This window comes from Phaseolus vulgaris, chromosome 2, assembly GCF_051622355.1.
Source record: "Phaseolus vulgaris cultivar YP4 chromosome 2, ASM5162235v1, whole genome shotgun sequence".
Lineage (NCBI taxonomy): Eukaryota > Viridiplantae > Streptophyta > Magnoliopsida > Fabales > Fabaceae > Phaseolus > Phaseolus vulgaris.
The window spans coordinates 38,900,533-39,188,890 of NC_143499.1; the positions used below are offsets into that span (position 1 = coordinate 38,900,533).

Here is a 288,358-nt window from a genome sequence, read left to right on the forward strand (position 1 = left end):
GTCTAGTATATGTGCCTAAAATGGAGGTGAACGTGCAATCATAGTTTGTGTAAATATATATGTTAGCATTGGATGATAAGGTTTTAATAGTATGAAGTTGTTTCTTCACCCAGATGGAAGATCACATCCTAGATTCCTAGTCACTAATACTCTGTTTGCATCCGGATGAACACTGTTCACGCGGATGGATTATCAGGAAAATATATTGTTTGTATGAGCTGATTAGCACGAAAATGAGAGCATGGAAAGGCAATGAATAGGAAAAGAGATTCTTCTGTATTGTGCTCGGATTACTGAAGAAACACACTTGTCCAGACTTATTACATTCTCACTCATCTCAATATTAATATTTTCTATTAACAGATACTCTCCAAGTAATTTATGTGAAGAATTTTAATTTTTTTTTTATTTTTAAACTAATCCAATCCAGTTTGATAAAATACCATTAATATTATTAATAAAAAAATATAGTCATTTATATAAAATAAAAATTTTATATAATAATAATATTAATGTTATTAATTATAAAAAATAAATATATAAATAAATTAATAAATTTTTAATTATAAAAGTAAATTTACTAAACTTATATTTTACACATTTTAAAAAAAAAATTCACAACCATCACATCATGCACAAACCTCAATAAACTTTCCACACAAATCCATTCTAATATACCTTAATCCAAACAACCTCACTTTTTTTATACTTTCATCTCAAATCACTCCAAATCTCCTTCCTCAAATTCTCTCCCAAATCCAAACACACCCTAAGAAATCTTAATAAACTGTTCACCCAAAAATCAAGGGAAGAAGGAGTGAAGTAAGTGAGAAGATGTATGCACATCAACACAGAAGTTGTCTTATCCGAGGTGTAAATGATGTTTTTAATCCCAGTTTTTGTACGCCAGGGAAATCCACGAAAGCCATGACGACATCCATGTTCAATTAATGTTCATACGAGAATGACCTCATTATAATATTATATTCATTTAAAATCAAATTCCTTTAACATTTTAGTTAGCTGTGACCACCAAAACAGCTTAGCTGATCAAAGCTGAGATTGAAATGCTTCTATCACTTCTCCACCATTACACTCCATTAATTTACTTTTCAGTTTTAATTACTAGAAAAGCTTTATTATTAGTTAAAAATAAAATATTTATTCATCAAACAAGTACCTGCATATTATTAATACATAATTCTATAGTGGTATGAATTTTTAACATATATATATATATATATATAATCTATACAGATTTTTTTTAGGAAAATTAATATTTACAAACATCAAAAAAATTAATAAAAATAAAATATATAATTCATCTGCTCACTCAGGAACCTACCTTTTTATGTGTAGTCTCATCTGTTCCATATAAAATATATGATCATCACAAATAATGAAAATAAAACACAACAAATAATAGGATGAGCTAACGGTAAAAGAATTGTTATATAATTTCAATTTCAATTAACAAACATAAAGTCATCGACTCATACATTTTCTCAAAAATTATCAAGTATTTATCATAATTCATCATTCACATCACTTATATCAGACTTCTACTCATCAACATACTCAGACATTTGACTCTACTTCTGAAAGACATGTGCATTGATTTAGACTCAATAATTTGCATATGTGATACTCCCTCACTGTGAATCCACGCAACTATGTGAATAAATAATCTCAATATTATATCACCTAGTATGACATGGTTAATTCATATGACCCGAAATACCAGAATATATTTCAAACCGCAGACAAAACCATATGAATCTCCTTCAACTCTCAACACTCGATAATCTTCATATATGTGATTCCAATATATCAAGAGAATCAGGATACATCATTCTAGACGAATCCATAGTCAATGCACATCATAAATAATCTCAACACGGTATTTCCTTTCTTAAAAGTATTATGTCTGGATTAAGATTCATATTTCACATCTCAATTTTCACACCATTAAATCATATCAAAGATTAAAACTTCAAACAAACCAACAATTTATCCAAAATTTAAATAAACACATAAAACTAAAGAAATTTCAATCAAATATATAATTAAAATTTACATAAAAATAATTAAAATAATAATAATAAAATGGAAACACAAAGGAAAATATTAAAATTTAAGTTTTTTTAAAACTTTTTTTTAACTTGAGCGAAAATAATCTCGCAATACAAAAAATTGTCAAAGTGGTATCTTTCAAGTTTCCTTCAAAATTTCAATATCAAATTTGTTTCTTTACAAAATATAATGAATCAAAATAGATACCACTTTACTCAGATTTATTCAAGTACTCTCATTGACCTATTAAGTCAATCTATACATACATATACATATACAAACAATCATATACATATATATATACATTTAAATATACATACATATACTTATAGTTATACCATCTATCATATGGCTACACCGTTTTTAATCACTATGTATTATGTATTAGTGTAATATATCGAACAATTTTATTAATAGTTATTTTTTTTTTGAAAAATCGTGAACAATTACTTTAATAAAAAAAATAACTACATTTTTTCCACTCACCAAATTCAAAAAGAATTTCCCTTCTTAATATTTATTATCATTTCAAAACTAAAAACGGTTAAACTGGGATATAATTGGAGCTAAACCAGAATAAATAAAATTATTTTAATATATTAAAATATACAAAATAATATTAAAAATATAATATCATAGTTTCATAACACTAAAAACTAAAATAGAACATATATTTATGAGTTTAGAATCCATATAAAAGTTAAAACAAATTAGATGTATTAATTTCAATGATATACATCCATATCTATTACTATTAATAATAAGTTTATATGTAGAATAAAAAAATTAAAATTTTAAGTTGATTTCTATTTTCTATAAAACTAAAATTAAAAGTTATTAATTTTAACTAACCAAATTTTTATTAATTTGACCAGTTTTTGGATCAATTTTATCGATTTAAGTCCGATTTGAGTTGTTTGATATTAATTTTGCGTATCACCAAATGGAAGGACCAATTCCTAATCAAATGGGTTAAGGAAATGAAGTGGTAATATAAACAATGTTTAGAGATTAAGTGGATTCTAATTAATTTATAATATAGGTTAGGATTCCAATACGAAAATAATAAATAATATGCAAAGAATAAACAATTTCAGACACCACACACCCTCTGCCACGTCATTGATTGAAACGAGCAATCATTTTTCGAAACGTGTCTATCAGATCTGTATCACTCCACCTTATTCTTCATTCCCCATTTTCATTTGTTCAGGCTTTTCAACTTCATTTATAACAAGATTAATAGTAGAATACGCAATATAAAAGTATAATTAAAATGAAAATTAAATTCATAAATACTCTAAAATATAATTTATCAATAAAATTAAATAATGAAAAAACATATAAAAAATCTTATCAACATATCCATAATTATATTATTTTACTTTTATCAACTATTTCAACACATAATTCTGTAAATACTTACAATTTAATAACTCTCAATTATTGAATACCAACTTTTTTTTTGCAAGTCAAGTATATTATATTGAATAAAGTAAATTAATATTTTATTTATAAGTAAAATATTATTTCATTGGGATTATTTTACAAGGTCACATAACTAAAAATGACCCTAATTATGTTTTGTTCAGGTTCTTTTTTGTTGCGTTCACATGTTTAGTTTTGTGTCAAAATCCCAAGACTTGGGGTGAAACCTGAAAGTCAAAAGTTCTGTACATTAACAACAATTTTTTATTGGATGCAACATGAAAAATAGTTGGTTCTTTCTTTGTTTTTTTTTTTTAGTTTTTGACTTCTTTTTTGTAAGAAAATGGTATAAATTCAAATTACAAAATTCTGAGCAAACTTAGATTAATATATTAATTTTCTTCTGTTAATTGCACTGGTTGAGTTGGCCCCACTCTCTGAAACCTCATCACACTGAAACCGTCTTGAGTCCTACAAAAACCACTTTTCACTTTCCCTATAAATCTCTGAAATTGCATCACTATCTTCTTCTAGCTCCTCTTCCAGATTTCCTTTTCCATCCCATAACTTTCGAGTAAGTTACCTATTTGGTTATACATTCTTTCGTCTGAACTATTTATAACATATTTATTACTACTAATAATGTTTTCTCTTACCTCATTTATATCTCTTTTTTTTTTCATTTCTCACTTTCTTTAATCTTATTCAACATTTCTGATTTTTTTTCTTCCGTTTTTGAAGAACACTTTGAGGAAGAACCCTATGTTTTGACTTTGTTTGAAAAAGATGGGGAGAGGAAAGATCGTGATTCAAAGGATTGACAATTCGACTAGCCGGCAAGTGACGTTTTCCAAGAGAAGAAGTGGATTGGTGAAGAAAGCTAGAGAGCTATCTATTCTGTGTGATGCAGAAGTTGGATTAATTGTCTTCTCCAGCACTGACAAGCTTTATGACTATGCTAGCTCAAGGTGCCATTAATTTCTTCTCTCTTCTTTCCATTCTTTTTTACTTTACTCATTCATTTTGTGTTCTTTATAATTAGTTTTGGGGGAGTGAACTTTTTTTAGGTGATTAATCAATTAAATATACATTTATGCATATACTGTGAATCTAGGAAATTACTGTTCTTCTGCTTGCATTCTATTAATATAATAAAATACTCAAAAAAATTAATACGTCTAAAAGAGAAGAACCATTATCTGGGAAATTGCTAGAAAAACCTCATGGCATGGGGTTACATATACAGTATTTATCCGGGGATATAGTTTTATAAACACAGAAATGCTGAAACCTTTTCCTTTCATTTTCTTCAAGTGGCCACGATACATTTTATTATAAATTAACTTTTGAAATTCTAGAGGACAAGTTCTTTATATTGTATAAGTTAGTAAGCTGCATGGTATTGCAATCTCATCAATCTGTTTCTGAATCCAAGTAACAGTTTTGCTGTTTTTCTGACTTTCTCATCAATTTGTTGCTTTCTTTTCTATATTTCTTATATCCTTTTGTTGTACAATCTTAGGATTATAAATGTGTATAGTTTTTATATTTTGTACGCATTGCAAATAATATTTGTGTGTGCTTTTCCTGCATAAATCCATATATAATTTCAACATGATTATCATAGCAAAACTACTTAATGCCCTCTAAAGTTTCTATGGTGTTGAGTTCAAGGAACTTGATTATTACCCACACTCATGTTTTCGATTGTCCTAGTTATTGCTGACTTTCACTATATTAAATTTCAGTCTCAAGCTTTTGTTGCTTTGTCTCCATTTTGATCCATGTATATGCAGATTTCCCATGTCAACCCATCTTTTCGTGGCTGGTTTCTGTTTCAAAACTTTTCCATATATTATATTAGAACTGTTTCAGCATAGATCAGCATCATCTTAAGTTATACTTCGATACATTAGCTCTATTTTTTGCCCGTTTGTTCATGCGTTAGTACTGTTTTAGCTTATGTTTCTACAACCTTAGGACTCCGTTTTATTATATTTTCTTTCTTCTTTTTGCTGATAAAAGAAAAATTTCTTTTATTCTGCATTCTATTTTCAACAGCTTAATTTGACGCTGCTGAAATATGTCTAAGGCATATAATCTGTTAGGCCTTAGCACTTCCTTTTATGTTACAGATAGAAAAATGGTTTCACATCCATTGATTCAAATAGATTTAGTGAAGCCTGTCTTTGATACTCACTGGTTTATATCCCATACTTGGTTTCATTACAAAACAAATGTTGTTTACTAACACACAAAGTAAATTCTTTGGGTTGCTTTCGTTAAAATAACTTCTAGCTGCTATAAATTATAATTAATATAAATATTACCAAAAAATACTTACAATATACTGTATATATAATTTGAGGAACTAAAAGAATATATGAATATTATAACAACAAAATTATGTATTAAGTAATATAATTCCTTTCCAAGTAAATTGACGTAGAGCTTTATAATTCATGGAACATACAATATCAATTTTGTGTAATGCTAGTTAGAATGGTATTGATAGAAGTAGTGTTTTTAAGGATTTACAGATATAGATGAACAGGATCATGTTCCCATCTCATCAATATACTTTTCTGCAGCTTGAAATCTGTTATTGATCGCTATAACAAGTTCAAAGAGGACCCTCATCAGTTAATGAACCCTGCTTTAGAAATCAAGGTAAAAGCCGTGCCTCATTACTCCTCCGTTTATGTTTACTCAATCGATTTCTTGAATTTAGTTATATATAGCAACTATGTATTAATTGGAAGATTTTCTGAAACTGTAATCAACTTGAACTTAGTCTAAATGTTGATTATATCAATAACCCGTGGTCCTTGTTGTTTCAATGATTTCACACTAGTAATTAATGTCAATTATGGGAAAGACTATACCGGTTAATGCAATAACTTGCAAGCCTCGAAACTATACGGTAGATTTCACCAGGTTCAAGAGACTTTTAATTTATAGCTTGCTTAAGTATCTCTCGTGTTTCTCAATCCATGATCCTTTTGTTATGTTTTTTTTCTCCTTGACAATAATAAAATATTATTATTATTTTATTTTCTTTTACCAAACAATCTCTCTCTCTCTCTCTCTCTCTCTCTCTCTCTCTCTCTCTATATATATATATATATATATATATATATATATATTTCTTTTCTATTACCTAAAAAATTATCTGGCAATAAAACTGTAATGATGAAGTGATGAAGAGAGAATTAAAAGATATATTGTAGGAAAGATATTTCAGATCGAAAATATGTTCCAAGAACCCATATCAGTTGATGGAAATTATATCATTTTTAATAATGACTTAAACCATCATTATTTCACATATGATCATAGTCCGGTTCTTAATTGTTTTTTATATTCTCATAATCTTTTATTGGTAAAACTTTAACAATTAGATAATAGTATAAGCTTAATGACTATGTATTAAAGTGATGTGTTACACAAATTAGGTACATATAAAGTTATAAGTGTAGCTACAACTTACTATTTGATATAGTTTTTTAGCACTCAACAAGATGAGAAAAATAAATAAATGTGAATATAACTCAAGCTTTGACAGGTACAAATATTTTATAATCATTAACATATGTTTGATATCTATATTGCTATTGATTTGTTTTGGCAGGGAGAAGTAGCAAGTTTAAGGCAACAAGTGCAGTACATGCAAAAATGTAACAGGTAAAAAGTTAAACAGCTAGCAGTTATGTAATGTTTGTAGAAGTAAGTAAAAAATGATGAAACTTGTGAGTTATATTCAGTAAATTCATTTGGGAAAATTAAAGCAAATAAGAGGGTTGAAATGTTGAACTCGACTATAAAAGAAAAATAGATAATTATAAGAATTTCTATAAAATTCATAACCTCATATCATATAACATTTAAGAATTTACCGAAAAAACCAACAACCTATACTGGACATCTATAATCTATCTGATGAAGAAAATAAACAAAATAAACAACAGTTTGTTTTGGCATATTAGCATGATTAACCCTTGCATGGAATTGAATAGTTACAATACAAACACGTAAAAACAAAATAATAACAAGCTTAAAATGCACAAAGAAATAATTATAGCTTATCTATACATATTCAAAACAAGCAACCCCAAATCACCACCAAACATATTGACTATTATTACACAAAGATAAAATTATCACAATCTATCTTGGTTTTTTCTGATCAACCGTAAATAATATATGGATGTGAACCAGTTTAAGGGTGATCCAATCCATATACAAAGGAACAAAAACAACCTAACACCTACCAGACAACTATTAAAAAACGAATCCTGTCAAAAACAACTGCCGACAACAAACTAAAGCGGAGAAAGACAGATCAAAAGATCAAGACACTAATCAGAAAAAGAAAAACAAGTAGAGGAGAATTTAGAAGTGATCAAAGACCAAACATTCAATTGGGCTAAAACAAAGATCTCAGAATAATCCAAAACTTTACCTTTAAAAATAATCTTATTCCTAAGACTCCAAATCTCACTAACCACCGCAATTCAAATATTCTTCATCCCTAAGTTGACCGACTCAGGAGCATTACACAACCTGAACTGCAAAAAATGAGAGTAATCGTGAAGGGGGGCAACTGACAAGATCCCTAACCACATAAAACAAAGATTCCACACCAACCAGGTTATTCTATAGTAAAAAAACAAATTATTTGACTCCTCCTCTTTTACCCTACAAAAGTAGCAAACGCTTTTGATCGCAATTCCATGTCTAAGTAAATTAGCCTTAGTAGCAAGCCTATTTTCCAGCACCCTCCAAACGGTAACCTGAGCTGATGAAAAAGCCTTAATCCTCCAAAATAATTTAAATATCCTCTACCAATCCCCTCATGAACACCTCTTAAAGTCCCGTAAGCTGCATTAAATGAGAACTCTTGCAACTTATCATCTTTCCAAACCCAACTATCAACTTTCTCAAAGACAAGGCACGAGTCATGCACTACCTCGAGAAGTTGTCTAACCTAGACCTTCTCTCGATCAAAAAGGCTCCTTCTCCACACCAAAGACCACTCCCAAACACTGTTTTCCCAAAACCCACACCAACTCAATGACACATCTTTCTCGACACAGAGAGAAAAAAAACTTGGAAACTTATTCTTCAAGGAATCATTACCTACCCACCGGTCCTCCCAAAACTTGATAGACTTCCCATTGCCAACTTCCCACTTTAAGCAGTCTCCGAAGTTACTACCCCATTTCTCCAGCTTCCAGATCAACATCAAATCTTTCCACCAAAGGGGTGCATTGTAGATACACCTGCCCTCCTTAAGATTTCTCCAACCTCCATATTTAGAGTCTAAAACCTCCTTCCTCAAACCTCCCTCATTAGACCCCAACCGCCAAATCCATTTACCCAGTAAAGCCACATTGAAATCCTTAATATTAACTACTCCAAGTTCACCACCTTCCCGAGACTCACAAACCTTTTCCCATGAAACCCAAGTGATTCCTCCATTCAGAACCCCATCTCCATAGAAAGTTCCTTTGAATACACATCACAATAGTAGGCAACATAAACATTGACATGTAAACAACAAAATAGACGAAATAACTGACTTAATGAGACAAATCCTTCCAGCCATAGACAAATTTCTACCTTTCCATCTTCCCAATCTGGATTTGATTCTAGCCACCACTCCATCCCAAAACGCTTCCCTCTTGTGACACCCCCCAATAGGCAACCCCAGATATTTGAAAGGGACTTTCATTATCTTGTAGTTAAGAATAGTCGCAAAATTTTGGATAGAAAACGCATCAAACCCCACCCCACCAATACTGCTTTTCAAGAAATTGACCTTCAAACCCGAAGCCAACTCAAAACAATTTAGCATTGTCCTAATGTTGAACACACTTTTAGAATTCGCATGACAAAAAAACAAAATGTCATCTGCAAATTGAAGCATATTAACTCAAACCTTCTTATTCCCGATCTCCAGACTGTTTAGCCCTCCAAGCTCATCAACATTCCTAGAGACTCCTGCTAGACCTTCAACCACAATAAGAAACAAGAAAGGAATGAGAGGATCACATTGTTTCAAACCCTTCAACAGAGAAAATTCCTTGTTTGGGCTCCCATTAACAAGAACGGATAACGAAACAGATTCAATGCAAGCTTTAATCCAAAGGATCCACTTATCAAAAAAACCAAACCTTCCTAACATGTAATAGATAAAATCCCACTTAACAAATTCGTAGGCCTTCTCGTAATCAACCTTGAAGAAAACGCAGCTCTTCTTTGTCCTCTTAACCTCCTCAAACACCTCATTGGCGACGAGAACACTATCCATTAAATCCTTTCCTTCGAGAAAGGCTGATTGTCTAGAATCAATGACCTTACATAACACCTTTTTCAACCTAAGAGAAAGTAGTTTTGATATAATCTTGTACATACATCCGACTAGAGAAATGGGTTTGAAATCACCAAGGGACTGAGGGTTATCAGACTTGAGAACCAAACAAATAAAGGAAGCATTTGACACCCTAGGCCAAGAACCAGAGACAACAAAATCCTTTACAGCCAAACAAATGTCATTCTTAATCAAATCCCAACTATGTTTAATGAAACTAAAATTAAAACCATCCGGACTAGGGCTCTTCGAACTATCACAATTCCAAACCGCATTCTTAATTTCTTCTTTAGAAAATGAACCAACCAACATCTCATTATCTGAATCAGAGATAGAGTTAAAAAATACGTTGTCCAACCTAACCTGAGGCCCAATAACTCCTTCAAATCTATTCTTGAAAAAATCTCTGACTTTTTCCTTCACCACATCCTTGTCATCACACCAGTAGCCGTTAATGAACATGCCATTAAAGTTATTCCTTACCCTTCTCCTTGCAACAATCGAATGAAAGTATTTAGTATTTAGATCACCTTGTTGTAACCACTTGTGACGAGCTTTCTGAAAATATACAGCTTCTTGCTTGAATAAATTCTTGTTTTGTTCTGCCAACAGAAACCTCCTCTCCTCCCTACCTACCTCATCAAGAGCGCCTTCATCATCCCGAGCATCCAAAATATGAATCTTCTTTTTTAAGTCCTCCCCAAGAGCATTGACATTCCCAAAGATGTCTCGATTCCAAGCTTTTAAATCCTACTTTAATATTTTCAATTTTTCCTTAAAACGAACAACCCTCTTCCAACCACATCATAATTAGTCCATTTGTCACGCACGATTTCGTTGAATCTATCGTCCTTCTGCCAAATGTCCAGGCTTCTAAATGGTTTTGGTCCTCAATCAAAGCACTCATCTTTAAAGACGAAGGTGCAATGCAATGACTTGACACCGATCTACTATAAACAAAATGTTTACTATTTGGCCAAATTTTCAACCAATCCTTGGAAATCATGACCCTATCAATTCTGCTTCTCACAGAACCATCTGATTTATACCAAGTAAATTTCCTGCCAATCATTGGGATATCCAACAACTCTGACCTTTCAATAAAATTATTAAACTCCCAATTTTCTTTGCTATAATCTGACACATAAACAAAACTTTTTCTATCTTGTTGTATTTCTACGTTTATGAAAGATTTGGTTTAATGCAACCTGGATTGTTGATTGGTTGTTACAAAAAGAGAAAAGCAAGTATAATATACAAAACATGATAATATTAAAAAAAATAGGTCATTCACATGTTGTGATAGCTAAAACTTGACATTCTTTCCATGAGCTTTGTAGGTTGTTTCTTTTATTTTCATGAAACAAGTGAGTCTTCTATAAATACACAATATACATATATGAGGCTTTTGAGTTTGTAGACAAGTTGCCCAATCTGAGTCACTCAAGGCTTTGAGTTGGATGATGTTGTTACTACCACTACTAGAAAATTGTTGAATAGTGACCGAAATCAGTGATTGAAAAATATGGTCACTATTAGTAACCAAATTAGTGACCGAAAAATGTGATTACTATCGGTGACAAGAAGTTATTTTTATGATTTAATGACCGAAATAGTGACTACATTTTTAGTCACAGAAAATCAACCACCAATTAAAACAGTGACCGAGTTATACTTGGAAGAATCATTATCATTGAGCTTAGTTGCTTAAGATTTCACTTATTGATAACAAAAAAGCAAGCAAAAGACACAAGGTAGTAGTTTTTTCTACAAAAGAAAAAGTGGCAATGAAATCCAAGCCTTCAAGTTGAGTATATTCCTTGGCTACAAGGCGTACTTTATAGTTCTTTACGGTTCCATCTTACCTATGTTTCACCTTGCAGACCCACTGATAACCAATAATAGACTTATTAGGTGGGAGATCACTAGGGATCCAGGTTTGGTTTGCTTCAAAAGCAACAATCTCTCCATTCATAGATTTTATCTAGCAATCATCTTTAGAAGCATCTTCATGTTTTCTTGGCTCATGATTGAAGGATATATGTATTTCTAAAAGCAGTAGATAGGCAATTATATGAGACAAAAGATTATATAGGATATTGATTACCTGCAACAACTATGGAGGAAAAAAAGTTATTATTTATTTTGAAATATTCAAGAAACGTTCGAGGCCTGTGAGTGCGTGAATGTCGAAAATGCATCATGGACTCATTATTATCATAATTATCATCATGAAATTTATCTTGATTTTTTAAAACAACACTTTCATAACTTTGAGAGTAATTTTCTATTGTAGGTAAAGATATGATATTACAATGTGTTTGCATTATCATTTTGAAGATAATTATGGGAAATAATTCTCATGAAAGATAACATGAAGATAAATTTCAATTTTATGATTCTTGAGATTAAGAAACATATATCCTTTTGCGTTAGGTTTAAAACCAAAGACTCCATGAGAAGCTCGACTATTTAACTTTTTCCATGAGTAGTGAGGGTATTGGCATAAAACAGACAACCAAAGATACGTAAAGTAGATATATTACAACTTTCCAAACTAAGCAAAGACGTGGGAATACAATTAATCAAATATATTACATGTAAATTGACAAAACACCAGAAACTCATAGGCAAGTTGGATTGAAATAACAACACAAGTTATATTCAAAATGTAATGATGCTTGAATTCAACGATGCCATTTTGTTTAGGTGGCTCGACTCATGTAATTTGGTGAATTATACCTTTAGAGGAAAACTATTGTTGCATAGAAAACTCTTTGCAATTACTAGTACGAATAGTTTGAATAATGCAATCAAATTAATTTTCAATTTGTGTGATGAAGCTTGTTATGTAATTATGAGTCACCTATCATAAGAAATATCCAAGTGTATCAAGTGCAACAATCTACTATAGTAAGAAAAAATTGTGTCCATGCATTGAAGCTGTAGAACATGACCCCATATATCTATATGAAGCAAAGCAAAAGGTCTCAAAGCATGTGAATCACTCAATGAGAAAGGGAGTTTTTTTTTTTGTTCGGCTTGATGATAGGTATCACATATATAATCTTGATCAGAAGACATGTAAGGATAACACTTTTTATTTCATTTAGTTTTTCAATGGAGGGATGTCCTATTTGGTAATGCCAAAGGTCAATATTTCTAACAACACAATTAGGTTTAGCAGTTACATCGGAAAGAACAGTTTGTACAAAAGGATGTTGTATAACATGTTCACTGAGAATGTATAATACAATTATCATATCAACTATATCAAACTTCTTTTTTTGATTTTGCATCCTGTATAATTCAACATTTTGAAGAAAATATCAACTCATATTGGAGAGAAGAAATGAGTTTTGATATTGAGATTAGATTAAAACGTGCAAGAATATATAAGCCATCAGTGAGATGAAAATACTTATTGATTCTAACAGTCCCAAAGTGAGTGGTAGAAACTTGTTTTTGGGAAGATTGTCAATAATCACTTTAATAGAATAATAAGAGATAAGGAGGTATACACGTGATTAGTGGCTCCATAATCCATAATCCAAATAGTTTTAGTATTTTTACATTCGTTACCGATAGGAGAATCATGTTGAATGGACAATGTAGACATGAAACCAACTCGATTTAGCCGACCTTATACATATTTGTGGAGAGGGGGAGGAAATCACGTCCCATCTCTTTTGTACATGCAAAGTTGTGTGACGTGTCTGGTCTAAATGTCATGAGTGGGTGGGACAAACATAGTTAGTGCATCGGGAGCCAAAACTGTAGTTTTCACAGTTTAGATTGATTGAGGAGAGCGAAGTTGTAATCGAATCTGGTCGAGTGTGTGGATAGCAGTTATAGGAGGACTGTGGAAGCACAAAAATAGATAGATCTTCAGGAACGGGCACATAGATCTCTCGGAGATTTTTTCGATGGCGCAGTTGAAGGTCTGGTCTTGGGTGACATCGAATGTACGCTCAACTTGCTTTTCTTATTCTGATTGGTGTCTCGAACCGTTGGTTTGTATGAGATCCATCAAGAAATATAAAGGATAGCGGTGAGAAGAGGAATACAAGTTTTATTTAAGGGTAAAGGATGTAACCTGTTCGTTCTGTTTTTGACCTTTTGTATAAGGATTGTGGTATTCTTAAAATACCTCCTATTATTTATTCTGTTTTTTCGATAAAAATAAATAAATTATCAACTCCACTTCAGTAAAAAAAAGACTTAGAAACCATAATATTATTTGTTAAAAGAACTTTGGTGTAATAGTTTGATTCTTATAAAATATCACATTTAATAGGAAGAACAAGGTTTTAAAAAATATAGGAAGAATGATATTCCATACTTTATTGTTGGAAAGTGCAGGCAAATGATGGGCGAAGAACTTTCTGGTTTGGGTATTAAGGAGTTGGGGAATCTGGAAAATCGACTGGAAAAGAGTTTGAAGGGTGTTCGCGTGAAAAAGGTATCATTGTTCAAAGTCAAAGCAAACCAAAGCTAGCTCCTCCCTTTCATGGTAAATGCGTGAGTCTTACATGATCACTTACTATTTTTGTTACCTGTGCAGGATCAAATCCTGATTGATGAGGTCAAAGAACTACACCAAAAGGTTTCATGAATCAGGTTTTGTTCCTTAAAATGATTCGTAGTATTCCAACAAATTTCTGACTGCTAATTTAATCGATGCTATTGTAGGGAACCCTAGCCTATCAAGAAAATGTAGAACTTCATAGAAAGATAAATCTCATACGCGAGGACAATGAAAAACTACAAAAGGTATACAAAAACTCATTCTCTATATTTACAAATCGTTCATAGTTTCATTTATATATGCCTATAAGATTGTATATGAAATATCCTTGACACGCACAACACAAAAAGCAGAGGGAGAGGACATCATGTTTATTGCACTGTTTATCTAGAACTTTCAAGTTTTATTTTAACCTTAACAAATAATTTGGATTTCAGATGATTGAAGCAAAAGGTAGAAAGGAAGGTGCTGCAACCTCCAATCCTCTTTCCACTATCACTTATGGTTATGACATATTTTCTCCTATAAGTCTCAAGCTAAGCCAGCCATAGCCTCAACACAGGGAATCACCAGCCAAAACAATGCAACTGGGGTAATCCTCAAACTATTTCCTCTTTGGTCTATAAACATGTTCATGGTTTCGAGTAATATAAACATACTAACTTTCGGTTTTAGATTTTCTAGCTTAGGTTTTATCTTGTGTTTTTTCTGAATTCTTAAAAGTGAACACCAAGGATTTAAAGTGTAGTTCCAGATTCATTGTAAGAAAAATATAACTTGTGCTGCCGCAGTTATTTCTGCATGTAGTCCTGGAGAGTCTAAAACTCTTGATGTCATTTTTTCAACACATAAATGTGTTGTGGGCCAAGTGCTAAGAAGATTTTGAACAAAAGCCACCTTAGTGTTTAACATGATAATACCAGAAATTTAAAGTAGTTGTAAAATATCAGTAAACACATTAAACAGAATCTTTTATTGGTATTAGCATCTTTTTAGAGATAAAAACATGTTTAATCTATTCGTAATTTCCTTTACTAATCATCTAAAGTGCACCAGATTGAGCTGCACATAGCAAGAAGTGTTCCAAAAGTTGTGATGGTGATGATTTCTGACAAGCTGCCAAGACTTGGTCCCAATGGTTGTACAATGTATAGATGTACATCGCAATAGACTATCTATCCAGAAGCATGACACATATAATAGTTACTCTGTAACATCAATGCAATAAAGATCATGTTATCATTTGTGATCAGTGTTTTTGTATAATGTCTATGTATTTGTCATCAATTGAATGCAAATCTGAGCATAATCCCTGGGGCCTATCTATGTTAAAAACCTCAGAAAGAAAACCAAGCAAAATTAATTCTTGTGTTTCTGCTCTTTCATTAAAAGAGACTAAATTTCATTTTCTAATTTTCTAAAATAGACCATATAATATATCTGCATTTCAAAATTCTACTTAATTTAGATTGTCTTCATTCCAAAGGGAAAAACAAAAGAAAATGATGTCTTCTTGGGGGTGGCGAAAGATAAATCATATAAAGTATATTGAAAAAAAAAATGGCCAAGGATTAGTTATATTAGAAAAATATTGAAAATGATTTTATTTAGAAAATTAAGTTGGTCAATATTTGGTTTAGGATTCTATGAAATATTAACATTGCAACATTTCTCTTAAGAAATATTACCTAATTGTGCAAATTAATAATACTTTTTAACAAATATGCATCCTCAATAAAAGAAATGAAAATCAAATACTTTTAAAATATATTTTAAAAATAATTGAAAAAAATAATAATATTGACTTAACAGCACAGTACCATGCCCCACTTTATTTCGATAAAAAATATTGAAAAGACACTTATTGAAACAAAATTTATTAGCGTGTTAGATTAAATTAGTACAAGACTCATGAACAAACTCTTGTGATCCAAATAATAATATAAACATAACTTTTTTATTATTTGATTCTCATGGTCTTTTATCATTTAGTTATTTCAAACTAAATTGTAGACAACTAAGAAAAGAAAAATTGTTTTGTTCATGAAGAGAGTTGCTTACATTTAGAAAAAAACAAGCAAATATTTTATTGCACAAAGTTCAATATGGTACTGCTTGATAAATATTTATTACTAAAATATTGAAGATAACATGCTTGTTCTTTTGATATGATATGAATTGGATAGAATAGTTGAATCTCACCCACTCCTTAATTATTTATGTTTTTATGTTTGAGGTTGGTGCATTTCGATCCTTGTGAACACAACCACGAGACTTATGATACATTTATTTTATAATACATTTAGTGTTATATTTTATTTTATTCTGAGTGTGTTAATCTTTTTCAACATATATATTATTTTAAAATTGAGAATAAATACTTTTAATGATACTTTTGTTGTTGGTATACATTACCTAAATGTTTAAATAAATTTATGATTTAATTCTTCTAATAGTAAACGTAAGAAAGATAACATGTAAAACAAGGTCAGTATATAATTTTAATTTTTTTAATATTTATATTTGTATTTCTAATAAATTACTAGAACACTATCCAACGTTTACTTATTAAATATTATTTAAATTAAATTAATAATTTTAAAATTTGAATAATAAATACAGAATAATATTCGTAGAGACTATTATTGTATAGTGGCATCTTGTCATTATAATGGCATAAAACAGAAGCTGCCAACATATTACAGTAGCTAACTGGTGAGGATGACAAACCCCTTCCCCACTTATATTTCAATCCTTCACCTATCCTCCAAAGAATTGATCTTAGTGTTTGTTCCTAGCTTTCATTTTACATTCTCATCAAACCAATTTCCTTCTACTCCTTTTCCAAACACTCCTTTCAAGTTTTTTTTTCAGCCAATAGCGATAAAATTAAATGGGTTCACTACAGGGTGATCTAACCCTTATACAGCATAATGATGTTTCATCTATTTTAAAGGTGATCCAATCCTTATACACTCATTTCAAGTATCTCTACCACCTTCATTCGATTACCAGATTAGCTCTCTCATTCAAATTTCTTCATATTCCGAATTTAGACTCCAAAATATCCTTTCACTATATTAATCTCCATTTTCACTTATTAATAAAATAATATTATTATATATTAATTTAAAAAGTATTTATTAATAATAGAAATTATTTAAATATTAATAATTTTTAATATATAAAATAATATTTAATTTAGTTAATATAATAATTAATTATTTTTTTATTTTTAAAATTAGTTTTTATTTAATAAATTTTGTAATAGTATATATTTAAATTATATATTTTTTTTTATAAATTTTAATATAGTGAATAACTTTTGTTTGGATGTTAGAGTTTACGGTTAAATATAATCAATTATATATAAATTTTATCATATTTCTTTGTAGTTTTGAGTAGAAGTTTTTTATCGATTTTTTATTCCTAAATTTTGTATTTTACTTTTTTAATTTGGATGTTTTTTCAATAATTCTTCTTACATGGTAAATAGGCACTTTTTCTTCTTTTGAAGCAAACAAACGAGATTAGGAACACAGAATTATGAAAAACAATTGTAGCATTCTTTAGTACACCAAGAGTCATTTCCATTTCCCTCCCAACCCAAAACCAAAAACTGAAAACAGAAAACAGAAAACCAGACATAAGAAAAGTGACCGCCCACGGTTTGAAATATCCACCATCGTACATTCAAATATCATCCGTACGCTTAGCATATTGATGACAAAAAATTATTGCAACAGACATATATCTATTGCTCGTACAATTACTCTTACTTTTATTACTAATTATTAATTCTAGTTCTTATTTATTTCTTATTTCGTTTTGGAAATGAAAATAATTTTTAATAGATAAAAACAAGTTTATATTTTTTTATTTAAGATACTTAGAGAAGAATTAATTTTGAAATTGCTTAAGTTTATTATATTATTTCTGTGCTATTGTATTCTTCTCTTTGTTTCTTTTAGTAAAATATTTTTATGATCTTTTGGTAGGTGAAATATATAGATAAAATGACGAATAAAAATAATTTAGACTGTTTAGAAAAAAATAATATGAAAATAGTTTTAAAAATGGTAAAATTTACTGTTTTATTATAATTTTTATTTCTTTTAAAACATACGTTTTAACTTTTTACTTTATTTTTCATTTGGTTCTGTCCATAATATTTTTTTATTCACCCTATCTCTTAAATAATACGTTAGTTTTTATTTTATTTATCCTTACTTTTTATTTTTATTCACTCTATTTAGATCATCTTCAGACAAAAAAGATATTAATATTCCTAGTCCTAATATTTAATATATATATATATATAAAATAATCAAATTTAATATTTATTTAGAGTAATGTATTATGTTTATATTATAAATCAATCACAAATCATATCAAATAAAATTTTTAAAATAACTTTTAAAAAAATAATATGTACGTTAATACGTAACTCAATATAAATAATCATTTTTTAGTTAATTTCATTGGTGCTATTATATAAAAAGGAAAGATCGTTTTGATAAATTTATTTGATTTATTTAATTGAATAAATTTACTCTTTAATATATAAAAAATAATTTATTCATTTATTTAATAATAAATAATTGAATAATTTTTTATTTTAAAATAAAGAAATATCTTTTCCTTTTGAAAGTAACTACTATATAAATTTTTAATACTAATTTTTATAAAATTATATAGGTGTGTGTGTATTTTAAATTGAATTGTTTTTCTATATTTTAATTAATTATTCATAAAAATAATAAAATTATAAAAAAAAAAATTATATATATATATATTAATGTAACAAAAATGTGAATACACATATTTTTTCTAGTTTATTTAATATGCTTCTATCAAAAAGAAACATTTATAACAAACATAATTTTCTACAATTTTACCAAGTAATTACTTTTTAAAATTATAATAATTACCTATAATAAAAAATCCCCAACAATAAAATAAAATAAATATATTTATTTTTACAATTACTTTCAATTAAAATATTTTTATAATTTAATAATATATTTTTATTTCACCATTATATGTTGTTGATTTTATGGGCAAAAATGTATTATATGCTGTATTCAACTATTTTCTATTTTAATTAACTATTTTAATAAAATTATATTTTTTTAATGTAAGATGCGTTTTTACTAGTATTCATAATTTAGTTTATATAAGTTAAATAATATTTTTTTAAAAATTAATTTGATAAAAATTTTCCGAGTAATTTATTAAAATAAATTTGAAAAATTATGAAAAGGGATAAACTACTTCAATAAATTAAAATATTTTTAAGAATGTCTTTTATTTTGGATTTTTAATCAAAATTTAAAAAGGATACTTTTTTTTCTGTTTGACACTAGAAACATAAACCTTTCTTTTTGTTAACAGAAACATAAATTTTTTATTTTATTTGTTTCTTCAGAATATAAAAATACGCTGTAAAAACACTTAATATATTTCAATAAATATATTATTTGACGTAACTTATAAAAGTAATGGTTAAAAGTTGTACATTATTTTTTATAGTCTTAAATTTCTATTCACATAAATACAATATTTTTTCTACTTAACAAAGTTTAATATGGAGGCATCATAGTAATTTTTAATTATCTAACAGTGTAATAATCCTTTACCTTGCTATATAATATTTTATTTTTTATATACACACATTTAAAATCACATGCAAAAATTCGAACACCTGATAGGTGAGTTTACTGGTACAAGGTGAATAAACTTTAATCAATGCACAGTCAGGACTGCTTGCAGTAAAACACTGTCTTTGCTTAAAAAAGAAAAAAATAAGAAAAAGAAAGAAACAGCTTTTAACTTCTTTTCTTCTTCTTCAATTCTTCCTTAACCGTTATTTTCAGAAGCATATTTTCTTAGTAAGTTTCTACTTTTGTTATTTTTCAGTCAGCTCTATTTATCATCCCTCATGTTTTTGTATTAATTTTATTCAAATTTGTTTCAGTGAAAGACGATTTTGGGCATTAGCGTGTTGGATATCTCAGATATTGTTAAATTGTTAGGCCAAAAGAAAATAAGAAAACTTGGTGGAGCTAAGAACCCTAGCAGATGGGGAGAGGAAAGATTCCCATTCAAAGAATCGAAAATCCGACGCACCGGCAAGTAACTTTCTGTAAGAGAAGAAATGGGTTAGTGAAGAAAACTAGAGAACTCTCTATTCTCTGTGATGCAGAAATTGGAGTGATTGTGTTTTCCTGCACGGGCAAACTTTATGATTATTCAACCACCAGGTAATTAAACTCAATTTCTTTTCCCTTTCCCTTTCCCTTTGTTTAACATATATATTTTTTTTACCATTTTTTCTTTTTCTTTGTGTGGGGGAAGAGAGGAATATAAGATACATGTTCATTTGAATTTGGTGGGTATGGTTTCAATTTCATTCTTATGATATTCACGGGGTTTCAGAAAACTAAATCTTTTTTCTTTGATGATAGGACACTTGTAGCAGTGCTTATAATTTTATATATCAATATTAATGTATCAAACCTAGTACTCCACATATTTTTAACCGTGAAATCTTCAAGAGAAAAAAATGTTGTTCTAGATAAATGAGCTACTTTGTGCTGCAATTCATGCATCTATTTGCTTGCATCTGAAACCGGCAAGTTTCCTACGAGCTTCATCTTTCTATATATGAACTCTAGTGTAAAACCTAGTGTTCACTCTTCATACTAAACCAAAATTATAATTCTCAGATAGAGATGGTTGTCAGATAGAGATGGTTGTTTTCGTCCTTACACACCTCACTCAGACAAAAATCCAGAAAAAAAAAACAAGTTTAGTTGAGAAGCTTATCGTTTTTCCTCTGCATCCTCCATATATATATCTCCTCTCTTCGACAAGATATGAATTCTTTGTATTTGTTTTGAAACATTTTCTCAGCATTCAACAAATTAGTGCAGAACTTATATATGCATTATAATTTTCATGGTGAAGAATGAGAAGTCTTAAAGTCAGGGAAAAGCTTAAGAGACTCGGTTAGTTCTAATATAGAAGGTTCTAGAATCCCAATATTGAACTAGGGGCTTCAAATCTGTACTTTTGTGAGGCCACTTAAACAGTGTCCATGGTGTTATGGTTGATTATCTCAATCATTACTTAACCTTCATTTTCTGTATCTGGGTCAACCCTATCTTGCTCTTTGGTTTTCTTCAAGTTGATGTAGTAAAATACATATTTCCAGATTGATGTTTATATATCTTTTACAATGTACCAATTTTTTTATTAAAAACTTAAACTCCTTCCTTATTAAAAAAACAAATAAAGTGTAGTATTTGCACAAAGGTGTACATAGATCCTTAGAATGTTAATAGGTTCATGATTTTTTAGGAAGTCAATTCAAATGTGACTTGAAAAATTGTATGTTTTAATTGTGGGCATTTGTTAAGTCAGCCCCAAAATAAAATTTATAAAATAGCTAAATGGCATTAGCTTAATATAATTTCGTTTCACTATAGTTTTATAATAAAGTACATTATGAGTCCAACATATTTAATTGAATGTGAAGTTTAAATTGTGGTATTTAATGTAGGATGCTCTTTCCAACAACGAGTTAGTCTTTTTTAAATCTTAAAAAAATAGATATATTCATGCTTAGTGGCATCCCATGTTAACTCGTTTGGAGCATAATATAGATTTGCTTTACTTTGGATACATAATAAATTATATAATATAATAGTATTTAAAGCATGTAACTCTCTACCTGCATAAACTCACAAGTCAATGTCATAAAATTGTTTTCATATGGTTAATTTGTTTTAATGATTTCATGCAGGCAGCTTATATCATCCACAATGAATTATCTTATTTTAATTAATACGTTAATACTTTGAAACAAAAAAAAAAGTTCATATATTTAATTAGGAAAGAAATCACTCCTCCCAACTCTCAACTTCTAATTTAAAAAATATGCCACATAAAATCATGTTATTTTAATTAGTTGACAAAATAATAGATTAAGGCAATACAAGAGATATTCTAAGTCCCTTATACACCATTTCTTATAAAAAATATATAAGTATCTAAATGTTGAAACTCTAAACCATAGAACTGCATTCCCCTAGAGTATTTTCCATGTCCATTCTTTTTTAGCCTTTAGATGTGTGATGGAAAATTAATAGCTTAAAAACTTGATAAAAACAAGCTTCATCAGTAAAGTTCGTAAAGTTCTTTGCTGATTAAAAAAATGGAGTAAAGTTTTCCACCAAAACAACCGTGCTTTTGACCTAGAGGATAATCTACATTTGACCTTATCAACAAGTATCCTTGCTCCAAATCTCATTGGATTGGCACAAATAAGAGAAATTGTTTGGAAGAACTTGTCTAATTCATTAAATAGTACTTATTAGATAGTTCATTAAAACAACTTGTTAATAAACTGTTTTTAACTTATTTAAATAGTCTTTTCATGAAAACTTATTAAAAGTAATTTATTCATATATTTTCATCTGATAAGTTATACATTAGTAATTATATGATAAGACATAAAACAAGGAATATGGAATCCATGTCTTCAACTGCTGGTTCGTTATTTGGTTCACTGGCTTAATCTTTTGTACAGCTCAGGCTGTTTTTTTGCTTGGTTTTTGTAAGGGTTAAGCAACTATTTAGGTTTTATTGGATATCTTGTTCTTCTTTGGATCATAGGATTCATGAGACTGCGTAGGTTGTTGGATCAGGTTTGTGTATGATTATTATATATAGTTTTTTTTTCATAAAAGTTGAAATATCTTTTGAATACTTTTATATAGTATATTTTATCATTAATAAAAAAACATAAAACAAGATCATAGTACTCTTCAAAAGGAATGTTATTAAAATTAAAACTTTACTACAAGGGTGGACACCCTAAGTGTTCCATGTTAAGTAAAAAAAAAAACTAAACTTAAAATTTTAGAAATATGCAACAGTTGTCATAAAACTCTTCTCAACATTAATCCTTATTCAGCTACTTTTGCAAAAGTTTGCTTTAAAACCTAAAATCAATCAAACCGTTGTAAGATTGATTTTATAAACCATGATTTTTCAAACTTTAATCGACTTTCCAGTAAAAAATGTGTTATCTGTGAACTAGAGGCTGAAATTTTTACTAGTTTAACTTTGATGATAGATAGAACCCCTTCAAAATGGAACCTAGTTCAATTGAATCAATCACTTTATGTATTTTGTAAATGCATTATAGAATCAGAAAATTACTTGTTCTCCTGTAATGTTTCACATGCTATCTGATCACGGTTGGGTATATTCATTATCTGGTTATATTATTTAATGTTGGTTTTTTGTTTTTTTTCTTCTTTAGTTGTTAGTGTTGGGTAAGGTAGGAAATGGATGACAAGAAGCATTAAGCCTTATTTTGCTTTACATGAATGGTTGCGTATAAACCAAGTTTGCTTTAATTTTGTTGAACACATATGAAACAATGAAAATAATAAAAGTAAAAAATTTACTACCGATTAGACCTGAATTAGAACTTACACATATATGTTATTTTATGAATGGTGCTCAAATCCACTATTAAGTTTATCTTCCTATGTGATTTTCTTAACATGCAGTAATAGATAAGATACCTCATTACTCCACCATTGTCATTTAGCCAACAATTTCATTTAGGTATTTTCTTTTTAGTAGATATTTTGTTTGAATTTTTGAATTTTTTTAGGAATGAATAAAAATGAAACATTTAAGATGTCTCAATCCTTAAAAAAAAGTGGTCTTACTCACTACAAAAAAAAAGTCCAAATATTGGACCACAATCTACTATCTACCAGTGTCTTTCCTACACTCCCAACCAAAAAGATAACATCTACCATAATATATGCTAATTAAAGTTAGGTTGTTAAGAAAATTTATCACACATTACTTCCACATCATAAATGAGTATAGGCTACCTATAAGATCCAAAAATTGTTGTGATATTGTCTAATTTCTGGTCAGAACTTTAGTTGAGGAGTTGACACCTATGTTTACATAATTTTGCTTTGAATTATTTTTATGAGCAACAAAAAATTAATAAATAAAAAGTTATAAGAATGTTTCAACTCTTATAGAAAAAAAAATTAAAAAAAAAAAAATAACAAAAGACAATTGTGTAGAACATTCATTTCTTAACGTCTTAACCACTTTGAATCCAATCGAGTCTAAAAAAAAAATCTATGTAGTGTATAAGTCTACCTTTCTGAATCCAATAGAGTCTACAACAAAAAAATCTATGTAGTGTATAAGTCTACAACTCGTTAATATTGAAGCTCAAAGTTAATTTATTATCAAGATTTTATGTATTGTAATTATAATAGAGTCTTGCATTTTTTATTTTTTTTTATAGTGGAGAGTCATATATCTTTTTTTTATCAGTAAATAATTAATTAATTAAAAAAAAACACTTGAGAAGTATTTCAACCCTTATACAAAATCTCAACCATCTTAGTTACAAATGGTTATCAACACCTACTAAAGACTCAACACTATATAACCTTGTTAAACTTAGAATATACTACCTCAGATTATGAGTGAGTGAAAACTCATAATTATAATTTTCATTGAAAGATTTTTGTAAGGTTTAAACGTATACTATTTTTAGGGTTTAAACGTATAGTACTTTTACTGCCTATAAAAGTTTTGCTTACTTTTTGTCATTACATTAAAAAAATTAATGTGGTTTGATTAAAATCATATAAAAATTATGTACTTTTTATTTGATAAGAGAATGAAACAATATTTGTTTATTAAATATAAGAATTAAAAATAATAATTTGTAGTTAAGAATAAAAAAATTCAATTCTTTAACATTAAAAATACATTGAAGTCTTTCGACAAATTCATTATTAGTTCTGATTCAATAAATTGCTTTAAATAACAAACTTACACATAAAAAAGGATTATTTCTTCAATGATAGTGACCATGGTAAATGAAGGTAGTGACATTTTAGTTATTCGGTAGGAAAAATTAGATTAGAAGTGGGTATACATATATTACATTTTCTTTTATCAGCACAACGAATGAATAAATATGAGATATTTCAGGATATTTTAACCCGTATACACAAGACCTACCTTACGCTTAAAGAACATACGTCTATTCTCAAGAAAAAGAGTCCCTAGGAAAAATAACAGTCCTCATACAAACCATTGGCTAAAGACACCAAACAGATAAAGAAAAGCAAACGCCTCGCGCTTTGGACACTACCCATGACCAGGCCTTCAATTGTGACATAGCAAAAATTTTGACAGAGTCAATCCTGCCACTACTGAAAACCTTCCTTTTTCTGTGCTTCCACAGTTCCCCTACCACTGCTATCCACACACCCCCAATACCTTATTTACACTTTTCATGACCCCGCTCATCCTAAAGCTTAAGAAATGATTTTTTGGCTCCCTATGACCCGTTGAAACCATTCCCACCCACTCGTAGCACTTAGCCCACACAAGCCAGACAACTCTACACATGCAAAAGAGGTGAGACGTAGTTTCCTCTTCCTCCCCACACAAGCTGCAGATATTGGTGGTCAATCCTATCTCCCTCCTTACCAGGTTTGCTTTAGATGCAATTTTATCTTCCAGAACCCTCCAGACCGTGAGATGAGTAGATGATTGCACCTTTAACCTCCAGAACCCCACATGCAGATCCCTTTCCGCCCCCTGAGAGTCGTCCCTAAAGATTTTATGTACAAATTTAACTGTGAACACAATTGTCTCTCTGTCTTTCCACCCCCAAGAGTCTTCCATGTCCACCCTTACCCTCTGATCCCCTAGAATTTGCATTAGCTTATGTTCCTGACTCCGTTCTCATTCAAACAAGTTTCTTCTCCACTCGATCTTCCATGACCACCCTGAGTTTTCTGATCTCTCCCTAATCTGCCATACAAAAGAGTCCTTGCTCGAACAAGTGGAATGAAGTCTTAGAAACAACTCCTTTAAGGTTGTACAACCCGCCCATCTATCTTCCCAAAACCTTATCTCCCTCCCATTCCCTACCCCCCAAGAGAAGTTAGCCTCGAACATGTCTTTCCATTCGTCAAGAGACCAAACCTCCTTCAGATCCCTCCACCAAAGAATCTGAGCATCTATTTCTTTGACTCCGTAGATCCCTCCAACCTCCATATTTTGAATCCACCACCTCTTTCCACAAAACCTGTTTCTCATAACCTTAGCGCCATATCCATTTTCCTAAAAAAGCAAGATTGAAATGCCTTATGTTGATCATTCCAAGTCCCCGCTCTTCTTTTGGCGCACACACCTTTGCCCATGATGCCCACGCTATTTTCCTACCGTTCGCGTCCCAACCCCACAAGAAGTTCCTCTGCAACCTAACAATTTCCTTCATGCATTTTGCACAGAGACAAGTAGAATAAGGGAAGAGCAGATAGCACCGACTTAATCAGACAAAGTCTCCCGACCATTGAAATAAACTTGTCTTTCCATCTGCTTAATCTATTATGCACTATTTCCACCACCTCTTCCCAAAACTTACTTCTTCTATGACATTCACCTACAAGCATGCCCAGATATTTAAACAGAGTCTTCATCGTAACGCAATTCAAAATAGCCGCAAAGCTTTGTAGCAAAAGGTTGTTGCATCCTATCCCTCCAATACTACTCTTTTGGAAGTTGACCTTTAAACCTGACGCTAATTCAAAGCAATTTAGAATGACCTTGATAACGAACACGCTTTGAGCACTCACTTTACAAAAAAACGTGTCATCCGCAAACTGAAGCATATTAACCTTGATAAGTCTACCTCCGATCTCCACACTTTCTAATAATTCCTTTTTGACCGCCTTCCTTACCACCCTAGCTAAACCTTCTGCCACTATGAGGAAAAGAAACGGTGTCAGAGGGTCTCCTTGTCTCAACCCCTTCCTAGGCTTGAACTCTTGGACAGGGCTCCCATTCACTAGCACAGACACTAATGAGGACTCAAGACACGCTCTAATCCAACCGATCCATCTCCCACAAAAGCCCAACCTCTCAAGCATATAGTACAGAAAACCCCAATCAACTGAGTCGTACGTCTTCTCATAGTCAACCTTGAAAAAAATATAATTGTTCTTTCTCCTCTTGATTTCTTCCATAACTTCATTTACTACTAAGACGCTATCCATAATCCCCTTGCCTTCCAAAAACGCCGACTGCCTAGCGTCTATGACCTTGTGTAACACTTTCTTCAGCCGCAGAGACAAGATCTTTGCCACAATTTTGGACAAACACCCAACCAGATAAATAGGTCTAGATAAATAGGTTTGAATTCGTTCAAACCTATACTATTAAAAAACATTGAAAGGAAGAAAACTGATATTTTGACATTCAAATACTGCTAGCTAAAACTAGACATAATGAGTTATACCTACTGCTAGCTTCATTTTAGACATTAAATACTTTAATATGAAGTTGAAAATTTTCAATTGCCAACACTTTTGCTTTGAGACTTTTCTTCAATAATCAAAACTTCAATGTCATTCTTACTCCTTTGGCGGATCCCATTCAAGATTATCAACATTAACATCTTTTTCTTAACAAGATTTATATCACCTAAATTAAGAATCTATGTAATAATCTCGATCATTTTTGTTGTTTCATGAGCCATGACAGTTGTAGCAACATTAACAACATTGTATTCTACTATGATATTGTTTTTTATAAGAAAGAATATGATAGTTCCAAGGCTTAATCCAACTCATTTATTGATCAAACCTAAGAAACTAGTCGAATCCAGTGCACCATGAGGAGATAAGTTAAATAGCCTAACCTATCAATCTCACCAGCTAATAAGATTAATAACTAAGCACAACAAATAATGATCATCCACAACTACATTATATACTTCAAAGAGTGTCAATCCATCTTTCTAATTTTCAAATGATTTTTTTTATAAACAAAGAATTAATTAATTTAAATGGAATACTTAAAAGATGTTTCGATCCTTATAAAAAAAACCTTCACCAACAAACGGATACCATAGCATTTGAAGTTTAAACTAGCTGCAGAATTATGCATAATGTAACATCCTAAATTTTACCCATATATAATGAAATAAAGTAAAACAAGCAATATCTAATTACAAATAACATATACTACTTTCTCATATGTGTATCTCAAAAGAAATATCCCTCTTCATAGGGATTTAATATATACATCAAAAGTTTTAACAACAAAACAAAACATTCAAATAAAACTATCTCATCCTCCAGTTGCTCACTAAGGAGCTCTATTACCTGCAATCTCATCTGCTCCCGTGTAAAACACGATCATCACAGATAAAGAAACAAACACAAACAAATAACAGGGTAAGCTATCTATATAAAAAGTTTTGATATAATTCAAAATTTAAATTAATAAGCATAATTCATCAATTCTCATGCGATTTCTCAAACCATGAAGTGTCTATTACATTCATAAAATTCATATTTCTTATGTCGGACTTCTACTGACTCATAACACATAGACTCTTAACTCTACTTCCGGAAGACTCGTGCGTTGACTAAGACTCAGAGATCTGCACCTGTCATACTATCTCATTGTGAAATCCACACAGTTATGCGCATAAAGAATCTCAATATCATATCTCTCCTAGTATGACAGGGTTAACTCATATAACAGGTCAAGTTAGTTATCTTTCAAACAACTTACCCATTCATATGAATCTCCTTCGACTCTCACCACCTGAATAACTTCATCTATATGATTTCATTGTCTCAGGAGAGTCAGGATATCTCCTTCTAGACGAATCCCTAGTTAATGCATATCCTAAACAATCATAACACAGTATTTTCTTTCCTGAAAATACTCTGTTTTGATTAAAAAAAATATATTCTAAACATTAAAATCTCCTACATCAAACAATCAAATCATTCTACAGTTTAGAATTTCCAAAATACACAACAATTCATTCACTAATCATATAAATGTCTTGAATCAAAAGGATTCCAAAGTGTATCTAAATAACATCAAGTTTTACTATCCAAAAAGAGAGACAATAAAAGGAGAATGAAATAAAATTATCTTTCAACTACAACTATATCCAACAGTATTTAATAAAAAGGATGAGGAAGCCACAACATGAAAATTAAAGTTTGATCACCAATGGTTAAACCCAATAACTAACTTATCTCAAAAACACCAGAATTCATAATCAACTCATAATTTACTTTAAAAATTGTCACAAACAATTTTAGTTCATAAACTGAATCATCAGGAAATATTCAAAAATATATGCTCTGAAATTGTTAAGAAAAAAAATCATCACAAACCTTTTTCAAATACATTCAGTAATTCATTCAATTCCAAACTTATATACATTCTACATCATCTACTATATCTAAATTTTAGATTTCAATCTCAAACTAAACAGTTTCAATCTCAAACTAAACAGTTTCAATCTCAAACAGTTTCAATCTATACCAAACAAGATGCTGCAAGAAAATTTTGAAACTGGTGACCACGTCACCCCCACATCCAGATCTTCTAGCCTAGGGTTCTATTGGCAATTTAAAAATATAGCTCCCTGAACTTTAACTGATGCTCACTAGGAGCTCCAAATCTACCAAAGGTAATTAACCTGCACCATCCTAATCAAAATCTAACTATATAACTAGGACTTTGAGTTAAAAGAAAAAGGGGCCAAGAAGGAACTTACTCTATCTGAGATTTTGATCCGGCAAACTTATAGGGTTCACTACCAGGAGTCCAATCCGATCGCCAAACTGATAAGCGAAGAAGTCAGAATCTTACAGAAAAGGGGAGAAAAGGAAAAAGAGGAAAACTTACTCATTCTGATCGGGCAGTCTTGTAGTATTCGCTGCCAGGAGTCTAACGGTATCGTCAAACTGATGAGTGAAGAGATCATATTCTTAGAGAGAAGGGAGAGAAAGGAAAAGGGAAACTTTTAGAGAGATGGTGGTTTTTTTTTTACTGAAACCTGAATAACTGATTTTTCTATTTATGTGTCCTTTTTCATTTTAATAATAAAATATACAGGTATCATTTAAAATATATCACTTCTACTCTAAGGTTATTTTCTAGATCCTTACACATAAAATTCAAAATTCTGCGTTGAATTTCTGCATAATAAAATAGAGGTTGGCCGTTCAATTTCTAATTTTCATGATGCATACGCTTTTTTGACATCTCTATGCCAATATTTGAGTATATTTGTTTTTGGGAGGAGGTTCAGTTCTAAACTGTAGCTATGAGAGCAATGTCATAATCACCTTCCATCTCATTAATATTGGTTTGTACATTTATGACAGCATGAAATCAATCATTGATCGCTTTAACAAGCACAACGAGGACCATCATTGTGTAATGGATGCTGCTTCATCTGTCAAGGTAACACATGCTCCATGCACCACTCCTCTTATATCTTCAAGCTCTCCAAGTATGTTAATTTTTTGCAAATGAACAGCTCCACCATTGTCTTACATGACAAACTGTTCAACATGTTATATAACACCAGTTCTCAATCTTAGTAAAACCATATTTTATTCCTATTCTTTAACATTATATTTAATCTACTTTATAAAACTTATACACTATTTGACACATTGAGGCGTATGAAAACTGGCTCAACAGGTGTATCAAACTACATTGTTGTAAGCCCTTGAGAGCCCTAGTTTGTGTGAAAATTGTTGTAAGCCCTTGAGAGAAGCTTTACGTTTTTAACCTATTAATGAGAGAAATTAGGAAAGAACTTTTGAAAATTGAATTTCTGATCCTAGAACTCATACATGTCCAATCTAAAGATTTATTTTGTTTCTGAAAAGAATATATGTAAAATAAAACCAGATTACCAATTAATATCATGAAAGAACCAAACCAAAACTTATTATACCAGATTCAAACTGAAACTATAGATAAGAAATCGATTCCTGTTCCAAGAAAAAAATTCCATCCAGTAAAATGATTACCTATCAATGAAATCAGAATTTGTAAATCTATCAGCATAAATATTTCTTTCTCTAACAGAGGAGAGAAGCTCCTCGCACCTTACCCATATATTCTCTATTCTCCATGCAAGACTAAAATTTTTCATAACATCCAACACAAGAATCACATTCTAACCAGATGAAAGACCATCCTCTTAGAGCCAAGTTTTCAATAGCTAAAATAACACCTATAATTTCAGCATAGAGATTATCCAATGTATGTAAGAAATCTCTCTAAACAATTTCCACTGTGATCTCGAAAAATAGCAACACTAGTAGATGGGCCCGAATTTCCTTTTGCAACACTATCAGCATTGCATTTAATGATAGTAAAGCTGTAGATATGTTAGACCCTGCAAAACATTCGGAGTTTGATCATGATGCACAAAAGTTTTAGAAGTTTTTAAAATTTTAAATTCATTAATATAATTTTTAGAACTTCCCTTAAACATGTTTTGCAGTATAACCTTATACTCAAAATCTAAACTATCATTTTTCACAGAATCCGCAGAACACGAATAAAAGCGGAAACAAGATCTTCGATTTGACTACTTCTATGTTTTTGCAGAAAAATCAAAGATGAATAGAACAATAATTAAAAATGAATTGTAACCAGTGACCGAAGTATATAGCAGTAAGGCAGCAAAAAAAATGCTCAATGTTCCCAACACATTTTGAACAGAAGGTGTGTATCGAAACACATAGAAGTTACGTCGTCTAATCATCTCAATCACCATTTTTTTCCTAACAACACCAAGATTCTTCATATCAAATTCGATATTTAGTTCAGCTTTAACCTTCTCAATCCCAAACTTACCATTGCTAGCTATCAAAATGTCATTATACAACATAATACTGGAATACTATGAAGTGATCTTCTGCTAAAAACTTGAAGTAGATGCAAATATTATACTTGCTACTTTCAAAACCAACACTAAGAATGAACTCATCAAACCAGTTATTCCATTGCCTTGAGGATTTCTTTAGACCATACAAGAATTTGTTTAGTTTACTGTACAGGCCAAACCTCGGTCATTGGCCTGAGAAAAAGTCATCGGACATCGATGGTCTGATAGTAATGGTGGGTCACGTAAGCTGGGTCCCACAAACAGTATGAGTTAACATGAAGTTAACACCCAGATATCAGAAAAGACCCAAGTCACGAGAGGATCATGCATGGGTGTGTATTGTACATTCGAGTACGGCACAAGCAAGTGTTCCCTGGAGGCGCTAAGGTCCGTTAGGGTTAGGGTTTCCAGGGAAAGACTGCATGCATGACATGTGAATACTTAGGGCACCCACATAACAGAGGACGCCGCAGCGCTGGTACATGAGTAGGTATCTTGGCGACTACGTTGTTAGGTCTATGCACTCCAGAAAGGGGAAGTCCTATGTGCCAGATTACGCTAAGATTGTGTAATAGCGGCGTAGAGACATTTTTCCAGGAACCCTAAGCCCACTCAGAGACGTGGGAGCATCACAGAAGTAACCCTAGATACAACCTATAAATAGGGTGGTAAGAACCCTAGCAAGGGACACCGTTTCTAAGACTGAAACTGCTTTACACACATTACTGTTTCTTTAGCCCTTACTGACTTGAGCGTCGGAGTGCAAACGACCGCAAGGGCGCCCTTTTGTCTTTACAGGTGAAGCATTTTTCCACTCAAGGAAGTTCGACTTCAGGAGGAGACAGGCGAGCCTGAGGCTGCCGTTCGAGTCAACCAGCAACCGAGTCAACCGGCGAAAACATTTACAGACATAATCCTTAGTTTTATATCTCAAATTCTTCTAGTTTTTCATGTAGTTCCTTTCATCTAAGTCCCCTTATAAAAATGTAATCTTGACTTCGAACTCCAACTTAAGGTTAAGTTCAACAACCATAGTTAACAATATTCGTATAGATATGTGTTTTACTATAGGAGAAAAAACATCACTATAATCAACTTCTTCTCTACTAGTTACTAATATCGTCTTGAATTTTTGTTGATCAGTTTTTGGATTACCACTTTTATGATTGAAAATTCATTTATAACTTACCAATCTAAAACCCACAAGTTTATGAACAAAAGTCCATGTATTGTTCAGATGAACTCGTAGTTTTGATTAAGTGTTTGTCACAAAAGAAACTTAAAGAAGTTTTGTTTGAAAGACATTGAATTATGAAAAAGAGTTAATAATGAAGGACACAAGTCCTTTATTTATCAAAAATGATACTTTGACAACTCTACTAGTTGCACTACAAGAAAATCATTAAATAAAAACTAATTTTAGATACCAAAATAATTAGTTGTTATTTGACTAAATTAGAGACCATTTTATAAAATAAAGAAATGATTGGTATCCAAAGTAGTTTCTATTATTAATAAAAATTTATAAAATAGATTCTAAAATTGGTATTTAATCATTAACTCTCAAGGTTATAGCTACTTACTACTTAATATTCAAAAATTAATCTCTATTAGTCTTTTATAGAATAATTTAGAATCTAAAATATTAGTGTAGCTAAAACTTCGATAGCTAATTTAGATATCAATTTAGAAACTATTTTATAAATTTTTATTAATAGTAGAAACCACTTCAAATACGAATAAATTTTTAATCTCTGAAATAGTATTTAATCTAGTTAATACAGTGACATTAACTAATTATTTTTTGCCTATAAATTTGGTTGTTATTTAATTATATTCTTGTAGTGTTGTACACAACTCCTGCTGAGACAGTATTAAAAAAAAATATAATAAATGATAAATTTATAATTAAATGATGTGAAAAATTATTAAAATAATAATATTGAGAGTTGTATGCTAAATAAGTGGGTTATCAATCTACAATGGTGCTTTATTTATCCATTGAGTGTAACTTTTAGGTACTTTCCTAAATGGAAAATGATAGTTTGACAATCTATAGAGTTATATACAACTCTTGATTCTTGATGTGATAGGTTTATAAATAAATATATATAATAAAGGGTAAGTTTGGAATTAAATGATATGAACAAATATTAAAATAACAGTATTGAGAGTTGTAATGTGGTTATATAAAAAATGTGAGTTATCAATGTATCATTTTCCCTCGTAAATGCCAGTCTCGGTGGTTCCTCTATGTATATTGTTATTGCCGATGATGTCTTCCAGTGACTCAACTGTTCATTGTTCCCTGTCCTCCTAGCTTTCTATTTGATAATCCTTCATTTCAGAGCATTTTGAATCTTATGACAACCTCTCCATATAATCCATTGATGATTCGCGGTCCACGATTTTACTCCTCTAAGCACCACATCTACATGTTGTCATTGTCATTATTATTTTTTTTTTATCAGCAAATAGCAATGAAATTAAATAAGACCACTTCAGGGGTGATCCAACCCTTATACAATAAAACAGATTTTTTCAAAGAGCCTTTCCATCTACATATCTACCAAAAGACCTCCTACTCTCTTTCCCATTGTCATTATTATTTCTTACTCGTAATCTTGCACATTCCAACACCTCACACGATTTTGTATCTTTGTCGATGTTCACTAGTGTTCTAATGGTACCTACTACTATCTTGAAGCATTCTTGTTCCAAAGTGATATCAGTAGACCATTGCATCTCACCCAAACTATCTTGTTCCCGGAAAATGGGAAAAGAAGTATGATGTTCCATGTTTTTCCTATCCTCTTTCCATTGTTATCTACTCTTGCCAGCATCGTTCCAAATCGAAGCAACTTGCTTAGTCCTGAACGATGATGCAATTCAAATTGCAATATGTAAGGATGTTATAAACTATTGTCCCCTTTGTAATATGAATTATAATTTATTTCTTTACAAAATGGTGTTATAAACGTCTAATATATATATCTATTACTACTTGCTAGCTTTGGCAGAGAGAAGCAGAAAGCTTAAGGCAACAACTAGGACATCTGCAAAAAAGTCACAGGTAAAATATTAAAACCCAATAGTTGAATAAGTCTCATTAATATGGAAACTAGAAAGTATCACTAATTCTTATTACTTTTTGGTGAGTAATTATAAGAATAAAAGGATAAGACGATGAAGTACTAAATAATACAACAGATAATTATAAACAATTCAGTCTTGAACTGTGGATCTCTTAATGTACTTGATCATCAACCTAAAGAATCTCTACCCTTCAATGCATGCAACACAAAAACACGCAGACATAAAATCCCAAGCAAGGTTCCAACTTGTAACCTCGTGATGGATTAGGTTACCTTTGTGATCATCCTTTGTATATCACTCTATTTCAACATAATCAGATATTATTGAAAGTTCATATTTTAGTAAAACAAACTCCGTCTTATTATGTGAAATAGAATCCCTTTGATTATATAGCAGTGTGCATACTTGTGTTGCTACATTTGCTTTCATCAAGCAAAAGGATTGAAATCTATAAGTATATATATTATGAAAAACCTTCGAATGACTAACAATTAAACATGCTTAAGCTATACAGAAACTATCTTTGAATGACTGCAGCTGATTTCTCAGATAGGCAAGTTAAGTTCTCTAAGGAGTTTAGCAGGTACTTTGTTCACAAAGAAAGGTGGGTTTTTTTAATATAAAATCGAGACCATTGCAGATATATAATCATTCAAACGTGACAAGTATTTCATGCCCGTATATAGATAATAATCCTTTAATATTAAAAAAAGAATAATGATAAAAGATTAATTTGTTTGATGAAGAAAAAGACATGTGTAATGTTTAAATACAGTACCATCACAAACAAAGCTTTCCTTACAGAAAAAACACAGGAGAATTATAATGAGCTATTTCTCTTGAAGATTCCTTACGCTATGCTTAAAGAACTTTCAAATACTTAATCATTTTCTGAACCAGCAACACAAATCACCCTCAAAAATAACATTGAAGAATTGATAGACCTTGTTTATGGTTTCCAGATATGCATTTTTGTAATGAAAATTGGAAAGAGGGTTTCGAGTTCTAATCTTCCTAGTCTAAGCATAACTTTGGAGAATAGAAAGATATGGTTGTTGGAAATCACTCTCACTTCTCACTTTTCTGTAATCTAATAATAATGATATTGTGATAGCAAACTTACTGTATTTGTATTCTAATCACATATATTTTATTGTCTAAATGTGAGTTAAAGTTTCAGTATGTGTAGAAATGAACAAGTTAAATAACATAATTAAGAAAGATTTACATATGTTAATGTTAAAGTTTTAAGTTACAGATGATCTCAGATTCTCTTGTATTGCTGGCTGGTGATCCACCGGAAAAGGTTCATTTGAATGTTTTCTCTTTAGAATTGCCGAACAATTCATACTTCATTTTCGGTAAATGCAGGCAACTGATGGGTGAAGAACTTTCTGGTTTGGATATAAATCAGCTAAAGCATCTGGAAAATCATCTGCAAATTGGTTTGAATAACGTTCAAAGAAAAAAGGTATCATGGTTCAAAGCTCCAACTTAAAGTGTATATGTTTGGTTTTCATAAATTTATTTTTAGTAAAAGCAAACTATTTTTCTTTTTCCAAAGATATTTCAGTAAAAAAATTATCATCAAAGGAAAATCCAAAATACATAATACAATTGTCATACATGCATGACTCATACACGATCATTTATTTCACCTGCAGGATCAAATGTTTAAAGATGAGATCAACGAATTACAACAAAAGGTTCAATGCATCAGATTTTGTTCTTTTAATAGGTGTTTCCACAAATTTGAAATTTTCAGACCGATTCCATTGACGCCATTATGATTTGCAGGGAATCTTCATTCATCAACAAAATGAAGAACTTCATAAGAAGATAAACCTTATCCATGAAAAAAATGCAGAACCACAGAAGGTAAATCATCAAGAAAACATTTTTTATCTATGTATACTCTGAAGTGTCATATGATGCCATGGATTGGAGCTTGACAAAATTTTTAACTGTCATATACTCCATTAAAAGTAAGTTTTCATGGATATGTTGATTCTGAAAGATTTCCAACGCTCTAAATGCGTGGTAAATTTAGATGCTTTGGGATTCACATGTTCTTTTTTAACTAACCACTTGTTCATAATTTGTAATTTTTCCTACCAAATTTGAGTGATGGTTTTTTGTCGTTTTGGTTTCTTCTGTGTTTGTCTAGCTCTTTCCTACAAGGAACTTTTTGTTCAATCTGGCCAACTAAAAATTAGAAAAAAAGTGGAAATTTTCTTTCTTATTTGGCATGATGGATGTTTTTCTTCTTTCTCATTCTCCAAGTCATGTAGAGTTAGAATATGCCTCATAAATTCTTTTAATGTTATTTTCATATAAAAAAAAGTAACGAAATTAATGAAAATAGATACCTACACACAAGAGCTAAACCATTTACTCAGTAGGTTTAATTTTCTGAATTCAAGTTTATTATGGTGAAATTTAAGATGATGGTTTGGATCCTACCTAGGTTATTGAAGCAAGGGATACATGCTATTGGCAATGGATATGATAAACTTCACCCGATCAGTTAGCAACAAAGCCAGCATCACTCTCATCACAGTGAACTACTAGTGGAAGCAATGATTATGGGGTATTCCCTCAAGTTGATGATGTAAACATTTAACTCATGTAATTCATTTAGAGGGGAATAATTAATCGCTTTTTCTCAAAAAAAATTAACAAATCTTTTAAAAAATAAGCAATTATGCTCTAAATATAAACCCTACTAAACATGTTGTAAGTCTATAAGTTGTGTGCAGTGACTAGATCATATCTGCATTAGGTGAAAAACCGTATATTTTCGGTCCATTATTTCGAAGTTTGTACTACCATGAATCATGAAATTACGACAATAAAATATATTATATATACACATATATATGGGGAAAGTATTATGTCTGGTCGGCTATATTTGTATGGTTTCTTAAATCTATACTTTATATTAGAGTAAACAAAATAACTAAATAGAAACTAATGTTGGACACATGAATATATTGATGTGTTTATAGATGATGTAATGGTCATTATATTAGTATTTAAATATTGTGCATTTGTGAAGCATATCAGTGGATGAAATGTAAAATTGTCATAAGTTTTTGTAGGTATTCACTATTTGGGATGATCTCCAGTCAAGCGCAAATCTGACAAATAACCCCAAGTATGAAACACTTTGAAGTCGCACTCTTATTTGTGAAAATCGTGTAATCAACTTGGTGCAACAAATAAGCTCGAGCAGCAACTATCCATTGTTTGTATTTGGATGCATCTTCCTATACCTCTCTCAACCAACTCGGAGACACATGATCACCCTTGCATTGCCTAGTTTCCAAAATTGTAGCAACACGGTCAACATGGAGCAAATGGAAGGCACAAACCAAACAAAAGAGGAAAACTAAAACACAAGTTTAGAAAAATGGCAAGCGCAACTACCACCAACACGAAATAGTACAAAAACACAAAGATAGGATATAAAGGAAGGAAAAAACCTAAGTTTTAATTATAAACCCTTGGGGGCATATATGCACGTTGAAAAAAGGGAGAAGCAAAAGTTAATTTTTTATGGATACAATAGTGTGTTTTCTTCCTATACTTTTATACTTTTTTGTGAAAAGTCTAATTTATTAGTCATCTATTTTTTGGGTGTAGAGTGACCTGCCTAATTTGGAATCTTTGTTACGAGTGGTTAGGAGTGAGTTCAGTAGACTTGATTATGTTTATCGCGCACTTTATGCAGTTTTCTTTACTCGACACGCCTATGTCTATTAATCTCATCATGGGAAATATCTGAATTGCATTGATAAGCGATATTTGGAGACATATGAATAATTATATTTTTAAAGGTGGAGTGATTGACCATTCTAAAATTTTCACAATTAAATGTTTGGTCTTGGATCACATCAAAGTTGTCTTTTGTGGCCTTCTCCTTCTCGGATTGGTGCTACAACCCCTGATTTGTATGCATTCGATTAAAAACTGTTGAAGGGTTTAGGTTGGTTGGATGTTTATAGGTGTTTTTGAAGGGAGCTAGCTGTTGTGATAGCCTTTTTGTGTTAGGGGGTGTAAGGACCGAGAAAAATAGTCTGGTACAATTAAAATGACACCTGAATATTTTATTATTAAAGTGAAAAAGCTATATAAATAGAAAATTAGTTATTCAGGTTTCATTTTAAAAGAACCACCATCTCTCTGGAAGTTTCCTTTTCCTTTTCTCTCCCAAGATTCTGACCTCCTCGCTCATCTGTTTGACGATCGGAGTCCACCATTAGACTCCTGGCAGCGAGATCTACAAGACTGCCCGATCAAAATCTTTCATAGAGTAAGTTCATTTTTGTTCTCCTTTTTCTTTCCTCTCCCTTCTCTCTAAGATTCTAATCTCCTCGCTCATCAGTTTGACGATCGGAGTCTGCCATTGGACTCCTGGCAGTGAACTCTACGAGATTACCCGATCAGAATCTTAGATAGAGTAAGTTCATTTTTGGCTCATTTTCTAAGTTATTTTTGATATGGTTAGGGTGCCTTTTAGTTTAAGTTTGCATGTGAGGTTTTTATCTTCAGAATTAGTCTATGTTAGATCAGGGTCATAGTGATATAGTTAGATTTGTGATCAGAACTTTGTGGTGCAGGTTAGATTATCCTTAAGATTAAGATTTTGGTGGTTGGAGCGAGCATCTGCTCAAGTCCAGGTAAGGGAAGCTAGTCTTATTCTTTTCATTAAAACCCTAGATTAGAAGATTCTGGATGTGGGGGTGACGTGGTCACCAATTCCAATTGTTTTTGCTTGCAGGATTGTCTCTTTTGAAGAGTAAAGTAATATATTGACTAAAATAGTTGACTTCGAATATTTTATATTGATTTTAAGGTGAATAAGTTGTTGAAGGTGTTTGTGATTGAGAATTGAAAGTGTTTGAATAATAATATAAATGAGTTGAACTTGTTTTAGAATATTTTGTTGAATTACTTAATGAGATGTTTGATGAGAAGTGGTTGTTTGATTTTAAATGATGATTGATTTAAAGAGCATATATTTGGAATTAATTATGTATATAAGTAAAGTTTGAGATATATTTGGATTTTTTAGAAAGTTTAAATATGATGTGATTGAGTGGTGCATTGATATGTTAAATGATGTATGTAATGAGGTTAAAGTGTGATCAAGACATAGTATTTTCAGGAAAGGAAATACCGTGTTGAGATTGTTATTAGGGTGTATTGATCTGTGAGTGTCCTGTGAATGAGACGATCCTGACTCTACTGATATAGTGGAATCAGTTATTCAGTTGGTGAGAGTCGAAGGAGGTTCATTTGGCTGAGTCTGAGGTTTGAAAGAACTGATCAGAGCAGATCAAATGGATTTACCCTGTTGAACGTGATAGACACTTGATGGTTATGTGAAATGTTTGAGAAATTGTATGAGAATTTATGAATTTTGTGTATCAATTTGAAATTTAAATTATATAGAAAATTTTGTTATAGCTAGCTTACCCTGTAATTCGTTTTGTGTTTGTTTCTTTATCTGTGATGATCGTGTGGTACACGGGAGCAGACGAGATTGCAGGTAATAAAGCTTCTAAGTAAGCAACTGGAGGATGTGAAAATTTTAATTTGAATGCTCTGTTTGTTTTTAAAACTTTTGATGTATATATTAAAATCCCTGTGAAGAGGGATATTTTTTTTAGATACAATTATGAGATAGTTATATATATTCATATGTTAAGTAGACAGTGTTTATTTTACTTTTATTTTATTATATATGGGTAAAAAATTAGGGATGTTACAGGGGGTCTCTGGTCGGTGTTGTGTATAAGGGTTTGGACCACCCCTTAAATGGATCACATTTATTTATTTTTTCTTGCCGATAAAAAAAATCTTTTCGAATTATAGAACTTGGAGGTCTTTTCTAAATTCGAAAATATCTTTTGAATTTTACAATTTGGAATATAATTTTTTGAATTACTGATTAAAGAGTTCATAAGTTAGTTATCTTCTAGATTTAAAAATTATATTTCAAATTGTAGAGTTCGGAAGGTATTTTCTACATTCTTAAAAACCATCCAAACTATACAATTCAAAATACAAAATTATATTCTAATTTTGGAAGGTATTTTTGGATTCGAAAATACCTTTCGAACTCTATAATTTGAAGTACAAAATTATATTTCAAATTGTAGAATTCGAAAGGTTTATATATTATACAATTATATTTCAAATTGTAGAATTCGAAAGGTTTATATATTATACAATTTGGAAATGAAAATAACAAATCCATCATTTTTTTCCAAAAGGTAATTTTGGAATTAAAAGATTTATGGAGGTGCAGAAAAAAAAAAAACTCTGGAGGTGGAGAAAGAACGTGTCATACAATAGTGTTATCAAAGAAAAAAAAATAACTATAACATTCTTCGATATATTCGTCATTATGTTTGGATTGAGAAGGGAAAGTGTGAGGATTTGAGAAAAAAAGTATGAAGAAAGTGAGTGTGTTTAGATTGAGGTATGTTAGAGTACATTTTTAGGAAAGTTTATTGAAGTTTCTTAGTGATATGATGGTTGAAAAACTATTTTGATATTTTTTAAAGATGTAAAATATAAGATTACAAATTTACCTTTGTCTTTAAAAAAAATAGAATAATCAAATATTAGATATTTTTATGTAGATTAGGGTGAATTAAAATTATGTTAAGTTATTTTCGATATAATTTAATAATTAATTTTTTAAAAAATACGAGTTATACTTGACGAAAAATAATTTACATGTAAAATTATGAATATATGTAAAAAAAAATTAAAAATTATAATTAAAATCTAAATAATATTATTATATTTATAATTATTATTATTATATAATTTTTTTATTATAGATAACTAAATATTTTTATATTAAAAATTTAGTTTATTATTAATTTTATTAATTATTTTTATTTTATTTTATTAAAATATTTGTGTTAGTTAAATTTATATAATAATTAATATATGTAAAAAGGAAAAAATTTGAGTGAACTGACTTTGATCTCTTACTTTTTTTTTTCTTATTTCAGGAGGTGGAGATGATATTTATTGTGCTCATGAGTATATTCTTCTCTTTTATTCTAGATCCAAATAAGTGATATATTTACTCTACTTGTGAAAAATACATCTATACCTTAAAAAAAAGTAATATATTGTAAATATAAAAGTCTTATTGTCAAGCAAAATTTTGTATTACTATGACATAAATATCATATGTGTCTTGATTCTATGACATGTTACATCATCATTTAACATGTAGACCGTAACAATTGAGACCAAAATAGTAAAATGTTACATAATAGAGACAAAAAAAATCAAAACGAAAAAAGAAAAAAAAAGTATATTAAAGGGATTAGTAGCATATTTAAGCCGAAGAAATAAAAGTTGGTGCAACAAAAACAAATTGGGATTCTATTATTGTTATGTGGCTTGTGATGGACCCACAGGAAATGTTGCATTGAGAGGTTCCAATATATGACTTTTGAGAAATATAAATGGATTTTTAAAAAAAACACATGTAACTGAAAAAACATTCTTACCTATAAATATGAGCAAATAAAATTTGCCAAAATATCCAACTGCATAATTTAAACAGGGCAGTTTCTTCCTGCTCCCCTACATTTTTTCCCTGCACCCCACAATTTTTTAAATTCCAAAACTGACCCTCACAATTTCGGGATCTAGGAGTGTGCTATGGATTCATCAATTCAGAAGTGAATCATGTTGCATTCCGGATGAGGGGGTGTTCCGGAAGCAAAGTTTGCATAAATTATTGATTTTCAGATTGCTGAATCCGGAAGCTTAATTTCTATTACGGATTGGTGGACTCGGAATGATTTTTTTCAATTATGGATTTCTGAATCCAGAATGCATATTTTGAATTATGGATTGACGGATTCAGAATGATTTTTTCAATTATGGATGTTTTGTATTTTTTTATTTTGGATTAACACTATCATTCATACTACCGGAAGCATCAATCGGGGAGATTACCGGATGCACCAATCCAAAAATTTACCGGATTTTATAATCCAGAATAAATAAAAAAATGTACAGTTTATATAGGGACATTTTTTCTTTGCGCAACCTTGTGGGGTGCATGAAGAAAAATGTAGGGATGTAGGGGTGCAGGAAGAAACTGCTTTTAAACAGGTGACCCAAAACCCACAAGTGCGAGTTTTTTTACCCATTTGTGAACACGTACGAGGATTATAGAACCTGCACTTATACCCTACTCACTACCATGAAATATTTATCTTACCCTTATATGTGATAATAAATGGTAAATTGTAAATTTGATTAACAAGTATTATATCAAACAAGCTTTTGCAATAGTGTTTAAAAAAAAGTTAGAAACTAACTGAAATAACATATCATTAAAAAAAAAATAGAGTAGTCTATGTTATTATTAAAATATAATATTATATATATTTAAGGATTAAATTTTCTTTTAATGATTATATGTAACAACACATGTTCAAAAGGAATGAGTAATGTAAAATATAAAAAAGTTATTTTTTAAAAATTGAAAAATCATTTCAACCTTGATTATGATATAGATTCAGTAGGCTACAGTGTAAAAATTTAATCCCCTTTATTAATTTCTCTAGGAAACAAAACAAGGTGTTAAAACTGAACAATTGAAAGGAAAAACTAAAAGAACCATTCAAATGAAATGGTGGTTCGGAAATGGGGGAAGGAGGAGCTTCCCTCTCTCTGTGACTGTGTGGGTTAGGAGAAGCAGTAGGAGCCTGCGTTCAGACGCGGCGTTGGAAGCCATAGCAAAAGCTTCAGAAGACAGAGTTCCTAACATAGTTCTCTACAATTACCCTTCCTTTTCTGGGGCATTCTCCGCTCTCTTTGCTCACCTCTTCCACACTCGCCACAATCTCCCATCCCTCATACTGCCCTTCTCGGCGGTCCCCTCTCTCGCTTTCAGGTTCCCTTCTTCTTCCACTCTATAAATTTCCTTTCTTTTTGTAATGGGGTTTTGTGTTTCCTGTTGTTGAGCATTTGAAGTTCTACTTTCTGTGCTTTACATCACCTAGAGCTTGAAAACTTGAGATGGGGTGCTGCAAAGTTTTGGTTTTTGAATCATCTATTCATGATCTTTATTTGTGACAACAGGGTTGAAGATTTGTGCACTAATGGCCTTGAGACATGTTATCTACTTGACTTTATTCCTCCCAAGGAATTCCTCTTCGACCTTTCCCGTAAATCAAAATGCAAGTAGGGTTAATTTCCCTTGGTACTGTTTTAATGCTGGTACTATATAGATTTTGTATAGTTCTTTTTATTGCCTATTAATATAATTGTTTTTTTTTATCTATCTAGGATTATTGGGTTTGATCATCGGAAATCCGTTCTTAGAGATATTCCCCCTGCCAATGTTTGCCCTGAGAATATTATGATTAATGTAAATCTTGAGAAGAGTAGCTCCAAAGCTGTTTATGAGTACTTTGCTGGCAAACATTTGGATGTTAATATTTCTGACGTAAGTAAAATATAAGTTATGTGCTTTAATTCTCCAGAATCTCATGCAACCATGGCTGAAATTTTGAAAGATGCCTGAATTTCCTTAAGGACCAGGCTCCATCTTTGGTGGACTCAAAAGACAAAGGCCGAGTGGAGCAAATTCTGAAGTATATTGAGGATGGAGATCTTCGCCGATGGAGCTTGCCTGACATTAGGATCTTTAATGTTGGACTGAGTGAATGGCGATCAAGGTTTAGCTGCATTTCTAATCCATACATGTTTAATCAGGCATGACTGTGCTTCTTTTAAGATTATTTCTGTGTTTTCTTCTTTGTTGCTTCTGTTGAGTGAAAATTTGGAGTTTAATTAAGATAAAATGGATTAAGAAACAAGTGTATTAATCCATAGTATTTTCTTATTCCTCAAGAGTATATAGTTTACTTAGGCCATGTCAAATAGCTCGACCGAGCTAATTAAAATGAATTTTTTTCAATAGCAATTTAAGAACTATTATTCTCTGTGGTACGGATTATAAACATGCATTTCCATTTTTTTTGTCAATTTTGTCATTTATCTATCTCCTGCATGAAAAGGGAAAAAAATAAATTTTGATTAGTTAATTGGTTGTTTGAAGTGAACATGACATGACTAATACAAATTCAGAATTTTCTCTTACAGTCACAGATACACTAATAGTACCTGTCATAGCACCATCTACTATGTTGCTTCCTTGCTTTTATAAGCCGTGTTGTGTAATATTTCAAAAAGTAAAAGCTTCTTTACTATTCTTTGTCTAAGTTATCGTCAATTTCTCTCTTTTTTTAGTTATCCTGGCTTTGCTGAAATTGTTCTGTTCTTTAAAACTATCCTCATTACAGTTGCTGGAATTAAGTGCTGAAGGTTTAATTGCTAAAGGATATTCATATCTTTCAGCTCGCCAAAATGCTGCAAGCAAATTGCTGGAAAAGGTATTCAGGGTTCGACTGGGTAGAGGATTTTATGGAGAGTGCCTGGTAATTTCAGTATACATTCATCTCAGTTTCAGTTGTTACTAATATGCCATAATTTGTATTTCTTTAAGTTTTTGTTGTTTGTTAATTATGAATGGAAGTCAAATTTGTGCCGTGAACTTTGTCTCCTGTTTTTTAATGCTCAATTTATAACTAATTCTTTCCAATTAATTGATTTTGAATGGCAACATGTGATGTGGTGTCCCCACCCCAGTTTGGCAGTTGAGATTTATAATCATTTTTTGTTGCCATGATTGCTATGTAGGGAGTTCGAGCAGATGGGAATTCCAACTTAAGTGATGAAATTGGCAAGCTTCTTAGTGTAAAAAGTGCTGCTACTGGGCTTAGGTGAGGTAGTTTATTGAAAAGAAAGGTTTATCAAATTTATGTTTAATTTTATGTTATTATCTTGTAGCAGAATGATCTTCCCCTGTGGTTGTCTGAGAGAAAGAAAAGTTTAATTTAAAGCTTGACACTAGTTATTGAAATTTTTGTTGAGCATGGGGATTCAAATAGTAATTACATGTGGAAGTTCTTGCCAGAAGAACAAAGGCAACAAATTGTGTCAAGAGTTCCACTATGGCATTGGCATTAGTGCAGTCACCGAGCTAATGTGTAATGCAAATTCTTCATAAAATAAATAGCAATTTCTTCTCATAATTAGACTGAAAATTAAAATAACCTAAAGTAGTGACCTGATGAGTTCCTTGTCTCTACGGTCGACTTAAATGTGTTATGCATTTGATGTTCTCAAATACTCCCGTTTCTCATTGAACTTGAGGCAGGATCTTTAGCACTAATCACCTGTCAGAATTTAGTTATTTCATCATATTAACATGAAATTGTATATATTATGCTAACACATGCATACAAGAGACTTTATTATGTTGAAGATAAGCATTTTGTGCTTGATTATTGCTTGGACTAGGTAAATCCAATGAGATTGATACTATGTTGGTTCCAAATATTTGTTGATCTTTTCTTCTGATTGTAACTGTGGGAGAGAGTTCATAGTATGTCTTCGGCATCCTTTTAGTTTCGGGTTTTTAGTGGTTTAGTAAAGAATCCAAAAAATATTCTTTAAGCTTATAGCCATGATTGCCTGCTATCAAAGAATTATTGAATTATGTAATCTTATGAATTAGGTTTATTCATCATTGACAGGCCAATAGGGGCTGTGATATTCGTGCAAAGGAATAATCTCAAAATGTGCTTGCGTACCACTGATACTGCCACTGATACCTCTGAAGTTGCAAAGGTGTGGCTTCCTTGTTTCACACATTGATACATTTGTGTCTTACCTTTTGATTGTTAGCACTTTGCTACACATTGATGAATTTTCTGCTCTTGGAACCTGAAGGCGTATGGTGGAGGTGGTTCCCCAAGTTCCAGCTCCTTCATAATAAGGATGGATGAGTATAACCAATGGATTACAGGGAATTCATCTTGATGATTTATGGGTTTGAATTTCGAATGTTGGCTTATACTTTTAAACACTTATGGCAATGCATACAAGCTTCATTTGGAGCATCTAGAAGCCCTTCTCACTGCAGAATTGGCCACAACCCTGGTAATGGTGGGTTTGTTATATTGGCTGATGAAGGGTTCGTCATAGAGGGAACCACAATAATTCTTCATGCAGGAATTGACTTCATCTGTAATACCAAAATTTTGAAAACAAAACTCTATGGTTGAATGTGTTTCTTCTATTCAATGTGTAAAAGTCTTCAATCGATATATCCTATTAAGGAAGGGTCTTCCTTTTGAAGGTTATCATCAATTGATAGAATGTTTCGAGTTTCAACCCATCTTAGATAAATATATTGACTATCTTAGCTTATGAAATACAACAAAAGTCCCTTTCAAATAATTCAAACATCATAAATTTTAATTTGTAAGAATTGTTAAAATCCGTCGGAAACACAGTGAATATTATGCCGTGTGCTAGTGGAGTAGTAGTATAGGGTTTTGGTAGGATTAATTTTGGATTTTAATTTCCAAAATCCAAATCTATGGATGTAAAACTGAAGATATGATAAAGAATACTCACACCTAGAAGACGATGACAATTTTTTTTTATCTAAGAAACTTATATTTGATTTTTTATTGTATTTATTTAGACATTTTGTGTTATTATTTAATTATGATTGTTACTAGTTTTGAGTAATTTTTTTATCGTATTTAGAATTTAAGTAAAAATTCAAAATATGAAATATTCCGAGCAAGGGAAAATAATAATATATTATCATCTAATCAAAAAATTACTTTTATTGAATTTCTTTAACGCAATATTCACAAACAAATCTTAATTTTGAATAATGTAAAAAAATCGAGCTAAAATATTTGATATTTAATTTGGTAAAAAATCATCTGAGCAAATAAAAATGTAGAATTAAATAATAGGAAAGAAACTTATGAACAAAACAAGCGAGCAGTAATCTATTGATGGTGTGTTGAGCTTCAAAATCCAAATTAAAATCTCTGGAAAAGTGTAAAATATGTGGCTCCATTTTGCCTTAGAAATTTACACAAAATTGACCTGAGCACCACCTTTTTTCTCTCTCAATTCTCAATTTATTTGAAATGATACTATTAAAGGCAAAAGGAAGAAACCTAATTGAAAAAAAAATAACACTATTTCCTGAGAAAATGAAATATATATGCATTGATGATTTTGAGTAGTAATTGATGAGTGTTGCTGTGATGGAAAAAACATAAAAAGAAGCAGTGATGAATTAATATACAGGGCAGCCATCAACCACTATGCCCTTTGCTGTAGGGCAAGTTGCAAGGGGACAATGCTCCCCATCATTTCCCCACCAAGAAATACTTTTGTTTTCCAGGCCTACTGCAAAGTAGAGCAGAACAGCCATAAAAGCAACCCCTGCATCAAGTGCTGCTGATAGAACATAGTTGTATCTCTGCCACCACTTCTTCCTGTAACGGAACACAAAGAAGTTGAAAATAGTTCCAATTATAATCCAAGCATTGTAGTTCAGTGCTGTTGCTGGTGGCATCATTCCAGTTGCCCCCAGAAGGACTGGAAGATTGATCAATGGAATCCATGACTGCTTCGGGAATGCCTTGTGCAATAGCCAAACTAGTATTGGTCCTATTGCACCTCCAAGGAAAAACCAATTCAATGCTTGGTAGTTTCCATGAGAACCGAAGATCCTCCTAGGTCCCACCAAACCCCAGATAACTGATGCATCAAAGAAAACATGATCACTTGGACATGTCCAGGGACTGTCTTCAGGAAGGAGGTCTCTATGGCATATGTTATGGACAGAGTTCAGCAACCACCATGCTACACCAGTGTTTATGGATCCAGCAAGCATTGTACCAATGAACTAGATTCGTTCAACACAAGGTAAACATGTAATATATGAGTGTAGTGCAAGTTGTTTTTGAGTGACACAAAGGTATGAGGTGAGAGGAAATAAACATGATGAAAATACCTGTACTAAAAACATTGATCTTGGAGGGATCTTCATGTAGTGGCCGAGCTTGAAATCGCTAAGGAAGGAGACAGCCTGAGCCATGCTTATGTAACCAAAGGTTTTGAAGCATACATTTGCTATTGGTCTTCCGGGATAAATGATACCAAAGATATACTCGGTAATAACATTTAGTCCTGGTGTCTGTTGGCAGAGCATGAGATTAAAAAGATTTCAATTTGGAAATTCAAATCCTATAAATAACCTTTCAAAAAGTCCTTAAGTCTCATTTGTTTCTGATCATCAGAAGGAGTTTTTAACTTTTTTTAAAATCAACACATAGCACCACTGTAGTGCCCGCTACAATCATTACACAAGTCAGCTTTAGTCTGCATAGCATGCTATTTAAGATACAGAGAAAATGTGTCTTGATCACAAATTTGGAACAAGGAAAAGTTGTATCTGATTTTTGGTGTATATTGTAGATGTGTGCATATAATAAAATTGACATAATGTACAGGTGCCAGTTTTTTTGTTGAAAATAGTGGAACTACAGGAGACTGCATTTTATATGAATTCAACATTTTGTGGATAAGATGAATTAACATTGTTTAGAAGGGGAAGGGAGCAAAAGTTGCAAGACTTTAACCTGGTTTGTGGTAGCAGTTATAACACTAACTGGGAGTGTAAATACGAAGGCCAAGGCTGAAGCAAAGACAAGTCCCCACCACGGCATCTGAACCTGGTCATTTAGAAAGATGCATAGCATGAGAGAAACCACAAGCGTCACGCCCAGCATAACATGAAACCACCAAGAAGGTATGTCTTTGTATTTTTTCATCATTTTTGTGTGGATATCTTCTTTGCCTGTTGCTGAAGCACGATATCGCTCCATAATCTCCCTGCATGTTTAAGTAAACGTTACCAAACAAATTTAGTCTTAAAAGTATAACAAATAGGGTTGAGTAATGATTCATAAGGGAGCATTATTTACCGTCCATGGAAGAAAGCAACATGTGTAAGGGTGGATGCAATGGTGGCAAATCCTAATCCGTAAGTGAGAGAGAAGAAGACACTAAGATTAATTCGACCTTGTTGGTTATACTTGTCAAGATCTAGCTCGAAGTTTTGATTGACAATTGCAGATATGTTGTATTCTTGGCCATTGGATGTGAACAAGTCTGATGAGAAAATAGGAAACCTATTTGCATTGTACATGTTAAAGCCCCAGTATGCAATAGGAATCACAGCATACACTATCAGTGCATAGCCCACAAAAATGTTGACAATGGCAAAGAAGGGTGAGATGAGAGGGCTGAACAAAAATGATGCTACAGCAGACCAGTCAAGTGTGAGTGCACCAAGTCCCAAGCCGTTCATTCCCGAGCCTAGCTGCTGAGCCGTCACTGACTTTGAGAATATCCAACACACCCATGATATGTTTGTGAGCGTTGAGAAGAAGTATCCAGGGACCACATACCAAATAAAACTGCAAACTAGTGCAATAAAGAAAAACTTTGCCCTCGAAAACCCGCCATCATCTTTCTCATGCATAGCCCTGCATATCAGCAAGGTTTATCATACAACTCCATTTTCTTCATGAGATATGAAAGCACATGAAAAGGAAGAGGAGAAATAGTAAGAGAAGTGAAGGAGAAGGAAAAGGAAATAGAAGAGATAGATATACCGGAAAAGAGAGACCTGAACGAGGCTACTGGGCCACCACATGTGGGCAGGCTCCACCACATACTTCTTCAGCAACCCTGCCCAACCGTATCCCAACACCTGCACTCACATCCACCCAACCCAACTCGTTCATATTCGTTCACGATCACTGTACTTTTTCTAAAGAAAAGGTTTAAATGATTACCTGAGTGGTGATGACGAGGAGCCATGAAGCAAGGAAAGATATTTTCCTCCCATAAAAGGCTTTCACGATGTTTATGATGCTCACCGCGTAGGACGACCCGTTCCCGAACGCGCTACCTGCATTGGCGAATATGGTGACGAGGACGTGCTCCTTCATGTTGAAGGGCCCCGGGTTGAAGGAGAACCGCTTGGACCCGAACCCGGGGATCCGGAAAGTGGTGGTGGGGAGGAGCTTGGCCATGAGGTGGCCAATGGGGAGCATGGCCACCTGCACGGTGATCTGAGTGATGACGAGTGGCTCGGTTCGGTAGGCGAAGAACTGGTTGAGGAAGGACAAGAGGGAGCATGAGAGCAAACCCAGGAACCACATTCGGAAGGTCCATACCGGTTGGTTCGGGTCATCCGTGTTCCTCACCGTTAATCTCACTTCCTCTATGGGAGACTCTTCTTCCTCATCTTCTTCCACGCATGCCTTTTCTGGGTCTTCGCTCTTCACTGCCGCCATTTCTATGCTACGTCTTCTTTTCTTCAAAACTTACTTTCTCACTACTCTTTATATATTAACTATTATTAACTCATTAATTAAGTAATTAAGTAATTGTTTAAGCTGTTACACTTAACGGATAATATTGGGTTCAATGGATTTATACTCGTAACTCACTAACCTACGTATAATATTATTTACACTTTTATTTCTCTCATCTAGCATCATTTTGTTTTTATTTTAATATTTAGCACTTTTTTATTTTTATTTCCCTATCTAGCACTATCTTAAAAGTAAAAAACAAAAATTAATAAATTAAAAAAATTAATAATTTTAATTTTAAATATATTAAAAAAATAAATATTTTTAATGTTTAAAATGATATTAATGAATAAAAAAATGAGTTTTTACAAAATAAAAATAAAAAACTAATAAATTAAAAATGTTTAGTTTAAAATTTTTTTAAGAATGGAAAAAATAAAAAATTAAACCCTACAACAACACAAAAATTGAATCTATAAACAAAATTAGTATTTATTTATTATTTGATGATTTAATCATGTTAATTTCAAGTAAAAATATACAAGACATAATTATAAAAAATCAAAGTCAATTAGTATTCATTAGTAGTGGACACATATATATAATATTGAAGTGTCTACTAAAAAAAACAAACTAATGCAAATGTTATAAAAAAACAAACTAATGCAAATGTTATATTTAATGCTTAAAAATGAGTAGACACTTTAATATTATCTTCACTACTAATTAATACTAATTGACTTTGAATTTTTATAATTATGTCCTATATTTTTTACTTGAAATTAACATAATTACATCATCAATAATAATAAAAATAAATATTAATTTATGTTTATATATTCAACTTTTATGTTGGTGTAAGGTTTAATTTTTTATTTCCTTCATTTAGAAAATATTAAACTACACATTTTTAATTTATTACTTTTTTATTTTGTAAAAATCCCATTTATTTATTCATTAATAACTATTTTAAACATTAAATTTATTTTTTTAATGTATTCAAGATTAAAATTATTAATTTTTTTAATTTATTTTTTTTTACTTTTAAAATTGTGCTAGATAGAGAAATAAAAATAAAATGATGGTAGACAGAAAAAAAAATAATGTAAATTGTGATATAAAGAATTCAGTCACAGATTTTTTTTTTACTTTAAAAATATTAAGGTTGTCATTTTTGTTTGTGTTTTTGGAAAGTGTAATGATCAATTAACAACTCCAACATTATAAGTCCTAATATTATTATTTTAATATTTTTTATATTACTAAGTTATAAATTTATCATTTATTATTTATATTTATTTCTAAATTCAAACAATATGGTTTTCAAACTATCATTTTGCTTTTGGAAAGGTATGATATGAGCGCCAGATGCTATTCCGAGACACTTAGGACTTATCTATCATGAACAACTCTACTTCATTTGTTTTTTCAGTTACTACAATTCTATTATTGTTTACAGAAAATTATCTTTTTTTATAACTACCTTTTTCTTAAATAATAATTTAATGACTATAATAAAATATTAACAACTTTTTTAATAATAAAGTTTTATAATAGATGATAATAATAACAATGATAAGTATAAAGAAAATAATATAATATATATAGTTATATATATTGGTATAAAATAGGATAATGATACGATTATAACTCACCATTTTTTATACAATTATATTACAATTCTTAATATTTATTTCTGAATCATAGTACAGCTCTAAAAAAATGTCAACTATCATTTTCGTATAAAATAACGTACATTTCAACCTATCATAAATCTACTGAGCATAAGAATGTGAATTTGAATATTTGGAGTTAAAAAACTGAATTCTGGTTAAAGTTACTTGACACTTAAATAAATTATTACATTTTATTATAATATAATATTTAAAGAAAACAGAATAGTTGTTTTTATTATTTAATGTGTTAAATAAACTTTATTTTATTTTCTAATTAAAAACTCCCACCTGTTTACCTAATTTCTTATTTATTTAAGCTTGATGCACTGCACTCGTTAAAAATATTGATTCAATGTAAAATCTCACTTAGGAGGATTGTTCTCAATATTTTAACTTCAATTATTATTTAATAGGAATTGCTATTAAAATTTAAATACATTAATTTAGTGTTACAAATATGATGAAAGCATGGAAGTTTAGGTGTGCTGATAAAAAAATAAAATAAAAAATGGAAGTTTAGGTGTGAGAATTTTAACTAGGCATTATTATGTATCAAGATAACGATGGGTGTTAAAATTTTAATTTCTTATCCACTAATCACACCATGCATTCTACTAAGATGTAAATACATTAATTTAGTTTTATTAAATTTTTTTCTTCTGTAAAGTATAACAATATAACTACTCTTGATCTAGTTGTGAATAAAGCCATTTTTAATGCATATCATAATATGGGTGTTAATTTACTTGTTATAGGTATCAATATGCTCCCTCTTCTTTAATACTTCATGTCTATTCAATGCAACACTAGGCTCAATTTTCTATTTAGCACCATTTACACTTTTATTTTCTTATCTATCATCCTTTTGTTTTTATTTCTCTATCTAACACTCTTTTATTTTTTATTTCCCTATCTAGCACCATTTCAAAAATAAATAAATAAATAATCAATTATTCTTTTTTTGATAATTTTAATTTTGAATGCATTAAAAAATAAATATTTATAATGTTTAAAATAATTAGAAATATAATTAATTGACTTTGGTTTTTTTATAATTATGTCATGTATTTTTTACTTTAAATTAATATGATTACATCATCAATAATAATAAAAATAAATACTAATTTATGTTTATAGATTCAACTTTTATGTTGTTGTAGAGTTTAATTTTTTTTATTTTCTTCATTCTTAAAAAAATAATTTTAAACTAAACATTTTTAATTTATTACTTTTTTATTTTTATTTTGTAAAAACTCATTTCTTTATTCATTAATTATATTTCTAACTATTTTAAACATTAAAAAGATTATTTTTTTAATGCATTCAAAATTAAAATTATAAAAAAAAAAATATTATTTTATTTATTTATTTTTTAAATGGTGCTAGATAGGGAAATAAAAAATAAAAGGGTGCTAGATAGGGAAATAAAAACAAAAGAGTGCTAGATAGTGAAATAAAAACAAAAGGGTGCTAGATGGGAAAATAAAAGTGTAAATGGTGCTAGATAGGTAATTTAGTCACAATGTTATCATGCTTAGATGTTATGTAATTTGCACTTTAATTTTAAAATATTTCATTTTAATTTTTTTTTTATTATGAGTTGTTCTTAATAAAAAAAAATATTCCTATAAGCTGAAAGGTCTTATTTAAAATTATAGATCTCAAATCTAGTGTTATACTCCATTAAAAATATCTTTTAAAACCCAAATTTAAAATCGTGACTTTAGTATGACTTTTACACTATAAATATATCCTAAATCCTAGAATGTAATTCAATAATTAAAAATCAGAAGGGAAGAAACTCTTTGTTTAGGTTAAATCTCAAAGAAAACCTTGCAATCACACTTACATAACATTCATACTATTTTAAATAAATATTATGAATTATATTAAATTAAAATATAAATTCAAAAAACTCCTAAGGCAGTTCTCTCTACAATTTCGTAATAAAGGTCTCTTCATTTATTTGGAATGTTAGAGGTCTGAGAAATCACAAAATTGTGGAGATGTTGATTAGTTTACTTAAACTACATAAACCCCTCCTAGTTTTTCTTGTTGAACCTATGATGTCGTACACTAATGTTTTCGACGTCCTTTTCAAATCTGTTAATATGCATTTGGTGGATACATCTCTTATTGTCAATAAAGGTGTTAAGCTTTGGTGTTTGTCGGTTTCTAATCTTGTCCAAGATTTCTTGGTCAATGATCAATTTATTTTTGTAACTTGTCTTCTATATGATAAATGTTTTAGTTTTGCTTGAGTTTATGGTGCTAACACATACTTGGCTAGACAGTTTTTGTGAAGGGAACTTAGTTCCTTCACAAGGCATTGGTGTATTCTAGGAGATTTTAATATTGTGATCTCAGCGGATGATTGTAAAGGGGGACTCCTAATCAGGTTTCTTATGATTAATTCCTTAATTGGGTTAATACTAATGATCTTTCTTGTATGTCGTTTACTGGATCTTGTAATGGAAGGAGAGGGTTGCATAAAATTCATAGAAGACTGAATAGAGTTTTATGTAATGGAGTGTGTCTGGATGAATAAGATTCTTGTACTTATCAGGTTCTTGTTAAAAGTTGTACTGATTATTCCCCTATTCTTGCTAGTCTTGCTAGTAATTCTTTGAGGAAGGTTAACCATTTTTCTTTTCTATGTGGCTTTAGGACACTTCATGTCTAAAGCTTATTCATGATTCTTAGGCTAAAAAGGTTGTTGGTTGTCCTATGTTTATTTTGCAACATAAGTTAAAAAGGTTGAAAATTGAACACCGAGACTGGAATAAAAATTCTTTTGTTAATGTTCACAATGCAGTTCTTCTTAAGCAGGGTCTCCTCCTTGGTATTCTACAAGAATTAGAGACTGCTAGTTTGTCTGATATTGATGGGCTTCTCTGTCAAGAAAAGATTGTTAAGGAAAAGCTTGATCATGCTCCTCACTATCAATATTTGTTTTGGAAAGAAAAGGCTAAGATGTTATGGTTAAAAGATGGAGATCGAAATACTATTTTTTTCCATGTTGTGGTCAAAAGGATAAATAATTCTAGTGGGGTTCATCGTCTACAGATTGATAATGAGGTTACTGAGGATCCTAAACTCATTGAGGTTCATATTTTGGACTTTTATAAAAATCTTTATGTTGAGTTTATTCCTAATGTTCCGAATACAAGTAATATGGTGGATTTTATTGGTTCTTATATTCCTGAGTTAGTTTCATCTGAGGAGAATATGATGTTGATTAAATGTCATGATTTTTTTGGAAATCAAGACTGTTATTTTTAATCTTAATGGTAATAGTGCTCCTAGTCCTAATGGTTTTGGTGGTGTTTTCTATCATTCTTGTTGTGACAATATTGGGAAAGATGTTTGCAATGTTGTTTAACAGTTTTTTAAACAGAATTGGATTCTCCCTGAAATGAATAGTAATGTGGTATCTCTTATTCTTAAGATTCAGGGTGCTGAGTCCTTAAAGATTACATGTCAATTGTTGTTGCTAATTTCAAATTTAAGATTATTTCCAAGATACTAGTAGGCTTGCACTTGTGGTTGCTATAATCATTTCTCCTAATCAATATGGGTTTGTGCAGGGTAGAAAGATTCAGGAATGCATTGGTATTACTTATGAAGCTATTAACATGCTTTCTAAAAAGGTTAGAGGTGGTAATGTGACTTACAAAATTGATATTCATACAACCTTTGACACTTTGAGTTGGAAGTTCTTATTATTAGTTTTGACACGCTTTGGTTTTCACCCCTCGTTTGTCGGTTGGATTAGTACAATTCTCCGTTCAACTATGCTTTTGATCATAATAAATGGTAGTTTGATGAGTTTTTTTTCCTTGCAGTAGAGGTGTTAGATAAGGTGATCCTTTGTCTCCTTTACTTATCTGCCTTGTAGAGGAAGTTCTTAGTAAAGGTATCTCTAAGCTTGTGAATGATAGAAAAAATTTACATATGGCTAGTCCGCAAGGTTATCTCATTCCCTCTCATATTTTATATGCTGATGAGATATTTGTTTCGTGTATGGGGATATTAAGTCTCTTGGAAATTTGATTATTTTTCTTAAAACATATGATGATTTTTCTGGTCAATATGTTAATAACTCTAAAAGTAGTTTTTTCACCATGGATAATTCTATCAAATTTGTCACCAAAATTCAACGTATTATTTCTTGTCGTCATGGTTGTTTGCCTTTCAATTATTTAGGAGTGTTTATCTTGTTGGTGCTCCAAAGTGTCGATTTCTTCAACCTTTGACTGATAAAATCAAATTGAAGCTAGCATCTTGGAAAGGTAAATCTCTTAGCATAATGAGTCAAATTTAGTTGGTCAATACGATGATTACTAGATTTCTAGCTTATAGCTTTAATATGTATAAATGGCCTATCACTTCTTAACCAAGTTGAGCAATGGTGTCAAAATTTTATTTGGACTGGTGATATTCTGAAAAAAGACATAGTCACTGTGAATTGGGATACAATTTGTTCTCCTCTTGAGAATGGAGGTTTGAAGATTATTAATCTTCGTCATGAAAATAATGTATATCTTCTTAAGCTTGCTTGAAATTTTGGTTATAGCAACATGCCTTGGTCTTTGTTCTTGAAAGTCATGGTTTTTAAATCAAAATACGAGTTTAGAATGGTTTATAGATCCTCTTCTCTTTGGCCTAAAATTAAGCAGTTTTATTTTAATATACTTGATTATACTTCTTGGACGATTGGTACAAGTTCTTCTATTAATTTATGGAATGATAAATGATGTTCTACTACTTCTTTAGCAAATATTGTAGAGTTATCTGCTGGTGCTAGCATTTCGGATTCAGTCTCTCAGTTTTGGACAGGTTGTGATTGAAATATTCTCTTATCTTTACAGCAGATGCCTCACTTTTTTAATCATATCATGGTTAGGGAGGAATAAGATATTCCTAATTGGATTCTAGATGAGTATGGTTATTTCTCTTTTAAATCGGCTAGGACTTTTTTCTTGGAACCAGGAGTTCCCTGTGATTGGGGTAAATTCATTTGGTCTTCATCTATTTTGTCTTCCAAAACTCTAGTACTCTGAAAAGTTTTTCATTGGTGACTTCCTACAAATCAACATATTCATAATAAAGGTTTGCATATATGGTCTATGTGTATGCTTTGTGAAAAACATGAGGAGCCTATTCAACATTTATTTTTTTAATGTTCTAATGCTTTTCATATTTGGAGTTGGGTTCGACTGATCTTTCTTACTTCTCATTTTTTGTAGAACACGTATCGGTGAAATGTCTCATTCAAAAAATATTTGTTGGATTTCTGACAATTCTAACACGATTCTAATACAATTTTAAAAAAATATTAATTTTCTAAAAACTCAAATTTATTGTATAAAATTTTATTATGATTATAGAAATAATTGAGAAACATCTTTTTCTTTCAAAAAAAACCTAAACATGCTTATGTACATAAATATTTATTATCAATAATTCATAATTATATAATATATAGATTTGTGTTCTCGTTCCTACATTTTAGAGATTATACATATCTTCGTGTCTATGTGGTATCAGGGTTTATACTACATAAAATAAAAATTAATATTTAAAAATATATCAATAAAAAAATAATAAAAATATATTTCTACATACAATTTCTTGGAAACATTTCGGACAAATTTGTGAACATACATAACATAAAAATAAATTACAGTATTTTTTATGAAATATTGTTTAAAATTAATAAACAAGGGTATACCGTGATGAAACTTTTTAAAATTTAACAAATACAAGCGAGCAACATATTTTTTAGTTGTATTTGAAATTTAAATTAAGAAATGAACTTACTCCTAATTTTATAAATATTAAGTAATAGACTTTAATTAATAATTAAAAATTGAGAAAATAAATTACGAATATGTGTTGGGTTAGTTGCCTAAATTTATATTCACATGCATAGTTTTTGTTTTGGTTTTGGGTCGTTGTCTAAAAATTACTTTTGTATATATATAAAAAATAAAAAATAAAAAAATTTCACTTTTGTGTATCTTGAAGTACACGAAATGTATACGTATACGCTCATTTCAACCTGTATTCATGACCACTACTTTCGTCAGCACAAAACCCTAAACCCTAATTTAAAGCCAAACCAAACCAAAGCAACCCAAACCCTCCCCTCTCTATCGCCCAATTCCACACCCTTTGTTTCACTATTTCCAATTTGCCATGGCCGCCGCCACCGCCTTGCTCCGTTCTCTCCGCCGCCGAGAATTTCATACTTCCTCTTTCTCCGCCTTTCGATCGGTACATAGCCGCTGCCTTTTTTGCATCTCCAAGTTCACTCTTTCTACGCGATTAATTTCAGTTCTCATTTTTCTTTGATGTGTGCTGAATTGTGTTATGTAGCAAATCAGTTATTGGCTCATTTTATTCTTCACTTAGCTGCTTAGAATCTGTAACTTTTCTTGTGTACATATTTTTTCCTGATTGATCCTTAAGATCTCTTAGACGAGGTTCCTTATATTCCGCTTGTGTGAAATAAAAATATATATGAAGATTTAGCTTTTTTAATATTACGTACTGCTGGATCTTGGAAATTAACGATTTTAGAAAGGTTTGAGAACCGGACTTACGTGATACACAATTTCTATAGATCATAGAAGCAATTATTACTTTGAGATTAATGGCTTATGTATAGGCTCGAAATTTTGCTAGATTTTCTGTGTTTTTCTGTGCAGCTGACTTCATTGTTACTCAATCACTTATGGATGCTGTTGCTTTGTTGTATCTATATTTTTTAATCCATAATTGACAAATTTAGAACTGCGTATATATTCGGGACCTACAAAGTACATGAACTTATGAACACTAGTTGAAATCATGGCGTCATTTGTAGAATAATGATGGTTGAACTTGTGTTGATCTCATGGTGAACATTATTCCGAAGGTAATCTTAATTTCTTTCGTATGGTTGTGTAGTTCACGAGCGGCACAAGGACATCATATGTAGGTCACAAGTGGGCTAGTTTGTCCCGACCATTCAGGTGCAGTTTGCAGTTCTGTTTTTTAGTTTTCATACTTATATAAAGAGATAGATATTGTACTTCTAGTCTCAAATTTATTCATTGTAAAACTTCATCCTCACGCAGTTCAAAGCCTGCTGGTAATGATGTTATTGGAATTGATCTTGGTACTACCAATTCATGCGTTTCTGTTATGGAGGGAAAGGTAAGATTCTCTCTCTTAATTTGTTTGGACATGTTTTCAGTGGTAATGTCTGTGCTGACTAACAGTTATGTCATTTTCAGAATCCTAAAGTCATTGAAAATTCTGAAGGAGCTCGAACAACACCATCAGTGGTTGCCTTTAACCAGAAAGCGGAACTTCTTGTTGGTACACCTGCCAAGCGTCAGGCTGTGACTAATCCTACAAACACACTTTTTGGAACCAAGCGAATGATCGGTAGGCGGTTTGATGATCCTCAAACTCAGAAGGAGATGAAGATGGTACCATTCAAGATTGTTAAGGCACCCAATGGAGATGCTTGGGTTGAAGCCAATGGGGAGCAGTACTCTCCCAGCCAAATTGGTGCTTTTGTTCTCACCAAGATGAAGGAAACTGCTGAATCATATCTTGGAAAGTCAGTTTCAAAAGCTGTAATTACTGTACCAGCTTACTTCAATGATGCACAAAGGCAGGCAACAAAAGATGCTGGCAAAATTGCTGGTCTTGATGTTCAGAGAATCATCAATGAGCCCACTGCTGCTGCACTTTCATATGGGATGAACAACAAGGAGGGTCTCATTGCAGTTTTTGATCTTGGAGGTGGAACTTTTGATGTGTCCATCTTAGAGATTTCTAGTGGTGTTTTTGAGGTATTAAAACTTGTTCTTCTGTGCCTTTCTTAACCTGTCATTAGGAATAATTTTAGAAAATTTTTACTGATCACATTTTTGTGTCCAGGTGAAAGCAACAAATGGTGATACTTTCTTGGGAGGAGAGGATTTTGATAATGCTTTATTGGACTTTCTAGTGAACGAATTCAAAAGATCTGAGAGTATTGACCTTTCAAAGGATAAGCTTGCCTTGCAGAGGCTTCGGGAAGCTGCTGAGAAAGCAAAAATAGAACTATCTTCAACATCTCAAACAGAAATCAATCTTCCTTTCATCACTGCTGATGCATCTGGTGCAAAGCATCTGAATATCACATTGACAAGATCCAAGTTTGAGGCTTTAGTAAACCACTTGATTGAAAGGACAAAGGCACCGTGTAAAAGTTGCTTGAAGGATGCTAACATATCTATCAAGGATGTTGATGAGGTTCTCCTTGTTGGAGGGATGACCCGAGTGCCTAAAGTCCAGGAGGTGGTTTCAGAGATCTTTGGAAAGAGTCCTAGCAAAGGAGTAAATCCTGATGAGGCAGTTGCCATGGGAGCAGCTATTCAAGGTGGTATCTTACGCGGAGATGTTAAAGAGCTATTACTCCTCGATGTCACTCCACTTTCTCTGGGTATCGAGACTTTGGGTGGTATATTTACCAGGTTGATCAACCGGAACACCACAATTCCTACAAAAAAAAGCCAGGTAATCCTTAAAGATTGTCTTAGACCACTGTTTTCTACTTTCCAGTTCCCTTGGTCAGTCTTTCGAATGTAACATTGAAATTGTGCAATTATATGCTTAATTAAAGGGCTTAAATAAATTCTTGCAAATTAAAGAGCTTAGATACTGCACTTATTTTACCCAGTTTAGTAATTTTAGATGTTTAGCCATTTGATTTTGTTAAATATACTTTTTGCTATTAGGTAGAGTCTACTTCTTACGTATGTTATTATTGTTTCAGGTGTTTTCAACAGCAGCTGACAATCAGACTCAGGTTGGTATCAAGGTTCTACAAGGTGAGCGAGAAATGGCTACAGACAACAAAATGCTTGGAGAATTTGAGCTTGTTGGCATTCCTCCATCCCCAAGAGGTATCCCTCAGATTGAAGTCACATTTGATATAGACGCCAACGGGATTGTTACTGTCTCTGCCAAAGACAAATCCACTGGGAAAGAACAGCAAATCACCATCCGATCATCCGGAGGACTCTCAGAAGATGAGATCGATAAGATGGTCAGAGAAGCAGAGTTGCATGCTCAAAGAGACCAAGAAAGAAAGGCTCTCATTGACATTAGAAACAGTGCAGATACAACCATCTACGGCATTGAGAAGAGTTTAGGTGATTACAGAGAGAAGATTCCCAGTGAAGTGGCCAAAGAGATTGAAGATGCAGTATCAGATTTGAGAACTGCGATGGCAGGGGAGAATGCTGATGTAATTAAGGAAAAGCTTGATGCAGCGAACAAAGCTGTCTCCAAGATTGGACAGCACATGTCAGGTGGTTCTAGTGGTGATTCCTCCACTGGAGGTTCTCAGGGTGGTGACCAGGCTCCCGAGGCGGAGTATGAAGAAGTCAAGAAGTGAGATATTTAGGCATGGTTACTATTGTTTCCTCCCATTAATCATCACATAATTTCAAGAATACAAGGTTACTTTGTATCTAATGTTGAAAGCCATTTTTTTCTAGAAGGCTCTTGATTTGTAGCACTTTTGTTGGAGTCCGAAGACGGCTGCTTGAATAACGATATCGAATTTTTTGCACAAAATTAGTTCTGTTGTGATTTTCTATTGTTAATGTTTTGCTCTTGGATTGGAGATTTGCATTCACATGTTAAACTGCCAACGCCCTCGTCTCACTTTAATTATTCCCTTTTCATGGTCGCACTTTCCTTTGCACGTCCCCAGTACACCTTGATTTAGAGTAACCAGCAAGGGGTTGCCAATCTGTTCAAAAATTGTGTTCTCTTTTGCTCCTTCAAAATGCTGGACTTGTTGCATGTTCCCATAGCCCTTAAGAAAAGTTTTAGTTGAAGTTTTACTTTCTCACTAAAATGATAAAAGATTCGTAAATTTATTCGTGTCTTGAGAAATGCTCTAAATATCATGATAAAGACCCTTTTAAGGGTGGTGGAAAACGGAACCTAAAAACACTTACAGAATTATTAGCCTTTTTATATTAATTTATTCTATCATAATGAAAAATAAAAATTTAATTTATAATTATTAAAAGTTTAAATTTTATATCTTTAAAATAATACAATAAAAAATTATACTTTTAACTATTTTTTTTTAATTTGAAAAAAAAACAAACCAATCTGTCCCACCAAATTTACGACACTGGCAAGTCGCATTTTATCATTTTTAAATACCTTTATTTTGTTTTATAATAATTTTTAAACAATTATATTCTTAGAGAAGTATTAAAGTTATCAAACTCTTAAAATTAATTTTTTAGATATGAAGATTGGAGGAACGAATGAAGAAAATACAAATAAAGTCCAATCATCAGATAGATGAAGTTCTTCTAACAAGAAATATTGCTTTGAAGCAACATCTATAAATGAGAGATTGAAGATGTGTGACATTTCATTCTTAGGAGTTGATCATTGGAGACAAGGTTGAAGGAGAAATAATAAGATCACCCTTTAGATAGCAAGCTTCCTATGCATTTGTATTATAAATAGAACCTAGAAGTATAAAAAAACTTTTATCAATGATTGGTGACAGTAAAATAAAATCCTTAAATAAAAATCAATTTTAGATAAAATAAAAATTAGTTTTAAAATTTAAAAAAAAATAGTTTCTCTATTTATTAAATTAAATATTATTTTAGAACTAAAAAATTATTAGTATCTAAATTAATTTCTATTGATAAATGTTTTTTAAATTCGTATATAATTAGCTACCAAGATTTTGGTTACCAACTTTAGAATCTAAATAATTGATAGGTAACTAGATATCCATCACAAATTAATTTATTAATAATAAAAACTAATTTAGATATTAATAATTTGTTTAGTTTCTAAATATCTAATTTAATTAATATAATAATTAATTAATTTTTATCTTTAAAATTAATTTTTATTTAATGATTTTTTTAGTGATATGAAATGATGTTTGGAACTTAGTTTCTCAACCAAGAGAAAAAAAAGAACAAGATAAGAACGAAATGAGTATATAAAAGCAAGCGAAAGGAAAAATAATAAGAAATAAAATTAGAATAATAGTTTAAAGCTATATAACCAATAACAAGTTATAAACTTTAGTACAAAACCAGTAACAACATTAAAAGTTATTAAAATACTTCGTACCTTTGTTTCTCCTAAAAATGTTAGCTTGTATCATATGAATCTTAAAAAAGTGTCTTCTTAAATAGTTTTATTGAAGAAGAATAAGTGTTTGTAAAATAATCCCTACGTTTGAAGATCTATCTAATATATATTATGTTTATAAATTGAAAAAAAAAAACTCTGCATAGAAACAAGCTTCTAAAGCTTGACTTTAGAGAATGTGATCTCCAACACATCTCTCACGCTGAAAGTGAGAATTCGTGCGTGGGATAACACTCATTAAGATAGGCTTAAAATAACTTTAATACCATATTACGAAGTAAATTTTAAGCCTATCTCAACCCCATATAAACCAGCTCATGAGGTTTGCACCCATTTATATACAATGAAATGTCTTAATCTCTAGTTGAGGTGGGATATCCAAAAGAAGTTAATTTTTATTTTTTTTCTTAAAAAAAACTCTATGAAAAACTTAAATTATTTCCTTCTATATATATAAAAGTATATTTTGATGCTTTGTGAGTGCGTAGAAATTTTGAATGATATAGACCTCAGCATCACATTATTGATTTCCTGTTTACACATGTATTTATTTGTCTAATTTATTGCTTTTCTTAGAAGCTACTTTTGTCTCATTATGATTAATTCGTTTTGACAATTTCAATGGAGAAAGATACCTTTATCGTCACTAACCTATTTCTAAAATTGCATATTTCAACATGGTTTATTTGGCAGAGAGAATTTTTATTAATGACCCATTAGTGGTAAACACAAACTTTGAGAAACCATTTTTGAAAGCTTTAAACTTCAAATTTCAAGAACAGAATAACCTTCAAAAAAAGTATTATGAGATGTTAATATGAAACATTGAGGATTCCCGATATATTTGAAAAGTTGAGGGAAGAATCAAAACTTTCTAAACTAACCTTTAAAAAAAGTCTTATTTGATTTCAAGTTAATGAAATTCATTTAGAATCAACATCATTTATTTTGTATTGTTGTTGTCAAAAAATTATTCACCATTCACACCACTCAGTTTTTGTTCCTTTGCTTTTTAATGCTCCCAAAACAAGTGCTTGTGTTTTCTACTTAGCCTTTTCCAGTTATTCTGTTTTGCTTTTTGTCCTTTTGTCATTGGTGAAAATTCATATTCTGTAATGAGAGCTGAGAATTTAGAATAGCATTCTTCTTCAATCATCCTTATAAAGTAACCTCCATTCATCCACAATTCATCTATTAATTAAAACAAATGTGTGGTTTACATTGTTTTACTGTTTTTACTTGCTAACTATGTCAATGGTAAAATAAGTTTTATTTTAGAAATGTGCACTTGTGTCCATTTCAAACCTTTAATTGCCAATTTTCTTAATGATTGTCGTAATATAACTAAACTCCATTTTACATTTTTTTTCTAAATTAAATTAAACTTAAATTAATATCAAAGTTTATTTTTAATTATTATTGTTAGATTTATCATATCATTTTGTTGTTGTAGAAGAAATCCATCAGCATTGAAGTTGGAGCTTATTCTTATAATGAAGTGAATTATCTATTTATTTTTTTATTTTTCACTTTATTTATCTTATTTAAATAATATTAATTTTTTCATATTTTTTTTCTTAAATTAACTTCTTAATCCAAATAAGTCATAAGTGGACATAATTTCAAATGAAAGTTATAATCAAAGTTAAAAAATTAAGAACATCTTAACAATAACTTATGATCGTATTTGACTTTCGTTAATTTGTTCAAATTTTATTTTTATTTTTGTCCGTACGATTGATAGCACGTCTCGGACCCTGTCACTGGATCGATCGAAGGCCCTACGACCTTTATCTATAAGGCTAATCGACATCATGAATCCAATTACGCTCAAGCAAGACTAGCAAGGCTGACCCATGATTAGGAGCTAGGTAATGCAACCCTAATCACAGATTAATTTCCTAATCCAGCCCAACAAGGTGGGGTCCATGATAGTTATATAAATAGCACACATTCCAAGAAATCAGGTACGTCATTGTCTACAAAACTCTAGTTACCAAGTGTCAAGCCCCTTTGTTGACTTGAGCGTCGGAGTGTCTTCTTTAGGCACCCCCATTCGATGCTCATGAGACGACCGAGAGCTGAAACTAGAAAAGAAAGATGAGAAACGAGCAAGAAAGAATGTTAAAGTGTAGCACGACCAACAAACGAGTCATCTCAATAGTTCTTTACGCCTCATCCCCAAATGAGAACAACCTTAAATATAATCTAAATAGATGGGTAAACAATTCTTAAGATACATTTAATGAGTATATATCTATTTTATATATATATATATATAACTTGAGAGTGGTTAGGTAAGTGGTCCACTAGTATCTTGCTTTAAAAACTCTAAAATATAAGAACTGCACTTTTCCAAAATAGATTGCGCCCCACGTTACTCATGCTTTTTAGTTTTAGCTTTTGGTCATTATTAATATAATTTCAATATTTTTAAAGTTTTATTTGAATTAAAATAAATTAAGGTGATTATTTTGGTGAAATTCATATTAATGTTGTTGAGAGAATGACAGTGTAAAATTAATGATATTTTGGATGGAAGATGGATCCATCACATCACTTAACTTTGTCTGCATTCAGACCCATAGGATAGGATCTCTTGTAGGGTCTCAAGAAGTGGTATCCTCACACCATGGATCAAATTTTATAATAAATACTAATAGTTAATACATATAAATATTTTAATTATTATTTTTTAATGAGATAAATGTATGTATCATGATATTTAGAAAGAACCTTCAACCATAAACATTATTAAATATTATTATTATTTTATTAATATTTTTAATATTAATATTAATAATATCTAACTGTAGGATTTTATTAACGTTGCTAAAATAAAATTTTGGGATTCATTGTTTATCTATATTATCTTTGAGAATTATGTATTGGATAAGATTTTTTTTGTTTGCATTCTTGTTTTTATTTATTAATTTTTTTTAATTTAAACTTTCAATGTAATTGTATAGACTATTTTCGGGAGTTTTTTTATTTTTTGTTTTTATCTAGTCTCACATGTTTTTGTTTTCTTTCTTTTTCTAATTTTATACTATTTTTCACGTGATGACACATGGCCTAACATGATTTTTATTAAAAAAAATGTTAATCAATAAAGAATTATTTAAAATTTGAATTTATATTTTTATAATTTTTGTTTATATTTATAAAATTAAAATTGTTTCTAATTATTTTAATATTTATATTTTGTGGTGAAAGCTATTTAAATTTATTTCTTAAAAAGACTAAATTTGTTTATACTAATATTTTATTATGTAAATTTATTATATAATCTTCCTGAAAAAAGATATGTAGAATATCCATGGATGTTAATTAGAAGAAAATAGTTACACCGTGTGACTTATTGTTTCCCCTAATTCTCGGTATAAATTATTTTTGTGATAAAAATAAATGAAAGTGATAACATTTAACAACTTTGAAGATGAACATGATATTTTTTTTAAAAAGTAAAGTAACATGATATAGAAAATAGAAAAGCGTAACAAAAGTTATTTTCCTTTAAATAAACAATAAGAAGAAGAAAAAATGAAGCTAATTGATTTCGCAGGTTTCAATTACATGATTCACTATGAATCATTTAATTATATTGTTGATAAACATAAGTATAGAAAAACCAAACGAGATTGATTGTGGCATTAGTTGGATAAGGAGAGTTGGGTTCCAAAATTATCTTGCCAATAAATGATTGATTGCTACACTTTTGTTCCCATGTGTGTCTGTCTCATGCACACACTCCACATAACTCTAATGTAAGAAACTAGATCATTCGTAAAATTTATTTAAAATATTGTATAAAAAAAACTACATCTAATTTAAAACTCAACTTTAACAACTATTTTAGAACTAGTTCAATAGAATCTAACTATTTTATAACACAATCTAATGCACCTAATAACTGAGAATGAGAAAGCATAAAGAGTGAGTTGTTTACCAAGTTTTTCATAATATAGAATGAATGTGAATGCTTATTGAGTCTTAAATCTTGTTCTTCAATATTCTCTTATAACACTGTAAACAAGATTTGAAAAATAAGCACAAGAAAGAAAGACATGATAAAGGAAAAGCCAATAGAATAAAATTTGCAACTTGTAGGATTGCACAATGATGTTTCTAGGTCTATAATAGAAAAATAAGTATTACACAACATTAAAGCATCAAAATTTGACTAATAAAAAAGCACCAAATATGGAAAAAAGATATATGTTAGTAATAATTCAATTTGAACTTGTAAAATATAGTTCATTGAACTAAATAACAGTTTGGTTTAGATAACACAAATTATTTTCCAGTTCAATCTAATTTAAATGTACTATTTTCTAAGTTTTATTCAGTTCTCACGTGTTTAGTTTAATTCAAGTGCTTGGAGCACCACTACCATTAACTTTATTTTCTCTCCTACAGATGATGATTTTGGCATATTTTTATTTATTTCTATACCCAGATCAAATCTCCATAAACTTATGAACCAAATAATTTCTTCTTGAATTATAATTGGTTTATATATCTCATGCAAATATCTCTCAAATCTTGCTAACTCCAGAACATAAGAAATATCCAGCACATGTGAACTCCTCTTAAATCTTCCATAGTCTCTTGCCACGAAAAATATTTGAGTAATTTTACGGTGTAAGTTTTTTTACCCAATTTTGAGTAACGTTTTAGTCATTATTAAATAAATGTATAATGGTAAAATAAGTTCTGGAATGTGAAATATGTGGTTAATTTGGTGCCTTAATATGTAAAAATGCTAATATATATATAAATATACCGTTTAATAACAAAATGATTATGATTTAGAGGAAAGTTGAACTTTAAAAATTTCATAGTAGACAAAATAATTCAACTTTTTACATGCAAAGTATGTAATTATTGCACTTTTATGTATTAGGAACTAACTCAGATTTATTTTATTTTTTCAATTACTAGGCTAATGTTAATTAGCGCTTTCAATATTCAATGAACTAATTGATTTTTTTTCTCAAATAAAAAAAGGAAAAATAAGTGTTATTTTATTAAAAGTAGAAAAAAGTGTACATTTTTATTAGAAAACTAGAATCTTATAAAAAGATAACTATATTTTTGCTGATATATTATCTCTAAATCAAGATTATCATATTGGAGAGTGTATATGTAAACTCATTGAAAATTGATATGTAGATTCATAGGAGTTCACTTCACATTAGAAATAAATATAATATATTTTCCATTATCCAAAATATCTACACCTTATATTTCCCACTCAACATTTATCTTTTTCCTTCTAGGTATTGGAAATGAACTTCCTCCAAATTGGCATCAAAGGAATTTTAACTTGTCCTAATTTTGGACATTTTCAAATTTCAACAACAACTAAACATAAAACCTAAAAGAAAGAAACAATTCAAAAGTTAAAAAAAACGATCAATTATTTATTGGGGATCCAAAAAGGAAAATGAAAATTACAATAGAGAGAGAATGAAGGGATCGAAAACAATAAACATGTGTTTATTGAGAGATCTAAAGAAAATGAAAGAATCGACAGAGGAGATAGAAAATAAAGGACATTGATGAATGAAAGAAGATAGGAAAAGGAAAAACAATATAGCTCAATACGTGAAATACGTGAATGTCAAATGTACACTATAATAAAATTATTAAATAATAATTAAATTTAAATAAAAAATAATTAATCATTAAATTAAATATTAATTTAGACACTAAAAAAATATTAATAAATATTAATATTTAATATAATTTTTATTATTAATAAAATATTATAAAATCATTTATAAATTAGTATTTAAATTAACTACTACTAAATTTAAATTAGTTTCTCAATACTTAAATAAACCCTATCAATCAAATGATAAAAGAGATGATACTTCATCTTTTAAACTACTTTTTCATTTTTCATTTTCACATAATATTAATATTAAAAAAAACATTCAATTATTATATTTGAGATATTCTTTATATATAAAAGTCGAAACTACAATTTTCTTTTTAAAAATTATCAGAGTTAAGAATAAATGTATATTTAAATTATCTTACTTTAACTTTTAAATAATAATTTTTATTATTAAACATATTGAAACATATCTTCACTCAAGAAATTAAAAAATAATAGTTTATATTTATTAAAATCATTTTTATTATTATAATTTTTTTTTCACATCTCATACAAAATTAATATTTGGATATAATATTACTAAGGTTAATAATCACATTCCACCTGAGTCTTAAACCTTTCAAATTTGCTAGAATAGCATCATTAAGGTTATTCTATGATAAAATGATATCATTGATTATTCACTATATTCTTCAAAAATATTTTGTGTTTTGAAACTCAAAATCTCTCATAATTTTTTATTTAAAAGACTTCTTAAAGGATTAAGAGAAATATTTTTTATTTTAATTACTAAACTATTAGAATGATGAGAATGAGCTCGGTCTTCCCATATTCAGAAGCCAGATTCTTTGTTGAATAATGAGTCATATATATATATATATATATATATACACATTTAGATTGTGATAATTAAATTAAAGATAATATAAGATAAAAAAAAAAGTTAATGAATTTGTTATATTTTATAAGATATTATGATATATTTTTGGAGATGGTGTATTGATGAGTCATAGGTAAAATAATAAATTAAACAAATATTCTAAAATGCATGTGTTTAATATTCTAAGCTAGATTAGAATCAAGCATGTCTACGGAGGAAAAACAACATTAATTCATTGATGATTCGAGTTTTGAAAATCTTGTAACCATGTGAGTTCAGTTCAGTCCTATTAACTCTCAAGCTAAAATCATACAAACAAACAAAAATTTATTTTTGAGAAACTTCAACCAAACCCAGAATGGCAAAATGACGAACTCCCAAACAAACCCAGATTAGTGTCCCTCCACAAATTGTGTTTCTACTACATTGAATAATACAAAATTGAATAATAAGCATTGATAAATTCAAATTTAAGGAGTATCCTATAATCAGAGGGGCAGAAAATTCAAAATTAGGAGACAGATCCAAAGAAATTTAAACCTCATCCATAAATTATTAGCCAACAATATTCGTATCATATATATATATATATAACCATAAGAAAAAACATATTTAGTGTATTACTTCAAAATTAACATAATCACAATCTTAATCTATAGTCACACAGAACCTTGGTTAACCTTGTTAACCACCTTAACATCCTGGCCCACCGAAACCCCAACGGGCCTAACATCCGATCCCACCACCGGCTGAACCCCTTGGTACTGCGGCGGAACACCCACCACCCCTCCCTGCGCAGTATAGTAAACCTGCCTCCCACTCGCACTATCATACGCCAATTGCGTGTACGCCGCATTATCCGGCACCCCACCAGGCCTCACAACGCCGTATCCCTCAGCATACCCCGAAGGCTTAACCGGCTGCGCCGGCCCCGCCGACGAAAACGCAGTCTTCTGCTGAGACACGCCGCCGTAGACCGCCTGCTCACGGAAACCGTCAGACCCCATTCTCTGCACCGCGTAGTAGCCCTGCGCCGCCGGAGGCCTCACCACCGGCGCGTGATAGAACGTTCCCGGCGCTGGGATAACATAAACCTGCTGATCAGCACCTCCGGGAGCCGTCGTGACCGTCGTCTGAAAGCCCTCGCCAGAAAACTGTTTCTCCGGCCAGTACCCGGCGGGATGGGGCGCATTAACCGGCGGAGCCTTCTCCGGCATCTTCTGCATGTAATAATCCCCTCCCGCAGCGGCATAGCCACCGGCGAAACCATCCTCACTCCTCCTTCGATATTCATTCTCCGCTACCTGCAAACGCTGCATCTCCTGCTGCAACTGCCTCTGAATCTCGATCGAGTTCGCACTCTGATCCGATCCGACGACGCGATCAGAAACGGAGATTCCACCGCGGACCTGATACTCCGGCTGCGGCGCAACAGGCTCCGGTGCGGGATCGTGAAACTTAACGGCGGCGAAGGAAGGAGGGAGAGTGGGAGGAACAACGGCCTTGTCAAGACCAAAGAGGTAATCGACATTAGAAGGAGTAACGGGTGGGGTTTTGATGGGGTCGGGTTGCGGAGGAATTGGAGCAGAGTTAAGAGCATCTACGAAGCGATCGCGATCCGAGGAGAAAGAGGAATTAGGGTTTGAGGAAAGCGTGAAGAGGAAGAGTCTCATCCTGACGGGTTTAGCGTTAGGGCGATATAGACGGTCGTACTCGTGCATCATGTGTTCCAGGTCGTCGTCGTTGGTGACGGAGATTAGGGCGTCGAGATCCTCGCCGGGGAGTTGATACTTGAAGGTGAGGTCTTGCGGCGTGGCGCCGCAGAGCGAGGAAAGCTTGGAAAGGAAGGCGGGGAACTTGATGGCGCGGTCGACGGCGAGGATCTTGGTGTCGCCGCCGACGTAGGAGAGCTGATTGTCGTGGGTTCGGGGCTGGATCTTGCCGCCGTAACTGCACATGAACTTGGCCTTGTAGTTCTGAGTCTGCTGGTCGTCCCACGGCGGCGGGTTCTCGAAGTCGATCTCCCTGGAGCGCGGCGAGGAGTCGCCGGAGTCAGGGTAGGACGGATACTGGTAGTTCTCCATTGTTGTGTGAGATGGAAAATGAGAAAGGGAAAGAGAGAGAGAGAGAGAGAGAGAGAGAGAGAGAGAGAGAAATAAATAAGTAGGGATTTGTTAGGGTTTTTTAATTTATATTTTTGGGGTTTAATTTCTGGGTGCGTGGAGTTTTGGATGCTACTAATTGTTTTGTTGTGTCACGTGGCTGGAAACAAGGTTGGGTGCGTGTTTGTCATGGTGACAGTAACATTTGGCTTACCGGTGGGACCCACATCGTACTGATTGAAGGAGTGCGCGAGAGGCCAGAAGAGACTCATGTTTTTGTTTTTCTTTTCACGTGTTTTACACCAACATTTTCTTCCTCCATTTCCCACTTCTTACCTCTCTCGCATGCCACTGCCTCCATAATACTCACTTCATCACATCATACTCACTCTTTACTTCACCTAAGAACGTGTAAGAACCTACTAAACCCAAATACCATATCACTTCCACACAAAATATTCCTTTTTTATTGCTGTGTAATGAATCCAATAAGTCCATAGCTTTTTTTTTTCTTATAATTAAATTACTGAGTATTTTAAAATAAAGATTCAGTCATTTATGTACTAATGAATAAATGATTTGATAAAATTAAAAAAAAATAGGAAGGAAATCTATAAAAGAAAAGCAATAAACATCTTTTGGATCTATTTATAATCTAACTCTAATCGCTTAATCGTATCAGGTTGATTTCTTTACCTTTCACTATAGTCTTTTCTTCTGATATTTTTATAATTAATCTAATTGTCTAACGATTAACTAATAAATATAAATCACAGGAGATAGCTACCTAGAAAACACGAGTATCATAATTAAAGCTTAAAGAGTACGAGAAACCACATAATGATTTTAATCCCAAAGTGCAGCGGAGGGTATAAAAAACAAAATCAACAAGCCAAGAAAATAAACCATGAATTTTGAGTATAGATATTTTCAGTTAAACATTTTGGTGTTTATTATGCCACAAATAAAATTGTCATCCTTAGAAAAGATAGATGCCACAAAAATTTTCAAAATATAATTTGTCATCCTTAGAAAAGATAGATGTCAAATTAAATAAAGATTTTTAATCTTTCTCGATAAAAGTTACCAATGAAATAATTTTGATCCATATGTAATGTGAACAATAGGATTGTTTAGCAGTCTCAATATTAAAATTTTCAATGTTTCATACCCAAATATTGATTAGTGGTGACTCTAATGTTATTCAAATTAAGATGTTTTTAGAAACACTTGTTGTAACTGTTTTGATTGAGTCAAAAACTTACTTGATGACTTTATTTTTTTTTTTAAAGATTTTATTACGAAGTGGACTTTAAGCCTAACTCAACCCCATAAAGCCGGCTCATAGGGTTGAGGTTTGCACCCACTTATATACAATGAAAGGCTCTAATCTCTAGTCGATGTGGGATCTCCAACACACCCCCTCACGCCGAGACTGCCAACTCGTGCGTAGGACTATATATTTTGGGTGGTCCGATAGCGGCCCGATAGCGGGTGGCACGATAGGCCCAACAAATACTCACTAAGATAGGCTCGGAATAGATCTGATACCATATTACAGTAAATGAAGATGAATATTCTTTGTCTGATGTGATGCTTTAATGTAGCGTACGTAATCGCACGTAATCGTAATGAAGAAAGAGAGGTTTTGATGAACCCTAATTGTAGAGAAAAATAAATATAAAAGAAACTTTTATTCACTTATTTATTAGAGAGTAAAATACATGGTGTATATATAAGAAAAAGATTAAGACCTAGCTGAAACAGAAAAAAGAAAATTGGGTCAAACAAACAAAGCCCAATAATTTAAAATAGAAAATTAAATATATTAACAGATTTCTCTAGAAGTATTTTTTTGCTAAATTTGCAACTAATAAACTTGAACCTCCAAAAAAAATTTTTTATAAGAAAAAATGTTAAAAGAGTCTTTACCAGAGTGCATGATAAGTTTATGCAATGTAACAAGGTTTTAGTTGACGCATTCATTAAAGAACTTGGTGTTAGCCCATTTAGGGAATTGTTAATACAAAGAAGGAGGAAACTTGATACATTTGAGATGGCTAAATAATTCATGTTTATGAAACGAACTAAAGAAAAGAAGTAAATGTCTTATTCTTCATCTAGTAATAATCCTTAAATTAATGATTCAAAGAACAACTAATTCATACGGAATGATGTCCCACAAATTAAGAATGATAACCAACATTTTCAACCATATGATAAATGACATGATTATTTATAAGTTTAAACTAACTCCATGTCTCGTCACTAGATCAAATAAGTAATTAGGAGTACATATAGATATGTACAAGAGGTGTAAAACCAATATTAATAATAGATAAAGCGACAAATCTTCTTGTATAGATAAAACAAGAGCTAACAATGATATCCATAAACCCTTGTTTTCAGCGATTTTAATAGAATCATTGATGATTTTGTAAGAGGGGGTGATATGATCTTCAGGGGATCAATATAATTTTGGATTTTCTTTATATTTTTTATTATATTTTTAAATAAGAGGTTCAATGGTCAAATAGAAGATTAAATAAACTTCAAAGTGAATCATTCATTTTCTCCTATCGGGAAATAATTATGCATATGGAGAGAATTAAAGGTAGCACTAGTAAGAGTTAATTACTAGTGGATATTAAAGATTACTTAGTGGAAATTAATGAAGAATCTAGAGGATTTTTACCTAATTCGTCTTATAAAAGGATGCATTTGTAATATAATGGAGGATATATGATTTTTGAAAGAAAATTGAGTTTTTTCTTTAAGAATATTTTATGGAGTTATGAGTAAAACTCAAATATTATCTTATCAAGACGACCAATGTCATGACTTATAATTCAATGAATTTTTGTTTACTTTCAAATTTTTTTTTTCATTTTTTGAACTTATGACTAGTGCCTAAAGTGTTCCTCGATTCAATGCATCTCACAAATTCTTTGTTGATGATTTTGTTTCACAAATGAAAAGGAAATTGAAAAAGAGTTACGAGGAGAGAATAAAGAAAGAGCAAAGGTACTGGGATTAAGAGAAGATGTTTAATGAAGACGGGAAAAGATACATTGTAATTATGATAAGAGGGAGAGATGGAGAAAAAGACAAATAAATATCTAGGATAAAAGAAAATTAATGAAGAAATTAAACAGAAGGAGTTAAGAGAAAAATAAATTAATAAAGAAATTAAAAAGAAAGAAGTTAAAGAAAAAGAAATTAAAGATAATGAGTTTAGAGAAAAATAAGTTCAAGAAAAAAGTATAGAAGAAAAAAAATAACAAAAAATAAGTGACCAATAAAGAAGAAGGAAAAAAAAATAGAGATGTTTTTTTATGATTGTGCAAATATTATTGTTTTGTACATTCAACCATGTGAGGAAGAGTTTTCATCAGATGTCTCAATAACACATCAATTGTTATTAATCAATTATTAGTAGTGTTTGCAAGGATTCTAGTTTTATGAAAAACTAATAATTAATAAAAAGATGATATTTGATTGAAATATCATGTTTTTTTTAAAGAAAGTGTATTTCCAAATTTAATCTTATTATCAATATAGTACGTGGTGATCAATACGAGAACTTATCACTCACTTTTCATCTTTATTGAATCTGATGTAAATATTATTTTTAAACTAAATATCAGAACACTTTTCCATATTATTCTTAAACTAAATATCAGAACACTTTTTCATATTTTCTTATAAATATCTATAGATTTTGAAAGAAAGTCATGTAAGAAATTTTCTTTAATCTGTTTGATCTTAGAACTATATGATTCTCACAATATCATTAACATAAATATGCGTACCTTGATCCGTAAAGATTTGTTCTTCAATATGTTGATAAAAGATGATCACAAAACTGGTTTTCTCCTTCTTGACCCTTTTCTCACTTTTACAAGACTTTCTGATGGAGAGGAAAATGTCTCACGTACTTGGTAGAAGGAGGACCAATTTCTTTCTCTTAAAAAACCATAATAAGCACATCCCTTTCAAAATACATTTTCAAATTTCAAATTTGAAAAGTAACTACCTTTCAAATTTCAAAAGTAACTACTTTTCAACTTTATGATTTATTTATTTATTTATTTTAAATCAGATATATGCCACGTAGGACATATATGCATATTTTACATTCTCCCATTCGCCAATGTGGCAGAACTACGTTAATTGAAAATAAACCATAAATATAAGGTTGAAATATCTTAAGCATTGGTTATATCATTATATCATCATTGAGTATAGGCTAATATGAGTCTTAGCGGTTTTATGTCATTAGATCAACATAATTCCTTCTAAGTACTACAATATTAGTTTTCTACTTAATATGACCTATAAATGAAAGGCTCATGATGGTCCAATAATAATGTCTTAGTCAAAGACAAATCATGTTATATCAACATAACTCATTATGTATATACAACAACTAATTAAATAAACAGGATGCATTAAATATCAGAAACAATAATCTAATGAGCTCAGAGTGTCAATTCATAATGAACATAATACTTTATCATAATGTCAATAAGGGTTTTTAGATACACCCATTCTTTCAACATGCTCATTAAATGTCTTTGGTGGTAGACCTTTTGTCAAAGGATCTGCAACCATAAGATTGGTGCTAATGTGTTCAATTGACACCCTTTGTTTCTGAACTTCTTTAACGGCAAGGTATTTCAATTCCATGTGTTTAGCACCCTTTGAATACTTGTCATTTTTAGAAAAGAAGACTGCTGCGATATTATCACAATAAATTTTCAGCGGCTTGGCAATATTATCGACAATTCCAAGTCCTGAAATAAAGTTTCGCAGCCATAATCCTTGAACAGTGGCCTCAAAACATGCCACAAACTCAGCCTCCATAGTGGATGCAGCAATGACAGATTGCTTCGCACTCTTCCATGAGATTGCTCCTTCAGCTAAAAGAAACAAATAGCCAAATGTAGATTTTCTTGTATCCCCACATCCAACATAATCTGAATCTGAATATCCTATCACCTCAAGGTGATTGGATCTCCTATAAGTGAGCATGTAATTTTTTGTTCCTTGAAAATATCTCAATACTTTCTTTGCAGCTTTCCAATGATCTAATCCTGGATTACCTTGATACCTGCCCAACATTCCAACAGCAAAACTGATATCTAGTCTGGTACAAGTTTGAGCATACATCAAGCTGCCAACGACAGATGCATAAGGAATCTGTTCCATTTCTTTGCGTTCCAACTCATTATTTGGACATTGCATAAGACTAAACTTATCCCCTTTCTGAATTGGAACGACACTTGCAGAGCATTTTTCCATCTTAAATCTCTCTAGAACTTTATTAATATATGCTTTCTGAGACAAACCTAATAATCCTTGTGATCTGTCACGAATAATTTCAATTCCAATCACATAGGATGCCTCGCCCATATCTTTCATTTCAAAGTTCTTTGAGAGAAATTTCTTGGTCTCATGTAATAAGCCAAGATCATTAGTAGCAAGCAAAATATCATCAACATACAAAATTAGAATTATAAACCTGCTCCCACTGACCTTTAGATATATACATCGATCAACAATGTTTTCCGTAAATCCAAAGGAAGTGATAGTATCATTAAACTTAAGATACAATTGTCGGGAAGCTTGTTTAAGTCCATATATTGACTTCTTAAGCTTACACACCATGTGTTCCTTTTCTTTAATTGCAAAACCTTCAGGTTGATCCATATAGACTTCTTCCTCTAAATTCCCATTCAGAAAAGCAGTTTTCACATCCATTTGATGAAGCTCTAAATCATACTGAGCTACCAATGCCATGATAATTCTAAATGAATCCTTTTTAGAAACTAGAGAAAAGGTCTCTTTGTAATTAACACCATCTATCTGAGTGAAACCTTTAGCAACAAGTCTAGCCTTGTGTTTTTCAACATTGCCCTTAGAGTCACGCTTGGTCTTAAAGACCCACTTACACCCAACTCTTTTACATCCTTTAGGAAATTCCACAAGGTCCCAAACTTCATTATGATCCATTGATTTCAACTCTTCTTTCATGGCATCTAACCATTTAATAGAATTATTGCTTTTCATGGCTTGTGAAAATGAAACTGGATCTTCATCAATACCTAAGTCAAAATCTGACTCTTGTAAATAAACCACATAATCATTAGAAATAACAGGTCTTCTCTGCCTTTCAGATCTTCTCAATACTGCCCCATATGGTTCATTTGTTACAGGTTCATTGGTGACAACTTCATTTTGAGGTGTTTCATCATTTATTTGTTGTTCTTGTATGTTGTCAAATGTTTCAACAACTGTAGGAACAACAACTTAAGAAGAAGTTATAGGTAAAGGAATCTCCACCCTAACTGATGTGAATGCAATAACAAGAATACATGATTCTTTGACATTCTTAGGAGCAACTTGAGTTGGTCATGAAGTGGCACTTTACTTAGAATTGGATCAATGTTCTAATTCAAGAACTCACCAAGACTTTTGATGAGGACATCCAAACCAAAGGGCATAGTGAGGAGGAGATGGAAAGTATCAACTTAACCACTGGGACAAATGATCCTTCTTGAAATATAAGGATTGTAGTTTTGTCTTATGTTCTTACAAACAAGAAAAGACCTTTGTAATTTATACACTGTTGAACCTCAGAATAGGAACGAATATTTTGATAATTTTAGAGAGTGTTTCTCTGCTAGGGTTTTTCCCTGTATCTTGTGATCTTATCAAGAATCCACTAATTCTTGTGGCGATCATCCTTAGGCTTATCAAACTTTGTTTGTGGCGTCTTCCTTTATCCAGGTTTTTATTGTTACTGTTTTGAATTTATTCCGTTCTGTAACCCTAAATTCCCAATTTTATTGTCATGTCTATTTGGATTCATATCAGTTGGTATTCAGAGCAAAGGTTTGAGTCATAATATAATTGTGCATCCTGAAAAAAAAATTTCCCCTCATTACTGTTCACGGTACTGTTCACGACACTGTTCATTTTTTTTATTTTGTTATTTTAAAAAAAAAACAGAAACAGAAAGAAAAAAAAAGAAGAAATAGAAAAAAAAGAAAAGAAGAGAAAAAAAAAGGAAGAAGAAGAGGAAAACAGAAATAGAAAAAAAAAACAAGAGGAAAACAGAAAAAAAAATAGTTCTTATTCAGTGCATACTTGGTGTTTGTTAAAAGTTCTAAAAGTGTCCTGTCTACATATTTTATTTTCTCTATATATTGTTTTTGCTTGCTGTTTTTTTTAATTGTCTTGCTTGTTTGTTGATAGTGAAATTGTTCTTCACTATTTTGTTCTTTACTATTATTTTTAATTAATTATGATTGCTACTTTTGAAAGTGATTATGCATTGATTGCTTGGTTCTTGTAAGAACCTTAAGTAGAGAAAGAGTGGTAAAAGGCAGTGTGATCATTAGAAAAAAAAGCTTTATTGTGTGAAACACGAGTGTTGAGTGTAAACACGTGAGAAAGTGGTGTGAGGCCCAAACTTATTGTTATTTGTAATCTGTTTACTTGAGCATGGCAGGGGAACCGTCAGATAGTGGACTGTCTCAACTACATATGCAAGCCTTAACACAACACCTGGAAAGGATAATGAAACAACAAAGTGATGGACTCCATGAGAGGTTGGATCAAATGGAGCAAGCACAACAAGTAAATCCAGAAAATAGAGGAGGAGATAGGAGGAGGAGAAGAGAAAATGATGGAGAACAAAGAACTCTGAGAATTGATGGAATAAAATTAAATATTCCCACATTCAATGGGAAAAGTGATCCTGATGCTTACTTGGAATGGGAAATTAAAGTGGAGCATGTGTTTGCTTGCAATGAGTACAATGAGGAGCAGAAGATGAAGTTGGCAGCAGCTAAATTTTCAGCTTATGCTTTAACTTGGTGGAATAAATACCAAAGGGACAAAACTAGATATGAAGAACCCATGGTAGAATCTTGGACAGAAATGAAAAGGATTATGAGGAAGAGATATATTCCAGCAAGCTACAATAGGGAGTTGCAACTCAAACTCCAGAGAATGACTCAAGGAAATAAAAGTGTGGAAGAGTACTTTAAAGAGATGGAGGTGACCATGCTTAGAGCTGGAAAGAATGAAGAAAATGAAGCAATCATGGGAAGATTTTTGAATGGATTGAATTGTGATATTAGGGATGTTGTGAAGCTGCAAGAGTATGTTGACATGAAAGAGTTGTTGCACAAGGCTAACCAAGTAGAACAACAACTCAAGAGGAAGGGAATCATGAGGAGTTCTAACAATAATAAAAATTTCAATTGGAAGGATAAGGCGATGAAGGATAAAGGAGTTCCCTCAAGTTCAGTCACATCTTCAAGTGGGAAGTCACCTCATAGATATAGTAACTCACCACCTAAAAGGAAAACAAGTGAGGTAAAATGTTTCAAATGCTTGGGAAGAGGACATTATGCTTCAGAATGTCCAACAAAAAAGAATCTGATCAGTTTATCAAAGACACAAATAGTCAGTGAACCTTCAAGTGAAGAAGAGAAGGAAGAGGTAGAGGTGGAGTTGGATACATTGGAGGGTGATTTGTTGATGATTCGAAGGCTTATGGGAAGCAAAATGCAAGCTTTGGACCAAACCCAAAGGGAAAATATTTTCCATACTAGATGTTCCATTCAAGGGAAAATATGTTCACTCATAGTTGATGGAGGAAGTTGCACCAATGTAGCTAGCTCACGACTAGTTACCAAATTAAATTTGGAGACAAAACCGCACCCAAGCTTCAATGGCTTAGTGAAGATGGAGAGATGACAATGAGTAAACAAGTGGAGGTGAACCTATCCATAGGACAATATAATGACAATGTCTTGTGTGATGTGGTTCCAATGGAGGCAACTCACATTTTGTTAGGGAGGCTGTGGCAGTTTGACACCAAGGCTATTCATGATGGTTTCACCAATAAAATCTCTTTCATGCAGAATAATAAGAAGATCATTCTCAAACCCTTATCTCCTAGAGAGGTGTGTGAGGATCAAATCAAATTGAGAGAAAAGAGAGTCCAAGAGAAAAGAGAGACGAGTGAAACACCTAAACAGAGCAAGAGTGAAACACTTAAAAAGAGTGAAACACATGAGAGAAAAATGAGTGGATTACTGAAAGTGAATGAAGTGAAGAAGTTGCTACTTTCTAGCAAACCTCTTTATTTACCTTATTGCAAAGACAACACTTTGGTTGCTGACCATTCTAACCAAATTAATTTTCTTCCTAGTGTTGATTCTGTTTTGCAGGAAATCCAAACTCAAGTTGAAGAATTGATGAACAAAGGATGGGTACAAGAGACCATGAGCCCATGTGTTGTTCCAGTAATTTTGGTGCCTAAAAATGATGGTTATTGGAATATGTGCACAGATTGCAGAGCACTCAATAACATTACCATTAAGTATAAACACCATATTCCCAGGTTAGATGATTTAATGGATGAATTGTATGGTGGTTGTATATTTTCAAAAATTGACTTAAGAAGTGGTTGCCATCAAATTAGGATTAGGAATGGGAATGAATGGAAAATTGTCTTTACAACAAAATATGGATTGTATGACTGGCGTGTGTTGCTATTTGGGGTAACAAATGCCTCAAGCACTTTTATGAGATTAATGAACTATGTTTTGAGAGAATTTTTGGGCAAATTTGTTGTGGTGTATTTTGATGACATCTTGATCTATAGCACTAGTTTAGAATTACATGAGGAACATTTGTGTGCTATTTTAAATGTTCTTAGAACAGAAAAGTTGTATGCTAATCTTGAGAAATGCACATCTTGTACTGAACAAATTGTATCCTTGTGTTTTGTGGTAAGTGCCAAAGGAATTCATGTAGATTATGAAAAGGTGACGGCTATCCAAGAATTATGTTTACATCATGTTGAGTTTGCTTACAATATGGTTGTTGACAACACATCGAATTGTGATCCATTTGAAATTTTGTATGGATTAAATCCTTTAACTCCAATAGATTTGTTCACTATGCCTAACATTTCTGTTTTAAAGCATAAAGATACACAGGCTAAGGTTGACTGTGTGAGAAAGCAACATAAAAAGGTTGAAGCACAAGTTCAAGAAAAAGGTGAAGGTTATTCTAAACAAGTTAATAAAGGAAGAAAGAAAGTAATCTTTGAGCCTGGAGATTGGGTTTGGGTACACATGAGGAAAGAAAGGTTCCCTGAACAAAGAAAATCAAAGCTCCAACCTAGAGGGGATGGACCTTTCCAAGTGTTAGAAAAGATTAATGACAATGCCTACAAGATTGATCTTCCAAGTAAGTACAATGTGAGTAACACTTTTAACGTGTCTGATAGTGAGGAGGAACTTGACGAAGCCATTCCAGACTTAGGCGGACCCATGACAAGAGGAAGGCTTAAAAAGGCCCAAGAGACTTTACAGCACAAGGTGGCTAATATTTTGGAGGCACAATTGTCGAATTGCCCACAACTTAAAAAGACTTCGTTGATTACATGCACAACATGTTTGGGGATCCTTAAAAATATAAGGATATTATTATTTTTGCCTCAAGTAGGATTTGAACCCATAACCAGATGGAAAGTATCAACTTAACCACTGGGACAAATGATCCTTCTTGAAATATAAGGATTGTAGTTTCGTCTTATGTTCTTACAAACAAGAAAAGACCTTTGTAATTTATACACTGTTGAACCTCAGAATAGGAACGAATATTTTGATAATTTTAGAGAGTGTTTCTCTGCTAGGGTTTTTCCCTGTATCTTGCGATCTTATCAAGAATCCACTAATTCTTGTGGCGATCATCCTTAGGCTTATCAAACTTTGTTTGTGGCGCCTTCCTTTATCCATGTTTTTATTGTTACTGTTTTGAATTTATTCCGTTCCGTAACCCTAAATTCCCAATTTTATTATCATGTCTATTTGGATTCATATCAACTTTGCACCAAACCAAAGCTCATATGGAAGTCCATATATTGTCAAATGGAATCAAACAACAAGAATTGAAGAACAACAAATGCAAACCGAACAGAAATTGAAAAGAATGCTACTGCACCGAACAAAATTGGAAAACTAAGTTAGAAAACACAAATTTAATCGGTGAAAATGAAAGGAAACACTAAACATTAAGAAACTACCGAATGAAATTGAAAAGGAATGAAAGAAAGAACACTTATGGAGTGAAGCTTGCTGGATTTGAGACTTGGAAAATGCAGTCACGCCACTTGGAGCCTTGTTCCAAGATAAGTGAAGGAATGCCGCCACTTGAAGCTCATCATTGGCACACAAGATAAGGCAAAGGAAGAAGACAACAAGACTCACAATTTCTCTCTAAATTTGAGTATAGTCTTTCTACTTCTAATTTCCAAATCTGATTTGTACAAGGGCAGCACCTTTATTTATAGCCTATAAGGTGCTGAAATGCAAAGCCAAATGTGCCCCAAATGACACTCAAATTCGGCGCGAACTAGTGCATGAAGGAAGTGTGACTTTCCTTCCTAGTTTGGCACCTCCTAACTCCTATCTACCCTCCCCTTAGCATCCCTTACTACTTACACACCTATTTATTACATCCTCACCCCTACTCTATAAAAGAAATAAGAAGAGCCATGTTTTGATACTCTTGTCCCAAAGCTCTTGCCATGCTCCTAGTGATTCGTTGGGCTTGGGCCCCTTGTTGGGCTTGGGCTTCATGGGCTTGAGCATCCTCTACTTGGTTTCCATCATACTCCCCGGGTTGGAGAGAATTCGTCCACGAATTTGGGAAACCTGCAGCAAAAGGAGTGAGATCAGTAACATTGAAAGAATTACTACCAAGATAAGTAGTAGGCATATGTAACTCATAGGCATTATCATTAATCCTCTTGATGACTTGGAAAGGGCCATCACCACGAGGCATAAGTTTGGACTTCCTTAGAGAAGGAAATCTATCATTTCTCAAATGAAGCCAAACCCAATCGTCGGGCTCAAAGATCAATGCCTTTCTCCTTTGGTTGGCAGTGTCAGCATACTTACCAACTTTCTTCTCAATTTGTAACTTGATGCTGTTATGCAATTCCTTAATAAAAGAAGTCTTTTCAAAACCGTCCTTGCATAGAACCTCATCAAGTACAGGAATGGGAAGAAGATCTAGAGGTGTGAGGGGATTAAACCCATAAACAACCTCAAAAGGAGAATGGTTAGTGGTGGAATTTACTACCCTATTATAAGCAAACTCAACATGAGGTAGTAAATCCTCCCAAGCCCTTGGATTCCCGGAAATAAAGCATCGCAATAATTGACCCAAAGTTCTATTAACCACTTCAGTTTGACCATCAGTTTGAGGGTGGCAAGTAGTAGAAAAAAGAAGTTTTGTGCCAAGTTTCCCCCATAAGGTCCTCCAAAAGTGACTTAAGAACTTGGAATCTCTATCGGATACTATACTTCTAGGAAGTCCATGTAAACGAACAACTTCCTTGAAGAAGAGATTTGCAATGTGATATGCGTCATCCACTTTGTGGCATGGAATAAAATGGGCCATTTTAGAAAAACGAGCCACTACCACAAAGATGGAATCCTTACCCTTCGATGTCTTGGGAAGTCCTAAGATAAAATCTATAAAAATATCAACCCAAGGCATTGTAGGGATAGGAAGAGGGGTATATAAACCATGGGGTTGGACCTTAGATTTAGCCTTCCTATATGCTATACATTTATCACAGAAGATATGTACGGATTTGCGCATGTGAGGCCAAAAGAAATGTTCATGCAATGTTTCTAAAGTCTTAGCTACCCCAAAATGTCCCATAAGCCCACCCTCATGAGCCTCTCTAACAAGAGATTGTCTTATGGATCCTTGGGGAACACAAAGTCTTTTTCCTTTGAAAAGAAAACCATTATGTAAAAAAAAAGTCTTTGTGACCTCCCTTGGAACACTCTTGATAGATTAGAGAGAAATCTAAGTCATCATGATAAAGTTCCTTTATGTGATCAAATCCTAAATATTGAACATTCAAAACATTTAACAAGGTATATCTTCTTGAAAGAGCATCGGCAACCACATTAATTTTACCTTGTTTATGTTTGATCACATAAGGAAATTGCTCAATAAACTCCACCCACTTAACATGTCTCTTATTAAGCTTGCTTTGGCTTTTCAAATATTTAAGGGACTCATGATCACTATGGATCACAAATTCCTTTGGAAAAAGATAATGTTGCCAATTTTGCAAAGCTCTAACAAGAGCATAAAGTTCTTTATCATAAGTGGAGTAATTGAGATGACTCCCTTTGAGTTTCTCACTAAAATAAGCTATGGGGTGTCCTTCTTGAAGGAGAACGGCCCCAATGCCTATATTAGAGGCATCACACTCTATTTCAAATGTCTTAGCAAAGTTAGGAAGGGCTAGAATGGGGGCTTTAGTTAATTTATCCTTCAAAGTTTGAAAAGCGTTTTCTTGCTCTTGTCCCCACTTAAAAACCACATCCTTCTTTACTATGGCATTTAAAGGTGCGGCAATTGTACTAAAGTCTTTCACAAACCGCCTATAAAAACTAGCAAGTCCATGAAAACTATGTACTTCATTGACATTGGTGGGTGTAGGCCAATGTTGAATTGCTGCAACTTTTGTTTGATCTACATGCACCCCTTTATGACTAACCACAAACCCTAGGAAGTCTATATGATCTAATGCAAAGAAACATTTAGCATGATTAGCATACAATTTCTCCTTCCTAAGAGTTTCTAATACTTGTCTAACATGTGACTCATGATCTTCTAAAGACAAGCTATATATAAGAATATCATCAAAGTAAACCACAACAAACTTGCCAATGAATGCTCTTAATACATGATGCATGAGTCGCATGAAGGTACTAGGAGCATTAGTCAAGCCAAAAGGCATGACCAACCACTCATATAAACTAAATTTGGTCTTAAAAGCGGTTTTCCATTCATCACCATGTTTAATTCGAATTTGATTGTAACCACTCTTAAGATCAATTTTGGAAAATATTTTAGACCCATGTAATTCATCCAACAAGTCATCTAACCTAGGAATGGGATGCCTATATTTGATGGTAATGTTATTTATAGCGCGACAATCCGTACACATCCTCCATGTCCCATCTTTTTTTGGGACAAGTATGACAGGCATAGCACATGGGCTCATGCTATCTTGTACCCACCCCTTAGCTAATAAATCCTCAACTTGTTGTTGAATTTCTTTGGCCTCTTGTGGATTGGTCCTATATGCAGGGCGATTTGGTAAAGAAACCCTGGGTATGAAGTCTATTTGGTGTTCAATCCCTCTTAGAGGTGGTAAGCCTTTAGGAGGATCTTGAAACACATCTTCATATTCCTTTACCAAATTGTCCAAACATGTGGGACTATCCTTAGCCGACTCACATTCAATAGGTCTAGGAATAGCTAAAAAAATAGGCTTTTGAGTAACTATTACCTTTTTAACTTGTTAGGTAGATATGAGAAGGCTTCTCTTGGAACTTTTTTTATCATTTTCTTTCTCTCTCTTTTCTCTCATTTTGACTTGGTCCTCATGCACTTCCTTTGGAGAGAGAGACTTAAGAATGACTTTGTGCCCATGGAAGTTAAAAGAAATTTTGTTGGTAAAGCCATCATGAAAAACTTTTCTATCAAATTTCCATGGCCTACCTAAAAGAATATGAGTAGCTTCCATTGGAACAACATCACACAAGACCTCATCTTTATATTTACCAATGGAAAATGTAATGAGGACTTGCTTGTTCACCACTAGCTCACCCACCTCACTTAACCATTGTAACTTGTAGGGCTTGGCATGAGAGATGGTAGGCAATCCCAGTTTGTCTACCACTCTTGTGCTTGCCACATTAGCACAACTCCCCCCATCCACAATCAAAGAGCATACCCTATCATTAATAAGACATCTTGAATGAAAAATATTTTCTCTTTGAGTTTCATCAAAAGGTTTTAAAACTTGTCCAAGCATGCGTCTTATTACTAATAGGTCACCCTCATGTGGGCTCTCACTCTCACTCTCACTTGGGGATCTAGAAGGTGAGGAATGTCTAGAAGATTCGGACTCATGCTCACTACCATCTACCCCATCATGCATATACATAGTTCGCTTAGAAGGGCAATTAGAAGCAATATGTCCATAGCTTAAGCATTTAAAACACTTCTTACTAGACGATTTAGGTGGTAATTTAGGCCTAGAAGTGGAAGTAGAAGGCTTAGACTCTCTAGGTTTGAAAGTAGAGTCCTTAGAAGGGATATTTGAGAAAGAGCTATTTTTATTTTTCCAAGAAGAGTGGTAGTAGTTATCCTTAGAAGAATTTTTGAAAGCATTTTTCCTTGCAAGTTGATTTTCAATTTTACTAGAAAGGTGAACCACATTTTCCAAAGAAGAATATTCTTGCAACTCTACCACGTCTTGAATGTCCCTTCGAAGGCCACTCACAAACCTAGCTATCTTAGCTTCCTCACTCTCATCCATATTAACTCGAATTAAAAGTGTGTCTAGTTGTTTAAAGTAATCATCCACACTTAGCGTGCCTTGATGAAACCGTTGGAGTTTCAACAATAGGTCTTTCCTAAAGTGTGGGGGTACGAATCTAGCGCGTAAACAAGCTTTCAAATCGTTCCAAGAGACCACGAGCGGCCTCTTGTGTAGGCCAATGTCCATGAGATATTGATGCCACCATTGCATGGCATAGTCTAAAAATTCTAAAGAAGCTAATCTAACCCTATGCTCATCTCTAACCCCATTTACATCAAAAATTTGCTCAACCTTAGCCTCCCATCCTAAGTACACATTAGGATCACTTTCACCACTAAAACTAGGAAGTTTTACATTGGGAGAATAAGGGCCAGCCACATGTTGGCGCCTCTCTTCATGGTGATGGTGCCTTGGTCGTGCATTGTCTTCATAATATCCATGAGAGGAATGAGAATGCCTTGAAGAATGCCGAAGAGGAGGATGATGTCTTCTCTCCCGGTTTTGATGGACTTCCTCACGACTTAACTCCAAGCTTTGGAGCCTTGCCTCCATTTGTCTTATCACATCAAGATAGTGAGCATTTGATTGCTTGGCATTCTTTAAGTCTTCAAAAAGGGCTGCCTTTTGAGGTGAGCAAGGTTTGGAGGATTCTCCACTAGAAAAATGAGCCATGATAAAAAAATACAAAAAAAACAGAAACAAACAGTTAAAGAAATTTGTTAGACAAATAAAGTGAGATATAGGTTGCTGGAAAATGCCCAAGAAAGTACTCAAACCACTTCAAGAAAGTATTCTGTCCTCAACCAATCCTTTCTTGTGGAATGGAGGAGCTTCAAATGAAACAATGTCACAGCAAACCAACTCACTTAAGAACAAGTCTCCACAAAACTTTTAGAAGAACAAAAAGACAAGCAAGAAAATGTATAAACAAGAAAAGTTAAACCAAAAACAGACAGCAAGAAAAGTTTGACAAACTGGAAAAGAATATGAATGAAAGACAAGCAAGAAAATAAGGAACTCAATGAATAAAGAAGGCACACCAAAAGAGTCCTAAAGAAAAGTGCTAGAGTAGATTGAAGAAAACAGAAAACAGCTACTGGAAAAAAAAATTAAATGCAAACTGTGCTATGTTTACAGATTTAACTGGAATGATTGAAAGTGAACTGGAATGTGAAAAATTAACCACAGAAACTTCAATGTCTTAGCTCAATAATGGCACTGGAATGAGGTAAAAAAAGTAAGCCAATTGAGAGAAATAAATTTTTCAAAATTGCTGCCCAATTACTGTATTCTTTTCGGCAGATTTGTACACTTTTCGTATTTTATTTATCATTTTTTGTGTACTTGGAATTTTTGAGTAATTATTTTTTCTATGCTTTTGTAACACTTTGAAGAATGTAAATCCAAATTTTCACAAATTTCCAGTGAACCAATTAATTGCAGTAAATTGAAAACAATAGCACGTTTGTAAGAAAACAGAGTATCCTATTTAGGAATGAAAAACAGTATGATGAACTAGCAAAGACATAACGGAAATTGTGTAAAGGAACTTGTATAGAATGAAAATACAAGCATGAACTCAAAACTAAAAATGAAAATGCACAAAGGATCAAGCAATAAACTCAAAAAAACAGAGAGTAAACCAAAGCAAGAAACAATCAAAGCAATAAAAGTACTACAAGAAGTAATGACAATTATGGAATAACATGACTAAGACAAAACTTGACATGATTACAAAATTAAAAGACATATCACAAGATATAACAACAAGTGAAAGGAAGCTTAAGGTCAGCTCTAGGAAGGAGAATGCCATTCCAAAAGAGCAGCCATACTCATATGAACAATGAGTGCCATAATCCTTTTCACAAACACTTGGTGTAACTAAAGAAAAAAAACAGCAAGGAAACTCAAAAAAAAATCCTAAAAAACAGAATGGTAAACAACTTGAATTAAAAAGCTCTTGAAAGTAAAGTGCAATACAACTCAAAATTTAAGCAAAAACAAGCCTAGGCTCTAGATACCACATGATGTGAATGCAATAACAAGAATACATGATTCTTTGACATTCTTAGGAGCAACTTGAGTTGGTCATGAAGTGGCACTTTACTTAGAATTGGATCAATGTTCTAATTCAAGAACTCACCAAGACTTTGCACCAAACCAAAGCTCATATGGAAGTCCATATATTGTCAAATGGAATCAAACAACAAGAATTGAAGAACAACAAATGCAAACCGAACAGAAATTGAAAAGAATGCTACTGCACCGAACAAAATTGGAAAACTAAGTTAGAAAACACAAATTTAATCGGTGAAAATGAAAGGAAACACTAAACATTAAGAAACTACCGAATGAAATTGAAAAGGAATGAAAGAAAGAACACTTATGGAGTGAAACTTGCTGGATTTGAGACTTGGAAAATGCAGTCACGCCACTTGGAGCCTTGTTCCAAGATAAGTGAAGGAATGCCGCCACTTGAAGCTCACCATTGGCACACAAGATAAGGCAAAGGAAGAAGAAGACAACAAGACTCACAATTTCTCTCTAAATTTGAGTATAGTCTCTCTACTTCTAATTTCCAAATCTGATTTGTACAAGGGCCGCACCTTTATTTATAGCCTATAAGGTGCTGAAATGCAAAGCCAAATGTACCCCAAATGATACTCAAATTCGGCGCGAACTAGTGCATGAAGGAAGTGTGACTTTCCTTCCTAGTTTGGCACCTCCTAACTCCTATCTACCCTCCCCTTAGCATCCCTTACTACTTACACACCTATTTATTACATCCGCACCCCTACTCTATAAAAGAAATAAGAAGAGCCATGTTTTGATACTCTTGTCCCAAAGCTCTTGCCATGCTCCTAGTGATTCGTTGGGCTTGGGCCCCTTGTTGGGCTTGGGCTTCATGGGCTTGAGCATCCTCTACTTGGTTTCCATCACTAACTTCTTCAATTTCCACCTTGCGTGGTTCGACACTCCCATTGCTTTCACCATTTTCAATGAACCTGGCATTTCCAGTTTCAGCAATTCTCGTACTATGGTCAGGACAATAAAATCTATACCCTTTAGATTTTTCTGGATAACCAATGAATAAACCACTAGTTGTTCTTGAATCCAATTTCTTTTCTTGTGGATTATATATTTTTACTTTAGACGGGCAACCCCAAACATGCAAGTGCCTCAAACTGGGTTTCCTTCCTGTCCATAGTTCAAAAGGTGTCTTTAGAACTGCCTTACTGGGAACCCTGTTCAACAAATACATGGCGGTTTTCAAAGCATACATCCACAATGACAAAGGTAAATAAGAATAACTCAACATACTCCTAACCATATCCATTAAAGTACGATTGCGCCTTTCTGCAACACCATTTTGTTGTGGTGTTCCTGGCATTGTATATTGTGCACATATGTCGCGCTTTTCAAGGAACTTAGCAAATGGACCAGGATGTTGTCCCATTTCATCATACCTTCCATAGCATTCACCACCTCTACCAGACTTGACAATTTTCACTTTTCTATCTAATTGTCTTTCAACCTCATTAATAAATACCTCTAAGGCATCTACCGACTGAGATTTCTCATGCAACAAATAGATATATCCATAACGTGAAAAATCATCAATGAATGTGATAAAATACTTTTCTCTACCAAAAGTCGAAGCTTCAAAAGGTCCACATATATCAGTGTGTATAAGTTCAAGGAGTTGTGTGCTTCTTGTGGCTGCTTTCTTAATTGTGTGTTTTGTATGTTTTCCCTTAATACAATCTACACAAATACCAAGATCAGTAAAATCCAAATCAGGTAGGATTTCATTCTTTACCAATCTTTGTATTCTTTCTTTGGATATGTGACCCAAACGTTTATGCCACAAATAAGCTTAACTTTCATTCACTAAACTGCGTTTAGTACCAATATTATGATGCAAGGTTAACAGAGTCTCAGCAAACAGATTATCAAGTTTTAATTTGTATAAACCAATACAAAGAACACCAGAACCAATAAAATGATTATGTTTAAACAAACTGCAACATCCATTTCCAAACTTAAAAGAATACCCAACTGAATCAAGTTTAGACAAAGAAATTAAATTTCTAGAAATAGAAGGAACACAAAGAGTTTGGAAAAGATCTAAATGATGTCCAGTATCTAAAATTAAACGATAAGTTCCGATGGCTTCAACTGAAGCTTTGACTCGATTTCCCATAAACACAAATCTTTCATTTGGGCTTGTGGTCTGGGTCATAAGAAATCCCTGCATCGTATTAGAAACATGAGTGGTACAACCAGAATCAATCCACCAAGTATTATAAGGAACTTCTGCCAAATTTGTTTCGAAACATACGAAAGCACTAGGCTTACCTTTCTTTTCGAACCATATCTTACGTTTCAGGCTATCTTTCTTAAAGTGTCCAATTTTCTTACAAAAATGACACACGTCCTTCTTTTGTTCTTTGTGGATTTTTGAAGATGACTCATTAACCTTTAATGGTCCTTTATTGCCCCTTTGATTCTTCTTTTCTAGTTTCTTCTTAACTCCTGACTTACCCACAAGATTGACAAAGTGATTTCCTTGCTTCTTGAGTCTTGCTTCCTCTTGAATAAGTAAACTTTGCAATTCTGTCACATTCCATTTATCTTCAATAGTGTTGTAATTTATTTGGAATGGACCATACTGAGGAGGCAAGGAATTCATGATGAATTGTACAAGGAAATTTTCATTTACTTCCAATCCCATGGATTTCAATCTTGCTGCTATGTTTTTCATTTCAGTTAGGTGTTCATGCATTGTACGACCACCATCAAACTTCATGGTAGTTAACGTACCCATTAATGTCCTAGCAATTGACTTATCAGCCGTATCAGATTGAGACATACTTTCCATAGATTCCAAAAATTTCTTAGCATCATTAGTTTTAGGAATTGTTGACCTAATGCTCTCAGTCATTGTCATTCACATCAACATTAAACTTAGTCTATTTGATCTTTCCCAAGTCTTATGGAAAGATCTTTGTTCAGCACTGCTAGTTTCAATAATAGCAGCGGACTTATCAGTTAAGAGAGCCAAATCAAGATCCAGAACACCTAAGTGAAACTGGACTTGTTCAAACCATTCAGGAAAATTAAGCTCATTGAACTTCACAATAGACGAGGCTTGCGAATGAAGAGAGACGGAATCAAATGCTGCATAGAACATATATACAGATTCAGATAACATTCATATAGACAATAAATGTACATTGAAGTTCTCCTTTGGGTGATCCAACAATGCATTTCAATAAACATAATTGATGCTAATAAAATATATATACATATATTTTCTTATGTAAATGATAATTAGATATACTTCAATTAGACATGTTTGCAATCTTTGGATATACTGAACATATCTGATCAAATATATTAATTAACTACTATCATGTTCGTGATTTTATAAAACAATTAATCAACCTTTGGGTGATCCTTAAACATTTTATAATCAATGAACTTCAATATACTCATTATAAAATATAAACATGTATGAATCATCATGTCATCGCATTAATAACATCACATAATCATGGGTAATTGAATTTTATTTAATTTTACATTTATCAAAACATTCTAATTTGGCCACTTTGGTGACTAACAAATTATTTGTAATGTACACATAATTTAATGAAGGACAATGTTCTTCATTGTGGAGTTTGTTTGTGTTACTTTCATCCTACTACCATGATTTTGGGAAAACAATACTAACTATTAACAAAACTTACATAGTATGGCTCCAATTTCATGTCACTGTTCGTAATAACAAAGTATAATTTGTTATGCTTTCACTTCTATGATTGTACTTTAGTCTTTAGTGCTATTATGTATAACTTGTTCATACTATACTATTGAAGAACAATTTATTACTTTTATATCTATGCAATTAAATAAATCTTGAATCATCATAAAGAAGAATAATCTACTTTTCAATGCAATAAATTATTAATTTGACAAACCCTTAAAGGCGTTAAGCAGCGGAAATATATAATTGATAAAATTATCAATTTTCTCATCAACAAAATTAGGGTTATCAATTAATGGAAATAATTGACAAAAATAATGGAAAATCATACGTTCTTAAACCTTGCTCTGATACCACATGTAAGAAATTTTCTTTAATCTGTTTGATCTTAGAACTATATGATTCTCACAATATCATTAACATAAATATGTGTTACTTGGTAGAAGGAGGACCAATTTCTTTCTCTTAAAAAACCATAATAAGCACATCCCATCAATGTGCTCAAATATAGAAACAAAACTTTTCAAAATACCTTTTCAAATTTCAAATTTGAAAAGTAACTACCTTTCAAATTTCAAATTTCAAAAGTAATTACTTTTCAAATTTCAAAAATAACTACTTTTCAAATTTGAAAAGTAACTACTTTTCAAATTTGAAAAGTAACTACTTTTCAACTTTATGATTTATTTATTTATTTATTTTAAATCAGATATATACTACGTAGGACATATATGCATATTTTATAAGTCATACTCACATTCACATGTAGTATTGTTTTTACTAAATATGATGAAATTTTGAATGATTGATGTAGGTAACTTCAAGTTAAAAAGGAAGAAATAAAAATGTATTAGGTGATTAGACAGAGTTTTGACGTATTTTTATTGATTTTGTAATTTGTATAAGATATAGTATTTATATTAACATAAAACTTTAATAAATATCGATGAAATTTAAGTATTACTTTTGTATACAAATATTTTTTTAATCTTTATTTTGAAGATAATGTTATCTTTTATGTTTTTTATATAATTATTTTGATTTTTCATTCTTTATATTCAATATAATTGCATTATTTTTTTTAGTGGTGATACTTTTATATCTATCCTAAAATATACATACTTGACAACTTAAAATAACAATATTTTAATTAAATTTATTTTACTTTTCAATATAAAATTTTAATGTATATTATTATAATTATTAAAGCTTATTGTAAGGTGGGTGTATTTTTTAGGGTTGTCAAGTTTTTTTTTTTTATAAAAATCAAAATATTTTAGTACTATTTTTTAATCATATTTTTGTTTTATAATTCATCATTGTTATTTTGAAAGTTATAAAAGATTGAATTTAATTAAAAGGTGTATTAATATTTTCTTTATATTGATTTTATTATAGTTAATTTAAAAATTAAAGAGTATATATATTGACTTTTATTAACAGCTTATTAAGAATTTAAACTTTCACATAAAAAAAATAACTTGTTTTCTTAATATCATAATTTGCATATTTTCCTTTCTCATTTTTATTGTCTATGGCATTGTTGGACTATAATGCTTTTCTAAACTTGATAAGAAGATGGTTGAAAAATGTACCCCAATCTGAGAGGGAGCAGGAATTGGACACAGGCATAGACGGCGGAAGACGAGAATGTCTCCGAAGCTCCCTTCACATCTCTTACCATGGCTCATCGTACTAACATTTGCATCCTTCTATTTCTTCTCTTCATTCCTCTCTCTCCACTCTTTCTCTTCTTCTACAACCTCACAATTACTCGCAATCTCCAAATGCAATCTTTTCACCGGCCACTGGGTCTCCGATCCTGATCGTACCCCTCTCTACGACCAAACATGTCCTTTCCACCGTAATGCCTGGAACTGCCTCCGAAACGAGAGGCAAAATATGAGCTTCATCAACTCCTGGAAGTGGGTGCCCCGGGACTGCCACTTAAATCGGATCGACCCGTTTCGATTTCTGGGTCGGATGAGGAATAGGAACATTGGGTTTGTTGGGGACTCCCTCAACGAGAATTTCTTGGCTTCTTTTCTCTGCACTCTCAGGGTCGCCGATGAGGGAGCCAAAAAGTGGAAAAAGAAGGGTGCTTGGAGGGGTGCCTATTTTCCCAAATTCAATGTCACCGTCGCTTATCACCGTGCCGTTTTGCTCTCCAGATACCAGTAATATTCTCATTAACCAATTTTTCTTTTTTTTGGTTCAGATTATTGCAAATATATGTACTAGTTTGTTTTACATGAAGGTGGTATGTGACTCCTTGCCAGATAGTTTCTATATGCATTTCACAAGAAGGGGTGGTTGCAAGTATGGTGCTTTATGTCAAGTTTAAAGCTTGGTTTTGGATAGATGCTGTAGAGAATTAGCTTAGATTCTTAGAGATTGGTTGAGGTACTGAAATTAATTGATATTTGATAGCAACCGGCCGATGCTAGGTTGTATTGGGAACCTAAATTTAGGCAAAACGTTGATACTTATGTGTTGTTGATAGTTGGCTCAGATTTGGGTGTGAGCCAGTGGAATCAAGTTTGATAGATGGTGGTTTGAAGGATGTTCTAACAACAAACTTGTTCATGAATTGAAAAGAGTAGTGTTTGAACTTTAAACTACAGGGCTGGTGATGCTCTATCTGGGAGATGTATTTAATGACTGGAAATTCTTGTTGAGCTGCAACATTGAACTTCTCCATAAACAATTATAGGAGAAGGAAAAAAAACTAATTTTACATTTTTCTTTCTCCTATGAGTGCTTTTGGAGAATGTTATCCGAACAATCCCTCTATCCTACTTGTCAATACATTATCATGTTGCTGTTGGTTCATAGTTTTAGCTATATTTGTGAATTTCATATTTCCATTTTGTACACATACTGCAGCTCATTTTATGGATTAGAAACACTTATAGACATGTACTATAGCACTGTTTTGAGAATTGTTTATGATAATGCATTAGTACATTAGAAACACAAAATTATAAACACTGCAGCTGAACAATACATCTCATAAATCTAAGCATTGTATTTGTATTATAAAAATCACTTTTCTGTGCATCATACTAAATTAGTAAGTCCTTTCTTCATCCCTACTAAAAAATGCATCACACTACAATATGTACATGAATCTGAACAAAGATACATGCGGATTCTTACTCTTCACATTTCCTATTTTAGGATATTAAATATAGATATGCTGTTATTTTTGGCTGTTAAAATATCTTTGTGAATATTGGATGGCTTCCTTTTGCTTTGGTTTCAATATCACTAGTATGTTTAATTTTAATTTTAATAAGGTGTGGGCATGTACAAAACGGAACTAAGTGTGAGTATATAGGGGCAGCCACAACTCCTAAAAAATTAAAAAGCCTATATAGCATTTACTGTAAAAAATAAAGTTTCGCTTACTTTAATATTTGGCTCCAGGTATCAAGTCCATTTATTCTTAGGTTGTGGTAAAACTTTGCTCCCTCTAACACTTTTTTCTGGTTTTAGTTAGGCAATGATGATTAATGGAGTAAATGTTTCCTAAAACTGAACTTTATAAATTTGGGATTAAAGATGGGCATTCGACAAAGTCAACCAACTTTGTGTCCTTCTTTTATTTTGTTTGGCTATGCTATTTACAGTTTCAACTTTCAACTTATTTCTCTGAAATTTTTTATTTTTTTATAATTTTCGTCCACTGACTCTATCTTAATTCTTGTTAAGTGTTTCCTGTTTTTTTTTTTACTTCTGATTGTCTTATTTGCTTTGGTGTCAATTTGAAAATGGAAACCTTATGAGCTCATTACTGAATACACACAGGTGGCAGCCAAAACAAGCAAAAGCTGGGATACAAGATGGAGCAGAAGGCTTTTATCGAGTTGATGTTGATATTCCTGCAAATGATTGGGCTAAAATTGCTGGATTCTATGATGTTCTGGTGTTTAATACTGGTCACTGGTAATTCTTCTTTGTTTTTGTGAATTTTGTAATTTCTGGATGATGCATTACCACTTAAAATAAACTTGAGTTTGACTGCCTCTATATGCTCTGTTTAAGAATTGTTGAATGACTCAACTACTCACTCACAACGCATATACAGAAAGTAAACATGAATGAATGAATTAAGTAATAATATTAATTGCTAAAAATTGAAAAGTGCTAAAAAAGGATTACTTGTGATGCAACATATTTCTTATGAGACTGATTTGGGGCTAATTTTTAGCTTGCCTCTGTATTTTTATGAACTGTTCCAATGATTGAATGTATATAGTTACTTGATTTGGTGTTTCTTAGGTGGAATAATGACAAATTTCCAGAAGAGAAGCCTCTCGTCTTCTATAAAGCAGGACAAGCAATAGTTCCTCCTCTTGGGATGTTGGATGGACTCAAAGTTGTTCTTGCTAATACGATCACATACATTCAGAAAGAATTTCCTAGAAACACACTTAAATTCTGGAGATTACAATCCCCAAGACACTTTTATGGAGGTGACTGGAATCAAAATGGGAGCTGCTTGTTCAACAGGCCCCTCGAGGAGAATGAGGTGTGTATTTCTGAAACTTGCCTGCATTTTTTTTCTCCTAGGTAAAGTCTTTTTTTTTTCTTGCGATGCTAATCACTTTCATGGTCCTCCCAAATTGTTATGCTATAAATTGCTACCATTTAGAAGTTACTTTTCTGAATTTCTCCCTTATTTTCCTGTGTAACACATCTCACAAAAGAACATCCAACTATGGCAGGCATTTGATAAAAGTTTTAATTTTAAACGACTTGAATGTTTCACATTTTCTGAGGGACCTGTTGAATTGTGTTCCATGCCCCATGTGTTTCCAAGCATTGGCCTAACTAATACGTGGACAGCTTGACTCATGGTTTGAACCCAGGAACAACGGAGTTAACAGGGATGCAAGAGTGTTGAATGGTGTGATTCAAGAAGCATTACAAGGCACAGACATTCACTTGCTTGACTTAACTCATTTAAGTGAGTTTAGAGCTGATGCTCATCCAGCAATTTGGTTAGGAAGGAAGGATGCGGTTGCAGTATGGGGTCAGGATTGCATGCATTGGTGTCTGCCTGGTGTTCCCGACACATGGGTTGATATATTATCACAGCTGATCCATGATGGCTTAAAAAATAACTGATAGGCCACAGAAAGTGAAGAAGCTGTTCCAAGTGAATGTTACATAGCATGAACACAAAACTTCCTCGGGTATGTTGGAGAGCATGCAGCCAAGTTCTGGGACCAAGATACGATAATTTTAGGTTGTGCTTGAAATGTTCAAGGCTGATCTTGGTTGGAAGAAAACCTTCGATGGAGGAAGGAAGAGACTAATTGGTCGAGCAAATTGGTATACGGAACAGGCCCGATCTACATGCCATTAATCATAGGGCCTTAACTTATCAAATACCAGCAGTAAATCCTTTCTCATTCAGATTATTTTGTTGATATAGTGATAAAAAAAATTCTTTCATTTGGATTATTGTCCTTATTTCTACGGAATCTTGTGTTCAAAATTTCGATATCTTGCAAGATGATCCATATTTAGCCCCTGGACCAACCAATGCTTCAGGGAAATCTTCAACTTTTCTTCACCTTGGACGTGAATAAAATAATCATTACTAATGTGTTTGGTTTCACATTCCAGAAGTATTTTTCAAGCTTAGTTGCGAAGAATTAACAATTATAGCTTCCATTTTTATGTTTCTTTTTAACAAGTTTCTACGCATGTTTCATGCACAGGAATAATAACCAAGACTTTAAAGGGTAGCTGGTGAGGATATAATAAAATAGAATACCATATCTGTCATATCTTAATGTAATCAAATTTGTTTTTGCATTGACACAATATAATATTTTTACCTATCAAATTGGCCCAGTGCAATATATTTCTTTTTCTTTCCATTTTCTTTATAATTATTATCATCATAGCAACTCTTATCATTATTATTCTCATTGTTATGGTTATCATTCTGGTTAATATAACTTCCACCACCACCATTATCATTATTGTTGGAATATCATTTTTATCATAACAATTGCTATTATTTTTATGAAAAAATTTGTATTATCATTATTGTTACAATATCATTTTTATCATAATAATTACTATTATATAAAAAATTGTTATCTTATTAATATCATTATTATTATATTTGCTATCATATATAATAGGTACCATCATACAATATCATTCATGACAATACACCATTAACTTATTATTATAATAATTATTATTATTTATACTATAATTATCATAATTTTTATTATTATCATCTCATTATTATTGTGTAATATTATTATTATTATTATTATTATTATCATAACCACGATATTATTATCCAGTTTTTATGATAAGAGGCACCAAACATTTAATAAAACTATTATTATCCAATTATATTATTATATATCTATATAATATATTTTATTATGAATTAAAATGATAATATATTCTAATGTGTTTTACGTAATCTGTGTTATATCATTATTAAAAATAATCATAGTTTAATGTTACAATATTTCTAGAAGTCTCGCATAGCTTATGAAGAATTTTGATTTTTCATAGTTTAATCATATTCAAATTAATGTATAAATTTAATAAAATTTATTATTAACAACCACTAAATATCGATTTAAGTATAAAAAACTTTTCAAAAATATCCATACAAATCGATTATCAAGACTTATTTTCAATGAAAATCGAGAAAATAAGACGAACAAGACTATCTTAATGAGATCTTCACAATACGTACAAGGAAAAAAATTACTTTCAATGATTTACAATTACATTCACACTTCATGACTGATTTCCTAAAAAAACAAAGTTTGAATATCTTAAATGAAAGCTTTTTTTATCAAACGTGTTATTAATATTTTAAATACTTTTACTTAATTTCAATAAAAACTATTATTAATTCCTTAATCAACGGCGAGAATGACTTTAAAAAGAAAACATCTGGGAAAAATAAAATGCTAGAAGCTTTGATTTTTGTGTTACAGTGTTATCTGATAGAAAATCCATTTGTAAAGTCAACGCGCCCATTTTGACTTTACCTTTCTACTCTTTTATACACGAGGGAATTAGGAAGTGTGAAACATCACAATATATCACTAATAAAACATTAGAGTCAACTAGAGTTGTTTACCATAATTATTATTTTAATGTCAATTAAAGTTTAGTATTGCAAAAAGTCAAAACTTAGTGGATAACTTTAGGTACTTTTAACAATGTTTTATAATGAAGATTAAAGGTTTATTTGTAATTTGCATAATAAAAATAATATTAGACGTAATCACATAATTAAAACGAAAATTTACTTTTAATTATAAAATAAAATTAAAAAATACTTAAAATTTAAATTCAAAGTGAGTTTCCTGAAAATAATAAATATAATTTCCTTAGAAAGAAATTGATAAAAATAAGAATATCCTATGTTAGTGACATTTTGTTAGGTACAGGAAGATAGCTTAGAAAACAGAAGTTGTGATAATATTTAATGCGAAAGGATTTGCCTTGTACCAAAACACGTTTTCCTAATAAATGATTAATGTTATTATCAAAGCTTTTTCTTTTGTTGGAAAAATGTATTAAAATGGTTCCATTCAGGTTTTAATTTATAGACAGATTTAAAAACAATTATTGGTGTGGGTAAATTATGTTTAAAAATACCATTTTAAAATGAAAAAAATTGTAAATATAATTTTAGTTTGTATTTTTTCTTTTCAAAGTCATGTTTTGTAACACGTTTTCTTAATTTCTTTTTAAATTTTTTAGAACCAGTACTTCGTAGCACGTTTTTTTCTTTTAAAATTGTGCTTCGTAGCATTATTTTCTTAACATTTTTTTTGAGAATAAGGTTTTATAATTTCTTCTAAAACTTTTCGTGCACAGGTACACATTTTTAGTTTTGTAAGTTTTTATTTAGTTTTTTTTGCATTGTTAGTAATTTTTTAAAATGGTCAGTTTTTAATTTATGTTTATTTGAATTTATTTTAAAATTACTTAAATATAATGTTATAATTTTTATTTTTACTTATTTCATAAAATATTTTTATAATTTTGTATGATTTAGTTAATTAATGAAATTCGTTATATTAATTGAACGTAATTTGGAAAAATTAAATACAAGGGGAGTAAACTCATGTCTTTATTTAATAAAAAAGTAATTTTTATTTTTTATGATTTTTTTTTCTTATTAAGGTCGTTGTTCTGATAATAGAAATATTCTTTTTTACTTGAATTTATTAATTATTTTTATTTTAGATATAATACAATAAGTACCAGTCTTCTTCATGATTTGGGACGTATTTGAGAATCATGAATGAAGTTTGGGTAAGATAAGTAAATCAATAATTCTTATAAATTACATAAAATTAAATTTCATAAAACTTGTAAATAGTTTGTAATTTGTAGTTTGAGATAGTTTGCAACTTTCCATTTATTTCATTTATATTTTTATCGGTATTTATAGTCAAGTAATGTGTTTAAAATAAATTTAAATAATAAAATTTTCTATAAAAGACAAGATGTTAATATTGCAAAAATAACCAATTGTGTAAGTCCTAGACTTTGCTCAAATGTAGAAAGAAGCCACCTACCCAATTCTGTAAAAGTCTTAAAGTCTATTCAAACACAAAAGGAAGAGTGTCAAAAGAAGACACTCACAATGGCTAAAAACAATTTGCAACAACTTTTTTCTTCCAAAATATAAATATAAATATATATATATATATATATATATATATTAAAGGAAGAACATGACAACGAAGAAAGCTTTGACACTAAAACTTGTATACGTCAAAAGACGCTACCCTCTAGTGAGCAAACCCTGTGATATTTTAGATCACATCTTAGACTAATATTTATCTTAGCAAAGAGTGACTATTTTTAAAGAATATAGCTAGGAGTAACTACATTCCATAAAGAATACTTGGATTTTTAGCTAGAAGTGGTTAAGTATTTAAAAAATACTTGATAAGTTAGCCATAAGTGATTATGTTTTGAAACAATACTCAAAGGGTTAGCCAATAGTGACAACGAGTCAAAAAAATACTCATGTTGTATTTTGCAACATTAGTCTGGATTGTGAAACTCGATAGTTGATTGAGAATTGAACGTAATTTGCACTATCAAACGAACATACAAAATCTAAGAGTATATTTTTCTTCCCTTATCTTGTTAATATTGCAAGTTATTAAATATGCATTAACTTAATTAAGAAGAATATTTCAAACTTAGTTTTTGAAAATCTTTGACAGATTGTTTGTCAAGTATAAAACCATCATTTAACTGTGTTTGATAAGACGATATTTGCAAAAATATAAAAAAGTTTTAAAACACAATTCAATCCTCCCTTTTTGTGTTTGGATATATTTTTCATACTTTATTTTTCAAACATTGTGTTCAATAGGAAGCATGTGTTGTGGGAGATCTTTTATTGTGATATTTTTTGTTTTGTTATATGTCTTTGAGGATTGTTATCAACTCTCTATGCAAAACTTTAAGCTATGAAAGGCTTAATACCATACCATACTAGTTCAACCTTAATGTGAGCTAGACTTTTATGAAAAGAGTTTGTAATTTATAAGAATTATTAGTCAATTTTTACTTTATGGATGAACAAGACTTGAACTGATATATATTGTTAATTTTTTTATATATGAGTTTGAGTTTCATATTAAATAAAAATAAAAAAGTTAAAATAATAATAACATATAAAAAAATAAAATTCAATACAATAAATTTTTGAATTGAAATTAATATTATAATCTCTCACATAAACATTCTTATGACTCATTAACATTGAGCCTAACATTGAGCCTCCCCGTTACATCTATCTCATAAAAATCTAACAAATATATCATATTAGGCATCATCATTATATAAAAGGAACTTCTTGTTAGTGTTTTTTTTAAACTTCTTTGTGTCTATTTTCTGCATTTTCTATTTGATGAACATAAAAGTTAAAACATAATAGCAAAACTTTACATGATCAGATATTAAATTAAATCTTTCATCTTATTAAGAATTAAATTGACAACAACTTACACGTTTAAAAATTATATTAATCATTTACCCATTAATACTCTCTCAATTATAATACGTATAAAATAATAAACTTTGAGTTAATATAAATTTATTCAAAAAAAATCTTTAACTTTTTAACTATTTTTTATTTTTAATGTAAGTAGTTTCACGTTAACTATTCTTAATTTCTTATAGCATATTATTAAAAATGATTAAAAAAATGAAAAGAACTATTATTTTAAAATAAATCCCAAATGTAAAAAAAAAAACTTAAAAAGATTAACTTAGCTTAAGTATTTTTACATTTCAAAATATTGTTTGGACTGAAAATGTCGACTTCGTGGTTTTCCAAATAAAATAAAAAGATATTTTTAAGCAAATAAATAAAGAAATTTGTGGAGGAGATTTAAACTCGATCTAATTATCCAAAAATATATATCTAATTATAGTTAATTTTTTTAAAAAATAGATTACTGAAAATTCTATTAACTTACATATGAATTCTTTATAAATATTTGATATTTGCACATACAATAAATTTTCTTTATATTACACACACAAAATTACATGCAAATAGATAATTTATGGAAATTTATGAGTCAATATACTCATGTTCCAATGTATGAGTCAATATACTCATGTTCCAATGATAAACTTGAATGTTTACTCACATTTCTATGCTAATGCTGAGTTGATAAGGATGAATTTATAAAATAATTATTAGTAAATCAAAATAAATAAATAAATTTAGTTAATTTTTATAATTCAAATTAAAAAAATTCCGATTCATTTTTTAACATATAGCTGAGATTCATAGCATGACGTATGGACAAAATAAAACTACAGGATTTTTGTGTTGTGTTAAAAAAAAGTATTGAGTGAAATCCAAGAATATAATTTACTCAAATAATTACGAAGTTTAAAGAAAAAGAATAGTTAATATTTTATTAAATTGCATAAGTCTATGAATTCGGTTTTGAAATTTAATTCACTTATATTGTGTGATTTTATTTATGAAATTATTACATAATTAATATTTACGAGATTATCGTATCAATTTATTTTGTATGTATACAATTTTCTAAATTATTTGCTGATATTTAAAATAAACATCTTAAGAAAAGTAAAGTAATTTTATATTGTCGTTTATCACAAAACACTTTGAAAGTAAGTTTGTTGATTTTACAATAAATATGTTAGAAGTCAATTAATAATATTTTTTATTGGTTGATGATGTAAAAAGATGTACACTGACCAGGTTATTCATGAGTATTCAACTATATTGTAAAGCAATTAACAACTTCTTTTAATTCTTTGGTGAAAATTTCAAAATATTATAGTTACATTAATAATGTGAGATTAGGAGAAATTAGATAAACATTTCGGATGATAAACAAAAATTAGTTAATTTGTAAATGATCTATTCTTGTATAAGCTCGGACATAACATGTTATTTTTAGGCACAACCAATTAAAAAATAATTTATAAAATAAAACAATTTGTAATAAAATAAAATTGTGATTCTCAGTTATATTTTTGCTTTCAATCTTAAAATTTTAGGATTTGTTCTGCACAAAATGGAAGAGGAAAATTATTCTGAATTCCAGATGCAATATTAGCCTTATAAGGCATGGACGGCAATCATGTATGGACAACAATTCTCTTTAGGGGCACTGGCTATCCATCATTGGTCTGATGAGAAGGTATTTCCATCCTCTTTTCTGAACCATGATTCTAACAGAGAATGATCCAATTATTATCAAAGTCTCCTCCAACAGTCATCGATATTGTAATATCTAATGGTGTTCTAATTTGTAAGAAAAATCATGACTAGAAAAGATAAACAGAATAAGAGATCAAAACCAAAATTCAAATAAAGACAGATGAACATAACATAGATTCATATTTATACTCAGCTTAACATTGATCTCATTAAAAATATAAGAATCATCTGTTCTCAAGAGGATCATGACATTACAATTGTCTCTGTATGAAGCTCGTTGAGAAATATATAACAAGTTAGTTGTATTCAGACGGAGCATCGATGTCTAATTACTTCTGTATTATGTTAAAAATAATTGAAAGAATTAGCCTCCAAAGGGCCTCCATATACTATTGTAGTGTACAAAAATGGTGAGGTTTGCAGTCTCCAAAGGAATCAATTAAACTAAACTACTTCTTAGCTCGTCCTATCTTGACTTTGGTCTTTTCTTCAATCAATGATTCGTCTGTCTCAAGATCATACATTCTGTTAACGGCACGCATATTCTCAAGCACTTCATTCAGACTACTGTGATTATTACTATCACACCTCAGGTGCTGCATGGGACCGTGAAGTAGCTTGTTCACAATACTCATACTAAGGGCATAAATTGCATCTTTGTGTTCCTTTGAGACATCATTACCCATCTTCGACAAACACTTCTCCATCTCAGAGGCTCTTATCCTCTCAACATAGGCTCTGAACTTCTTAATGGTAAGAGTAGTTTCCAGAGAGTCTTTCCATGCTTCAAATTTATTCAACTCATCTATGATAATTTCCCGGGCCTCAGCTGCTTTCTGAAGTCTGTCCTCCTTGTTAGCTGCAACAACTTCCTTCAGATCATCCACATTGTACACAAGTGCAGTCTCCAGATCTGAGACACCTGCTTCCACATTCCTAGGAATAGATATATCAACAAACAGCCGTTTTCTCCCATTACTAGCCAGAGGAAACTTCTGCACATTCTCTACAGAAAACAACGGCGATTCAGATGCCGTGCTGGTGAAGATCACATCAGCTTCAGCAGCACATGCCATCATTTCTGAAATCGGTCTAAACACTATCTCAACATCCTTCAACTCTCGTTGAATGGCCTTAACTTTCTCTTCACTTCTATTAACAACAACCATCCTTCTGCACCCTTTAGCAGCCAAATGCTTAATCACAAGCTTCCCCATTTTCCCTGGCCCAACTACCAACACTTCAGCATCAGCAAAGGAAGAATCTGGAAGCTTCATCAGTGCAAGCTCCACAGCAGCCGAGCTAACAGAAACCGATCCAGTTGAAATGTTTGTCTCAGTTCTAACCCGCTTCCCCACAGAGATCGCCTGCTTGAACAAACCGCCAATTTTCCTACCAAAACCAGGCACTCCCTCCCCAGCTTTTACAACCTGCTTCACCTGAGCAAGAATTTGACCTTCCCCAAGAACAAGCGAGTCAAGCCCCGCTGCCACTTCAAATAGATGACGTGTGGCATCCGCATTATATAGCAGAACTTGGTGCTCACGAAGCTCAGGTATTGAAATTCCACTTACCTAAACAAAAACACGACCGTGAATTTTCTTTCCAAACAAAAAAATAACACAAGAGTAAATCACCTATTTCGTCCTAACCATTCCCGAAACTGAGAAAATTAATAATAAGAAGAAAAAAATCCCAGAATCACAATCCATCAATCACATTAACCCAATCAATACTTGAAGACTATCACTCAAGCAATCCTGTTAACATATGTTCCGGAAACAAATGGTAAGTGATTAAGTTTAGTAACTTAAGGAAACCACAAGTAGTTTTTCAAGGATTTATTTAGACTTTCCGGAGTTTCAGATCCATGCAACACAGTTATCACTTTAGAGGACCAAAAAGGTGATTTAGCCAACAGAACATTCATAACTTTTACGAGTATAATAATAATATAATATACCTTAGACATCCAATCAGTAACTTCCTTAACACCACGGCTCTGGGAGAGAGCCACAAAATAGATCTCCATGCGGTTGCACGTGCTGAGAACAGCGGCTTCTTCTATGTGGTTAAAATCACAAAGGTCCTTAATAACCTGAGGCCATCGATCCTCTGAGATGGCAAGCTTCTCACGCATCTCAACGGGAGCAGTGTGGATGTTAAGCCCTATGCAAACAATGCAACTCGTGTCCTTCCTATATCCTAACAAACATAACAAAACAACCCATCAACTTTATATTCATATCATACCCAATAATAATTATTCATCAAATTTAAATTTTGACAAATTTGCGAATGAGAAATGATTGACGAGGATTTACCGTCGGCAGCGGAAGTTTTGTGAAACTCGAGGGGTGAGGGCTTGGAAACGACGTCGCTTTGGGGACGGGGATTGTTGTTGTCGGAGAACAAGGGGCAGGTGGCTTTGACGGAAAAGCGAGCGCGAGTGAAGGGGAGTTGGGAGGGTGGCGGGCGGAGGGAGCGACGGAATCGGGCGGAGGATGTGGGGATGGCGGTGGCGGCGGAGGATGATCCAGGCAGGGCCGCCATGGGAGTTGGTGAAGGATTGAAATAGGAAAAATATTGAGAATGAGAATGAGAAAAGGAAGAGAGTGTGTTGAAGAAATAGAGCAAGCGATGGGTGTGCGTTGTTTGACCAACCAAAAAGTGAGGTTGTGTGGTTTATTTATAATACTATGGGATTGGATTGGACACACGCCATTTCTCCACGCGCCCTCACCGACCCATTCTTTAACTACTTTCTTGGACCAACTCCAATATCTTTTTTATTTTATTACTATTACAATATCTTTTTTATTTTATTACTATTATAATATCTTATTATTATTATTATTACGATCTTCTTCCACCAATAATAATAACTGATCATTTCCAAAAATAAATATAATTTCATTCCAAATCCAATTTTAGTTTCTTTAAAAAAATAACCATTTTTAAATTTTAAAAATACATCACTTCTAATCTTTCAACTGTTTTAGATAATATTTTATGTAGATTGAAAAATGGTTTAATAATGCTTAGAAAATGACAAATTGTACATTTCAAAATTACAGGAATAAAAAAATTAAAATAACTAAAAACTAAAAGGTTTAGATACCCAACGCATATTTTATCTATTTGTTTTATCTTCCTTCAAAAGAGATAAAAAAAATTAAACATTTTACATTCCCAAAACATATTTCATATTTTATCTATAAAGAAATTAAAATAACTAAAATCTAAAAGGTTTAGATACCCAGCACATATTTTATCTATTTCTTTTATCTTCCTTCAAACGAGGTAAAAAAAATTAAAAAATTACATACCTAAAATATATTTATCTTTTATCTATTTGTTTATCTTCCTTTATAAGAGATAAAAAAAATTAAACATTTTACATTCCCAAAAAATATTTAATATTTTATGTATTTTATTTTATCTTCCTTCTAAAAGAGATAAAATAATTAAGAATATTAGAAGCCAAAACATATTTTATCTTTTGTCTGTTTCTTGTATCTTCCTTCATGGATAAATTATCAATCTTAAATTATCTCATGTATAATTAAAAATAATAACCTAACCATAAGTTGATGAGAAATAATATTTATTTTAATTTTAACTTTAAATAATTATTCAAAATGTTGTTATCATTTAGTAATTTTAATGAGTAACTAATCTCTAACCATAAAATTAGTAAGCAAAATTAAAGATAAAAATAAAAGATAAAATCCTTTTTATTTTTTTGTTATAATTTTATCTTTTAAGTTAGTTTTAAAAAATCTTTTATATTTTTTTTAAATTATATTTTAAATTAATACATAAATTTATTTTATTTTATAAAAAATTCTTAGGCCATATTTTGGTCCATATAAACAATATATTTTTATTTTGATATACTGAAGCTTAAAAGTTCAGTTAGTTATTTAAAAAGTTCACACACATATATATATATATAGTGTCAAGAGGGATAAAGTTATATTTTTTTATGTTTTATACTTATTAAATTTATTTATTTCATTATTAAAGGACTGAGTCGTATATTAACAAAAACATACATATATCCATATTGTTATGATTCTAATATTTGTTATTTATTATTTCTTTAATTTTAATTAAGTAAAATTAAATATTAAATTTTATATAAAAGAATACACAACATGGTCAATTTAGAAATATTTGCTTTACAAAAAAAATTATTAAATACAACCAATTTAAGAAATAAAAAATAATTAATTATTATATTGATATGTGAATATTATTTTATAAATTAGAAAAATTTTGATATCTAAAATAGTTCTTATTATTAATAAAAATAAAATATTTTAAAAAAAATTGATATCAATTAATATTTTTTATTTAATTTATGTTTTAACAATTAAATTTAAATATAATCTATTATATAATTATATAATATTTTGTATTCTTTTGTAATTTAAATATTATATTTTTATTTTATTTATTTTTAAAATATAATAAATAAATAATATTTTTTTCATAATTTAACTATATTTTTAATAGTAAATTAAATTTTTCTTAAAGATTAATATTCAAAAAAGATAAAATAAAATTTTGCTTAAAAAAGAAATATTAAAGATAATATTTTTTTACAATAATAGTATTAAAATAAAAGATATAAATAACATAATAATTCAATATTATTTTAAAGTATATAATATATTATAATAAAATTTTAATTTGTTAAATGTTTTATTTTTTATATTTATAGATTAATTTATATTAAATAAATTCATTTTATTTTTATTAATTAAATTTGTGTATTTAATTTATTTTATTATATGAATTTAAAATTAATATACCTAATCAAACTACCAAAAAGGATAATAATATTTTTTATAATAATAATAATATTGAATTTAAAAGTATAAAATAACGTTAAATAATATAATAATTCAATATTATTTTAAAATATATAATATATATACTACAATTAGTTTTTAATTTATTATATATTTTACTTTTTATATTTATAAATTAGTTTCTATTAGATTAATTTATTTGATTTTAAAATTTAAGTAAATTTTTTATATGTAATTTATTTTTATTATAGCAAACTTCCAAACAAGATGATAAGATATTTAATAACGATTATATTGAAATTAAAAGTATAAAATAACCTTAAATATCAGAGTAATTGAATATTATTTTAAAATATATAATATATTATACTATATTTAATTTTTTAATTTATTACATATTTTATTGTTTATATTCATAAATTAATTTTTCTTAGATGAATTTATTTGATTTTTATATTTAATTTATTTTTGCTATAGGAAATTGATAAGTGTCATAATTTAGTGCATTTTACGTAAAGAAATAGATATTTATGAATTTTAATTGTAGATAAAGTTATAATTCAACCTTAAATTTAGGAATTTGAATTTTTTAACATATTTCTGGATTATAAGATGAATAAGAACTATTTATTCTTAAGTTTGTGCTAATTTAAGGAATATAGAAAAAGATAGAGATAAATGACCAGAGGAAGAATGGAAAAGTTAGAGATGAGGAGAAAAGATAAAGTTGGGGCATTCAAAATTCGCTCAGAACTCATTCAAACTCGCCCAAGCAATCTCCAAAGGAAAACTTGCTCTCTGGAGCAAACTCGCCAAGAACATGCCCAAAACTCGCTAAGGCTCGCTTAAGCAAGTTTGCTCCGGTGAAGTTGGTTTTTATTTTCGTGAAACTCGCTTGAGCAAGAAGTATGTCGCTTGAGCGAGATGTCACTTAACCTACATTCAATTAGGTTAAATAAGAGCGTGAGGCAAAGTCGTTAGAGGAAATGGAGGATAATCAAAGATAGGAAACCCTAAAAGAGGCAATCGTAAAAGAGAAACATTCTGGATCTTATTTTTTTGCTTTCAATGCTTGTAATGACCAATATGAATGACTAAGTCTTCCCTTTGGAATTGGGAGTAATATGTTCAAACTTTTATGTCTTGAGGTGATATTTATTTATAATATTTTGTTCTTGATTGATATTGGTATTATCATTTTATTCTTTAAGCTTAAATCTTTATTCCTAATTTTGATAATTGGATTTGCCTGGAAACTACTTATGAGTATCTGACATAAATGATAATGCTTAACATGTTTGAATGCTAAGAATAGATTTGAAATGTTAATTACTTTATAACATTTTTTCTTAATGATAAGAATATTTTTATAAATATGTGAGGAATCAATATTTAAGAGGTAATCTTAATAATTCTATATGCGAGGAATCAATATAATTGATTTTTATATATGTATCAATGTCAATCAAGTTAGAATGTTATATGTTTTTATTCATTGAAAATACAAATGAGTGAGAATGATTAACCCTAACCCCAATTTTCTCAATTGAATTATCTTAATCGTTTACTTTGTTTTCATTTAATTTCTCATGTAAATTTATGATACCAATGACCTTTCAATCAAACTTTCGCACATTTTTTTATATAGTGAATACTATACATTGAGATTTTAAAAGAAATGATCCTTGTGGATTTGATATTCATCCTTAGGGACAAATTATTACTTCTTACTCGATACACTTGGCGAAATAAGTCATAAAAAATTAAGATTAATATACCTAATCAAGCCACTAAACAAGAAGATGAAATAAAATATTTATGAATATATGTTTCAAAGTTAAGAAAAAATCCCAGTGGTGGAAATAATATGATCACATGTAGTTTTTGTGATTTCTCATTCAATGAATTTTACACTCGAGTAAAAGTTCATTTGTTAAAAATTATGGGAAGAGGAGTTAGAATTTGTTCAAACGTGACTAGTCAAAACTTGTTGAGTTTAAAAATTAGACAATGAAGCAACATTGAAAATAGAAAATTCAAAAGAAAAAAGAACCTACCACATGTATCTGATGAAGGAAATCATAAAAACAATGGTGTTAACCCAAAAGTCAAAGGTTATTTATAAGTTTCTTTCAATATTCAAGCGAGAGATACTCTTGATTATGAAATTGCGATAATGTTTTATTATCCAGGACTACCATTTCATTTAGCAAGAAGTCCTTATTATAGAAGTTCATTTTATTATGCAGCTAAACTTCTAATCTTGATTATGAAATTGCAATAATGTTTTATTCTTCAAGACTACCATTTCATTTAGCAATAAATCCTTATTATAGAAGTTCATTTTCTTATGCAGCTAAACTTCTAATCTTAATTATGAAATTGGGAGAATGTTTTATTCTTCAGGACTACCATTCATGGAGCATATGTATGGAACAAAGTGGGTACTGATTAAACCAGTAGACGCATGCTTTACTAGTAAGTTTCAAGTTAAACCAGATTGAGGCATGTTCAATTTGGTTTAACTCTGTTTGAGGATTGAGAAATGACTAATCTTTAAAGAACATATGAAGAATTCAATGGTGGAAGAACTTGGGATCAATTGCTTTTTATTTGTTATTTTAATAATTTATTTTATGTTTACTATTAAACAAATTTAGAAACTCTCATTTTTATATTTAGTTATTGTTAACTTGTCTTACTTGCAGATAGATTTTGAACACTAATTTGTTATTGGATTTGTTAGGAGATAACTTAGTGTAATTTTACCACAATTATATTATCATTTTTTGTCGTTTGAATGGCTACGTTGGAATCACTTTAATTTGACTGCCAAATGAAAATTATCATGTCTCATATTCGCGATCAAGTTCAAAAGATGAAGTTGTTTCTAAAGACAAGAACGATAATTTTTTTTTTTTGCCTATCTTTATCATATTAAGAAAGCTTAAACATGATTGTTGCAATTAGTGTCCTAGTGACTACTGAAGATCACATTGAAAGCATTCTTGAACGGTTACCATAAGATTACAATGTGTTTATAGTTGTTGTCATGTCCAAAAACTAACCGTTAATTTATCAATGAAATTGAATCTCTCCTCTTTGCCCAAGAAGAACAATTTCATAGGTATAAACTTTCTAACTCAACCTTATTTCAAGCTAATGTTACTTATGTGCAAACTCAATATCATCAAACCACACCTTTTTGTTTGTCTTTCAATCAATACTTTCATGGTGGTCGTATTCAACATAAACACACTAGTCGACATTCTCGATCTAGTGGACCACGACCTTTTCAACGTGATTCTTGGAACTTATGTTAAAAAGGTTTTGAAGTTTGAAAAAATGACTCCAAAAGAAAGTTGATTACATACTTGCTTTTTCTGCCCCTATTTATAATGTTCTCAGAAAAACAAATACGGATATAGTTACTCTTGACTTAGTATACAAAATGCGGGATTCAATGCTTGAAAATGTGAGAAAGGTCGTATACCAACATGAAATAAAGACAAAAGGTGAACATTCATCATTTTTTGAGGTAGTAAACTCAATATTAATTGATCAGTGGACTAAGAGTAACACATCTCTTCATTGCCTTGCCCATTTTTTAAATCCAAGGTAATACATTATATAGTTTAATTATTTTATAATTATATTTTATTGTGTACATATTATTTAAAATATCATAAATTTATAATATTATGTTAATTTATGTTTATATATTTTTTATGTAGATATTATAATCATGAATGGTTAAATGAAGATTTACAAAGACTTGCCCACATCAAGATGTGGAACTTAAGAAAGGAAGAAATGTTTTAAGAGGTATTTTGATGACCCGGATGTAAGGAGACATGTAAATATAGAGTTTGCGAACTTTTCAGATGAAAGAAAATATTTTGTCTACATTGACTCTTTAAAGGATATAGGTAAAATGGATGCAAAATTATGGTAGATTGTTCATGGAGCTCATGCACCAACACTTTAGAATATAGCTCTTAAACTACTTGGACAACCATGTTCTTCTTCTTGTTGTGAAAGGAATTGGAGTAGCTACTCATTTATACATTCTTTGAAAAGAAATAAGATGACACCTAAAATGACAGATGATCTAGCATTTGTTCATACTAATCTTGGTCTTCTCTAAAAAAAACTCCTCAAAATAAAAAGAATAGAAAACTAAATACTTTTCATTGGATGACAATAAAATTCTTGAAATTGTTAATTTAGTCTTGATGAATGTTAAAAATTGTATGTGAGGATGAACAAATATAAAAATAAAAAATTATAGTTTATATAAGTTTATCTTTTGTAAGACTTTTTTTTTCTTATAATTTTCAATTTAAGTGTATCATGGTCAGTATTCATAATCCGTATCCCTATCTATGTTTCATAGTTAATCTTCCAATTGTAGTAGGAAGACCCAAAGTACTTGTTTGGGCTCTCAATTGCCTTAACATGCAAAATCAGTGCAAGCTGAGGAATTATGGAAGTCAGAACATTTCGGCCACACGAAAGCTTAGAGTTGTGGAAGTTTATCAATTGACCAGAACTTTTTTCTTCAACTTTACCACTTTGAAGTTAAAAGCTAATCTTTCTTTAATCGAGCCTTTACCTTTTATATATATCATATTTAAGAGTTTCTTATACTGCTTTTTAAAAATCTTGTATTTATTTCGTTTCATTCGTAATCGTGATTATCTCATTTAAGAAAATATGAAATTCTGGTCCAATTATATATATATAACTAAGAATTGGATCAAAATTATGTATTTTATTAAATAGAAGGATTAAATGTTTCTATTTTAAAATAAGAAATTATTTATTAAGCAAAATACACTAAAATTAAATTGAAGCATGTAAATATTTACTTGGATGATGACATGGAAAATAAGGCACATGGAGATTGCGTATCTGTCTGACTTGAAAAATCCGAACAGCGTTTGTGATCCACGAAAACCACATCGGACATTGGTGAAACTGAAGTTCTTGTGGCTGTGGTGCTCACCCATTCGCAAAAACTTACACTTATCCAATTATTAATATTCCAAAATTTCCAACCTCATGCAAATTCTTTCTATGACCCTTTCACTTTCTCCTGAGTTTTCTATCTTTCACAGCTTCCTACGTGTACGTGTGCCTCTTTCCACCTCTATTTTCTGAGGCAGCGAACAACACCACACTCAAAAGATCAATTATTTTCTTTTGTTTTCTTTCACCTTACTTCAAATTCTTTGTGGGTGTCTATAACCAGAACAAACAAACGCAAATGACTTTTCCCAAGTTGGGTTTCATTGCTTTGTGAACGCTACCACTATGCTGGACTCTTTAGCTTGGTGCCAAAGCTTTAAGGTAACATCTCTTTCTATGCATGGTTATTATTGTTGGGTTTGGTGGGTTATGTTGTTTGAGTTATTCATATATCAAGCCGCAAGAAAATTTCTTTTCCATCTTGTACATTTCTCTTCAATAATGTAGTAATATAGAAATTTAAGTTGTTTAAACTTTGAAGTTGTAGCTAAATCCAGTGCATATTCAAATAATAGAGTCAGTTCCTGCTTTCATTGAGAAGCCAAGAACTGAGATTTGAGTATTGTCTGTGTTAAACTTTAATTCTTGAGAAAAACCCAAGTCTTTCTTAAAGATTGTGTATGACAAAAGCTTATAAAGCTTTGGAACCTCTTACCTTAAAAGGCCTTTTAGTGGGAGGAGTTAGGCCTAAAATGTAAGAGTAAATTAAGCTTGTTGCATAATCTAATCAGTATTGTTGCTTGCTCTAATAGTTCTTTTGCAATATTGTTTCCCTGCAGGGATATGACCTTACCAAACAAAAGAGTCCGGGTTACTCTCATGCTATTTCACGAGTTTATAGAAATTCTATTTTTATGCTTTATTCAGTCAACAAGAAAGTGACACTACTGCCACATGGTGCTAGTCATGGGATATTTCATGGGAAATCTGTGTCAGAAAATTTCATTAAAAGGCCTACTCCTCTCTATGTTCCATTAAGTTCTGGTTGGAAAGGTTTGTATAGGCCTCGTTGGGAACGGCTGCAAACAAATGTAGCATATGATGTTGCTGAAGGTGTTGATGTAATCAATGATTTAGGATTGGATACTCTTACTTTCTTGGCTGTGACCGTCATAATTGTGCCAACGTTCAAGTCACTTAAAGCCAGTCCTGTAAGAAGTTTTTGGAGTTTAGCTTTCTCTCTCTCTTTTTTTTAAGTTATGCTCTTGAAATTATGATATCTATCATCTCAATATTCATAAGCATCATTCACTGTCATGTAATGCTCTGCATTATTATTTTAGCTAAATTCCTGCATTAGTTTGACCAGTTAAAACAGACTAAGGCATTCCTTAAGAAAATGAGACAAACACAAGCATCAGGACATGAGAAGGATACACAACATAAGGTTTCATGATAATTTGAATCACTATAGATTGGAGATACTACGATTTACACCAACTCAATATCTATTGTCATTCCGTTGTACTTATTATATGCCAAAATAACTACTCGAAAATCTTAGTCTTCAAGTTATTTTTACAAATATTGCTTTGGAGGCTGAACTAATTGATTCCCATCAGTTATCAATATTATATGTGTTCTCATCATTGTACTTAACAAACAAATTTTGAAGGTAGTTTTTCTATTTTATGAATTTAAGATTGCAGTTCTATTGCTGGAAAGATCTAGATTTGTAGTTTAGTTTGAAATTAAATGTTTGGACTCAGAAATTAGTTTGAATTTATTTAAATTGTAAAAACAATGTAAAGTTACTTAAAATTTTGTGAACATCCATGTTGAATCTCACACATAATAGTGGAAATAGGCTTAGTTGTGTATTTACTTTCTTATATTAATCATTGAAATCAATTTAATGGTTGTTATTTTCAGATACTTGGTTTCTTCTGTGCTGGTGTGGTACTCAATCAGTTTGGTTTAATTAGAAACCTTACAGATGTTAAAGTTTTATCCGAATGGGGGATCCTTTTCTTGGTAAGATACGTGAATGAAGCTTCTCTAGTTATTGCCTTTTCCCCCATGTGTCTGTCTCCCTCAAATGAAGCTTTAAAATTGTAATCTAAACATATTTTAGCCATATTTATTACTCTATTTTGTAGAAACTAAAAATCCAAAACACCTAGATATTAGCCTATTTTTTCATTACTCCATATCATAAAAGCTAGTAATCCAAGCGGTAGTATTTAGCATATTGATTGCTTTTATTTTCAACATAGTTCTTGAAACTACCTTTTTTTTTATAAAACAATAACATTGTTTGATCCAAACCACATTTATGTTCATATTTGTTGTATGGTATCATGCACAATGAACTATAGTTGGTGGTTATGGAAGAACCTTTTAAAAGTCTCACTGACATTATTTTCATGGTGATAATCCTCAGTAAAATTTCTGATAAACATGTTGTACATTGTCTCTGAAGAAATGTTTGTTTCTTTTCAGCTGTTTGAGATGGGTTTAGAGCTTTCACTTGCACGTCTAAAAGCTCTCGCAAAATATGCTTTTGGAATGGGATTTGCTCAGGTATGTGGGAGTGATAATGGGCACACAAAGAAAATTTCTTAAGCCATTTCATTCATGCTATTCATCATTTAGCTTCATCTATATTAAAGATTACATATTTATCGTAGATGATGGCTTTTTTTACCATTGATTTATTTTATTTAGTTGTTCATCCTTTATAATTGTTCTAGTACTTTTTTAGAGCATTCTGATTTCTTTTTTAAATTTTATAAAATTAGATTTGGCATTTTTGTCCTTGTTTTAATTTTTTTTTTTACTTTTGTAGGTTTTACTGTCTACTTTAGCATTTACTGCTTTTGAGCTTCCTCCAAATGGAGCTGTTGGAACAAAAGTTTTGGAATTCCTTTTCCACTCTAGGCCTGACCTGGTAAGGTTTCTATATCTAACATTTTTTCTTAGTTTCATGTGTGTACCCTGTAGTTGATTATAAGTCGTTCTGGTGAGAGACAGACATAATGCACACATACAGAGTACAGAAACTTTCCCATGAGAAATTTAATAATGAAGATTCTTAATTTTGAGAGAATTCTGGTGAGAGATAGATAGACAGAATGCATTTGCATGCATATATACTACAGACACTTTCAAAGGACAAAGTGCTATAGGCACTTGCCCAAAACTTGATTCTTTAGGAAGTGACTCCCACCTCTTGCACATTCTACAAGGTCCTAGTTGACCAGGTACTGGATGATCCTTTGGTTTTTAAATTAGTTATTAGAATCCCTATGTGACTTTGTTTTGTTCTTTTGTCAGCAATGGCTTGGCTTATCCATGTAGACGATCTCATCTAGTCGAACATAGACTATGAAGTTCATTCCTTACTGTCCCTATTTAATTAAATTATAGTTTCTGCTCAAAGTCAGGTTGTGGTGTGTTTTGTCTGCACTTAAATGGCTTTTGCATTTGGGAGCATGTTTCACATAAAACCATCTGTAGCCCTACATCTAACAGCTTAATATTTTGAGATGATTTTTAATTATAAAGATAATTAATTATGGCTGGATATGAAAGAGTATAATGTCAATAAAACTTGAAGAGGCTTCATTGCTTTAATCTAATTAATTTTGAATTCTTATTCATAGGTGAACATAAGAAGTGTCGATGAAGCTGTAGTGATTGGTGCTGCTCTCTCTCTATCATCTTCTGCATTTGTTTTACAGGTATTTGTTTGTATAATTTCTTCACCTTGTTTGCACGAAAGACATGAGGCTGATGTATATACTTTTATTTCACTTTGTTGGTATATCAATAATAGTAGCTTCATGTATCAATAGCTCCTTGTTTTGACTTATGTGACTAATATTTTGGCTAGTACTTTTACTTTTCATATTTACAATAGGAAACATTGTATGCATTCAAGAAAATAAATATAATTTCACGACTTCTGAAAGATCGAGGAAGTTCTGTTGAGTTTTAATTTGAAACTAACAAACACTTTTCTTGCTTCTATAAAATATTTGTGAAGGTAATCACATTCCCACATAGTTTGTAAGTTTTAGAGAAAAATCTTAAAGGAAAAGCTTGTGGTTGTTATTTTTTGAAGTTAATACAAAAAGCACATATACATAGTTTTTTTTGTGGCTGACTATGTCGTCTTCCTCCTCTAGTCCTGCCACATCATGTTTCTCCTCCTCTAATATGCAATCTCATGGTTTGTAAACTTCCTGTCCAGCCTTGTTCATTGATTTGCTATTACCTTGTCTTGTTTACTGCTTTGAAAAGAAATCAAGGTCAAAATAGGTTTTAAGTCTGCTTCCGGTTTTCCACATGCATGAATCCACTGTCATGTGTGACACTAAATATGGATAATTCAACTTATCAAGCATATGTATTTGTAGCTTCTTGCAGAGAAAGGTGAGCTTCCTACAAGATTTGGTTCAGCAACTCTTGGAATACTTCTTTTACAGGTTTTTGTCTTAAACTCTTCCAAGTATGCTTCGTACAAGATTTGGTTACAGTCTCAATCTCCAAGTATGCAGTTTCTTTTATAAAAAAAAATGTGGATGTTAGGAGGACTCATCTTGTATGATTTTACCTGTTGACATCTTCTGTTGTTGTCGATTGATAAATATCAGTAAAGAAAAACTTTGATATAATTAACTTTGTTCCTTTTCTGCTTTTTATTCCAGGACTTAGCCGTTGTTCCTCTTTTAGTCATACTTCCAATACTAGAGAGCCAGGTGAGATGTGGACGATAAGTAATATCCTCACTCAATATTTTTAATTTAACATATTGCCTTTCTGCTTTCTTTATAAACTGATGGATATTTAAACTATTTGTAATTGCTAGACTTATAAACCGGATATCATATTAAGAAGTGAATTTTAAGCCTAACTCAACTTCGTAAAACCAGCTTATAAGGTGGGGTTTGCACCCACTTATAATTAATGAAATGTCTCAATTTCTAGTCGATGTGAGATCTCCAACACTAATAATTTGCTATTTACAATACTAAGTTTGTGCTTTTGTATTATTTTTTACTTACTGTAAATTTGAGGTTAACAATTATGTATGTTGCATATTGTTATATTTTCTTCAATAAACTAACTTCTTTATAATCAGATGCATAAACTTTTGCTTTCATTCTTGATCCTGTTTTCTTATTTTTCATTATAGAATATAACTGAGGGGAGTATTTGGCCCACGCTTGCTCAAGAAAGTTTAAAGGCATTAGGTGGATTGGGTCTGCTTTCTCTCGGGGCAAAGTACATTCTCAGTAGAGTTTTTGAGGTCAGTAACAAATATATTTCGAGAAAGATTTTTATCCAAAAAAAATAAAATGCGTCCAAACTCATTTTTTACATGTTCTAGGCAGTAAACTCTTGGTCAAATTCAGGTTGTTGCAGATACAAGGAGCTCAGAGGCTTTTGTTGCTCTCTGCTTGCTGACAATTGCTGGGACTTCACTAGGCACACAGAATTTGGGCTTTAGTGACACGGTTCTGTATTTCCAATGCTTAGGGTTTAAATTTGAGATTTTTGAAGAATCATTATATTGAATATTAACTTGACAATTGTATGTAATATCATAATACAGCTCGGGGCTTTTTTAGCTGGGGCGATTTTAGCAGAGACAAACTTCAGGACCCAGATTGAAGCTGACATAAGACCATTTAGAGGCTTGCTGCTTGGATTGTTTTTTCTAACTACAGGAACTTCAATTGACATGCAGGTTAATATGATTATCATTCATGATATGTGTAGCATGGTTTTTGTATTTCTAAGCATGGTTATTATGTTAATTTGACCATTGTGTCTGCATATATGCAAACTTTTATTATCAGGTTCATCAAACTAGTTATTACAGAGGTCCAAGATTTTGTTCACCAGTGGTGTAACATTCTAGTAACATACTGAAGTTGTATTTGGATAAATTCAAATACTGTATAGTAAATAGTAATTTCCTTGATTTATCTTGAAGTGGGGATACTCATCTACCAACTCACTCACACATCCGTTGTGTTATTCTATTAAATCCAGTACTTGTTTGAGTGGAACATAAGTGATTTATCTGTTTTGGTGCAATTGGATCCATGAATTTATGAAGTTTAAACGAATAGTCTTTGTTAGATATATGAATTAATGAATATATATATATATATGTGTGTGTGTGTGTGTGTGTATGTGTGTTTGTGTGTATAACTTCAGATGTATATTTACCCTTCATAATATATTATTTTTGTTGCAGCTCCTTTTACGAGAATGGCCAAATGTACTTTCACTCTTGGGAGGTTTAATTGTTATAAAGACATTGATCATAACTGCAATTGGTCCTCGTGTTGGGCTTACTTTACAAGAAAGTGTAAGAATAGGATTGCTTCTATCCCAAGGAGGCGAATTTGGATTTGTTGTTTTCTCTTTAGCAAATAGGTACTTAATTATGTGATATGATGCATTGATGTTATTTGAGTGAGAACATTCAGATTGTTTTTAGTTATAAAAATTTATGGCTTCTTGTAACAGGCTTGGGGTGCTTCCTCTTGAGCTCAACAAGCTGCTTATAATTGTTGTGGTATTGTCGATGGCATTAACCCCATTTCTGAACGAAGCTGGAAGAAGGGCTGCTAGTTTTATTGAAGAAAAATCTGATCCTGAGAATGTATGTATTTTTTTGTACGATTTACAATTTTGGCAGTTATTTGCACTCCAATACAAACACACATGTGTATGCATATAAGGATTGCAAGTAGCAATGATGAATATTGGTGTATTTGAAAAAAAAAAATGTCATCCATAAGAAATGTAATTAAAAAAAATACAAGAAAATTCACTAGCTGTATTAAAGTAGGTCCTTTCGACACAAAATTCATTCTCTGGTGGATTTTATTGTTCAAGCCATCAATTTCTTTTCAATTATTATTCTTTTATCAACTTAATGTGTCATAGGACAAACTATGAGACGTAAAAAACAATGTACAACTTTTTCTTCAATCTTATGCCAGTGATTTCATTTTTAACTGCAAGTGTACATTAATTACTGAATTATTTGCAGAATCAGAAAGCTTCGGAGACTATTAACTTCAACGCTAGGGAACCTATTGTTATCCTTGGATTTGGACAAATGGGCCAGGTAGATCATCAATACATTGTAAAACCTATCATTTCTATCACTCATTTCTAAAATTTCTCCTTCTGTTCTATATGTAAAGGTCCTTGCCAATTTCCTGTCCAATCCATTAGCTTCAGGAGGAGAGAGTGATGAAGTAGGATGGCCTTATGTGGCATTTGATCTGGACCCCAATGTTGTAAAGGTCGGTGTATTTTAAGCGTTGTGCATCATGAGACCCTTTTCTTTTCATTTTCTGAGGAATTGTTTGAAACTATTAGGTAGAGATCTGCTGTTTAGAATATCTGCAATAATTAGATGTTGAGACATTCTCTCTGATGCCTTATATGAAGCATGGAATAAAAAGACAAGCTTCTTTATATGGTCAAATTCTCTATTTATATTCACAACTGATGCACAGTTTTCTCTTTTAAAAATTAAAATTTCACAGATATTGTGAATAGCATGATATGCAACTATAAATTTTCCAATTTAATATTCACTCATCAATCATTCATCGTCTCTTTGTTCTTATCTTTTCTTTTTCTTTATTTTATTAAGAGAATGAAAGGTTTATTTATGGTCATTTCTTACCCTTCATATTGCAATATCTTTTATCCACCTTTCTTTTAATTTATTCTCCCATCTTTAACTGCTGGACAGGCAGCTAGAAAAATTGGCTTTCCTATAGTCTATGGGGATGGATCACGTCCCGATGTTCTTCAATCTGCTGGTGTCTCTTCTCCAAAGGCTTTTATGATTATGTACACTGGAAAGAAGAAGACAATTGATGCTGTTCAGAGGCTAAGATTGACATTTCCCACGGTAATTTTCTTCTTATCTCAATTGGTTGAGAGCATGCATTTATATGTGCACAAGAGGGGGGAAGTAGTGGATTTCTATAAATGAAAGCAAATATGATAGTATGATGTGATTATATTAGTTTTAATTTGTTTATAAAATGAATGGTGATAGTCTCCAATATGTATCATAAGAATCTCTTACCAACCAAGTTATAAACAGAACCAAAGGGTATCTGATGCACTAGGACTTGTATTACTTGTTAGGTTTTTATTAAGTGTAACTTGGCTGATAAAAATTTGTAACTGTGTTTCATATCTTCCTTTAATCCTGCTGTCTTCTCTCTTGGCTTAATTGTATACTTAGTGATGAAATTCCTCAGATCCCAATCTATGCCAGAGCTCGTGATCTAAAGCATCTATTAGATCTGAAAAAGTCAGGTGCAACAGATGCCATTTTGGAAAATGCAGAGGTAGCGCCAAAAAGTTTTTTTGCCCTCCCCTGATACTTGGAAAGGAAACTGGTGCTAAATATTTTATTCTTGCAGACTAGCTTGCACCTGGGTTCTAAGCTGCTGAAAGGCCTTGGTGTGATGTCTGATGATGTAGCATTTTTGAGTCAGCTTATTAGAGATTCTATGGAGCTCCAAGCTGAAGAAGCAAGCAGCCAACCTGAAAATCGTGGATTAGATATTATGAAACCGCTGCAGGTACTACAAAACAATGATTTGGCTTGAGTAAATGCTAAAATATGGTTGTGTATGAGCTGTCTTGTGGATTTGTCTGAAATTAATAGGATATCTAACAAAAAGTGGGAGGAAAGAATGTAATGAGTAATAAGTATAAACATTAGTACTTAATTGATTGTGATTTGTGTTGATGTTGCGTTGTGTGGTTTCCTTATGTTGACCGTAATATGACCTTAAACTTCTGATTTTTCGTTTAGACGGCTATTCTTCCCCCCCACCCCCCCCCTTTCATTATGTTTGAAAGTATAGGAAAGAAGATCCTTCTATTGTTTGTCTTTGATTACATTGTTCTTGACATGATAAATTCTGCACCTGCACCTTGAGGTGAGTCCATAAAACAAAAATGAATTTAGGAAAAAACTGGTGTGCTGATAAAAGACAGTATTGAAAGAGGGCCTTTCACGTTTATTAATCAATAGCACCGTACAGATATATATATATATATATATATATGTATATATATAAAATTTAGTTTATTAAGTATTGCTTGTAATTATGTGTTGTATATTGTGTACACACATGGTATTCTTATTTATAATGAAGAAGAGAAACAATAGTAAGGAACAAAATCAATATTTAATAATGGAAAATATTTGGTAAGATATTCCCTATCAAATCATATCTCTATTTGATGTAATAATCAAACCATATCTAACATAATCAAATCATATCTCTAACACTCTCCTTCAAGCCAGAACATATGTATCATATGAGACAAACTTATTACAAAAGCCATTAACACAAAACCCCGAATCATATCAGTTAGTTGGCTGTTGGAGGTGTTTTAAAGTAAATAAGTGACATCTTTAACATTCTCCCTCAAGTTTGAGCATACTTATCATATAAGTCAAGTTTGTTACAAATGTTGGAGGGCATGGTAGTTGCCGAAGATCAAAGAAATGCTTGGAGATCATGACTACTGTCGAGTAGCAAAAATTAAGAGTGTGGTGGTTGTGAGGGAGTAGAAATGCTCAGAGGGCGTGGGGCCTATTGAGGAGCAAAAATGCTTGAAGTTCGTAACAACTATAGACAAGAAAAAAAATGCTCAAAGAGCGTGGTAGCTTTTGATGAACAAAGAAAACAACTTGAGGAGCATAGGGGTTGCCGGAGAGCAAAAAGGCTCAGAGGCGTGGGAATTGCTGGAGGACACAATAGTCGCTAGGGAGAAAAAAATGCTCGAGGAGCAAAAAACTGTTCAAAGAACATGGTGGTTTCCGGGGGTGGCAAATCAAAATATGCTTGGAGTGTGGGGGTTATGGGATAGCAAAAATGCATACATTGGATATTGTTTAGTTTGAGAGAGTGACAACATTAGGGCCAATCCTTCTAGGAACGTTCCAATTGTGTTGAAATTTATTATGCTCAAACAAATACAGTGTTATGCAGCAAAATTTTGGAGACTTAGGGACGTTCCAGTTCTGTTGGGCCTCTTGTTTTGTGTGGGCAGATCTTGCATCATGGGCAGTTGTTTTGCTGATACCCCCACAAACTGGTGTGGTGATAGGAAAATGTCATCTAGCTCAAGCTTGGAAAAGTTGCCACCGAAAGGTTTGGGCACGAGAGAGCTTTAGTGAAAATGCATGCTAATCGATTGAAGGACGAATTGCAAAGCAATCACATGAATCATTGTTGACTTTTCTCTCAACCAGTGTGGCAATCAATATTTAAATGCTTGGTCAACATAGATTTGCAGCTCTACGTAAAAGACTTTAATTATCACAATATAACACATTTGGACAAGAACAAGTGACATGGAGATCATTGAGAAGGTTAGTATGCTATTGTAATTCACATCTGGTTGAGGTAAGAGCTCTATGCTCTACCTCAGAGATGAGCAAGAAATTATGCTTTGTTTCTTAGTCTTCCATGAAATTAGCAATCTACCATGAAAGAAACAGTACCCTATGATTGACTTGTTTGAATCAATACATGTTACCCAATTTGCATCACTGAATCCACGAATGTAAATGGGTGACTCTTCTAAAAGGGAGTCCCTTTCTTGGACATCCTTTGAGATATTTGATAATACAAGTAGTAGTAGAAAGATGTGTTTGAGTTGATCAAGACACAAATTGACTTGGCTATTGTGTTGCAAAGGCAATGTTAGGACGTTTGTTGGTGAAGTATATCAAGTTACCAACGAAGCTTATGTGGGTTAATGGATTTGGCAACAAACTACAACAGTCTTGTTTACAAAAGGTGGTGTCCATAGGTGTGGAGATTGGTTTCGAACCCAATGAGCCGTAATTAATGAGTAAGTCTAGACAATATTTTCACTAACAAAGAGGAATCTCAATAGTTGAATGTGCTATTTCCTATCAGATTTGAAATTTAACATGGTTTTAAACCTATAGCTCATCTTGGTAACTGGCTATTCTGGTAGGCTCGCCAGGTTTGACAGACATCTGTGGAGGGAAGTCCTACATCGCTTGCCTCTCAGTCTTGGAGTGTGGCTTATATATTTGTTTCGCAAGCCTATAGATCATCTAGGTAATTGCTTACTCTGGTGGGTTCACTTGGTTTGATAAACATCTAAGGAAGGGGAGTGTCGGAATGTCTTAAATTGCCTACATCAATTCTCGAAGTGCTGCGTATATATATTGGGGAAAACATCGCTTAATGCCAGTGTTTTAGTGAAGTAACACGGACAAAAGGTATAATATATACCTATTGATATTAAAAAAATGCAGAAATATAATAGTAATGCAAAAGTAGTGAAAGACAACCATATAATTAATAATAGTAGCAAGTGCAAAAATTCAAATAACAATAAAATCAAAGAAAAACACCACCAAGTTCAATACTTGAAATAACGACAAAACATAAGACAAATGTCCTAAATTTCTAATCATCTGCCTCTTATCTTCAGTGTTATCCAATATCCCTTCTCCTCTTCCCCTTCAAAGCAAGTCTTGTCAAAGTTAAGTATTTCTTCAGTTTCTTCAGATTCAAAGTTAGAGCTATCAAATTCCTATTCATCCTCAATCCTAAAATGAATCTTTTATTTGTCCTTCCTTCTTAGTGAGGCTAAAGTTGCATCTCACCTTTCTTAGAAGCATGGGAACATCCAATAACAATACCTACCACCACTTGATGGCTTTCTTTTATTTTTTTTCTTTTCTCCTTGTATAAATTCTCGGTTGTTGGTAGAGGTTGGATAGGAAGAAAGTGAGAATACACGACAAAGAATCATTCAAGTCCTTTGAGAAAGTAGACGATGAAATCTTGATTGTTATATGTTCTAGCTAGCTTCACAGGTACAAGGACTCATGGGATGGTAGTTTTCTAGTTTTTTCTAGATTGATTTCAGCTTGGTATAGCATTCGGTCACCAGGTATGAGCCTTGTGCAGTATCAACAGAGCTGTAGGAGCTTTGATACCACAACAAAAACGGATACTGGAAAAACTGGTTTGCTGATAAAAGACAGTATTGGAAAAGGCCTTTCACATTTCTTAACCATTAGCAACATATTGGGGATATATGTAGTCTAGTTATTCCAGCTCATCAAAAGGATAAGATAGAATCTAAGAGACAAGAATTCAAAGAAAACCAAATATAAAAAATACACTAAAGATGACAGCTATAACAACGGTGAAAGAATAGCTCAAAACAGATACAGTGTAAGGCAGCAAAATTCTGGAGACTTATAGGAGTTTCAATTCTGTTGGGCATGCTGTTTTTTGTGGGTTGATCTTGCTTGATGCGTTGTTGTTTTTTGATAGATTTGGCTCTTCTAAAGTGAGCAAGTGTAAAATAAGTAATTTTAGTTGCTAATTAAGGAAATTTTCCATTGATATTTCAACACATCAATAATTTGTTCTCCATATGCATGTAATTTTTACAGTTGACTTTCTCTTCAATGATTAGTATTTGTTACTTTACCTTCTAAAGTTAGTTAGCTACTAAGTACCTTATGAATTTATTCTCAAGGAAATTAAATTATCTTTCTATAACTAGATTTCAAGATAACTTTCACTATGTTCACGTTACTAATTTGTTCTTTTTTTAATTTTATGGTTGCTATTGGTGTGATAGAAACTTGCATAACAAGAAACTGTTGTGTCTGTAATGTAAGGTGAAAGCTTCTGACACGAGGGAAGCACGTGTTCCGGTGGCAACAACTTCACCAGAATCTGAATTATCAGAAATGAATCAGAAAGACCAAGAACATGAACTTAATGAAGCTGTGAAATTAGAAGGAAATGGTGTTTTACTTGGCAAACAAAGTAGTGAAGAAAGCGCAATGGTTGTAGATTCATCAATTTCTTCTTCCCATACTGCTGTCACTGAGGAACCCTGAGAAGGGCTTCTTCCCATTTATTTTGGTCCTCTAACCCCAATAAATTCTGAAAGATTCAGGAAGTTTTCATTTTCATTGCAGAGCTAACAATATATGTATAGGAAACATCTCAATGCCTTGTAGAACAGCATCATTCCAACTCTGATGCTCACTTCGATTCTTTTGAGAGCCACAAAATGTATAGTGATTTAACATCTTTAAAATAGTTTTTGTTTCTTGTGGGAAGTCAGAAACAGTTCAAGGTGGCATAAACTACTGAAAAAAATAACGTCCTACTTGTTAAAATTATTTAGCAATGTTCATAGCAGATCGATTCACTGTCGAAAAATGAGAACAAAAATAAGTGGAATTTCTGTTTTTTACCAAACTGAGGCAATTTTACCCTGTTTTTACTTAAATGGGGTTACTTTTTAAAAAAAATACGGATTAGGATTTGTAAGATACAATTTTTACTATGTTAAAATCAAGGATGAAGTTGTGTGACATGATTTTGATTAATACAATTGTTTTTTTATATATTTTTTTTAAGTAGTGGCATGATGTAGTTCAAGCGTGTTATATTGAAGTCATCAACCTTACAAGATTTTTTTTTGTATAATTACCATCTCGACACAATTTTTAAAAATATATAATATTAGTTTATTTAATAGTAGATAACATTTATGTAAATAATAATATTTAATTAATTATAATTGAAATAAATTAAAATTGTGTGTAGTAAGTTATGTAATATTTTGATTAGGTTATTTGATAAATCAAATTTATGTTGGAGTTTTGTTTTAGAAAAAATGTTAGTTCAAAATACGTATATAAATAACATAAAAAAAAATAGACATGAATTCATTTCAAATCTAATTCCACATTAATAATGTAAGATTAGCACGATGTTACTGTGATATGGTTTGAACTGAAATAATATCAGTTAAACACGATTTTATTAAAAAATAATCATTAATCAAAATGGTGATATTCCATAACTAAAATCATACCACCTTATCACTTATCACGACTTTACTTTCACATGTTAAAAACCGTGACTTTTTCAACTAAAAATTTAATCACACGACTAACCATACTCTTTTTAGTTTTTTTTAAAACCAACCTCATTTGAATAAAAAAGAATAAAATTGACCCACTTTGTTAAAAAAAATCTGGAACGTCACTTCTTCTCTTGTATAAAGAATCTTTTGACCGAGCATATCCAAATTATTTGTCACATGCCAAGTTAAAATTGAGTATCTAACAAACCAGTTCATGTGTAGTTTTGCAAAATCACATGTTGCTTACTATACAATGCACACAATTCTTTTGCAACTGTGCCTTTCATGACAAAATCAGGCACCAAAATGCTTTAAATTAATTCGTATTCTGTCCTGATAAGAAATATAATATGATCCTGCTGGTTAAATTTTTTTACCAAATATAATTCCTAAGTCTTGTAACTAATCATAATAGACTTTTCCCCTTAAAATAATCATTTCCAATAATGTAAAGTAGTTTTACTATTTCTATGACTTAATTAATAAATACAATAATAAAATATTTTTCATTTTCCTTAAGCTAGAAAAACTATTTAGTCAATGTATACATAAACAAAAAATTGTTTCTTCTTCTATTCCTTTTCCTTAACGTAAAAAAAGTATTAATTTTATTTTAAAAAGGAAAAGAAAAATTATAGAAAATGAGAATATACAGTTGACTTGAAATTAGATTTTATTTGTGGTTAATGCGGTGAAAATTTGTATACAGTTAAAATATAATAATGCTAAAGTTTTTAATGATATTAATTAAAACATAATATAGTTTGAAAATATGATTACACATGTGCTTGTTATTTCACTAATTGCTGCGCTGTAGTTTTTCCTTTTTGGAAGATTTCACTGGTTTATTCTACCACTTTCTTATAATTTTTTTATCATCATCATTTTAAATCAATTATATAGTTATGGAGTTTCACTGTAATTTAATCATCTAAATCTTACTTTAAGTTCAATTTTCTGACCTCAATCACAAACATTGTTATCATTATAGGATTCTAACTTTACCAACCTATCATCATCAATATATAGCTACTTCAATTTTTATTTTTTTATCGACAGAAATGATATATTATGCTAAAACAAATATATATTATTTTTTTCTTTTTGTTCATAAAAATAGGGCCATGTTCTAATTACTTGAAACTCAACACTTTTAATGGAAAAAAGTTATTAAATAAAAAATATTTAAAAATGAGCTTCATTATCTCGAGGTCTCAGCCGCAAAAAAATTCTCTTTGAACCTTAAAATTCGGAAAATTTTAAGAAAGATAGCAAAAAAGGAGAGAGAGTAAGATAAGGATTCGGAATCTTAGGATTCGTTGTTAACAGGAAACACCACCTGTCCTGAACTTCTATTTTCGTTACCGATGAAAAAACGAATCCCTATTTCTCAGCAATTCTATTTATTTGTGATTACAAACATAAGTGTGACCTCATCACGTTGGTGAAATTTCAGACAAAGAAGAAGAGGAAGAAGAAGAAGAATATGAGAGCTTGGGTGGTTGAAGGAAGAGCAAGGGCACTTCTGTCTCTTTGACCATTGCTCTCGTTCCTTCAACTACCTTTCAATTTCCAATCTTTAAGAAAAGGGTCATTGTAAAACAATATAATACATTATTGTGTTAGATATTATATATTATATTGGTATGGAACCGCAACAGGAACATGAAGGAAAGCCTGAGCTGTCGTCGTCTTCTATTTCTTCTCACCCTCAACCTTCTTTGGAGCCAGGCGTGGACACCAAGTCCACCATGATTCCCTCAACTTCATGGTTTACACCAAAGAGGTAATTTTTCAATTTTTACTTTTTAGTTAATAGATCGGCGCTGGAAAAAAAAGAGTGCGTAAAGGGAGGGAATTTTGAATTTTTGTGATATGGGTATGTGATAGGGAGGGGGAGTAAGTCTGGGTTTTTCTTTTCTCTCATCAATTTTTGTTGATTAAACGAAATGGACTTTTTTTATTCCTTGAAGTGTATTTGGGGTGTTGTTGCTACTTTTTGTTTGTTTGTAATGTTTGACATGGATTTGAGTTGTCGTCGGGTATCATATTATTCATGCTTGACCAATGCAGCTGTAGATTAAGTTGAAATTTCAAAATTCAATGCTTTTGGGTATTTGAATTTTTTTTTTATCTCTTCCCTGTAGGTTGTTGGCTATATTTTGTGTAATTAACATGTTAAACTATTTGGACCGAGGAGCAATAGCAAGCAATGGTGTTAATGGAAGTCGAGGAACTTGTGAAGGTGGCACCTGCAAATCTGGAACCGGAATACAGTAAGTGTAAGATATAGTAGGGTCTTTGACATAAATAGTGAAAACAATTAAACATAAACTTTGGTATTAAATTTAAATGGAAAGTTAAATTTATACCCAGCAAGTTAGCTATTGCCTGTAACAGCTTTTCCTTTGTTTTGTGCCATGGCATGTTGTACTATGTATGGAGCATTAGATTTTCATAGCTTAGTAGTAGTAGTCTTGGCTACATTGTTTTCTCCTTCTATACAGGGGGGACTTTAAACTGAGCAATTTTGAGGATGGAGTTCTATCTTCCGCTTTTATGGTTGGACTTCTTGTGGCTTCTCCAATATTTGCTTCTCTAGCAAAGAGGTAATGACTGTTTGTGTTGAAATTGTTGTTTCATATTTTTGCTTGATACCTTTAATAAGCTGGGTTCATAGTTTGGTGGTTATGATAAATGATTTATATGTATATCTGGGATTCCCCGTGTACCATATCCCACTTAAATGCCACAAAGTGAAGAGGATAGGGGGGCACAAAAAAATGTTGTATAGCACTTTTTGTACTTCACTTCCTATTTGGCATGAGTATGTCAAGGTCCCGTGGCATTTTTGGGATCAAAGTTGTTAAATGTAATGTAAGGGGCTTAGGCTCATATCTTTGTATTTTCTTATTTATAAATGCATGACCCTATGTGTTTAATACAGTAAATAAGCTACTTTAGACATAGTTACTTAAGTTCTTCCCGCTCAATCGTCAAGCTTGGGCTAATCCTACTTTAGACTCAGTGATGTGAACAATCTCTGGTTTTTATCTTGTCTATATAACTCCAGATTTGTTATGGCTAAAGGATTAGCATACTGATAACCAATTTATGATGTAGACATTTAAGTCCAAGCATAAAGGCTGCTTATATTTTTGGTTTAGTTTTCTTGAGCTATACATCAGCAACTACTCATTTATTTGTTGGATTCTTTTAGGTTTATTTAACTTAAATATTCAACCTTTAATGCTTCAGAAGATATTTTGTCAACTCATGACATTATGAAACCTCTGAAAATTGAAGAAGCTTTTGAACAACCACTGATCTGTTATATTGAAGCTCAGAATGTCCCCTTAGTTTGACTTTTTATCCTTTTAAATTAATGACTGTGTATGTCTTTTATGTTTTGCAGCATATATTTAACCACACTCACCCATGGTTTAACCTATTTTCCATTAAATTTAGGTTTCCTATGTTAGACATAATCATCTAATAATGAAAATTTCTGATCTCTGTTGTGCAAACTGACTATTGTTTATCTGATTTGTAAGTGCTATCATTGGCTTAGATAAATGTTTAATCATTATATAATTCTAATGTTTTGCAGTGTAAACCCATTTAGACTTATTGGAGTTGGATTATCCGTTTGGACTCTTGCAACCTTGTGTTGTGGTTTCTCTTTCAATTTCTGGTCCATTGCAGTCTGCCGCATGTAAGTGTCTTCCATTATATTTTGAACTCCATGGTTTTTGTATACATACATAATATAGTACACAATTCAAGAGTAATCTTATTTTGCTTCCTTTTATATTCGTATTTATCTACAGGCTTGTTGGTGTTGGTGAGGCTTCATTTATAAGTCTTGCAGCACCTTTCATTGATGACAATGCCCCAGCTTCACAGGTTTGTTTCTGTTCCTGGTAATCATCTTAGAATGTTTCTATTGTCTATTATGCTCATGTGTAGCCATCTTGTACATTTAGTTATTGAACTCTGAAGCAATTTTTATGGGATCCTGGTTCAATTATAGCTCCATGTACAAATATGATGTGAATAAATGTTAATTCAGCATAAATTCCTTTAAATCGTGGAGCTATTTGCTTTGTGCAATCACATTTTGGACTGAATTATTAAAATTATACTTTAAAGAATTAGAATAGTTGTTTAACAAGTTGTCATTGGTGTTCCATTTTGGCAAAACCTATGGAATATTTGCTTTAATCATTCTGGAGAGTTGATCTACATTAGTTATATGCTTTCTCCTTTCAACATTTTAATAGTTTGTACATATAATATCTTATAAAGCTGACTGATGTTTTCCCTACCATTCTTGGTAGTTGAAATGTTTTATGTCATTGTGCTTGTTATTGTTTTCTTTATGGTGGAAACCTATCTTACATTGGTGTGTGTGTGTGTCAGAAAACGGTGTGGCTTGGTACATTTTACATGTGCATACCAGCAGGATATGCAGTTGGCTATGTCTATGGTGGTTTGGTAAGATTTCCTTTTATTTTATTTGCCAGTATTAAATTGTAATTGATATATAGTTTCAATAATATATATATAGATTGACAGTATAGTTCTCTATAAATTTGAAAATTGAATGAAAAGTATAATGTTTTAGACAAGACAAATCTTAAACTGGAAAGTCCTTAAAGGTAGAAAGGTTGTACAAGTAGTCCATTGATAATAAATTTGGAATGACAACCGTCTCCTCCCCTTTCAATTACAATAGAAACCCAATGTTGGACCTGTATGTGTGTAGGTAAAGGAAAGATTTTTTCCTGTACCATACTTATACTTTAGCAACAACCATGTATCTCTTCTTTTTTTACTTGCTTTTAATGTGGTTTTTTCTTATTTTATACTTTCATTGTCTATAAACAGGTTGGAGGCCATCTTGGTTGGCGATATGCATTTTGGGTGGAAGCTATATTGATGTTTCCGTTTGCTATTTTGGGATTTGTTATGAAGCCTTTGCAGTTGAAAGGTGCGCATTTTTTCTGCATTTATTTCCCGTAGTTCCCTAGCATTGTTTCCCATCACTAAACTACTTGTGCATCCAGGTTTTGCCCCTACGGATTCAAAAAAGGAACTGACACTTGAGACAGCTGTGTCAGAAGCTCAAGGTAGGTACATTATGTTTTAGAGTGGTGCTACAAAGCCAAAGAAATTCCTCCATATTGGAAACAGTATTTACTGGAATTGCGTCTAATACAAATTTATGTGGATGAAAGTTCTATAAAGAAAGAGTAATGTTAATATAGACTCACTTCCATGCTGAGTACTATGTACATGGCAGCATATCTACCATTGAACATATAATTTAAAATTTAAAATTTAAAACTATAAATGTGTTATCTATAATAATAATAATAAATATGAACATGATAAGCCCCTAAGCACTTTGGAAACCCACCCCCAGAAGTTAGCTGTTAAGGGAAAACTATCAAACATATAAATACTTCATTGAGTATCCCATATTACCCAATCTGGGGCTTAGGTACCCCATAATAATACCTAAGTCCCATATCATAGTACCACCTCTAAGAATCAACATCTTGTCAGGGATTTCACTCTAGGGTTTTTTAAACAGACAACTAGTTGTGATACTAATTGATAAGAACCCTAACACTTGGGTAACCCACTCTCAAAAGCTAGCTATTAAAGGGGGAAAACCTAACACTTAAATTTTCCACCAAGCATTCCAAGTTACTCAATGTGGGACTTAGGCACCCCATAATATCAAAGTCCCTAGCAATATACTACTATGTATAGGAATTAATGTAAATTTTTAGAAACCATGTAGCATTTTTTGGTTTCTGTTCTTCTGTTGTGTTTAATTGTTCACCAACAACGAATTTCCAGCAAGCTTTTTCTAGCCGATGACTTCCACCATTGACATCACCTTGTCGTGTGAAAACCAACACCTCCAAGCATTTTTTGCTCTCTGGCTGTCGAGCTCTTCAACAATTGTCATGCCTTTTGAGTATATTTGCTTACAACAGTTGTTGCACTCTTCAAGTATTTTTTGCTACCTGCAGTCACCGTCTCTCTAAGTATTTTTGCTCTCTGGTAATCGCCATGACCAATTTAGTTCTCCAGTAGCCACTGCAATGTCCAAGTAGTTTTTTACTCTCCAACACCTGTCTTACCAACACCTATCGTGCCCTTGTGAATCTTTGTTATTATTTACTTTGTCCAGTTCAGCAACTAATTGACTAACATGTTCATTTGTCAAGGAGTCTTGTGTTGATGACATTTGTCACAAGTTTGACATATATGATACATATGTAAGCTCTTGAGAAGGAGTGTTAGAATCTTGTAGATATGTCAAAATTGTATTTATATGGTAACCGTTGATATTAAGATCGCTTAGTTTGATTTTGTATTTGTGTTGTTAGCCTAATAGATATGAATATTTTGTAGTTATGTGTTATCCTCTATAAATAGCTCATTGTGGTCTAAGCACAGAATTTTATCGTTTGTCTTCTTGGTTTTTGTCTTTCAGTAAAATTAAATGATAGATATTCTATACCAGTTTCATACAAAATTAATAAATTTTACTTTTTTAGCAATTGATTTTAACCAGCTTATCTCTCGTAGGATGTGCCCATGCTATTCCTTCATTGCTTCTTTAAACTTATTTTTGCGCTTGTTATCTCTCTTGTACTATGAAGTACCTTTTCTTCTCTCTTTATTGGAGGACTCCCGATCCTTCTTTTTTATATTTCAGTTGTATTATTGTGACTTTATCTAAAAAAAGGTTAAAATCTATTCCTCTCCCAAGATGCCCTAGTTGTTGAGCAGACCTTCAGATGAACAACTAGGTTTACATGTTTTCCTCAGTTTTCTCTTGCCCTTCCTTTGAAGACTAGTAGAGAGAAGAGACATTTTGCTTTATAAACTACAAAGATGTAAGCGTGTACTAATCAAAATTTTGGAAGGCTCGAAATTGTCTGTGTTAGAAGTTCTTTTGTAACCATTCCCCCGTTTCATGATTGTTTAGAAATCCATATGCATTTTCTCTGGGACAGCTCAAATCTCACTAAATTTTTTCAGTTTACTGAAGTTACATTTCTGTTTTATTGGTCTGCTGCTGATTCACAATATCTTTTGTTGAACTTAACAAAATTCACTTATTTTATGAAAAGATGTGAATGCTTCAAATGGAAAAGATGAAACATTGTCCTTGAAGGCAGAGTTCAGAGACAAACACTCACATGAACCTTCCAGGTGAGAACAATAATAAATCATTCTTGGTTTATTGAGTGCTGTTTTTATAGAGTATATGGCCTATTGGCCATTAGCCAATGGAAGCATTATCTTTATTAAGGATAAAATCCTCTCCCTCCACCTGAGGATGATTACCCCCACCGTCCTTCTTTACTAATTTCTTTTTACCTCTATTGATTGACTGTATGTGTCTGATATAACTCACTGAATAATGTTCATAAAATTATATTTTGTTAATACCTGTCTTATCTTAGGTCAAAATATGCAACCACAGTATTAGGTCAGTTCTCAAGATTTCTGCAAGACTTCAAAGAACTGCTTGTTGACAAGATTTTTGTCGTCAATGTTCTAGGTATTTCGTCCTCCTACTGATCTACTATGTGCATCTACTAGTTTCTTTTGATCTAGTTTGTGTTGTTAAATTCATCTTAGAAGCTGCATATACCTAGCTTCTTTGGGAACTTCATATATCAATATCCTCTACCTATATTATACCATGTTCAACAATCATATTTTTTTGCCATAATTTAATTATGTCACATGAATGTCCATTTGTAGGTTACATAGCATACAACTTTGTAATAGGTGCTTACTCGTATTGGGGGCCCAAAGCTGGTTATAGTATATATAACATGGTGAGATTTTATTTTGTCATATGACCACAACTATACATAAGATTTCATTAACACGGTTGTTCCTTCTATCTCTTATGTCTTTTTACTTGCTTAAAATAAGTATACTCCCATTAATTTTAAAATTTGCAGGTGATATGCAATATTATTGCTGTACTATTATTATATCAAATAATTGTACTAAGAACAATTTACTTTGGCAGGCTAATGCAGATATGATGTTTGGGGGAGTTACTGTTGTATGTGGAATATTGGGCAGCTTAGGAGGAGGCTTTCTTCTTGACTACATGAATAGCACAATATCAAACGCATTTAAGGTTGGTATTCGAATTCAGAGAGTGAATTCTAGCATTTCTTTTGTACAAGTTTATATGCATTGCCTAAACTGCACTGCCTGAATCATTGTCCCTAACATAAACTGTAGTCATCTATAAATATTAAGTGACCACGTTTTAATTGACCAAAAAGAGGGATTTTGCCTCAACAAAATCTTCTGTACTAGACTGCAGTAAGAGGTTAGGAGTATATGTTGTTGTATCTGAGTAGGAAAATTTGTTTTCAGTCACCTTATCTGATTCTTCATTGATCAAAGTATGCCTCATATATGCTTTTAACATCATGTTCTCAGTATTGAAATTTTGTAAAAAGTAACTTTTTCATAAAATAAGGGAACCCTTTTATCAAAGTCTGCTGCAAGTAAATTTCATTTATCAATTTTTCAAAATGTTTTCAAAGAAAGATTTCAGTGTTTTTTAACTCCGTTTTTCTCGAATACACCCATCTAAGCTGTAATGGGATAATTAGTTGAACTCTTAGGCCCTGCATACTGACTTATTTTGTGATCTCCACATAACACTTATAAAATTCTTATAGAAATTCCCTTTCTCTTTCATGAACATGTTCAACTTTTTTTGCAGCTTCTATCATTATCAACTCTTGTTGGTGGCGCATGTTGTTTTGGTGCCTTCTTATTTAGAAGCGAGTATGGCTTCCTGGCTCTTTTTGCCATTGGTGAACTACTTGTTTTTGCCACTCAGGTACATTCCATTCTCTTCAAGAATTTCTTCGTGTTTACCTTTTTATAGTATGACATACTAAACTATATAGATGCTTATCATCTTAAGAAGCATTTGTTTCACGGAATCTTTTTGCAAGTGGGAATGTTTATTCCTGCGTTGGTTAGAAGGTTATAAAAAACATTTTCAGGAATGTTTTATTCTCAAGAAAATTATTTTCTAAACTCTATTATAACTCCCGGAATGTTTTAGTTTAGAGTATGAAATAAATATTATCAAAACTTTTTAACTAATTAATTTAAAATATTATCAACAATATCAAAACCATTATCCTGGGAAAAATCATGTAAAATATGTCTGGAGTATAAATTTTGACCAAATGGATGTCTGGCTTAATCACACATCATGAGGTGAAAATGAATTCTGCTCCGAAGCTGACCAAACATAAACTTGGCACCAAAAAAATGGTGGTGCACAGTGCACACAGTCGTTGCACAGTGCATAGATGGCGCATCTGTAGTTCCAAACTCTCTTTCTTGTACTTGTTTCCAGATTAATAGTTTTTTAGCCTTTTTTCTCTTTTATCCATTGGTTAGTATACATTTCCTGTTTCTTTAACATGATGCCTTAAAAGATCATTTTTTTAATGGAAATGGAATAGAGTTTGTACACTAAGTCTAGCACAGATAGTTATCTGTTACATTATTTTATGTTTAAAGCTATAGTTTGTGATCATTAGAACTCATGGTCCAATTGCTTCACACTTTCTTTAATTTTTACCTTGTAATTTTGTTTTTAGGCTCCTGTGAATTACGTGTGTCTCCATTGTGTTAAACCAAGTTTGAGGCCACTGTCTATGGCTTTATCTACTGTTGCTATTCATATCTTTGGAGATGTACCTTCCTCACCTCTTGTTGGAGTTGTCCAGGTTGGTCTTTTTCTAAGGTGTATTCATTACAAATTTTAAGGGAAAATAGTTACTTTTCCAGAAAATGACAAAATGGTTGTTCTATACATTGATAATGCAGGACAAAATTAAGAACTGGAGGACGACTGCCTTGATTCTTACAACTATATTTTTTCCAGCAGCTGCAATATGGTTTATAGGTAAGTCTTTATGCAACTTCTTATTGATTTGCCACAACCATATCACATTACTAATTTCTTAATCATATCATAAGAAAAAGGGGCTGGACTAAAGCAACCTTGATGATTGTAGAAATCATGTCCAACCGAACCTAAAAGCAAATGAGAACAAGTCACATCACTATAAGAAAATCATCAAATAGAAATTAAATTTAGAGACAAAAAATAATTAGTTGTTATATTGACTAAATTAGAGACTAAAAAAATTATTGGCATCTAAATTGGTTTCTATTATTGATAAATAGTTTCTAAATTTGTATCTAATTAGCTACCAAAGTTTTAGCTAATTTAAATAACTAGTAATTAAAACTTTGGTTACTGATTAGATACAAATTTAGAAACTATTTATCAATAATATAAACTAATTTAGATACTCATTATTTTTTTAGTCTCTAAATTAGTATCTAATTTAGTCAATATAACTACTAATTACTTTTTGTCCCTAAAATTGGTTCTATTTAATGATTTTCTAGTAATGCATCTAATCTTATATCATGATGAATGTGAAAGATTGGTCTAGTTGGTAATAATAAGATTCATATCTTACAACAATGTGAGTTTTAACAAAGACTTTGTTAGTGGATAATTTATAATCAAATTCTCTATTGAAATCTATTCTTACCCTAGTGAATTCTTTATACGTACCTCACCTATATTTCTGCACACCATGGTGATGGATCTTGCTTGGCCATTAGAACTGGTTAAAATACCATGGTCATCATAATAAACTCATAAATGTGTAATATATGGAAATGGAAGAGCTTTCTGAATGGCATGTGTCCTGGTATTATTGTGCATTATTGCAGGAATATTTTTGCACAGTGTGGATAGATATAATGAAGATAGTGAGCAAGAAGTATCAAGCGTGGAAAGGACAACCACAGCACCATTGCTCGAAGAGAACACTGCTAAAACATCAATATCTGGTCAATCCCAAGAATGCTGATTTCTTTGTAAATTTTGATCCAGTTCCCGTAGAATTTGTTTGGCACAATGATAGCATTGGTATTGGCATATTGAAATGTTAATAGTGTTCTTTTCTTTCTCTATTATTTTTTCGAAATTTTGCTTTATTATTTTTTTGTGTAAATAACTTTTTACTTTGGGGGAAATTAATTGGTAGAGTCTATTTTGGTAACATGTACCCTCTTCTCTGGTAAAGATTATTTTATAACTATGTTGCTTGAGTTATAGTTCACTATCTTGGGCATAACCTTGTAAATGTATATGATCAATTTGTCCAAAATTTACTTTGTTTTGTGTGCATCTACTTACCCTTCTGGTTCTGTAATCTTTTTTCTAGCATAGTGATGAGACTAATTCATTGGGTTAGGATGATGGTTGAATAAAAGCTTTGTTCTAAGTTGCAACTCTAAATGAATTAGGGTTGAAAGGTTCTTTGCTACAATGGTTTCTCAAGTACAAAATCATGTTCCAATGTCAAACTCACTCCATGGCATATTAGATTTAGGACAATTTCCTTAAGCACTCACATACTTTCTTCCTCCAACTTCATAGGTGTGGGAAAAAAAACTAAATTCTATGTGGGTTAGAAGCATTCCCAACTGCGTAATTTGAATTTTTTTTTCTAAATAATTTTAGAGTCAAAATTTTTGAAACATATACATTTTTTATATACTGCTTCAGTTCTCATTTATAAACAGAAAAAAACACTACTGTATTTTTAAATATAAACAAATTTTTTGCCACTTTTACTTTATTTAATAATAATATTATAATATGTACTTTTATTTCCGAGATTAATAACAAGGACACTTTAAAACAAATATTAAAAGATTAATAAAATTTAATACTTTAAACTGTGTGAAACTATTTTTTGTTATAAATACTAGCGGGAAGCGCCTGTATATCAGACTAATAAATAAGTTACTTATTTAAATATATTTTTTAAAATAACCTTTTTCTATGAATAAATACATTATTTTTTTCTTATATTAAGACAAGACAAGTATTGACATAATTTATTTTGTGATAAGATAAAATAAAGTAATTAACATTTTATTAAAACCGAAAAGTAAACCGGTTATTTTTAAAATTAAAATTATATTATTTATACAGTTAATTTGAAAGTAACATCACATGCATTGATTTTAAATCTGGGAAAAACCAAGTTCTAGGTCAACAACTATGGTTGTTAAACCTCTAATTAATGGTGGTGTGGCTCTCTATCCGAACATAGGAAGCTTATGTGGCATTTAATTCATGCCAAATTCTTAATGCACGGTACCCATTTCAATCTCCATCTAATTACTTTTCAAAATTTCCAAAATTATACTCTATTTTGAATTTGAAAATCCAAATTTAAAAAAAAATCAAAAATCAAAATGTCATTCTGAAAAAGTAAATTTATAATGCAATAATTACTTTTCGAAAAGAAAAATCTAAAACACAATCCGAAAATGCATTCTAAAAAAATATTTTCATACTTTGGAAATATGTTTCGGAAATCCAAATCAGGAAATATTTTCTCAAGAATGGCTTTGCATAATTTATCATTGGAATTCATGGTTTTATATTTTTTATTTTTAGTCTACTTGTGATTACAATTTCATGTTTCTTGACTTTGTGGAGGATTTATACTCAATATGTTTTGTCTTTTCTATTTTAAAAGATTTTGGATTTTGATTACCTACTACATATAGATTTGTAGATAAATTTGGGCTTACGTATCAGAATATTATTTGCAGGTGAAATTGAATTATTTAGGAATTTTTTATATATAATAATAAAGTAGTTTGATGAGAAAAATTTGTAGATAAAATTCCTAAGAAACTTTGGCATACACAAGAACTTGATTTCGAATTCGTGCACTCGGAACACATATTTTTATGTCTTGGAAATATTTTGGATTTATTTATTTGAAACACACTTGCTTATATTTGTTGGAATTACTTCTGATTTTCTGAATTTGTGCATCCGTAACACATATGTTCATATGTATGAATTGATTTGTATTTCTACTTCTAGAAGACATGTATGTATGCGTTGGTATTGTATGTAAAATTCTTAATCCATAACTTAATCCATAACTCATATTTGTATGTATTAAAGGATATAAATATCAAAGTTACATAAGGATCATGGTATTAATTGAATTTTTTTTTTAATTATCAGTTGTTTCTCTTTATATAAAAATAACTGTTAATTAGATATGACACCTAATTATTCTTTTTTATAAAGATAAACAACTGATCATTAAAAAAGACTCTCAAATAATATTAAGACTCTCAAACTGATCATCGGAATTCTTTTGAATACCATTGTTACCAAATCATCTTCACTACACAAAAGTCGAAGCTGCACAAAAGTCACGCACATACAAGCTGTCAATTCCAATTTTTATTTAAAATTCATCAAGGGTAATTTCGTAAGTCCACTTGAACCATCAAGTGTAGGTTCAAAATGATAAGGTGTAAGAAGAATTAGCCAAAATCGTTTTCTTCAATTGGAAAACATGAGGCTGTTGAGTTTAAATCTTCCCACAAGATCGCAGTGGAAGAGTAAATGACACTCGTAGCAATGTCATTATTAATCCACATGAGAAATAGAGAAAGAAAAATACTTATTTCTTAAAAAATATATATTAACAAAATATTCAATTTTTTTATTTTATTGTAAATTTAACTATTATATATTTTAATTATTTATTATTTTAGAATAAAAGAATAATTATTTTATTATATTTTATTTAACTGTAATCAAATAATTGTATCTGGTGAATCAAAGGTTATAAAAATCAAATTTTTGTCCCACTTGAGAATGAAAAGTCTGATAATTTTTATATTATTTTTTTATGATTTTATGTCTTCTTTTTCGAGTTTTATTCCTTTTTCTTAGTTCAATAAGTTTTGTTATTTGGAAACCAACACAAACTAAGTTGTTATTGTTTGAGTGATGTAAATGGACATCTTAGGTTTTAGATGGAAATATATTTTTAACACTCCCTATTTTATCTACATTCAATTAATAACTACTTTTAATAATAAAATAATAATAAATATAAATAAAATAATAATTTATAAAGTTATAACTTTTATATTAACAAACAAATAATAGTATCACACCTTTTTCTTCTGGCTTCTTTTAATTGTCCATTTTATAAAATAAAAAACGTTTTCAATGGTAAGATACGAAACCAGTCAAGGTTTTGATTTTCCATGGTTTGAAACCCCAAACCATCAGAAACAGGTAAAGTCGCCCACAGATACTCCTATCACTCATCCACTTTCTCATGTCAAATTATTCTATAAATAAATACAAAGTTCACTACTTTCCCCAATTTGGCTTCATTCACTTTTAACTATTTCACTTTTTATCCAAATCTATGGCACCTACTGCAGCAATGCTCTTGCTCTCCCACAATGCCCCATCATCATCATCATCTTCTTCATCTGTCACAGCCACAACTTTTTCTGTGTTGAAGGACTCTGCACTCAAATGGGTTGCCAAACACAACCCTGTAGCCAAAGCAGGATCAGAGAAAAACATCATTCAAACTCAAAACCATTGCATGTTTCATCCCTCTGCAGTAGAAAAGAGGTTCGAATAAGCCCTTCAACTCTGTACCTGCTAGTCCTCTTCCTTCAACTTTTAATGCTGCATTCTTCTTTTGTCTTTCCATGTTTGATGTAAATGCTTACCACCCTGTAAGTACCCTTTATCACAGAAATCACATGTACATACGTTCTTCTTGAAGGAATCAATAAAAAACAATACTTGGGATACCTTTTCAGAGCCATTTAAATTCAGCTGAATCTGATTCCTTGTGTTGTTCGACTTGGAATTTATTAAGCAGGAAACTACAATTCTGCTGCTTCTGTGGCGAATCTTGTAAATAGATGTTTTTCTTCTATACTCTTCATCTTCTTTGGTTTCGATTAACGAATGTTAAAATTAATTTTTGATAGTAGAATATTAAAGTTTGGGAGTGATGAAATGATTAAAAGTGAAATTAAAATATTTTTGAAAGGTTTAAAATGTTAGTTTAGGGTTGGGGGTTTGTAAATTTGAAGTAATTAATTTTTTGTTAATTATTTTTAAATAGTTAAATAATTATTTTTAGATAAAAATATGAGTTAGTAATATTATTGGAAGATTAAAATTATAATAAAAATAATACTATTAACGCATAAAGAAATTATTGCTATATATAATTATAATTTAAAAATATTATTTATTTATTTGTTAATTTTTATTTATTATAATTAAAACGTTATTTTTAGTATTGTGTATTAACAACGATTGAAAAAATACAGTTTATGTATATTTGTTAGAACATAAAATTTTATCACAAAATTATGTTGTTTGAATTAAAAATATAATGCTAATAATTATAATTATCGGTATTTTTTAATGAAAAATTATCATGTAAAAGTTGAAAATTGTTACATAAAAATAAATAATTAAAATATTAAAAAAAATAATATTAAATTTAAATTTTATTAGATATCATAATTTATGAAAATAATAATAATTATTATATTTATTTTATATAATTATATATGTTTTATTTATATTATAATTTATTTTATTATTATTATTATTTATTATTATATGTTATTAATAATATAATTAAATATTTTTGTTAAATAAATTTATGTAATATTTAATATACACAAAGAACATTAAAATCAATTTTATGCATATGAGTCTTGAGATTTGAGATGGTAAATAGATTAATTTCTTCTAAGCTGAACTCTTTAGTACCAGTCGACAAAAAAAGAAAAGGAAGATCCACTCAAGTCAGTAAAAATAATTTATGAATTGTTCTTATTAGCATGAGAGTTTTGAGATGGTAAATAGATAATTTTCTTCTAAGTTTAACTCTTTATACTAGTCGACAACAAAAAGAGAAAGAAGGTCCACCATCTGTAGATAACTTTTCACGCTCAAGTGAGTAATAACCAATAAGAATATTTTATGAATTGTTCTTACTAGCATGAGAGTTTTGAGGTGGTAAAGAGATTAATTTTTTCAAAGCCAAACTCTTTGGTATTGGTCGACGACAAAAGGAGGAGGGAGTCCCCCACCTAGAGAGATATGTGTATTTATAGGTCTTTCCCAATAGAATACATAAAAGCAGACATTACCAGATATTAAATATTGCCTAGTCATTAATCATATTAAGAGTTAATAAGTACAATTTAATCACTAGCTTTATTACTATGTTATTGACATGAGAGTATCTTACTCTCATTGCGGGTAGGTACATAAATCTTTTGAGCTCGATCGATAATAGTACAAGTGGATTAATTTGAAGGATGATCTGTTTGGATTTTGAGTAATGTAGTGGTTATTTTATTAAACTATTTCATTATGTTGTTTGACAAAACTTTTGGTCAATATTAACTAGAATGTTTTGCATGAATTTCTCAATCGATATTAATATAAAGAGAGTAAAAGAAAACCCTAATTAAAAACCCTAAAAAATAATCCTCCATTAATGTTGGCTTAAATAAGTGTGATCAATATCATTGAAAAATTTTTTGATTGACGCCAATAAAAAAAAAAGTTTTGTTATTAAAAAAAAATTGATGTTTTTTGAAAAATAATAATAATCAAATTCGACTAAAAAATTATCAATACTAATTTTTTAATTTATTAACTGTTTTCATATTTAATATTTTTTATTTGGTGTTAATTATTTAAATAAAATATTTTAAAAAATAAATCAATTAAAAATGAAGTAATATATTTAAATTCATAAAATTATGAAATATTTTATCCAAATACAAAACAAATGATAAGATAGAATGCCAGGTCTAAAAAAATAAAATGCGTTAAGAAATAAATTATAAGGGGTGTATACTTAGAATAATGGTTATAAGTATACCTCAATTGAATAATTATATGTAATGATTTTGTGTATTTCTTTTAACTTAAAGTCGTGATATTTCTAATGCCTTCATCTTTAAAAAAAATAATTTAACAACATGATTTTTTTTTATCAAAGTCGTGCTAAATGAATACTATTTCTTCAATTGATTTTCTTATAACTAAAATTGTTCTCTATCCTAACAGCTCATGTGTTAATTTTCACTCGCCATTAAAATCATGTTCGAGGATGATAACTTATAAAAAATAAGTCATGCTATCCAAATACAATTTATCTATTTTTGTAATTTTGTATAAATCTTTAAATTCTTATAAATATGATGCAAAATTATATTATTCTTGTAATTTTTTCTTTTAAATGAGATAAATAAGTTTTCAGTATAATAAGCTTCTTAACAAGAAATATTTTAAAATCCACATTTTATTTTATACAATACAAATAGAAGCATAAGAGTAGTGAGATACTATATTTGATATTTGAGAAACCAAAAAGACGAAAATACTTTTTAGAAAACTAAAGAAATGAGTATATCAGAACGACCGATAATAACATAGACATGATATAATGTTCAAAGATAAAGTCCAAATTAAGAATTCTAAAATATAAAAAATCAAAATAGAATAGTAGAAAACACAAAAATAATACTTTAGCCTTAAAATAATTAATACTTATCTCTTTTAATTTTTTAAAAAAGAAAACAAAAAGAGACATTTTCTTTTGTTGTTGTGTGTTTGAAAAATGAGGAAATTGAAAGAAAAGAGGAAAGGAGGGAGGAACACAAATTCATTCGTTCTCTCCTTCTCAATCAGAAGCTATTAACCTTTTCCAACCCTAACAACCAATTCCCTTCACCCTATCAATGGCTTCCTCGGAGATCGAGGTGGTATCATCATCATCATCGGTCTCCAAATCCAACGACCAGCCTGTTATCCTCGACGTCTTCACCGCCTCTGCTCACGGCGACTTCAATAAATTGAGAACCTTCGTCGAACAATACGGGGCCTCCGTCTCCGTTCCCGATATTAGTGGTTATTACGCTCTTCAATGGGCCTCGCTTAACAACTTTCACGACATTGCGCACTATCTCATTCAGGTACCATTCGATATTATTCCCCTTATTTTATTTGAATGCAAAAATTGGGCGTTTCTTTTTTACTTTTTTAATTTAAGTTGGTCTCGGCTTCATATGCTGCAAGTTTCTTCTTTCTTGGGTGGTTATGTGTCGGTCAAGAGATTAATAGTTTTCATGACACTCGGTGAAGTTAGTTTATGAAGTGATTTCGGTTGAGCGTCCTTTAATTTGAACTGTACTTGTTATGAAGCATGGAGCGGATGTGAATGCTAAAGACAACATGCAACAAACAGCATTGCATTGGGCAGCTGTTCGAGGTTCAACTGCAGCTGCTGATGTGCTTGTGGAGAATGGTGCTCGGATTGAAGCTGCAGACCTAAATGGATACCGGGTATTGTTTTCCCTTGGTGGTGTACTCTTGCATGCTTGTCAAAATTTGTATAAATGGATAGTTTCAGCAGAATTTACTTGTTTTCTGTAATTTGAGAGGCATGGATTGGGTTTTTTTATAACATTTTAAATTATTGCATCCAAATTCATGTTCTAGTTTGAATTATTGATCTTTTTCAACTCACGCCCTAGCTCTATTTTAATGTTAACCACCCATATCCAAATGTAAACGGCTGAATAGCAACTGTATACAGAATTTTCTTCTTTATTATTTCATATTCGAATTTTCAAGTATCTATATTTCACCCGATTAATTGATTAAAGTTATAACAATTTTTTAAAACATAAGCTTTTATGTTTTAGTTATCAAGCAGTATATGTTAAGGTTAAAAGAAGAAAGAAGAGTCTAAGAAACTGTGATTTATATTTTGCCAATAGGAATAAAATCAATTATTAAAAAAATACTCATAATGATTACTAAAAGCTGTCTATATTTTAATTATTGTCTAATAATTAGTGTCCTCCCCCCCTTTAAATAGATATAAACTCTATTGGTAGTCCGGTACATAATAGGTGAGCACATGGGTTACTGTGTGAGATTGATTGGCATCTCTTCCTGTATAAGGAAACCCTGGATTTATTCTGCCTACCACCTGTTTAAATGTTTCTACTGTTGCACTATTTTCATACTTAAATGGTTTCTGCAGGCAGTTCATGTTGCTGCACAATATGGACAAACAGCTTTCTTAAATCACATTGTAGTAAAGCACCATGCCGATTTTGATGTGCCTGATAATGATGGCAGGAGTCCTCTTCACTGGTATGCCTTGAGGCTTTTGATTTCTATGTATGATGAAGAAACCGTATTTTGATAATGACTTGGTTGTCAATGTCATGGTCCAAAATTTTAATTTTTCTTTTGCTTTTAATGCACTCATAAAATTGGTTAAAATCTTCATAATGCAGATTATGCTTTGGACTAAACTGTATATTTTCCTGAAAACTAATTATTTTTATGGAGTTTTTTGACCAATGAAATGTTTCCCTGCACTTCAAAGAGTTTTGAAGTACTTTAGGTATGTAATGTGTTGTGTTGTGTCAAATCGTTGAAGCTCGCCTAAATGATTTGATTTGTTTCTAATAATTATGGTTGCAAATTCAGAAAATCCATTTAAGAAGTTGAGTTTTTTCCTTCGTTTTTTACTTCTTAGTTCTCATGTCCAGGGCCGCATATAAGGGATTTGCTGACACAATAAGATTGCTTCTATTTAGAGATGCATGCCAAGGAAGACAAGATAAAGATGGTATGCCTAGTTAGCGCTTATTTTCCTTTACATTTTTATAAGTTCTCCAATTATATATTCCTTATTCCATAAGGTGTCTTGTCTCTGTAGTTTTAATATGGTCAAGAGCAGTCCAACATAGACTCTAACAAGCATAAACATATTTGAAGTCATTCTATCAAATGCTGTGATTAGCCATCACATAGGAGGGCATTGCATGTTATATTATATGTGATTATGTTTTTGGTAATGAGTACTAGACAAGTTTGCATGAATAATACTATATTAGATTGAAAAAGCTTTAATTATTATTATGTATTATGTATGCATATGATGTACACAATGATTTCATGATCTTAATGTTACTGTTTCAATGGGTTTGGATGCTGGACTAGTCTATTTGAAATCTAAGATGCTTGAGCTTATAGTTTCAAGACTTGTTTAGGGTACATACTTTAGTTTTTATGTTGATATGTTAGACTTTGTTTGACATTTGGCAAAATAGTCATAAAAGTTGACTGTTATTTTTAATTAATACAGTAGATTAAATCTTTTTGGTAATACAGGTTGATTTTCCCATTAGGTTATAGTTATGTTGATATTTTTTTTACATGATGATACTCAATAAAACTGGTTTAGGTTGTACACCGTTGCACTGGGCTGCATTAAGAGGAAATGCAGAGGCATGCGCTGTGCTTGTACATGCAGGCACAAAGGAAGAATTGACGGTGAAGGACAATGCTGGACACACACCTGTACAACTTGCATATGATAAAGGTCATCGACATGTCGCTCCTTTCCTTGTACGTAACATTATATTGATGAGGCTGTTGGTTGTGTAATATTTTAACAACATTCTTAACAATATTTTAACAAACAAGTTTTATGTTTATTTCAATTCATGTGGCACTGTTAATTGTTCGAAATATTTCCTGTCTTTTCTAAAACATGAAAAAAGCAATCAATGGAAAAAAAGAAGAGGTTATTTTACATGAATGTAACATCCAAAGTTTTGAATAGTTTAATGTACAAAGAATGTGATAATTGTTTAAACTTGAATAACAATCTCTAATATTTATGGTAATATTGAATTACTTTCCAACTAAGTATTGTTGAGATATCTTTTTTGTTAAAAGCTCACCCACTAATTATTAGATATTAGGTGGTTTTAATATTTAGTGTGTCTTTGGAAGAGTTTAGTTATGATTTATTTGGATTTATCTTTTAATGAAGTAGATCGCATAAGTGTTTGAGAGTACTTAGTCTTAGAATTTGGGTGTAGGATTAATTCTTCAAAGCTGGTAAGCTGAGGACATCCTAGCCTATGAAGGACTAATAGGCTATATTTTAGCCAATGTAGATTGTGGGAACTCAACACCTCCTCATGCCTGAGACTAGACATACAGAGCATGGACAAATGTGGGTTACCCAATGACAACACCCCTGCATGTGTAGGAATAGACATCTAGAGCATGTACAAATATGGAGGACTCAATAACGAATTTAGGATAGACTATAATCTCATTTTGCTATATGGACTTTGGGGCTTGACTCTAGTAGACTGAATTGAATTGTAAGTGAAGACTGCTTAAGCCTTCCAAGGTAAGGATTATATTGTCATATCTCTAGTTGAAATCTAAATACTTATGAAAATAGCTTATGATATGTTGATACAACTTATTTTAATACGCATTCTAGGACAGCTTATGAAAACAATATAGCCAAATTTCCTCTTCAGTCATAGACCAATTTACACGAGTGCTTATATGATAAACACCAATTCAGTGAACACTAAGTCAAATCACTGTACCAATCAGGGTGCTAGTTATTTCTTAATATTCAGGTTCTTTTGAATGTTAAAAAAGAATGTGTTGTAAGTTATTGAAAATATGCATTTAGTAGTCTTCTAGACTTATAACTCATGTAGAAGTGATGCTAATGGCTGGTAGGTGACACCTGATCTAGGCTGTCAAGATTGTGATTTTGCATGTAGGATTGCACAATCCTGTGTATGATTTCTGCTGCTTCTCCTATTCCATACTTGAGTCCAAGCAGGATACCCACCTAACAATGTTGTTAAAGTCGCAATTCACTTATGAAATAACGTAATCGTATGTGCCGTGCATCCTCCTGTTTGCCAAATTGTTGCTTGGATCATTCACAAGTGGGATTGCGATCTTCCATATGCAATCATGAGATCTTTGATCTCCAGCAAGTTAGAAGCAGGGCCAAAACACATGTTTCGAAAACCCTGAAAACTCTTCATTCCAGTTTTGTTTCACATCCATTTCCTTTGCGACCTGCCCTGGCAAGCTTCTTCTCTTTCAGTTGGTATGTTGGACCTCCACCCTGCACTGTTACTGCTGCCTAGGCCCTGAACCACTGCTGATTGGGCCTTTGTTTGCAAACTTTGTTTTGCAAACTATTGTGTAAAGTGTGACTTTGCCACTGCTCCCCAGGCTTCTCTGATTTGTTTCTCCCTTTTCTGGTTTTAAATTAATTTTTTTTTTCTGTTCATCTATTTTTGTATCTCTTCTCTGATTTACCATTTTTGGAATGGGCATAACTGTATTTTTTTTGTTACAAATGGGCCTAAGTATATAATATATAATTATAATTATCCTGGGAATCAGACAATAACTTTTAAAATGGTTATATTTATATTACATAATTTTTCTCTTTTGAATGGTTATAATTGTGGTTATTGTTTGAGATTCTACGTCAACTAAAGATATTACCAAATTATATATATAAGTGGAGGTGCAAATATTACCTTTTGTGAGGCTGTGCAAATAGTATAGTATTTGATCCACTTTCTAAGATGCTATTGGAACCTACCTACTCTATCGGGCCATTATCGAACCACTCATAGATATCTATTCTCATAGAGATGTCCAGTTCTTAGCACGAGAGGGTGTGTTGAAAATTTCATATTGACTAGATAGAGATATGATCAAATTATAGTAGATTTAAAGTCATTTTGCAAATCTCACCTTACAAATCGGTTTTGCAAGGTTGAGTTAGATTTAAAGTCATTTTGCAAATTTTAAATTGAAGTTTGTTTAATGTTGTAATTTAGAAGAGGTTATTTTCTTTATCTATGCTGTTTTTTATGCATATATGTTATATATGAGTATAATTTTGCATTTTTGGTAAGAACATAGGTTCTTACCATCTGAGTTATTTGTTTTCATCCTCATTCCCGATCCTAAGTTGTATCTCAAATTAACAACATTGCTGTCTAGTAGGATCCTATCGGGATCATCCAGGAAACTGATAAACATGTGGGATTGGCCTTCACCAGCTAATTTGGGACCTAAGTTCCATGTTGGATTTTTGCAACCTGGTTTGGAAAAATGGTTTTTGTTGCTTTTACCCCTTTCTGAGTTGCAGATCCACAACTTTGCGAGTTGAGCCCAGATGAGCAAAACCCAATTTGGTGTTTCTTTAAGCCCCAACCTTAAACCCTAAACCCTTCTCTTCATGTGATAGCATTTTTCTCTCTCTCATCTGTTTCAACATTTAAAGATTTGAACCCCTCTCTCTGCATTCTCAATTTTGTTGACTTCTATTTCTTTGTTCCCTTTTTTTTGGTTGTAAGTTCTATGATCCCTTTTTGTTCAGGATGTAAAACAGTCTTATTCAATACTTTGTATACTCTTGACTGACAGTCTTTAGCCATAGTGGCACTTTGAGTTTTTTTTGTCATCTGAATTTAGTTTGGTGAACAATGGGAGTATGTTTTATATGGTTGAATTGAAATTGATAAATTAATTTGAGAGCAACAATGCTATTACCTTAAACCATCAAATATTACTTCTGAAAAGTGTTTCGGAAACAGTGACTTGTTGCACTTTGTTTACTCAGTTATACTCTTATTGGCTCTATAACTGATTAGTGTTACATTTTTTTGCAGTCAAATCAACAACGGGCTCGTAGCAACTTCTGGAAAGGGAAACTTTGTAGTGGGGTGGTGACAGATATTGGTTATGCTCCCATCTTATTGTGTATTATGATCTTTCTCATGATCCTCTTCATCAACTCAGTTATCGTTGGTACTTTAAAAATTGTACACTAATTTGCAATACCACACAGCCACACATTTGCACTCATTAATCGTTACTTAAGCTTTTTGTGATCAACTTCAATGAATCTTTTCCACTAATGCCAGCTCCTAACCTTGGAAAGATTACTGCTTTTGCTGGACTTTGGGCATGGACAGCACTTTCTCTAGAAGCTGCTGCCCTGATTATGTTCTATAGGTGTAGTAGGTAATCTTCTGTTCATGTGTTCTTTCTATTTTAGTGTTTGCTACGGGTAATATAAACATGTGTTCTTTCTTTGTATTTGTGTTATATTATATGCCTTCTACTGATGCATGCCTGTTCTCATCCTGTGAATGCTCCAATAAAATTCTACAGTAACTCAGCTAAGACTTTAGGACCAAAACATGACTACTGTTTCATTTTGTGTTCAAGTCATGTTTGAATGCTTTCACTGAAGAAGAAAATTGTAGAATAACCATTTCTGTTTCCATCAGTCTTAATATTACAATAAAGATAAATAAAAGAGACGGTATATTTCAGAGAGTTTGATTGATCACACCTCTCTTATGTTTTTGTATTTATATTGATAAAATTTTAGTACAATGAGTAGAGGTAAAAGCAAAGATAAAAAACCAGAACTAGTCTTAGGAACAGAGATATCTACAACTAATAGGTACATCTAGCAAATTTTCAATGCAACTACTTACTACCTATATTTAATACCTCTTCTAATACTCCCTCTCAAGCTGGAGCATACAAATTGTATGTACCTAGCTTAGAACAACTAAATTCAATCCGAGGTCCCCTTAAGGATTTTGTTAACACATTTGTAAGTTGATCATTGGATCCGACAAACTTAGTATAAACTTTGTAACTTATTGTCATTCACACGCAACTCAACTTCAACAAATGGAGGTGTCTTGAACTGGCTTTCAATAACATAAATTACTAGTGCATAATCTTGCAATAGTCGTTCCATAATCGCATCGATATGTTTTCGTGTGGCACTAAATTTCCTACACTAGCAAGCTCGTTAACAATGTTCTTGATCTGAGACAAGAACTTACACATTGTTTTCATGCTAGAGTGGTGACACAAAGGTCAGTGCGAAGTTGACAAGCACACACCTATGTATGCATGTGATAGTACTCATGTATTTTATTCAATACTTGATACGAGTCAAGCCCATGACTCAAGAGGACTGATTTTGATAACGTTGACTGAAGCCAGGTTAGCAACACTTGATCCTAGACTTCCTAAGCTTCATACTCGAGCTTAACATTATAGCGCCATGATCTTGATTAGTGTGGTATTGAGGGGGAATCAATGGGTTAACACGAACCTCTAAAGCTTGTACGGTTTGATGATGAGTTTGATTTGTTGTCAATAATGAACATAATTTGAATCATCAATTTCTCAGCTGTGGAATTGGGAAAGTGAGTTTACCATGAGAGAAGTAGAATTGGATTGCAAGAAAGGTTAGGCTTTACTGCAAGGATCGGTGGCTCTGGATACTATCATAGAGAATTTTAGAGAAAAAGAATTAAACCGAGAATTGAGTTTTTCGTTTCATTCTTCCAACTGAACAAAACAAAGAGGGAGCATTTATTTATAGTAGCTGCCCTCATTAGTACACTGTACAAAGGTTGATAATAGACTAACAAACTTTTACAGCTGGCAAAACAAATTAAGGGAATATTCTGTTTTTATGAATTATAAGAAAAGTAAAAAATGTAATATTTTTCATATTATATTCGAACACATACTAAAATTACAGATTTAGGAGACTCAAACCATAGATCAACGAAGAGATCAGCAAAAGGGATACGAATGAAAGGAATAGAGAGAAACAGAAAGTTAGAGAAATAGAAGGAAAAGAAGAAAGTGACTCATGAATAGAGCTGTATAGTCAAACCAGTTGTTTGCAACTGCAGAGGCCCTCAGTCAAATGAATCTCCATTGTTAGGTTTGAGAAGACATGGGGCTACATGTTTTTAGATAGAATTTCAGCGTCAAACACGTTGAATGCCTGTTGATGGTCTCCATGTTGGGTTTATAAATTTTTTTAAACAGAGCAGCTGCTGCCTTTTCATCCATAGCTTCTATAGCAAAAGTGTCCATCCTGCAATGCATAGCCCTGTAATGGCAGTTTACTGGAAATCTTCTGGGTGATGGCCCATAACTACTATTTAACATTACTGGATATCAAATGAAGGAAAGTAGGAGTCAGTATGAAAAAAAATGAACATAATAAGAATATGAAATTCTACTGAATGCAAATTGCTAAATGTTCATTGATAGTATAAATTCTTTTATAACTTTGCCCAGATCTGAATTTGGGAAGGCTTCTCCGTGTGCATTTTAATAGGGAGATAGTTATTGTTCCTGCTTTGTTTTGTTGTCATATATTGTGTTATTTATTTTTATCTTGTATTTTCTGTCCATATTCATGATAGCAAAATATGTTTGCTATAATGTGTCCTGACTACTGAAATCTCAAAAAAGAAAAAGATTTTGGAGTTTATTTCTAAAGTTTCATTCAACACTACTTTATTTAATGTTATTTGGATCTTATGCAGCAAAGATCCTGGTTATATAAAACGGCTGGGAGACTTGGGTACTCAAAGTGATACAGAGGTATGCAGTCCATTTGTAGCTGTGGTCTTATAAAATGTTGCTTTTCAGTGATGATTGTTTTGAAGAAAAGACTTGCACCCGCAAACCAGATTTTATAAATGGAAACTATCATTTCATGGGTCCTCCTTTTTTGTTAACGGCATTGTGGTAGTATGTTGGGGACATAAACATCTGCATATTGCGATTATGCTACATTTATTGTAACTCTGATATTGTGTTTCATAGAAATTACTTGGTTTTATTTCAGCAGACAATGTATGTGTCACTTGAATTGTGTTGCATGTGAGGGAACACACGACTTCATGCAACTCCCTTAGATTTCTCTAGAGCACTGACTAGAAAATATATTACTACATCTTTAATATGAATCATGTTTTACTTAAATATAGGCTTATTTACTTTTCTTTATTTTGTAAAATCTCATTTTCATGTTTTATATTTTGCAGGATCCTTTATTGAATATTGATCTGAATAGTTCCTCTGTTTGGATGGGGAATTGGTCTCAACTTTGCCCTACCTGCAAGGTTTACATGATATTCTTTAGTATTTAAAGTGTCTAATTTTGACATTTCGCATGCATTTATGTTTTACTTTGTTATATTCTCAGAATAAGTTATCACTTATCAGGTTTTCTCGAATTGTATCATCAGATAATAAGACCTGTCCGATCTAAGCATTGCCCTACTTGTAAGCGATGTGTGGAACAGTTCGACCACCACTGTCCATGGATATCTAACTGTGTTGGGAAGGTAAGGAGTTTTGTGCTATCTGAATTGTTACCCACGAAATCAAAAGTGCATTCTTATGATGAATTTCTCTTGTTTTCAGTTCACAGTATATGGAAATGTGATAAATCAATAAGATTTTTTCATTCCTCAATATATTGTTTGATGTGGAAATAAGATGCATTTCTTGACTCTCTGGTCAAACCGAGAGATGTTTTTCTTAATCTCCTCAGTCTATATTCTTCAAGCCTTATTTTCATACTTGGTATGCATCTTGCAGAGGAACAAAAGAGATTTCTTTATTTTTATCTGCCTGGGAACTTTGACTTCTTCCGTTTCTGCTGCCGTTGCAGTTCAAAGTAAGTCTTGAAGAACTCTTCTGCACCATTCTACATATTGAAAACTGCATAATTTATATTTTTACTTGAAATATATAACAGCCTTTTTTCCATGACAGGAATTTGGACATCTAGACCAACATTACTGGCAGGAGAAACATGGATCCAGTATGTGGTAGTAAGACATCCAGGTTTAGTTGTGTTTTTGGTGATGGACGCAGTTGTTTTCATTGCAGCTACAACATTGACAATAACGCAGATTTCCATGGTGATTGCTTAATCCCTGCTCGTGTCACCCCCCCTCCCCTCTCCGCAAATAGTATTAATTTGAATCTGTATGAGCAAATATATTAGGGAAAATTACTGAGAAGAATTATTTATAAATATTTATTAGTAAACATATTCCATGAAGGCAAAATATCCTCCTTTTGTTAGAATGACAATACTTTCTGATCAAACCTGGTAACTTACTGCAAATAATAGGGAAAACCTCCACAGGCCCAATTCTCCCACAAATGACTAGATTTCTCTCCCTCTTAGCTTCTTTTATTATTAGTTATTGCCAAACTTTCTTCAACTTTAAGCTCTTTGAGGAGTTGTTTTAGGCATATGAGCTTACAAGTGACTAATACCATTGCCTTGTATCTTGCTTATCCACTTGACCTTGCCATAGCATTTTGTTTCTCACTTTTTCATGATATTAAATTACCTCCAACAAGAACACAATACCATGAAGTGGAGCATTTATTGCTTGGTGAACCTGTCCAGACAACTTCAAAATACCCAATTATTTGAGTATTTTCCTTATTTTCATAAATGAGACCTTCTCTAGAAGCCTTCTTAATATACTTTATGATTCGTATAACTACATCCCCATGGTTTCAAAAATTGACTTATAATGCTCACTCTAAAAGACAATGTTAGGACAAGTACAGTGAGGTAATTTAGCTTACCAACTAACTTATATCTCTCATGATCAAAATAGTGTTCTCCTTGGTTAGGTACTAGTTTGACACTTAGATCCATTGGTGTGTCAATAGGGTTAGCATTTATCATCTCTGTTTCTTCTACAATGTTGAAAGCACATTTTCTTTGAGATATGGCGAAACAATCCTTGCATTGTGCCACTTCTATTATACCAAGGAAATACCTTAGGTGTCCAAGATCTTTTGCTTGGAATTTTTGAGTAAGATATTGTTTTAGTTGTTCAACCCTCGTCATTAATAATGTCGTCCACATATACAATGAGATAAACACATCCTCAGGGAGAATGATCAGCAATACTTCGTATCATTTCAAACTGATGGATGATAGTCTAAGAACCCCTAAACCATGTACAAGGTTATTGCTTGAGGCCATATAAGGACCTATGTAGACAACATACCATATTAGATGACCCCCCTTAGGCAACAAATATGAGAGGTTACTCCATGTAGGCTTCTCCATCACGATCACTATGTAAAATTGCATTTTCCATGTTTTCTTAGAGAAAAGCTGTTTCTGTGATGTTTTGTTTGGCTCAACTCCTTTAAAGAATACCAGCACAAAGTAAGCTGGGCCAAATACTTAGTATGGACAGTGAGTAGTGCAGTGTCCGTCTGCAGCTCATTTAGACTGGCTGTAAAGTTGGTTATAAATAATCAAATACTTAAGCCTAGTTTGACCAAATTGTCTTGTCCAGCCTTCAAGTAGGCTTAATTCCACTACATCGACTTAACTACATGGACAGATTGGTACCGTTGAGTTCTCTACTCCCAACAACCAAGTTTTTTTATAAAACAGTTTAGAGCAAGGTCTTTTTAGTGGCTTTTAATGTTTCCTGTAAAAGGAGTACCTACTTTCAATGAGATTATCTTCCATTCTTCCATCTTTCTTTCTGGGCATCTGTTCTCACGTGACCAGACCATCTTTAGTCATGTTCCCAAATGCATTCAATTCTGATGTTATCCTTTTTTTAATACTGTTTGCCCACTCATTCATATTAGCATTCTTATTCCTTACTCTTATGCTTTTATTAGTGCTTCACTGCTCAACATTGATTACAATAAAGCATTACTGATCTTTTCCAGTAGCTTTGCCACCACATATTGTTATTCGTGAAGCCTTTCACTGTTTCATCCATACGGGTTAATAATGTGCCTCTAATTAGCAATCCTGTCCTTCGGTGTTGGTTGGTATTCCCGCTTTTGGAAATCCATGTTTTCTTTGACAATGTTATTTCATCTTAACTTTTAATGTTAAACTCTTGAAAGTTTATCTGTTCATTTATAGAGGTTCTATTTTCGCATTCTCCTTAACATTTACATGTTCACCAATTCTGTGTTATTTTTGTATTTTGCTGCTCAATTTTCTCTCTCTTTAAGTTTACCTTCTATGCCACTCTTCCCTATCTTGCTTTCTTGTCCCTTGAGTATTAAACATATTGGGTACTCCTAGTCTGTTCATTGTAACAAATATTAAACATAGAATAGACAGTCTCTTATTTTTATTTAGGAAATATTAGTGTCATTTCGGAGAAAGATACAAGTTTCCATGTGCAGGAGCCCACCATATCATGTGCAGGAATTCAAATGTTCCTTATATTTTTGTTTACCTTTCTCCAAAATTGAAAAGTCATCTTTAGGAAAAGGATATACGTGAGTGGTATTTTTTCTTTATAGTTTGCATCATTTCTTCAGTTGAGCAACTTATCTCATAGTATCATAATTGTTGTTTACAAAGCATCTGTAACATTCAGCTTCTGACTTTCTGTTTACTCCAACACCTTTAAGATAGTAACTGGCAAGTTTTTCGTGTTTGTATATTGTAATGCAGATTGCTCGAAATGTGACCACAAATGAACTAGCAAATTCTTCCCGCTATGATTATCTTCGTGGTCCTGATGGGCGGTTCAGAAACCCATATAACCATGGTTGTCGGAAGAATTGTGCTGATTTCCTTTCTCTGGGATATACAAATGATGATGAAATTGCTTGGCCTCGATTACAGCAGGTGGCAACTTGAACAGTCCCCCTGTGTCTATGCATCCTTTTTTATATTGTCACATAGTTTTAATTGGTAGATATGTAGATGATAGTAATTTTCGGCTAGGGTGTTCATTCACTGAAACGTGTACATTTTATTAGAGAGCACAAAGAAATAAAACATTTTTTCTTTTGGGCTATCAGAAGATAACATTATTTGATACCCTCAAGTGCCAGTTGGGCTATTGTTTGGTGGGGATATTCATTACTATAGAAGGAAGTGCATTTAAAGGACTGAAATATATATTTGAAAAAGGAATGTTATCCTTCTTTGAAAGAGCAAATCTCACGTATGACTTCATAGTCTTTTTCAAACAAATCATGGATTAGATAGATGTACCTATTTTTGTGCTAATGATGGACACTTTGTTTTAGTTTATTGGTATGAAAACGTCAGAAAGGAAAAGCTATACATATTCTTAGGAAATTTCCGAGTGTGGTTGAATGAAAACAACAAAGGCAAGACACTAATTTATTGATGTCAAACAATAGTGAGTACCTTTCTATGTTTTGAAATTATAACTACTTCGTGTATTTTTCACTTCTGAAAAAAAATTAAGAATTCAAATTGTATCCAACTAACTAAAATTAGGCTCACATCTGTTTAGGTTGCACTACGCATTTTTTATTATCTTTAAGGTGTGAAGGAGCCTCAATCTTGCTTAAATTAATATAAAGTAGTATTATAACACCTCCGATTGTACATGGTAAATGATTTTTTATATACAATCATTTAAACTATTGACTCAATTCACATCTTATCACTTAATTATCAATAGTTTTACGAATTTTATTGTTTAAGTTTTTTTTCTTCATATATTGTTATTAAGTTTTCAAATTTCAGAAGTTTTCTAAAATAGAATTGAAAGTTAATTAAACTTTTAGCCATTTTTTAGAATTCACCTCTTACACCAAACAAATTGGCTCTTCCAATGGGACTAACATTCATGTTAGTTTGTTGTATTGTATGTGATGGTTTTAGGATTTATTGTTGTTTATAGTTAAGTAGTTGAACATTGTTTGCGTGATTATATTACTTGATATTTATATTATTAGTGAGAAAATATTAAATATGACTAATAATTTAAATAATAATAATCAAGAAACAAATATAAATAATGGAATGATAATTAGTACATTATCGACGAGCTCTATTTTTTGGTGTCCATTGTTGTTAGTTGATTTTACTCACGGGTAGTAATGCCAATTAGTTCAATTTGAATGAGCTCAATTCCACCATTCTAGATTGCAAAAATTTAGTGAGATGATTCTTCCAAATTGAAAAATTTAGAACTTAATCCATTATAATTATGAATTTTCAAAATATAACCATTGGTCTTCCAAATTGTAAAATACATAACTATAATGAATAAAGCTGTTTTCTAGAAAATTTCCAAATTGCGAAATTAAAAAAAACTTCCAGATTTCACTGTTCAAAAATAACTCGGAAACCAATAAGACCTTCATAAATTGCTTGAATCCATTGAAAAAAAACAAAATGCTTATTAAATCAGCTAACTAACTTTTGCTTATATTGACCTCCACCAATATTATTTGTGAAATATAATGTCCGAAGTGATAGTTCATAAAGTGGAAAGAAACATAACAATGAAACTTTTGGAGATTGAAGGAGTTATAAATCACAAATAAAAGCATTGAGATTAAATTTCAAATTTACGTATTACTTTTCTAGTTGATATACATAAGAAAAATTAACATAAATATAAAATGACTAACGTAAATTAGAAAGATTGAACAAAATGTCAAATTTTGATGAAACATCATTAAGTACAAGGGGATAAAAACATTTATTTGTTTAATTTAAAGTTAGCTCTTTTTTACCCTTTTGATCACTTGAATAAGTTTGTCTGTATATGAAACTTTAACTGGACTTTCTTTTTGCCAAGAGGGGTTCATGAATTATTTTGAATTAAAGGACGCTCCTTATCCATCTAAACTTGGGCAATTGCTTCCTGCACTCAATCAATTTTGACTCGCACCCAACAAAAATTTTAAAATCCAATTCTACCCTTTTTCACACATTTGCTTACGGATTTCAATATTCGGAAGTCATTTTTACACATTCTGGATTTTGAAATTCGGAAGGTTATTTTCATATTTCATTTAAGCTTTCGGATGGTCATATCCAGAAGTGAGTTATGAGTTCCGGATTTTTGTATCCGGAATGGTGTACTATAAATGGTGCTGAGGATTGAGATCCAGAACTCATTTATGTTTGCTTACGGATCTTAATATCCGGAAGGTCATTTATGCTGTCCAAATAAGCTTCCGGATAGTGAAATCCGGAAGTCACATATTAGTTCTGGATTTGTATATCCGGAACTTTGTAATTTGACTTACGGATATAAATATCCGGAAGGCAAAAGTTTAAAATTATTAAGGGTAAAATGGACATTTCTTGTGAGTGTGTTGGGTGCAGGTTTGAATTGATATGGTGCAGGGAGAATCAGCCCTAAACTTGTTCTCGATGCACTTTTAGAGAATTCTATTCCTTTATTACAGTGTACATCTTTTCATTATCATTCTCAAAAAAATTATCTCAAACTCTGCTTATTTGAAATTTTCACAGATCTTACCAGCAATACTCACAAGAGAATATTGAGACAAGATAAATCACCAGAAAGTGTGAATCTCCTAAGAGAGTATTCAAATCACAATGAATGAGCAGATTTAAGTTGGTTTTAAACAATTAGATTTGGACAAACCTATTTTTTAACAAGTTTAATATAAAAGTCCAAGTGTATCCCTTCCACTACATTAACAAGGGAGGAAATAGGAAAATATAAATAAAAACCCTTTAGCCTCATTATTATTTTTCATGAATTGTGTCTAAAATCTGCTCTATTAAGATTATCCTAAACTATCACTAGATAATTGAATAAAATTAGAAACATAATAACATCATCAACTGTAAGTTGAACCTATCTTTAGTTTCTTAGGCTTGGTGTGTTGTTGAATCATCATATTCTAGATAACGTGTCAACAATATGTATTGACTTTAAATGATAATGCAAAAGTGCTTCAAAAAAATTTCTGCATTGTGAACATAATCTATAAGTTATAAAAAATAAACAAGGAAGGAGAACAAGATACTGCCTTTTTTTCATTGTAGTTTTACAAACCAACTCAATCAGCGACTTAACTTTCCAACCAAGGATGAAGAGCATTAAATAACAACGTAGTGAGAAATGTATTATCGGTTGCACGCTAGACTATAAAACAAGAATGATCTAGATAGTGGATCTTATTAGCTGTCAAAGCAATTTCTCTTATTGAATAGGATTACAGCAGTAAAGTAAACATCAGGAGTGGATGTCTCCATAAGCAATACCAGGCAGTATAATAAACATCAGCTCTGCTGGATTCCACTAGGCCATGACTCATTTTTAACAGGCTTCAGAATAGCTTCAACTTCTGATAGAGCCTCTTCATCAATTCCACTTGTTGCAAGTTCTCTTGCAGCAGCAACATTTTCCTCCACCTATTTTGTTATATTGTCCCAGTTAGAACAAGCAAGACAGTAACATCAACTTTTTCAAGACTTTCTTTGAATTCCATCAATACACCAAGATAATATGGTATTATACGACAAAAGACGTATACTCAAATAACCGCAACAGTTTGCAGTGCCATCAATTAGAGCCAGGAAATTTCCTTAGTATGTACTTTACTCATGCAGTACTGTCTATTAACTTACAGCATCAGATAATAAGAAATTGCATTAGCATATACCTTTATGCTCAATATTGGTTCATTATTTATTATTGAGTTTGGTGGGTGTGAAAAGGACAGGTGAAAAAAACGATAGTTATTTTATGGAGGAAGATTCTCACATGTTTCAATGAACACAACAAGAAGAAAGGTGAGAAATTTATAGACCAAGCCATACAAAAGTTCTAGAGCAAGCAACTTTCGTGCATTATCCACAAAATTCAATAGATTTTCACAGTAAAGATATATACAATTTTTTAAATATGGCAATTCAGGAAGACTATGAAACCGAACCTGTTCAACGGATTTCATTCCTACAAGCACTGATGAAATTTCCTTATTCAGCAAGCTGTACTGCAACGCTAACTTTGAAATGTTTTTTCCCTTTTCTTTGCAATGAGCGGCAGCAGCTTGACATGCAGACTGCAAAGGTCCAAATTAAAATACAAATGTGGCAAAAGAAGACCAAACTAATAGAAACAGTGTGGTAGTAGCAAATACTTGGATCCGTTTATAAAAAACTGCAAAAGAATGAGGCAAATCAGGATTTTCTTCCAATATGATGACCAATTCGTCTTCCTTTTTTTATGTTATTATTTTATCTCCCAAATTCTAATTCTTTCTTTATTTTCAGCCGAACCGGATCACTTTCTGTCACAAGAAATTCACTCACAAAAACGAATTTAATTTAAGAGAATATTGGGTTATGATCACTCACTCCTTTATTTCCTTTTGTCTCCCATTTAAGGTTCTTTCGTAACTGAAACTAGTTATAAGATTTCATTTTCACCCCTTTTCATTTCTACATGTCATCTAATGCGTCATGTAAACGAATTTAACATCAGGTGAAGGTGAACAATAAGGTAAAAAATAAAATTAACACTGTCTTTCGAACTTTGAAAAGGAGAATTAAATTGAAAGAAAACGGAGAGGGAGAACTGTGTGTGGTGAATTGAATTAGGGTTGAATGAGTATATGAGAGTAGGAAAATATGCAGAGTGAAAGTGCAGACCTTGAGTTGGGGCGAAGCTGGATGCCATTGAGGTGGACCAGCTTGAGTGAGAAGGCCCATAGAGAGCGGAGAAGCATTGATGATGGCAACCCCTTTGGCCTTCAAATAGGGTACCAAATCCCCCAAGCTGGAGTCGTTCACAGAGTAATGGCAATACGAAAGCACCACATCAATCGTCCCAGGCGGAACCTTATCAAGCACGTAACTGAAAATCCCCAGAGGAAGCCCCGTTATGCCGATGAAACGCGTCTTCCCCGCCTCCTTCAATTTCACCAGCGCCGGAATCGTCTCATTCACGATCTACCAAACAGCAACAACAACAACAACAACCAATCAATCAATTATTCGCTTCCATGAAACGCAGGAAGCTGAACGAGAAACGACACGCGCAGAGGTAACTAACCTGGTCAAGAGAACCGAACTCGATGTCATGGCACTGGAGAATGTCGACGTAGTCAAGCTGCAACCTCTCCAAGCTCTCTTCCACACTCTTCGTCACTCTCTCCGCGCTGAAATCAAAACCCTCCTTGTACCGTCCGCACTTCGTGGCCACAACGTACGAACTCCGAGGAGCTCCCAGAGCCTTCAGTGCCTTCCCCAGCACTTTCTCCGACAGTGTCCCTCCGTAATACCTTCAATTTTTCACACAAAATCAATATATGTGTATGTATGAATGTATGCATGCATATGGGAGAATGTAATGGGAGAGTACGGAGAAGTGTCGAAGAAGTTGATGCCGGATTGAAAGGCCAGGCGAACGGAAGCGTTAGCCTCTTCCTCGGAAACAGTGCCGAAGACATTGCCCAGTGGTGAAGCTCCGAACCCGACGCAGCTGATTTTCAGTCCGGTTCTACCAACCTCACGTAATTCCATTCTCTCTCTCTCAAACACACTTTTTTTTCTTGTTTTTCTTTCTTTCTTGCATCACAGAGGAAGGGATAATTTCCATTTTATGAATTTCAAAGAAACTTGCGGACTGGACCCACCGGCCGTATTAGTGCACTGCATTTTTTTCCGGTAGGGTTAGCTACATTCAGTAAAATCAAATATTTTAACTATTTCGTTTTTTTAGTATAATAAAACAATGTATTCTTAGTACAAAATTTTAATTTATTTTTTAAATTTTATTAATGTTAAGATAATTAAATGTGTTTAGTCTTTATAATTATCAATTATATTTATTAAAAAGAAAATTAGTAATTAATTTTAAAGAAATCAATAAGTATTTAAAAAAAGAATTTCACACATATGGTGAAAAAGAAAGTGTCCAATAGTTCTAAGGATCAAACTAAACTACCTTCCAGCTCTTTCTTTTTGCGCCGTGAAATTCTCATCTGCACCCCCTAAAAATATATCCCCAAGCATTTTTAGAACTTCTTTGCACTCCCACGACAAATTTATCTTTTCTAGAAAAACCGAAATAAATTTAATACCTTTTTGGAAAGATCATTTCAAATATTATGAAATAATTTTTTAACAAATTTAAAATCTATTTTGGAATAAACTTTGTTGAATGATTGAAGAATGATGTTTGTGTAGAGGTTGTAGTTCCCTTTCTTTTCAATTCCCCAAATGAACACATCCAAAAAAAATTATATTAGTTTAAAAAAGGTGGCTTGTTGTGTGAATGATTGAAACATACATAATTTTAGTCAAATTCACACAATTATAAGAAAGAATTATGAAATACTTGAATGTGGGAAGAGGTTGGTGAATGGGTTGGTTATCTGTTGTCTTCTTTTCTACAACATAAAAAATGAATCCAATAAGCGATGGAAGGAAGAGGAAATGTTGCACTAATGAACTAAGAAAAAACAAAACACCATATTTTTTATACTACTCACTCATGCCATCTTCCAACTCACACTCTGCTTTTAATAGGGAGGCAGCACTCTGTCGTGTAATTATTATGGGCTTAAGAGTTAATATCCAAATTCGTTAATGAAATATGGGTATGATATTAAGAATAAATATTTAATAAGTGTTTTAATAAAAAATTCATGTAAAGTGCACAAAGATAAAAGATTGAATTGAAATGTAGGAATATAAAATACATTATGCAAAAAATAAATTCATTTGTAAATCTAAGAAAAAATAATAAAACTTTTTCTCTTAAAAAAATAGAAGAATAAAACTAATGAAAGAATTTTTTAACATATTTCACTTTTTTTCTCATGAGAGAAATAGAAAAAAAAAGGAGTTTATTTGAGATAGAGAAATAAGAAAAATTAATTGATGTGGAACTTTTGTTCTTCTATTTTAAAAACTATTCTACCGGAAGATTTTGACCGAATTAATTAAATTTTTATATTGTTTTTAATTGTTTATCATTTGTATTGCTTGCGTTTTGGAGATCTGTACGGCTTACGTCTTGGAGAAACTATAGTATGATTAATATTATAGTGTTGATTGACTTTATCATAACATTTTTCTGAATCTTTTGTACATATTTCTTTTTTTATTGTCTTACGATTAGTTTGATATTGTATATTCATTATCATAGAATGAAAGATAAAATTCCTTCAAATAAACAAGATGCTCTAATTGTAACAATATACAGTAATATTCTAGTACCTGTGTTTTATCTATTAACCTTTGAATCTAGATAACTTCTTATGTTCTTGGATAGCTTTTGAGGTAGACTTGCTTATCAAGATCAATTGCAAAATATAAATTAATATAGCATTTGAAATCAAATTTTGATCCTCCAAAACATAATACGACGTAATTATCAGGGGCGCGCTCTACCACTGAGCTAATAGCCCGTCGTGCGGGCTTCCCGCCGGGCCCGCTATGCCAAAAGCAAGAGAAACCCCATCCCAACACTTGAGGTTAATGCATATAAAGATCATCTCAACAATAATCAGTGTTCTCCACATGGATTTGTAATGAATATACTAATTGTTCTCATTATTTATCCAATGTTTGTTCTTATACATATCATGACATATATAAAATTTTCCACCATTGTCATATAATACTCGACTCATTTTCATCCTTTTTGCTTCATTGTTAGAACTCATACTTAAGGATAACTTATAATTGATAGAAACTATGATAGAAATTAACTTACAATCTTGCATATTGAAGCGTCTCAAACTTTTAGTAGGTAATTCTTCTAAGAAAGCCAAACATTCTTCTCTTTTTTGTCTTGATGAATTTGCATTGTTATCTTGTCCCAAGTCCTTCGTAAAAAACTCCCTAGTCAATTTTGTCATCAATTCTTGGATTTGAACTTTATTGAAAGCTACCATACAACAACAAGATGATAAAAATATTCTCATCAAACTTAGTGTAATGTGTGCAGTGGTTTGAACTTAGTTTTTTTTGTAACTAAGACTAAAAATAAAGGAACCAAATCTCTTCTACCAACACCTAGGTGTGCTTGATTTAGATCGTACAAAGATTTGATCAACTTACAAAAAAAAATTCTTATTCTTGAAATCTTTTGGTTGGAGCATATATATATCCTTTTTAAGTCCTTAAAAAGAAGTAGTTTTTACATCTAATTGTTTAATATGTAAAACAAATGCATCACACATAGTCAAAACAACTCTGATTAATTTGACAACTGAAAAAAATATCTCATTAAAAGTCAATACCTTCTTTTTAGAATATCTCTTTACCACAAATATTGAACGATATTTGTTGCTCTTGATTATTATCATCTTGTTTCATCTTATAGACCCATTTGCAACTAATGACTTTTTGAATTTTCAAAGTTCAATTAATTTTCATGACTTATTTCTACGAAGAGCCTCTGATTCTTCTTGTATTGATGTCTTCCATAGAGAAACATTTGAACCATTCATAGCCTTAAAATGTTGAAAATTATCCTTCTTCATTTAGAAGATAATATGAAAGGTTCCTCTTATTACAAATTGTGAGTGTTAGGTGGTTTAAATTTATCTTGTGTTGATCGTCAAAGTCTTCAATCATTTACCTCCTCTAACTATTACTTTTTTTTTACTTTTGTTCTATATTCAGAAGAGTTAACTAAAAACTTATTCTCTACTTACACTATAACACTCTCTTTTTCTCACTTTGTAGTCCACTTTACAAAGATTACATCCTTACTGAAAACAATCTTAATTGTAGTAATGTCTCACAAAAGATACCTTCTCATTGTTAGCATACCTAAAAAATGTACACTTCTTGGATTTTGTATCCAACTTTGTTTTTGATTGGTATTGAACATCTTTTACACAAGACATCTAAACAAACTAAAAAAGAATCATCAACTAGTTTTATTTCCCACATATTCATTGATGTCTTCAAACCAATTAATTGGTGATAATCAATTTATCACATAACAAACAATTTAAGTTGTTTTTTTCTCACAAAAGACTTGACCATCATTTTCATTCTTAGCATAACTCTTATTATATTTTGGATTCGGTCACACTTTTTTTTTGTGTAAACAAAACTCAAAATTGTTTAATAATATCATCTTACTTGCAGAATGCCAAAAAGTCACATTTACATCTTCTCCTGTATTATTTGTCTTCAAACACTTAATAATTTTGTCAGTTTACTTATACTTTGAATTCCTTGAACATTGCAAACAATTTGACTTCTTATCGATGAGGTATGTCCACAATCTGTTAAAGTAATCATCAACATATGAAACAAAATATTTTTCTCTTCTTAGGGATAATATTAGTGATTTTTGAACATCAGAATGAATCAAGTTTAGTATGTATTTTTGTTTCTAGTAGTCGCTTTAGCATGTTGCTTGCCTATCACGTATTGCTCACAAAAAGATAAATTAACTTCCTTGAACTCATGTAAGAGATTACTTTCTGCAAGGATTTTCAAACCTTACTCTAACATATGATCAAAGTTGTGATGCTACATCATCATTACTTCTTCTTGACTTGTTATTGCAATAAGTGTGTCAACTTCTTGTAACATATCTCTCTAAATCATGTATAAATTGATGGTAATCTTTTCTTCTTTCATCACTACTATATTTTCTCTCACCACTTTTAAGATCATACCTTCAATATAGATCTTCCCGCACTTTCCATCCCTTTAAATTGTGTGAACAATTTTATCATATATTTTTAATTTGGTAGAGTCATATGTTTCAATTGAATCTGTTATCCATCTATCATGCACTATAAATTTTTATTAATAATAGAAATCAATATAGATAGAAATAATTTTTTAGTCTTTAAATTAATATCTAATTTAGTTAACATAGTGACTAATTATTTTTTATCTCTAACTTTAGTTGCTATTTAATGATTTTCTTGTAGTGCATAATGTAAAAATAAAAAGGTAATTTATTAATTCATAAAGATGAATTTATCAAAAGATTCTTCATATGCATGTTTTACATAGGTATGAATGGATAGATATATCCAACCCTAAGCACTTCTCTAAAGGAATTAATATAGTATATTGTTGGTGTCAATAATTGTTTAACGTCACTTCTTTCTTCCTACTAACGAACAAAGTATAACCTTTTCAATATTGAACACAGTTTGATTGTTATTCCCGTTTCAATCGGCCACACTAGTTTTTCACCGCCACAGATGCTACTAGGGAATTGGCTAAAATCTTCTAAAGTCAATGGAAACTGTGCTGTATGAATCATTAAGCTTACAAATCATATTTGAAAATCGCAATCAACGAAATGCTTATTCATGATGTATATTTAACCACGTTATCACATAGGCTTTCGTTTTTTGTTAATTAATAGCTCATGATGAGTTGTCCAACGAGCTCTTGTAAATGGCTTTTTGTTGCGATTGCAAATGATCTTTGACCAAATGAGAGACTCGGAAGCAGCAAAGGAAGTGACTTAACGAAACAAAGCAAATAAATGCGCGTTCCTTGAGGCTTTGGACACGAGTCAGGGACCACATTATGATCCTTGTTTTTAGGCTCTTATCAGAATTTCAATGTTTAGTCGGTGAAGAACACCCCAAAGTCCACAAAAGAACAGTAGTTAGGAGACACTGATTTGTCATTTTGAAGGCAACATCTAAATATAAAATGAGTTGTATATATGTTCCTTGATTGAAAATATTAGGCTTCCATGGTTGTCCCAGACAATTCACCCCATAAAACCCGTGAGCATGATAGTGCAACTGTTCTATAAGTTGGGATACAGTAAGGTCAAGTAGGAGAAAGGTTGTCACAACAACGAAATATATAAGCTGCTGCTTCTAGGCATAGTGCCCTCACATTAACAAGGACCTGCAATATCTGTTGATGAGTAAGTTTCTTATCTTCACCAACTCTCTCATAAAGATCTTTGATTGTAGTCCACAAGTGCATGTACCAAAGAATATTGTAATTGATAATAGACACGAGTGCATGGAATGTTGTGATCTGGGGATATGGGGATTTTTTTTTCTTACATGTATGGGGTTTAGGGATCACTTATATAACATAAACTAGTTGAAATTAAAGTAACAAAGCTTATCAACTTTGAGCTGATGCTCTTGACTTCTCTTCCAGGATATTACCTCTGGCTCTTTTGATTGCATAATGCATTTGGTTGGAAATTAAAATAAGAGATATCTAATATAGTAATCAGTAAAAGATGAAAATACTTGAATCTTTTCCTAGCTAGACCTTGATTATTGAAATGTCTTTCATGAAAGATTTTTTTATGGTATATATATTATGTTTTCTGATCTAGAAGGAGCAGGAAATAATGGAGGACCCTAATTTTCTTCGTCAGTGGCACCTGAGTTCTATTGATGATCCTAACTTACTGCCAGTAGCTGCTGCTTTTGGAGAGACTTTTCAACATCATGCATTCACTTATCCAGACTTCAATCCCAAAGCTTCCATGGAAACTACACTTACTGACATTGAAAGACCAACAAAACATCACAAAAACATCAGCTGGAATCCCAACAAAAGTGCTGCTCAGACATCAGATACACAATTTGTTTCTTTCCCAAATCTTGTTTCGTTTATGGATTCCAATCACATAAGTCCATTGGGATTAGTGAAGGCCAATGAGATGGCTTGTCCTATAACCAATAGCACAACTTCTCTGGACACTATCTCTCAAGGAATCTTGGGGAATCATAACTATCTCTTTAAGGCTTGCCAAGAGACCAAAAAGATTGGAAGACGTTCCAAAATTTATCAACCTCCAGACCACATCATAGCTGAAAGGAAGCGAAGAGAGAAGCTCAGCCAGCGGTTCATTGCTTTATCTGCCCTTGTTCCTGGACTACAGAAGGTATAAAATATATCAATGTAAATGCCTTTCTGTAGTTCTCCTTTTACTGTATATCTATGCTGTACACATTGAGCATAAAGGCCATAAAATTTGAAAAGACTAACTTCATAGCAAGTTTAAAGACCAATTAGCACACATAAATTCAAAGATTAAACTACAAGAGGATTAAACTGTTTATTGATTAACTCTAGATGTGTAATTGTTAAGCAAGTAGGCATACCTAGCGTTACTATTTTGTGTCCATTCTGTGTGCTTCTATATCACATTCATTGATCACATTTTTCAATCAGACGGACAAAGCTTCTATTCTTGGAGATGCTATCAACTACTTGAAGCAATTGCAAGAGAAAGTAAAGGCTCTTGAGGAGGAACGAAACATGAAGAAAACTGTGGAGTCTGTGGTAATTTTGAAGAAACCTCAACTATCCAATGATGGTAACACCTCTTCTTCAGAATATGATGGTCCATTATTTGACGGAACAATACCTGAAATTGCAGCAAGATTTTGTGAGAGAAATGTCCTCATAACAGTTCACTGTGAGAAGACCAAAGGAGTTGTGGAAAAAACAATCCATGAAATTGAGAATCTCCATCTGAAAGTCACCAACAGCAATGCCATGACATTTGGGAGATGTGCCATTGATATAACAATTATTGCTCAGGTAATAATTTTTATGCAGACTAAAAACCAACAGTAAAATAAAAATTATTGAATTAAGTTCCATGTATAGCAGTAAGATCTGAAGTAACAATGAAACCTTTTGTTGACACTGCAAAATAGGTAAATATAAATGGTTTCCTGAACACGTTTTATATTTTGACTAAACATGGTTTAATTGATATCTATGCATCATTTTTTCATAATTATTTCCACTAAACTGTATTTTTTTCAATATGGTAAATTATATTTCTGCTACATACAGATGGATATGGAATTTTGCATGGAAGTGAAGGATGTAGTGAGAAACCTGCGCTCAGCTTTTACATCTTTCATGTGAGGAGGTTCTGTTGTTCACATCACCAACTTCAAAAGCATAAGAAAAATAGGAGTTTCAACTATGTACCAGTTTAAAGTTTAAGTTCTTCACGACTTTGTGTAATGTCTATGATACTTCAACCATATTATCTTTTTGCATGGTCAACTTGTTGACCATGTTAATGCCACCCACCTGTTTCAAGTTTCAACTGTTACTACAGAGCTGGTTAGCTATTTTCTATAGTAGTTGTACATACACACATATATTCATATATATATATATATATACATATATATATATATATATATATAATTTATATATTTAATCATATTTATGTATTTTTTTATATAAATATATGTTAAAAAATAAAATTATTTAATTAAAAATGACAGTTACAAAAATGAGTATCTATTTTATATGATAGTACAAATAAATATTTTATAATTACTGTCTTAGTAACTAGTATAGTTATCTATAACAAAATATATGAAAAAATTCTCTTATTTTATATATAGTTAATATTTCCATTTTATCCTTAATTATATTTTATATTTTAAAATTATGATTTAAATAATGCAATATATTTCATATATAAAATAATAATAATAAATATAAATTGATCATCCATTAAAAAATATTTCATGAAAATAATATATATATATATATATATATTTATTGTAATGTAATTATTAATATTTTTTTCTGAATAATATACTTGTATAAAATATAATTGTTTTAGTTATTAGTACACTTTTACAAATTATAGGTCGTTGTGTTATGTAATCTTCCGGTGTATCATATTAACTCTTTCCTACACTTCGGACAGTTAATATCCATTCACTCATTCATACTTAAATCTCTAACAAAATATTAAAATTTACAATCTTTATTCTCTGAGTAAATGTTGAAGATTACATGACTATAATTTATATAAGAATCGAAAATTTCCATTACAAGTTTGTTTTATTAAGATTAATTAAAATTTAGATTCAATTTTTAATATATTATTAATTTTTTTTTAATAAAATTTATTAGATTTATGATGTGATCCTTTACTCTTGCACTGAAAAAAAATCTATTATGTTATTAAACAACTCATAAATATATAGTTTTACATATATTATAAAAAAAATTGTATTGAAAATAAAGTTATATAATATTATTTAAAATTAAGATATTGCCATTTTATCCTATTTCACACTCTATTTGTTAGAGAAAGTAAAGAAGATGAGAAAAAGAAAATATATATTATATATTGTTCGATTTAAGAAAAATAGTAAAATTATGAAAGAGAAAAAAAATTACAATATGCTATTTTTAAAATTATATATATATATGGTAATTTTTTTTTGGTAGATGCTAGAACAATAATAGTTTACTAATAATTTTGAGATGCTATAAATTTTCATACCACATAAAAAAAACTAATAAATATAGTATGTCATTTGTCCTATTTACTAGATTGAATAATCACTATTTAGTTACTTTTGTTAGGTTGTGTCTTGTAGCAAAAACGAGTTAGAGAGTTCTTTACTTTGTTGTTTCAGACTTGGTTGTGATGATGAGTGAAAAACATTGTATTTATCTTAAACAAATAAATTTTTTAACAATTGGAGCTATTATTGCAAAAACATTTCCAGAACCACATTATTGCTTTTACTTAAGGTCCATTTTGTCATAAAATGTATGCTACCTTAAAAGATACATTTGAGACTCACACCTAGTATTCAAATATTTGAAAAATAACGGAATCATTTAATAAATAAGTATAACATGAAAAAAAAGACTTCAGGAACTATATATCATCAAATAATCATGGTTACCTATCTATAATAGGAGTACATTTTTTGTTAGGATGAATTACTATTAAAAGAAGTGAAACAATATTAAGTTCTTAAGAAAAATGTATGTACAACAATATTTGAAGAATTAGAGAAGATATATAATTATTTTACAATTGTCCAAACTTATAAGCCAACAATTAAGATGCAACACTTGTCTATTTTAGATTTAAATATAAAAAAATGGGTACCAAAATTCAATATTGGAACAACTCACTCAAGAATCACAATAAGTTCTTGGAGACCCACATATATCACAAACAAATAAAAGAAAAAGATATGAAGAAAATGATAGATGTAAAAGTGAATTGAACATGAAGAATATGATTGCAACAATAATAAGACTTACAAGAAAAAATAATTTATTTTCTTTTCTAATTTTTAGATTTTAATATTACATTTATGTGTTTTATTTATGTAATATGTACATAAGATTGATTTTTCTATAAAAGATAGGTAGTTTATATATGTAATTTGACTCTATATGATTTCACTAAATTGTTCATATGCACAACTTATTTCATAAACTACACTTAGAAAACATATAAAATATTATCGATTTCAGAACTATAACTCAATTAGACTGGATTAAATTGTTAAATTATTTATTAAAGAATTGTAATTAATTATATTGTACATATAATTATTTACTATAGAATTACAACTCATTATAATTTATAATTGTAGAAAGTACATGGAGGGTAGAAAAATTTGTGAAAGATATATATGAATGAAAAGATTAATGAGAAAAGAAAAATATCCTAACTTTTTTTTCCTATAATCTTCAATATTTATTTTTAATATATATATATATATATATATATATATTAACCAAGAAAAAATAAATAATTACATTACTCATATATAAGAAAAATGTTATTCTTCTTAAAAGATAAGATGAGAGTATTATGAGTTATTAATATAAATAAAATAAACAATTCATATTAAGAGTGACTATACTTTTAAAACAAATGCATCGTATATATATATATATACTATTATCACACTTACACAAATTAATAAGTATAATATTTAATTCAATTACACACTTAAAAAAATAATTTGAAATTTGGGAAGGCGATAGATACCCGAAGTTGAGGGCATGTCACCCCTTCTTCAATTACCCTTTTCCTTTTTGTATATATGTGGAATATATATATTGATTTTTCTGAAAGAGTAGTTGAACATGCCGTTAGCAAGCCTCTAAGGATTTTTTTTCTTTTTGCATCTGCTTGAGAATCTCCTCATCTTTAAAATGAATGCAGGTTGGATTACATTTAAGGATTGGGACTCCTCCTTGTTCTTGGATGCCAAGTGAAGACAGATCTTTACCTTTGATGCACAATGTTCAGATTCTGAGTGAATTTTCTGGAAAATTGGTAAGGGTTTGATGTGGCTGAATTGCATTTTTTTTCTGGTGAATCAATATCTAGGTAAAAAAGTAATAGAATAACTCTAAACACCGCAACATTATCTCCTTGCGTGTTTATGAAACTTGGGTCTGAATGTACAGGGAAAGGTTACGTGCCATCATAATTAACATTCAAAATGTAATTTAAAATCATAATATGTGAATATTATTATTCTATGATGGATATGCTGAGATGTGTAAGTTCACGATTGGACCATTCATGAGGTTTTTTTTTATCTCATTTCGTCCATTTCAATTCCTATTTCTTGAATTTGTTTGTTTTAGTTTCTAATTTACCAATTAGATCAACTGTTATCTAGATGGTGATTTTCCAATTAAGTTTTCTACTCGACAACACATCGTCAGGTTGAAATACTGTCATGCACTGGTACAGTTTTGTTCAATCCTTTCTCTTTATATCTTGTCCTCCCGCCTATTTTAGTTTGATTCCCATACAAAGATTTTAAATTGGAGTTCTTAAATGGTAACACATCAAATCAAGTAATTTTGAATTGAAATTTTCTTTTATCATTTGGTTATCTACTAAAACTTTGTTATATTCTTATCATCTGTCAATTGTAGTTAAGGATATACTCAAGTCTCTTGTCTTCAAACAGATTGTGCATGTGCCTCAACTTATGCATATGAAGACCTCAATGGCTATAAGGAAGTAATTTTACTCCTTAATAAGTATAATACTTAATTCAATTACACACTTAAAAAATAATTTAAAATTTGGGAAGGAGTGATAGATACAGAAGTTGAGGGCCATGTCATCCCTTCTTCATTTCCGTCTCTTCATAGTTTCTTCCTGCACCGCTACATTTTTCTTCTTCACTCTACAATGTTATACAAAGACAAAAATATCTCTATTATTTTTTAAAAATCCTGAAATACACTTAAACCTAAACTATTCTTTTCTTCTTTGTTTGTCTCTCAGTCATTCCATTGTCTTTCCACGGACTCCATGTTATATCTTAAAGTTTTGGGATTTGATTAATATTATTGTTGGGTTGTTAAAATTTAATTAGTAGATATTGGAATTTAATTAATAGTTTCTATTATTTATCATTTATCTTTAGTTGGGATTTAATTAGCATAACTTATCTCTATCCTGACAAATAAAAATTGATAGAAAATCTATAACTATATATAAAGGGGATTCCCTTCTTACTTGTTTTTTCTTTTTACATAAATTACTTCTCAATTTTACCCTTATTTCAATATTTATTTTATTATTTTATTTTGGATATTTCAGACATTTTGTTATTTTTTCTGAGCCGTTACTAACTATACTACAATTTTTATGATATTTGAGTTTGAAAACTGTTTTTTATTTCTTTTTAATTTATTTTTTTTAAATTAATATCTGGTAAGTTTTGTTTTGCACATCACTGGTTGGTTCTCTTTTATTATTTAATTATTTTATTTAATTATTTTGTAACTACTTGAACAATTACAACAGTTTTGAAATGGTAAAATTGAAAAATATTACTTAATGTTAAATTTGGAAAAAAGTGATTGAGAAACTAGAGGTTTGTTTGAACTTTGGATTGAAAACATGCTCATTTTTCTCTCGTTTTGCTCTCTTTTCTCTATGTTCATGTTGCTCTCTTTTTTCTTTTGATTTTTCCAATTCTCATTCATAATGAGATTGAGTTCGTTTTCTAATTATTAGTTTAACATCATGTACAGTTCCTTTCTTTGTATCTGTAATATAATTTTCCCACTTTTCTTTTTCAACTACCACTGTGAAGTCCAAATCAATGACATATGATCTTAACAACCTACTGTCGTTGTTCCCTTTTTGTTTTTCTTCTTTGGGAAATTCATTATCTACCATGAATTTGAATTATATGCATATATGATGTACACTACATTTAGCTCTTCTTAGAGAGAAGGATACTGTTGAAATTTTGAGATAAAGTTGGTTGTGAAACCGTTGTATTTCAATGGGTATCAAAAAAGTGCAACAAATCTAATACATATATCTCAAATTTTTATATCTTAATTATAAAGCATTAAAGTTAAATACATATTAGTTAATGTTTCGATCCATTGATATTTCTTATTTGTTTTTAAAACTAATATCTGTTGTGATTTTCTTCTGCATATCATAATTCTTTGTTTTTTTAGTCTTCTCAATGGATTTTCTCCTATCTCATCGGATTTTCTCTCTCTTAGTGACCGTCTTTGTAATTTGATAACATAAAACCTAACCTGTATTTTCTCAATATTGCATTGCATTATAATTCAAACCTTTTTTACTTTTTTTTGTAAATTATAAAAAAAGGGAAAGTGATAACTTCTTATACTCTAATTCCACCTCCGCAACCATAGAATAATGTTTTTTCATCATCACTCTAATTCAAATTTGAACACTAAAATTAGTATGTAAAATGTTTCAATTTTTTATTTTATGCATTATCTTACTTTGGTTTATACGTTTTTTTACGAAGATCTGATTTTTTATTTATTTTGTGGAACATAATTTAATGGAAGGTCATTTAAAATTATTGTATAAACCAAAATAAACATAATTTACTAAATTTAATGAGTTTTAATAATTTTCAATCAATATGCATTTAAAAAAAATATTTTTATGACATAATTTTCACTTAAAACAAAACGAGTATATATATATGATCGTCTATATATTTGATTTAAAACTTAAATATTACTATAATCACTAAAAAACTAATTAAGACCTAAGTTTATTTTAGTTTGAAATACTAATTAAGATAACTAAAATAATAAAATATTTAAATTAAAATGAATTTTTTTTAGTTTCAAAATTCATTCAAGTAATTTATCTAATATTAATTAAGATAAACATATTTATTTTTTTCAGTATCACAATATAAAAGTACAAAAATATATATAAAATTAAAAAATCATTAAAAATATGTGATAAGAATATTTTAATAGATCAATAATTCTTAATAATTTCAAAGTTTAAAAAGAAAGTTTCATTCTAAAACGTTTCAAGTAACATCCAATATAAAAACCACATTAATTTAGGTTTATTTGAATAGTTTCATTTACAAAGTAAAATTGTTGTTGCATTTGATAAAAAGTAAAAAATATTCAAATAGGTATAAATGGAATCATATCATATGTGGAAGTTTTTATTTAAAAAATATTTTTTTATTGAAAGTTGAGCATTAATTCTCAAAGATACACTCTTAATCTTCTTTATCTTTCTATACTCTTTTAATAATCAATTCTACTGTTAATTAACCAAAGTAAATCACTTAAAATAGACTGTTGCATTCATCATTTCATTCAAAAAAAGACATTAAAAAATTTGAAATAGAATTAAAAAAATGTTAAAAATAAATTGTATATTATGTATTAAAAATCAATCAAGTAGTCAAACTCTAAAGAAATATCATTATTTATGGTCAAAGATCATACATATTGAAAAATCAAACTACTCTAGATTTGATGAATAGATAAATCCGTAGAAATAAAAAATGTTGATACATAATAATAATAATAACATTAATAGAAAAAAAAACACAATAATGATAGAAATAAAATATTTGATCCATAGTAATAAAAATAAACTACAAATATACATTAAAAACAAAAATAAAAAATGCGGATATATATGCGCGAGAGTGTTCCCACTAGTTATACATAATAATGATTCAATGAGAAATAAAAATAAATAAATTAAAATTAGAGGGAAGTTAATTTTACATAATATTAACCTTAAAAGATATTGTCAAGTTTTGGAAAAAGAATAAGGATGAACACAATTTATGTTTGCATTTAATCTATTAATTGTTTAAAGAATTTCCAAATTTACTAGATGAACTCTTATCCAGCTTTGTAGTAGCAATTTTTAATTCATTACAATAATAGTGTATAAAATTTAAACTCTACTTTAAATCTAAAAGATTATCTTAAATTTTGCTTTGTTCTTTTTATAATGCTTCAACTTTTACATTTATTTAACATTATAAATTTTATTATTTTATAAAAAAAAATTCAATAGTTTAATAACTAAGATAAATAAAACTTAACAATACCCATGAATACCCATGAATCAAATTAGCAGCTTTGTAATATTATGAACTAAATCAAATATAATTATAATCTATCAAATTAGAGTAAAAATTTATTTATTTATTATATTAAAGTTAACTAGTAATTAAAATTTCCACATTACCAAATATAACAAATTAATTATCATTTCGGACCAAATATTAGAGATAAATTGAATTTATATATTACATCAAATATTACATTAATCTCTTTAATTAAATCTCAATATCTACTAAATAATATTAATCAAATCAAATTCTAAAACTTTAGCATATAACACTTCATTCTTCTCTCATAGGCATCTTTCGATCTTCGTTTCTGTTAGGGTTAGAGGAAGAAGAAGCCGCGTCTCTTCTCTTTTAAACCAAAATTCATTCACTTTTATTATTTCATTTTACTTTTCTCTCTCCAATCTTCTCTCTTTCTTCCATCTCTCTGTCACTCGCTAGGTATAGGTATGTTCACTCAACTCCATACACATCTTCATACTCTCTCTTTTATGATTCTTTATGATCACTGTCTGCTTCATTTTGTGATAGCCTTGTTAGTGTAAATTAACAAAACTACCATGCATATGAAAAAAGGCTTGCGGATTTTGTAATCCGGAAGCTAATTACAAATTTGAAAAATGACTTTCAGATTACGTAATCTGGAATATTAGAGAGGGACATTTTTGGAAATATAAAAATTTATGGAGGTGAGAGAAGAAAGTATAGAGGTGCAGGAAGAAACAACCTAAGAAAAAACAAGATCTTAGCTATATACATAAAACATGAAAAAGAAAGGGAGCTCGACAGAGAGAGCAATCACGTCTTAAGTATTTTCTTATCAACATAGACTGAAAACTAACATAACAAATGACCTTAACTAGTGTGTTTACATAATTTGAGTTAGTAATTCCCTTTGGTGCTTAATCAATATATTTAGAGTTAAAATAAGATTCTTACTATAGACTAATTTTAATATGCATTAATCCATTTCAACAACATTTAAGATTGGAGATGAAAAACGAAAGGGAACAAGAACTTACCGAGTAAATGTTGATCAAAGTATCTTGTTATTGTTACTAATTAATACTTAAAGGAGCTCAAGTAGTTTATTCGCACATGTAAGCAAAGGTTAGCTTTAAATAAGCAATCACATAATTCAACTTAGACATTATAAATACCGTAATCATTGCTAATAACAAACACACAATCTTATGAAGTTCATATCACCAAAACAAACACCATGTTTATCAGCATCGCCTAGCATTAAAATATAGCTGTCAAGTGCAACTGCACTTTATCAATGGTCACCAGGTCACACAATTGCGAATTCATTGCTATATACTCATTCTCCATTTTTTATCTCAAAAATTCTATCATCAAAACAAGCCATTATATCTCTAAACTAAGCTGAATCAAAGGCACAAACATGTTATTAAATGTGAATAAATAAAACTGGTTTTATTTTTAATTCATTTTAATATATTTTAGTCTAAATTATTTTTTATTATATGATTATCACTGTGAATAATGATTTTGATAGATCAAAATATATATATATATATATATATTTATTTTTATCAACAAAATATATATATATATATATATGATATTTATTGGATGAGTATTAATATATCTCATTTATTACTTTACAAATATTGATAATAAACATATGAACCTGATTATTGAACTAACTTAAATGAAATTTCCTAATGACTAATACTACCTTATAATGTTGGAAAATCTTAAGAAAAAATAAATATTTTCTTTGACCTAAGATTATTATATAATTAACAAGTTATTTATTACATTTTAATTTCACATCTAATACTTTCGAACACGAATATTAAATATAATTATATGTTTATGAGATTAATAATCATCAAAGAAATTATCTATCAAACCTTCCTAGGATACGGTGAATAAAGGAAGAAAAATGGATTTGATATTAAGTTATTGGATTTTGGCATTACATTGATTTAAATTTGCAAAGGATGAAAGAAAATATTATGTTATTTGAGTAAAATGGTATTACATTATGCTATCCGAACATTAAAGCATTGTTTTTAGATACTAAATTTTAATTTTAATTTATTTTATAATATTTGTAAAGAAACTAAATTTTAATTATTAAATTAGAAAACATAATATAATTAAATAAATAAATAATTTAAATGAAATATCATTATATTATTTGCTAACACATGAAATATAATTAATATAAAAAATATTTTAGTTGGAATATTTGATATACATATGTATAATATTTTTATTTTATTTTTTAATTGATTTGTTAGAATATATATATATATATATATATAGTTTTAAAATAATTTTTTATATTTAAATGTTATGTAGTAACAAATTATATTTAAAATCTCATTTTAAAATAAAAGGATAGTCCAGAAAAATGGTTATTCTCTCTCTGCAATCTGCACATCAATTGGTCTTCACAATAAAACTTCACAATACCCAACTATGAATCAAACCAGCAGCTTTGTAATATTATGAACTAAATAAAATATAATTATAATCTATCAAATTAGAGTAAAAATTTATTTATTTATTATATTAAATTTAACTAGTAATTAAAATTTTCACATTACCAAATTTAACAAATTAATTATCATTTCGGACCAAATATTAGAGATAAATTGAATTTATATATTACATCAAATATTACATTAATCTCTTTAATTAAATCTCAATATCTACTAAATAATATTAATCAAATCAAATTATAAAACTTTAGTATATAACACTCCATTCCTCTCTCAGTTCGATCTTCGTTTCTATTAGAGTTAGAGGAAGACGAAGTCCCCGTCTCTTTTCTTATAAACCAAAATCCATTCACTTTTCTTATTTCATCTTATTTTTCTCTCTCCAATCTTCTCTCTTTCTTCCATCTCTCACTCGCTAGGTATGTTCACTCAACTCCATACACATCTTCATACTCTCTTATGATTCTTTATGATCACTGCTTGCTTCATTTTCTTTATTCCTCATTTTTTCAATTGATTATTTATACTCTCTTATGATTCTTTATGATCACTGCTTGCTTTATTTTCTTTATTCCTCATTTTTTCAATTGATTATTTAAACTGAATTTTAAGCACTTTGAGTTTTCATTCGTGTGTGATAGCTTTGTTAGTGTAAATTAACTCTAGTTTATTCCTATTGTGGAATTTGAGTTTGGATGGTGGTTTGTAAATAAAAGCTAAGATACAATAGTTATGTGTGATGAAACATTAATGGCAAGTTATTGTTTTGTTGACTCATGTTTTAAAATCCAGAGTTATTGTGTGATTTCTTAACACATGCCTTATAATTCATGAGTTAGGGTTTATTTATGTAATTTCGGCTAGCCACAATTATTTGTGGGACAAATACTGGAATTAACGTAGAAGGAAGAGAATTGGAAGAAGTTTGTATACTTATATATTTTACAAAACACCGTGTTGGTTTGTATATCAGAAGGTCACTAGTCTAGGAAGTGCAATCTTGCAATTGGTTTGGTGGTGATACGGTTTTATGGAACAGAATTACCTCCCGTCAATTTTGCTCTTGGAGAGGGTTGATATTCAAAGTATATCTATCTTGATTGAAGAAGAGTTTTGACACTTAGGGAATAATTGGATTTTTGCCGTAGTTCAAGTTTTAAGATATTGTTTTATGTCTATAGAAAATAAAGAGATCATCAAATGGAGAAGTTAATACTCCTGAGGTGATTGTCAAGGCATCCTATAAGGGGTCATTATTCTGGGATGTTTGGTGTGGTAGAAGCAGGGTTTTTTTTTTTTTTTATTAACCGTATGTGAGTGTTGGCCTATGGGTGGAACTTAGTTTGGTGTATGTGTGTCTGCTGGGGGGAAGTGGTGCTGGCTGATGCTTCTAGAAAAAGGCAACCAAGTGCAGCAAGCTGTTGGACAAGTATTAAGAAGTCTTTGGTGTGGTGTGATATTCATAGATGTTTCTGCTGGTTTTCTTATTGCTTGTTTTATGGTGTGGACCTCTACTGGGTTAGGGGTATAACAATGGTGGTATGTTTCCCTTAAAGTAGCAATTCATTTAATTATTTGTTGATAAAAAAAATAGAAAATAAAGAGAAAAACAGTGATAACTAGTTACGGAGTGGTTTTGTAGTCCAGATTTATTATTCATGTTGTTTCGATTTTGTTTTTATATTCTATAATGTGGAAGATTTTTTCTTTGTTCATTGTTGATGATTAGAAGGGATAATTCATATATATTTTGTTTTTCTTCGAATGCAGTATTGATTTTGACCTCAAATGGAGAACTCTGAAGCAGATTTTGACCAAGAAATGAATATGAATTTGCAGTCTGAGCACACGTCTTTGATAGAAAGACTGGATAAAAAAGACGATATGCTGAATGAGTGCAAAAGGAAACTGAGAATCTTCAAAAGGAAATTGAGAATCTTCAAAAGGAAAACTGAGAATCTTCAAAAGGAGTATGACATGGTCAAAGTCCAGTTGGATAAAGAAAAGGATGAGCTGATCCAGCAATATAAAAAAAGAGATGCGTTGAAAAAATCTATAGCAACAATAGTATCGAAGTCTAACCATCTCAGACTTCTTCTTAACAAACGTAAGGAAATTGAGATTCCCAAACATGAGAATCACTTTGAAATCAAAGCTGAAAAATGCCTGCCTGCTGAGTTGTTCCATTTACCCAAGGAAAATGCTTAGCAGATTAGAAAATTGATATCTGAGAAGACTAAAGTAGTAGGGAAAGTTAGTTACATAATTAAAAGTTAGTTATATTTCATATCAAGATCTAAATCTAAACATATGCAACACTCTTCTTTATTCTCCTTCTCTCTCATTTTCCTTCCTTGTACCTTCTTGAAGTTTGGGTTAATATGGAGATTCCAATTTTAATTTTTTATTTACTATTTCATTTCATATGCTTCTTCATCCTTCTGTGTTCATTTCTTATTTCGTTTTTGTGATTATGAAGGCATTTTTAGTTGGATGTTAATAAAATTATGATTGATTGATCAGATTTTATATAAATATTAGGTTATTATGTTATTTTTATTGAATTTTTCCCAAATTTGTTATTTTTTTCAGTTTTAATTTTTATTTTCAATTCTTTTTTGTTTAACGAAAATTTCCCTAATTAGTAATGAAATTTAAAAGAAATAATTTTTGTTTCTCATTTAGATTAGCCTATCCTACAAAATTTAAGGGACTTTATTATTATTTTATAGCATCTCCACAAATTCTATTATAAACCAAAGAAGAAATTGATTTAAAACACACTCCCAATGGGATTTACACATTCTTGTTTTAAGATTAGCATTAAGCAGAAGAAGTAGGATTATTAAACAAATATTGAATTGAATTAAATTAGTAATGACTTAAATTGAATTTTTTTAAAAAAACTTGTTTATTTTTGAAAGATGACTAAATTATTTCTTTTAATTTTTATTTAAAAAATTACTGATAAATAAACTCTCTTATATTAAATTGAATTGTAACTTATAAAAATATGTTTTAAAATAAATATTAATGGTTAAAAGTTTTGACAATTTAAATAGTTTAAACATTTGAAAAATAATTTGATGTAGTTCAATTTCACACTTTAATTGTGTTAAAAAAATTATATCAAATTGGATAAAATTAATTTAAATTAAATATATATATATATATATTATTTCACAGTTTCTTATAACTTCCCACGTTCCAATAAAAAGACAATCTAATTATGGTTGTTGCACAACCGGGTACCATCATGTTAGAGCCATTACCATTTGTTACGCCCTGTCAAATACTCAAATGTGTTATGAGTATCTTAAGGATTAAGGAAATAAGATTTAGAATTAGTACAAAAGATCTATATTGTAGTATCTTTCAGTAGTAAGGGATGACACCGAAAATTTAAAATGCTATTTTTAAGACAAAAAAAATTCTACTATGAACAATGGGAAGCATTACAGAAGGTCCTTATTTAAAAGAAACAGAAACTAGTTTTTCCTGGTCACATTTATTTTCTGATGAAGTCTATACCCTTCTGGATGCTTTCTGCTAACTCTTTCTTTGCTTTTTCCAACCCAATCCTGTAAAGCATTACACAGAAAAAGTTTCACTTTCTGTACTGCTACTGTATCCAAGAAAATAGGGAATAGATTCATAAAATATGATACCTTTCATACTGGTTGAGGGGGCCTAGTTGATATACCTCTTCCGCTCCAGCACGACCGAGACGTACCTTGGTTGCAAAGAAGGGAAGTTCTGTAACCTATCGAAGGCATATGATAGTGTTAAACAAGATCTAAAAGACAAGATGAAGAACACGTGCAAGGAAAAGGACAAATGAAACCTGAGAATCAACAAAAGCACACTCCACCACCCCAGCTTCTCCTTTTAAACCACGGAGGCATGAGTCCGCAAACTTGGCAGCTGCGTATGCCTACACAATCAGGAGTGAGATTTCAATTTTGCTTGTTTTTCTTCTACGACACAATTGACACTTGATTGATAATATATGTGTAGAAATATGAAGATAAAGTTGATAAACTATTAACCATTGATAGTGTTGCCGAACCAGCCCCAGCTTTTGCCTGTAACATGAATAATAATTGTTAATAGATTATGATGAACATTCCATCACAGCCAAATATAGACCAGCAAATAACAACATTTATTTTAGATTTCTTTAATATCTAAGGTCACGGATATAGAAACATGGTTGAGCAGTAGAGATAATCTATTCCGGGCAGCAATGTGTTAGGTAGGATACAAAATAACTACTGTTATTGCCATTCTTTTACAGCTGAACTATTGCTATTAGTATTTTACAGCTGACAAGTTTGTTATTTTTCAGTTAGTTTTAGTTTGTTGATACCTGTTTAAATGCAGCTCTGTATGATACAAAAGAGGACTTTTCACTCTCTGTTTTCTAATAATAGTATGCACCATCGTTTGGGTATATTTACTTGTTTGAAAATCTTAACGAGTCAAGTGTATGTTCTCCTCTCATTGTCAAACATTGTGTTAATAGAGATTGGCTTGACATGCTATTGGGTCTATCCTAACACATTGTTTGGGTATTTTCACTTGTTTGAACATCTAAAGCAAAATTCGTATGGTCAAGTTTATACGCTGCTCCTTTTATTATCGCATGCATTGTTTGGGTATCTTCCCTTGTTTAAACATCTAAAAAAATTTGATAAGGTCAAGTGTACTCTCCTGTGATGATGAAGGAAGCTGGAGCAATTGCACCGATCTTGTATTTTCATAAGCTCATAGCACCTTAAACAACTTATAGTTGCAGCATCATATTATATTTTTCTCTAACCTTTACTGATACTTAACAGTTAATATCTGGCATTACGCAGATGTTGGTAATGGTAACTGAAAAGAAGGATGCATAAAAGTTGACATCGACACTATCTGTCATCAACTAAATGATCAAAGGAACAAGCACATATTTGTATGACTGTAAATTATCAAGATATTATATGCAATGAATCTTATGAATTATCCCTCTTCTACTCCATTTACATGTTGGGGCTACAGATTCAAATAACAGTACCTCCACAACTTCAGTTCCACCATTTTGAATGCGATTTGTCAGGTATTCGGCTTCTTCTGCAGTGAAGCTACTGGGAGGCTTAACCTGTTAGACCAAGTTTGAAAGAAGTTTCAAGACCTGTCTATTTTATAATATTTTTTAAACTAAGGGATTATTCTCTACAAGACCTGTGACAAAAGAGGTAAAATTGTGACCCCAGCATGACCTCCCACCACTGGAACATCAACCTCTCTTGGATCCAATCCAAGTACCTCTGCCTGCAAGAAAAAAACATGGCCGGACATACACCAGCATGCATTCATACTTTTCAAAACCATATACACAAACTAATTTAATCTGACAGTTAACTCCAAATTTGATTATACTTTTAGCTTGTAGTCTCGTAGATATTTTATTTCTACAGCACAGCATGAAGGAAACTTAAATGAGTTATATAGACTGCTTGAATAAGAACAGCAAGAAATGCTTACCACAAAAGTATTTGCCCTCACAACGTCAAGGGCTGTAACACCCAGTAGTCGCTTTGGATCGTATGTACCGGCTTTCTTGAAAACCTCTGCAGCAATAGCAACTGTGGAATTCACGGGATTACTGATCAAGTTGACAATTGCATTGGGGCAGCACTTGGCAATTCCTTCACTAAGGGTCCTCACAATTCCAGCATTTATTTTAAATAAATCATCCCTTGTCATCCCAGGTTTCCTTGGCACCCCAGCAGGTATGATTACCAAGTCCATGCCACTGAGTGCACTCTCGAGTTGTGGCTGTCCCAGAAAGCCACGAACCTAAAATCCCAAAAAAAAAACACGCGTTATTTGAAAAAATAGCAACTAAACATCGTTAAGTTCCATCTAAAAATTTTTGTCAATAAAACAATTCCTTGATCCTTAAAAGAAAATCCCCCTCAAAAAAATCTCCATCAATACCAAAGGGGAAAACAATTGTAACTAGCCTCAAGCATTAGCACCAAAACTACAACTCAGTCTTGTGTTACAATTTAATTGACAATCAATAATTCAATGAGAAGGAAATTACCACAGCACCAGTGTCCATGTGGCTAATATCAGCTGTGACACCGGGGGTGTTGACAACATCATAAAGATGAAGAACTGAAACCAATGGGTTAATCTTCATCAACAAAGAAAGGGATTGACCAATTCCCCCAGCAGCCCCCAAAATTGCTACTTTGAATCCAGGTGCCCCACCCTTTGCTCTGCACTCATCTCTCTTGAGAATAACATCACCCCTTTCCTGTCACAACAAATTAAAAACTTGTTTCAAAAAATGGAAGCTAAAGCTTATTTATCATGCAAGGAACACAGATCCAGACGTTTCACCGTAAAAAGTGAAGTGAATTAGAGGAAGAAACCTGGAAATTTGAAGGGTGAAGATGAGCAGCGATTCTTGCAATACGCTGATTGGCTCCTGCAGTTGCCTCCATTTTTGGGTATTACTGTTACGACGAGAGAGGGAGAAAAGTATGTGTTGAAGTTGAGGGTGGAAAATTTGAAAACAAATGAGGGGAGAAAAAGAATATAAATTTATGAACAGAAAATAAAATGAAGGGATAATGATGATAATAAGAATGAGGAAGTTGACATATACGTCCAATGTTTTTCCCTTTTTATAAATTTTTCTCGAAAAATGAATTTTGTGTGGAATCCAGATTCCTGAACCCTTATCCTATCATCTTCTTAGGTCTCAATTGAATGTGGCTCTCTCAATTTTAACAAACCTTCAAGCAGACGGCTAGCTCTTCTCGTTCCAATACCGCTTCATGATTAAGATGCCTATTTTCTATTTACTTGAGCTTCAGTTATCTTATGAGGTAAGATGAGTCGGTGATTAATTCAATGGGTTTTAAAGAAAAAATAGATATATTGAATTAGAAAAAATTTATAATACTTATATTAAATAAACTATTAAAATTAAATGAGTTTTTAGAAATGTTTATTCTATGTAAAAAAATTATATTATTATTATTATTAGTATTATAACATCCATGTGATTTTAAAATATTTTAATATAAATATGAGTTGTCCACATGTAAATTCATCTGTTAGGGTGTGTTTGGATTAGAGGGTGTGTGAGAGTGGAAAGTTGAGGAGGAGTGGGAGTAGAAGTATGAAGAAAGTATAAAGAAAGTTGAGGTTGTTTGGATTAGCTATGTTAGAGTGGATGTCTGAGGAAAGTTTATTGAAAATTGTGAGTGATGTGATAGTTGTAAGAATATTATAAATTATTTTGAATAGTAAAGTTTGTGAGATTACAATTTTACCCTTGTATATAAAAAAAGAATAAATAATGATTAATCCTATTTCATATTTTAGTTAATTATAATTTAAAATTAAAGTACAATTATATTATTTAACATTTTATTAATTAAGAATTATTTTTTATTTAAGTTAATTTATTTACATAATTTTAATATTATAAATGATTTTATAAATTATGTTATGTTATATATATATATATATATACACACAAATATATATAAAATTAATTTTAATAATAATTTTCGTTATTATGAATAGCAAAATGAATATATTTTAAAAATAAAATAAAAATTTAGAATATAACATGAATATTAAGTAGGTGTCAAAATATATAATATAAAGTCATTACATGAAGAACATAATAATGTTAATTAGAAAAAGAGAAGACATTCCCAGTAATAACATTTGAATCCTTCCTGTGGAGACCTTCAAACGTTTTCTAGAAGACATATCTTATTTCGTTGTATGATAATAATTTCATCTTTTTCATCGGCAACGTCTTCAATGCACCATTTGAAAAAATTACAGCCTAGACCCATGCCACTTCTAATATGTTTTGAAGAAAACAATAAAATTAAACAATGAATAAGTTTAAAATAACATTCTTAAGTTTGTTTGAAACCTAATTGAATAAATTTTACCTTGGTAGTTGGGACAACCCCAAAAATTTTTTACAGCATTTTTTTGTGTTGTCGCTATTCTCAAAACAACAAATTGTCCACAATCACACATAGGATCAATGAAGGCACTTGTGCTCCCAGTAGCATGGGTAAAAGTACCACGTTTTTGCACACTACAACTAGATGACGACGTGTTGTGATACGCAAACATTAATGACACTTAACCAATGTTGTCGAAGTAATAAGATGGTAAAAAAGTTGCATTAAAAACAATATGATTATGTAAATGAGTAGCATGAAAAGTAGCATAAAACCTGCATCACCAAGATAGTATTTTCCTACAAAGATTGTGGAAAGCTGGGTTAGTATATACTACTACAACCTTTTAATTCTTCTACACACCCAATCCCCTATAACTAACCTTCTGGAATAACCAAAGGATCGCCTCGTCCCAAAGCATCTTTCAATATCCTTGAATCGGAGGCAGTTCCTTCCCAACCGGCTAACACATATGTGAACTTCATGTCAAAGTCACAGGCTGCAAATATGTTTTGGGTTGGCCAATCTTTTCTCCCTCGAAAACGAGGCGCATCAGCACGTGCAACCTTAGCACGTACATGACTCCCATCTATGGCCCTTAAACAATCCTAATGTAAACAAAAATTCATAACTTTAATTAAACACAAACTAAAGAAGACATTACACATAATTTCAAGTAATGTTATTATCAACAAACCTTAAAGTAGGGGAAAAATCGACAGTTGTTAAGGATGTGTGGTTCTACAACCGTTCCATTTGGTTGAATCAAGAATTCCCCCTCCAACCTTAAAATTGCACTCAAAACATTATGAAAGTGACGGGAAACTGTTTCTCCAGACCGATGGAAAAAGAATGACACACTTCGATTCTTCACATTATGCCCAATAATGTGCAGAAATTTCGTTATTTGTTCTTCCACGGTTGATCGATATGCATCTTTAACAAGTCCAGTTCCCCGTATTCGTTCACATAATTTAATGAAAGCTTCCAGTCTCATGCGAATAATGTGACGAGATTGTTTAGTGTGAACCAAGTACTCCATCAATTCTTGTCTGCGACGCTCTTTTTGTGGTTGAGACTCACTGATACAGTTGCTTATAGTAGGCATCGTGCGTAACAATTTCAATCCAAAAGCAATCATACAAAGAATCATGACTGATGCACCTTCATTATTTTTTTTTATTTGTTCTTCGATTTGTGAAATTAAATTCATGTTCCCCGCAACAAGATCGTCATAAATTTCAACTGTTTCCTCAAAGTGTATCATCTCTGCCTCGAAGTGTATCATCTCTGCCTCGTCATAATTTCTTTCCGAATTCATACTGAATGCTATTACCGTATCGCTGTAAAAATACACCAATACAATTACCCTAAAACGTACTTTTAATTAATTTTAATAAAAAAATTTATAAAAAGTACTATATCATTCAATAACATAATTTAATCAAACAACAAATAAATATAAACAAACTAAATAATTTATGTACAATCTCAAAAAATATTAACTAAACATCAACAAATTTTAATTGTATTCGGTAAAAGTATTATTTACAAATAAAATATTATTTCTTATAAACAATTTAATTTTGAAACACTAATAACTATCTAAAATTATTATTAAAAATTCATATTTCTTATGTAAAGTTTTTTTGACTTTTTAAATTACTATATCATTTTTTTATAACATTTAATTCTAACACCAATAATTAATGTGAAATACAAATTAAAAAAAATTAAGTCAAAATCATATTTCTACTCAAAATTTTGACTGTTTTTTTAATTACTACAACATTTTTATAATATTTTTAATTATAACATTAATAAACTATGTTAAATCTACAAAAATGAAAATTCTATAAAAATATTTTTAAAATTTTGAATTCCATTCTGTCTAAATTAAATTTTGTAAATCTTTTTTATAAACAATTCATTTTTAAATAAATAATTACTTTGTACATTTATTATTAAAATATCAATTAAAAATACAACTTCTAAGCAAGAACAGCACTATAGGATGACTGATAGGATGAAGAACACCAGTGCCTGAAAACCACATAAAACAAAATAAGAAACACATAATTTCAAAAAATTTAGAACATAATCGAGTATCCATTCAGTTATACACATAGGATAATTGATTATCCATGGATAATCGATTAAGTTAGTAGGCAAAAATCAAGCATAATCGATTATAGCAATAAATAATCGATTATGACCCTTTTTCCACACTTTAGATAATCGATTATGGCTTGAAATTTTTACAGATAATCGATTACTAACTTTGCTTAATCGATTATCTTCACCATAATCGATTATCTAACCAGTTCTAATTCAGCCATAATCGATTATGCACCATTCGAAGACACGCTCTCACCTCAGACGAACCCACAGATGAACCCAGGACGTGAGATGAACAAGCTATACGTAACTCAGCCCCTAACACAAACTATGATGGCTTACGAATCTCTCCAACCACACTACACTGCACTCTCTGATGGCTCGCTTTCTTTGCTTTTCTGTGAATGGAGGAACCACCTTCATGCTTCGTGTTATATAGCCAGCTTCATTCCACACCCACCTACCTCACCCACTGCATTCACTCACCTTTCACGGTTTCACACACGGTCAAACGATTCCTGAGCCAAGTCAGGAATCTCATGGTTTCATGTGGCATGCATGCAGGGCCACTGTTCTTCTTGATTCCAGCACAAAAGCAAGGGCAATATTGTAAGTTCGTGTGGATGACTTGGCACTCCCACTCTACAGTGCAACTTTCTCTTCATCTTTGAGGAGAAGCAGAATTCACTCAACTTTCACTTTCCTTCCACCCTCACCCGCAACAATGCATGGATCCAAACGGGGTGGTGTTGTGACTTCCGTCGTCGACAACAGTACCACCCCTGGATCCAAACGGGGCCTTAGTGTAAAACAATATTGACAGAATTTATTTTAATAATATTTTTAAGTACAAGTATTAAAAAAAATACGTAAAAATATATGAAATATATATATAAATTTACGTGTTCTCCTACCAAATTATTCTTAAGGATTTGGCTGGACAATACTAGGTAACTTCTAAGGAGTAAGTTTGATAACTGGTTTATTTTACTCGAAGCATTTGATAAACTAGTTGATAGATGTAAAATAATATAAAAAATATATATGCAATTATATAAGTTTTATTATTATATAAATGATTTTTTTTTAAACAAAAATATGTAACTATGTAAGTATGATTTTAAATATTTTAAAATAATTAAACTTTTATTGAAATATTTAGTATTTTTGTTTATTTTTAAAATAGCTTTTCTAATTTGAACAAGTCATTCTTCTTCAATGACTTGATGTAATCAAATTTAATTATAATTTATTTTGATACATTTAAATTTTATTTACTTTTAATTTAAACTATTGTTACATTAAAAAATTGTGTTTTACTATTTCCATTGTGTATAATTTAATATCGCCTCATTGAAACATTAGTAACTTGAATTTATAATAACTCTTTTTCTAATTTGAGCCATGTAACAAAAATTAAAAAGTAACCCAACAAATCCAAAAAATTAGTGCAGTAATTAATTGTTTCTATAAAATTGAAATAAATAAATTAATAAAAAGAAAGTACAGATACTAAAGAAATATATGAAATATAAGGAATAATGATGGAAGAAAATTAAATAAGTAGCTTATAAGTTAAAAGCTCCTAAAATAAGTTACTTCTGAAATACTTACCAAACCCTTCTTTGTTACTACAAATAGCTTATAAGTGGGATAAATAAGTTGATGGCTTTATAAGTTAATTCATTTGAACACCTTTAAACAGTTTTATTAAATCATTAAATTTAAATGAATGTTATTTTTATAGACCAATTTCTCTATATTAAAATCATTAAATATTGTTTAACACAATTTTACCAACTTAAGAAGCGTGCAATTCATACTCAACCACTTCAAATTTTGTTGATAAAAGTTCTTGTACTGTCTAGGTCGAAAGTCTCTACCGAAAGGTTGTACCGAAAGTCTCAATCGAAAGGTTAAATATAAAAAGTAAATAAGTAAAATTAAATTAGTGATTATAGCAAAGTCCATAAGATGGGCCCAAATATACAGGTGTGTGTTTTCAAAATGTTAGGTGCAAAAAGAAAAGACCCAAGTAACTATTAAGCCCAATAAGAGAGTCTTATAAATAGAGGTTCAACTCAAGAGGTAAGAGGATTCAATTTATCTGATGAACATAAAACTATATCTGACTTTGGCATCGGAGCGCCTTGCAGGTACACACACCCGCCTGTGAGGAGAAGAAGCCGAGAGCATCTAGCTGAAGGAGAAGCCGAGAGCATCTAGCTGAAGGAGAAGCCGAGAGCATCTAGCTGAAGGAGAAGCCGAGAGCATCTAGCTGAAGGAGAAGCCGAGAGCACTTAGCCGAAAGAGAAGCCGAGAGCACCTAGCTGAAGGAGAAGCCGAGAGCATCTAGCTGAAGGAGAAGCCGATAGCACTTAGCCGAAAGAGAAGCCGAGAGCATCTACCTTGAGGAGAAGCCTAGAGCACCCAATGTGAGGAGAAGCCCAGAGTATCCAGCCCAAGAAGAGACCGAGAGAGTCCAACCCAAAGTTCGGAAGATTTGTATAAGAGTTAATCTTGTCAACCTAATTCTAGTGTTCTTGGTCCTTGTTGTAAGAAACCGTTCTTAAAATGGCTACTTCTGAAATATTTGCCAAACATTTTTGTGTTGGTAAAACTAGCTTATAAATTGGTTAAATAAGTCCATAAAAGTTAATTCACCTGAACACCTTTAAACAATTTTATTAAATCATTAAAATTAAATAAATGTTATTTTTACACACTAATTTCTCTGAATTAAATCATTAAATGTTGTTTAAAACTAACTTAAGAAGCATGTATTTTCCCATACCAAATCACTTCAAATTTATTTGATAGAAGTATTATATATCACAATAGTAATTTTAGATTTTACTACTCTCAACTTACACTAACTCTAAATAATAAATAGCTTTGGAGAAATCAAATACAATTGATAACGCATATCTGAGACTTTTTTTTAATATTCGGTCAGTTTAAAATCAACAGGTTATTAATCTTCTTTAGGCTGCTTCTTCATGTCATTCCATAAGTTATTGTGCGGCACCCCATACTTTATATGAAAACACATTTTTGCCCTTCAATAACAAAATTAAAAAAAAAAAATCACACATTTCACCTTCTTCCTTCTTTCTTCCCTGGACAACCTCAGGAATCCCAGCACCCCATTTGTGTTTGTTCAAGATTTTTTGGTGATTCTTTAGGTCGTTTATGGTACAGTGATATTGCATTGGTAAAAAGGGTTGGTTTTTCAGTTGTATTTTAGTTTATTTTCACTAATTTATCACTAATTTATCACTAATTTGAATGTGATATTATTTTATTTTTTAAATATATTTTGGATTAATATTTCAAAAGTTATTATCGAATCTGAATTTTTTTTATATAATTATAAAAAGTAAATTTTAAAATAAAAAAATATTTTAGATTACATAATTAATAAGTATTTTTTAATTTTAAAAATGAATTTTTGAATTATGTAATCGATAATGTATTTTTTTATAAAAATATGTTTTACATCTAGAAAAAACTTTTTTGAATTGTTTAATTTGAAATATGTTTTTTTGAAAAAATTACTTTTGGATTCTACCAATTTTAAAAAAATTATAAATTGGCTTTTGAATTACGTAAATATATTTTTTTAAGAAAATTACATAATTCAAATTATATAATTTGAAATATAAATTTATATTATAGATCGATTAATTCATAACATTTTACTGAATTCGATAACAAGTTCTAGATTATCTAATCTAATTTAAAAGGTATACAAACATTTCAATTAAATTCAGATTGTGTAGTCAAAAAATTATCGGATTATTACAGAAAAAAAAAATACCTTTTGAAGGAAGAAAACACCTCTTCTTTATTATTTTTTTTTCTCATTACTCACTTTGACATATGGGTGTTGGATAGTTCATGAGTTGATTCAAATGTCTCTCTAAGGAGTAGACATAGGGGGACAATGCGGGTTGGATTGGTAAGGAGTGTAAGCTTATTTAACTGGTATATCCCATATAAAAAGTAGTCCGCAAACCTACGAGTTAGTCCGCGTAAGAAAAATATTTTTTTAAATTAAATTTTATTAATTATAAAAAATATATATTTGTTATTGAAAAAATTAAAATTTCATCCATGTTTCAATTCATTCAAGTAAGATGAGAAATATAAATAAATTCTATATGAGGATTGTTAGAAGGCTTGATTAAAAAAAAAAATTATTTTTTTTGCATATATTTTCCCTCTATATGTATATAAATGTATGGAAGTATCTTATCAAAGTTTTGTTACAAAATACTTTTCTTAAAACTAAATCTAATGTTACTCTTAATATTAACTTTTTTAGGTGATTAAAATAAAACATTTTTTTTAGTATATTAAATTTATTTATTTTTTAAATAAAATAAAATAAATGTCACACTACAATAATAATGTTTGAGTGAGGTATATTTTTTTTAGAAAAAATAAAATAATTATTTTTTTATTTATGCGGGCCAGCGGGCTAACCCGTCTCGTCCCAATATTGACCCACATGGACTGTGGAGTATGCGGGACGAACCTAAGTAAGTCAACGGACTAGATTAGTGAGTCTGTCTCACACCTTTTAATAACGGACTACGGACCAGCCTACATGACTCACCCCACATTTTCATCTTAAGTAGACAAATATATATTTATTTTCAGGCAACTTCTTCCTGCACCTCTAAAAATTTATTCGTGCACCCAATCATTTTTAGATAAAACTGTTTTGCCCCCTTTAAAAAATGACTTTTGGATTGTTATTTCCAAAATATTTCCGGAACATCTTTTCTGGAACATGTCTTATGAATTCCAGATTTATCAATCCAAAAATCAAAGAAAAATGTGTTCCATAAAAGATGTTCTGGAATGATTTTTTGCCTTTTGGATTCTTTATTCTGAAAATATCTTTTGCTTACGGAACTACTATTCTGAAAACACCTAAAACTGTAAAAGTTAGTTTTGGTATTTTTGAAGAATGTAGGGTGAAGGAAGAAAAATGAAGAGGTGCAGGAAGAAGTTGCCTTATTTTCATTTTTAATAAGCTTAGACAAAATCTGAGTATTGTTAGGTCAAAATGGCAAATGAAGATGCAAGCCCTGCACACTTTGTGCCTACTTATCTTAAATTGAACATAATTCACTCAAATAATGTGCAAATCGGGCTTCATATGCTTCAAAACATGATTTGACAGGCCTTAATTAAAATTAGCGAGGACCTCTAGTAGCCTTTATCTCATTATTAAAATAGGAGGGAAAGTTAGTTACATAACTAAAAGTTAATTATATTTTCATATCAAGATCTAAATCTAAACATGTGCAACACTCTTCTTTTTTCTCCTTGTCTCTCTCATTTTCTTTCTTTGTACCTTCTTCAAGTTTGGGTTGATATGGAGATTGAAGGATAAATTCACCATCAATTCAAGGGGATCCAATTCCAATTTGATTTTTTTTATTTACTTTCATTTGATTTGCTTCTTCATCCTTTTGTGTTCACTTCTTAATTCGTTTTTGTGATTACGAATGCTTTTTGAGTTGGATCTTAAACAAATTGATTGATTAATCTGATTTGAAAAATATTAGGTTATTAATTGATCACCTAAACAATTTCTTAATCTATTGTTGAATTTGCAATTTTTATTGATTGTGATTGCAATTTCAATTCATGAATAAATGTTATATGATTATTGAAATAACTCTATGGTGTTATGAATGTATATGAATTCTACATCTTGCTCAATAATAACTTCACAGTAGTTTAGTTGAATCTTGAATTGATGAATTTGTTTATTGAATTTTTCCCTATTTTTTTTATTTGTTTTCAGTTTTAATTTTTATTTTCAATTCTCTTTTGTTTAAGGAAATTTTTCATAATTAGTAATGAAATTTAAAAGAAATAATTTTTGTTTCTCATAAGAATGATTTAGATTAGCCTATCCTACAAAATTTAACGGAGTTTAGTATTTTTTTTATAGCGTCTCCACAGATGCTATCATAAACCAAAGAAGAAATTGAGTTAAAACACACTCCCAATAGGATTTACACATTCTTGTTTTAAAATTAGCACGAAGTAAAAGTAGGATTATTAAAAAAATATTAACTGAATTAAATTAGTAATGACTTAAATTGAATTGCTTTAAAAAACTTGTTTGTTTTTGAAAGATGACTAAATTAAATTTTCTAATTTATATTTAAAAAATCACTGATAAATAAACTTTCTTATATTAAACTGAATTATAACTTATAAAAATATGTTTTAAAATAAAATATTAATGGTTAAAAGTTTTAAAAATTTAAGTAGTTTAAATATTTTTAAAATAATTTGAAGTAGTTCAATTTTACACTTTAATTGTGTTAAAAAAATTATACCAAATTGGATAAAAATAATTTAAATTAAATATATATATATATATATATTATTTCACAGTTTCTTATACCAAATTGGATAAAAAAATTAGTTAATTCATTTTAACATAAACAATCTTTGAGACCTAATTTTGAATAAAATTTCTTATCTTGATATCTTCTGTATAGCAAGATATTCAAAAATCAAACAAAATAATGAAAAGGAGAGAATAGCCATATACTCAAACTTTAAACAACAAACAAAAACTAAGTGACAAATTTAGAAAAGAAAATTACACCAATAAGAGCCACTTGCCATACATTTCAACTTCAGACAAAGCTTCAAAGAGTATCTAAAGAAATTCAAAATCCAACTCCTCAACCTCAAACAAAGCTTAATATATATTATCAAAGTAAAACAAAGGAAAATCCAAAATCTTTCTCTTTATAGACATTACCATTCTCAACTAACTTACATACAATGAGTTTATCACAAATAAAAACATTTTAGACAAACAAAAGTAATTACTACAAGTGTATCGAAACAGAAATTTGTTCTTAAGACGGATATTAAACTTATAAAGAACTATTCTAAAGTCTCAAGTATAATATTTACTAAATATCAAAATATGTGCAAAATTTGTTTGAGAGGTTGTTGGTATCATGAATTTATCTAATAAATTAAATAAAAACAAAGTAAATGATTTAGATTATTCAATTAAGAAAATTAGGATTGAGGTTAATCTTTTTCATTCGTCTGTATTTTCAATGAATAAAAACATATAACATTCCAACTTGATTGACATTGATGCACATGTAAAAATCATTCATATCGATTCCTCACATACAAAATTATTAAGATTGTCTCATAAATATCGATTCTTCGCATATTTATAAAAACTTTCTTATCATTACGAACAAATGTTATAAAACAATTAACATTTCAAATCTATTCCTAACATTCAAATATGTTAAGCATTATCGTTTAGGTCAAATAATTAGAAGTATTTTCCAGTCAAATCTAATGATAAAAAACATGAATAAAGATTCAAACTTTAAGAATAAAATAATTACACAAATCTCAATCAAGAACAAAATATTATAAATAAATATTGCTTCAATACATAAAAGTTTGAACAAATTACTCTCAATGCCAAAGAGAAGACTTAGTCACTCATATTGATCTTTACAAGCATGAAAAGCAAGAAAAGAAGATCCAGGGTATTTCTTTCTATATATGATTGTCCCCCATCTGTCCTCTAGGATTTTGTCTCACACCTTCTATTTAACCTAATTTGATGTAGGTTAAGTGACATCTCACTTAAGCGAGATATTACTTGTTTAAGCAAGTTTTAGGAGAAAAAATTCAATTTCACTAGAGTGAACTCACTTAAACGAGTCTAAGCGAGTCTTGTGAGAGTTTGCTCTAGAGAATAGGTTTTCCTCTAGAACGATCTTTCTTGGACAAGTTTTCAATACTTAGACTTTGTCTTTTCATCTTGTCTTTAACTTGTCCATTCCTCTGTTAGTCCTTTGTCTGCATCTTTCCTAGATTCCTAAAATTAGCACAAACTTGGAAATAAATCGTTCTTATTCATCTCATAATTCAAAATATGTAAAATGGTTCAAATTCCTAAATTAAAGGTTGAATTATAAATTTATTAACAATTAAAGTCCATAATTGCCTATTTTTTTAGCATGAAATATTACTAAATTATGACACTTGTCAGAAAAGAATAATATTGTTCTGCATCATCTCAAAGAACGAGCCAATAAGTTAGTCCATTTGCTCACCAAATTTTAGAATATTTTTAAAATATATTAAATACATACTTAATCATGTAAACACTTTTAAAATCTTAATTAGGTAATTAATATATCTAATTCATTTCATTGATGGGATCTATTTCACACCTTAAATTATTTCATTACAATCATTAATTACAACTTAATTTGTGAGTGTAACACCCCATAATTTACATATAACTATTACAATACTGGTTCTACATATTTCTATACAAGCTTACAGTTTTTCAAAACATTCCTAATACGTGATTAGGACATATGGAAATACAAATATTTACAATATAAGTTTCAAAATCAACGCCTTAAAACTCTTCTGATCCTCAGACACCTGTAAGATCATCTGCTCGTGTACGTAGTACAATCATCGCAGTTCAAACACAACAAGAAAAGCAAGGGTAAGCTAGTGAAAATAGAATTTTATAATATACGCAATTAAATCAAAAGAGAAAACCAAGTTACATTATCAATTTCTCAAATTATACAATCTTCTTCAAATCCCAACATTAAAACAATCACATAGATCTCACATGGATCTACACATCCAAGATATTCAACAAACAACGTCTTCTGGAAGACCCGTATTAAGTAAGTCCTACCAGAGACTAACACCTGATCCAAAGATTACCAGCGAATCCAACAGAAAGGATCAGGGTAAGTTCAATACAACCCAAGCCGTGCATCTCATATGTCACGGTGTGCATGAACTCCCCCATCAGCTTCTCACCACCTGATATCTTAGTCTATGTGACTTACATCATCAGTGAAGCTCGGAGATCTATGTTACCACATAGGCATCAATACTTAATACACAGCAAACATCAGCCCATACATTATCCCAAATGTATGAATTCAATTTCATATCATTCCGTCATACAATATCATTCAAAAATTTATCCACAATATTCAAAAGTTTATTTGACATAAAAAAATACACTTTAATACTAAATCATCAAAACCCAATATTTCCACAAATTTAAATAATATATAAACAAACAACCCAATATAAATAAACACACAACATCCTTGCAAGAGAAATTGAATATTGGGACCACGTCCCTTCCGCATTCAGATCTTCTATCCTAGGGTGCTATTAAAAATTAAATTTAGCTTCCCTTACCTCAATTGCTTGCTTTCCAAGCAACTTTTAGAATTTTATTTCCCACCGTTTGGATAAGCTTCAAGATTTACGGGCCTAATGCAAATTATCTAAACATCAATTTTGAGTATATAGTAGAATAAGTTGAGAGGATTAAACTTCTCAACTGACCCCACCAAGATTGATGACTAAATCCTAAGGAAAAACAGATAACAAAGAATATTTAGAGTAAAAATGAACTTACTCTGTTTGAAAATCTGATCGGGTAGAAATGTTCCTTAACTCGCCAGCTACAACGTGGTATGATCAGATTCTAAAATAGATGAAGATTGGGAGAGAAATTAAGAGAGAGGGAGAGAAAAGAAATGGAGAGAAAGAAATGGAGATAAGAAGAAAAAGAAGAAGAGGAACTGTGCGTGGGGGATCTCTGTTTCTCTTTTTTTTTTTTTTTAAGGAAAAGTTGTTGTTACAGTGAGTGTTCATAATTTTTAATAACAATCTTATTACATATGTTTTATGTTTTAATCCTTCAAACAACATAATAAAAACATTATAGTTCTTTACATTACCTTCTTTATTTTAATTTTAATAAATCAATTTTAATATTTTACACATAATATAAAAATACAAAAACAAAAAATGTAAAGGACTAATGAGCCATCCTATTTAGACTTGACAATCTAGGAAAGAAAGGTACAAGTTGGGGGATTGAATATGTCACCCCATCATACCGAATTAATGGTAAACTCGACTTATTTGTTTTATCTTTATGGAGTCTATTTATAGAAAAAATTAACATAAATTAAGAGCATATAAAAATAACATATGATAATTACATAAAAGTGTCTTATTTTATTTATTTTTTAATATTCAACCACACATTACCTTATATATATATATATATATATATATATATATATTATAAAGATTATATTCTAATTATCAAATAATACAAGTATTTGACAAATCGTTCAACTACTTTTGGCCCTTTAATATTTATAAAGTATTATTTTATTCAACTTTGTAATTGGTAAAAAAATATAACTTATTGTTAAATTTGAATATGAAAATGTCTTAAATTCACGTATTAAACCACTAAATTCCTTAACCTAAAAGTCAAAATCAAATTAAAAAAAAATCCAATATTATATATATATATATATATATATATATATATATATATACATTCATACATACACATATATACGAAACTTCATGTGAGCACGTGCATTCAACTCGTGAAATGCGAGAGGACTAATATAAATTTTGCATTGCCCACGTATAACACGAGACTATATTTTAAATATATAAATGAAATGGCATGCAATAATATTATATTTCCAAAATAATTAACACAGCTGTTTAAACTGTGGTATTTGCAAATGACTTTAATTGATAACCATACATTTTTTATATATACAGTAGGACATTCCACATTTACTTTATAAATAATCTTAACTTATTTATTAAGATATAGACATCCGAACATCAATTTTGTATGTATGAAAAAAAGTGCAATAAGAAGTCTAACTTTTTAAATAGATCTTTAATTTAATTTTTTATTATAGATGTAATAGGTTATTAAAAAACTAACTAAGATATTTATACGGTTTTACAACTTTTCTTTAGAAGTAATACCAGTTATAATGTGATAAGACCTTGACTGCATAAAAAATTCCTTTTATAAATTAATATGTGTAATTGGAATATTCAGAATGTTTCTTAATACTGGAGCTAGGTAATGCTTTACTTATATTAACTAAGCAATTATATGTACCCACGATCCTAGAATTGTGTCTGTTCAATGTCAACTTTATATAAAATATATATATATATATATATATATATATATATAGAGAGAGAGAGAGAGAGAGAGAGAGAGAGAGAGAGAGAGAGAGAGTAACTTTAATAAAATATTTTTTAAATTGAGATTAATTTATATATAAACTAACTAATTAAAAAAAGTCTTAATATATTTTTTCTAAATTTTTATTTTTAATTCAAAGAAAATGCTCTTTTACATCTGTTCATTTTTTATAGATAAAAAAATGTATACATAACTAAGTTTTAGCTTTCAAAAGAAGTTTATTTTTACCTTTTAACTTATTTTTTCAAAATATTTATGAATTAACTTGTTCAAATATATCCAACGAATTTGACAAATAAATTTATATATATATATATATATATATATATATTATTTTTTATTTACTATTTTCAATACAATAAAGTATTATTAATATAAGGACTTGATCTTATAAATTACATCTCAAATCTAAGAACATATTTTATGGTAGTTTTTTCAACAGGTTTGTTATTTTTACTTAAAAAACGAAATTTTAAATAAATCAAATATTCATTAAGACTTTTTTTTTATATGTTAAAAGACATATTTTTCTATTTTTATGATTGAATTAGCATGCATGAATCTTATGCATGAAACTCGTTTTTTTTTATTCAACATCTAATCTCTTCGAATATTAAAATTTATTTAAAAGAAGTTAAAGTTTTTTAACGACATTTGAAAAAATTCATTATTAGATGACAATATAGAAAGTAAATTAATAAAGAAAATATAAAAGCAAAAGTATTTTTTTGCATGCAAAACTTTAGAAGGATTTTTTCTCTACCATTATTTTATTAGCATTTGTCGACCAAATTTTTCCATGTTGGTATGCTATCATGCCCAAACGTCCAACCATTTGAACCACATGAATGTAAAACAAAAAGACACAAACTAAAAAGGAAAAGCATTATGAGGTAGGTTAGAAGCAAACTTTGGTTTCTTTATTTTAAAGGAAAATATAGTGCCAAAATTAACTAAAGAGAAAGGTAAAGGAATACACTTGCTATACTTATTACTTAAGTATCTACAACCACTTTTCCCTATAAAATAAAATGGTGCCTTATAGTAGCAATTGTTATAATTCATAAGTTACACGTAAAACAGGAACAACGAGGTGTTCCAAGAAACCAGAAAACTGAGTTTCTAATTCACAACTGCCATTCTAATTGTTCAATCCATCTTTTGCTGTCCCAGTTTCACCAATCTCTCAGAGACGATGGATTATCAGTATATTCTAGGAGGGATCATGGTTTCTAGTTTCGCATTTTTGTATTTTGTGTACATTTTTGGAGCAAAAAAGGTCACAGATTCAAGTTTAGTTCATGTAAAAAGTAACGAGTGTGAGAAGAAATCATCAGAAAATGGAATATGCTCACACGAGGCTGCAGAAAGTGCTGAAATCATCATTGTGGGTGCAGGCGTTGCTGGTGCTGCTCTTGCTTACACGCTTGGAAAGGTACAAGGCTTCTATTCCTGCACATATATATTTCATTCTGTTTTTCATCAGCATGAGGGTTTCTCTTGTGTTATATATAGATCTTTTTAAGAAGATTGGTTCCAAGTACAAAAATAATGCTAACATGTAAAAACAAGTTTCAAGATGATGAAAGAAAACTAGAGTGAATTTTAAGTGAAACCATGTCTAGAAGATACGGCTATTGGCTACACTTATAAGCACTCTATAGAGCATTTATTCTACAGATAAAATGTTCATATTCTTTTTTCTGTTTTCATTTTCTCAGCAACTAGACAAAGAAAGCATAAATTTTATGTGAAAAGTCTATATACATGGATGTAGAATTTGGACCAGAGTCATTCAGAATGTACGTATGTGATCATTTGACCAGATTCACTTTTGCGTTAAATGGTCCTTGTCATTTATCTATGTCATTGCACTGTTGTAGTTTCTTTCTGATAACTTGAAAATATGGTATAGAAGTTCTGGAGAACCCTCTTAAACTTTGCTTAAACTTTGCTTGAATGAAGCATTTGCTTGTTTGGAGAATGATCAAATGATCTTGTTTTGTGCTTTTTTTTATTGTAGGATGGACGCCGAGTACATGTGATTGAAAGGGATTTGAGTGAACCTGACAGGATCGTGGGTGAATTGCTACAACCTGGGGGATATTTGAAGTTAATTGAGCTGGGTCTTCAGGGTAAGCAACCTGAAAAGGGTTTAATTTTCATAGTGAAACTGTAAAGTCAAGTATCTTACAATGACAATACATAATTGGATGATGGTGTGACAATTAACACATGAAATATGTATCTTAGTTAACAAGCCCCTTGATTCTGCTGGTAAAATTCATGGCTTTTAACAGATGGACGTTTTGAATACTTGCAGATTGTGTAAGTGAAATTGATGCTCAGCAAGTCTTTGGGTATGCTCTGTATAAGGATGGCAAAAATACCAAGCTCCCTTATCCCTTGGAAAAATTTAGCTCTGATGTTTCTGGGAGAAGCTTTCATAATGGCCGTTTCATACAGAGAATGAGAGAAAAGGCCTCATCTCTTCCTAAGTACACATTGTTAACACTCTTTTCATTTTGATTAAAATTAACCATTTTTCTGATGTTTTATTTACTATATCAAGTTCAACATTGGCACTCGAATCCCTTGTTTTAGCCCTCTTATAATCTCATCTTAATATTCTGCAGTGTCAATTTAGAACAAGGAACTGTCACATCTCTACTTGAAGAAAAAGGAACCATCACCGGGGTGCAGTACAAAACCAAAAGTGGACAAGAGTTCACAGCAAAGGCTCCCCTCACCATAGTATGTGATGGATGTTTTTCCAACTTGAGGCGTTCTCTTTGCAATCCTAAGGTAAGGGTCTTAGGTTTCTTTTCAGTTATATGATAATGTCTTAGATTTTATAGTATAAGAAACTACTACTCATCATGATTTCTAATATTTAGGAGACTACTTAAGAGAAAAGTAACACTTGACACACGAAATTGATAGTTTATAATGTGGTTATTTTGGCAGGTTGAAGTACCCTCTCATTTTGTTGGTCTGGTCTTGGAGAGTTGTGATCTTCCATATGCAAATCATGGACACGTGATCTTAGGTGATCCTTCACCCATTTTGTTTTATCCTATCAGTAGCACTGAGATTCGCTGTTTGGTTGATGTGCCAGGCCAAAAATTACCTTCCCTAGGCAATGGTGAAATGGCTAGTTATTTGAAAACTGTGGTAGCTCCTCAGGTACCAATAACTGTCAAGTCTTTCCAAATGATGAACATTCCAACGAATTCAAGCTAATTGAAGAAATTGTATGTTTCAGGTTCCTAAAGAGCTGTATAGTTCTTTTATAGCAGCTGTTGAGAAAGGAAGCATAAGAACCATGCCAAATAGAAGCATGCCAGCCTCACCTCAACCCACACCTGGGGCCCTTCTAATGGGAGATGCCTTCAATATGCGTCACCCTTTAACAGGAGGAGGAATGACTGTGGCTTTATCTGACATTGTTGTGCTAAGGGATCTACTTAAACCCCTTCGGAATCTGCATGATGCTTCTGCTCTTTGCAGATACCTTGAATCATTCTACACCCTACGCAAGGTAAGTGTTTTATAAACATAAATTTAGCCTCCACCTTGAAGCTTAGTTCAAAGTTTTGAAACCAAACAAAATACACAAAAACTTTCTGTTTGCAGCCAGTAGCATCCACAATAAACACACTAGCTGGGGCATTGTACAAAGTGTTTTGTGCATCTCCTGATCCAGCTAGAAAGGAAATGCGGCAAGCATGTTTTGATTACTTGAGCCTTGGAGGTGTTTTCTCTAATGGACCAATATCTCTACTCTCTGGTCTAAATCCTCGTCCATTGAGTTTGGTTCTCCATTTCTTCGCGGTCGCTATATATGGTGTTGGCCGCTTGATCATACCATTTCCTTCTCCAAAACGGATGTGGATTGGAGCTAGATTGATTTCAGTGAGTACTTTTCCTTTTTCCTTCTTTGCTTCAGCAACATATACAACACTTCACAACATCACTGCAAAAAATTTGAGTTTCAATCAATTTCTTTTTCCTGATATGGCAGAGTGCATCAGGCATAATATTCCCGATTATTAAGGCTGAAGGAGTGAGACAAATGTTCTTCCCAGCAACTGTGGCAGCATATTACAGAGCTCCTCCTGTTCCTTGAACACACATGAAGGAAAGACCTGTAATATATAATGCCTCTCTTTTCCCACATTCTTTCTTTGTGTAGTATTCCACTTTTTCCTTAAACAATAAGAAATTGAACTCATTCCATAGTTAGGAATCTCTTTTTATGCATTGTGCCTCGCACTTGCAGTACGTATGATACAAATCAAATTACGTAATAAAATGTTAATACAAATAATTTTCTTTCTCCAAAAAAATTTAAAATATGTTATATCACAAAATATAAAGTTAAATAATTTTAAAAAAAAAACTTTAATTCCATTCCTATAATTAAAAACATAAATTTATAAATTTATTTTTTAAATAAATCTTCTATTATTAATTTTTTTATCAACAACTTTATTTTGATAATCTATTTAAAAAAAATATGAAATAAAAATAGCAATAGATACCAGATAACTACAGATTGAGGATTAATTTATTTTAAAAGAGTATCAAATAAAAACATTAACGATAGATAACAAATATTTACATATTGAATATAATGATACTCACAGTAACCTCTACAAGAGTTTAATTAAAATAATCATATTTTACCTGCAAGTATCGTTTAAAAAAAGTCTGTTTCGGCAAATTTTACTTGTGATTTCCTTTGACATGCTCAACGACTGCAATTTACATTATAAAAAAGATAAAAAAAGATTTGTTTATTGGTTATTTGGGGGCTACAAAATTAAAGTAACATGAGAAATGCTAGAAAACTTGTTCTGTAATTACAGGAACATGCATCCATGTTGTGTAGGGTGGGTGCCACGCTTACTAACTTGACTTTTAAACAAAATTTGAAACATGTTATAATAAAATATATTGTTTAAGAGAAACTTTTTAAAAAATTATAAAAATAATTTGATCCCTTCAAATTCAATCAATTCAATTTAAATAAAAGTCAGAATTTAAATATTTTCATTTTTTTTTCAGTTTGACTAGTCTCTTGTTGACCCAATTTTGTTGGTCCACTTTATTGATATTAAGATGTTATTTACTTAATTAAGGTTTGGGCATTGGAAGGTTGACCTTTTTTTAATTGAGATTTATTTTATTACATTAGAGTTAATCATAATTATTTTTCAAATAACGTTGTGAGAATTTGTGTTTTTACCGTAGACTAATGTTATTTGAAGTTAATATTACTTAGAGTTTTCTTATGACTTTTTATTAACTGCGATAAACACGGTTTTAATCAATTAGGATTATTTTTAGTTGATATAGTTAAGGTTGTTTTAGCTTAACATTGATAAAAGTTATTTTTATTTCAATGTAGGTCAATGTTATTTATCAACTAACATTAGTTAAAATTGTCGTGTTCCACATTAGCGGTTTTTTTTTTATCGATGTAAGTCAAGGTTTTGCAATTAACGCTTATAGAGATTTTTTTTTTTAGTATTCTTAAGATTTTTTTTTTTTTTTTATGTAGACCAAGCTGGTTAAGATTTGTTCGAATATTAAATAAGAAAACTTTTTAGTATGTAGGATTTTTTTTTTTATCAAATTTCAGTTGGGAGAACATTGTAGCTAATATCAATAAAAAAATTGGTCAAAAACTCTTGGTATACATTTAAAAAAAACTCTTACGTATATCACTTAAGATAATTGTAGCTAACCTCAGCCAAAAAAAAACCTTTTCAATTAATACTAATATAGATAAACTCGTATCAATATTAATTGAAAATTCTTACTAATTTTGTCCGAAAAAATAAATTTGACTAATATAGAAAAAAATCACATACTAATACTTTTAAATTATTATATATTATTTAATATTAAAATAACTTTTTAATTTAGTGCTAATTAATAGGGAGGCATGATAGATTAAAGGAAAGGCTACTTTTACCATTTTGTCCTCCTAGAATTGCATAATAACAAATTCTTTAAAATAAATTTGTGTTTTGAGCATGCAAAATTTAGCATGACATCTACAACATAATTTGTGTCAACAAAACCTGTGATTGATGAAAGTGACATATTTTTTCTTAACTTTTTATATATAGTGCAATAAATGAAGATACATGAACTTCCATAGCAAATTCATTAATTTTGTCAGAAAAGTTCACTCGACCCTTTCCATCTATAAATAAAAGTACTTCTGTCGTATAATTTCTATATTTAAAATTAATGAAATAGAATTTTTATATAATTTTTAGTATCTTGAGAATACAGTAATTGTTTATCTTAAAACAAAATCTCTTGAGTAAGAATCTTCTTTATATTTGTCGGTAACATGTTCTTCTTTATTATTGCACTTTGAATTTTCTAATTTAATTGTTTTATTGTTTTGATTAAGTTTTATGCGAGAAGTAAAATTTAATTGTTTTAATTAAGTTTTATGTGAGAAGTCTGAAATATTTTTTTTTTCATGAAGTATTTTGTCCTGATTTTTACATTTTGCTTACAGCAGCTACATCTCATAGTTTTATATCAAAATTTGAAATTTTCATTTAGTTTTAATAATAAACTTAGGATAAATTCTATAACTTTTTATTGGGATGAACTTTTGAAATAAAATTGATAAACAATTTTCCATTGTATTATGGTACTTATTCTGCCATATAAAAGAAATCCAATATTATAAAAATTTATTTCTTTTGTTGTAAAAATTATTACAATTGATTTAGTTAATGAAAAATATTTTCTTAACGTTTTATTTTATATTATATTTATTTCATTTACTTTATTTAATCCTGAAAAAGTATTTTATAAAAAAAATTAAAAATACATTTTTATTTACTCTGAAAATATTTTTGATCGAAGTTTAAGTTAATGAAAAACGTAGGATTAAGTAAAATAAATTTACGTTGAATTAGTTTAAGTTTTTTCAATACACGGAAAAATAATATCTATTGATACATACTTTTTTAATTATTTTTTTTTAATTTTTAATTTTGAGAAGTAAAATCAGTCTTTAATTTATACAATAAAAAGTGGTTTACGATGAATTACTTATTCATTTTCATAAAAGAAAATAACTAAATTACAATTAAATGAGCCGAATTTTTTTCTAGGAAAATAAGTAAATTATTAATATTTTGTTTTGATTGGATCTTGAATAGTAAGAAGTAGAAAATAAAATAAATAAATTGAAAGAGAACAAAAATAGATGAAAATGAAATTGTTAAATGTTAGTCTTAAATTTATTTCAAAGTTCTTAAATTTGTTATCATATCAGTAGTACAGAAAAATTCTTATAAAAATCAAGTTTAAAATTATAACATTTGTATAATTTTTAAAATAAAAATATTTTTTTATATTTTTTATGTCATTTTAGTATGTATTATGACTGAAAGAATGGAGATGAGAGTTTTATTTGAACCAATATTTATTAATGAGTGACAATATTGACTTAACAGTTAGAGAGCTACTTAATGTTGAACCCTAAACAAAGCTTGCCTTACCATTTTCTCTCTCTCTCCACTCATATTGCATTGGATCTCACCCTCTTCTTCTTCTTAGTCAAATCCTCAGGTTATCAATTTCCTCTCTTTCTTTCTCCTTTCACTCCACTTCTCCCAATTACACTTCTTTTCATGTCTCTACTGAAATTTATTTTCTCTGTTATTATTTGGGTACAACACAAAATTCCCTTTTTCCCCCTTTTAATTTTATTCCTTTTTTTCTCTTTGTGCATGTGGGTACCTTAGCTGTTTCTTGTGAATTTGCATGCAATTTTTCAGCTCTTGTAATATAATTTGTTTTGTTCTTATTCTGCTGCAACAAAGTATCTTCATTTACGTCTCAGTTCTACTGAACAAATTTGGATTTTTTTTGTGGGCTTCTGCCTCTTACAGGAAGAGCTTGGATCTTTTCTAGAGTATCGTGTACTTTCCTTTCCTTATGATTAGGAAAGAGTAAAGGAATAGTTAGGATTGAGAATGGAATACTAGTGACAGACTATTGAATTTTCTGTTGCTTAAAAGTAATATCCATGCCAATTTAGATTGAGTTGGTATTTGTGTTAGTTAGCACTCCCTTTGGTATTTGCGATGCATCATTTATATTTAGGCTTTTTTTACAATTACTACTTATAGGATAAAAACAGAAGAAGATAAAATGAGTTAAGTTTCCTGCAAGTTAAAATTAACTTATACATTTTGCTTATAGTTTTCATTAAATTTGAAAAAAGGCCTATGATTGGGTATGTGTGATGGAATTAAAACTAGTGTGCGAACACTTGGTGGAGTCACTTAAGATTTTCCTATAACTGTAGATTTATAAATAGAGTCAATCTCGAGTCCTTATCTTGTTACCTCTTTTATGGTCTTACTGGAAATATTGAGGAGCTAGTTCCTCGATTCTCAATTTCTTTTCCTTTTTTGCAAATGATATAGTTATAGTGGAAGTGTCAAGAGAGGAATTAAATGATAAAATAAAGTTGTGATCCTTATAGAGGGAAGCTTTGATGCCACATGGCCTCCTTCAAGACTTTGGAGGTGAAAATGAGAGATTATACATTACCATATGTCATGCAATTCAGGATTTTTATTAGCACAAAGCAATGAAGAAATAAAAAATGATGCAAATCATTGGAATCAACCCGGGTGGGTGAAATAAAGGTGTTATTTGTGATGTAAAGGTGCTTTAGTTCAACTCTAACGCAATAAAGGGACAAGAATCAGAGGTCATACAAGAAAAGATAAGATCAGGAATGACTGCAGTAGAGACAGAGTACTGAGAGCGAGCCCCAAAAAAAGGTTTAACCTTGTAAGAATAGTAATGGAAGCCAATTAGTGTAATTAGAGAGGTAAATAGTTAGAGGTAGAGGAAGACTAAGAATTGATTGGACCTTTAGAAAGGATTTAGATTTAAATTGCCTTATGACATTTTTTTTTGGCTGGAAATGTTAGGTTCAGGGATGGCTATCCCCTTCTTAGGTCATGTATGCCCCTAAACCCTTAAAAATAGCTCACCAACTGGGTCCTAGTTGCATTTAGACCCTGGTCAACATAATTGACGCAGTCTAGCATTACCAATTGGCCAGTAGAATTGGTTTTTGATAAAAACATTAGGACGTCGTTTGGTCCATGCACCCAACCCACCTACTGCAAAAAGGCTTATTGGCAAACATAACCATATATTTGTGTCAATGTTCTCACATGGAATTTTTATATCTCAATTGTTATATTTATAATGTAATACTTTTTGTAAGAAGTTATCATTGTATTTCTGTAGAGTTCTGCATGCTTGATGATGCTTTCGTTTTTACTTATAAGAGAACCTTTTGAGTTTTAATTATATTTAATATGTTTTTTGTTTGATAATGATAATTACAGATTGTTATATTGAGGAAGCTTCTTTGCATATACAATAGAGAAAATGGTACTGTTATTAGTCATTACATGTTTGAGTGATGGTTGATCATTACCTTGTAGAAGTTAGAACGTAATAACAAAAAAGTAAATCTTGAATCTATGGAAGAGTACAATTTTTTTGTTGGTCAAGAGTTTCCTGATGTGAAGGCATTCCGGAATGCAATCAAAGAAGCTGCCATTGCACAGCATTTTGAGCTTCGTACTATTAAAAGTGACCTGATTCGCTACTTTGCTAAGTGTGCCTCGGATGGTTGTCCATGGCGGATTCGTGCAGTCAAGCTCCCTAATGCCTCAACATTCACTATTAGAAGTATTGATGGGACACATACTTGTGGGAGGAATGCAAACAATGGGCACCATCAGGCTTCTGTTGATTGGATTGTGAGTTTCATTGAAGAAAGATTGCGAGACAATATCAATTATAAACCAAAGGATATTTTACATGACATCCATAAACAATATGGTATAACTATACCTTATAAGCAAGCTTGGCGTGCAAAGGAGCGGGGTCTTGCAGCTATATATGGATCTTCTGAAGAAGGATATTACCTACTTCCTTCATACTGTGAAGAAATTAAGAAAACAAATCCTGGAAGTGTTGCAGAGGTATTTACTGCTGGTGAAGATAACCGTTTTCAGAGGCTTTTTGTTTGCTTTCATGCATCAATCTATGGTTTTGTTAATGGTTGCTTGCCAATTGTTGGACTTGGTGGAATCCAGCTGAAAAGCAAATACCTTAGCACATTGCTTTCAGCAACTTCTTTTGATGCTGATGGTGGATTGTTTCCGCTTGCGTTTGGTGTTGTCGATGTAGAAAATGATGACAGCTGGACATGGTTCCTGTCTGAGTTGCACAGGGTACTGGAGGGGAATACTGAATGCATGCCAGAGTTTATATTTTTGTCAGATGGGCAAAAGGGTATTACGGATGCAGTGAGAAGCAAGTTCCCAAGTTCTTCTCATGCATTCTGCATGCGTTACTTGACTGAAAGCATTGGTAAAGAATTCAAGAACTCTAGGCTTGTCCATCTTCTGTGGAAGGCTGCATATGCCACCACAACCATTGCATTTAAAGAGAAAATGGCTGAAATAGAGGAGGTCTCTCCTGAAGCTGCTAAATGGTTACAACATTTTGATCCTTCCCAATGGGCCCTTGTGCATTTTAAAGGGACACGATTTGGCCATCTATCCTCTAACATTGACGAGTTCACTAAATGGATTCTTGATGCTCGGGAATTGCCAATAATCCAGGTGATGGAGCGGATTCATAGCAAGCTTAAAACCGAGTTTGATGACAGGCGATTAAAAAGCAGCTCATGGTGCTCTGTACTTGCCCCATCTGCCGAGAAGCTAATGACCGAAGCCATCAGCCGTGCATCTATATATCAAGTCCTTAGATCAGACGAAGTAGAGTTCGAGGTTCTTTCAGCTGATCGATCGGACATTGTAAATATTGGCAACTATACTTGTTCCTGCCGCGATTGGCAGCTAAATGGTATTCCTTGTTCTCATGCTGCTGCTGCTCTTATCTCATGTCGGAAGGATGTCTATGCATTTACCCACAGTTTTACTGTTGCAAGTTACAGGAATACCTATGCAGAGGGTATACGCTATATCCCTGCAAAACTTGAATGGAGTAAAACAGACAAGTCTTCTATGGATGATAATATCCTAGTTGTACGGCCACCGAAATTACGGCGGCCGCCAGGACGCCCTGAGAAAAGGATGTGTGTGGATGACCTTAGTCGTGAGAAACATACAGTGCACTGTAGTCGGTGTAATCAAACTGGACATTACAAGAGAACCTGTAAAGCCGAGATGATTAATAGTATAGAGCAGTTTTAATTGTCTGATTTTGTTTTATGTAGTTCACTTAAGAACTAGTTTAGTTTATTAACATCTACAGAATCCTTTGGACATACCTAAGATTCAGATAATGTAACATAGATATGTATTAAATCAGCTGGTGTAGCAAGTTTACAACATTGGCAGGTTTGTGCTATTAGGAGAGTTTGAACCATGACTTTAGAGAGAGAGAAGAGGGTGACAAAATAAATCCTCCCATGCAATGTGTCCTTTCATGAACTGTTTGGTTGACAGGAAATAAAATATGGAAAATAATATTTTTGTTTGGTTGAAGAAAAAAAAAATAGAAAAGTTGACTTTCGTAAACAAAAAGAATAATTTTTTCTATTCCTTATTTACTACTATTCAAAATTTAAACTTATCTTTTCCTGTTTCAATCTACTTAATGGTATCATCAGTGTCTATCTTGTCTCAATTCTAATGGTTTTAAACTAAAGGTCACTTTTGTGCTTTTATCTGGGCATGAAAATTCTTCGAACTATTGGGAGTAAGATTAGTTTTGGATTCAATATGTTTAAAGAAACTTATACTATGATAAAAAAAAAATAGATATATTTACAAGATATCTTCAATTTGAACAAATCTATTTAGGAAAAGATAGAGTTTAAATATATATAAAAAAAAACAAGGTGAAATAGAGTTATTTCAATAGGGACTACTTTATACTACAACTCCACTAACCAGTGAAACTACAAATAAACTATATCATTCAAATCACAATAAGACATTTAGTATGAATTTTGTTATCTTGAACAAGTTTCCGTCTATCATAAACAATCCATCAAACCATCTATCATGAACAATCTATCACCTATAACAAAAGTTATAGATGCTTAGAAAATCTACTACATACTACTATTATACAAAACATTATTAAATCATTCATGTCACAAATAATAAATATTCAGTCTAAATTTTGTTTTATTATGCAATTAACAAGTCTGATTATACTGTCTATCTATTATATACACATGTTATCTATTATATACACATGTTATAGACGTCTGATTATACTGTCTATCTATTATATACACATGTTATAGACGGTTAGAGAATCTACTAAATATTACAATCATAGAAACATTGTTTAAAAATACAAGATACATATCAACAATTCAATTTATTTATTTTCATCAAAACATAAACTCTAAATAATTTTCTAGTCATCAATTCATCTAATGGTGCATAGACCATCTAGTTGGTCAAAAGACGGTCTAGATAGATCGTCTAGGTCTCAACAATATCTTTTATTTAAACGTATCTTAGAACACATTTACAAACTAATGATTCATAGACCGTTTAGGGACTTTTCAGACTATCTAACATATCGTCCGATAACCTTTCTAACGGAAAATTATCTGCCAAGTTAAAACGGTTGAGTTTGAAATCTTTCATAGAAACATAACTCTAACACCTTCCAAAAAGAGTGCTAGCGAAAGATACAGGGAAAACAGTAACAAAATACATGGTCTCAATTGTCACTGTCTTTACATCTTAATCTAGATTCCAAGGAAAACCAATTATTTAAAGACAGGCCTAGCTTCAGTCCAAGAGATTACAACTTTTGAAACCAAGAGATATTCTAAATTCAGTTGTATAGCTGCTTGAACCTTCTGCATGCCTCCAAGACGTTTTCCCTGTGACCAAAGGCACTAACCCTGACAAAACCTTCACCACCGGGTCCAAAACCACTACCAGGAGTTGTAACCACATGAGTCTTCTCAAGAATCTCTGCGAATACATCCCATGAGCTTTGGCCAGGGAAATGAACCCACACATATGGTGCATCTTTCCCTCCATAGACTTTAAACCCAAGAGAATCAAATGTCTCCATAATTATGTTGGTGTTTTCTTTGTAGAATCCAATAACACCTCGCATAGCCTGCATTCAAATGCAAAAAGCAACCCTATTACGCGACTTCTTTAAAATATACATCAATTAAAGAGAACCACCTTAGCCACAAATTGCACACCTCCACGACAAAGGCTAGTAATAAAGTTAGTAGCTGAAAAAGTTGGAGCAATAGAATGACATAATAATAGAAGCTGAGAAGCATCAAAGGAGCATGAGATGTTGGGTGGACCTTGATGTATGGGAGTGATGGGAGAAGGGAGCAGGATGAAGATAGGCATTTTAAACAATATGTACAGAAATTGTCTGTTTTAGAAAACTTTAGAAGCAAAACAAAATAACTGACCTTAAGACCTTCTGGTGAAAGACAAGCCAAACCACCTGCCTGGGAAATATTTGATGCACCATTGAAACAAGTGGATACAATTCGGTTGAAGTCCCTGGCAACAGGAAATCCATCAGAAAACAGCAACTGCTTTGGAATCGCAGTCCAACCTAATCGGACTCCAGTGAACCCAGCATACTTGCTAAATGATGAAGTTTCAATGGCAACCTGCAATTGTCAGTAAGATGTTACGGATATTGATATGCAACAGAAATTCATGGTATTATTCTGAGACATCAAAAGAAGATTCTTTGTTGATTTATAAATTTTTGGCCGTATTTTTTATTTATAAAAAACTTGACCAGTAATCCCCTTGGTATATCAAATAAGAATCATCCAAAATATATAGTTTATACTGTAAATAAAAGTAGAAATCATTTGCAAAAGTAAATACACATGTATGGCTACCAAAATATTCAGTGGCCAGCAAATAGCACACTCAAATATTGTTTGAATAAACTAGTTAATAGAGCAAGTAAAATAACTCGACTGTGACATCTTCGATACCAAACGAAGGATGTTCCAAAACTAAAAAAAGAAAAACAGAAAAATTAATTAAAGTTCTCCCATAAATTAAAGTGTGCTGTAACTTTTATAGAAATTCTCTTATCTTACTTTCTGAAAATTGAGATGCATAAGTCAAATTTAACTCATGAAAAAAGGCTGCTTAATTTTACTTTTTGTATTCGTCTTTCATAAGTGTTTATCATAATAGAACTGTAACAATATTGTAGGGAAATGAGCAATAACGTCCTCCTAGATATACCACAGTGCAAGCGAATAGATTCATCATTTAGGTCAAACTAAATAAACCCCGTACCCAAAACATGAGATTTTCTTGAAGTAAACAACAAATTATCAGACTTTAAACATCAAATTATAAGTGACAGACTGACCTCCTTGGCTCCAGGAATTTCAAAGATGGAACGTGGGTTGTCACCAGAAATATACATTGCATAAGCTGAATCATGGATTACTATAGAACCGTTGTCCTTAGCATACTTAACTAGTTGGGTCAGTTGTTCCCTTGTTGCTGCAGCACCAGTAGGATTGTTTGGCGAACAAAAAAATATGATGTCTGGTCGAGAAATTGAAGATAAATCAGGGAAGAAACCATTTTCCGGACTACACCTCATGTATTCAATGTTTGCAAACTTCTCAACATCCTTCTGGTAGAGGCCAGTCTGGCCCATAATTACACTTGAGTCTACATAGGCCTGCAAATAAAAGTTCCACTATTTACAGAGAACAAATACTAGAGAAAGGGCTAGAAATTTGAACAGAATAAAACTGGTGTTCCATCACTTCCTTGTTTTCTATATATTATTCCATTCATAATTTTACATCTAATTCATTTTCAAAAGAATTCAATATTGTGTTGCATAATTCTACATAGTAAACTGATTGTCTATAAACATTTTTCAACCAATGTTTCAACACAGTTTACTATAAAAGATCATATTTAGCTCAGCTTATATATAGAAATTGTGACTTCTCCTTACCAGTTTCCTGAAAAAAGGATTTTGAAAAAAATGATCATTTTTAAAAAATAATCAGTTATCAAACATGGGCTAAGCCCACATGAACAAAACACCAATTCCCTGCAGCTTTATTTATTGTAACTTGAAAAAATGGAGTAACAATCAAACATTCCAACAAAAAAGGAATAAGTCAAAAGCTCTCATTAGTGTATAATAATCACAATTATTTAGATATGCAGTTGCGTAAAGGTTAGTCTTGCTCTACTAAAATTTGTGTAGCAAAAGTCTGGGTTACAATCTTCTCATTCCGGCGAACTATCAAATGAACTAGCAATTAGCTCTTTATCAGATAAAGGGACAACAATGTCCAGTATAGTAAGATAGTTAATTATATATGTTAATAATTTCAAAACGTAGAAAAATATGAATCAAAGATGAAACATTAATCAAAGACATTAATTGGTGATTTATACATGTCTACGTATGTTCGGTGCCCTTCTTTCCTAAGTAATAGACAAACTTCTAAGTCAAGGTTTGGTAACTACATTGAAGAGCATTTCTTGAAAAAATAAAATCATTCTTCCAAGAAACTGGTTGATTCTTCATAGAGCAAAACGGAAGTGTAATGGTTTTAACCAATCACATAAATATGAATTACCGGGTATGAAGGGTCTTGTACAGCCAATTTTACATTTGAACCGAAGACAATCTGTCAAAAAATGAAAATAGAAGAATATTTAGTTATTGGTTGTAGAAGATACCCAATTAACATGTCACAAAATTAAAATAGAAGAACATTTTAAATTGAATCAGAATATGTAGTCCAGGTAAAGAGCAAGATAGGCAGAAAAGACAATTTAAGAAGGATATCATATATTTTAAGAAATAAAAACAAAGAAAAGACAAATGAACCTGGAGACGAGATATATCACACTTTGCTCCATCTGATACAAATATATCATCCTCTTCTATGCCAAGATCGCTGTAAAATGTTGAAGCAATTGCACTTCTTAATGGCTGCATAGATTAGAGATGTCTTTATCTAATCAAATTCCCCCAAGAGTAAACATTAACATCAATTGCAAGGATTGAACTTAGGCACCTCACAACCCTAAATACAAAGAAAACATTTTATATGCAATCACAAAGTAGCTGTTTTCTTATCATCCATCCCAATTCTCAGAGTTTTCAAAGATAACATAAATTAAAAGAACAAAACATAAAATAATGAATGGTACATGACATAAAAAGCTACAACTATCCATCCTCTAAACATGAGCCAATGTGGCCAAATTTCTGACCCAAATTTATCACAAGGCTCAAGGCATAACTTCTTCCAGTAAAACCTCTTGAATATAGTGCACAACAGGCACACATAAGATGAAAATACCATTTTTTCTTCCTGAAACAGTTCAAGGACCAAGAAAAGAAAGGAATCCACATGTAGAATTGATACCATAAAGTAATTGTAAACCCAAAAAAACAACACAGGTAGGTCTAGAAACCATTAACAAGGGAGGAAAACTGTATAACCGGCATTCACTTTTAATGAGTTCGGAAAGTAGACCATGGAAGGACCAAAAATCGAAAATGGAAAAACCCTCCTTAAGATGTCAAAACAACATACCTTTTCACCTTGTTCAGCTCCATACCCACTATATCCTTCAATAGTTGACAATGCTTGTGATCTCTGAACAAAAGGGAAATTACAACATTTTCAAGTATTTAAATGGAAATCGGTGAAACACGGGTATTATTCAATTTAGTAAAGCATTATGCATGATTAACACTTCTATGATTAAAAAAAATATACCTACAAAATATTACTTATTTATGATAGAGAAAAGATAAACTGAAACAAATATAACTAGACATGAAAGGAATTATAAAGATGACAAAATTAAAGCTACTTAAAAAAATATATGATACATGGTACTTTAATAAAATTCATCATTAATCATAGAGCTCCAACCTCAAGGGAAAATGGTAATTACTTAAGAAAAAAAGTGTCAAATATCCAATGTCCTAAAATTAAAGATAATATCAGCTTTGTTCACACCAAAGTTCTACCTTTGACAGTGCATCAGATATGACTTCAGGAATAGGTTCGGTAGTGTCACCAATTCCAAGGCTTATAACTTTAGCATCAGGGTACTTCAGCAAGTGTGCAGACCTTCTTCTAGCAATCTGTGGTCAGTGACATGAAAAGCAGAAACGTAGTCACTGTTAAAGAATTAATCAATGTTTGAGTGCGTGAACGAAAGAAAGAAAGATATACAAATTCATTAATCATTACATAATTGTATACAAATAAAAAAGAAGAAAGAATAAGAAAAGGAATACATATTTTTCTAATTCTTATTTATCCGTTTGAGGTAGAATGTACAAGCAAATTTCAAGAGCAAAACAGTGCTTCGGCATCTCACTTCACAAAATTAATCAGTCTTTCCTTCAAAAATTATATGATTAGATGTTGACGAAAGGCATCTATTGTCAGGGTTATATTCATGTCTCCAAAAGAGCATCGATTCTGATTAAATAAAATGACTTAAATTTTCTAGAGAAAACATAAAAGAGGAGGTTGGTTATGAAAAATGCAGTGGTTAAAATGTTCCAAAGTTAACATTAATTTACGCAATAACTTGTTATTTCACTATAAAAGACATGCAATCCTTCATCTTGATTATTCAATTATGGGAACCTGCATAATACAATCCAACGTACTTCAACAAACGAATGGCTCTTCATCTTGATTATTCCAGTTTCGAGCAACAAAAGCCATTTCCCTCGAGAGGAATTAGAAACAAATATTTGAAGTACAATTATAATTTCAAAACATAGCATCCGGGGGGAGCATGCGTGGTGAATGAAAACAACTATACACCGAGCGATAACCAAACTAAGAGTTTGGTTTCTAAATGACATAACTGAGGAAGAACTGTAACAAAACCAGAAAGGTCCAGTAGCATTGCATACCTCAGGAAATAGATAGCCAGCTTGAAGTTTCCCCATATTTGGATTGCGAGTGACCCTTGTCTTGTACCCTTAGCGAAAAAAGGAAGACATATAAATGTTATCTCACTCAATCGTATCTTTAATATTTAGTCAACACACTACTATGCTCTTTTCAAAACTATACCACTATAACAACCCTTCCAACATACACACTACTATACAACTAAGGAAATGGCCAGCCAGAATTTGAATTCATAAACTTGTCAACTACAGCATTGTAAAAAGAAACCACTAAACAGAGGTATGCACCCCATTATAGCATTGCCCAATCACAAGAAGAACCAAAAAATTTAAAGAGAAATATGTAGACACTTCCACATCAAGATTACTCCGTTAACACCAATCATTGCTCCATAGTTCTCTTTCTCTCACTAAGTGTCAACTAGTATGGCCATATCCAGGCATCATTTCTTAATTCTAAATAGAAAAGAGAAGTTTTCAAGGTACCGGTCTCAGCCTCGGGTGTCGCAATGCATTTGCAAATGCCCACGCTCTTCACAGGCAATGAAACGTGTCCCCTGCAGCAGCCAAATGAACCCCCACAAATAAAATTCAACACTTTTAATCATAAAGTGAAGAAAGATGCACTTTCGAATCAACCCAGAAAAAAAACCATTTGTGGGTAGGATCCAATTTTTCTTGCGAACAAAAGTGACAAAAAGGAACAAGGTGAGGTGAAGTGAAATTAAATACCTAGAATTGAAGGAAGAGGGAGCTAAGAAAGCAGAAGAAGTAGAAGAGAGTGAAGTAGCGAGGTTTTGGGTTATAGACATTGTTAGATTGAGGTGGAGAGAGTGCGTCGATCAAACTACAGAGCTGCGGCGTTCAGTGTTTGTGACGAGGAAGGGTATGCTGCTTCTGCTATCAACCCTATAAAAATATTAATTCTCAGTTCAAAAAAATTTAATCTTAATTTTGTGAGTTTTGGCTTAAGATCAAAACATGGTGTGATGTTTCTGATTAATCTAAAAAGAAGCATGCCTCATGGGAATAAGACTCTTTATATTCTATGAACTAATATAGTTTTATAATAATTGTGTGAATAATATGCTTATGTAGAAATTATTTATATTTAAATTTGGATAACTTTATTAAGTTATAATTCCTAAAACATGGATTTTATTTATTTAAATCTTTTAAAACTAAGTTTTAATTTCTCCAATAAATTCTGTTTTTTCTATTCTTTTAATTTTAAAATGCTCCACTTTTTTTGTCTCTAATTATATAGTATTTTATAAAATGATTAAAATTGAACTTTTAGATGTTTTAAAAATGCTAAAACATATTCTATTATATTCTAGTTGTAAGTTAAATGTCAATTATATAACCAATTTAAACTGATTCTTAGACACTTGTGATAAATGATTGTAAAATTTAATAAGAATGTTGAATTGCAAATACAAATTTATTTTTATTTGGAGTTTATAATTTATACGGTAGATTTTTTTCATATTAATAATTTCTTACTAAAATCATTTGTTTGATTTTATCTATTATATTTTGTTAACAAACTTATTAATTTGTGGCCTTTTACTTCTAATATTTTTGTGTTTAGTTTTATTTTTTAAATTGTTTATTAAATCAATTTTATGTTATAATAAAAACTATATTTTTTCTTTAACTTATCAATGATTTAAAATAAATAAATTATTATTTGGCTAAAAAGTAAATTAATTTTTAATTAACTTATTTATTACAAGAGAATAACAATACAATGTTTTCAAGCTCCAAATGAGGAAAGATAAGCAAATTGAGTAATTAGTAAAGGAGCTCAATTATGAAATGTCTGTAATCTATTCTTAAATTCAACTCACAATGTATTTAATGCAAAACAATAATGTATTATGCATTGGCCACAAGAGATTACACAACATGAAATAGAAAAAAGTTATCAAGAAAACAATTTGGTAAAGTCTTTAGGTATTGAGTAGAAAAAAATTACACATAAAAGAGAATATATTCATCATAAGCTCATCTTCCTTCAAGTAAATATTTTTTTTTATAAATTTTATAAATATATTTTTACAACTTAAAATTTACAATTAAGAGTGATATTAAAAAAATACTTGTCTTTAACAACTAATAATATAGTTAGACAAGTTTTATTAAAAATATGATGTAATCTTACGAGATAAACTTATATAAAGTATTTATGTTTTTTTATTTAATGTGATAATAGATAATGAAGAATATACATAAGGAGGTAAGGATGTTGTTGGATATATTTATTTATTTTTTGCATTAATTGACTTGTACTTCCCACACTTTATCCTTTTCCTTTATTTTTATTTTCATTATCGAAATAAGAAAAAAATGTATGGTTAATCATCAAGCTTCCCTCACATGATGCCTTGATCATCATAATTGCATTTTGTGATGTTGAAAATAACAAAGTTGTGAGCATGAAGAGTAGCACTTCTTCAATAACTCTTACACATAAATTTATAAATTTTGGATGTGTAGAAAATGTTAATAGTGGTGACTCTTATATATAAGTTTTGGACGTGTAAAAAATGTTAATAATAACGTACCACGTCCAAAACTTATATATATTTAAGAGTTACAGCGATGAAATATGTAAAATTAATTATATAAATTATAATTATTTGATATTATAAAAAACTTTGAATTTTTAATTTTTTTTTGTGATTTAATTATACAGTATTTTGTTATCTGGTGTTACATGTTCACTCTAATCTAGACCACTGCACCTAATTCTTCATTCTATTCGCAAATAATTTTACTAATAAAAAAAACAATTACAAATTTATTATCATTATCATTTCTAGCATATATAATGAATACATAAAATTATTTTTATCTATCTACTAATATCTATATGAGATTAAGCACCAAATATACAGTGTCTCTCCACATCAAATAAAAAATAAAATATAGCAATAAAATTAAAGGAAAGATAGGTAGATGAATTGGTTGGAGTAATCCCATTGGAAGCTTAGTGTAGGTCTTGACTTGTTGATAGTAGTGCACGCAGCTACAGAATCCTTAACAGCTTTTCACATATGGCCTGGAGACATTGCACTGTTATCTTCAATGGGTATTCTATGAAACTCTTATATCTATTATATAAACAATGAATAATAGACTGTCCCTAAATTAACAAGAGTTTTTATGATAATAAATATAGTTAAATATTAAATTAGTTATTTCGTATTACGATATCTTTCTTGATGTATTAGTGTGCTAATATATCTATTAAAAAAGAATAAATAAATACGTGTCCAATACAAAACCTTCTACCAATTAATAAAGAACCCGATTGTCTAAAAAATATGTATTTAATGATTATATGTGTCTAAAGATTATATACATATAGTGATAATATTGATTTCGCTAAAAACAATTTGTTTACCTTTGTATAAAAACAACCATTAATAGTTAATGGTTTTTTAATGATTATTTGTCTTGTCTGGTTACGTCTTATTTAAAAAAAATGACGTCAATTGAATGAGAGCACTTACCACACTGTGTAAAAAAAAAATATATAAATATGATCTCGTAATATTATGTATTATACATTGTTTTAAATTTTATGTAATAGAAGTATAAAAAGGAAACACGAAGTTGCATAAGATGATGTAAACATAACAGTCAAATTAAACTAAGTAATTTTACAGAATTAGATTGAAGAAGAACATTATCATAATTAGAAATTATAGAGGGTGAGAAAGTGCTGATTTCTGGTGTTTGTAGAACCAAATGATGGAAGAGTAATAGCTACAGACAAAATATCTAAAGCTAGCTACAAAAATAACCAATTAGTGCCAATCTCATTCAGTATTCAGGTATATAACGTAATCCTTTCATACCAATCATTCTTCTTTTCAAAAATGGAATAACCCAAAATTCCATGTGATTCTCTTGGACAATTTTATTTTATTTTTCTAAATAGGTATTTCATATATTTCACTAAACAAAGTCCTTGGAGATGGTTGGGTTTTCTAGTAACTCGCGTGGGTCAATTTCTAAATAATGTTTTGTTTAAATATAAAATAAATAATTTATTAGAGTAGAATTAAGTAGAAAATAAAGAAGTGATAAAAAAGAAAGAAAATTAAATAGAAATAATAAAAATGTATAAAATTCTTCATTTTTTAAAGTATTTTCTCTCTGTCCCTCTGAACATTCACAGAGTTTAATTTAATTACAAGCTTATATTTATTATTCAACCTGGTATTTTAGTGGTCCCTGGTGAATAGGTTAGGTCACCGACTGTTTTTAAAATTTTAAGATTTAAAATCTAACGCACCATAAAAATCTCACTGTTAATATGGTGAATGTCCAAAAGGATCAAATGTCCGAAGTACAACTATCGAGCAGAAAGAACTAAAAATAGAATAAGTAAATTCAGTTTAAATATTTTCTTAAAAATAATAAAGCCAACAATTGGGCTAGGACAATGTAAGGTAAAATTAGAAAAAAAATAAAAGGCAATTGCTTTTGAATCAAGAAATGAAAATCCAAAATTTCAAAATTGAAAATAATACAGATCAGAAGAAATTATTGTGTTCCAAATATAAAAATCTAGAAACAGAAAATCAAAAATCCCATTCCATATAAAAAAATTCAGAATTAAAAATAATACATTTCAAAAAAATTTATCCCAAAAAATTATTGTGTTCCGGAAAAAATTTATCCGAAAAAAATTTATCCGATGTAACTCATTTTTTTAAAGATATTTTTGTCTTTTCCCTGTAATTGGGTGCAGGAAGCAATTGCCAAAATAAAATCAAAGACGTTTCTAGACCCAAACCATGTTTTTAATACAGGGTTGTTCTTGAAGTACATATTCTGAATTGTTAATTTCCGAATAGCTAGAGAATATTTTTTTCAACTGAAGTAGCCAAGTTATCCTTATTTGAAGTATAAAATAGTTACAGAATTTATCTTTTATGAAATTCTGTGCATCCTAAATGCCAATACTCTTACGTAATGCGCATGCAACCCATACAAGTTGCTATCAATTAATCAAAAAAGAAAGGAAAACATAGATTCACACAAAAACACACCATGATTTGCTGGCATGCTTCATTGCGATAAAGACCCGCACGCACGTCGAAAAAAGGTTCGGTGTATTAACAGCTGTCTGGTCCCAACATTTCGTCCACGATAATGGCTTACACGTTCCAATCACCACTCACTTCTCTATACAGCAGCTCTCACCCTAAACCGAATTATCTAGTTAAAATCTATAAGATCCAAACAAGAATATGAACATGGTTTTATGGAGAAGCCACTGTCACGAGTCTTCAAAATGATGATCTGTCTCATCAAAGATCTCCTCCTACACACAAATTTTGACACCAGTAAATCTCTCTACAAGTATATTAGTTATTTATTTTATCTACCATGTTTCATGAGGGATGGGAACAGAATTGTTCAGAATGATCATTTGTAGTTCAATACCTGTAGAAGTTCTTCAATAACATCTTCCATTGTAATAATTCCGACAGCTTCTTCTTCTTCGGGGAGCTTAGGAAGGGGACTTCCATCTATCTCCAAAATATCCGAGTACATATTTTTTGACCATTTTCTGCTCCGAGAACCAGCCCTATTTGACATGTTTGTATTTGGGAAGCTTTTCCACTTATGGAGTGGCAACTTGGGTTTCAAAATTTTCTCCTTGGGAGGCTTTTCATCATCGATATCCACCTTCACATCTCTCACCGAGTCTATTTTAGAGTCGTGAGGCACACAGCATTTGTTAAGAGAGAAAAGTTCAGTTTCAAATTTTTAAACTGTTTATAGCGTGATTTTACCGTCTGCATTATTTTGGGAAGATTGTTCCTCCATCTTGTCACACCGTCTCACAACAACTGCCATGTGGCTATGGCCCTTCTGGAATTCATTTAAAATGTCATAAAGTGGCATACTTTCTGGAACCCTGTCAATACATGTAAGGTCACGTAATTAAGCACAATATAAAACCAACGTGTCTTCGTCCATTAAACTGGTAAATCATATATAAGATTACCTTGGAATCCTGCGTATAGTTACACTCTTCACGGATGCATCATCTTCTGGATGAACAGTCAATAAATTCTTCACCTAAAATTAAGCAGCGTGCATTCAGAAAACATAAGGTGGTATATGTATACAATCACAAAAATAGAGGATTGAGAAAACATCGATTGTGAGCAAGCAGTAGAAAAAAAGATTAATAATGCAAAGGAATCATAATCTCATCATACAAAGTTTACTCATAAAAAGCAAAAAACAAAATCACAGAAAACAAAATCTCGCAGCAGCTGGAATTCATGTTAACAGTGAAGGAAGCATCAACCTCAATGAATATCAATCCTGTTTAGGAGATACCCACCACTAATATCACAACTGAGTTATAACTAATAATGTCTTGTAAACCACACAAAAAGTGACAGATCGCTGATGTTTTGATCCCCCTGAATGTTTGTGTTACAGAATGGTCACCAGATGAATCTCTGGCATTTTGCTAAGTAGTCAGGCTTAAAAAGTGACACGTATCCTCTCATTCATTACATCAAATTTAACATGCAACATTTAAGCTAATAGTTTACCACCCAATGAAGTACTAAGCTTGTTTCATAACCAATGTGCAGCAAGCACTACAACTGATAGTTGGCTTACACGATTAACTCGTGAATAACCCACCATTAACTCGTGAATAACCACCATTAACTCATGAATAACCGAAATATCACATGACCTTCTGAATACTACCTTGTGACAGATAAATTAAGTGCTGAGCTTGTTTTCATATTAAGTGAAATCATAGAATTGTATTTTATTGCGCATCTCAAATACCCAAACTAAACATGTTTTTCATTCCTAACTGGCATTCATTGTCATTGCCATTCATTTTGGACAATTGAACCAAGAATGAATCAGATGAACCAAATGTAACTATAGAAACAGATTAGATGCTCTGGGGATACTACATAAGAAAATAGGTCACATTCTCATTTCCAAGGTTACAACTGTTTGCAAAATAATTCAGTTCTTATCAAGTAAATGCTCAATACCCAAGTGATGGTTTTGTGTTTCACATGGAGGCTGACCTTCAAGTTCATAGCAAAAAGTAAAATTTCAAGAAAGTGATTCCTGAGGATCTTTAGAAAGATAGCTTTGATCAAACAGTCAAGAACAATTGACTTTTGTAATAATCCTCTGGATGTGGTTTTTAAAGCACTTCATCTAATTCTAATGAAAAAAGGATGTTCAACATTATGGTTTAAAGAAGAAAAAATAAAACACTTTACCAGTATAAGTCCTATAATGTTTGTAGACTGCTCATAGAAGACTGGGACTCTGCTATGCCCTTTCTCCAATATTTCATTCATCAGTTCCCTATTTAATAATAGGCATTTAATTATTTGAATAAAATTTGGACAAAATACAAAAGCTACCTTTAGTTCATAAAATGTAGAATACACCTTACCTATCAAGCTTTGAATTAATATCAACAGCAAATGTATCAGCTATAGGAGTCATAGCATCACTGGCTGTCTTCTCGCTGAGTTCAAGTGCCCCAGCAATGATAGTTGTTTCATCATGTGTCAGTTCCCCACCTTTTCCAGCCTAATACAATTGAACAATATCAACAAACACACAAAAAGCATGAATGTTAAACCGTGGGATTCCAAATAACCAGAAAAGTAGATAAGATAGCCCTTGGTGACAGTTCACACAAATTACATATTTTGATTGAAAAAGAAACGCTAGAAAAGAGAAATATACTTATGAAACACATAACTCAGATTCGGCAGAGCAAATTAAAACAAGAACATTAAAGAGACCTCTCATTGCTCTGATACAGACCTCATTACCATGCAAATTTACAAGTGTCTTCAACTCAGCTCTACGGAATAAGGCCTCATGTCGATGGCCTAGCAAAAAGTCCAACAACTGGAAAACCATATACATGCAAAAAAACCCAATAAGGAAATGGAAATAAGGACAAAACAAATTAAATTTGCTGCATGTTTACTCAAAATAGAAGAAATAAAAAATCTTCAAATTTTGTCACCTTACTAATTGGAAAGGCAACCGGAAAGCACACACATACAAGCACCCGGACAAAGGGAGCCACTGATGCACCAATAGCCAAACCATACCGAGAACAAACTGATTGGGGTATAATCTTCACACGAGTAGACATACATCAGAGCACTTACACAGATTGAAAGTTAATATATTCATATCAAATAGTAGACAAATAAATATCTACCACACATGCATCAATCCAATGGGTTAGAACCACCATACAGAGGACCCTACTAAGGTTATCGGTAAATGAGCAAACTTAACAAATACTAATGATTGAAATTAATTTACTTATAGATAAATCAGGATTTAAGTCAAATTTCTCCCTTCCATATTCAGTGTTTGATGCATAATTGAAACTCAAATTGGATCTATTAGCATCATTTCAATTCCTAATCTACCATTTAAATTCAATGTAGCCTGAAGTCTCCTTCTTAGTCCTCTATGACTATGTCAAAAGGAATGTACCTGTACCACTAAGATCAAAGTGAAAAGGACGAGAGATGCTTTTAGAGTATGTTTGTAATAAGTTTTGGTAGAATTAATTTTGAAAGAGTTAGTGTAAAAAAGAATTACAATTGAAAGAACATATTAGTGTTTGGGAAAAGTGAGTTTAAAAGTATTGTTTTTGTATGAACAGATAAAGCAAAGCCACTTTTAGTAATAAGCTTTCTGAAATACATATTAAATTTAATATATATATATATATAGTATTATGTCTTGGTGTATTATAAAGATTAAAGTTATATTCGCTACATACTGATAGTGGAATGAAAAACTACTGTTTCAATTAGATTTGATTCTAGTGGATCGAATATGTCTTCTACAAATGGAAAAAAATGCAAAACCAAGCAAATCGGATTCTTCGCAACCAGATTTTTATTTATTGCTGCATTGTTCCAACCTCTAAACAAATAGGCACTTAATCTGATACATGCAGGTATTCTGCTTTAAAACATACAGTTACAGAACGTTCTTACCTCACCGAACAAAAGAATTAATGTCACCGAAATAAGGATAGCACCCCACGCAGTAACAAGACCGTCGAGAAAAATAGGAAGTGTCTGAAAAAAAAGAACAACAATTTATAATATGAAATCCTTGTGACAAATTAGAGACCAGTATATGACTGCGGTTGTACCTCCATGGCTGCAGCATTGCAAATTAGCAGTGTACAAAGCAATAAATGTTGGTTTTTGACAACTGGTAATATCTTCGCTGTAATTACAGAAACAAAACGCCAATTCAAAAAAGTAGAGAATCATTAACTAACTGCATACTTTACAGAACAGAAAAAAATCAAGCAATCACGTTCTTCCCGTTTCTACCATGCCAAAAGTCCCTTCATTAATGGAAACATTCAGCTAACCATTTTCTTTATCCTTGAAATCTAGATAACATGCCTTATGATTTTATTGTTAGGATATATTTACACAACTTTTTTCACAAGGTCTTCAGGATTTAAAGAAGAAAATAAATTCTTCCAAATTAAAATTAATTTATATGTAAGTTAAATCAAAAATAAAAATGCAGAGAAATTATACAAAGAGATTCTTATGAACAAACTTTAATTTACTCATCTCACTTTTCATATTTTTTTTCTGCTGAAATTCCTTGTAAAGAAATTTATCTTATCAGACCTTACTCAAAAACTCCCAAATTAGGTTTTAAGAAAGACACCGTGATTTCAGCTGCAATTTTACAATTTCCTCAACCGGAAAGCGACAGTAATGGTATCATTTGTAGTTTCTACAGAATCAAGAACCGCACGAAGGAAACCACGACAAGTTTTTAAAACCACGCTCCCAAATGTCTCAAGAACGGAATTTTAATCAACAACTGCACTTAAATTCTTTACTTTAATTGTAATTCATGCGACCAAATGAATCATTACAGGGAGTTAGTTACCTAGACGGATCATTTTCAACTGTAAACAAACTCAGCACAAGAAAGTCGGAAACAATTTTTTCTGTCTTTTTATTACTGTTAAAACAATAATAGAAAGTTCCGCAAACAAAATCAGATGCAAATTTCCTTCTGTACGATTCCTGGAACAAATTTGCTGACTCGGTGCACAAGTTTCAGCTTGAAACACGAGTGCCGTGATTATTGAAATTACGAAAGAAGAGAGAGGGACAGAGAGAGAGAGAGAGATGAAGAAATTAGTTTGCAATATGATACATACCAGCGTGACTGCGATCTTGAGGAGTACCAGACTTAGCGAGGACCTCGAGATCAACAAGGCTGAGGGACATGAGGCCCAAAGTGAGGCCCGACATGAGGCCCGCGAACAGAACCAGCAGAACGATCACGAGTATGTGAACGAAGAACTCCGACGTGCAGCATGCGTACTCCACCGCCATTCACCTCTTTCTCTCTGTTAGACTTGTTGTTCGAGTATTAGCAACAATCAGAGGAAAAATGTTCTCCACAGAGCTCCACCATCTCCATTGTTTCGGTAGATGAGATGAAAAACCAAGAAGCACGTGCACTTGTGTGAATTTAAAGGTGAACATGACGGTGGCTTTACTTTTTTTTAATTAAACGTTAAAGGCTTAAAAATACTTAATTTAAATTATTTATTATTATTATATATTAATCAGTAATTAAAACTTATTTAATACTGTGATAAACCGTAAAAAAAGCGAAAGAAGAAAAAAAAAAGACCCTATCTCTCTCTCCCATTCTCTTCTCTCATTTCTCTTTTCATTTTCTCTTTTCATATACCCAAATTTCTCTTTTTATACCCAGATTTTCAAATATAATAAATTTATTTTTAAGCTAAAGATCTCTTATTCTTTATTTTTTTTCTATGATTTAGCCATCAATATTAGTAAAACCAGTTGAAAAAAATGTTTCTCTTAACTTAATTAGGTTCATACTAAAATTTGGTAATGTTTGGATAATTTTCTTTAGGTTCCTAAATTTTGCAGTGATTATCCTGTTTGAGGTAGAGTTTCCATCTAAATAAAGAATTTTAGGTAAGAGAAACTAACTTTAATTTTTTAATAGTACCACAGGCTAAAAAATCTAAATGTAGAGGGGACGTGGTCCCAATATTCATTTTATCAGTAATGTTGTTTGTTTATTATATTGTTTAAACTGGTAAAAATATTAGATGGTTTAGTATTTTTAAGTGTTGTTTTTTTTTATGTTAAATAGGATTTGAAATGTTGTGAATTGCGTTTTTAATGATATTGTATAATGAAAATGATATGAAATTGAATTCATACATTTGGGATAATGGGATAATATATGAACTGATATTTGTTGATGTATTAAGTATTGATGTTTATGTGGTAATAGATATCTCCGAGCTTAACTGATTATCTAAGTCAAATAAACTACGACATCAAGTGATGGTGAGAAGCTGATGAAAAAGTTCATGTTGCATGGATTGTATTGAACTTACCCTAATTTTTTCTTCGATTCGCTAGTAATCTTTGAATTAGGTGTTAGTTTCTGATAGAACTTAAAAAAATTTAAAATATTGTTTTAAAACTTATATTATAAATATTTATATTTGTATAAATTATAATAATGTATTAAAAATATTTTAAAAAAAATTAAACTACGTAAAATTTATATTTATATTGTAGTAATTAAATGTATTTATGGAATATTCTAAGTTTATCCTGCGTAAACCTTATAAAGAAAAGTTGAGACGAACAATTGATGGGAATGGCAGTTGAGTTCTAATGCGTCCAAAAACCATGACAGCATCGCAAATCTTGTGGTTGATAATTTGTTTTTTACAATATAAAATGTTCTTTAATTTTACTACTCTTTATTCAAAATCTTGTTTAATTATATTTAATGAAACCTATTTTTTTTAAGTAAATACAATTAAAAGTGTTTTTTTTTCTCATTTTATGAATTTTGATGTGTTTTTCGTAATTTATAATACAGATATTTTTTTAAATTGGGATTTTTAGGACATTAGTTAGCAAATTTTATTTACTCATTTTACCACTCAACCATTATTATTTGGTAACTTTACCATCTTGGACACTTTTTACACATTTCATCATAAATTTTCAAATTTTACAAATTTTATAGAATGGTATAACATGTAAAAAAAAGTCACCGTATATTTTTCTATTATTAATTTGTAAAAGCAATGTGGTTTTATTCTTATTTTTTACTTTTAGGATAAAATACATCTTTACTTTATAAATTTTTGGATAAATTTGACGAGCTGAGTGTAAAATATTAAATAAATTATGCTTTATCAGTTTAAAAAAGTTCACTTTTAATCTCACAATATTTGTTTATTCATTTCAGTTTCTCAATCATTCTTTTACGAGTTTTAGTTTTTCACAAATATTTTTTTATCAATTTTAAGTTCTTAATGTTTGTATATAATTGTTTTTAGTTCATTCTATTATAAACAAAATTAAACGAAATATTGCAATCATATGACTTGACATGTAACTACTAGTTCTAAGTATATGACTAAAATATATCAAAATTTTAATTCAATTGTCCTTATATTATAAATAAAAGTTTTGATATTTTTGACATGTTCTATCTTAAATCTTAAATCTTATATCCTAAATTCTATCTTACTATCATAATAAATATTAATATTTATAATAAAAAAAAGATTTTTTTTATGGAAATACATACAAAATATAAAAAATTGGATTTTTCTTAAATTAATAAAATTATAAATTTTTAAAAATAATTAAAATAATAATATTTATTAGATTATAAGATGGAGCATGGTGTCTAATAAACATTAATCAATAAATAATAATGTATCATTCAAATACATTTTTATATATATATATCATGTTTATTATTGATAAAATATTATTTTATTCTAAAAATTTATGTAATGTTACTGTTGGATTTAGTTATTATTTAAGAATTGGACATCTGTAAATAGTTTCAATTAATTTTACTTTTTTTAATAAAAAAATACTAAAATTTATGCATGTTTTTATTCTTTACTATTATGTTAAATTTTAGTTTTATTATCTCTAAATTTTAAGTTTTTATTTGTGTTTCTTGTTAAAAAAAAGTACAAACTTAAATATTATTATGATTTATTAAATATTAACATTTTACATAAACTAATTTTTAGAAAAAAAATTAATTAGTTATTATATTGACTAAATTAGATATTATTTTATATACTAAAAAAATTGGTTTCTAAATTAGTTTCTATTATTGTTAAATAGTTTATAAATTGGTATCTAATTAACTACCAAGGTTTTAACTACTATTTATTTAGATTCTAAATTAGGTAGAAAAACCTTGGTTACTAATTATATATCAATTTAAAAATCATTTAACAATAATAGAAACTAATTTAGAAACCAAATTTTTTTAGTCTCTAATTTAGTCACTATAGCAACTAATTATTTTTTTTAAAAAAAATGGTTTATATTTCATTATTTTCTTGTAGTGTTACATGTTAACTAAACATGTTATTTAATCTGAATATTCATTTAAAATATGATTAAATTTGTAAAGGTAAATAAAAATTGATAGTCAACGTAATAATATTTTTTTAGTTATCTATCACAATTTAATTTGAAAAAAAAAACATATAATAAAGGAAGAAAATGAGAGTTGTAATTCAAATTATGTTTATGGTCTATGTTTCCGGTTTCACTTCTCATAATCATCTTTTTTGTCATTATCTTCATCTTAACTTATTTTAACGAAAAATATTCAAAATAATCAATTATGAGAATGAATATGTATAATATTCAACTTTTTAAATCATTTTTAATATAGAAATGAGTATATTCATACTCATCTCGTAATTTCTTTTATAATTTACTTTATATTGATGAAATTGTTATTTTAGAAATTTGATATTTATATAAATATAATTTATTCATTTTTATTTGACATTGAAAAAAAGAAACAAAATCTTCTTTTGACATTAAATTCTTGAGATTATCATGTTTCATTGGATGTCATTTTTTTTAAAAAATAATTAATTAATATTTAGACAAGTATGAGCATACTTATTAATTGATGAGCATGAGAATGAAACACGAATTTCATATTAATAAAGTATTAGAGAAAAAAACGAGTACAATTTGTTTTTCAAGAGGATGAGAACAAGTATAGTTAAACTCACTTGTCTCACCACATTATCTTTCCTAGATTTAAAAGGTTAAAAGATTCAGAGTTATAAAGGTTTGTAAAAAAAATTCATATTTTGTATTTACTAACAATCTTTTATTATGTTTGAAAAAGATAGAAAACTAGGCTTTTCAAAGCAAATATGCTAAAGATTGTCTTAAAGATTGATTCATGCTTTACAGTTTGATCATGTTAAGAAAATGAACAATGAAGATAACAATCATCAGCAAGAGTTGCACACATCATTAAATCAACACAACATGTTTTGTCATGCTTTGTTAACAACTCAAAATCAAGTTCTTAATGCAGCATGAGAGAAAGTTCTTTGAGATAAACATAAAAGTATTTATTAGACTACGCAAAGAGTGAGTTTGCACTTTGATGTGCCAACTTTTTAAGTTAAATCAAATTCTTTAATTTTGAGTCAAAGTGAATAATTTCATAAGTGAATTAGGAATGAGATCTTAAAAAATGTTTATGATTTTTAAGTAAAATTGAAATGAAGGAACTTACTCAAAACATACAACCAATGAGTCTTCCACAAACTTGAACAACATGAAATATGAAAAATGAACATAAAAGGTAATCATAAAGGACATGCTCATATAACATAGGGGACCAAAGTCTTTTACAGAGAACATTGAATGATGGTTGATGTTAAGTAGGTAGATGTATGAATTATATACCTACATATATAGATGATTGTGACACAGTGGTGCTAGAAGTTCCTTCCCATTTTAAATTTATTGAAACTCTTCCTCTTCATTTTCAAGGCTTCCGACAATATACTATTTATCTTTAACTTTACATGTGAATTGATGAATATTAGAGATGAAACAATTTTCTCTTATTTATACTATTTATTGTCCAATACTAAAACAACTTTAAACTATATTTTATCTTATGTCTTAAAACATATTTATTTATATGTTAATATTTAAAATAAAAATGTTAACCATCTTCAATCTAACCACTCGTGTAGAAATTAAAATATAAAAAGTGTAAAGTTAAAATTTAAATGAAACTTTATTAGTGTAAAAATGTTAATTTTAAAATAAAGGCTTTAACTATTTTTAGCCTAAATTTAGTTTGGAAATTAAAAATGAAAATATATTTGATGAACTAAAAATATATTTTATTTTTTTAATTTTTCCTTGACACGTCATTGTGCTAGAATAATAAAATTTGTAAATTTAATAAAAAATTAATAGTAAATTGCACAAAAAACAAATATAAAAAGTAAAATTCGTGAAATAATAATAATTAAATAAATAAACATACAAGTAAAGGTGTATATTAATTATCTATTTTTTGAGATCATAAATGTATATTATCTTAATTCCTTTACATGTTGCAAATATAGTATAATCAGTTTATATACTATATCATATTCTAATATTCATAAGAATATTCGCAAAACTCAACAGTTAAACTCTAGGTGCAAATCTTTACATGGAGAAAAGACAAACTTGAAAACAGGACATCCATGTATAAGGTAGTGGATGTTGGTTTAACTTTTAATCATGCATTATTTTAAACTTTTCTACGTCATGTAATTTTTGTGTGCATAATAAATATGAACTATATTTTATATTTTTAAGATATGAATTTTTTATTTAACACTTGCCTCATATAATAGAATTTTTTTTAGGAAACTAAGGAGATATATAATTACTTTTACATTTCAAGATGGAAAAGCTTTTATTTTTTAAGAACTCGTTTTTAACCCACTCATATTGACGACTATTGGATACTTGTTTTGAATGAATTAACACCAAGAAGTTAGATAAGTTATTTGTGGCCATGGATTTTTCGAAAATGGATTATTAATCCAGTAACACAATTTGACTTACCCAACACTAGTTTAGTTTTTTCTCTTAACTTTGTAGGTCTTGTAAGGTTACACAGACTTAAACAAGTTTAACAAAAAAATTATAATGTTAAAATTATTAAAGTGGATAGTTTAGTTTATTTTTTGTGTCCTCTAGTTGACCTATATATATATATATTAATATTTATAATATTTTTCATTAATATATTTCCTTTCGATAAAAAAAAAGTGTTATACGAAATTTAGCTGTTTAGCATAGAATATTAGTATTAAAAAGTCTTTCTGATCATCATTGAATAATATAACTCTAAATTTAATCCCACTCAAATAAATTAAGTTAATTTTTTCTAATCAAGTTAAATTTCGATTGAATCCAGTCTCATTCAATATTTTATAATTTGGATAACGGTTTTGTGAACTCAATACTCAAAAATTATTTTTTATCAAAATTATTAAATAATAATAATAATAATATAATTGTTATTCAATTTACCTCATTATTAGTGTATTTTTGAAATATTAAATTATTCTATTTTAAAGTATTAAATAGTATAATATATAATTTCTAAAAATCTAATAATAAATGTTTTGAAATTAAATTTTTATAAAAATATAATTCAAAATCTGTGATATAATTAATCTAACACAATCCAAATTGATTAAGAGTGAATTAGGTTTAATTAAATTTAATAAAAAAAAATTCTTATTTAATCTAATCTAATTATTTATTTATTTATTTTTTGACCATGAAAACCTATTCCAATATACTAGTACTAATATGCAGCTGTCTAATTTTAATTGACTACTTTTTAAATATAAAAGTTTTCCATTAGCCTATTTTTTCGTGGGTTATGTATTAAGTGATAAAATAGCAATTTACAATAACTTAATGTCTAGAGGGGTTTAGATTGGTGGAGATTTATGTGCTATGTGTGATCTTGTACATGAGAGTGTTAGTCATTTTTTTATATGCAAAGTTATTTTTAAGGTATGGTATATGATTGACACATGGTCTTATAGGTTATTTGTACATTGTGATAGATCTGAATAGTATTTTGAACAAATAGATATTATGGATACTCATAGCTTGGAAAGTAACATGTGAGTTTCTCTTATATGGAAAATTTGGAATCATAAGAATAAAGTGATTTTTAATGAGACATTGATGAAGTTTGTAAAAATCTTTATTGTATATCAAATCAAGGCATGAGTATAGGTAAATTTTAAATTGTCTAAAACAAATTCTTCCTATTCTCATTGGTGCATTAATTTTTCTACATATTTCTAAAGCAAACACAAGCATGATTTTTTTTTTTTGCTGTCGAATTAATTGTATGAGAGTGGGTTGAGAGAACAACTTGAAAGATTAATGTGGATTTCATGTAAACATATATATACTTTTGGAGAAAGAAACACTCTATTTTCTATGTTGTTTGAACTAAGAATGATGCATGATTAAAAACAGGACAATATAATTTTGATACTTATATAAATAGAAGTTTTTACACCTGAATTGGAGTAACTCTAGTATTTCCATTTATATATTTTTTTATTATTGATAAAAAATGATTAATTTATTTTAACCTAACTGAATCTCGCTCTCTATTTTATCAAATGAATTAACAGTATTGACAATTAACTTACATTTGTTGTTGGAAAAATTTATGGATTGAAAGTGATTCTACTTTCAGAAAGTTTAGTGCTTTGAATGATGAAAAAGAGATGGCATGATTGCATGGTCCTAACAAAGACCATGAATCGTGAACTCAATACTTACAAATATCCTTTCTATTTACACTTTTTTTTATAGAGGGATTATTGTGGTGGGACTTTGTACCAAGTTTTGTTTCACTAGAATTTAATAGGAACAAATGTGTTTACCTAATTTAATGTTTTTTGCATTTCTCTCTTAAAACAACTAGGATATATACAGGTATTAATATACAAGTTATTCTTTGTTTTTTTTATTATATATTTTTCATGGGAAATATACGTGTATTTTTGGTTCCTACATTTAAATTATACACAATATATTTTCATAAGAATGAATTACTCATCTGATGCATGAATTAACTTACATCAAATTATTTTATTTAATAATGGGTTGGAGTTCATCACATACATCAATATGCATATTTTTTTTTTTAAATTCATGTAAATATCATTATGAATTCTTCTGACATTTCAATTAAGTTGATATTTCAAAATTTACGAATATTTGTCATGACATAAACTATATTATTGAACAGAAAATGAAACAAGATGCAAAATCATAGGCACAACCCATGTAAAAGAGAAAACAAAACACATTGCTAAACAATTAATAGTAATACTTTAATAGAATAATTTAGTGTAGGAGTTGGTCCAGTCAATATTAGATGCTATATAGTAACAAGCAAGTGTATATCTTTTATTTTGTATTGAAATTCTTTAATAGTTTAGTGTTTGATTGCAATCAGTGTCAGTTTTCGTTGACACTAAGCATTATTTTTTGTTAAAAAAATTTCAAAACTCAATCTTTTGTGTAATCTGGTTGATGTTAATAGTTTTTTTTATAAGCTAAAAATAAATGAATTATTTGAAATATTTAAATGATGTTTTCATCTTATACACACAAAATCCAATCCAATATAACATATTATTTTGAAAAAAAACATCAAGCACTGTCTTTCTTCTACAAGGATAATAATGTGTTTATAAAGAATAATTACATACCCAAAATAGTAGCATAGAACATAAAAAAAAATCTTCTTAATCAGATAAACTATCTCTCTTTCATGATAACCAAATATACATTCTATACACCTCTCATTTAGCTAAGATACAAAATCAAATTAATAATATTAGTAAAACCAAATTAATAATATTAGTTTTGGTGCATTGACGTTATTATAGTATTTTTTTAGTGAATGTTGGAGTAAAATATTTATGTTTAGTATGAATATAAAATGTAGATTTTGTATAAGAAACAAAAACTCATTAGCTTTTTTTACTTCCTTTCCAATAGTCAGTGGCTTACCCATTATTCACTATTCTGTGCATCGTTCACGAAAATATGATTACGTAGTAAGTACACGTTTCGAATGAGAGGAACTCCATAACTTAGTTTATCATTAACAATAACTAATCTGATTAATATTTTTGATAAACTTTTCCTTTTAAGTATATTTTTTTTCATCTAGAAACTCGTAACATTATTCATGATTAAGATTAAATTATGATTGATTCTGTTTGGTTGAAAAGTGACTAAGAAAAGTTTGGGATATAGCTAGGGTCATATGTCCTTTCACGTCCTCTGGTCACATATACATGACCCTGCGTTGAGAGGAGATACAAACAAACAGTGTTTTTGCAGTGACCTTCAAACTCTTGAAGAGTCACTTTTGCCTTCTGTGATTCCAAGATTTTAGTATATTTGCTGATGGAATATTCATGCAGATATAGGTGCTATACTTTTGCCTTCTGTGATTCCAAGATTTTAGTATATTTGCTGATGGAATATTCATGGAGATATATGTGCTATTTTTGACGTAAGTGTTGTTTTATTTCATAAATTTTAATAGAATTATGTTTTTGAAAACTAACTGTTATATATATATATATATATATATATATTCATATAATTTATATTAATTTAAAATTATTTGTACATTCTTTGATTAATAATTTGTGTAAGTAATACTTCACAGAAAAAAAACAAGACAGTTAAATTTGTATGTCATTTGATTAATAATTGGTGTAAGCAATAATACTTAACAGAGAAAACAAAAGTGATGGTTTAAATTAATCCACTTGTATCCATCTTAGTGATGTCCCTAATTTACATTAGTTAAAGATGAAAATATATATGATAAGCTTTGAATTCAGTTGGTGTGTTTTATTAAATTCTTAATGGCCTAAAATAAACAATATAATCTCTATAAAGTTTATTATTATAGGCTTCCATTTTTTTTCCTTGAAAAGCTGTACATGCACCTTTTGATGCAGACAGTTCCTTAAAAAATAATTTGTCTATTCTAGTTTAGAGATAACTCATGAACACAGTTCTTGATAATACATATAAAAATACGGGCAATTAATAAATTAAAAATGATAAGCAAAATTTCTGTAATAAAAAAATTTAACTTTTAGAAATAAGAAATGTTAATTACATTGTAAATTTTAAGGATTTGTTTTAACGTGTCTTTGATAAATGTGAAAAAGTCTAATAATTTAATTTAATCTATGTTTCAACTTTAATTTAATTAATTGTGTGTTTAATATAAGTATACGTATACTAGTTTTATTTATTTATTTCTTTTTTTAGAGGAAGATAGTTATTTCTAAGTTAAGAAATAAGACTAGTATTGGTGGAAGTTCTAAAAAGAAGATGTAGATAAGATCACGCTGAGTGCATTCATGAAAATATATCTTTTATTAGTTTTAATAAATAAAAGTTATTTAGAATTTATTTTAATTATCATATTTAGATTAAAAATTATTTTCATTACAGTTTCGCATGCAAGTAGTAATTGTCATCTAAGTTTATTTTTTATTCTAATTTGTAATTTAATTAAGTAAAAAAAAACTATTTTTTTAGTAAACAACTCAAACCTAATTAAAGTTTAATATAATATTGTAATTTTCGGTCAAAACTATGAATAGGTAAAGTGAAGCAAACATGAAGAGTTTGTTTGACTCAAGTATGAAAAACAAGATATTGATCTTGACCTTAATCTAGATAGAAGATTTTTTATTTTGTATTTAATCTTCTTCTTTTTAGTGTTGTATTTCTGTCACCATTTAAAAGGTTTCACATTTAGGATTTATATTTTATTTAAGATGGATTTCTTATACATTTCATTAAGTATTTTCCGATGACATATTATTTTGAAACTCAAATGACTTTAACAAGAAAATAAGAGCATAAATGATTATTTTAAATACATGGAAATTGCTATGATAAAAGAAAATTCACATGATAAATCATTAGATCCTAAAATGACTATTGTTTATGAGTAGTCTTAAAAAAATATCAAATGTATAGTATAGTATACAAAATATAATTTTTTGGAAATGTTGTTCCACTATAAAGTGGAATCCCAACTATAAAAAGAATATTCATTATGATAGATATGTATAAGGATATGCATGATAATCTTCTTGGGAAGATAAGCATTCCACACTTTCTTCATCTTCAGCTTCTTATAGAACTAGTTTAATCATTTTTTTTAAATACTTTGAGTATAAACGCACTGCTTTTAATTGTATTACAAAAGTCTCAAGAAATGAAGGTCACGTGGATATTGAGCATTCATTTCCCCTATCAAGTTATTGAGTCTTGCAACTGGAGAAATTTCGCTAAGTGAAATTCTTCTAAAAATAAAAATTAGAATCTTTTTTTGAAGATCACTTAGCAGACTTGATATTAAATTGAGATACAATGAACAAATTTTTGCTCAACAAATTTTAACTTTACTAAGTAGATTCTTAAAAAATCTTAACTTTTATTATTTACACTTATGATTTAAATAGTTATGTTGTACAAGGTCTGAATTTATTTTAATATTATTTATATGATTTTTTTATAATGTTATATATAGGATTTTAATTATTTTTTTTGTGTGAATTGACTATGTTATAAAATGAGCTAAGATTAATGAAAAATGGTTAAGTATTTATCGAGGAGGTTATACTTCAATGTATGTATATAATATCAACATTGAGTACTGAACCATTACAAAAATGAAATATTTATGCTTCATTGATGGTCTAGATAAATGTATTATGCAATGAAAAATTTAAGCAGATTTTTTATAGTATTTAGTCGAGTATCTGCAAAGAATTACCTTGATTGCATGTGGGCAATCATGTATATTCGGAATGAATAACATTTTAGTGTTACGTAAACTTATTCAATATCTATCTTTCAAAAGTATTTAATGTATAATATATAATTTGCTATCTCTAGTTAAACAAAGTTTAAGGTGAAAAACCTTTACTGGAAATTTTTGTAATGACTATATTTTAACATATATAAATAAATGATAATACTATGTTATATTTTTAGATGTTGTAATTCCAATTTTTTGAACTTTTAATTTATATAATATAATCTGAAAGAAGAATTAGTGTCACTTGACAATGGAGATAGCCTGGGCAGGTTTCCTGTGCGGTGACGCGGTAATGGGTTTACAGGAGCTGTTTGGCTTGCGGATGTGGTGGGTGGCAGTGGGACAGTGCCTTTGGAGGTGCGACAGTGGGTGCCGCGGTGGTTTTGGTGGTGCGACGGTGCTGCATTGCTGGTGACGTGCAACGACCCGGTGTGCGTGATCGCGACAACGGCAATGTGTGACGTTTGGGTTGTGCACGAGCGCGCGTTTGCGGTGGCCGTTGCTAGTGACGCGCGACAATCTGGTGTGCGCGATCGCAGCAGGTACAGTGCACGATGGTGACATTTGTTCAGGCTTTAGAAAATACACGTGACATTCTTTTGTCTCATTTATATACTCTTTGTATTAAGGGAGACATGATTGTTGTCTGGATTGATGAGGCAAATTATTTGGCTGGTCTTGAGGATTGCAAGACTCATCTTCATGGTGGAATTATTCTATTTAAGGGGATAAACCTCTCATAAACTTGGATTTAACTAAAAAGAGTTGCAATCGGTGTGGAAGACTCTTGGATCGTGGAAAACAATTCCTCTTGGGAAAGGTTTATATGAGTTTGAGTTCGCTTATTTAGAAAACATGCGATGGGCCTCAGAATGGGTTCCTTGAAGTTATCTCTTGGTTTCTTGAGATTATTTACCTAGAAAAAAGACTTTTTTCCAGCTACCACGAAAAGTACCAAAACTCAGGCCTGGGTTAGAATCTAAAGTTTTCCTTTGAAGTATTGGAGACCAAGGGCGATGTTTGCTAGAGTGCTAGAGGATATTGATCTGTTGTCCCCTCTTCCCGATCACCTTTTGGTTGAACGTCCATAATTTGCTTTTGTAGCTGGTGTGGAATATGAATGACTCCCTCCATTTTGCTCTCATTGTAAGATGATTGGACATGAGCTTGCTCAGTGCCAGGTGATTCATGATCAGGGTCGTGTTCCTGGACCTCAACGTAAACCTTCTCAGAAAATAACTTTTGATGAACGGGAACAGGGGAGGACCACGATTCCTAAACAATGTAAAGAGTATCGAAAGAAAGATCCGCAACCGAAGCTCGTGGAAGACCCCACTGATAAATTGAAAATTGATGCTTCTGGCGGGGCAAATGTAGGATCACTCTTGGGTCACCTTGCTTCTGATAAAAAAGGTGGAGGGGAGGATAATTTTGCGGATATGCCTCCTCTCGAGGATGCCTCGGATCATGATAGGTTCCCATCCATCTCACTTCGGATTTCCCAGAACCGGGGATGCTAAGGAATTCCCCTGCTACTATGCAAGCTAGTGGCTCAGAGCCACATTCAGTTACGACTCTTATTGATGATCATCATGTGGAGGTCTCTGGTCTTGTGCTTGTACCATCTCTGTTGCGTCCTACCTCTCCTTGGAGGGCTAAATCACCTGCAGATTCTAAAGCATCAATTAATACTCCAATTGATGGTCATCATGTGGAGGTCTTTGCTATCGTGACTGTACCATCTCTGACGCCTCATACCTCCCCTCAGAAGGCTAAATCTTTCGGGGATGTTAAAGCACTATCGTTGGTCCTGCAAAATCACTTTTCCTCCCTTGATGGTTTGGAAACTACAAATGTTGTTTCAAAATTTTGGGCTGATCCTAATGAGATGGATGGGGATGTCAGTGATACTAGGGAGAAAATAGTTTGCACTAAAATAAAACCATGGAGATCACCTAAAGAGACTAGTAAATCCAAAAAAATTGTCAAAGCAGTTCTCACTACAACGTCGCAATGAAGGTCTCTTCATTTTTCTAGAATGTTAGAGGACTGAGAAACCACAAAAATGTGGAGATGTTGATTAGTTTACTTAATCTACATAAACCCCTCCTGGTTTTTCTTGTTGAACGTTGTACACTGATGCTTTCGATGTCCTTTTCAAATATGATAATATGCATTTGGTGGCTACGTCTTCTATTGTTAATAAAGCTGCTAAGCTTTGGTGTTTGCCGGTTCCTAGTCTTGTCCACAATTTCTTGGTCAATGATCAGTTTATTTTTGTAACTTGTCTTCTGCATGATAAATGTTTTAGCTTTGCAGGTGTTTATTGTGCTAACACATACTTGGCTAGACAGTTTTTGTGGAGGGATCTTAGTTCCTTCATAGGGCCTTGGTGTATTCTTGGAGATTTTAATGTTGTTCTCTTGATAGATGACTATAAAGGGGGTGACTCCTAATCAAGTTTCTTGTAATGAATTCCTTGATTGAATTAATACTAATGATCTTTCTTGTATGCCTTTTACTGAATCTTGTTATTCTTGGTGTAATGGAAGGCGAGGGTTGCATAGAATTCATAGAAGACTGAATATGACTTTATGTAATGGAGTGTGTCCGGATGAATATGATTATTGTACTTATCAGGTTCTTGTTAAAAATTGTTTTGATCATTCCTTTATTCTTGCTAGTCTTGCTAGTAATTCTCTGAGGAAAGTCAACAATTTTCGTTTCTTTTCTATGTCGCTTCAGGATACTTCATGCCTAAAGCTTATTCATGATTCTTGGGCTAATAAGGTTGTTGGTTGTCCTATGTTTATTTTGCAACATAAGTTATAAAGGTTGAAAATTGAGCCCCGAGACTGAAATACAAATTCTTTTGATAATGTTCACAATGCAGTTCTTCTTAAGCAAGGTCACCTCCTTGGTATTCAACAAAACTTAGAGACTGCTAGTTTGTCTGATATTGATGAGCTTCTTTGTCAAGAAAAGATTGCTAAGGAGGAGCTTGATCATGCTCTTCACTGTCAATATTTGTTTTGGAAAGAAAAGACTAAGATGTTATGGTTCAAAGATGAAGATTGAAATACTACTTTTTTCCATGTTGTGGTCAAAAGGAAAAATAATTCTAGTGGGATTCATCGTCTACATATTGATAATGAGGTTACTGAGGATCCTAAACTCATTAAGGATCATATTTTGGACTTTGATAAAAATCTTTATTCTAAGTCTATTTCTAATGTTCCAGATACAAGTAATATGAAAGATTTTATTGATTCTTATATTCTCGAGCTAGTTTCCTCTAAGGAGAATATGATGTTGATTAAATGTCTTGATTTCTTGGAAATAAAGACTGTTGTTTTTAATCTCAATGCTAATAGTGCTCTTGGTCCTAATGGTTTTGGTGGTGTTTTCTATCATTCTTGTTGGGACATTATTGGGACAGATGTTTGCAATGCTGTTCAACTGTTTTTTAAACAAAACTAGGTTCTCCTGGAATGAACAGTAATGTGGTATCTCTTATTCCTAAGATTCAGGGTGCTGACTCCATTAAATATTACAGATGAATTCCTATTGCTAATTTCAAATTTAAGATTATTTCTAAGATAATGGCGGATATGCTTGCACTTGTGGCTGCTAGAATCATTTCTCCTAATCAATATGGATTTGTGCAGGGTAGAGAGATTCAGGATTGCATGGGTATTGCTTCTGAAGCTATTAACATGCTTTCTAAAAAGTTTAGAGCAGGTAATTTGACTTACAAAGTTGATATTCATAAAGCCTTTAACACTCTGAGTTGGAAGTTCTTATTATTAGTTTTGACACGCTTTGATTTTCACCCCTCGTTTGTCGGTTGGATTATTATAATTCTCCGTTCAACTATGCTTTCTAACAAAATAAATGACAGTTTGGTGGGTTTTTACCTTGAAGGAGAGGTGTCAGACAATGTAATCCTTTGTCTCCATTACTTTTTTGTTTTGCAGAAGAAGTTCTTAGTAGAGGTATCTCTAAGCTTGTGAATGATAATAAAATTTTACATATGGCTAGTCTGCAAGGTTATCTCATTTCTTATCATATTTTATATGCTGATGACATATTTGTTTTTTGTAGGGGGATATTAAGTCTCTTAGAATTTTGAGTATTTTTCTTAAAACATACGTGATTTTTCTGGTCAATATGTTAATAACTCTAAAATTAGTTTTTTCACCATGGATAATTCTGCAAAATTTGTCACCAAAATTCAATGTATTCTTTCTTGTAGTCATGGTTGTTTGCCTTTCAATTATTTAGGAGTGCCTATCTTTGTTGATTCTCTAAAGTGTCGATTTCTTCAACCTTTGGCTGATAAAGTCAAATTGAAGCTATCATCTTGGAAAGGTAGATCTCTTAGCATAGTGGGTCAGATTCAGTTGGTCAATACAGTGATTACTGGATTTCTAGCTTATAACTTTAATATGTATAAATGGCCTATTTCACTTCTTAACCAAGTTGAGCAGTGATGTCGAAAATTTATTTGGACTGGTGATATTCTGAGAAAAGGCATAGTCATCGTGAATTGGGATAAGATTTGTTCTCCTCTTAAGAATGGAGGTTTGAAGATCATTAATCTTCGTCATGAAAATAATGCATATCTTTTTAAGCTTGCTTGAAACTTTGCTTAAAGCAACAAACCTTAGTCTTTGTTTTTGAAAGCCAGGGTTCTTAAATCAAAATATGAGTTTAGAATGGTTTATAGATCCTCATCTCTTTGGCCTGAAATTAAGCAGTTTTATTTTACTATACTTGATTATACTTCTTGGACTGTTGGTACAAATTCTTTTATTAATTTCTAGAATGATAAATGGTGTTCTACTACTTCTTTAGCAAATATTGTAGGGTTATCTGATGATGCTAGCATTCCGGATACAATCTCTCAATTTTGGATAGGTTGTGATTGGAATATTCCCTTATCTTTACAGTAGTTGCCTAATTTTTTTTAATCATGTCATGGTTAGGGAGGAACAAGATATTTCTAATTGGATTCTATATGAGTCTCGTTGTTTCACTCTTAAATTGGCTAGGACTTTTTTTCTTGGAACCAGAAGTTCCCTGTGGTTGGGGTAAATTGATTTTGTCTTCATCTATTTCGCTTTCCAAAAGTTTAGTACTCTGAAAATTTTTCATGGGCGATTTTCTACAGATCAACATATTCAAAATAAAGGTTTGCATATATGTTTTATGTGTACGCTTTGTGAAAAGCATGAGGAATCTATTCAACATTGTTTTTTGAATGTTCTAATGTTTTGCATATTTGGAGTTGTGTTCGACAAATTTTTCTTACTTTTCATTTCTCTACTGAGGATGATCTTCGTTCTTTTATTAAGAGTGATGGTAGTCCCTTAGTTAAATTGATTAAGCTTGTTGTAATAAATTCTTCTATTTGGATGATATGACGTATGAGGAATTATGCTAGATTTCAGGATAAAATTGAGGTTTCTAGGGCTATTTCGGTAATTAAAGATTTAATTTGTCTAGTGGGAAATTCGTCTAAAGCTTCAGTGAAGAATGATATGTTGGATTTCAATGTGATTAATTTTTTTTGGTATTAATACTCATAGTGGTAAAGTTCTTCGTCCTCTTCCTGTTATATGGGAGTTTTCTTCACCAGGCTGAGTTAAAATTAACATTGATGGGCTGCTAGGGGGTATCCTATTCTTGCTACTTGTGGAGGTATTTTCCATGGGAGTATGAGGGAGTTTAGTGGTGCTTTCTCTGTGTTTCTTGAAGTTTAGACTGCTATGGTTGCTGAGTTTTATGGAGTTATACATGCTATGGAGAAAACTCAAAAGATAGGGCTTACTAATGTCTGGCTTGAATGTGATTCAACTTTGATTTGTGTTGTGTTTACTGCTAGAACTAATGTTCCGTGGATACTTCGTAATCGATAGAATACTTGTCTTAATTACTGTGGGAAAATCAGGTTTAGGGTTACTCCTCTTTTTCGTGAAGGGAATGCGTGTGCTGATAAGTTGACTAATTTAGGATTTATTCATAGAGAATCATTTCATTGGTATAATAGACTTCCATCTAGTCTGTTCCTAGAATTCTTTATGAAAAGATATCGTCTACATATGTATCATTTTTGTTAACATATGAGTTTTGATCTAGTCCCCCATATTTTGGTATTTTATTTTATTTTTTTATTTTTTTAATAATACTTTTTTCATGCAATGACAGATGATTGTTGTTACTTGAGGTATTAGGTCTAACTGAGATTCAAATTGCATTGTGATGCCTAACATGAAAACTTTTATAAAAAAAAAAAATAATAATTTTTTCTCATAACTCATCAAATTTAATATTATATATATATTTTGATATGAACACACATATATATTGTATATATTTTATATTATAATTCTTGTTTTTCTCATTCTAAATATTTACTCAATTATCTTCTTTAATATTTTTACTTGTTAAACATTTTCTAAACATAGAGATCAAAATTAAAATTAAACTTAAGATTTTTAAATTATATGTGTACAATATGTAATGAACTGACAGATTTTGTAAAAAAAAAAAAGTTAAAAAACAAAATATTTAATTAAACCTTAAAAATTACTCTAAATAAACTTCTAAATAAATTAGTTATTGCAACTAAAAAAATTAACTTTAATATTTTCATCGCAAACTTGTCTCATACTTGTTTATCTATTAATATCATTTTAAGATATTAGTTGAATATCTAATTGAATGTTTATATAAAATGAAATGAAGTTTAATTCTTATTTATTAGAGTCATGAAGTGTGTGTTTTAAGGAAATTGTACCCGTATGAACAAAGAGGAACCTGGATAGTATTTAGATTTGTCTCTATAATTGCTGATGTGCCGGTACCTTCTTATTCTTTCCTTCAAGTCTCCTCCTTTTGTTATCGGTGCTTGATCGGGATGAACCTCAACGAGGTACTTTGAGCTCAAGTAAGTGTATATTGTAAAAGTTGATAGAACCGTACCTTAAACTTTTGTAAAGAGTTTATCTATAGTGTTTAGTCATTGATCCTTGTTGTGATGGACCGAATTAATAAAATATTAGTGTTGCTAACTGATTTATAGCATGATCTTTTATGCTAACTGATTTATAGCATGATCTTTGATTTATAAGGAGGTATATTGATATATTGATGTTACCTAGGCAGAACATAGTTATGATTAGTAAAGAAGTTCCCATAATTGTTATTGTTGTCATTTATTGAGTGTCTGGTTGATGAATGAGCAGAAGATAAAAAAAAATAGCAATTATGTAAAATGAGAAAAATATTTAAATAAAAAATATTTTGAACATTTAGTATAAGGAAATTTTTGAAATGATAGTAATTAAAAGTTAGCTAAACATAGAATTTAATAATGTTATGTTTGGGTTGATGAGAATGTATAGTGTATGGAAAAAAAGAGGATTATGAAAGAAGATATGCGAGATAAAGAGTGAGAGAAGAAAAAGGGAGATGCAGAAGGAAGAAGAAGGAGGTTAATTGGAATGGCCACAAGGGAAGCTTACTCTCAAAGCCCCAAGAAGAAAGTTCCTCTCTTTCCTCTTCTCTCTCTTCTCTGCTTCACTTCCATCTTCCTCCTTCTCTCCCAGTTCACAACCACCTCCTCCCCTTCCATTACCCACTCTCTTCCCACCTTCCACAAACACCCCCGCGCTTCCTGCAATTTCTCCCACGGAACATGGATCGCTCATCCCCCCAGAATTCCAACCTACGACCACACCTGCAAGGAGATCTTCAAGGGCTGGAACTGCCTCTCCGCCAACAAATCCAACGCCCCTCATCTCCCCACATGGCGCTGGCAGCCCAGCCACTGCGATCTCCCCCAATTCCATCCCCTTGACTTCCTCCGCACTCACACCCACACCGCCATTGGTACTCTTCCTCCCTCCCTCTCTCTCTCTCTCTCTTCTTTTGTTTGGGATTGTCAATAATGGGTGTTCAGCAGTGCAGGGTTTGTGGGGGACTCGCTCAACAGGAACATGTTTGTGTCTCTCTTCTGCGCTCTCAAGAGTGCCTCCGAGGGACAAGTCAAGAAGTGGCGCCCCGCTGGAGCTGACCGTGGATTCACCTTTCTCGCTTACAATCTCACCATCGCCTATCACCGTACCAATCTTCTGGCTCGTTATGGTAGGTAAGCTTGCGCTTTTCTCATTCATTACACTTTTCTCTCCTGTTTTTCTTGCCTGTTTTCTTCTGGGTCTTGTTTCAAATGATCTGCTGTTTCTATATGAGTCCACGGATTGCACAGTCTTTATGTGATGAATAAGTACGGATTCTAGGATTTTCAATTTGTTATTATTTGTTCTGATGTCATTGTTTACATTATCTTATGTCCTGTTATATAATTAGCGTCAAGTGTTCAATTGCAAATGTGAATGTGAAGTGTTTAACATTAGGTAAAATGGAAAAGCTGAGAAACTTATAAGTGAGAAAAATCTCCAAACATGATGCTTTAAGTTTTTGGGTGGAGTATGTTAACTTTGCTTGAATGGTTTGCTCATAGCCCAGTGTAGATGTCCTCACGATCTTAGGTTCTAACTTCATTGCTTTCTTTATTCGTAACAAAATACTATTGTACTCTGTAAGTCGTGTTTTTAATTGAAGACAAGGTGAAGCTAAATTGTTTTCGTATATAAGTTGTCTTGTTAGTTAGTCTGAAGAGATTATTGAAATAAGCTAAAATGAACTTGTGAACAAGTCATAAGCTATTTTCTTGATGTTCATAAGATAAACTCAAATAAGTTGTAAAAAAACACTTCTGAATTCACCTTATATGGTTCTAGTTGTTGAACATTGTTAACTATCATTGATGTTGTTCTTCTGTTTTGTGCAGCTGGTCTGCTAGTGATAAAGGTGGTGCCTTAGAAACTCTTGGATTCAGAGAGGGATTTAGAGTTGATGTTGATGTTCCAGACAGCACGTGGGCAAAGGCTCTGAGTTTCCACGATATTCTAATTTTTAACACGGGACACTGGTAATACTAGAATGTTTCTATAGTCTCTTTCTGTAAATGGGCCATGTATGTAATTTGTAGCTGCTTTCCCATTTGCTATTTGATATTTGAAAATAATGGGAAATTCGACAATTAAAGAATACCTTTTGAGTTTTATGTTTTTTACTTCTTGCTTCTCACTTTCCTTTGTATAAGTTGATGCTGTTACTGTTGTTTGGAAAACTGAGAAAGTATAATGGAAAATATTAATTTTATCTGGTTTGTGTTAACAGGTGGTGGGCCCCTTCAAAATTTGACCCTGTGAAGTCCCCTATGCTTTTCTTCAAGAATGGCCAGCCAGTAATTCCTCCATTACGTTCAGATCAAGGCCTGGATATGGTTTTGGAGCACATGGTAACGTCTTTGCTTTATATTACTCTATAATTGTAGTGGAAGTGGAAGGAAATAATTTATGTCTCTAAGTTAACCTGAGTATGAAGCAATTACGTACATGGTATCTTGTTAATTGACTTTAGCTCCTTTGCTAATGCGAACTTTGTATGTTTAGTTTCATAATGCTTTTTCCCATCAATGTATGGGTCTGAGTTTCATAATGTGGATGAAGTGTTTAGGATTGAGTTGTCAACATCTGTTTGGTGGGGAAGGTCCATTCCTCGCCAGTGAAAGGATGAGGTGCTTACATTAGTGGTTTAGAATGTCAACTATTGTTACCACTTACCATAAATTCTCTGTTTTGAATCACAACATACATGTTATGATCGTGGATGTCAATTTTTTCATTAGCTTCAATCTGATCTTATTACAATTGTCTTAAGCACAGAAATATTGTTTTGATATTTTACTTAAGTGTATAACCTTAACTTTGTAAAAATCTACAGATGAGCACTTTATTGTAAGGGGCATTTAGGTCTTAGATATGATAGGCAACCTCTTATTGAAAAGTGAGAACACATCTATAAAGAACTTCTTTATTCAGATTGAGATTAGCACCAAGAGTATAATTGGTCAACATGCTATCAATTGACATAGTATTGATTTGGAACTATCCCAACCATTAGCGTGAAGATGAAGTATTTTGCAACACAACGAACGTCGAAGTCAAGAAATATTTTTCATTAGAAAGAAGCATTTGGGAATTGTGCCTAGCAAGTACATTGAACACCTAAATGTGTGTTTGGATTAACTTCTTTTGAGGTCTAAAAGGTTTTTTCTTTTTCTGCATCATGAGTTTTTGAAAAAAACAGATACTCCCCTAAAAAATTGTTTCTTAACACGCATTGTCAATTATTTCACCCCCAAACTGATCTTGACTAAGATACTTTTAAAAGCTTTTCTATATTACTATGATCCCTAATAATTTTACAAATCCATTTACGAAATTACACCTAGCTTAAATTGGTATGTAATTGACCTGCATATTTTAATACGAGTGGTTTGTTTGCAGATCAAGTATGTGGAGAAAAATGCACGCCCAGGTGCAGTCAAATTTTTTCGTACTCAATCACCCAGACATTTTGAAGGGGGAGATTGGGATCAGGGTGGTTCCTGTCAAAGGGATAGACCTTTGTCGATAGAGCAGGTGGTCTATTTAATCAATTGCCTTTTTAAGCATGTTTTGACTGGAACAGTCATCCAATGAGTGACATACGTGATGTGATTCTTCTTGCTAGTGTGATAGTTGCATGCTAAATTATTACTAGCAAGTTGACCTTGGAAGTTTTGTTGCTCTTTTAGGTTGAAGAACTTTTCTCCGTGAAGAACAATGGGACAAATGTGGAGACTCGACTGGTGAATAAACACCTCTATAAGGCTCTCGAGGGGTCTGGTTTCATTATTTTGGACATCACTCACATGAGTGAGTTCAGGGCTGATGCACACCCTGCTTCAGCTGGAGGGAAAAAACATGATGATTGCATGCACTGGTGCTTACCTGGAATTACAGATACTTGGAATGACTTGTTCATAGAGCTTCTGAATAGTAAGTATCAAGGGTAGAAGTTGATAAAGTAGTCATTTATTTATATTTGTTATAAAAGGGTAAAAAAAGAGACATTGTTCATAACGATTCTCTTGTTTTTCATTAGTATATTGCATTTGTTTTCTTTTCTCATGTGTATCCAAAAGTTATTTTTGAGGATCAATGAGATGAATACCTATCGAGTCAGGCCTTCAATTTTTTTGTCTGCTCAAAATCGCTTTAGAACTGTCTTCAGCCTTACCGGGTGCTTCTTGAAACCTAGAAATAACAGGCATGCATGTTATGCTTGAGAATTTAAGATTTTAGACACTTCAAAGCGAAAATAGGCAAAATAAAAATTAAAAAATCGGAGTATTGTGATTTCCTGGGAAATTGACGTGCAATTAAGGCGAGCAAAACTAACATCATAAGTTGGAATATTCTTTATTTATCCAATGTGACGTCGAAATCAATTTGTATCCACTCTTAATAACCTCTCTAAGTTTGCAGGATGAGACTAAGAAACCTAACAAAAAACATGAAGTATGATGACCGAGTTTTTTTTAATTATTTTTATTAAGTAATTATATTATATGGTAGAAAATAGTTATTTTTTTGATTTTTTTTCTCCCTACAACACATCCCATTCATCATTCTATTATTATCGGCAATTTATTAGTAGCACAACAATCATTTGTTGTTCGGAATTTTCAAGAATATTAGGAAAGATAATAGACCAATAACCAAATTCCTAGTGAAAAATCAAACTTTTTTTTAAAACTGTTTTTAATCTTACATGTTCATATAACAAATAAAATTTTAATAGAAAACAAAATCTGTAATTTAAAATTGATTTTTTATATAACAATTATAGAGTAAGCATTAATAATCAGTACCAAAACAGTTTACCTTGTTTTCTTTTCCCTTGAGCAATGACCTAATATGCAATGATAAACTTATTTCACTAGTGGAGGCACCTGTTTCATTTGAAGATCCGTTCAACTTTTTTTTCAACTTCTTATTGGGAAACAAAACACTTTTGCTATCAAAAACAAAAAAAATAAAAGATTTTTTACTGCTTAAGTAGTCTCTCATGTAGTAGCGAAAAGTAGTCTCTGAAAAGTAAATAGTTTATGTACTATATTAAGGTTCAAACCTTGTTTTGTACACAATAATAAGAAGAGTACATTTATTTACAGTATAAAGGATCTGATCAGATATCATTGTCCATATGATAAATTTATTGTTTACAATAATTACTTGTCATGCTAACAATAATTCAAAAGAAAAATTAAAAAGTTCAAATAACAATGTGGACTAAACATGATTGAGACGAAACATACGGATCATAAAAATCAAAATTGTGTATGAGTGGAGCTTGTGTTTGTGTTTGAGAAAACAAAAGCTGCAGTTCGGTTCGATATTGGGATGGCACATTTAGTGATGGCAGGCAAGGGGTAAGTTTAAGCAGCTTTGCAGGTGAAAAGGGAAGTATGCAGGAATGTAGAGGGGAAGTCTGTAGGGAGGATGCCAGCAAGGGGAGCAAAGAAGAGATGAATTTCTGCAGTGAAATATAATGTGTTAGTGTTAGTTTCTGCATAATTGAATGAAGTAGGGAAGACGTGAATTGTCTAGATTGTGGTGTTGCTCAAATGCTAAATTTTGAGAGGACTGATATGAAAGAATATATATACACCAGAAGGTGAATTCTATAAGTTCTAAAGGAGGAGAAGAAGAAGTTGGATAACAAGAGCATGGAGAATGTGAAGAAGAAACTATGCAGTAGAAGGAATCGGTATCTGTCTTTGGCAGGCTAGGTGATGCTGCATTTAGTCTGGAGTTGCTCCTGGTGATGCAGATTGTGATGCCATCAGTGCTACACCAGTAAATTCGGTTATTTGTGGAATTGAAATGACTAAAGATGGTTAGGGTAGGTGTAATTTTTTTGTTATGGCAGTAGTCATAGTCTCTAAACTATGTGAAAAGTTATGGTTTTGGAAGTGAACTTTCAGGGTGTTGTTGGGTATGGTACAAAGTTTCATATTAAGGTTTAACAAATGTTTTTGGTTGTCTTTTAGTATTTATATCCGTTAGGAATATGGGTTAGGTTGTTTTCGTCTAGTTGGGTATACATAAATGCTCCAATTTATTTAATTTATTTATTATAAATAAATAAAAATTCAAAATCAAAATTAAAGTAACTGCAAACTAAATAATCGATTAAAATGAAAGATAACTGATTAAAATGAAGTAAATACTGAATAACATAATTGATTAAAACGAAAAATAACCTGTTAAGAAGCTAAATTAACTAATCAAAATTGAAGCTAAATTATTAAAAGGACTTAACATTCAAGAAAAGAACAATTTGATCGATTAAAATGATAGGTAATTGATTAAAATGGTTTAAAACTCAAGTAAAGAACTAGTGAATAAAATGTAAAATAATATATTAAAATCAAAACTATAACACACAAAAAGATCAAACAAATTTGAACCAAATTTAAAAGACAAACGATAACGAACAATTTACACAATACAAACATAACTAGACAGGTAAGAAAACATTGAACAACATGAATTTAGAATATAATTATTTATTTTTTAGAGAACCTTTGCTTTGATACCAATATGATGGAGTTCCTCCAAGCTAAAGTGGAATTGGATTGCAAATTGGATGTAGAAGCGACTTAAATATGGAGTGGAGTGGTTAGGTGTTTGCAAAGTGGATTGGAAGGCGTTTCTTGAAAGATGTTATACCAAATATCAAGGAATGAGGAGTCTAGAAGGAAAAACTATTCTAAGGTAACTTAAAAACAAGTGAGCTGCAAATGCATACTCTCTCTACTCATTCAAAATTGATTTTACATTGAATAAAGGGTCCTATTTATGAAGTATAGGTATGATCAAGGGAGAGCAAAGAAGAATGGAAAATTCAAATTTGAATTCCCTTGAAAATAGATATGAAGAGTGGATTAAGTGTCACTTGTCCTAAAACCTAAACCCTAAACCCTAAACTCATGCTTTTCACATTTGGACATGTGCTCAAAATGTGGAAACATGAACATGCTCTTCATCCATATTTGGTCTAGGGTTTCTCTTGGGATTGGATGAGCCCAATTGAAATCCTAACTAGGTCATCCTAACCCTAATCTAACCTTACTCTACTCAAGACCCAAATACAAGCTTATCCTAATTAGTCCAAATACAAGATCCAAATGTCCTAAACTACTTATGACTATTTTACGGCAAGTGCATCGTGTTGTCAGAAGTAATAACTTATCCCTAAGGATGAATATCGAACCCACAAGGAACAGTTGAATAATCAAGTATAAGATTCACTAAATAGAAAACAAAATAATAAAGTTTGTTGGGAGTTTGTTATGATTGCAAGAATTGTAAAGAAACCAAGTTAAGGAGTTTGTTGGTTCAATTGGAAAAATTGAGATTGGGTTCATCCTTCTTACTCTTTTGTATTTTGATTAGCATGGTAATATTCTATCATTTGATTGATGTTGATGCCCATATAAAAGTAATTTATATCGATTTCTCACATATAAAATTATTAAGAGAGTCTCCTAAATATCGATTCCTCGCATATTTATAAAAACTTCTTATCATTATGATTAGATGTTGATAACAATTAACATTTCAAATATATTCCTAGCACGGTTAAGCGTTGTCATTTGGGTCAGAAACTTAGAAGTACTTTCCAGTCAAATCTAAGGATCTTGATCATGGTAAACAATTATAAATAAAATGACAATATCAATCATCAATCAAGAATAAAATATTATATTTAAATATCACCTCAATACATAAGAGTTTAAATAGATTACTCTCAATCCCAAAGGGTAAAATTAGCCACTCATGTTGGCCATTACAAGCATGAAAAAAAAGAAAAGAAGATCCAGGATGTTTTTCCTTGACGGCTGCCTCCTCCAGGGTTTCTAACACCTTCTATTCTCCTAATTGATTCTCCAATCCACTTAATGTTGTCTAGGGTTGTGCATCACGCCTCATATTTAACCTAGTTGGGCTTGAGCTAAGTGATTTCTCGCTTGGGAGTTATTGGGTTCGCTTGGGTGAGTTGGACAAAAACAGGCCAAACGTCACTGGAGTGATCTTGTCTGGGAGAGATTGGGATCGCTTGGGCGAGATCCTCTAGGAGCTTTTGGCTTGGGCGAGTGTTGGAGCATTTCAACTTTCCCTTTTTAGTTTTGTTTATTCTCATTTTCCCTTTCATCTCCATTCTTTTCTAGAATCCTGAAATTAACACAAATTTGGGAATAAATCGTTCTTATTCAAATTATAATCACAAAATATGTAAAAAAGTTTAAATTAATAAATTAGGGGTAATATTATAGTTATTTTATCAATTAATATCCATACGTTCTTATATTTTAATATGAAATATTACTGAAATATGACACTTATTAACTACTTAGCCCATTTTACATGTCTATGTATTTGTACTGATCACATTTTATTATACACTAGAGTTGACCTCTTCAAAGACGATCTTGAGCCCAATAAGGGTTGTTGGAGGCCCAATCAAGCCTAATCTTCATGTAATCTCCTGGTCAGGGCTTTAAGTCTTTTGTATCTTTAGTTTGTGAATATTGTAGCTGGATGAGTTTCCATCTAAACATAACCTCTTACATGGGCTTAAAGATGTTATTTTACCTTTCTGTGAGCACGGTGTGTTAAAGCAAGAAACATACATAAAAGTTTTTTAGTGTGACTGCCAGAAGCAAACACATCTTGAACTTAATTCATTTTTATGTGTGATAATCATTGCTATTATCCCTTAGAGCTTGAAACTATGAAAATAATTAAATTCTTAAGGACATATAATGGAGGAGAATATTACAAAATACTTTTTTGTCCCAGATATACCTCAACAAAATGGTGTGGCAAAGAAAACAAATAAAACTCTCCTGGATAAAACATGAACTATGTTGAGAACATTGAGGGTGACCAAGTCTTTATAAGTGAAGTAGTTAAAATCGCTTATTACGTGATAAATCGATCACCATCAATAACAATAGGTTTGAAGACACTAATAAAGATGTGGAATGGAAAACCAACTGCTTACACTTCCTTACATGTATTTGATTGTCTTATATACATGATGTACAATTGTTAAGAAAGAATAAAGTTGGATCCAAAATCTACCAAAAGGTTGTTCTTAGCAGGGACATAGTTTTTTTTTTTTTTTTTTTTTGCTTAAAATACTCTGCAAAATGAGTCGAAACCAAAAGGTTTTAAAGAAAAAGAAAACTTGGTTTGCTGGTTGACCAAATTTTTGTATAAAGGTCCAAGTATTGGTACTAGAGATTTGATTCCTTCATTATTATTCTTGGTTACAACAAATTGAGTCCAATTCATTGTGCCTATTACAATATGTTTCATGAGAATGATTTTATCATCTTGTTGTTATATGTAGATGACATATTGGTGGTACTCCCCAACAAAGTCATAATCCAAGAATTGAAGGCAAAGTTGACTAGAGAGTTTGAAATGAACGACATGGGACCAACAAACAAAATTTTATGAATGCAAATTCACCGAAACAAAAAAGATAAGAAGATTTAACCTTCTCAACTCAGAAGGCTTACTTATTGAAACTCTCATGGCGCTTCAACATGCAAGATTGCAAACAAATTTCTACCCTACTTCTTCTTAATTTAAGTTATCATCAAGTATGAGTCCTAACAATGAAGTAGAGAGGATGAATATGTCACAAGTACCTTATTCATCAATAGTGGGAAACATTATGTACGTCATGATTTGTATAAGAATATACATTGCACATGTAATGGAAGTTGTTAATAGATTCATGACAAATTCTGGTGGAGAGAGCATTGGAGTAATATTAAGAGGATCCTTAAATACATTAAAGGAACCTCAGGTGTTGCATTATGTTTTGAAATATTAAATTAGTTGTTAAAGAGTATGTTGATTCAGAATTTGCAGGTGATCTTGATAAAATGAGATCTATCATTAGCTATGTGTTTACATTTGTAGGAAGGACAATGAGTCATTTATCAAAGTTACATGATATTGTACATTTGTCTATTAAAAATTTGAGTACATGATAACTACCCAAGCATGCAAGGAAGCTATCTTGATTCAAAGGTTAATAGTGGAACTCGAACACAAGTAATAAAAGATTGTTATATATTGTGACAATTGGAGTGTCTTGCACATTGCAAGAAATCTTGCCTTTCATTCTAGGACAAAATACATAGTATACACTGCTTCTAGTAGTAAAAGAAGAAAGTGTGGATGTAGAAAGAAAAGATTCACATCAATAAAAATCTAGTAAATATTATGATAAAGTCGGTTAACATTAACAAGTTCAATCTTATTGTGACCTTTCAGAAAAATAAATAACATGAATGATAAAGAATAAATCATGGTATGAAGTAGAGGTGCTCATGGATTGGATCTAAAATCCAGATCCATTTTAACTAAATCAAATTTATTTGGATTTTTTCAAATCTATTTAAAATAGATTAAATCTATATTAAATCCACTTTGTCAATTAGATTAAATCTCCAATGTGAGATCAACTTGAAGTGGGATCAAATCAACTCAGTCTCGGTCGACTTAACTCGACTTGGCTCAGGGCGACCTAACCCGACTTGATTCAACTCAACATGACCCAGACTGACTTGGTTCAACCTGGCCCAAGACGACTAAGTTCGACAGGCTCAGGCCGATTCGACTCGACTTGGACCAGGGCTAACTTGGCTCGACCTGGGCTCGGGTTGACTCAGCTCGACCTGGACCTGGACCGACTCGACTCCACCTTGTACCGAGCCAACTCGACTCGACCTGGACTCGGACAGACTCGCCTTGACATGGGTCCAGATCAAATCGACTCTACTTGGGCCTAGACCGACTTGGCACGACCAGGGCCTAGGCCGACTCTGCTCGATTAGGGCCCGAGCCGACTATGCTCGACTTAGACCCGGGCCGACTGGACCTGGTACTAGGCCGACTTAGCTCGACCTGGACCCGGGTTGACTCGGCTAAACCCGTGCCGAATCAACTCGATATGGGTTCAGGCCGAATCAGTAAGATCTGGGCCCGGGCCGACTCGATCTAGGCTCAAACCGACTCAGCTTGTCTTGGACCTAGACTAACTTGACCCGAACTCAGCTCGGGCCGACTCGGTACAACTTGGACCTAAGTCGACTCGGCTCCACCTTGACCTGGGCTGAGGCGGCTAGACCAAAGCTTGGGTCGACTCGAATCCACTTGGGCCTGGACCGAGTTTGTTCAACCTGGGTTTGGATTGACTTGGCTTGTGGACATGGACATACTCAATTCGACCAGGGCCTAGGTCGACTCGAGTTGACTTGATCTTGGGCCGACCAGGCTTGACCTCGACACGAGCTAACTCGACTCTACCTGGACCTGGGCACAAGCCAAGTTATTCCTAGGTTTAGACTGACTCAGCTTGACTTTGATTTAGACCAACTCAACTCGACATTGACCCCGAATCTTCTCAGCTTGATCTCTGGTCCGGATCGACTCTAGTCTACCATGTTATATTTTTCCTTTTTTGGTACTCTCGTACATGTTACTTTGTGCTTCATTCTATTATATGTGAGATTTATAAATATATGATCATATTTTTACTATATTACTTTTGATTCCACTCCATTTCATTCTAACCCATTTTATTCCCATCTAATAACATTCGTTCAATTCCCACATAAAAACAACTAAAATATTTTCGTTAAGTTATTAATAACAGCTAAAAAGAACAGATAAATGTGAGACAAAAAAATTTGCATAATAGAATTAAGCAGTTGATGAATTTGAAACCTTTATTAAATTAAGAAAACTAAAAGTATAAGTTTTCATATTACGAAGAACTTGTAAAAAAATAAACTCAAGTAATAACTCAATGTTCGGATGAAATAGCAATCATCTTCATTTAAGAGACTATGACTGTCCATGACTTTTTATCCTCAAGACACCCTGTTTGAACTCCAACAAGTGTTTGGCGTAATTTTGCAGACAATGTTTCTGGCCCTGTTTTGTAATTCGTCCTGCATTTGGGCAATAGTAAAGTTATACGAGGGAAGATGCTTTAAATATAAGAGTTGAATTAAGATACTTTTTGGTATATTAATTTATACATAGTTAGCATAAAAAAAATTTATACTTGACATCCAATAAAAAAATCACTAAAATGATTATTGAAAAAATAAATAATTTTATTCTATATAACAGTGTAAAAAATGGTTATATTCTAATTGAATTCACTTAGCATACTGAAAACAAAGAAATAGAATAATTGAAGTGAAATTTAACCTTGTTTCCTTATAGGTAACAGATGCAACAGAGCTGAGAACCACTGCAGTTCCTGTGCAGAACATTTCGTCAGCAGCTAGCATTTCCTCCACTGATATGGAACGTTCCATGACCTGAACATAATTCAAGTAACCCCTTCCTCTGTAAGTAACTAAATATTGAGAGCATTTTTTTCCGTACAAACATAGCTAAGGTAGATTAGGTATATTTTCTAAAAGCAAGTTAATTTGCAGAAAATGAAACCATTAAGATTAATCAATATACGTGCCAATAATTGAAAGAAAATCAAGTAATACCTGATAACCCAAATCAATGGCATATTCAATGATGGATTTTCGTGTGATACCAGGCAGAATGGTTCCATCTATTGCTGGAGTGGAGATAGTGTTGTCCTTCATGTGATTAAATTAAACAAATTTTGTTCAGACTATCAAATAGTTTTGGATATATAAATTGTTAATAGCTTGCTCACATAGATAGTGTTCAGACCTTCACAACAAATAAGTTGGATGATGAGGCCTCCTCTATATATTTTCCTGTTGCAGAGTCTAAGAACAACACATCGGAGAATCCATTGGCCTTTGCATCAGTTGTTGCAGTATAAACCTATGGCATCACAAACATATAAAGATAACATACTGAATCAAGGGGAAAATTATATTTCAAGGCAACTTTTAATATGATTTATTATTTTGAGACTCGTACCACACACATATATGTGAAATTTTTAATTTAACAAATAATTTTTGGATCTCACAAAATTATTATACTCTTTCAACACAATTTAAAAAAAAAGACAAAATCAGTGATTTTTTAAAAACTTAAATTTATGTATAACTTCTCATTATAATTATAAAAATAAAAAATATTTTTTTTTAAATCATCAATAAAAATATCTTTTTGACATAAAAGAAAAAACTCATTCATACTTCTTCATATAATTTTTTCAATTTTTAAAATTTATAATGATATAATACATAAATTCGTGTGTTTCATATTTTATATTTTGGACATTACAAATGTCAAGTGTTCATTTTGTATTGAATGTCTTGAACTAGATAGGTTTTGATTAAGTAAAATTATGAATCATTCAAAACAGATATTCAAGATGGAAAAGATGTTTTATTGATGATGTATCAGTAGTGTACGCTTACAGGGGCATAATTGGTGATACTTTTGATCCCTCCAGTTCCACCGTTCCCAGATATTGCTCGATATAGTTTATCCTCCACTTTTAAGTTCAGTGGACCCTGCAATAATTAATCAAGAAGAAATTTCAACAAGTTGTAAGTAAATTTTTTGTCCTTGTATTGTAAAACATGTGGAAATCCAAAAGTTACCTTGTGGTAGCTGCCAACTGGAGAACAGTAAATAAGAAATGTATACTCAGGTGCTGGTGCCAAACCTAACAGTGGTCCTGTTCCAATGAGCAAGGGTCTAATATAGAGTGACCCTTTTCCTGGAGGAGGCACCTGTTTCATATTTGAAGCTTAGTTTGTTTTTCAACTTCTTCATAGATCATAGAGATGAATGAATAGGATGAGGAAATGAATGAATACCCATCGTTTGTTGGCAAGAACTGTCTGCTTTACAGCATTGACAAATTGTTCAACAGATGGGGATGGCATACACATTCTATCTGCTCCACTCTTCATGCGTAGACCATTCTCATCTGGTCGAAATAAAAGTATACGCCCATCTTCAGTTCTTTGTGCCTTGAGCCCCTCAAAGATTCCCTGAAGATTCACAAGTTTACATATTTGTGAGGCTTAGCTACGCAGAGTTTGATTTATGAACTGCATGAAATCAACTTCGATGCTCAAAGCTTATCATTGATAAACATTAATGAATCATTAAGCACTACTGTGTGGCATAAGAACCTGTCCATAATTTAATATCCCAGCAGAAGGGCTGATCTCAATGTTACCATAGGGAAGGAGTGATCCTTGTGAAAACTTATCTCCTTTTGCACATTTCATGACATACATGTAATCTGTGGTAACTACACTGAATCCAAGTTCATCCCAATTAACCTCAGCAGCACTGATTTCAAGACAAAAACAGGGTGATCAAACTTCAAATTCAAAATCACCAATATTGAAATATTCTATTATCAAAACATGATTAAACCAAGTTCATATATCATTGTCTTATTCATTAAAAGGCAATTAATCGCTCAATACCTTTCAGAACCGCTATTGGTGTTCTCTAAATTAGAAGTGGGAGACATAGCTGTGATCACGGGGTTTTGCTTTCACGTGATGCAAGGCTCCACACAAAAATACCTGTACAACAACCATACATACGTTGATGTCATGTCAGAATATACTATTGTTACACACACTCGCACGTATGAAATTATATTTTTTAAAGAACACATGTAAAATTAAATATCTGATCAAAATTAAATATTCTTTAAATATAAAAGTTAAAATTTACAAACAAATAAAATAAAAGAAGTACAGTTATAAATAAGAGTTAAAAATGCAAAATTATAATTTAATTTTAAACTTTTGTCTAGAGAGGGAATAACATGTTTGATTTTAGGTCTTGAATCCCTGATTGAGATAATGTTGGTGATGTAGGAGGTGTATGAATGTGGTTTAAAGAAATAACAATGGTAAAGAACAGGATGCGCGTGGAAAAAGGGTAGCAAGTGACAGATTTGAAGAAATGTTAGACATTTGCAGAGGTAAAAATGGAAGCGAAAGATGTGATTGTGAATCGGTATTGAGTTGGAAGATTCATTAGAAAGTGAAGCAATGCAATGGGAAAATGAGTACCTTTGTAGATCCCTTGACGTAGGAGTGGAAAGAAGAAGAGAAAGAAAAGGTTTAGATGGAAAGAATGAAAGAGATAAGATAGATGCGAAGAGGAATGAAAGAGATAGTGATGACAAAGGATGCTTTTTATTTTCAAAATCTGTAACCATCATCACAGGAAAACAAATAACAACCACCTGCTTCTCATCACGAATTAACACATGTTTAACTCAATTTTGATAAAGACATTTTCATTCACTTATACTAGCTGCTGAAACACAGGAGCTACTGTACATGTGTGGATCCGTTTTTCTATTTTTATCATTTATATATAATTTTAAATTAAATAAAAATGTCAATTAAATCAAAAAACAATTTTGTAGTCGTATTTTTTATTTTTATTATTTATATAAAATTATGTTTAATGTTAAAAATTAAATAAAGATGTCAACTAAATGAAATAATAAGAAGAGATAAAAACTATAATGTTTTAGAGAGTTGGAGATATAAAAAAAATTACTTCACATTGTAAGAACTTTTCCAGATAAATAACGCTTAATAGTCTACTCCTTCCACGTTTTACAAACTATTTTATATTTAAAATTTAAAATTGATAACTAGTTTTTACGAAAAATACGAAAGGACATTGGAATATTAAAAAAAAAATTGTCCCTCTATCTCTCTTTCAATTAAATAAGAACAAATTAAAATGAAATAAAATCAATATTAATATATGAATTGAGAATTAAAAAGGAGAATCCCATAAAAATGAAATAAAATCAAATATTAATATATAAATAAAATAGAAAAAAATAGAGCAATTAAAGAGGAGAATCCCCTTTATATATAAATATTCATGATATAATGTTATAAAAATGAAAATGTTAATTTTAAATTTTTTGACAATTTTTTCACTGACAAGATTTTAATATATTCACTGGATACTAGATGTAACAAAAACATTTAATTAAAATTGTACACAATTCCATGTAGAGAAATATATTGACCAATACGTATAAAATAAATAATTTTACCAAAACAACGATTATTAATGGAGAAAGTATTAAAAAAAATGCACAAATAACTTCTACCTAATCGAATAGCATGCAGTATATAGTTTATATGAACACAAGATGATTCATTATCGAAACAAAAGAAAAATATTTTTTAAATTATTACAAAAGTGTATTAATTTGCAAAAGAATTAATAATGGCATGCAACACTCACAATAAAATGACCAAAATAGTAAAATTTCAGCAAACACAAGCTAATTAATACAAATAAACCAAGGTAAAAACGTTATTCACATAAGAAATCAACTAACCACAATCTGCCTTAAGGTCACTTAAACAGTGAAACTATTTTTATTTTTAAATTTATTTTTTAAGATGATATTCATCATCATATTAGTAATTTTCCTTTCTACAATCCATGTCTCACATGAAATAATTTAATAGACGAGAATCTCACTTTTACAATATGGTATCATATTCTTCGTCCAGATTTGATTATTATAGTGAGTTTGACATTTTTTGTTTTATGTCACTCCTCGTTTTTCACGAGGATAATTAAATAAGAAACTTGTACTGTGATGTAACGTAGCTTAAAAATATGAATTCGTTATAATATATAAAAGATATAAATGTAATTTTATCATGACAATTTTATAAAATTGAATTATATTTTTAGAGTTTATTTTTTAAATGATATTAAAGTTTATTTTAATAAAATTTATTAAACCTTTTGTAATTTTTATATAAGAAAGTGGGTTGATAATTTCATATTAATATTAAGCTAGTTTAAAGTTACTTTTTTATATTGAAATTGATTTTAAATTCAAGATAAAGTAAACATTTACAAATGATAGGAGAATTAGAAATAATCTAAGAATATTCTGTCTGTCTATTCTCATGAATTTTCAAGGATACCATTAAGCAAAATACACTAAAGATCTAATTGGAAGTTTCACATTCAACTTTAGCCATTAATACTAGTAAAAACAAGGGTATATATAAGGATATATTAAGATACTATTTTGTTTAAATCTATTAAGATAGTATTCTTAAATTTAATTAAATAATTTTTTCTATCCTTTTAAAATAGTTAAAGTTTAATTTTTGTCCCTCCAATATTTTGTCTGTTTTTATCGTTAAAAATTAAAAAAAAATTATTTTTTTTCAAATGTTCAAAGATTGTAGTTGATATTGCTGTCATGGCTAATAGAGAGAGACATTTTGAACAGACATCTTCACATTACTCCCACCAGGCACATTAATTTATTTTATTCCTAAGAAAAATAAAAAGGTTTGATGGTAATTCCTATGAAACTTAAAATTTGACTTTAGTTTCTAAAAATTAATTTTAGTCATAAAATTTTCAAAATTTTAATTTTTATAAAATATTATATTTTCATTTTAAATATATTAAATAGTATTAAAAATTATATAATTTCACTACTGATCATCTTATTGTCACGGGAGATGATATATGTTCATATATCCAAAATTTGGTTATGATTGCTTATGAAAACTAAAACCTTCATCAAAACTTAATTATGCTAAAGAAAATATTGGGTCAACTGACTTTATTAATCTAATATATCATATTCAATTCAATAGTATGGATAAAATATTTTTTAAAATGGAAGAAAAATGGGCTATTTATTCTACATGGAAGAAAATGTTGCCTAATAAGTCTCACTTTTTTTTCAAGATTATTAAGATTATGTTAAAATATTATTAAGATTATATTGCTTATCAAAATTTTCAAACTAACCTAGGTACACATCAGTATTACAAGAAAATCACTAAATATAAATTAATTAATTTAAAAATAAAAATTAAATAATTATTATATTAATTAAATTAAATACTATTTTATAAATTAAAAAAATATTAATATCTAAAATAATTTTTATTATTAATATAAATTATTTTTAAATTGATATTTAATATTAATTGATAAAATTTTAGCTATTCATTACTTTAAATTTTAAATTAATATCTAATTATAAATTAGTAATTAATTTAAATTCTAAAATAGTTAATATTTAAAAGTTTGTTAATGTCAGTGCTAGTGATCTAAAAATCTTTTGGCATTTTCAATTAGGTCATATTTCAAATAAATGTATTGATGTTATCAAGAATAAATTTTCTTTCGTTAAATATAACAAATCTTTTGTGTGTGATGTTTGTGATTTTGTAAAGCAAAAAAAACTTTTATTTCCTATTAATACATCTAAATAAAAAAATGTTTTGATTTGTTTCATGTAGATATTTGGGGATCATCCTCAATACCATCAATTCATGGTCATAAATATTTTTTTGACTATAGTTGATGCTATTTAAGGTACACATGAATTTTTCCTTTAAAACAAAAATCTGAAGTTGTTAAGGTTTTGGAAAATTTTGTTGTTTTTGTTCAAACACAATTTGAGACAGCAATAAAGATAATAAGAAGTGACAATAAGACTAAATTTTTCATGACTAATTTATTTGTCAATAAAGGAATAGTACATCAAACATCATGTGTCAATACTCCACAACAAAATATATAGTTGAAAGGAAATATGGTCATTTATTAAATGTAGTAAGAACTCTCATGATACAATCTCATTTATCCAAAATTTATTGGTCATATTCTGTTATACATGTTACATATATTATAAACATGCTTCCCACACCTGTTTTAAACTATTATTCTCCTCATGAAATGTTTTACAAAACTGAAACAAATTTTGATGGATTAAAGGTATTTGGTTCTTTATGTCATGCTAGCACTTTGTCAACAAATAGAAGAAAATTTGATCAAAGGGCATCAAAATGTGTTTTTATTGGTTTTAAAAGGGAGACAAAAGGATATATTTTGTTGAATATTCAATCAAGAGAAATTTTTGTGTCTAGGAATGTTGTCTTTTATGAACATGTTTTTTCATATCAAAGGGTTCAAGATACCAGCAAAGAAACTAACAGTCCTAACATTTATGATCAAGTTTTGTTTACTGAAGATCAACCTGTCTTGAGTCAGCCATCACAAACCATTCTTGCACCTTGTGATAATGCTGAAAATAACAGTGATAATAACTGTGAGTCCCACATTGAGGTTCCAAAAGAAGTTTGTTCCCATATAAACCAAAACCTCAATGAAGATCATGACATAGAACAAAATTATGAATCAGATCAATCTATCCGAATGAGTACACGAATAAAAAAATCACTTGAGTATTTAAAGGGTTATCATTGTAATCTTAATGTTTCCAATGCATATTCAAGAGTTAAATATCCTTTAAATTTTGTTTTGTCTCATAACTATTTATCACCTTCTTACAAATATTTTATTATGTCTATTTCTTCACATGTTGAGCCAAACACTTATTTTGAGGCTGGGAAACATGAATGTTGGAGAAAAGTTATACAATGTGAGATATATGCTTTAAAATCAAATCAAACTTGAAAGACGACTCTTCTGTCTAAGGACAAACTTAAAATTATTTTATCATTAAATTATAATATTAAATCATGAATAATTTATCATTAAACGGTAATGTTTCACGTTGAAAAAGTGAAACACATTTTTTATTTGTTTGGTAGATTTTTTAGTAATTTACTCAATATTTGATTGTATTGAATGCAAGTGGTGATTAAGAGTGTGTGTTGGCAAGGAAAGTGGTTAGGGAGTGAAAATTGTTGTGTATAATTGTGGAGTAGATGAGCTAATGTGCAAATAACGATGTAAAAATATTCAAATAATGGCCTTTGGTTAAATAAAATGGCATAAGGCCACGTAGGGGAAGCACTTAATTATTACTCTTTTATAATATTACTTTTTTTTTCAGACCCTGCATTTCACGGGTTACTATTTTTAATTATTAAATAAGACTTCATTTTCTATTAATACCACTTAAATCACATTTTTATAAGATTAAATTATTATTTTGCTTCTGTGATTGAAAAAGTGTAAGAAACTAACTTGACCACTTCCAATAATTAAGATGCGTAATAATTAAATGTACGCAAAATCCAGCCATAAACTTAATGCTTTAAATTAGAACTGTATAATTTTTTTTATTAGTAAAAAAAAAATATAAATCACTTCAGGTATTGGTCAAATCCTTATACATATTAGTAACACGTTCACTTAAGAGTCAACCTAACAAGAAAACCAGAAACTCCTAACATCTGCGGAGAGCACACCAACCAACACCCCCAACCAAGGAAAACAAAACTCAAGAACAACTCTAAATCTGATACATACAAGCCAAATGATCAAAACACCAATCAGAATAAGAAAAACCATCTGAAGGTATCTTGGAGACAACCCAAGACCAATCATTTAGTTGAATAAGCACAAACACTTCTGAAACATCCACCACTCCTCCTTTAAATATACCTTATTCTTGAGCCTCCAAATCTCACTTATTGCTGCAGTCCAGATAGTTCTCCAAATCACATTAACAGATTCAGATGCATTGCACATCCTAAACTGTAGGAAGTGAAAGAAATTGTCAGACTGGTCCACGGACACCAAACCTAACCAAGCGTAACACTGACTCCAAACAAGCCAAGCTATTCTGCACTCGAAAAGCAAATGACGACATGATTCCTCTTCCACCCCACACATACTACAAAAAACATTCTCAAGCTCTACCCCTCTCCTTATCAAATTTCCCTTGGTGGCTAACTTATTTACCAAGACCCTCCAAGTAGTGACTTGAGCCGAAGGCAAAGCCTTAGTCTTCCAAAACTTAACAAATCCGATATTGATCCCCCCCTTCAAGCTCACCCCTTAAGAGAACATAAGCAGAATTAACCGTGTACGTAGAGAACTCACTGTCCTTCCAGACCCAACCATCATCCAAATCCAAATCCAACCTCAGTCCTTGGAGCACCTCAAGAAGTTGTCTTTCCAAATCCTTTTCCCACTCAAATAGGTTCCTTTTCCAAACTAAATTCCATTTCCAGACTCCGTCAACCCAATTCTCACACTCAACCACTTTAGACTCAGGTGGACAGCTTAATGAACACAACCTTGGAAAAACACTCTTCAAGTTACTGTGCCCCTCCCAATTGTCTTCCCAAAAACTGATAGACTTCCCGTTACCAATCTTCCACTTGAAACGATTGATAAGTGTCTAATTTTTGTAATATTTCATATTAAAATATAGGCACTTATGAGGATTTATTGCTAATTTACAAATAAAATAATTTTTAATTTACGAATTTATACCTTTTTACATTTTTTATGAGCTTTATTTGAATAAGAGCATTTTATTCTCAAATTTGGTGTTAATTGCAGATTTCTAGGGAGGATTGAAGATTTGGAGTAAAGGAGAATAATTTGAGCTAAAAATAGAAAGTTGAAAAGTCCCAGAATGGAAAAAGATGCAAAGAAAGATTGAACATTTTTTATGTTTTATCGTTTAGCCCATTAGCGCGATACAAAAAACAACATAACCCTAGAAAACTAGTATAAATAGAGGGCTAGAGGCTTAACCCTAGTGTGCCAGATTGAGAGGAAAACACCATAGAGTGAATTGTAACCCAATTGGAAGAATGAAAGGTGCTAGAAGTATGCGTGGTTAATTCTACCCTTTGGGATTGAGAGTAATCCGCTCAAACTCTTATGTATTGAGGTGATATCTTATATATTAATATTCAGTTCTTGATTGATTATTGATATTGTTGTTTTACTTTTAACTTTCTGTGACAAATTGAGAATCTTAAATCTGACCGGGAGGTATTTTTAGGGTTCGGACCTAAACAACAATACTTAACATATTTGAGTGCTAGAGATAGACTTGAAATGTTAATTGCCATTAACGTATGAATGTGATTCTAAGTTGTTTTTATAAATATGCGAGGGATCGATATTTAGGAAACATTCTTAAGGATTTTATATGCGAGGAATCGATATAAATGAATTTTCTACGGGCATCAATTTCAATCAAAGAACTCAATATTAACATGCTAATCAAAATATATGAGAGTGGGAGAGATGAAACCTAATTCCTATTTTTCCAATTGAAGCAACGAATTCTTTGTTTGTTTTCTTATTGATCAATGCCAACACCATCACTTTTAAACTCTTTTTATTGTTCTGTTGTTATATTTAACGAATATTGTACTCGATAATTCATTGTTCCTTATGGGATCGATATTCGTCCTTAGGGACAATTATTACTTTTGACAAACGCGGTGCACTTACTGTAAAAAGTCATCAACGATCTTCAAACCTCCTCCACCAACTTTCCAAAGCCCAAACCTCCTTCAAATTTTTACACCAAAGGGACATCTTAGAAGGACTCCTTTGTTCTCTCAGACTTCTCCACCCTCTGTATTTAAACTCAATAACATCCTTTCACAAGCAGCTTTTATCCGTCCCTAGATGCCAAATCCATTTCCCTTAAAGAGCTATATTGAAAACTTTCAAGTCAATAATACCAAGACCGTCGGCCTCTCGAGGCTCGTAGACTTTCTTCCACACAGCCCAAGTAATTTCCCTCCCCTCCGACCCCCACCCCAAAGGAAACACCTCTGAATTCTTTCTAACTCCTTTAACACAACTATAGGCACTTTATAAAAGGATAGGTAGAAAAAAGGAATTGACGACAACACAGACTTAATCAGACAGATCCTCCCAGCTAAAGAAAGGATTTTGCCTTTTCATCTTCCGAACCTAGACTTCAATCTCTCAATCACCCCACCCCAGAAAGCCCCCTCTTGTGACAACCCCCAACCACCATCCCCAAGTATTTAAAAGGTGTTGTCATTACCTCACAACCAAGAATAACCGCGAACCGTTGCATCGTAGTCTGATCAATCCCCAACTCGCCAATTCTATTCTTCAAAAATTCACTTTAAGCCCCGAGCATAATTCAAAACAATTTAGCGTCGCCTTAAGGTTGAAAACACTCTTAGTGTTAGCTTTACATAAAAACAAAGTATCATTTGCATATTGCAATAGATCAACCTTAACTTTCTTATCTCAAATTTCCAAGTTGTCAATCAAATGCTTCTCGTCTGCCATCCTTGACACACCTGCCAGGCCTTCAGCCACAATAAGGAACAAAAAAGGTGCTAACAGATCCTCTTGCCGCAACCCCTTTCTCGAAATAAATTTCTTAGTGGGGCTCCCATTAACGAGAACCGACACCGAGACAGACTTTAAATAAGACTTAATCCAATTAATCCATCTATCACAAAACCCAACTCTACCTGACATATAATAAATAAACTCCCAACTAATAGAGTCATAGGTCTTTATGTAATCAACCTTTAAAAAAACACAACTTATCTTCTTTCTCTTCATTTCTTCAAGGACTTCATTGACCATAAGCACACTGTCCAATAAACTCCGTCCTTAAAGGAAAGCGGACTGCCTAATATCAATAACTTTGCCAATCACCCTTTTCAATATGAGAGATAATGCTTTCGAGATAATTTTATGCATACATCCAACCAAAGAAATGGATCTAAAATCATTGAGCTGCTGAGAATTGTCAATTTTAGGAATCAGGCATAAGAAACACGCATTTGATCCCCTAGGCCAAACACCTATGGTCGCAAAATCATTCACAATTGACATAACGTCCTCCCTAATAAACTCCCAACTAAACTTTAAGAACCTAAAATTAAAACCATTCGATCCCGGACTCTTCGAGATGTCGAAATTCCAAACAACTTCCTTTATTTCTTCTTCGAAAAACTTCCCAACCAACATCTCGTTGTCTTCCCCATAAATGCCATTAAAAATGACATTGTCTAACCTTATCTAAGGAGTTTTTCAATTTTTCCTTAAAGATGAACAAACCTCCTCCCAACACCTTATAACTAGACCATTTAGTCCTAGTAAACTCTTTGAACCTGCTATCACCTTGCCAAATATCCAAACACGTAAATGGTTTCGGACCCCTATCCACGTTCAAATATTTTGAAACAATGGCACAATGATTAGACACAACTCTACTTAAAACAAATTGTTTACTCTACGGCCAAACTTCAAGCCACTGCTTTGAAACAATAATCCTGTCAATCCTGCTCTTTACTAACCCATTCGACTTGTATCAAGTAAATTTTCTGCCAACCATCGGTACATCGACCAATTCATACTTTTATATGAATGCGTTAAACCCATTTATCTCTCTGCTGTAATCAGAGTCTTCTTATAAAATTAAAGTCTCCCACCACACACCAATCCTTAAATAATTGATTCTTCCTACACTCACTGATCTCCTCCCAAACTGACCTCTTTTCCCTTAAAGTTCCAAAGCAATAAACTTTTACAATGGTAACATGTATGCCAAACCAACCCTCCAAATCCTTTCAATGATGAAAAATTAACACCATTAAAAACTTTGGACTTTTGAAAGTTGTTTTTTCTCCATATCGTAATTATTTGACCAGCATTATTACTAGCACCAATTTCAACCAGTCAATCTCATTAGACCCCCAAAGTAAGTAACAAGCCTCGTTACAAAGAATTGCGCATTTAGTCTCTTGTAAACATACCATGTCTGCTTTTTCACTTCCCAATTAAATTCTTTAAATACGTCCTCTTGATGTACCTCCTAACCCCCTAACATCCATACTAATTATCTTCGTCATCTGATACAAGATCCTCACCTTGTCGCTAACTCGTTTCTCTAGATAAATAAGACTGCTTAAAACTATATCCTCCTTGTCAGAAAGCATAAAACCAAGCTCCTTGCCAATTTTCCAAATTTTAGACGCCTCGGAATCTTCATTCTTCATCCGAAAAAGCCTGTTACAATTCTTCACTGCACTATCCGAAGTTAAAGAATTTAAGAACAAAGCCTCTAACCTTGGATTAAACTACTAAACCGGAAAGATAAAATTCTTCTCCCTCACATCAACTTGAAATTTTCCTGCGAACAAAGAAGTCGCTAAACCATGGACTTCACCACCCATCACCTTCCTTGCATTAATACAAATGCGTGTCTATCCTTGTTGGTTGCCATAACACATGCGATATCCTTGACCTTGAAAGCGGCACTTGCTCTGACTCTCACAACAGAACCCCTTCCATCACAACCCACAGAGCCATCACCCTCATGCGCCTTTCCCATCACCTCCTTCGTAACACCCGCTCCTTCTGCCGTCCAAGTCCGTCTTCTAACCACATCGCCACCCACTACTCTGTTGACGTAGACGAGCCTCACCCACGACCTCGTCTTCGTGCCCTCTGGAACGGCACCGCCTGCGGAGAACGCGGAGTGTGACAGCAGCATCATCCCCAACGAGCCAACAGTCGCGCGCTTCGCCCCTTCGCCTTACTTGTTGCCCGCCCTTGTGTGACCAAGGCCGCCATTCAACGCCCTTGCGGTGCACTCCACAGGCCGACCCGCCTCCTCCAAAGATGGGTCAACGGATACCCCAACCCTACCCGCAACACTCAAATGAGTTTGGTCAAATTCGGCCCAGCCCTTGAGGCCACCAGAGGATCCTTCATCAATATTTAGCTGACAAAGAATTTGCATCTCATTAACTCTGCTACACGTCCCACTTCCCTCCTCATTAATGCTGACCCGCTTTGCATGCACCTCATTAAAGCAGTTATTCACAAAATCATGAGTCTCACTAAAGCTACTTAATATCTTTGCATGCCTTGTATTAAAGTTGTTTGCACGCTCACTTGAATTATAAACACGCTCCTTAGTTTTCCGCACACCCACCTTCTTTTCCTCAAAGGACCATTTACCCCACCACTGCCACGTGTAATTAATTCAGGTGATTCCTCCAACAACCCTGGAAACTGAATGGTTTCCTCCTCACTTCCTTCCACTCCTACCTTTCTCCATATTCTGAACAAAACGAGTCCACAGACTCTCCTCCAGCACCGTCTTCCGTTCTTACTCCTGACTCCGACTCCGAAAAAAAATCCCATTTAAAATAAGGACGTCTTAACATATTATCTATGACAAAGCACTCCTCCTCAAAAGACACTTTACTGACGCAATTATTTAAACTCACTTCTTTCACCACATTTATCTTATCACTCAGCGATATACTAACACACAAACGCACAAACTCTAAAACCTCCCTTTTGACATTCGTCTCGACTGCTTTAATAAAATTCCCGACTAGTGTCGTAATGCTTTCAAAGCACTGATTACTCCAAAAAGCCAGAGGAATACCCCTGCAATGAACTCATGCTATTCTTTCTTTCACCACAAAAGAGTCGTCCCAGGGTGTGATCGACTCAAACAGGCCGTCAAACCACTCCTTATTTTCTACAATCAGCTTGCCTATACCATCTTCTTCCTCACAAGAGAACAGAATGAACTTCTCCCCCAATATCTTAGCATAACGAAATTGAAGCGACGCTTTCTTATAGTGAGCTTTCGAGAGATGAAAACGTCCAAAACTCTACCCACCTTTGAAAGACTTTCCAGAGATCCCTCTCAAAAACGTCCTTTGAAAAATTTGTGAAGAAAAACTAAATATAATCTTTCACAAACTCTCTCTCTCAAACTCTCATACAACTTTCTATTAAAAAACTATATATAATCTAATTAATGTTTTAATCAATTAGTGCATTTTCACATTTTTTATTATGTTTTATGTAACACGTGAGAATATATTATTACAATCATTTTATTGTCTATTTGATTACTTTATAATTAATATATATTACCGAGCAAACACCAATTAAACTGTAATATCAAATCTAATAAGATAATGCAGGTTTATTATGTAATAATCTCTTAATATTTTTTTAAAAATCGTAACAGAGGGTATCTAAATATTATTTTTCATATCTATTTTATAGGGTTCAATGTGTTGAATGTACACAGGCAAATGAATATATGGTGAGAGATGGAGGAGAAGACTCGGTAGGAGACGAGTTCACATAATCAATTTTATCACTATATAAAAAAATAAAATCATTAAATAAAAGTCAATTTTAAAATATAAAATAATTAGTTATATTAACTAAATTAAATATTATTTTAAAACCTAAAATAATTATTAATATTTAAATTAATTTCTATTATTAATAAATAATTTTTAAATTAATATTTATTTAATTATCAAAGTTTTAACTTCTACCTTTAAAATTTAAATAATTGATAACTAAAACTAATTTTAATTAATTAGATACTAGTTTAAAACATTTAATAATAAGAACATTCAATACATTGTCAAGATTGCTGCATAAATATGTTTTAGGAATTTGTTCCATGTCCTTAACCAAACCCACCAGCTGCATAATACTTATGAGTGTGTTAGCCCCTCGGAACTTTGCCAAATATTTATGTGATTGGCACCTAAAACCTTGATATTGTTCCATTGGTTCAGAATTGGAATACTTGCTTGCACCCACCCATCTCCTACTCATACCCACATAACTTTACCCCACCCTTGCACCCTTCTTAAATGGCCATATAATGACCCACCCAGCTGTATCTAACAACCACTATTATTGGCCACTTCAGTCCAAACAAATCTCAATATGTTCCCATCTTTTACTATCGAAGGGCCAATGGAGTACTGGTTCTAGCAAAATGTAGGATGAAAAGTAGGCAAGGGGAATATGATTAAGTTTTTGAATGATACTTGGATTGGAAAAAACCATTAATCCAAAGACATCCTATAATATATAATAACTCCAAATACAAAAAGTATGAGAGAGGTTATATAGGGACATAATTTAAAGAGTGATAAGGTAGCCAGATGGGTATGGACGAATGAGAGATTAGAAATCTGCTTATGATAAATTATAAGATGTATCTGAGGGAGTAGCACGGGACCTATTTCATTCAGAGTTTGAAATCAATGTTATAAATGGCTAGGAGTGAAAAATGTACACCACAATATGCCCTACACCTACAACAATTTCAGTTCCTCATTTTTAATAAAAAATTATAATTTGGTTTGGAGATCTATGTGGAAAATATGGAATTAAAAAAATAATATCACTTTCAAATGGGATAATGCATATGCAATTGAGATTTGTACTAGTGTATAATTAAAAACTTGGAGCTAGATAATAAATAAATATTCAAGACTTAATTTTCTCTATTCCTATTGGTGTTTGAAACTTATTAGTTGTTTAAAATATCTAAGTTGAATTAGGAAAGGGGAATGTAATAGAAAATAATGATTGAGATACGAATTTTTGGAGAGGTCTGTTTGATCGGGAAATATGTCAGGAAGTCCAGCTGTTACAAGAAGTGTATGGAAAGACCCCTATCTTGAATTCTGCAGATAGTTAAGTTTGGAAGGCTGGTAAGGATAGTGGTTTCTCGGTAAAATCTGCCTATGATCTTTTAAGAGGCCCTGTTGAGGGAAAAAGTGTGTTTGTCTTCCTCTGGAAGACTACTGCTTTGCCCTCAGCACAGATTATCGCTTGGAGGTGTTGATTAATTCGATTGCCACAAAAGCTAGCTTGGAGAGACGTAGGGTTTTGGTGGATACCAATCTATGTAGTTTTTGCAGAATGGCTGTGGAGTCGATAAAACACATGTTTTTTCACTGCAGGATAGCTAGGTTAATCTGGAATCAGTGCTATACATGGTTAGGGATTGCGTCGGTTGACCATTGTCCCAATAGCTCACTTCTTGCATTTTATTTTGCTAAATGCTCCTGTCCAGGTAATGTAGTTTGGAATTGTGTTTGGATAGCTGTAGTTAGTGAATTATGGAAGAATAAACATATTTTCCAAAGAGGGGTGATCGATCCTTCGGAAGGGTTCACTTTGGCACAATTAAAGGCTTGGTCTTGGGTAACTTCTAAAACTGTTTCTGCTAGTTTTACTTACTCTGGGTGGTGTATTGATCCTAAGGCTGGTATGTTTTCAATAAAGCGAGCTTTTATTAGAGTTACTCCTTCGGTTGGGTTATTTGTTGTTCTTAGCTTCTGTTGTTCTTTTTGCCCCTTGTTGTGGTTGTAAAGAGATTGTATTGAGTTTGATTTTGAGTTTGTACGGGTTAGATTTGAATTTGTACGGGTTAGTTTTGAATTGGTACGGGTTAGTCTTGAAAGTGAACGGGCTGTACGGGTTTTTAGTGATAGATTTGTTTGTCTCTCTATTTCTTGGTTTGAGAGACCAGAGAAATTGTCTCATATTTTTTAGGTATGTATAAGGGTTGAACCATCCCTAAGTGGTTCTGTTATTTAATCCTTTTTGCTGATAAAAAAAAAATACGAATTTAAAAAGACATTCTAATAATAAGCTCTATAGGTGTGTTTTGAGCTAGGTGCAGACATCTATCATACTATAAAAAGAAATATTTGCAAGGGTTTCAACATGATAATATAAATGCTGCAGGCCACCACACTCCTGGATATACATCCACCAACCTTTGATTTCTTATGCATTACCAATATTTACAATTCAAAACTTAAACCCCAAATATAGCTTGAATTGGTGTGTGCCTCATATGTTTCTAATGGATGCAAAACATGTATGCAATGAAAGTTATATTTTATATTTCTTAAGTTCTTTTTTTAATTGGATTGGATTGTAACGGATTAGAACACTCCTTTATACTTCCTATTAATTTTTTTTTGTTGATTTAAAAAAAGCAATCAAACAACAAACAAAATGGATAACCAATTCAAAACTAAAGGATGTTAATTTGACAAAATAATATTTTCATATTCATCGTAACACTATTTTGATGATTAATACCATAGAAAAAAAAGATAAAGACTATATATTAATCTAATAATAAAAAATATTATTTAAATAATATAATATTTAAAATTATTTATATTAAATATGTTTTAGAAACCAATCTCTAATATAATCGTTTAATATATATGCAAACATTAGACTAAATTTAAGATATTTAATATCCCAAACTTTATTTCATATATACTTAATAAACTTCTCATCATATCTTATTCTAGTGACTTATATCGTCAATGAATTTGGGAAAAATATGCTATAACATACTTTCTTTGCTTAAATGAATGAATTGAGCTCTCTCTAAAACCACACATTTCAACAACAATTTGAAAACCCATTGTTAAAAGGATTTTTAATCGTTAAAGATATGTTTAATTATCATCATTAAAGAGATTATACCGGCTATAAACTTCCCTTCCCAGTAATAAATTTGTGACAATTTTTTCTTCTTCCACTAAATCTATCGCTGGGTATTTTGTTACGAATTTGTTCCAACAAATAAATCTCATCAAATACTGCACAATGATTTCACCCTAATCCAACCAATATCATTATGTAAATATATAGTTAATACATGTGTTAAATGGAGCTGAGTTGCCCCAAGCTGATATATATATATATATATATATATATATATATGTGTATGTATATGTTACATGTATCACATTATAGTATATGATATTAGTAGTTAATATATATCTCAGTCAATCTTCACCACCCATCCTTTCTGATCCTCCAAAACACCTGTTTGGATTCCCGTAATGAAATCATACAATTTCTGGGTAACAGTATCTCTTCCTGTTTTGAATTCTACCCTGCGAACCCAACATTTTGTTCCACATTATATATTATTATGTTGGTAGTAACAGTAATATTGCAAAGCTAAAGAAGGGAACAAGATTTTGGATTCTATTTACCTGTTTTTCTTGTAGGTTACGCTACCAACCTCAGAGATTCCAACAGCAGTTCCAGTACAAAAAACCTCATCAGCTTCAAGCAATTCATCAACCGAAAATTTGCGTTCCTCCACCTAGGCAAAATTAAATATATTAAGGGACTGTAACACTATATATTAATATTAAAATTTATTATAACAGCATCCAAATAAGGTTAATTAATCCATCCTTATATAACAAATTCAAGTATTCATTTGAGAGAAAAATATATTTTATGTATATTTTCATGACAGTCTTGTTTTTTTTTTCATGTGTTAACAGAATATTCAAAATTGGGAGTGAATCACCTGGAAACCCAAGTCAGAAGCAAGTTGCATGATACTGTTCCTTGTGATTCCAGGAAGAATAGTTCCGAGTGTAGGTGAAGTTGTAATCACATTACCCTAGAGATGCCAGATTAACAAGCATGTATAAGTTGAAGGAAGATTATGAAATTGGCTAAGTAACAAAACATTACCTTCACAATGAAGGCGTTGCACGAAGACACTTCCTCCACATATTTACGTTCCATTGCATCAAGGAACAGAACATCAGAAAATCCTTTGGCTTTTGCTTCTTTCGTCACTTCGAAAACCTGCGTTTAGATAAGAATCACTTGGTTAAACCTAAACCCTAAACCAAATAAATATAAATAGAAAACTAACTTCCATTATTTGATCTGGGCAGAGGTATGTAAACTTACAGGTGAATAGTTGCCTATGTTCTTCACTCCTCCAGTCCCACCAGGAAACGCGCGAGGAAGTCTATCGTCAATCAACAAGTTCAGTGGTGAAGTTCGTCCCTGTCCAGAGGAACAAGTCCACATGTATCACAAACATATATATTGTGACTAATGATATAAAGTAAAAATCAATCAAGATGTTGAATTTGCTCAAAATATTATATAAACATCTATATACAGGTTTAGTTCAAAGTTGAAAACGGTGATCACTCACCTTGTAAACGTTGCAAATTGGGTTAGTGTATATGAGGAAGCTGCATTCTGGTGCAGGTGCAATACCCATAACGGATCCACTTCCAAACAGTAAAGGCCTAATGTACAATGCTCCTTTTCCGTAGGGAGGAACCTGCAGCAAAAAAGATCAGAATGAAAAGGAAAAATATGGGAGCAATATATTATATATTACATGTGATGTCTGTTTTGAATAAATTTCTTCCATAAACACTTATCAAAGAACTAAATAAGAAGAAACTTGTCCAAAATTTGGCAGTACGTACCCAACTCTTATTTGCGGCAACAACTTGTTTGACAGCTTCAGTGTACTGCTCAACAGAAGGTGCCACCATTAACAGCCTCTCTGCTCCCCTCTGCATGCGTAGGGCATTTTCTTCTGGTCTGAATAACTGCACCTCACCATCTGGTCTTCTGTATGCCTTCATACCCTCAAATAATCCCTATTTTTCATGCATGCATTATATATCTATACTGTATACTAAACATGTCTTATGCATAAATATTAAGTTTGCATTCATTGTTTTATAATGTCACACTTTAATTTGTCAAAACAGTTTGCCTTTCATGGAATTTTTAAAGGTAATTAACTGATATTACTGAACGATATATATATATATATATATATATATATATATATATATATATATATAACATAGAGAAGGTGCTGAATAAGAAGCACAAGAAATGCTCATCCAAGCACAGGAAGAATGGATGTGAGCGAAAGCGAATGTGGTTGAATCGCTCACCTGTCCATAATTTAGCACAGAAGAATGTGGTTCAATCTGAATGGTTCCAAAAGGTACGAGAGCTCCGTTTGAAAAGGTTCCATCTTCATTGGATTTCATTATGTACATGTAATCAGTTGGAATCACATTGTATGCAAGCTTGTCCCAATCCATCCTGTTAAATATATTAAAAATGGTAGTCATAAGGAAAAAAAAAACAAAGAATATATATAATTTCATCTCTTTAGTAAAGTTAAGGATTTGTTTTAATGAAGGTATATGAATGTTTTTGCAAAAGTACCATAAAATTATATGAAATGTTTTGAAACACAATGATATCTCAGCTTGTTAGAAAAGAGAGATGTATTGTTGTTTCGTATTTACCAATTGAAATTGATTTCCATATCTCGATTTATAATCTATATTGACATTAATGATGAAATTTCAATTTTTAATGGAAAATATATAACATAAAAAACAATTATGTATTGCATGTCCATGCAACAATTTCGTGCTCCTTTTGTTTGTCACTGCCTCAACAACAATTAGTCTTGCTAGTTCTTCGTCATGAAAATTGAAGACCAATGGGAAAAATCGAAAAACAAATAGTATTCACGCAAAGTGTTTTTCTAACACGAATTAAAACTTTGTGTTGTGGAACAAGAACCTGTTGCATGGTTGCTGGGAATTTTCCATGAACAGGTGGAAGGTCTGAAAAAGATGGGGGGTAGAAGAGAAACTATTGAGTTATTGGTTTAGGGTGAATAAGCTTAAGGTTAAACATGGTTATATTTATAGGTACGAGGGAACCTGAAAATTGCCTCCGAACTCCAAGGATTAGGGCTCACGTGGAAGTATATATATGGTTGTTTGTCAATTCTCTTCCAAAGTTTTACAGTCCAATCTTCTCCAAGATTAGGTTATTTTTTCTAAACGTTTATTAGAAAATTACAATATTTTAAATACTGCAGTTGTTTTATGTCAACTTTTTTTATAAATAAGAACTATAATTTTCTTTCAACCGGATACACCTATGTTTAAAATTTTCAAAAATAAGAAAAGCGTTTGCAATTAATAAGGGTGATACATATATACTTAATTCAAATAAATATTGTTATATGTAACTCAAATTATTTTTAAAAAACATTGTTTTAGAAATTAAAAACTTGAATTTATAAATAAATAATTGTGAAGATAAAAAATTAAAAATAATGGTTGAGGTCAAGTTCCTATTTTAGAGTTTTTGTGAAATCTTTTTACTTATCAATAAAAAAGGAATTAAATAAATTTGTACATTATGTTGGAGATCCCACATCGACTAGAGATTAGAGTCTTTCATTGTATATAAGTGGGTGCAAACCTCAACCCTATGAGCCGGTTTGATGGGGTTGAGTTAGGCTTAAAGTCCACTTCGTAATACATTATGTTAAAATGCATGTATAAAAGGAGCATTTTGAAAGGAAAAAAAGGATTTCAGAAGATTTTAATGTAAGAGAGAATTAATTGTTCTCTACTCTTCCAATTTTAGCTAATTTTATAAATATTGTACAAAGTAGTATACGCTTTATTTTGAGCTTGTATTTGGAGTATTTTTTGGGCCATGTTTTAGGCCAATTTTGCCAATTAGAGTATGATGTAAATAGAAAACAAAAGAGTATAGCTAGAGTTATAATTGGGTCTCCTTGGACCCAATGCAACTCTAGACCATCTGAAGAGATTTTAGGTTTAAAGCTTGCACCTTGGCTGCCCATAGCACTATAAATACAAGTGTTAGTTACCTTGTAAATCAAATTTGAATTGATAATGAAATGTTGCCCAAGTTGCTAGCTCATTTGTCTTCAGATTCTCACTCTCAAGTTTGCACTTCTATTAGTGTTTTGCTTGAATCTTCTTAGGAGTTGGCTTAACCTCTCTTAAACTTCATTATCATCCTCCATACATCAATACTTTACAATTTCTTTCACTCATTTTAACCACCCAATCCCACCAAATTCTGCACCCCAAAATACAAAACAAAAGACTTATAGCAATGCAAGCTAGAATTGCATCATTTGGTATCAAGTGCTTAGGTCTTCAAGAGATAAGTTGTTCTAACTTTTGTTCTTCCATTTCCGTGTTGTTCGCCATGCTTCAGGTTGATACCTTCTACTTTCTTCTTCACAGGGATTTTCGGACCCCACGGTGGGCGCCAATTGTTCTCGAACGGGGGTTGGGGCCCAAAGAACTATTCATACTGCTCTTTTCCTTCCTTTGTCGGTCGTTCGTTTTGCACGTCGACTACTCTCCCTACAAGCTCCTTCCTCTCCTCTACTCATTCCACCTCTCAGTCTTCTCATAGCCCAGACTCGGATGATACCTGCAGAAGGCACTCCGACGCTCAAGTCAAATTAGTATTCAACACTCTGTTGTCAGAGCACGGTGTATAATGACGTACCTGATTCTTGGAGTGTGTGTTATTTATATTATTTTAGTGGGTCTTTCTTAACTGACCAGATTAGGAAACTTGGGCCATGTTTAGAAGCACATTACCTGTTTAGTCTCACTGACTCTGTGTAAGCGTGACTAAGTTTGTGGGGTTGGGTTGAGTGTTGGTTGTTTTTGAGTTTGGGTTGGATGTTCTTTAGGAGGCTTTTAGTTTGTTTGTTTGTTGGGTTACCTTGTTATTCCCTTTAGAGGCTATGGTTGTTTCTGGGTTGTTTTATGTTAGTTGGTGACTTTTTTCCTCATTTGGGAGTGGGTGTTTTGGAGAGGTATGTTACAGTGTCTTGATATGTATAAGGGTTGAATCACCCCTGAAGTAGTTCAAATATTTATTTATTTATTATTGTTGATAAAAAAAAGTTTGCGGGGTCGATCAGCCTAATGGTCAGGCCTGCATCATAATGTTGGTCGTTCGAGTCATCCGATACATCTCTCAAATACTTTACTTTTATTTATTTTGTTTTTTATTTAAAAAACAACGTTCATTTCTCTTTAGACATGTCTTTTGCATATTATTTAACATATTTAAATTTATTTTTATTTAAGCTAACATTACCTTAAATTTTAAATCACACAAATATTAAATTCTTTACATATTTTTTTTAAAATATTATGTTCAATTATTCTTGAATATTTTTTAAACTAGCAACGCACGTGAATTTTTCTAATATTTTATATTTAAATATTAATATTAAAAATAATAAATTTATTTAGATATATATAAATTATTAAATTGATAAAATGAAATTAAATATATTGCAATAGTATAAGTTTCTTTTAGTATATTAATGAATTTAATATAATATAACATAAATAATTAAAAATTCATGAATATATTGTTCCCATAATAATTCTTTATTATATAATATATAGATCCGTGTCCCTGTGACCATGTTTCCCGTGTCAATGTCTATGTTACATAGATTAGTAGTTCATAAATTAATTATAAATAAAAATGAATGCATAAATTTTTGCCTTAACAAATACATTACAATAGAAAAAAATAATTTGAACAAATTTACATTATATAAATAATTATCTAATAGTATGTTCCCATAAGATATTTACGAAGAAAATGAAGTACTATTCACCAACTTCATGCTAAATTAATATGCAAAAAATCTCTCAGAATAATTATTGCAATTAAAATATTAATTCATTATGTTATACCAATTAAAGTTATAATAAAAGTAATAAAAAAGGTGTGTTTCTTCCAGAAACATATTGTAGGCGAAAATCATATTAAATTATGAAGTCACATTTTGTCATATAAATTAATACTTATGCACATAAATCTTTATTGTCATGTTATATAATTTATAATTATATAATATATAGATTTGTGTCCCCGTGTTCCGTGTCCCGTGTTAGTGTATATGCTACCTAGATTAGTAGTGCAAAAATTAATTATAAATAAAAAGAAATGAATAAATTTTTTTCATAAAAAATACATTATTGATATTGTTTCTGCTATAATGTCTCTGAGACTTTCACGGTCATGTCGAATTAGATGTGCGTTCTCTTTTTAATCAATTATGTTCATCTTGTGTTCTTGACCAATCATTTTTATACACCAAATGTAGAGACAAGGAATAAGCGAAAGAAGAGGCTATCCATTGCATTGACGATTAATGTTGTTATGTTTACGTCCACACGTCATGGTTTATATAGCACCATGCATAGTGTCCCTTATAACAATATACAGTTCTCGATCGAAGTCGTTCAATATCAAAACAATTAAACAACAATGAAGACCTCAAATCTTGTGTTCATCTTGAGCATTATCTCATTGTGCAGCATTTGCTTCGCACAAAACTCCCCGAAAGATTACCTTGACGGGCATAACGAAGCTCGTAAAGAGGTTGGTGTTAAACCACTGACATGGAATGAAACCCTTGTAGAATATGCTCAGAAATATGTGGACTCCAAGAAGAAAACCTGTGAATTTGAGCATTCTATGGGGCCTTATGGGGAGAACTTGGGGCAGGGTGAGGGATTGACTGGCGTGGACTCGGTGAAAATGTGGTTGGGAGAGAAGGAGTTCTATGATCACAAGAGCAACAAGTGTGTTAAGGATGAGTGCTTGCATTATACTCAGTGTGTTTGGAACAGCACAGAAAGTGTTGGGTGTGCCAGAAGCAAATGTGACAATAACGTGATGTTCGTCATTTGCAGCTATTATCCTCCAGGCAATATCGAAGGGTTACCAGCTTTCTAATATTTTTTTAGTAACCAACCATATTTAACTAAATATAACACTTTCTATAAAGAACTTTAATTTTTTATTATCATTAAATGACACCCTTACCAGGTTGAAGTCATTCTTCCAAGAATGTGTGAAGTAACACCAGGAATGCGAAGCTATCTCTTCATAGGTTGTATTTGGTGTTTGTTTTGCATTATGAGTTTATTATGAGTTGTACATTTCTAATTAGTAA

At 31.1% G+C, this 288,358-nt stretch overlaps 22 protein-coding genes, 1 long non-coding RNA gene and 2 pseudogenes across 36 annotated transcripts; 14 read left to right on the top strand and 11 right to left on the bottom strand.

The window, feature by feature from the left end:
- Positions 1-3,939: 3,939 nt before the first annotated feature.
- LOC137811914 (MADS-box transcription factor 23) lies at positions 3,940-15,654 on the top strand. Of its 2 annotated transcripts, XM_068613774.2 has the most exons (9): positions 3,940-4,075; positions 4,243-4,469; positions 6,093-6,171; positions 7,133-7,185; positions 14,237-14,336; positions 14,439-14,480; positions 14,567-14,647; positions 14,840-14,994; positions 15,459-15,654. In XM_068613774.2, the coding sequence occupies exons 2-8, from the start codon at positions 4,288-4,290 to the stop codon at positions 14,951-14,953; spliced, it is 651 nt and encodes a 216-aa protein (XP_068469875.1). In that variant the 5' UTR covers positions 3,940-4,075; positions 4,243-4,287; the 3' UTR covers positions 14,954-14,994; positions 15,459-15,654. The 2 variants fall into 2 exon arrangements, 1 of the variants encoding a protein (XP_068469875.1); XR_016519049.1 differs by lacking the exon at positions 15,459-15,654 and having other exon boundaries at positions 14,439-14,494; positions 14,840-14,895.
- Positions 15,655-20,385: 4,731 nt separating this feature from the next.
- Positions 20,386-37,948, top strand: LOC137809469 (MADS-box transcription factor 23-like; annotated as a pseudogene).
- A 5,933-nt stretch (positions 37,949-43,881) lies between these two features.
- Positions 43,882-47,589, top strand: LOC137811913 (heat shock protein). 4 transcript variants are annotated; one of them, XM_068613773.2, is made up of 8 exons: positions 43,882-44,239; positions 44,428-44,529; positions 44,635-44,794; positions 44,884-45,063; positions 45,654-45,788; positions 46,051-46,133; positions 46,950-47,043; positions 47,146-47,589. In XM_068613773.2, exons 1-8 carry the CDS (start codon positions 43,971-43,973, stop codon positions 47,233-47,235), a joined length of 1,113 nt encoding a protein of 370 aa, XP_068469874.1. In that variant the 5' UTR covers positions 43,882-43,970; the 3' UTR covers positions 47,236-47,589. The 4 variants fall into 4 exon arrangements, 1 of the variants encoding a protein (XP_068469874.1); XR_016518708.1 differs by having other exon boundaries at positions 43,928-44,239; positions 45,709-45,788; XR_016518710.1 differs by having other exon boundaries at positions 43,928-44,239; positions 44,884-45,026.
- An 877-nt stretch (positions 47,590-48,466) lies between these two features.
- Positions 48,467-51,596, bottom strand: LOC137809750 (oligopeptide transporter 4). Its single transcript, XM_068610835.2, has 6 exons — positions 51,093-51,596; positions 50,910-51,007; positions 50,217-50,780; positions 49,872-50,124; positions 49,244-49,426; positions 48,467-49,135 (listed from the first exon to the last, which is right to left on the bottom strand). Exons 1-6 carry the CDS (start codon positions 51,594-51,596, stop codon positions 48,521-48,523), a joined length of 2,217 nt encoding a protein of 738 aa, XP_068466936.1. The 3' UTR covers positions 48,467-48,520.
- Positions 51,597-59,324: 7,728 nt separating this feature from the next.
- LOC137811915 (heat shock 70 kDa protein, mitochondrial) lies at positions 59,325-62,917 on the top strand. Its single transcript, XM_068613775.1, has 6 exons — positions 59,325-59,572; positions 60,248-60,312; positions 60,418-60,496; positions 60,577-61,143; positions 61,232-61,852; positions 62,112-62,917. Exons 1-6 carry the CDS (start codon positions 59,495-59,497, stop codon positions 62,733-62,735), a joined length of 2,034 nt encoding a protein of 677 aa, XP_068469876.1. The 5' UTR covers positions 59,325-59,494; the 3' UTR covers positions 62,736-62,917.
- Positions 62,918-71,518: 8,601 nt separating this feature from the next.
- On the bottom strand, positions 71,519-73,288 carry LOC137811917 (uncharacterized). Its single transcript, XM_068613776.2, has one exon. The coding sequence runs from the start codon at positions 73,071-73,073 to the stop codon at positions 71,649-71,651; it is 1,425 nt and encodes a 474-aa protein (XP_068469877.1). The 5' UTR covers positions 73,074-73,288; the 3' UTR covers positions 71,519-71,648.
- Positions 73,289-80,600: 7,312 nt separating this feature from the next.
- Positions 80,601-83,441, top strand: LOC137809470 (uncharacterized; annotated as a pseudogene).
- A 12,428-nt stretch (positions 83,442-95,869) lies between these two features.
- TBL12 (trichome birefringence-like protein (DUF828)) lies at positions 95,870-99,941 on the top strand. Of its 2 annotated transcripts, none has more exons than XM_068613778.2 (4): positions 95,870-96,489; positions 98,123-98,260; positions 98,597-98,846; positions 99,187-99,941. In XM_068613778.2, the coding sequence occupies exons 1-4, from the start codon at positions 95,963-95,965 to the stop codon at positions 99,199-99,201; spliced, it is 930 nt and encodes a 309-aa protein (XP_068469879.1). In that variant the 5' UTR covers positions 95,870-95,962; the 3' UTR covers positions 99,202-99,941. The 2 variants fall into 2 exon arrangements, with proteins under 2 accessions (XP_068469879.1, XP_068469878.1); XM_068613777.1 differs by having other exon boundaries at positions 95,871-96,489; positions 99,164-99,941.
- A 6,272-nt stretch (positions 99,942-106,213) lies between these two features.
- On the bottom strand, positions 106,214-108,711 carry LOC137811919 (glutamyl-tRNA reductase 2). The gene is made up of 3 exons (XM_068613779.2): positions 108,377-108,711; positions 108,016-108,257; positions 106,214-107,626 (listed from the first exon to the last, which is right to left on the bottom strand). Exons 1-3 carry the CDS (start codon positions 108,603-108,605, stop codon positions 106,502-106,504), a joined length of 1,596 nt encoding a protein of 531 aa, XP_068469880.1. The 5' UTR covers positions 108,606-108,711; the 3' UTR covers positions 106,214-106,501.
- Positions 108,712-115,771: 7,060 nt separating this feature from the next.
- On the top strand, positions 115,772-128,992 carry KEA3 (K+ efflux antiporter 3). Of its 2 annotated transcripts, none has more exons than XM_068613781.2 (19): positions 115,772-116,224; positions 116,683-117,054; positions 117,776-117,877; positions 118,346-118,426; positions 118,692-118,793; positions 119,509-119,586; positions 120,265-120,333; positions 120,556-120,606; positions 121,044-121,157; positions 121,264-121,365; positions 121,464-121,598; positions 122,115-122,296; positions 122,390-122,525; positions 122,919-122,996; positions 123,076-123,177; positions 123,636-123,797; positions 124,156-124,245; positions 124,321-124,482; positions 128,598-128,992. In XM_068613781.2, exons 1-19 carry the CDS (start codon positions 116,189-116,191, stop codon positions 128,820-128,822), a joined length of 2,379 nt encoding a protein of 792 aa, XP_068469882.1. In that variant the 5' UTR covers positions 115,772-116,188; the 3' UTR covers positions 128,823-128,992. The 2 variants fall into 2 exon arrangements, 1 of the variants encoding a protein (XP_068469882.1); XR_016518711.1 differs by having other exon boundaries at positions 115,795-116,224; positions 121,239-121,365.
- A 2,070-nt stretch (positions 128,993-131,062) lies between these two features.
- LOC137811920 (putative sphingolipid transporter spinster homolog 2) lies at positions 131,063-141,141 on the top strand. Its single transcript, XM_068613780.2, has 16 exons — positions 131,063-131,648; positions 132,010-132,138; positions 132,370-132,471; positions 133,473-133,577; positions 133,693-133,768; positions 134,285-134,359; positions 134,753-134,855; positions 134,932-134,994; positions 137,020-137,101; positions 137,356-137,453; positions 137,660-137,736; positions 137,937-138,050; positions 138,651-138,770; positions 139,549-139,677; positions 139,778-139,856; positions 140,702-141,141. The coding sequence occupies exons 1-16, from the start codon at positions 131,509-131,511 to the stop codon at positions 140,839-140,841; spliced, it is 1,632 nt and encodes a 543-aa protein (XP_068469881.1). The 5' UTR covers positions 131,063-131,508; the 3' UTR covers positions 140,842-141,141.
- A 6,300-nt stretch (positions 141,142-147,441) lies between these two features.
- On the top strand, positions 147,442-160,542 carry LOC137811922 (Ankyrin repeat family protein with DHHC zinc finger domain-containing protein). 4 transcript variants are annotated; one of them, XM_090298779.1, is made up of 13 exons: positions 147,442-147,844; positions 148,074-148,214; positions 148,921-149,033; positions 149,438-149,517; positions 150,136-150,273; positions 153,413-153,551; positions 153,668-153,767; positions 156,122-156,179; positions 156,626-156,703; positions 156,830-156,928; positions 157,185-157,263; positions 157,362-157,510; positions 160,057-160,542. In XM_090298779.1, exons 5-13 carry the CDS (start codon positions 150,235-150,237, stop codon positions 160,243-160,245), a joined length of 930 nt encoding a protein of 309 aa, XP_090154905.1. In that variant the 5' UTR covers positions 147,442-147,844; positions 148,074-148,214; positions 148,921-149,033; positions 149,438-149,517; positions 150,136-150,234; the 3' UTR covers positions 160,246-160,542. The 4 variants fall into 4 exon arrangements, 2 of the variants coding, with proteins under 2 accessions (XP_090154905.1, XP_068469883.1); XM_068613782.1 differs by having other exon boundaries at positions 147,456-147,844; positions 150,136-150,299; XR_016518712.1 differs by having other exon boundaries at positions 147,458-147,844; positions 150,136-150,299; positions 156,807-156,928.
- A 2,820-nt stretch (positions 160,543-163,362) lies between these two features.
- Positions 163,363-165,965, bottom strand: LOC137811924 (NAD(P)-linked oxidoreductase superfamily protein). The gene is made up of 5 exons (XM_068613783.1): positions 165,722-165,965; positions 165,413-165,641; positions 165,010-165,309; positions 164,292-164,420; positions 163,363-163,767 (listed from the first exon to the last, which is right to left on the bottom strand). The coding sequence occupies exons 1-5, from the start codon at positions 165,880-165,882 to the stop codon at positions 163,636-163,638; spliced, it is 951 nt and encodes a 316-aa protein (XP_068469884.1). The 5' UTR covers positions 165,883-165,965; the 3' UTR covers positions 163,363-163,635.
- Positions 165,966-171,096: 5,131 nt separating this feature from the next.
- Positions 171,097-173,271, top strand: LOC137811925 (transcription factor bHLH19). Of its 2 annotated transcripts, none has more exons than XM_068613785.2 (4): positions 171,097-171,235; positions 171,668-172,219; positions 172,510-172,881; positions 173,143-173,271. In XM_068613785.2, exons 2-4 carry the CDS (start codon positions 171,680-171,682, stop codon positions 173,215-173,217), a joined length of 987 nt encoding a protein of 328 aa, XP_068469886.1. In that variant the 5' UTR covers positions 171,097-171,235; positions 171,668-171,679; the 3' UTR covers positions 173,218-173,271. The 2 variants fall into 2 exon arrangements, with proteins under 2 accessions (XP_068469886.1, XP_068469885.1); XM_068613784.2 differs by having other exon boundaries at positions 171,117-171,235; positions 171,665-172,219.
- Positions 173,272-186,333: 13,062 nt separating this feature from the next.
- LOC137811926 (malate dehydrogenase, glyoxysomal) lies at positions 186,334-189,900 on the bottom strand. Of its 2 annotated transcripts, none has more exons than XM_068613786.2 (10): positions 189,784-189,900; positions 189,418-189,501; positions 189,084-189,299; positions 188,519-188,833; positions 188,216-188,305; positions 188,049-188,132; positions 187,039-187,074; positions 186,834-186,923; positions 186,658-186,752; positions 186,334-186,570 (listed from the first exon to the last, which is right to left on the bottom strand). In XM_068613786.2, exons 2-10 carry the CDS (start codon positions 189,487-189,489, stop codon positions 186,498-186,500), a joined length of 1,071 nt encoding a protein of 356 aa, XP_068469887.1. In that variant the 5' UTR covers positions 189,490-189,501; positions 189,784-189,900; the 3' UTR covers positions 186,334-186,497. The 2 variants fall into 2 exon arrangements, with proteins under 2 accessions (XP_068469887.1, XP_090154906.1); XM_090298780.1 differs by having other exon boundaries at positions 189,654-189,807.
- A 1,254-nt stretch (positions 189,901-191,154) lies between these two features.
- On the bottom strand, positions 191,155-192,091 carry LOC137809471 (uncharacterized). Its single transcript, XM_068610580.1, has 3 exons — positions 191,681-192,091; positions 191,366-191,591; positions 191,155-191,282 (listed from the first exon to the last, which is right to left on the bottom strand). Exons 1-3 carry the CDS (start codon positions 192,089-192,091, stop codon positions 191,155-191,157), a joined length of 765 nt encoding a protein of 254 aa, XP_068466681.1.
- Positions 192,092-201,412: 9,321 nt separating this feature from the next.
- On the bottom strand, positions 201,413-202,704 carry LOC137809751 (uncharacterized). The gene is made up of 3 exons (XR_011080805.2): positions 202,592-202,704; positions 202,369-202,443; positions 201,413-201,591 (listed from the first exon to the last, which is right to left on the bottom strand). It is a non-coding gene; the product is annotated as an uncharacterized LOC137809751 (long non-coding RNA).
- A 2,461-nt stretch (positions 202,705-205,165) lies between these two features.
- LOC137811928 (squalene monooxygenase SE1) lies at positions 205,166-208,459 on the top strand. The gene is made up of 8 exons (XM_068613789.2): positions 205,166-205,649; positions 206,238-206,349; positions 206,538-206,712; positions 206,851-207,019; positions 207,182-207,400; positions 207,480-207,755; positions 207,851-208,129; positions 208,239-208,459. Exons 1-8 carry the CDS (start codon positions 205,410-205,412, stop codon positions 208,341-208,343), a joined length of 1,575 nt encoding a protein of 524 aa, XP_068469890.1. The 5' UTR covers positions 205,166-205,409; the 3' UTR covers positions 208,344-208,459.
- A 3,246-nt stretch (positions 208,460-211,705) lies between these two features.
- LOC137811927 (uncharacterized) lies at positions 211,706-215,652 on the top strand. Its single transcript, XM_068613787.2, has 2 exons — positions 211,706-211,825; positions 213,631-215,652. Exon 2 carries the CDS (start codon positions 213,769-213,771, stop codon positions 215,512-215,514), a length of 1,746 nt encoding a protein of 581 aa, XP_068469888.1. The 5' UTR covers positions 211,706-211,825; positions 213,631-213,768; the 3' UTR covers positions 215,515-215,652.
- Positions 215,653-216,910: 1,258 nt separating this feature from the next.
- Positions 216,911-223,265, bottom strand: AGD2 (Pyridoxal phosphate (PLP)-dependent transferases superfamily protein). The gene is made up of 10 exons (XM_068613790.1): positions 222,962-223,265; positions 222,716-222,786; positions 222,230-222,297; positions 221,324-221,440; positions 220,881-220,943; positions 220,166-220,270; positions 219,912-219,962; positions 218,669-218,989; positions 217,734-217,940; positions 216,911-217,417 (listed from the first exon to the last, which is right to left on the bottom strand). Exons 1-10 carry the CDS (start codon positions 223,039-223,041, stop codon positions 217,124-217,126), a joined length of 1,377 nt encoding a protein of 458 aa, XP_068469891.1. The 5' UTR covers positions 223,042-223,265; the 3' UTR covers positions 216,911-217,123.
- A 4,016-nt stretch (positions 223,266-227,281) lies between these two features.
- LOC137811931 (DUF21 domain-containing protein At2g14520) lies at positions 227,282-233,007 on the bottom strand. The gene is made up of 11 exons (XM_068613791.2): positions 232,497-233,007; positions 231,453-231,529; positions 231,292-231,375; positions 230,295-230,408; positions 230,087-230,173; positions 229,707-229,846; positions 229,528-229,615; positions 228,264-228,337; positions 228,049-228,173; positions 227,696-227,961; positions 227,282-227,573 (listed from the first exon to the last, which is right to left on the bottom strand). The coding sequence occupies exons 1-11, from the start codon at positions 232,672-232,674 to the stop codon at positions 227,529-227,531; spliced, it is 1,278 nt and encodes a 425-aa protein (XP_068469892.1). The 5' UTR covers positions 232,675-233,007; the 3' UTR covers positions 227,282-227,528.
- Positions 233,008-251,497: 18,490 nt separating this feature from the next.
- TBL13 (TRICHOME BIREFRINGENCE-LIKE 13) lies at positions 251,498-255,270 on the top strand. 2 transcript variants are annotated; one of them, XM_068613792.1, is made up of 6 exons: positions 251,498-252,016; positions 252,095-252,275; positions 252,978-253,118; positions 253,370-253,490; positions 254,542-254,676; positions 254,832-255,270. In XM_068613792.1, the coding sequence occupies exons 1-6, from the start codon at positions 251,629-251,631 to the stop codon at positions 255,090-255,092; spliced, it is 1,227 nt and encodes a 408-aa protein (XP_068469893.1). In that variant the 5' UTR covers positions 251,498-251,628; the 3' UTR covers positions 255,093-255,270. The 2 variants fall into 2 exon arrangements, with proteins under 2 accessions (XP_068469893.1, XP_068469894.1); XM_068613793.1 differs by having other exon boundaries at positions 251,533-252,016; positions 252,090-252,275.
- Positions 255,271-262,880: 7,610 nt separating this feature from the next.
- Positions 262,881-266,439, bottom strand: LOC137811933 (putative branched-chain-amino-acid aminotransferase 7). Of its 2 annotated transcripts, none has more exons than XM_068613795.2 (10): positions 266,172-266,439; positions 265,572-265,673; positions 265,269-265,431; positions 264,948-265,124; positions 264,729-264,860; positions 264,543-264,638; positions 263,878-263,994; positions 263,685-263,780; positions 263,389-263,501; positions 262,881-263,123 (listed from the first exon to the last, which is right to left on the bottom strand). In XM_068613795.2, the coding sequence occupies exons 2-10, from the start codon at positions 265,616-265,618 to the stop codon at positions 263,009-263,011; spliced, it is 1,056 nt and encodes a 351-aa protein (XP_068469896.1). In that variant the 5' UTR covers positions 265,619-265,673; positions 266,172-266,439; the 3' UTR covers positions 262,881-263,008. The 2 variants fall into 2 exon arrangements, with proteins under 2 accessions (XP_068469896.1, XP_090154907.1); XM_090298781.1 differs by having other exon boundaries at positions 265,922-266,177.
- A 15,014-nt stretch (positions 266,440-281,453) lies between these two features.
- Positions 281,454-284,186, bottom strand: LOC137809752 (branched-chain amino acid aminotransferase 1, mitochondrial). The gene is made up of 9 exons (XM_068610836.2): positions 284,107-284,186; positions 283,461-283,614; positions 282,978-283,154; positions 282,695-282,826; positions 282,442-282,540; positions 282,217-282,333; positions 282,047-282,142; positions 281,721-281,833; positions 281,454-281,618 (listed from the first exon to the last, which is right to left on the bottom strand). Exons 1-9 carry the CDS (start codon positions 284,133-284,135, stop codon positions 281,504-281,506), a joined length of 1,032 nt encoding a protein of 343 aa, XP_068466937.1. The 5' UTR covers positions 284,136-284,186; the 3' UTR covers positions 281,454-281,503.
- A 3,446-nt stretch (positions 284,187-287,632) lies between these two features.
- On the top strand, positions 287,633-288,322 carry LOC137809472 (pathogenesis-related protein 1B). Its single transcript, XM_068610582.2, has one exon. It carries the CDS (start codon positions 287,668-287,670, stop codon positions 288,136-288,138), a length of 471 nt encoding a protein of 156 aa, XP_068466683.1. The 5' UTR covers positions 287,633-287,667; the 3' UTR covers positions 288,139-288,322.
- Positions 288,323-288,358: the final 36 nt, after the last annotated feature.

Coding starts and splice junctions, on each gene's coding strand:
- LOC137811914 (XM_068613774.2), top strand. CDS start 4,288: ATGGGGAGAGGAAAGATCGTGATTCAAAGGATTGACAATTCGACTAGC. Junction 6,172..7,132: donor ACCCTGCTTTAGAAATCAAG/GTAAAAGCCGTG, acceptor TTGTTTTGGCAG/GGAGAAGTAGCAAGTTTAAG. Junction 14,648..14,839: donor ACAATGAAAAACTACAAAAG/GTATACAAAAAC, acceptor TTTGGATTTCAG/ATGATTGAAGCAAAAGGTAG.
- LOC137811913 (XM_068613773.2), top strand. CDS start 43,971: ATGAAATGGTGGTTCGGAAATGGGGGAAGGAGGAGCTTCCCTCTCTCT. Junction 44,530..44,634: donor TCCCGTAAATCAAAATGCAA/GTAGGGTTAATT, acceptor TTATCTATCTAG/GATTATTGGGTTTGATCATC. Junction 45,789..46,050: donor GATTTTATGGAGAGTGCCTG/GTAATTTCAGTA, acceptor ATTGCTATGTAG/GGAGTTCGAGCAGATGGGAA.
- LOC137809750 (XM_068610835.2), bottom strand. CDS start 51,596: ATGGCGGCAGTGAAGAGCGAAGACCCAGAAAAGGCATGCGTGGAAGAA. Junction 50,125..50,216: donor GTTGCTTTCTTCCATGGACG/GTAAATAATGCT, acceptor TTAAACATGCAG/GGAGATTATGGAGCGATATC. Junction 49,136..49,243: donor GATCAATGTTTTTAGTACAG/GTATTTTCATCA, acceptor GAACGAATCTAG/TTCATTGGTACAATGCTTGC.
- LOC137811915 (XM_068613775.1), top strand. CDS start 59,495: ATGGCCGCCGCCACCGCCTTGCTCCGTTCTCTCCGCCGCCGAGAATTT. Junction 59,573..60,247: donor CTTTCTCCGCCTTTCGATCG/GTACATAGCCGC, acceptor ATGGTTGTGTAG/TTCACGAGCGGCACAAGGAC. Junction 60,497..60,576: donor TTTCTGTTATGGAGGGAAAG/GTAAGATTCTCT, acceptor TGTCATTTTCAG/AATCCTAAAGTCATTGAAAA.
- LOC137811917 (XM_068613776.2), bottom strand. CDS start 73,073: ATGGAGAACTACCAGTATCCGTCCTACCCTGACTCCGGCGACTCCTCG.
- TBL12 (XM_068613777.1), top strand. CDS start 95,963: ATGTCTCCGAAGCTCCCTTCACATCTCTTACCATGGCTCATCGTACTA. Junction 96,490..98,122: donor GTTTTGCTCTCCAGATACCA/GTAATATTCTCA, acceptor GAATACACACAG/GTGGCAGCCAAAACAAGCAA. Junction 98,847..99,163: donor GGCCCCTCGAGGAGAATGAG/GTGTGTATTTCT, acceptor ATACGTGGACAG/CTTGACTCATGGTTTGAACC.
- LOC137811919 (XM_068613779.2), bottom strand. CDS start 108,605: ATGGCGGCCCTGCCTGGATCATCCTCCGCCGCCACCGCCATCCCCACA. Junction 108,258..108,376: donor CAAAACTTCCGCTGCCGACG/GTAAATCCTCGT, acceptor TATGTTTGTTAG/GATATAGGAAGGACACGAGT. Junction 107,627..108,015: donor TTACTGATTGGATGTCTAAG/GTATATTATATT, acceptor GTTTTTGTTTAG/GTAAGTGGAATTTCAATACC.
- KEA3 (XM_068613781.2), top strand. CDS start 116,189: ATGCTGGACTCTTTAGCTTGGTGCCAAAGCTTTAAG. Junction 120,607..121,043: donor TTCCAATACTAGAGAGCCAG/GTGAGATGTGGA, acceptor TTTTCATTATAG/AATATAACTGAGGGGAGTAT. Junction 124,246..124,320: donor CCATTTTGGAAAATGCAGAG/GTAGCGCCAAAA, acceptor TTATTCTTGCAG/ACTAGCTTGCACCTGGGTTC.
- LOC137811920 (XM_068613780.2), top strand. CDS start 131,509: ATGGAACCGCAACAGGAACATGAAGGAAAGCCTGAGCTGTCGTCGTCT. Junction 137,454..137,659: donor TTTTGTCGTCAATGTTCTAG/GTATTTCGTCCT, acceptor GTCCATTTGTAG/GTTACATAGCATACAACTTT. Junction 138,051..138,650: donor CAATATCAAACGCATTTAAG/GTTGGTATTCGA, acceptor CTTTTTTTGCAG/CTTCTATCATTATCAACTCT.
- LOC137811922 (XM_068613782.1), top strand. CDS start 147,611: ATGGCTTCCTCGGAGATCGAGGTGGTATCATCATCATCATCGGTCTCC. Junction 147,845..148,073: donor TTGCGCACTATCTCATTCAG/GTACCATTCGAT, acceptor CTTGTTATGAAG/CATGGAGCGGATGTGAATGC. Junction 157,264..157,361: donor TGCTGCCGTTGCAGTTCAAA/GTAAGTCTTGAA, acceptor TTTCCATGACAG/GAATTTGGACATCTAGACCA.
- LOC137811924 (XM_068613783.1), bottom strand. CDS start 165,882: ATGGAATTACGTGAGGTTGGTAGAACCGGACTGAAAATCAGCTGCGTC. Junction 165,642..165,721: donor AACTTCTTCGACACTTCTCC/GTACTCTCCCAT, acceptor GAAAAATTGAAG/GTATTACGGAGGGACACTGT. Junction 165,310..165,412: donor AGTTCGGTTCTCTTGACCAG/GTTAGTTACCTC, acceptor GCTGTTTGGTAG/ATCGTGAATGAGACGATTCC.
- LOC137811925 (XM_068613785.2), top strand. CDS start 171,680: ATGGAGGACCCTAATTTTCTTCGTCAGTGGCACCTGAGTTCTATTGAT. Junction 172,220..172,509: donor TTGTTCCTGGACTACAGAAG/GTATAAAATATA, acceptor TTTTTCAATCAG/ACGGACAAAGCTTCTATTCT. Junction 172,882..173,142: donor ATATAACAATTATTGCTCAG/GTAATAATTTTT, acceptor TGCTACATACAG/ATGGATATGGAATTTTGCAT.
- LOC137811926 (XM_068613786.2), bottom strand. CDS start 189,489: ATGGAGGCAACTGCAGGAGCCAATCAGCGTATTGCAAGAATCGCTGCT. Junction 188,834..189,083: donor ACATGGACACTGGTGCTGTG/GTAATTTCCTTC, acceptor TTGGGATTTTAG/GTTCGTGGCTTTCTGGGACA. Junction 188,306..188,518: donor TGAGGGCAAATACTTTTGTG/GTAAGCATTTCT, acceptor TTTTTCTTGCAG/GCAGAGGTACTTGGATTGGA.
- LOC137809471 (XM_068610580.1), bottom strand. CDS start 192,091: ATGCCTACTATAAGCAACTGTATCAGTGAGTCTCAACCACAAAAAGAG. Junction 191,592..191,680: donor GATTTTTCCCCTACTTTAAG/GTTTGTTGATAA, acceptor TGTTTACATTAG/GATTGTTTAAGGGCCATAGA. Junction 191,283..191,365: donor TCCTTTGGTTATTCCAGAAG/GTTAGTTATAGG, acceptor CAATCTTTGTAG/GAAAATACTATCTTGGTGAT.
- LOC137811928 (XM_068613789.2), top strand. CDS start 205,410: ATGGATTATCAGTATATTCTAGGAGGGATCATGGTTTCTAGTTTCGCA. Junction 205,650..206,237: donor TTGCTTACACGCTTGGAAAG/GTACAAGGCTTC, acceptor TTTTTATTGTAG/GATGGACGCCGAGTACATGT. Junction 206,713..206,850: donor AAGGCCTCATCTCTTCCTAA/GTACACATTGTT, acceptor AATATTCTGCAG/TGTCAATTTAGAACAAGGAA.
- LOC137811927 (XM_068613787.2), top strand. CDS start 213,769: ATGGAAGAGTACAATTTTTTTGTTGGTCAAGAGTTTCCTGATGTGAAG.
- AGD2 (XM_068613790.1), bottom strand. CDS start 223,041: ATGTCTATAACCCAAAACCTCGCTACTTCACTCTCTTCTACTTCTTCT. Junction 222,298..222,715: donor GACACCCGAGGCTGAGACCG/GTACCTTGAAAA, acceptor TTTTTCGCTAAG/GGTACAAGACAAGGGTCACT. Junction 219,963..220,165: donor GTGATATATCTCGTCTCCAG/GTTCATTTGTCT, acceptor ATTTTTTGACAG/ATTGTCTTCGGTTCAAATGT.
- LOC137811931 (XM_068613791.2), bottom strand. CDS start 232,674: ATGGCGGTGGAGTACGCATGCTGCACGTCGGAGTTCTTCGTTCACATA. Junction 229,616..229,706: donor ATTAATTCAAAGCTTGATAG/GTAAGGTGTATT, acceptor ATTATTAAATAG/GGAACTGATGAATGAAATAT. Junction 227,962..228,048: donor TTCCCAAAATAATGCAGACG/GTAAAATCACGC, acceptor ACTCTAAAATAG/ACTCGGTGAGAGATGTGAAG.
- TBL13 (XM_068613792.1), top strand. CDS start 251,629: ATGGCCACAAGGGAAGCTTACTCTCAAAGCCCCAAGAAGAAAGTTCCT. Junction 252,017..252,094: donor TCACACCCACACCGCCATTG/GTACTCTTCCTC, acceptor TCAGCAGTGCAG/GGTTTGTGGGGGACTCGCTC. Junction 254,677..254,831: donor GACCTTTGTCGATAGAGCAG/GTGGTCTATTTA, acceptor TTGCTCTTTTAG/GTTGAAGAACTTTTCTCCGT.
- LOC137811933 (XM_068613795.2), bottom strand. CDS start 265,618: ATGTCTCCCACTTCTAATTTAGAGAACACCAATAGCGGTTCTGAAAG. Junction 264,639..264,728: donor CAGTTGGCAGCTACCACAAG/GTAACTTTTGGA, acceptor TAATTATTGCAG/GGTCCACTGAACTTAAAAGT. Junction 263,502..263,684: donor CCATTGATTTGGGTTATCAG/GTATTACTTGAT, acceptor AATTATGTTCAG/GTCATGGAACGTTCCATATC.
- LOC137809752 (XM_068610836.2), bottom strand. CDS start 284,135: ATGGAAAATTCCCAGCAACCATGCAACAG. Junction 283,615..284,106: donor TCCCAGCAACCATGCAACAG/GTTCTTGTTCCA, acceptor TATATTTAACAG/GATGGATTGGGACAAGCTTG. Junction 282,334..282,441: donor ACATAGGCAACTATTCACCT/GTAAGTTTACAT, acceptor ATCTAAACGCAG/GTTTTCGAAGTGACGAAAGA.
- LOC137809472 (XM_068610582.2), top strand. CDS start 287,668: ATGAAGACCTCAAATCTTGTGTTCATCTTGAGCATTATCTCATTGTGC.